General features: G+C 39.7%; 2 protein-coding genes across 10 annotated transcripts in view; both read left to right on the top strand.

Annotated features, from left to right (window-relative positions):
- Positions 1 to 21763: 21763 nt before the first annotated feature.
- Coq6 (ubiquinone biosynthesis protein COQ6, mitochondrial) lies at positions 21764 to 181742 on the top strand. 6 transcript variants are annotated; one of them, XR_012966803.1, is made up of 11 exons: positions 21765 to 22003; positions 45221 to 45411; positions 45683 to 45811; positions 71560 to 71664; positions 82619 to 82726; positions 95237 to 95299; positions 111214 to 111321; positions 141364 to 141569; positions 151121 to 151236; positions 162168 to 162295; positions 169922 to 170050. XR_012966803.1 is itself a non-coding variant. In XM_076191734.1 (11 exons), exons 1-11 carry the CDS (start codon positions 21820 to 21822, stop codon positions 181472 to 181474), a joined length of 1407 nt encoding a protein of 468 aa, XP_076047849.1. In that variant the 5' UTR covers positions 21767 to 21819; the 3' UTR covers positions 181475 to 181742. The 6 variants fall into 6 exon arrangements, 5 of the variants coding, with proteins under 5 accessions (XP_076047851.1, XP_076047852.1, XP_076047850.1 ...); XM_076191734.1 differs by lacking the exon at positions 162168 to 162295 and adding an exon at positions 181445 to 181742 and having other exon boundaries at positions 21767 to 22003; positions 169922 to 170088; XM_076191736.1 differs by lacking the exons at positions 111214 to 111321; positions 162168 to 162295 and adding an exon at positions 181445 to 181742 and having other exon boundaries at positions 21764 to 22003; positions 169922 to 170088.
- Positions 181743 to 209739: 27997 nt separating this feature from the next.
- LOC143029188 (ADP-ribosylation factor-like protein 4C) overlaps positions 209740 to 210000 on the top strand; it is a 171820-nt gene continuing 171559 nt past the window's right edge. For 3 of the 4 annotated variants that reach the window (XM_076191733.1, XM_076191731.1, XM_076191732.1), the window contains exon 1: positions 209740 to 210000. This exon is cut by the window's right edge. The gene's annotated coding sequence lies outside the window, so the exon portion shown is untranslated. The other variant, XM_076191730.1, reaches the window with a different exon arrangement.

The following is a 210000-nucleotide window of genomic DNA, read 5'->3' as shown; positions in this document are numbered from 1 at the left end:
TCCATCACTGGAAACTGTTTCCCGCTGGATTCGAGCTTTCGCAGCCGGAAAATTGCAGCTAGAAGATGATCATCGTCCTGGCCTCCCTCGGACATCCGTGACCGAAGCAACGACGGTCCGTGCGCGGGCCATCATTGACGAAGATCCAACTGTTACTCTTCGATTCTTATCCTTGGAGCTCGGTGTTAGTTATGGGAGCGCACATGACATCGTGCATGAACACTTAGGGCTGAGAAAGAAGTGTGCTCGATGGATACCTCATTTGCTTACGGAAGAGCAGAAGAGCGAACGGGTGCGGATTTGTCGTCTATGGCTGGCTGAATTCGAGCCAAATGGTCCGAAACGGTTCTCAGATGTAGCTACCGGAGATGAGTGTTGGATTTCTTTCTTCACCACCAGAGACAAGCAGTCTAACATGGTGTGGTTGAGTGATGAAGAACCTCGACCTCAGATTCTGAAGGAAGGATTTCGCAGCAGGAAGCGCCTTTTCACCATCTTCTTCAATTCACAAGGACCAATGTGTGTGGATGTAATGCCTCAACAGTATACTATCACAGCCCAGTACTACACTGATCACGTCCTTCCTCGAGTCCTGGAATATCAGGCCAAGACTGCACCAACCCGTCGCCGATCGCGCCTTTTGCTGCACCATGACAATGCTGCCCCCCACAAAGCTCGCCTCACTGTGCAGTTCCTGGAGCAGCAGGGGATCACACTTCTCCCCCACCCACCCTACTCGCCTGACCTTGCTCCCTGTGATTTTTGGTTGTTTCCAAAGATCAAGGGTGCGATCGCAGGGAAGCTGTTTCATCGCATCCAAGATCTGGCGCGAGCAGTCAATTCAGAGCTACGAGGTATATCGGCTTCTGAGTACCGTGAGTACTTCATGAAGTGGCGAAAGAGGTTGGAACGTTGCATAGAGGCAGGAGGGGAGTACTTTGAAGGAATATAGGCCACTATTTGGATTTACCTCTGTACCGTGAAAATATATGGTATCACTGTCATTACTTTTTGATCACCCCTCGTAAAACAACAGGGCAGGACTCGCAGTAATGGTTATAAACTGGACAAATTTAGATTTAAAAAGGAAATAGGCAAGAATTGGTTTACTAATAGGGTGGTCGACGAATGGAATAAACTTAGTAACCATGTAGTAAGCGCTGAAACTATCAGTTGTTTTAAGAAACGATTGGACAACTTTATGGATGGGGATAACAGGTGGTGATGGATACGGTGCTACCTAGTGTAGGCCTTATGGTCTCTTGCAGTCTCTTTCATTCTTATGTTCTTATGACGGGTCATCCCTGCATTTTATCCACTGTCTTAGTGATAAATGAGAATAAAATAAATAACAATAAACAAACTGGCAAATAATAACAAAACAAATAAACAAATCATATAAAATAAATGGTAGGCATTACATCATCTTGCTTCGGTGTTTATCTAAAAGATTCTTAAAGCTTCGAATTGAACTACATTGCACTGCCTCTGCAGGAAGTTTATTCCATTCATTGACTACACGGTTGGCAAAGTTGTTTCTACCCACTTCCAAATTTAATCTATTTCCAGACAGTTTGAGACCATTGTTTCTTGTCTGATTCTCATTCAGTGTGAACATTTTGTGACTTTTGATGTTGTTAATTTACTTTAGAATCTTAAAGAGTCTACTTTTTTTTAAGGAAAACAGATTCATATGTTTTAGTCTGTTTTCGTATGATTTATCTTTTATATTTGGAATCAGTTTTGTGGCTCGCCGTTGTACTTTTCCAATCTGTCAATGTCTTTCATGAGATTCGGTGACCATACGGAAACAGTATATTCCAAATGTGGACGAATTAACGATTTATATTGCCTGTTAATGAGTGATGGACTTTTGAAGTCAAAAGATCGCGCAATCAATCACCGATATCCACACACATCAGCTGATATTAGGCCCAACTAGTAATAACAGCTCACAACCGGCCTGCTGAGTATTCGTTCTTCCCACATCCGGCAAGCACATTTTTTTTTTTTTTTTTTCATCTTATTGCCTCGGCACACCGGTCTTTTCCCTCCTCATGCACCCGACGGAACCGCCTTTTTCTTCTTGTCACATCCGACCCGCCGTTAATTTTCCTTCTCTCGCTCTCAACAGGCCCATCTTTTTCTTCGTATTTCATCCAGTCCGCCAGTCTTTTCATTTCTCTCGCCCCCGGCAGGATCATTTTATCCTTATCGCACCCTCCCCGTCGGCCTTTTCCCTCCTCCCGCCCCCTGCATGCCCGTCTTTTTCTTATTTTCTCCGGCCCACCGGTCTTTTTCCTCCTCCCACCCCCGGCATGTTCGTCTTTTTCTTCTTGTCACCTCAGGCCCGCCGTTCTTTTCCCTCCTCTCGCCCCCAGCAGGCCCGTCTTTTTCTTCCTGTCGCCTCCGGCCAGCCGTTCTTATCTCTCCTCCCGCCCACCGACAGGCTCGTCATTTTCTTCTTGTCACCTCCAGCCTGCCGGTCTTTTCCCTCCTCCCGCCCCAGGCAGACCCGTCTTTTTCTTCTTGTCGCCTCCGACCCGCAGGTCTTTTCCCTCCTCCCGCCCCCGGCAGGCCAGTCTTTTTATTCTTGTCGCCTCAGGCTTGCCGGTCTTTACCTTTCTCCCGCCCCCGGCAGGCCTGTCTTTTTCTTCTTATCGCCTCCGGCCCACCGGTCTTTTCCCTCCTCCCACCCCAGGCAGTCCAGTCTGTTTTTTTTTTTTTTTTTTTTTTTTTTTTTTTTTTTTTTTTTTTTTTTTTTTTTTTTTTTTTATCTCCTCCGTCCAGCTGGTCTTTTCCCTCCTCCCACCTCCGGTAGGCCAGTCTTTTTCATCCTAACTCCTCAGGCCCGCCTGTCTGTTCCCACCTCCCACCCCCGACAGGCCTGTCTTTTTCCTCTTCCTGCCTCTGACCCGCCGGTCTTTACCCTCATCCCGCCCCCCGTCAGGCCCGTCTGTTTCTTCTTATCCCCTCCGGCCCGCCGGTCTTTTCCCTCCTCCCGCTCCCGGTAGGCCCATCTTTTTCTTCTCACCGCCTTTGGCCCACCGGTCTTTTCCCTCCTCCCGACCCCGGCAGGACCGTCTCTTTCTTCTTGTCACCTCCGGCTCGCCGGTGTTTTCCCTTCTCCTATCCCCGGCAGCCCCGTCCTTTTCTTCTTATCCACCCCCCCCCCCCCCCGGTCTTTTCCCTCCTCCTACCCCCGGCAGGCCAGTCCTTCTTATCGCCTCCGGCCCGCCGGTCTTTTCCCTTCTCCTGCCTCCAACAGTCCCGTCGTTTTCTTTTTTTCGTACTTCTCCGTCTAAGTCTCAGACATTCTTAGGCCGACTGACCGGCCGCAAGACAAAAATCAGAACTGTGGAGGCTAAACTGAATGTATGGGTCACTAAGGTAGCGTGTTTACACGGCTCTGAGTTATCCGGACTGACCAGAATCCGCTAGTTTGCGTCATGCATTCAGGCGGCCTGAGCGCACGGCAGAACCACCCTCACATTCACACTCGTGCTTTCGGGCAAATAAACCTCCAGTTCAAGCAAGTGCGGCAAAAGTTCGGACCAACATGACCTCTGTTATGGACTGCGTAAAACTAGAATTCCTCGCTATAACAGCCATAGCAGTGGTAATTAAAGACTTGAAGAAAAAAAGAAACGATAAACGTAGGCCAAGTAATTGTTACAGAAAATACGAATATCTCAATTAAACTTATTGGAAGAGCTAAGTTGATTGGCTCCATTATCTAAACTTCATTAAATACTACGTAGTTAAAGATATTGTTCAAAGCAGGTCCACTCTTTGAAAAGCAAGACACGTGCATGCTGAAGAGTGGGACTCCTCTACAACACCTTCACGCAATAAATCGTCAACCAAGGACTGGGCTATAAGCCGACGAGGGTGAGGTAGCCTGTAAGAGGGGACGTAAACAGGACGAGTGCCTGGCTGAAGATCAATTCTATGAACCACACGGTCCGTAACCCCTAACGGATCACCTGGTAAAGCCAAAGCCTGACGGTGAGTAACTAACAGGTCAAGGAGACGAGGCGTCTCTTCAGGAAAATCGATCTCGCCTACAAATGTGGCAAACTCAGAAGCTAAGTGAGCAGGGTCACGTGTTGGAGGAGACTGTAGTACAGAAGCTGCTATAATAGGCGAGTCTTGGAAAGTAGCAACGTGTACCACCTCAAAAGAGCCTAAGTGACTGCCAGGAGAAAGAGGAATAGGAGCACCCGTGACATTGGTTACCATCGCCGTGGTAACATGATCCTCGCGAATAGTGGAGAGAGTTCCTTCTAAAGCAAGGCGACGAATACGAACAGAGTCAGGCAAAGAGAGAACGTCAGACCCTATCGGGGCACTTGAGATGCGCACCGGAACTCGAACAGAACTTGAAGGTTCAATAAGATGCTCTCCTATAACAACAGCAGCACAATGAGAAACAGGGTTAGATTGCTTAGAAGTTGGTACAGGCACATGTGCGGACTAATCAAGCACAGTAGAATCACAAACAGAAACTGGCCTATCCGATGCAGATATCACAATTGCAGAAAGTCACTACACGGTTGTAAGAGCATTAATACCCAAGAGACAATCACACTGAAGGGCAATGCCAGAGACAACAACAAAAGTGACATTGAAGACTGTAGCATTCGAGGGAAACTGTAAGGGAAGACAAACAGATCCAAGAACAAGCAAGGGAGAACCTTGCACAGAATACAAATGATTACAAAAGGGAGATAAAGGGAGATTATACAATTCTCGTAGAGCAAAATAAGCCTTTCTACTTAAGAGACTACATTCTGCACCAGTATCTACAGTGACAGAAAGAGGTGTATCCCTAGTAAGAAATTGCAAGGTAAGTAATTGAGAAGACTCAACAGCCACAAAGGGAATTATTTGAGACCGAACATTGCTGGTCAACTATTTGGGTTGTGAAACACGCGCTGGTGAAAATGGGATTGACGAGGCTGTTGAGAAGTCTCATCCTTAAGTTTCAAAACCTTGAAACATTGATCAGTCGAGTGTGTACAATGACCATGGATATGGCAATAACTGAGTCTACCTTGAGGTTCTACTCTAGAAAGGTCATGCGACATATTAGAAGAAACAGTAGGTACACTCCTGCGAACAGGGGACAGTCTTGACTTGTGTACCTGGCGCCTACGGCGGTAACAAAATTCGCTTGAATGACCAGATCTGTTACAAAAGGTACATAACAGGGGAGGGGGGTAACTGTAGACTGAGGGGAACTATGAGTAGGAACTGTAGACTGAGAGGGCTGAGGAGAACAAGGGACATGGGCATGTTGATGAGCATTGCTAATACACAAAGAACTAGAAGGTACTTCCCCTAGTTTACAGGAAAGCCTTGTCGCAAAAGACAATAGAGTCTCATCAGTCGTATACTTGAGAGAAGATGCAGCTCTTCTTTCAGAAGGCACCAAAAAAAGAATATACCTAAAAAATTCCAAAATAAGACGAAATCTATCTAAAGTGATATTGCCATTATCTACCCAATCTGAATGTGAAAGTGACTCTAAAGCATCAACAACAATTATACTGGCCTGAGCTTGCGCCCGTCTATAATCAAGAGTGCCCAGTCGGGATACGAGAGTATCAGCCAGTTTGAAACACCAGTGGAACGAACCACCACCAGGGGTATCTGAAAAAAAGTTCAATGAAGTTAGACCTAAAGATGTCATAATTATAATCCAGAGATTTGGGATCTAAACACGACGCAGAAAGTAACTCCGATGCCAGAGAATTTGGCACAAGCTGGGACCTCACAAAGGAGATCTTTTCAGGCCCCGTCGAAACATTAGAGTGTACAATTGAATCCTCACATTGGCGGATAAAATCAATCGCCTTATAATGGGGATCTTGACCAAAGAATTTCATAACCGACGGGTTTTGATGCAATAATGTCAATGGGTGCGCCATTGTCTCAGATGAGTTTTTTGACTTAGACTTAGACTTTGACTTAGACATGATAGGATTTGACAACTGTAACCCACTGCGTAATAACATACAAGATTAAATAGAAAACACCGACACTGAGCAAGAAATAATGTAAATATAACAGACTTGCACAAAGCATGAAATAATGTAAAAAAAAAATAATAATATAGAGAAATCACATGGACATGGGACACGAACGTAAGATAATGATGTAATTCACACAAACAGAAACATTGAAACACAGAAACAATGCAATACATATAGCAAATAATGAAGAAAAAATTATAGTAAGACCGTAATTAGCAAAAATTACGTAAAAGAAATATAATGCACTGGTGCGTAAGTATACGCAAGACGACACTGGCGAAAGAATTCTAACCACTGAAGGGTACCATTTCAAAAAGTAAACAAATAGTGACGTCATAAAAATGGCCGCCCAAGGCACGACCGGTAGATATGAAATATATGTATATACAACAATATGTCCACAAAATCTCAAAAAGGACAATACAGGTATGCCTAAGGCAAGGAAACATACAATACTGGTAAGTAACGAAAATAACTAATGTCTTCGGACGCGTTGTATGGGCCGGCGTGATAGACATGGACCGGCTGGGACGCCGACCAAGAATTTCTTGTACTCCAAGCACGAATCCGTCCTCATCCAATCACAAATTCAAACTGCAATCCATACAGCGACCATAGAAGACCGTAATTAGCAAAAATTACGTAAAAGAAATATGATGCACTGGTGCGTAAGTATACGCAAGATGACACTGGCGAAAGAATTCTAACCACTGTAGGGTACCATTTCAAAATGTAAACAAATAGTGACATCATAAAAATGGACGCCCAAGGCACGACCGGTAGATATGAAATATATGTATATACAACAATATGTCCACAAAATCTCAAAAAGGACAATACAGGTATGCCTAATGCAAGGAAACATACAATACTGATAAGTAACGAAAATAACTAATGTCTTCGGACGCGCTGTATGGGCCGGCGTGATAGACATGGACGGCTGGGACGCCGACCAAGAATTTCTTGTACTCCAAGCACGAATCCGTCCTCATCCAATCACCAATTCAAACTGCAATCCACACAGCGACCATAGAAGAGCGTCCCGCAAAAGCAGACGGCGATATCAGTCCAAAAGAAGGCCGAACACGAAGATTCTCGGGGGAAACGTCTCCCAATAAAATCACTTGGCGCTCTATGCAACCACAATGTTCTTGAACACCGCCTTTTAAATAAAAAGTCACTGGTCCAAAGTGAGAAAGCACTATTACTTCTCTCAAATAAGCAAATCCTGTAGCCTGTGGAATGAAAATAGGAGAAAAGAACGGACACAGACCTGCACTATTATGATCGACTATAGTCCAGCGCTGCAATTTAAAGTCTTTTCAGAACGTTCACAATGGAAAAAAATCACCGAAAAGATTGTTTTTACGCTGCCACCATAATGTACTGGGTGGCAATAAAAGTCATTTGTGGGAATCACACTGCAATCTCAGATACTGACAACGAATACGTGTGTATGTGGCATGAGTAGAACGCATGACTATTTCTATGGTAAGCGTCTCGCGTTGGGTCGCGTGTTCCCGCGTTAAGCTGGCGGGGGGACGCGACCTAGCGTGATCATTGTTCCCAGATGCGCGTCATCACGTGACCCAGATGCGCGTCATCACGTGACCCAGATGCTAGCATCTGATTGGATGACTCGCTACGCTGAACCAGCAGGGCGACTAGCCCGCTCCGGACAATAGGCAGATTATCTCTGACTACGCTACCAGGCGGTCGTGGTCAAGCAAGTGCTGGTTCAGGACACAAAGAGTAAGTGTGATAGCATATTCACAGTGCCGATTAGTTCTCTCCCCCATTCAGCCTCCGACACACATATCATATTCTGTGCTACAAATAAAGAGCCAACACATTTCTACGTGTTTTAGTCATTGAGCCTAACCATTCGGACACTTTACCATATGTACACAACGAGGGCTGGCTTTCAACTAACGCCAAGCTCCAAATTGGCGCCAAAAAAAAGACGCGCTTCGCATTTGCGATATCCAATATAATTACAAATATACATAATGTACACATAATTACAATAAATAATAAAACTATAAACAACAAAAAATATGACAATTTTATAAAGAGGGGGAAACATATAATTCCCCAAATAAGCAACACACCAGTACAATGTACGATAATATGTTATACAATCATACCACGCTAACACAGAGTCACGTAGTGTTCTTTATGATTGGAGTCTAAGTTCTACTCAAAAAGAATGACCATTACTTTTAACGTCTATTATCCTTCCTTTCTTCTACATAAATCTCTCCTTGACCAACCCTATAACTCCACCACTTTGGCATGATATTGCCCCAGGAATAGAAGCGTCGGTTGACAAAGAACGAAGTACTGATCTCATAAATGAAAGTGAGAGTTTTCATATCACCCATGCCACTATGTTGTTTCTTACCTAATGTTTCTTTACTGGCCTGTTTTATGCGAGCAGAACGTACAAAGCTCCTCCGCCTTGATGTCACGTTGCTGATTCAAAGCGCAATTGAATCCGTACCAAGATCCCTTCGTGATCCCTTTGGGCCGGTGACGCAGTTGACAGAGTCTGCGCCAGCCCGACGACTTCATTCAGCTGAGCTGCAAATTCCGACCACAACCTGAACGGGCTCTTCATCGATCAAGACCCGATCCGAGCGGTGGTCAGCTCTTGAGCTGAACAGAGCCGTCAGCTCTTTATTTCAACAACGAAACTTGTAAAAGAGAGTCTGCGCGGTACTCCAGTTGATACCGTGTCGAACTTATGAGTAGGTGGTAGTGAATTCGATTCCTGGGACCCGCTGCGGACTTTGTTGAGTCGATTTCCGACATACCTGGCCACTTTCGAATCCCAACAATTCCAAGCAACCAACCTCTGCCCCATTCAAAATCCGAGCACATAAGACAAAGGTGACGACTTACGCCACACCTAAGCACCTCATGGCGTAAGCCTCGTAATTCACTTTTCTCCATCAAGTAAGTGGGTCATAATGATGAGTCTTGAAATGACCTTCAGGTTTATATACCATTTCTAACGACTTTAGGAGAGAATTAATTTTGAATGGTAGACTTATGGCTGATATCATGAAATTCGATTAATTGTAATAAGATCATGGAATGTCATTAACTAAAATGTCAGTTAAAGACAGATCTAAGTTTCTGTGAAGTCAGAACTATTTTCTCTTTCGCAGTAGGAATAATGGAAGTTAAACGACCATTTTCATCACACGGTAGCCACAGCAACATGCTATTTTCACCGTAGGGCTTTGTTTTAGAGGAATTAAGAACGTGCTGTGTTTTGCTGATTATGATAGAACTAAAATGGTATTAACTTTGGTAAGGTTACGCTCCATCAAGATATATTCTACCAAATACTAATTATGGCTTGCAAAATATTGTATTTCTAGCGACAGAGATCCTGATCCAGAATAGCTATTACAGAGGCTATTTCCTCTTTCTCATCCTTTTTCACCCGACGCCTGGTAGGGTAATCCCTGTCAGCTAGCGGGCCTCATCCCAGTGTTTTTTCTCCATTCCTCTCTATTTTGATATCTTTCCTCTTCACCATTTGCAGATCTTCACCTCTTCTTTCTAGAACTTCTCCCACACCGTCAATCCATCTCTTTCTGGGTCTACCAATTGGTCTTCTTGTGTTAGGCTTCCATGTCAGTGCTTGTCTTGGCAGTCTCTCTTGGTCCATTCTCATTACATGTCCGTACCACCCAAGTCTGTTTCTATGATTTCTATAACATCTGTTATTCTAAGTCCCTTCCTTATTTGCGTATTTCTGATTCTGTCCATTTTCGTTACCCCTTTCATATTTCTAAGCACTTTCGTCTCTGCTGCTCCTAGTTTTGACTTCGTTTTAGTTGTAAGTGACCATGCTTCTAATCCATATATTAGAATTGGTCTGAGTGTTGTATTATACATTATGATTTTGCATTTAACCGGTATATTTTTGTCCTTAATAAGTGGGTACAGTGCACCAAGGTTTTGGTTAAATCTATTGATTCAGTTCATAGTTTCAAATTCTTGTCTGTTCTCCTCATCCATCTTGACTCCCAAATACTTAAAATTTGTGACCTGCCTCAGCCTTTCATTTCCAGTTCTTATGTTTAGTTTACTTTCTCTACTGATGTTCATTACTTCTGTTTTAGTGACATTAATTTTCATCTCTTTTCAATTATCACTACTGTACATCCCAACTATTTATTGCTTCCTGCAGCACACATTCAACGCTACACATTTTTGCGATATCATCAGCGTAAACGAAATTGTGTATGTCATTGTTTTCATTAATTTCCTTCATACAACTATCCATAAATATTATGAATAAGAATGGTGATATAACCCCTCCTTGTACTCCTGTCTTGACTGCAAACCAATATGTATCTTGATCTCTAAGTTTAACCTTAATCTCACATATGAGAGGTACAAAAAAAGAGAACAGAAGTAAAGCATAAGATAAAGGAGGAAAAGAGGAGAGCAGATGTGAAATGGGGTAAAAGTATGACAAAAAATAAAGTAATAAAAATGGTTTGGAAAGAAATTAAGAGAGGAAGAGGAGGCGAATCAAGTAGATAAGAAAAGGTAAAAGGTGCAGATGGAGAGATGATAATGGATGAGAAGGCAGTAAGGGGAAGATGGGCAGAGTATTTTAGGGAGTTGCTAAATGTGAAGGAGGATTGGGAGGGAAAAGGAGTTGCAATGGGAAGCGCTGAGAAAATGACCGTGATGAGTGAGGAAAATGGAGAAGAAATAAGGAAATATGAAGTGAAGGCAGTTGTTAAGATGATGAGAGCAGGTAAGGCACCTGGGTTGGATGGATGTCATGCAGAATGTCTAAAACAAGGAGATACATTGATGGTGGACTGGCTGGTGAGGTTATTTAATGTTTGTTTAAGAGAGGGTAGAATGCCGGTGGCCTGGAGGAGTGCCTGTATAGTTTTACTTTACAAGGAACAAGGAGACAAGTGTGAGTGTAGTAGTTTCAGAGGGATTAGTTTGTTAAGTGTAGTTGGGAGGGCTTATGGGAGGGTTTTGATTAAGAGGATTAGGAGAGGAACATAGGGAGTAATTGGTGAGGAACAATGTGGGTTTAGGACAGGTACTGGTTGCGTGGATCAGATTTTTGTGGTAAGATATGTGAGAGGGTAGAATGCCGGTGGCCTGGAGGAGTGCCTGTATAGTTTTGCTTTAAAAGGAACAAGGAGACAAGTGTGAGTGTAGTAGTTTCAGAGGGATCAGTTTCTTAAGTGTAGTTGGGAGGGCTTATGGGAGGATCTTGATTGAGAGATTAGGAGAGGAATATAGGGAGTAATTGGTGAGGATCAGTGTGGGTTTAGGACAGGTACTGGTTGCGTGGATCAGATTTTTGTGGTAAGATATGTGAGAAAGCTTTAGGAAAAGGTAAGGATGCTTTGTTGGACTTTTATTGATTTGGAAAAAGCTTATGACAGAGTAGACAGCAAGGCACTGTGGGAAGTACTGCAGATATATGGGATAGGAGGAAAGCTTTAAGGACAGTCAAATGTTTTTAAGAGAGTAGTAGAGCTTGTGTTAGAATCTGAAATGGAGAGAGTGAGTGATTTGAGGTAAAGGTGGGACTACGCCAGGGATGTGTTATGTTGCCTTGGCTGTTCAATCTATACATGGATGGGGTGGTGCGAGAGGTAAATGTAAGGGTAGTGGGTCGGGGATTGGAGATGGTTTAAGAAAAATGAGAAAAGTGGGAGATAAGCCAGTTGTTGTTTGCTGACGACACTGCGCTTTTAACAGGATGAGAAGAGGGGTTGAGGAAGTTAGTGACAGAGTTTGGGGAGGTGTGCGAAAGAAGGAAGTTGAAGATAAATGTGGGTAAAGGTAAGGTGATGAGATGTACAAGGGGAGAAAGTGGCAGCAGACTGGAAGAGAGTATTAAAGGTCAGATATCAACAGATATACCATTCGCTAAAAATCATCGTATTGCTCGAAAAAGTACTTTTTAAAAGCATACAAATAAAGTTTTTACCTGTTACAGAAGAATTTATTCAGAAAATTCACTTTTAATTGCGCCTCACATACCACTTTTCCGAAGTCTAGATGTTTTAGTCGATTAGTAATTAGTATCAATAATCGCCGCTAGGTGAACCGGCGGTGACGTCACAGTTGTCAAACAATCGGACAAAGAAACACACGCTGTAGTTCAGCTCAGTCATTCCAATCGAGTTATTCATCTTCATGTTCGTTTTTAATCCAAATTTGTTCGCAAAAAATGGCCCATTGTGCATTCCAATTCGGAAGGATAGTATGTTTGGTGGAAGAAGAAGAGGAAGAGGAGTTTGATATCGCCAAACATCGCATTGTAAAGCCTTACCAGTTCGAACCGATAAATAATAGGACAGCCCGTTTCTTCGTCGGAATACAGTGCAAGCGAAGATGAAGAAAGTGGTGAACAAAATAGCGAAGAAGAAGGGGAAAGCGATTTGTCAGATTCAGAACCCGAGACCACGGGGGAGACGGAATTCAACAGCGACGTTGGTGCCGAGAATCAAGATGGGCCTACCACCCCTCCTAGACGCAAACGCAAAAGATCTGACCAGTCTCATAGGATTGGGAATACCAACTGGTATGAAATTCAGTGCATTATTCCTACCTTATTTAGGCTATCATTGCAAGCATGGGATGGGGTCCTTTGTTTTTATGTCGACGATTTAGGCCCCTATTTCGATTGTAGTCCAGGCCTACATGATGGTATAAGCCTACCAATAAATTTTTGCTCTTTTTTCCAAACTTTTAATTGGTAGGACAATTACTACATAATCATGATAATAGGCCCTCACTCACTGGCATAGCCATAGGCTAGTACCACGATCCAGACCACGATGCACATGCATAGCCTGGCTTCAGGTAGGCCTAGCCCTCGGGCCAGGGGGGTGGGTAGCCCTCGATCCTCTCGACTCGCGGCTTCAACTCTTATTTTATACCTCCGGTCCAGCGGCGGCGCCAGGAATTTTTAGTTGGGGAGGTTAAGGGGGGGGGGCTGAGCAAATTTTTGGGGGGGCTAATAGTAATATGATAATACCCATATATTATCCTCATTTCAGAAGGGGAGGGGGTTAATGGTAGGGCTAGCACTGATGGCTGACAAATCTTTAGCCCTGGCAATTAAAAATTCCACTTAATAAAATTATTTCAATGAGTGTTTTAAATTTTCAATTTGCTCATTTCAGTTGGGGGGGCTAAAGCCTCCCCCCCCTGGCGCTGCCACTGCTCCGGTCCATGGCTTCAGGGCCAGAGTTTAATTCACTAGGCCTATATAGGCCATCCTGCATGTCCATGGAATTTATAACAAGCCCTCTCTGACATAGGCATAGGCCTAAGCCTAACGCATGCACATGATGCATGGAGTCAGAAAAAGTAAACTGCCTACGGTACCTCAAGCCTCCGGCGTTTATCAAACGCTGACCTCCTACTTTTCTTTTTTGGTTTCGGCGTGGAATGCTTTGTAGTGGCTGCAAAAATTGAGGGCACGGCATCAGGTTTTAGATGTCTCCTGGTCTTCTCCATAAATCCAATCGATAACGCTAGATTCATTTCGAAGCATTCCTCTTCGAAGTGGTCAGAGCAAAGTTTTGAAAACTTCGAAGGCTCCCACAGTTTGCCCGGTCTTTTGCCTGCTCTGTTCACCTTTCTTATCCATTCCGATCGTCGGCCTGGCTCCGTAGGAAATTGAAAGAAACTCCTCCCACTTCCACTACCATTGCTGCCGCCTGCGGCAACGCAGTATACCATTATTATCACAATTTTGTGACAGTAAAATAAAGAATAAAATAAAAAACACTCAAGAGACGACACACGACTGACAATGCAAAAGCGATACGATGCACTCTCAGAATAACAATATTGTTTGGCAACTGTGACGTCATGAACGTGGAATCCCCCGAACGTTCCCGAAGCGCACGGGCGGGTTGTTTCGAATAGCAGACGACGCAATGAGATGAAGACAAACAACTGTTTTTGCCAAATTTGATAAGATGTAGATGGTGGAATTATATAGAATACTGTCAGTATGTTTTTTATGTACATTAAACTGTAAATACAAAAAGTTATGGAAGTCTTGATATCTGACCTTTAAGGGAGAGAGGATGGAGGAAGTGAATACTGTTAGATACTTGGGAAAGGGAGGAGTGGAGGTGAATGTAGAATGTAGATTGAGAGAAGCGAGTAAGTGCCTTGGGGGATTAAAAAGTGTAATGAGAAATAGACATTTGGAAATGGATGCTAAGAGGAGATTGTATGAAGGAGTGATTGTGCTAACAGCACTGTACAGGGTAGAAACATGGAACATAAGAGAGGAAGAGAGGAGTAGTTTGAATGTGTTTGAGATGAGGTGCCTGAGAAGTATGATAGGGGTTACTAGGCTGAATAGAGTGAGAAACGAGGAGGTGAAGAGAATAACGGGGGTGGAAAGAAAGTTGGGATTTAGGGTTGATGAAAGAGTATTAGGATGGTTTGGACACATGAGAAGAATGAGTGAAGAAAGACTAGTAAAAGAGGTGTGAAATGCAGAGGTGCAAGGAGTGAACATTAGGGGGCGACCAAGGATGAGATAGATGGATGGGGTAAAGGGGGCATTGGAAAAAGGGGAATGTCTGTTGAGGAAGGACAGGAGAGGACAGAAGATAGGGGAGAATGGAGAATGGTTATGTATGGATAATACCGTGATGCATGAGGGGGATTGGGTGGGGGATGGGGGGTGAGGGAGTATGTGTGAGAAATAAGCTGGCGCAGCCAGAAGGGATTTCTCCCCGTCTTCTTTTTTTCTACATAAGGGGACGGAGAGGGTGGTCGCCGATTTAATGAAGCAGCCTTGCTGTGGATGTGCTTTGTCTTGCGACACTGCTTCTGACCCAGTTCAGTGGGCGAGATGCAGGGATGACCCGTCATTCAGGAGTAGCCGAGATAAGAGGGAGGGATGAGAGTGGAGTATGTTAGGGATGGAATGGGTGGGAGTGGATTTTGTGCCTTTGTTTTTTGGCTACCTCCCATGTAAGGGTGAAAAGCCTTTGGTAAAAAGTATGTATGTACCTTCGTTTAGTACGTCTCTCAGTTTCTACTATCTCTACCGTCATTGTTACGTATGATTACTCACTCACAATTTATTCGGTAAGGCCCGTGCCTCCGAAGGGATAAATTATTCAAGTTATAGACTTAGAATTTGTATACTGCATAGTCACTTCACTATATTTTCTGAATAGGGGTATTGAAATGTTTAGATATTTTCTTTTTTTCCTTGAATACCGGCTACACTTGGTTCTCTCAGGTACACCAAGGGACTCCCATCGATAACACTCAATTTAGGTCCTATGTCAGTTCTCCAGTGACGTCATTATTTCTTTAGTCCATTGATCTTTAACTTTATATCTAAAAAACACCACGAAGGGCGTGATCTTACCATTGTGAACCAATTGAATTTTCTCCTCCTCCACCCTTTCTCCGATCAGATTCGTTGTTACAAGTCTGCATGCAATATTGTTTACTCAAGCAATCTCAAATCACTGCACATTCACTTAGGTTACATCAGCAAAATACGTCATACAGCAATGAAATCGGGTCCCCAGGCACTTGTTTATAAACAAAACCCTGAGAACGAAGTTATACAATTCCTCGCCTTCGTCTGTGTTTATAAACTTCGTAACCCATAAAATGCAACCCTCGCCTTTGAACTGTTGTTTAATAAACAGGCGATCCAATAAAAATGAAACCCTCACTATCTATTCCTATTTCTACCTCACTTGTCTATCTATATCTACGAGCCTCTTACATGGAGGTAGGATGTGGGAGAAAAGTTAGTCCAGTGTGATAGCCCGTTAAAATAGCGTAATCATACTATGTCACTTTAGGCTACAGATAATACGTAATCTAAGTTTATTTTTGGCCAGCTCTCTGAAGAACTTCATGATTACGAAACACCTGAAACATCTAGATGCAGCAGTGACTACGACCATTGACATGCAATGCGCAGACAGATCCACTCAAGAATTAGCAGCCAAACTCAGAAAAATGCCAGAAGATATGCAACAGTGTGCGGAAGAACTGCTAAATTATATTTTTATCCTCGGTCTTTCCTGCAAAATAACAAAACAGACAAATAGTGGACTGTCCAAATCCTTCACATCCCTATTAAGACAGTTATACTTTACATGGTCAGATTCAGCTATTCGTCACAAATGAGGCTCAGCAACAATTTATACAATGGATGTAACTAAGCCTAAGGATATTTCGTTCTTGTTTTAAATATGTACTGTAGTGTCACTCAAGTAAAGGAAATTATTTTTCATGTGTATTTTATTATCATAAACTCTTTTGTAAGTATATTGGTACTCATTTTCATGTACTTATTTTGTAAGGCTATTTGCATCACATGTTTCAGGTATGATTTGTCCCTGGGCTTGTGGAGAAATACATACTGAGTATTCCAGGTCTTCATAGGAATCTTCCATGCCTAAAAAGGGAAGAGCACCCATTATTCTTTCATTCACTGTAATTGCCTTCAGCATGCGTGTATCTTACTTTTCAATGAGTGGACCTACTATGGAAAGTAATTGTAAATACGTTTCCTTATCTATTTGCAGGTAATTGAACCAATCACCTAATCCTCGGCTCCTTCAATAAGTGTGAGGTAGTCCTCTTTTCTGCAACCACTCTTTGGCCCGCGTTTTTCTCTGCCTTCTTTTCTTCTTCTTGTCTTTAATTACCACTACTATTGCTGCTATAGCGAAGAACTCTAGAACGTAGTCCGTTGCAGAGGCCATGTTGGTCTGCGCGCTATGCCATACTTGCTTGAACTGAAGGGCTGCCTGAGCGCAGGGTGTTCCACGCCTGTCGATTAGTAGACACCTGGCGTAGAGACGTCTTAGATGTCAGCTTCATGTATCAACCTTAGAGCTTTAAACTATGATTACGCCACCATCAAGGTGAATTTTCCTAAAAATGTTTGATGCTAACTTGGTAGGTGATAATTTTCACTGGTACTACAGGTTGGCTAACGTACTCTCTTCCTCTACAGACACTGAAAATTTTAGGTGTACTCAGGCTAGATCCAATACGGTGGCCTCTGAAGCATTAGATTCTTTGATGCATTCATATTAGACAGATAAACATTCCATCACTCTAGATAGACTCCGACTTGTTTTGGAGTATGTATTCTACATTTTGTTCCTTGGTCCTTCTGAACGAAGGATTGCTTTTTCTCTTAGATATCAGCCAGATGAATCTTTACTAACATTTGCAACAAAGCTTTCTAAAAAGTTAAATGAATTACCTCATCGTGCCTTGCTAGCTCCTGCACTACCAAGTCATTCACACCAAACTACGAAGGTTCCTCCACCACCTCCTCTGTCTTCGATACCTACACAGAGCACTCCTTCACCACCTCTGTCTTCGACGCCTACACAGAGCACTCCTATATTTCCATCGATATCTACTGTGCTTATTTGCATGTATTGTAACAAAATAGGTCATTCTAGTGTTTTCTGTTTCCTTCGTAAGCGTCATGAGAGAAAGTCTAAGCAGACTCCTGTACTCAGACGTTTCACCAATTCCTCTTCTATCATCACACATTACTTTTCAAGGATGTCATTTCAGTCTCAATCTAGCTACTGTCATGACCATGGACAGTGTAGCCATCCTTCTGATCAGTGTTCCAAGATTTTGAAGCTTAGAACAGAAAATAATTCAATCCCCAAACATATTCAGTCCCATTTTTACAAGCGCCTGCATAAAAATCCCAAAGACTAACTAACAGTGACCAGTCCAAGATCGTCCCTTTAGTGGCTGCTGTCTCTTCCCAACTCCTTACCTTTCATTTTGATATGGACCAGTTACCCATCTCTGTAACAGTAGACACTGGAGCAGAATGTAGCCTTATGAGCAGTAAGCCATAAGCTTTTCTCAAAGATTTGTACAACGTACCATTGTTACCTTCTTATAGTGTTTTGCAAGCTGTACAAGGCTCTCTCTTGTCTATTCTTGGATCTATTTGTATTCCCTTAAGATTTTCTTCCCATGCTAAAGTCTTTCATGTTAACTTTGTGGTAGTTTCTGATTTCATACTTCAGCGTGATTTTCTCTTAGGCTTTGATACTTTAGCAACTCTTGCCATAGAAATATCTCCTCGACGCCGTATGGTTACTTTCGACAACAGTCATTTCTTCAATGAACAGGCCAGTTTCTATACATAGCTCCCTTTCTATGCATGGTCCGACCAGGCATTCGTCTTCCAAGGGCTCAAATTTTTTAGATCCTTCTATACTTTCTTGTGCTGCTGCTGTTGTAGGCGAGCACTATATTAGTCCTTCTAGTACAGTTCGAGTCCCGGTGCGCATTTCTGATGCTCTAATTTGTTCTGGTGTCTTATCTCAACCTGACTCTGTTCGTGTTTGACATCTTGGATTAGAGGATACTCTTTCCATTGTTCGTGAGGACCATGTTACCACGGCCATGATAACCAACGCTACTGGTGCTCCCACCACACTCTCTTCTGATATTCATTTAGGTTCTTTTTAGGTCGTTGATGTTCACACTGCCGAGGATTCACCTCCTATCATAGCAGCTTCTCTTCAATCATCTACATATGCATATGACACAACTCATTTAGCCTCTCAGTATGCAACATATGTAGGTATCATTGATTTTCCTGAGGTAAGAGACCGTCTCATTGAATTGTTATTGACACATCGTCAAGCTTTGGCCTCACATGGTGTACGGATGGGAGTTACGGATCGTGCTGTCCATAGCATTGATCTTAAAACAGGGGTGCGTCCAGACTACGTCCCTTCTTACAGGTTGCCTCATTCTCGGAGACTTATAACTCAGTCTTTAGTTGACGAGTTGTTGAGTGAGGGTGTCATCCAAGAGTCTCGTTCCGAATGGAACTCCACGATCCTTCTTGTACCCAGGAAGAACGGATAATTCCGCCATGTTGTGGATTATAGGCGTATCAACGATGTCACAGCCCCAGATCATTACCCATCGCCTGTTTTGAGTGATATTCTTCAGTCTATAGGATCAGGTAACACAGTGTTCACCTATGTAGTGATTAATTGATCACAAAGGAGAACGTTAGAGAACTTACCTGGTTGAGTTCTCTAACTAATCGTCGGAAATGAATAGATTTCTTGAGGCTTCGATGTCTGTAGAAATCCTTTGCCGAGGTTTGATTGTCCTTCTGGTACCAGAGTTAAAGCTTGTCTGGCGTTCAGTGGTTAAAACTTAGTCTCGTTCGGCTGGAGTTCTAACGAGCCTTCAAAACGGCTTCGAACCCACGGGACAACTGATACTTCAAGTAAGCTCTCAAGTTCACGATTTGTTAATCAAATTACAACATAGGCTTAAATAAATAGTAAAGAGGGAGGGGAGTTTAATAATATTAATTAAAATTACGATAGTGTGGTACGAAGTTACAGGAAAGATTCCCGATTCGAAAATTAAACAAGCTTTCGGGAAATTGCCGTAGCTCAAGGTAAACAATGTCATTCCCGTAACAACAATTACCACAGCACCTTGGACTTAACTGCTGACTTCTGGCAGGTTCCTTTGGAGGAAAAGTCTCGTAAGGTCACGACTTTCTCGACTCCGTCACGTCATTATGAATGGCTTCGCTCCCCCCCCCCCCATGGGATTTCGGAATGCTCCCTTAACATGCCAGCGCCTTATTAGCTCAAATTTTCATGGACTAGTGGGTAATGGACTTTTTGCGTATCTGGATGACTTGATTCTAGTTACCAAGGATGTGGAAAGTCACTTCCATAAATTGTCCTTAGTCTTACAACGTTTTGCTGAAGCTGGGTTGTACCTCAATTTACCCAAGTCCAGCATACAATTCTTAGGTCATATTACAGATGATAAGATCAAAGCTGTTAAATACTTTCCTACACCTAAGACAGTTGACCAAGTACGTTTTTCCTAGGATTGGCAGGAAACAAATCGTGTTTTTGTAAAAGACTTTGCTTTCATAGCATCACTTCTTACTCGTCTCCTCAAAAAGGATGCTTCCTTCCAGTGGCATGATGCTCATCAGAAAAGTTTTGACTCCTTGAAGCACGCACTTACTCAGTCGTTTGTGTTAGCATTCCTTTCACCATTTGCACTGATGCTTCTGGTTTAAGTATCGGAGCTGTCCTAATGCAACAAGGAGATGATCGTCGTCCACATACCATTACATATGCTAGTCGCAAACTATATTATGCCGCAAGATAGGAACTGTGGAAGAGGGAGACCAGACAGGTGGAGAGACGAGATCGAGAAGTTTGCAGGAGTGACGTGGCAGAGGATAGAGCGGTTGGGTGAATCATGGAATGCTATGGAGGCCTTTGTTCAACAGTGGACTCAGGACGGCTGATTTGACTGTTTAATTGATTGATTAATTATCATCACCACCAACAAACCCGTCCCGCATTCTCCCTCCAGGCCCGTTACCCACCCCCTCCACCGTCCCGTTCTCCCCTCCCAGTCCCGATCTCTACCCCCGTTCCACTCCCCCCAACCCAATTCCACTCTCCCCTCCTAGTTCCGTTCCCCCCACCTCCCCATTCCTACTCTCCACCTCTGAGTCCAGGTCCCCACCCCATTCTCCCTCGCTACCCACTCATAGTCCCGCCCACCACACCCACTCCCACTCTCCTCCCCTCAGACAAGTTGGCAGCTGTGATCATTTCTACTGAAAATTACGAAAAATGAAAGGGGTCACCTGAAGATTTGTCACCCCAACCTTCAACAGGGTAATTCTTGAGGTGGGCTATCCTAGGCTGACAATTCTTCAGGTGGGCTATTCTAGGGCGACAATTCTTCAAGTGGGCTATTCTGGGGCAACGATTCCTCAGGTGGGCTATCCTAGGGTGACGATTCCTAACCTAACCTTTCTAATATACGTGTACCCTAACGTAATCTAACCTAGTCCAACACCTTACCTAACTTAATTCAATGGGGGTGGTCGTCTTCAGGTGTTGCTGATTGGGGTGACAGTTCTTCAAGAGGGGTATCCTGTGGTGATGATTCTTCCGGTGGACGTTCTGGGGTGACAATTCTTCAGGTGATGCAATGAAAGTCCCCAATCCTGATTTAACAGAAAGTGATGGCAAACAAGTGGCCAGCCCCCCCATTAGCCCCCCAAGTGAAATGAGCAAATTGAAAATTTAAAACACTCATTGAAATAATTTCATAAAGTGGAATTTCTAATTGCCAGGGCTAAAGATTTGTCAGCCATCAGTGCTAGCCCTACCATTAACCCCCTCCCCTTCTGAAATGAGGATAATATATGTGTATGATCTTATTACTATTAGCCCCCCCAAAAATTTGCTCAGCCCCTCCTTAGCCTCCCCAACTAAAAATTCCTGGCGCCGTCGCTGTGTGTGTATTTACTGCCTTTAATCAATTTCCACCTTCCGTGACCTGTTTTTCTTGTAATACTAGAATACCTCATTCGACGAATTAAAACTGATCAATCAAGTGGTATGGGGTAGTTAGCGAAAACATAGACTACGGTAACGGTGTGTCTCGACCGACCATTTCTGTTTTGTTTTTTTTGTCAATTTCCTTGATTCAATAAATACTTTTAGAATCATAGAGCCATATAGGTTTAAATATCAGGTAATTCGGCATTTAAGTAATTTTTTCTGAAGAAAAAATATGAAATTTGTGTCAGCATATATTTTTCCAAATATTCCTCATTGTACGACAATTTATGTGATAGTTACATCTCTAAAGCAACTTTTGTTTACATATAGTGTTTACATAAAAAGTTCACTCAACGCTGAAGATGAATACTTCAATTTTAACAAAATTATCTAGAGAGATAACGCGAATAACAGCTATAAGGAAGTTATCTATATCGAATACAAGAAAATGTGTAGCAGGGAGAAAATCATCAAGTGATGATACACATTATGATATTGTTATAGCGGGAGGTGGAATGGTCGGTTTTGCAATGGCCAATGCTATAGGTATGTGTTATTATATAAATTCAGTGGTAAAATCGAAGTAATCTGTGTTTACATATAATGATACATGGATTGATTGTATTGTGTTACTCTGACGCATTCAATAAATTAGTTCATCGTCAGTATCCTCCAATAACGTTACTTTAGCTAGGTCAATATGAAAATGGAATTCCTGATATTTGGGCTGAAGTAGTTCTCATGGGATGCAAAAAGTTGCTATGAGTATAATGCAATTTGAATTATCCATCTAGCTGTCCTAGTTCTCGAGATATTGCATTTTGAATTGAATTAAATCGGGCCTATTTTGTTCGAGGAAATCGGGCCGAAACGTGCGGTCTGACTAATTGCCGATCAAACTTAAACAATGACGGTTTTTACTGACAGGCACAATTTTATATAAGAATTTAGCATATGGTTGCATTATTTCACCTATTTTCTTTAAGATGTGTGATTTCCATGTAATTTGATCATAGAATTACGTTTTTATCCTCTGCAAAATTACCCACCACAGCTATGAATACCATCAAATTACATGAAAATCACACATTTTAAAGAAAATAGTTTGAATAATACAACTATATGCAACCTATTACACTAATAACACAATAGTAACAAACTTAAAGCTAATAGTGTAGTTTGATCCATACCACCAGTGATCATAGATAGCAGGCAGAACGAATCGTTGCTGTGGTCCGTAATATTACGGAGGATAAAAACGTAACTTCTCTTTGATCAAATTACATGAAAATCACACATTTTAAAGGAAATAGTTCAAATAATTCAACTATAAGTCTATTACACTAATAACGTAATAGTAAGAAACTTAATAGAGTGAAGTTTGATCCATACCACCAGTGATAGATAAGATGGCGGGATGGATGTTGATGTTGTTATCCGATAATCCGACCCGATAGAAAAAAAAATTAAAACCACCAATTTCTCAGCTCTACCGTAACACGCTGCCTTTATTTTGGTATTAGAATAATCCGCGAGACTAGTAGTTTTCGCTTATTTTGGTTAGTTGCCAGCACTCTGAATTTATTTAGCTCATTTTTTACATTTTTATGTACGGACATGTAACTGATGATGTAATTATTTGAAATTTACTACGATCATAGTAAATACACTCGCATAACATTTGTATGAATGAAATTTCCGGCGGTATGTAAATTTGGCCGTTTGCATGGCGTGCGCATAAAATGACGCGCTATTGTGCTCATCATCGACGGTGGCGCCTCTGGTGGTGTTTGACCTACCTAGTTACTTTCAGCAGAAAATCGCCACAAAAAATAATGGTAGTCATGATATTAGTATCAATGTAATGTTTATACCGTGTTCTACCTTGTTGAAGTTTTAGGTGACCTCACCACAGCCAGTCTGGGGGCCCACCGCTTCCACACCTCTACTCGCACTTCAGGTAGCTAGGTCAACATGAAAATGGAATTCCTTATATTTGAGCTGAAGTAGTTCTCACAGGATGCAAAAAGATATGAGTACAATGCAATTTGAATTATCCATCTAGCTGTCCTAGTTCCCAAGATATTGCATTTTGAAAGGCACAAAATCAGACCTATTTTGTCCCAGAAAATCAGGCCAAACCGTGTGGTCTCACTAACTGCCAACCAAAGCCGACCAAACCCAAACAATGATGGTTTTAGCTCAAATATACAATTTTATATAAGAAATTAGTTATGGTTGCATCATTCGACCTATTTTCTTTAAAATGTGTGATTTCAATGTAATTTGATCAAAGAGAAGTTACATTTTTATCCTCTGCAAAATTACCGACCACAGCTATGAATACCGTCCAACTCACTAATAGCCGACCAAACCCGATCAAGGACGGTTTTTGCTGAAATGCATGATTTTATATAAAGAATTAGCATATGGTCGATTATTCAACCTATTTTCTTTCAAATGTGTGATTTTCATGTAATTTGATCAAAGAGAAGTTAAGTTTTTATCCTCTGCAAAATTACGAACCACGGCTACGATAATCCGACCCGATAGGAGAAAAAACTAATTACACTTCAATTTCTCAGCTCTCCCGTAATACTCTAACCTGGTTTTGGTATTAGAATAATCCGTGAGACTAGTAGTTTTTGTTTATTATGGATATGTTGCCTTTTAATGGAGTTTTTTTTTTAGCTTATTTTTCACATTGAAACATGAAAATTTTTTCGATTTACTGCTGAATGCAATTTTATTCCGATCATGGTTAATACATTCACGTGACATTTTTATGAATTAAATTTCCCACGATATGTAAATGTGGCCGTTTGAATGGCGTGCGCATAAAATGACGCGCTATTGGTGGGCATAATCAACGGTGGCGCCTCTAGTGGTGTTTGACCTAGCTACTTCAGGTATTGAAGCTGATCAATGATAGAGTTTGATGCAGTTCCCCGTGAAGTCAGGCCATGTGGTGTGGGAGACTCATCGGGTAACAATGTCAAAAACTTGTCTAACCTACTCTTGAAAGCCTCAGTGCTGACTCCTTTCAGGTCTCTTATGTCTCTGGGTAGACAATTGAAGAGATGTGGTCCAGCACCAAAAAATCTTAAGTTATGGCAAGATTTTGAAGATATGAAGCATGTGAGACCATTGATGAGTATCTGTTTGTTGTGGTCCTCCAAGATGGACAATGGAGAATATCATCTGTTAGCTGCCCATTTTCTAACCCTGTCAACCACCTGGCTTATATATGTGGGTAGAGTCCCCTCTACATTAGGTACAGGCACAAAATTAATATATATATATATATATATATATATATATATATATATATATATATATATATATATATATATATATATATATATATATATATATATATATATATATATACTGTATATCCCTTAAATTCTTGTTGCATATGAAAGACAATTTCATTAGAAACAAAATACTTTTTATTTATTTTTTTTTAAATAGCTTGAAAAATAAGGGAGATGGGAGAGACAAATTTTTTAATGATTTTATTATCCCCAATGTTTGGCTAGACTTTACCATAATAAAAGGTTAGAATTAAAGGTGGTAATTTTGTTAAGATTTTGGTAAAGAAATACACATAAACTCTAAACTACTGGTCCAATTTTATTGAAGTTTGGAATACTTGGGCTTTATGGGTCAACAAATTTCCAGACCATGTCAGAAACAATGTGGAACATCTCTGTCATACCAAATTTGCCTTTTCATGGCAACTATTAAGTTGACAAGTTAAACACCACATGAGGACAGAGCCTTTATTTGTACGATGTTTCGCTTATTACAGCTTTTTCAAGTACAAGTTGAGATACACATGCTTGAGATTAAATAAGAGGAATGGAGGGAATGGGGAAAGAAAGAAGTAGGGGGGGGAAGAAGAGGAGGAGGAGAAGGAGAAGGGGGATTGAATACTGGGGGAGGTTTGAGAAGGCTGGCCCAAACGTCTCCGGTCAAATTACTCACAAAGGGTGGTTTAAAATTTTATGGGCCATGATTATTAGAGGAATTATGTGGGATGAGATGTTGATAATTCCTCTAATACCCATGGACAAAAAAATTTTAAACCACCCTTTGTGAGTAATTTGACCATGGACGTTTGGGCCAGTCTTCTCAACCTCCCCCAGTATTCAATCCCCCTTCTCCTCCTCCTCCTCTTCTTCCTCCCCCTACTTCTTTCTTTCCCCGTTCCCTCCATTCCTCTTATTTAATCTCAAGCATGTGTATCTCAACTTGTACTTGAAAAAGCTGTAGTAAGTGAAACGTCGTACAAATGAAGGCTCCATCCTCATATGGTGTTTAACTCATCAGTCTTATCGGCAACTGCTACTTTCATGAAAACTATTAAGTTGTCAATTTAGAGATGATCATCAGTAAAATCCAAACCCCTGGCCCAATTGACATGCAACTTGGCATGTGAATGTTTTATGGGTCAACAAATCATCTGAGCATGTCAAAAACAATGCAGAACCTTCCTTTTATGCTATTCTTACTAACACCTATCATGTTGCTATGGCAACTATTGTCAATTTAGATATAGTTAACAATAATTTTATTACCTGAGAAACTTTCATTTTGTCACTGGATCTTTCTATCCAATCTGAATCTTTCAAGATAGAATTCATGTCTTTTGACCATCTATCTAATCTTGCTAAGTATTCTGTGTCTGATTCATTTGTTTTAACTTCTTTGATCATTCAAACCATAGACCTGATAGGTTCCTGATCACACTTTTACATAAAATGTAAAATGAAAGCTTTTTTGTAATCCTCATACATGTTGATATCTTCCATTTGTCGGAAATTTATGATAAACCTAGCTCTACCCTTCTCAGGATCTACATTCCCTTTTAAAATTTCTATTTTCCTTTTTTTTTTCATTTGTTATATTGTTGCTAACAATTAAGGTATCTACTAGATTAAGGAATCTATTAACTCCTAAGGTGTTTTTATCACCTGTGAATTTGGGAATATTGATATTCAAGGTATGAACCTATGTCCAAGTACATTAGTGTTATTCATACTTTCAGTGTTTTTAAAGACAAATTTACTTGACTGCCTCCACGTAGTCTTCCTTATGTACATCAACCTCGTTGTCCCTCATCAGTCCTTGTTCACCATTGGTTGTAGTGGCTTATCCCCTGCCTTGCAGATCGCTGTACCTCATTCACTCGTAGTACTGAAGACCCCTCCTTCCTCATCTTGTTGTCCTTTGAATTTAACATAGGCGTTGGTTGTGGTTGTTGTTGTTGTCGTTCCCTAGACTGTCTGTCCGAGTAGTCCCGTCTCCCCAAGGAATGCCACAGCCGAAACTGGGTTTTCCCACAAATCCTTTATAGAGTGTATGTTGTGTTCTTTGCGTGCATGATTGTGTATAATGCAGTCTTCCATTATGTGTTGTATGGTATGGGGTGGAGTGTTATATCCTGGGCAGCTGTTCACAATGCAGTCATCCAGCCTCTTCTGGTAGCTTAGAAGTGCCAGGTGGACGCTGTCCTTTCGTGGGAGAGAGGATTCAGAAGGGTGGATATCAGGGTGTCTGGCATGCAGCAGTGTGTTGTCTTTCAGTGTGTTAATGGAGCAGTGAGTAATATGATTATGAATATGTTTCTGGAGGCTGGTATTTGGTGGTTGTGGAGGAAGAGAAGAGAGTATCTGTGTGTGATATTGGTTGTGGTTGCACTGCATGGTTGTGGTTGTGCACTGTGTGGTTGTGGTTGCAGTCATGGTTGTGTGCACTGTAGATTGGTGTACCCATTCACTTTTGCACTCAGTCTTGTAATTACTTCGTAGGAGGTTCGTCCCATGCTGTCACCACTTTTAGCTCTGTTGCCACCATCACTTTCAGTTCCCTTCTCTCCTTAATTACTGGTTTTAATTCTGTTAACTGTTCCTTCTGTGGTATTATGTTTCTTCATTCACTTTCTTGCACCTTCATTTAAGTATGTCTTTTATCATATCTGTAGTAAGAAGTAATGTTTCTCAATGGGGGTGAATTAAATGTAAATTTTCTTCTTCGTTTCTTCACTACTTCTACAACTTAGTTTAACCTCTTCACTCCGGGGCACATTGCACGTCTGGTAGCATTAGCTGCCCAACGTGCGATGTTGCATCATAATAATCACATTATAAAAAATAAAGTCGGTGCTCAATCGTTCATTCTCTTTCACCCGTGAATTTTGATAACCATAGAAAATATGATGAAGCCAGTTTAGAGAGAATGGAGGTTACGTAGGTACGACTACAATAAATATAATCAAGACACCAACGTCGGCATCATCGCCTACCCACTTGCTCCTCATGACGCCTACGTAGGCGTCACCGTACGAAAGTGGTTAAGTACGCCAGAGGACTCCCACCTGGGATCCCCAATTCACTTACCAAGCCAAGTCTGCTCCATCATCACTACTTAATTCATCCAATAACTTTGACCGTTACAGATAAGTGCCTCCCCTTAAGGGCGTGACTTTTGTTCCATGTACCAATAATTTTTCTCCACCCTTTTCTCCAATCAGAAAGACTGTTACACTGGCTCAAACAATACTGCTTACACAAGCAATCTTGTCACAAAGCAGTCTGGCTTAGTGTTTACATTTCATCATATCAGTGCCAATATTGATACCCTAACTTGTGTTTACAAACTTTAGATGGTGAGATTATGCAACTCTGACACAGTTATTGTTTTCCAAACATCTAACCCATAAAAATGAATTTCTCGCCACCTACCCCTCTATCTACCTACTTGTCTACTACTTTCATCTACCAGCCTTTTACAAGCAACATTAGATTTCAGTGGAGAACATTTCATCTTTTCAAAAGTTGTATATATATAGCATTAAAGAGTGTCTGCATAATTTAATTTTGTTTTACACACACTTATTTCACTTTGTTTAGGATACACACTGCATAAGAATTTTTAATGCTTCACCAAAAAAATGGTTCAATACTTATTGGCATTGTCCTTATGTATTGGCAAGGGTCTGAGACCTTCATGACTGACCAAGGCTCCAGGTCTTCATGTCTGACCAAGGATCCAATTAGCACATCTGTTTGACACCAAGGTTCCAGCAGTTCAGGTATCCCATCACAAGCACCATACAATTCAACAATATGAATACTGTTTGTAAAAATGATCAAGATTAATATTCAATTCCCATGTGATATTATTAATATATTCCCTATACTCTTCTAGATTTAACCACTTCACTCCGGGGCACATCGCACGTCTGGCAGCATTAGCTGCTCGACGTGTGATGTTGCATCATAAATCGCATTATAAAAAATAAAGTCAGTGCCCAATCATTCATTCTCTTTCACCCGTGAATTTTGATAACCATAGAAAATATGATGAAGCCAGTTTAGAGAGAATGGAGGTTACGTAGGTACGACTACAATAGATATAATCAAGATGCCGACGTCGGCATCATCGCGTACCCACTTGCTTCTCATGACGCCTACATAGGCGTCATCGTATGGAAGTGGTTAAAGATTCCTGATAAATTATACACTGGGTGTCACATGTATCCTCATCATCAAATTGTATCCTAACCTTCTTTATATCATCTAAGTGATAATTGATAATTCCCTAGTTTCTAAGTGTAAGATCTTGTATTTATTTCCACCTGTAAAATCAATTACCTATGAACCTGAGTACCTTGGTGAGAGCTTATTATAGGGTGTATGAAGTTTGACCATGACTAAATCTCCTATTTTAATTCTATTTTATGTGCTATTTTGTGTTGTTGCTTTTTCATCTCTTGTGTACACTCTTGCTGTGTTCTCTTACTCTTTGGTGTATAGCTTGAAATGTATGTATTTACCTAGTTGTATTATACGGGAAGGGAGCTATGCTTGTGGTGACCTGTCTTTGTATGTTTCAGCATCAAGTTTCTTCTTAAAATCTTGAATAGTGTTTTGCATACACTGTTTCTTTGTCTAATTTGTTCAAAGTATCTATCACTGTGTGGGAAGCTATTTTCTTTTCAGATCTCTTCTGTGATTATCTTTTTTTAATTTCTTTTTGTGTCCTCTTGTTTTTTCCTTGTCCCACTTCAATAAATCATTCTTATCTAAGATTTCCATTCCTTTCATAATTCTTTAGATAGTAGGTCTCCTCTTTCCCTTCTTTGTTCCAGAGTTGGTAATTCTAATTTGGACAGTCTTTGTTCATCTGTCATATTGGAAAGAGTTGGTGCTAGTTTTGTAGTTGCTCTTTGTATTTTTCTATTTTTTTTTATATTCTTTTTGGTACTGGGTGTCCATAGTGTTGCTGCGTACTCAAGTTTTGGTCTTATTAGTATAGTTAAAAAAAAATTGATAATTTCTTCATCCAAATAGACAAACGCCACTTTTATTTATCTCAACAAATTGTAAGTTTCTCCAACTATTTTATTAATATGCTTGTCCGGTGTCATGTCTTTGCTGATCATCACTCCAAGGTCTTTTTCCGAGTTTACTTTTTTTACCTCTTCACCAATTTTATAATCTCCCCGATATTCTGTTTTTACTTTTTCCAAATTCCATTATGCTACATTTCTTGATATTGAATTTCACTTCCCACTTTTGAGTCCATTTCCAGATCTTGTCCAAGTCTTGTTGTAATGAGTTGCAATCCTCCTCCGTTCTTACTTTAGTATTTTTGCGTCATCTGCAAAGAAATTCATATGACATTCTACTTCATCCATGTCATTTATGTATGTGGCAAACATGATCGGGGCCAGTACTGATCCCTGCGGGACACCACTTATCATTTCTTCCCAATTTGAGAATTTATCCCTAATTACTACTCTCATTTTCCTCCCAGTCAGAAAGTCTTTCATCCATTCCAATAAATTTCCTCTGATGCCACCTATTGACTCTATTTTCTTTTTTATTTTCTTGTGTGGTACCTTATCAAATGCCTTTTGTAGGTCCAGAAAGGCACAGTCTGTCCAGCCATCTCTTGTATTATATCTATTAATCTCGAGTAGAAGCAGGTCAAGTTTGTTGTACATGATCTTCCTTGTCTGAATCCCAATTGATTTGGATTCAGTATAGTTTTTTCTTCCAAATGTTTAACCCATCTATTTTTGATGACTTTCGCAAATTTTTGCTACTGTGCTTGTCAGGGAGACCGGTCTGTAATTTGATGGATCTTCCTTGTTTCCTCCCTTATAAATCGGTACAGTGTTTGCATTCTTCCAGTCCTGTAGCACCTTTCCTTCTTGCAGTGAGAATTGAATTATATTGTATATTTTATCTGTTAATTCCTCCATGCATTTTTTCAGTATCCAATTTGCAATTCTGTCTGGATCATGTGATTTTCTGACGTCAAGGGTTTTGATTTGGGCGCTGATTTCCTTCTGTGTTACAATTATTTCTTTCTGTAAGGGGGATATCTCTATTTCCTCACAGTTAGGTGAGTTTTCTATTGTGAATACTGATTTGAAGTGGTTGTTCATAATTTCAGCCATTTCCAGTTCTTCTGTATATTCATATTTACCTTGGCACAGCTTTTTAATTTCTTGTTTATTCTTCAATTTGCCATTTACATACCTATAAAATAGTTTAGGTTCTTGCATTTTTCTATTTTTTTTTTTCGTAGTTTCTCTTTTCATCTCAATTTTTACATAATCATTTCTGAGTTTGGTGTACATTAGCCATTTGCTTGTTTTCTTGTCTTTTTTCCATTTCTTCCAAGCTTGATCTCTTTTATCCTTAGCCTCACTGCATTTTATGTTGTACCAGCTTTTTATGTATGTTCTTTTCTTTTTTTGTTGTATGTATTTATTCACTTCCTCATTATAAATTTCTTTTAGTATATTCCATTTCTCTTCCATCCCTGTTTCTACATTTAGAAATTTTTCCCAGTTCGCGTTGCGAAAGAATTTTTTTAGTTTCTCAAAATTTGTTTTGTTGTACATTAGTCTTCCTATTCTATGTTTATCATTTCTGCTTTGATCCACTTGCTCTTTCAACTCACATTCTATTAGTACATGGTCACTCTTTCCTATTGGAGTTTTGTAATAAATTTTGTCAACAATTTCAGGCTCTGTCGCAAGTATTAAGTCCAGCCTTGATGGTTCATCGCTACCTCTGTATCTGGTATTTTCCCTTATCCACTGAGTCATTGTGTATTTGATGGTCATGTCAAGGAGGATGTTGCCCCAGAGTTCCTCTCCACCCTTCACTATCATTTCCTCCCAACATATTTCTTTTGAATTAAAGTCACCCATAATTACTATATTTCTTCTGTCCTTCAGTATATTAGTTAATTCATATTTTGTATCTTCTGATATTTTGGAATGATCACTTTCTATCCAGGACTGTGTTTTGGGGGGCACATATACCACTACAAAATTTCTACTCTTCATATATCTGCTTTCAACTTGTATCATAATTGATTCTACATTATTTTCTCCTTCAGTTATTTTTGTTACATTTAAATCTTTATTAGTCAATATTAATACTCTGCCACCCTGTTTATCCTTTCTATTATTTGTCCAACAATTGTATAAACCTTGTCCCACAGTGTTGGGTGGTAAAATACACTTTAATTTAGTTTCCACTATTCCCAAGATGTCTGTTTTTTCTAAGGCCAGATAATCATTTAATGAATTTATTCCTGAAGTTATTCCATCTATATTGGTATAAGCTATTTTTAATTTCTTTTCTCCTCGTCTTTTTCTGTCTGCTTTGTTTCCTTTTTCCTTATACAGACGTATACCATTTTCTCAGCCTCAGGTCACTCTAAAAAGAATTATTCTTTTCAGTTCCAGCTCTTTTTTCGTTTTTTTCATTCGCTTCGCTTCTAAGTTCTTTTTCTCTTTCTCTTCCTCATTCCTTTTTTTATCCATATATTTTTGTATCGTTCACTATTTGCTAATTTCGTTGTTCTGAATAGTACTTCCTCTGCAATTGTTTTTTATCTAAGCTTTACTTTCAGTGGCCTGTATTGTTTTTCTTTAGAGTATCTACCCATTCTATAGGTCTCCTCTATTTCCCTATCCAAACCTTGTATTTACCTAGTTGTATTTTGCGGGAAGGGGAGCTATGCTCGTGGTGTACCTTTGTATCTCGCAGTGTCTTGTTTGCTCTTAAACTCATGAATGGTTTTTGCACACACTATTTCATTGCCCAGTTTGTTCCAAGTGTCCACCACTCTATGTGGAAAACTTTTTCTTCAGATCTCTTCTGTAGCTATGTTTTGTATTTTCTTTCCATGTCCTCTTGTGCTTCTCTTGTCCCAGTTTAACAAGTCCTCTCTATCAAGTATTTCTGTGCCCTTCATGATTCTGTAGATGGTCAGTAGGTCACCTCTCTCTCTTCTTTGCTCCAGAGTCGGTAACTCCAGTTTAGCCAATCTCTCCTCATATGACAAGTTTGCAAGTGCAGGTGCCATTTTTGTGGCTACTCTCTGGATTCTTTCTATATTCTTTATATTCTTTTTTGGTACTGGGTGACCACAATGTCGCAGCATATTCTAGTCTAGGCCTTATCAGTGTGACCAATATTTTTTTAATAATTTCTTCATCCAAATATGTAAATTCCACTTTTATTGATCTTAGGAAGTTGTAGGATTCTCCAACAATTTTGTTTATCTGTTTATCATAGGACAAGTCATTTGAAATGATTACACCCACATCTTTTTCGGATCTCTCCTTCATTACCTCCTTGGTTCCAATTTTATGTTGTCCTGATATTCTGTTTTTGCTTTTTCCAAACTCCATTATGCTACACCTGTTGATATTGAAGTCCACTTCCCATTTCTGACTCCAGTTCCATACCTTATTCAGGTCTTCCTGCAGTGATTCGCAATCCTTTTCAGTTTTTACTTTCCTTAACAGTTTGGCGTCATCTGCAAAGAAGCTCATGTAACATTTCACATCATCATCCATGTCATTCACATAAATAGCAAACATTATTGGAGCCAATACAGATCCTTGCAGTACTCCACTGATCACCTCTTTCCAACCTGAATATTTTTCTCTGAGCACTACTCTCATTTTTCTACCAATTAGGAAGTCCTCCATCCATTTTAGTAGGTTCCCTTGTATCCCTCCTATATGTTCCAGTTTTAATAATTTTTTGTGTGGTACTTTGTCAAAAGTCCAGGAATGCACAATCAGCCCATCCATTCCTTTCTTGCACTATGTCTATTAATCTTGAGTAGAAACATATTAAGTTTGTGGTACATGATCTTCCTTGTCTGAACCCAGATTGTCTCGGGTTTATTATATTGTTGTCTTCCAGGTGTCTTACCCATCTATTCTTGATGATTTTCTCACAAATTTTGGCTATAGTGCTTGTTAGTGAGACTGGCCTGTAGTTAGTTAGTTCTTCTTTGTTTCATCCTTTATATGTTGGTACAATGTTAGCATTTTTCCAGTCTTTTGGAATTTTTCCTTCTTTAAGTGAGTAACTTATTATGTTATGTATTTTGTCGGTTAGTTCTTCTTTGCATTCTTTTAGAATCCAATTTGCAATTCCATCCAGGTCATGTGATTTCCTGATGTCAAGGTTTGATAGATGTTCCATTATTTCTTTTTGTGTTATTGTTATCTCGCTCATGGGGGGAGATCGCCTTTCATATCCTTCGTCCCAATATTGTGCTTTCTCTCTAGTGAAAACAGATTTGAAGTGATTATTCATGACTTCGGCCATTTCTAATTCTTCTGTATATTCTATATTCCCTTGGCGTAGTTTCACCATTTCCTGTTTGTTTTTAAGTTTACCATTTACATATTGATAGAATAGCCTGGGTTGCTCTTTGCATTTATCTATGATATCCTTCTCATGGTTCCTTTTTTCCTCTCTTCTCACTTTAACATACTCATTTCATAGCCTGGGTTGCTCTTTGCATTTATCTATGATATCCTTTTCATGGTTCCTTTTTTCCTCTCTTCTCACTTTAACATACTCATTTCATACTCATTTCATTTAACATACTCATTTGCCATTTTCCAGGTTTTTTATCTTTTCTCCATCTTTTCCAAGCTCTGTCCCTTCCATCTTTTGTTGAACCAGCATTTAATGTACACTCTGTTTTGGTACGTGACTATTCACCCCTTCATTGTAATTATCAAGATATCCCATTTCTCTTCCACTTTTGTCTCTTCCATGTAAAATTTTTCCCAGTTTGCATTCTGGAAGAATTTCTTTAGTTTTGCAAAGTCCATTTTGTTGCGCATCAATCTTCCTTTCCTGTACTTTTCATTTCTCTCCATGTATATTTCTTCCTTAAGTTCAGTCTCAGTGAGTATATGGTCACTCTTTCCAATTGGTGTCATGTATTGAATTTTATCCACAATTTTGTATCCTATTTGAGGTGTAATCATCTATATTATACACTTTCTGTTGTGCAATCAAGATTTCATATGGAAGAATTTTGTCCTCACAAAAAATAATAGAATAGTTGTTTCACCTGTTGCTATGTTAATTTTGTTGTTCAGAGTACATCTAACACCAGAATCCAAGTATCCCAAGTTATACTATGAGGACTTATCATACTTCTAAGACATGTAATAATTTTCTTATTTAATCCCTCTACAACTCTATTGCTCTGAGGATGATTCACTAAAATGTTGATCTTCTGGATTTTAAATAATCTACATAATTCTTCCAAGATTTTGTTATTAAATTCAGTTCCATTATCTGAAACTAAAACCTTAGGTGTAGTTAAATTACAAATTATCTGGTCATAGATTACTGAAGCAATTGTTTCAGCTTTCTTATTTGAAATGGGTTGTAAAATACAAAATCTTGAAAGATAATCAATGGCAACAAATACATATTTATATCCATTTTCAGACATAGGTAACTCCAAAGTATCTATGTGAACTCTTTCCCAAGGTTTCTGTGGAATGGGATATGACAACATAGGAGCAGGTTTTTGTGTATTTCCTTTCACCTTAGCACATTTCAAACAATTTTCTATATAATCATATATATCTTTCTTCATACCTGGCCAAAAGTATTTAAGTTGTGCTTGTCTATAAGTTTTATCCTTTCCTGGATGTGAACTACAATCACTATCATGAAGTGACCTCTTGTACAAGAGTTTTTACAACTGATTCACTGGGCCTCTAGAAATATCTTTCCCACTTATAACTGTTTTTCTATACAAAAGTCCATTAGTCCAATGAAATTCCTCTATCTTATACCCTTTTGGTAGTTTTGGAGGATTTCCTCTTGGGTTCATCAAATACTAGGTTAATAAGTCGGATGTCTTATTACCCCTCTGTTCCATTATTATCATTTCCTCATCTAAGGTTACTAGCTCATCTGTACTACAAACAAAATTGATCAACCCTGTTGTTGGTTGACAAATGTTTCTAGAAAGTACATATGCTGCAACATTCTTTCTACCTGGAATATATTCAAACCTAACCTCATAGCATTGAAGTATAGCAAACCACCTTGCTAATCTGCCCCCTAGTCTGAATAGCTGTATGATCAGTCCACTCTCTGATTGGATATCCCAGTATCATATCTCTAAAACTTTCTAATGAATATATCACTGCTAAAGTTTCTCTTTCCGTTATAGTTTCTCCCTGCACTATTAGTCTAAATTATTATTAGTTATATGTCAATTTATTATCATTTACTATTTACCTGTTTGTTTGTTATTCAACTATACCAATGCATTTATTTATGTATTTTAATTGTTATTTACATTGTTATAGTTTTAATTTATTATTAATATGATTTTTTTTTTTTTTTTTTTTTTTTTTTTTTTTTTTTTTTTTTTTTTTTCATCCGACCTAGATATGGATCAAAAGGTCTCCTGTCGGCATGCTTTGCCTTTGTAATCCTTTGTAATCCTTTGTAAATGTGTAAGCTATCGGTTTCAAAATTCCCTTTCTCTCTTGCACCAGTATGCCTCCTAACCCTATGTCAGATGCATCAGTACAAAGAATGATCTCTTTATCGTAGTGTGGAAATATTAGAACTGGAGGACTCGTAAGTTTATCTTTCAACTTGTCAAAAGCTTGCTGTTGTGCAGGTCCCCACATGAACTTTGAATCTTTACTCAACAAAGGACTTAATGGATTAGCATTGTCTGCATATCCTTGGATAAATTTCCTATAATATCCTGTCAATCCCAAGAAACTTCTAACTTTTTCTACATTGGAACAGGAAAATTCTACAATGCTTCAACCTTTGAATTTACTTTACTAAGTCCATGCCTGTCTATCTTATGACCCAAATAAATAACACTGTCCTGCAAAAACTTGCATTTTTCAAATTTCACTTTCAATCCTGCTTCAACTAGTCTTGAGAATATCAAATCTAATTTCTTAAAGTGCTCAGCTGCTGTTTGGGAAACTATTAAAATATCATCTAGAAATACACTGGCAGTGTTTCTTAACAACCCATCTAGAACTGTATTCATTAATCTCATGTAAGTTAATGGACTATTACATAATCCAAATAGCATTCATTTGAACTCATAGTATCCCATTGAAGTAGAAAATGCTGTGAATTCTCGTGAGAATAGACAAATTTATCATCTTTTCATTTCTGTGACCTGGATGACGACCTGGATGAGCTTTAGAATTACAGGTACCACATTACTAAATACAGCTTAGGTTACATAGGTTAGGTCAGGTAGGTTAAGTTAGACAAATTTATCATCCTTTAATTACTTCAGCCTTGGCAGCTATCAAAACAAACATGGTGTATCATTCACCTGCCATGACTTTATTTGTTAATAAATCAGTTTTAGAATTTTTTTTTTATTAATATCTGCTAAGAAAAATGCATATTACATTGATGTATTATAATTTACAAAATGAATTATTAATTTTCTATTGCTATATCACGCATGTGTACACTTAAAGTTTTACCAAAATTAAATTACACATTCAAAAGAACATAGAACTTAATATGCTCTTACTCAAGATTAATAGAAATGATACAAGAAAGACATGGTTGGGTAGACTGTGCTTTCTTGGACTTACAAAAGGCTTTTGACAAAATACCACACAAAAAGCTACCAAGAAAAATTGAAACAATAGGTGCAATACAAGAAAAACTGTTGGAATGGATGAAAGATTTCTTGAACAGAAGAAAAATGAGGGTGGTACGTAGAGAAAAGAACTCAAATTGGGTAGATATGATAAGCAGAGTCCACCAAGGCTCTGTATTGGCTCCAATAATATTTGCTGTTTATATAAACGACATGGACGAAGGCGTGGAATTTTATATGAACTTCTTTGCAGATGATGCGAAACTATTGAAGAAAGTACAGAAGATTGCAAATCTTTTCAAGAAGACCTGGACAAAGTCTGGTAATGGAGTAAAAAGAATGAAGTGAATTTCAACATTAAGAAATGTATAATGGAATTTGAAAAAATCAAAAATAGAATATCAGGTCAATATAAAATTGGTACAAAGGAAGTTATAAAAGTAAACTCAGAAAGGGACCTAGGAGTAATTGTCTCAAATGACATGACACCAGACAAATGTTCACAAAATAGTTGGAGAAACTTGTAACTTAATAAGATCAATGAAAGTGGCCTTTGACTACATGGGTGAGGAAATGGTAAAGAAGATATTAGTTACACTGGTAAGACCAAAATTGGAATATGCAACATCACTATGGACACCTAGTACAGAAAAACTATATATAAAGAAACTAGAAAGAATTCAAAGAGCAATGACAAAGATGGCACCAACACTTTGCAAGTTGACATACAAACAAAGATTGGACAAACTAAATTTATCAACCCTAGAACAAACAAGAGAAAGAGGTGATTTGATAACCATCTACAGAATTATGAAAGTGATGGAAATACTTGATAGGGATGACCTACTAAAATGGGACTGAAGAAATACAAGAGGACACGAGAAGAAACTTAAGAAAGACAGTTACAGAACAGATCTGAAAAACAGCTTTCCACACAGAGTGATAGATACATGGAATAAACTGAAAGAGGAAACAGTAAGTGCTATAACTATACATGATTTTAAGAAAGAACTGGATGTGGAAAGATACAACTGCGGGTCACTATGCACATAGCTCTCCTCCTGTAAAATACAACTAGATGAATAAGAATGAAGGAGACTGGAAGAGACCATAAGGCCTACAATAGGCAGTTCCATGTCTATTACCATCTGTCATCCCTATCCATAAAATTGTCTAACCATTTCTTAACCACTTCACTCCGGGCCAAAATCTTGTGGGCAGCATCTGCTGCCAGACATACAATGTTTCGTCATAATACTCATACATACATACATATACCAAGGCTTTTTCCCCCTTACAAGGGAGGTAGCCAAAAAGGAAAAGGCATAAAATCATTCCCACCCATTCCATCCCTGAATACACTCCACATCCCTCCACCCTCCCTCTTTTCTTAGCACCTCCTGGATGACAGGTCATCCCTGCACCTTGTTCACTGCCCTGGGTCAGAAGCAGTGTCGCAAGACACAGCACATCCACAGCAAGGCCGCTTCATTAAATCGGCGACCCCTCCTCTCCGTCCCCCCATTGCATAAAAGGAGAAGACGGGGAGAAATCCCTTCGGGCTGCGTAAAATTTTGCTCACACATACTACCTCACCCCCCACCCCCCCACCCATTCCACCTCATGCAATCACAACATCATCCATATACAACCATTCTCCATTCACCCGTCTTCTGTCCTCTCCTGTCCTTCCTCAACAGACATTCCCCTCTTCCCCAAAGCCCCCCTCACCCCATCCATCCACCTCATCCTAGGACGTCCCCTCATGTTCACTTCCTCCACATCTGCCTTCCATACCTCTTTTACTAGTCTTTCTTCACTCATTCTTTCCATGTGTCCAAACCATCCTAATACTCTTTCATCAACCCTATCTCCCAACTCCTTTTCCACCTCTGTTCTCCTCCTCACCTCCTCATTTCTCACTCTATCTAGCCTAGTAACCTCCATCATACTTCTCAGACACCTTATCTCAAACACATTCAAACTCCATCTCTCTTCCTCTCATGTTCCATGTTTCTGCCCCATACAGTGCTGTCGGCACAGTCACTCCTTCATACAGTCTCCTCTTAGCATCCATTCCCAAATGTCTATTCCTCATTACACTCTTTAATCCACCAAGGCATTTACTCGCTTCTCTCAATCTATATTCTACCTCCACCTTCACTCCACCTTTTCCTGCCACATTTGCACCCAAGTATCTAAAACTATCCACTTTCTCCAGTCACTCTCCCTTAATGCTCACTTCCAGTCTACTGCCACTTTCACCCCTTGTACATCTCATCACCTTACTTTTACCCACATTTATCTTTAGCTTTCTTCTATCACATACTCTCCCAAACTCTGTCACCAACTTCTCAATCCCTCCTCCGATCCTGCCACAAGCGCAGTGTCGTCCACAAACAACAGCTGGCTCACCTCCCACTTTTCTCCATTTTCTTTAACCATCTCCAATCCCTGACCCATTACCCTTGCATTTACCTCTCTCACCACCCCATCCATGTATAAGTTGAACAGCCAGGGCGACATAACGCATCCCTGACGAAGTCCCACCTTTACCTCGAACCACTCACTCTCTCCATTTCCAATCCTGACACAAGCTCAACTACATAACATGAAAAAAGATAAGAGTCTGAGAAGAATTTCAACAAAAATTTTGACCCTAAAGACTACATAAATGTACTGGGTAGTTGGCAGATCCATATGCTTGATGGGCAAACATTTGAATATCCTTGATGATTATAATAATTGTTCCCTCAAGTTTTGCTAAGTTGAAGACCTGCAGCTCCACAGTAGCTGGCAGTAGATCTCTCAATTGTATTGGTGTTAAACTTTAAGTGTTACCAGCTGAAAGTAGTAGAAGATGGGGAGCAGTCACTGGTTGACAGATGTCCATGTATGAAAAGGTATGAAAAATACAGTTGAAGTTGATAGGGATCTCGAGCCCAATGCAGAGAATGAGTGCCAGCCAATCAGGGCTGCACCTGATGAAGGTGAGGATGTTTACAGGTTTTGAAAGTGAGCATTGCTGCTGACCATCTTACTAGACCACCACATGCAGGTACACATCATTGTCCCGCTGAGTGGCCTTCATGCACATTGATGAAGTGATCAAAACACTGATAGCCTTGTAGATCAGACCAAATTTGGAATGTTTCACAGTTGTGTTGTAGAGTTTACACTAAAATACAGTGAAACTTGAAAGGGTGCAAAAGCTAGTCACAAAGTGGGTTCCAAATATACAAGGTCAGTTATGCTTAGAAATTGTAGACTAGCATACCATCATTGTAGGTTAAAAATAAGTAACAAGTTAACTTGTCAACATGTAAATGTGATAACAGTTTCACATTCTAAAAGGAGATGACAAAAATATGTAACAAAAGTTGAGCTTTCTGAACAATGACAGAACACTGGAACAACCCTCATGAAGGGAAAGTGCATAGCTTTAAGAAAAGGTATCATGAGGAAAAAATATGGATAAACTCACATCCACACAGTGGAACTCAAAGTGTTCTAAAACATGAAGCACCTGGTGATCTTATTTCATAATCATATTGAATGAAGATTTAAGAAACAAGATGATGTTTAGATTTTGTCATAGTCATGTAAAAGTAGTTATGCATCAGTATATGACAAGCAACACACTAAACTGGTAAGCCCATGTTAACAAACAAATCTCCACACAGTAGCTAGCAACAAACCATGAACCCTCCCATAGATCTCTCCAGGAAGTAATATTGGACCATTGGTTTGGCTGTTCTCTTTTCCACCAATTTGTGGGAGAAAGAGAAGGGGAGCAGTTGTTAGTTTTAGTTCTCCTTACATAAGAAAAGTGGAAAAAAATATAGATCTTGGCTTCAATCCAGAGACTTAGTATCAGCCCAGTGCTTTCCCTCCAGATGACAGTGTTGATGGGGTTTGAAGACAAGCAGCAGAGAGATATTTCTCTTCTACATCTGTTTCCCTGGTCCATAAAGTATGGGTTCCCATTGTTTGCCTATGATTATCAGGCTTTATACATACACACACACACACACCCGAATGGAAAGAGAAAGTCCCTCCCATAAAAGAAATGAAGTAACAAAGAACGAAATAATGGAACACTTGAGTAATCTTGATGTCAGAAAATCACATGGACCAGATGAAATAGCAAACTGGATTTTGAAAGAATGCAGGAATGAACTGGCAGACAAAATACATAGCATAATAAACAGTTCCTTGAAAGAAGGAAAAGTTCCAGAAGATTGGAAAAAAGCAAATATAGTACCTATATATAAAGGAGGAAATAAAGAAGACCCTACCAACTATAGACCAGTCTCTCTAACAAGTACAATAGCAAAAATTTGTGAAAGAATTGTCAAAAGTAGATGGGTAATATTTAGAAAAAAACAATGTGTTAAATCCAAGGCAATTTGGATTCAGACAAGGACGATCATGCGTCACCAATTTAATATGTTTCTATTCAAGGCTAATAGATATAATACAAGAAAGAGATGGATGGGCTGATTGTGCATTTCTAGACCTAAAAAAAAGCTTTTGACAAAGTACCACATAAGAAGTTGCTTAAGAAATTAGAAACTGAAGGAGGAATACAGGGCAAACTGCTTAATTGGATGGAAGACTTTTTGCAAGAAAGGAAAATGAGAGTAGTGATAAGAGACAAACACTCAAAATGGGATAAAGTAATAAGCGGTGTTCCGCAAGGAACAGTTCTGGCCCCAATAATGTTTGCTATATATATTAATGATATGGATGAAGGAATTGAAAGCTATATGAGCTGCTTTGCAGATGATGCAAAACTACTGAAAAGAGTGAACAATGAAGAAGATTGTGAATCACTACAGAGCGACCTAAATAAAGTACAGGAATGGAGTAGGAAGTGGGAGATGGAGTTCAATACAAAAAAGTGTAGTATAATGGAATTTGGAAAAAGCAAAAACAGAATAACAGGATCATATAAATTGGGAGAAGAAGGAATAAAAAAAGTAGAAAATGAGAAGGACCTGGGAGTCATTGTTATGAATAATATGTCACCTGAGAAACATATAAATAAGATTTTTGGAGAAACTTATAATTTAATAAGAACAATCAAAGTTGCATTTACATACCTGGATGAAGAAATGGTGAAGAAAATTCTAATCACCCTGATAAGACCAAGATTGGAATATGCAGCAACGATATGGTCACCAAGTACAAAAAAATGTATAAAAAAACTTGAAAGAATACAAAGAGCAATTACAAAATTGGCACCAACACTCTCAAAACTATCATATGAAGAGAGACTAGCAAAACTTGAACTACAGACACTAGAGCAAAGAAGAGAGAGAGGAGATTTGATAGCTATTTACAGAATCATGAAAGGCATAGAAATTACTGATAGAGAGAATTTGATAAAATGGGATGGTAGAAATACTAGAGGACACGGAAAGAAAATAAAAAAAGACAGCTATAGAAGAGATGTGAAAAAGAACAGCTTTTCTCACAGAGTAATAGACAGTTGGAACAAGTTTATGAGAAAGTGGTGTGTGCAAAAACAATACATGAATTTAAAAATAGTTTAGATAAAATGAGATATGAAGACGGGACACCACGAGCATAGCTCCCCTTCCCGTAAAATACAACTAGGTAAATACACACACACACACACATATATATATATATATATATGTATATATGTATGTGCAAAGTAGACACAAGTGGTCTACTTTGCATAAGTGAACACACGTACCCGTGTTCTTATTAGCATATATATATATATATATATATATATATATATATATATATATATATATTTATGTATCAGTGGCGACTCCGGCCGTCAGGCTACTCAGGCTTAGCCCGAGTATTAGATTTTCTAAAATGAACATGTAATTACAGCCAGTTAGCTTGGGCTCCATTCATTTCGCCTGGCCACAGTTCATATATTTTCGTTCAGCGTCTGGGATTCATCTACTCTAGGTGGGCTGTGTCAGAATATAAATATTGCTCCTATATAACGCTCCTGACTCGTCACCCAATGATAGTCGAGCTGCTTCTCGGCTCGGCCAATCAGAGCTTTTCAGGATCCTGCCTCCGCCGCTCGGGCTCAAAGCTTACAGCCTTGTTGTTATCTATAATTGTAAGAATTTAAAAGTAATTCAAATTCAATGTTTAGTTGAAACAATAGATTTCTACAGAGCTTAGGATTTAAATTCCAATGTATGAAAGATCTCAATTCTACAATATTCTTAAAGGAACAGAAAACTGTCCAGTAACTCGGGCTAATACAAATTAGCTTGATAAGCTGGGTAAAAAACTAACTGGCATCTCTTGAGTTGATGATGCGCTCGGGCTCAGAGCTTACCGGCACAAGTTGTTATCTATAATTGTAAAAATTAAAAGTAATTCAAATTCAATGTTTCCTTGAAACAATAGATTTCTACAGAGCTTAGGATTTAAATTCTGTGAGAATAAACATAATTTAAATTCTAATGTAAGAAAGATTTAAATTTTACAATATTCTTAAAGGAACGGAAAACTGTCCAGTAACTCGGGCTAATACATATTAGCTTGGTAGAGGTAAAAGTCTACGGTGTGCATTACGTTTCTTACCTTCATTTATGCATGTCTACCTTTGTCTATCTTTGTCCGATTTCATTTTGACCGATTCAGCTAAGGTGGACGTCCGCTGTACTCAGGCAGCTCCTCCTCTCTGAGTCACAGGTCAGTGATTGGAGGGAGTTGTTTTTGGAACTGGTGTATCCCAGTGTAGGTGGTTGGTCCATAATTGTGGCCAGCCATTTATCCAGTTTGTTTTTGAAACTCTCTGGTGAAATGCCTGTCTAGTTTCGCAATTTCTGTGGGACAGAGTTGAAGAGGCACGCCCCAATATAGGTGAAGCTATGGTGTACTATGATCTTCACCCTTTGTGATGTCCCCTCAGTTCTCCTCACATAGCACAGGCGACCTCTTCTTGGGTGGTAGTTCACCTTCAGGCCCACAGTTGGTACCAGATGCTCCAGAATCTTCCAGACGTATATTATTATATGTCTTTCGCGTCTTCGCTGGAGAGAGTAGAGTCCCAGATGTTGCAGTCTTTCCCAGTAGTTGTACTGTTGCAATCCCTCAATCTTATTTGTGAAAGTACGCTGGACAGCTTCAAGTTTGATTATGTCTCCTGTCTTGAAGGGAGACCAGAGTTGGCAACAGTACTCAAGTTTTGGGAGTACTAATGCTTTCCAGAGCGTCACCATACATGATTTGTTTCTAGTCTGGAATGTCCGGAGTATCCAGCCTAAGAGTTTCCTGGCGGTGTCAGAGATCTCATTAATGTGGTGAGAGAAGGTCATGTCGCTGCTCATATGTACCCCAAGGTCTTAGGCGAAATCTGTGATGAGCCCGAGTGACGTTGATGACCTGGATCGCCTCTGATATATATATATATATATATATATATATATATATATATATATACTGTATATATGTACATATATATATATATATGTATATATATATATATATATATATATGTGATGTATATATATATATATATATATATATATATATATATATACATATATATATATATATATACTGTATATATGTACATATATGTATATATATATATATTGTAGATATGTATACATATATGTATATATATATATATATATATAATGTATATATATATGTATATGTAATATATATATATATATATATATATATATATATATATATATATATATATATATATATATATATATGTGTATATATATATATATATTTCCCCATTAGTAACATTTAACTTTGTCCTTTCAGGCCAAAGTAGCAGAATGAGTAACCACAGTATTTTAATGCTGGAAGGAGCACCCAACAAAAGTTGGTCCTTACCTGAGGAATACAGCAACCGAGTATGTGCCCTTAGCCAGCATACACAAAAGCTTTTCTCTAGGCTTGGAGTATGGGATGAAATTATGTCTATGAGAGCTCACCCTGTCAGAAGAATGCAGGTAAACATTTCATCTATGTATTGTGATTGCATTAGTAATAAGTGTGTACATGTACAAGAGTTTACAACATTTATATATTAGAAATTAAAGATATGTAATTTTACAATTTCATATTTGAAAATAATTGGACTTTTTTCAAACTAGCAATTGTCACACAGCTTTTTGAGGTCACATCTATTCCTATGTAAATTTGAAAAAAAAAAGGTATTCTCCAGGTATAAAAGACATTCTTTAAAGATATCATTTAATAAAAAAAATTACTTTTACATAGGTTTGGGAGGCATGCTCAGAGGCCATGATAGCATTGCAACACAATGACATGAATGAAGAAGTGGCCCACTTAGTTGAAAATGACGTCATAGTGCATGCTCTGAAACAGAGATTGCCACCTCATGTAAAGGTAAGGGTTTCCTTTATCTTTTTCTAAATTTGCTTTCTAGTTTCACAAGGATTGATATATATATATATATATATATATATATATATATATATATATATATATGTATACATACTTGCATACACAAAGCATTATATAAATAAAATGCTGAAAGGAAGAAACTTAGTAATTATGGGTGACTTTAACTAAAGAAATATGTTGGGAAGAGAAGACAGTGAAAGGTGGAGAGGGACTTTGGGAAAATATACTACTGGACATGACCATTGAATACACAATGACATATTGGGTAAAAGAAAATACCAGATATAGAAATAATGAAGAACTGTTGAGACAAGACTTAATATTTGTGTCAGAGCCTGAAATTGTGGATAGAATGGAACACAAGACACCAATTAGGAAGAGTGACTACATACTAACTGAGTTAAAACTTAAAGAGGAAATTTATTTGGAAAGAAATGAGAAACTTAGAAAAGGAAGACTAATGTACAACAAAACAGATTTTGAGAAACTCAGAAAAATCTCTCAAAAAGCGAATTGGGAAAATTCTTTAATGAAGAAACAAAAATGGAAGAGAAATGGACAATATTAAAAGAAATCTATGATGAAGGAGTAGATAAATATATATAAAAAAAAAAACAGGAAGAGGTGTACATCAAATGCTGGTACAGCAAAAAATGTAGTGAGGCAAAAGATAGAAGAGACAAAACTTGGAAAAGATGGAAAAAAATGGGTAAGTGGCAAATATATATCAAACTAAGAAATGAATGTGTAAAAATATACAGGAAAGAAAAAAAGAGACTGAAAAAGACAATAGACAAATGTAAAGATCAACCTAGATTATTCTACAGATAGGTAAAGGGCAAATTAAAGAATAAACAGAAAATAGTGAAACTATGTCAAGGGAATGCAGAATAAATAGATGTAGAAATGGCTGAAATTATGAAAATTTTAAATCTGTATTCACAAATGAAAATACACACAAATGGGATGAAGGAAAGGAAGAAAGATCCCCACCAATGAAAGAATTACATACATGTACCAAAGGCTTTCTTCCCCCTTACAAGGGAGGTAGCCTGAAAACAAAGGCACAGAAGCCACTCCCACCCATTCCATACCCTACATACTCCACTCCCCTCCACCCTCTTCCCTACCTCTTATCTTGGCACCTCCTGGATGACAGATCATCCCTGCATCTTGCCCACTGCCCTGGGTCAGAAGCAGTGTCGTAAGACACAGCACATCCACAGCAAGGCCGCTTCATTAATTCAGAGACACCCCCTCTCCATCCCCTCACGTAGAAAAGGAGAAGACAGGGAGAAATCCCTTCAGGCTGCATCAATTTATTTCTCATACATACTCCCTCACCCCCATCCCCCCCCCCTCATGTATCACAACATGATCCATACACAATCATTCTCCATTCACGTTTATCTTCTGTCCTCTCCCGTCCTTCCTCAACAGACATTCCCCTCTTTCCCCATGCCCCTCTTACCCCATCTATCCATCTCATCCTAGTTTGCCCCCTCATGTTCACTCCTTCCACCTCTGCCTTCCACACCTCTTTTACTAATCTTCACTCATTCTTTCCATGTGTCCAAACCATCCCAATACTCTTTCATCCACCCCATCTCCCAACTCCCTTTCCACCCCTGTTCTCCTCACCTCCTCATTTCTCACCCTATCCAGCCAAGTAACCCTTGTCAAAATTCTCAGGCATTCCATCTCAAAAATTCAAACTTCTCTCTTCCTCTCTAATGCTCCATGTTTCTGCCCCATACAATGCTGTCAGCACAATCACACCTTCATACAATCTCCTCTTAGCATCCATTCTCAAATGTCTATTTCTCATTACACTTTTTAATCCCCCAAGGCATTTACTCACTTCTCTCAATCTGCATTCTACCTCAACCCCCACTCCTCCCTTTCCTGCCACATTCACACCCAAGTATCTAAAACTATCCACTTCCTCCAATCTCTCTCCCTTAATACTCACTTCCAGTCTGCTGTCACTTTCTCCCCTTGTGCATCTCATCACCTTATTTTTACCCACATTTATCTTCAACTTCCTTCTTTCGCACACCTTCCCAAACTCTGTCACTAACTTTCTCAATTCCTCCTCTGATCCTGCTACAAGTCCAGTGTCATCAGCAAACAACAACTGGCTTATCTTCCACTTTTCACCATTTTCTTTAACCATCTCCAATCTGTGACCCACTACCTTTGCATTCACTTCTCACACCACCCCATCCATGTCTAAATTGAATAGCCAAGGCAACATAACACATCCCTTATGAAGTCCCACCTTTACCTCAAACCAATCACTCTCTCTCCATTTCTAATCCTAACGCAAGCTCTAACACTCTCGTAAAAACTCTTGACTGCTCTTAACAGCTTTCCTCCTACCCCATATATCTGCAATACCTCCCACAGTGCCTTCCTGTCTACCCTGTCATAAGCCTTTTCCAGATCCATAAACACCCAAAATACATCCTTACCTTTTCCTATAGCTTTCTTACATATCTATCTTACCACAAAAATCTGATCTACACAACCTCTACCTGTCCTAATCCCACACTGTTCCTCTCCTAATCTGCTCAATCAAGACCCTCCCAAAAGCCTTCCCAACTACACTTAACAAGCTGATCCCTCTGAAACTACTACACTCACACTTGTCCCCTTTTCCCTTGTAAAGTGAAATTATACAGGCACTTCTCCAGTCCTTCATCACTCTACCCTCTCTTAGATAAACATTAAATAACCTCACCAGCCAATCTACCATCACTGTACCTCCTTTTTTCAGACATTCTGCATGGCATCCATCCAACCCAGGTGCCTTACCTGCTCTCATCATCTTAACAGCTGCTTTCACTTCATCTTTTCTTATTCCTCCATTTTCCTCACTCATCTCACTCATTTTCTTAGCGTTTCCCACTGCAAGTACCTTTCCCTCCTTATCCTCCTTCACATTTAGTAACTCCCTAAAATACTCTTCCCACCTTCCTCTCACTGCCTTCTCTTCCATTATCATCTCTCCATCTGCACCTTTTACCTTTTCTTCTCTACTTGATTCACCTCCTCTTCCTCTCTTAATTTCTTTCCAAAACATTTTTTTGTTACTTTCATACTTTTCTGTCATACTCTTACCCCATTTCACATCTGCTCTCCTCTTTGCCTCCTTTATCTTATGCTTTACTTCTCTTCTCTTTACTTTGTGCCTCTCATATGATTCTCTTCTACACCCATCTTTGCTTCCTCATCCCACCACTCACTACCTTTCCTTCTATTTCCTCCCATCCTCCTTGTTCCACACACCACCTTTGCACACCTTATGACTCCCTCCTTGAACTATCCCCATTCCTCCCCCACTTCTAGTTCCACTGTATCCTTCACTCCCTCCCACTCCCCTCTCAGCTTCTTATAATCCTTCTTTTCTTTCTCATTTAAGCAGTTCACTCTAAGTACCTCCCAACCTTCTGTCTTTTTCCTCCACCTATTCTCCACTTTCAACTTACCTTGCACCAAAAAATTATATGATATTCCCCCACTCTCTCCCCCTAGAACATGTACATCCTTAACTCTTCCTACTGTACTCCTGGTTACCACTGTATAGTCCATTAACATTCTAACTCTGGCACGGGGACAGGAGATATTAGAGATAGGATTGAAGAGTGTTTAGTAGGGGAAGGTAAGGACCCTGTAGTTTGCTTAAGTGCCAGGGGCAATGATATAGGTAAGTTAGGGAGTGAGGAATTGTTTGCGCGGTTCTGGGATTCGCTAGACAAGATTAGAAATAGGGGAGGTGTTCCTGTTGTATGTGGAATCCTTATGAGGCGTAGAGTTGGAGGCATGTGGCATTCCAGGGCTATTGCAATGAATTGCAGGCTGGCAAAACATTGTAAGGCCAATGGATGGGCATTTGTCAACAACTGGGACTGCTTTTATGGTAGAAATCATCTATATACAAGGGACAGGGTGCACTTGTCGTCCAGAGGATTTCGGCTCCTTGCTGAATCCTTTGAGCGAGAAGTAGGCATCCTACAGGGTTTTTTGGGTAGATTACGTGGGAATAGAGGGGGAAGTATTGGAATATAGTTTAGGCAATAGAAACAACTTAGAGAGGGACTGTGAAAAGAATCACCAAAGCAGGTGGCGGAAGATAAAGTTTACTATACAAATAGCAGAAGCATAATTAACAAAATTGATTTGTTGCGAGGTAAAGCATACGTAGAGAATTTCAATATTATAGTTATTACTGAGTCCTGGATCAACATGGCTGATAAACATTTCCTTCCGGAAAACGAAATAGAAGGATATAAGTTTTTTCACAAGGATAGGGTTGGCAGGAGTGGGGGAGGTGTAGCACTTTTCGTTAAAAATACAATAAACTGTATTATCAACAATCCGATTAAGGAAGAGGACTGTATGGAATCCATTTGGGTAGAGATTATAGGCAAGAATAAGAAAGTTATTATTGGTGCCTTGTATAGAACTCCTAACCTCAGCATTGAGCAGACTGATCCCCTGATTCATGAAATTCACAGAGCGTCCCAGTACAAAAATGTGATCATGGGAGATTTTAATTATAGAAACATTGACTGGGAAACTTTAATAGGAGATCAGGAAACAAAGAAATTCCTAGATGTGGTGCAGGATAGTTTCCTAAAACAAGTGATTACTGATCCTACGAGAAGAGAAAATACTCTGGACTTAGTTTTAACTAATAATGAGCACCTAATGAGTAACGTAAAAGTGGGAGATAGTCTAGGCTCTAGCGATCATCAAAAAATAAGATTTAATATTTGAGAAGAAGGAAAAAGTATGAATAACGTCCAAGTACCAGACTTCAGGAGAGCAAACTTTGACAATATAAAAACCCATTTGAAATTGAATATGAAATATCATGAGGACGTTCCGGACATTGTCGAGTCTTGGTGCGTGACTGGTGGTCAGGTCATGACCAGGGGTTGGGTCACGGAGGGTAATATGCATACCTTGGGTCAGGTCATTTGGGGGCGAGGGCTCAACGGGCAGGTCAGCGATTTGGATGAAATGTATAGCAATCTAACTGATTTAATTGTTAACCTCTTCAGTACGGGCCTTAAATCTCGCGGGCAGCAGCCAATACCAGCCGTACGAAGTGTCGTAATAATACTCGCATCATAAAATATAGTCACCGCTTATATCGATCGTTCTCTCACCCGTGAATTTTAAAAACCATAGAGAATGTGATTAAGGGCAGTTTCTAGAGAATGTCAAAACATAGGGGCGACTACAATAAATATAATCAAGACGCCGATATGGCAGCCTCGCATATCCACTTGCTCCTCATGACGCCTACATATGCGGCACCGTATGGAAGGGGTTAATGCACAAAATACATTTATCCCCCTGAAGTCAGTACGGAAAAATAGAAATACTCCCAAATGGATGACGGACAGATTGAAACATGAGATTGGAATGAAAGTAGGACTTTACATAAAAATAAAAAATGGGGAAACACACCTTAGATCCAGATATAACGAAATGGCAAAACTGGTTAAAAAAAATACACATACAGCGAAACATAATTATGAAATTAAGGTTGCTAGTCAAGCAAGATCCAACCCAAAGGGTTTCTTTCATCTCTATAGAACAAAAAATAAATAAAGAATAGGACCAATTAAAAATGATGAAAATGTCATGATAGAATTGAAGGAAAAAATGAGTGAGGAGTTTAACAATTATTTTCTATCGGTGTTTACTAATGAGAGGGAGGGTGGAGGGGTGTGGAGTGTATTCAGGAATGGAATGGGTGGGTATGAGTTTATGCCTTTTCCTTTTTGGCTACCTCCCTTGTAAGGGGGAAAAAGCCTTGGTATATATGTATGTTTACTAATGAGAGGTTAGATAAAGTACCTGACTGCAATCCGATTTTCAGAGGGGATGAAGAAAGTAGTCTATCTAATATCAGCATTAGTAAAGTAGAAGTAGTCAAGCAGATTGAAAGACTTTAGGCTACAAAATCCCCGGGGCCAGACAAAATTTTTCCAAGAATGCTAAAGGAGTGTAGATTTGAAATCTGTGACCAGTTAACTAAATATTTAATAAATCAGTAGACACGGGATTTGTGCCTACTGCTTGGAGGCAAGCAAATGTTATTCCTGTTTTTAAGAAGGGAGATAGATCATCTATGTGCAACTACAGGCCAATCAGTTTGACATCAGTTATAGGAAAAATGCTTGAATCAGTAATAGTAAATAGACTCAGAGAACACATTGAAAGGCATAATTTAATTCGTGATTCACAGCATGGGTTCTCCAAGGGTAAGTCATGTGTGACTAATCTTCTATGCTTTTACACTAAAGTATATAAGGCGTCAGATAACAATGATAATTACGATGTTATTTACCTTGACTTTTGCAAAGCGTTCGACAAGGTACCACACCAGAGACTACTAAATAGAATCAAAGCCCAAGGCATAGGAGGAAAAGTGTTAGAATGGATTAGAGCTTGGATTGATAACAGAAAACAGCAGGTCACCATAAATGGAATAAAATCTAGGTGGGACATTGTTACTAGTGGGGTCCTCCAGGGCTTGGTTTTGGGTCCCTTGTTGTTCATTATGTACGTAAACGACTTAGACGATGGGATGAATAGCGATGTTAGTAAGTTTGCAGACAACTCTAAAATAGGATGCCTAATGAGGTCAGGAGACAACACAGAGTTTCTGCAGGATGATCTTAACAAATTGTTCACATGGTCGGTGAAATGGCAAATGAACTTCAATATCTCTAAGTGTAGCTAGTTAAATGTAGGGCTACATAACCCTGAAAATAGATACAGCTTAGATAACACACTTTTAGAGAAAACTGAGTGTGAAAGAGACTTGGGAGTTCTAGTGAGTCTGGAACTTAAAACCAGGAAACAGTGCATTAGTGCCAGGAATAAAGCTAACAGAGCATTAGGTTTCATTGCTAGGAATAGAAGTGCAGAGGTAATTATTAAACTCTATCTAGCAATAGTTAGACCCATCCTTGAATATGAGGTACAATTTTGGTCTCCATCCTACAGAATGGACATCAATTCACTAGAATCAGTACAGAGAAGAATGACCAAAATGATACATGGACTCAGAAATTTGCCTTACGAAGAGAGGCTTAGGCACCTTAACTTACACTCTCTGGAAAGACGCAGAGTGCGGGGTGATCTAATAGAGGTGTTCAAGTGAATCAAAGGCTTTAACAAGGGTGATGCAAACAAGGTCATCATATTAAAACAACAGGGCAGGACTCGCAGTAATGGTTATAAACTGGACAAATTTAGATTTAAGAAGGAAATAGGCAAGAATTGGTTTACTAATAGGGTGGTCGACGAATGGAATAAACTTAGTAACCATGTAGTAAGCACTGAAACTATCAGTTGTTTTAAGAAACGATTAGACAACTTTATGGATGGGGATAACAGGTGGTGATGGATACGGAGCTGCCTAGTGTAGGCCTTATGGTCTCTTGCAGTCTCCTTCATTCTTATAGTCTTATCTACCACCCTTCCATCCACCACCCTCTCCCATATGTACTCGCACTTGACTTTCTTCCTAAACACTGCATTTGCTATCATCAACTCTCTAGACACATCTCCTCCGTCAACTCTCCACTATGATTTTTTCCTGGAACTCCATACTTCCCAATCACTCTATTGGTTTATTTCCTACCCGAGCATTAAGGTCTCCCGACACCACTACATTGATATTTCTCCCGAATCCCTCAATGCACTCATTTAAACCCATCCAAAATACCTCCCTTTCCTCTACACTCTTCTCACTACCAGTCCCATATGCACTTACAAAAACTCACATCTCCCTTCCCAGCCTCACCTTCATCTACATTAACCCCTTCCATACGGTGCCGCACACGTAGGCGTCATGAGGAGCAAGTGGATTCGCGACGCTGCCATATCGGCGTCTTGATTATATTTATTGTAGTCGCCCCTGTGTTTTTACATTCTCTCAAATGTGCCCTGAATCCCATTCTCTGTGGTTTTCAAAATTCGCGGGTGAAAGAGAGAACGATCGATATAAGCGGTGACTATATTTTATGATGCGAGTATTATTACGACACGTCGTACGGCTGGCATTGGCTGCTGCCCGCGAGATTTAAGTTCCGTACTGAAGTGGTTAACCTTGAAGAAACCTTCTACTCTGCTACACGCTTACCTATTTCTTCACTTACTAGTATAGCCACCCCTTCTCTCTCTTGTCCTCTCTTCACTCCTGAGAACCTCCCAACTACACTCCCAAACTCACACTTGTCCCTCCCTTTCAACTTAGAATCACTCAATGCCAACACATCCATCTTCCTTCTCAGAAACATACTCCCTGTCTCTTCCCTTTTATCATATCCCTGTACCATATCCACACACATTAAAAGACCCAAACCTTAGGGTACTGGTTGGAAAACTTCTAGACCTTCTTATGCCTTTACTTTTTTAGCAATGTCCCCTTTGGGGCCACAGGTAGCAGGATTCCTACTCCTACCCCCGTCCCAATTTTTGTCACCTGGCATGACTTAAGTGGGAAAACTTGGTGGCAGCATTCTTTTCCCCCACCGCAGGGTAGGCAAAAAAAGGAAATGAATATTCAGAGAAATGGTACAGGCCCCGGTAACAAGGGAGCATAATGGAGGGCCAGTTACAGTATAATAAAAGTTTCATAATTTTTCTATGAACAGACTTCCTCTATCACAGACAAAATGATGCATGGCTCTGGTCCATAGGGGCGCCCCATATAGACCCTAAAATATCAACTGCATGCTACTTTGCCACAATAACATGCAACCAGTATCCCAGACAGGGAAATAATTGTGACACAGAAAGAAATAAGGGACCAAATAATACACCTTGATGTCAGAAAATCACACGGCCTAGGCAGAATTGCACATTGGATACTAAAAGAATGTATAGATGAACTAATGGACAAAATATATAAGATAATAGATTGCTCACTCAAAGAAGGAAAGTTACCTCAAGATCGGAAACAAGCAAACATTGTGCCAATATATGAAGTGGAAAATAAGGAAGACCCAACAAACTATAGACTGGTCTCCCTTACAAGCACAATAGCTAAAATATGTGAAAAAGTTATCAAAAGTAGATGGACTAAACATCTGGAAGAAAGCAATATACATACATATACCAAGCCTTTTTCCCTCCTACAAGGGAGGTAGCCAAAAAGGGAAAGGCATAAAATCATTCCCACCCACTCCATCCCCTGAATACACTCCACACCCCTCCACCCTCTCTCTTATCTTAGCACCTCCTGGATGACGGGTCATCCCTGCACCTTGTCCACTGCCCTGGGTCAGAAGCAGTGTCGCAAGACACAGCACATCCACAGCAAGGCCACTTCATTAAATCGGCGACCCCCTCCCCCCTCTCCATCCCCCCACGCATAAAAGGAGAGGACGGGGAGAAATCCCTTCAGGCTGCATCAAAATTTGCTCACACATACTACCTCACCCCCCATCCCCTCGCCCATTCCACCTCATGCATCACAACATCATCCATATACAACCATTCTCCATTCACCCCTGTCTTCTGTCCTCTCCGTCCTTCCTCAACAGACATTCCCCTCTTCCCCAAAGCCCCCTTCACCCCATCCATCCACCTCATCCTAGGACATCCCTTCATGTTCACTCCCTCCACATCTGCCTTCCATACCTCTTTTACTAGTCTTTCCTCACTCATTCTTTTCATGTGTCCAAACCATCCTAATACTCTTTCATCAACCCTATCTCCCAACTCCCTTTCCACCCCTGTTCTCCTCCTCACCTCCTCATTTCTCACTCTATCTAGCCTAGTAAACCCCATCATACTTCTCAGACACCTCATCTCAAACACATTCAAACTCCTTCTCTCTTCCTCTCTTATGTTCCATGTTTCTGCCCCATACAGTGCTGTTGGCACAATCACTCCTTCATACAGTCTCTTAGCATCCATTCCCAAATGTCTATTCCTCATTACACTCTTTAATCCACCAAGGCATTTACTCGCTTCTCTCAATCTACATTCTACCTCCACCTTCACTCCACCTTTTCCTGCCACATTTGCACCCAAGTATCTAAAACTATCCACTTCCTCCAGTCGCTCTCCCTTAATGCTCACTTCCAGTCTACTGCCACTTTCATCCCTTGTACATCTCATCACCTTACTTTTACCCACATTTATCTTTAGCTTTCTTCTATCACATACTCTCCCAAACTCTGTCACCAACTTCCTCAGTCCCTCCTCCGATCCTGTCACAAGCGCAGTGTCGTCCGCAAACAACAGCTGGCTCACCTCCCACTTTTCTCCATTTTCTTTAACCATCTCCAATCCCTGACCCACTACCCTTGCATTTACCTCTCGCACCACCCCATCCATGTATAAGTTGAACAGCCAGGGCAACATAACGCATCCCTGACGAAGTCCCACCTTTACCTCGAACCACTCACACTCTCCATTTCCAATCCTGACACAAGCTCTACTACTCTCATAAAAACTCTTGAAAGCTCCTAGAAGCTTTCCTCCTATCCCATATATCGGCATAACCTCCCACAGTTCCTTTCTGTCTACCCTGTCGTAAGCCTTTTCCAGATCCATAAAAGCCCAAAAAACATCCTTCCCCTTTCCTATAGCTTTCTCACATATTTGTCTTACCACAAAGATCTGATCTACACAACCTCTACCCATCCTAAATCCACACTGTTCCTCACCAATTACTCCCTCTGTTCCTCTCCTAATCCTCTCAATCAAGATCCTCCCATAAGCCTTCCCAACTACACTTAACACATAATGTAAGACTGCATTATACACAATCATGCACACAAACAACACAACATACACTCTATAAAGGATTTGTGGGAAAACCCAGTTTTGGCTGTGGCATTCCTTGGGAAGACGGGACTGCTCGGACAGACAGTCTAGGGAATGACAACAACAACAACAACAACTGCACTTAACAAGCTAATGCCTCTGAAACTACTACATTCACACTTGTCCCCTTTTCCCTTGTAAAGTGGAAATATACCGGCACTCCTCCAGTTCTCCAGCACTCTACCCTCTCTCCAGCAAACATTAAATAACCTCACCAGCCAGTCCACCATCACTGTACCTCCTTTTTTTAGACATTCTGCATAGCATCCATCCAGACCAGGTGCCTTACCTGCTTTCATCATCTTAACAACTGCTTTCACTTCATCCTTCCTTATTTCTCCTCCATTTTCCTCACTCATCACTCTCATTTTCTTAGCATTTCCCACTGCAGATATCTTTCCCTCCCTATCCTCCTTCACATTTAGCAACTCCCTAAAATATTCTGCCCATCTTCCCCTCACTGCCTTCTCTTTCATTTTCATCTCTCCATCTGCACCTTTTACCTTTTCTTCTCTACTTGATTCGCCTCCTCTTCCTCTCTTAATTTCTTTCCAAAACATCTTTTTATTGCTTTCAAAATTTTCTGTCATACTCTTACCCCACTTCACATCTCCTCTCCTCTTTGCCTCCTTTACCTTTTGCTTTACTTCTCTTTTCTTTGTACCTCTCATATGACTCCCTCGTCCTATTTTGTAACCAATCTGTGAAAGCTCGCTTCTTCTCTTCTACAACCTTCTTTGTTTCCTCATCCCACCATTCACTACCCTTCCTTCTATTTCCTCCTGTCCTTCTTGTTCCACACACCATCTTTGCACACTTTGTGACTCCCTCCTTGAACCATCCCCATTCCTCCTCCACACCTAACTCTACTCTATCCTTCACTCCCTCCCACTCCTCCTTCAGCTTCTTCTTGTACTCCTTCTCCTTTTCATTTAAAGAGTTTACTCTAAGCACCTCCCTACCTTTTGCCCCTCTCCTCTTTCTCCATCTATCCTCCACTCTCAACTTACCTTCCAACAGGCTGCACAAATACAACACCTACAGACCATTTACACCATGAAACAAAAGTCCTCAAAGTCAAGGACCACCTCGACATGAGAGGCACACAAACACTTGCTGCAGCCACCACAAACACATCACACCCGCTACACTACATAGCAGAACACCCACACACACCAAAAAACATTAAAGCTATACCCAAAGACCTTTATTACGCACAGATACTCTCTTCTCTTCCTCCACAACCACCAAATACCAGCCTCCGGAAACATATTCATAATCATATCACTCACCGCTCCATTAACACACTGAAAGACAACACACTGCTGCATGCCAGACCCCCTGATATCCACCCTTCTGAATCCTCTCTCCCACGAAAGGACAGAGTCCACTTGGCCAGACTGCGATGCGGTCACCACCCAGCACTTCTAAGCTACCAGAAGAGGCTGGACGACTGTGTTGTGAACAGCTGCCCAGGATGTAACACTTCACCCCATACCATACAACACATAATGGAAGACTGCATTATACACAATCATGCACGCAAACAACACAACATACACTCTATAAAGGATTTGTGGGAAAACCCAGTTTCGGCTGTGGCCTTCCTTGGGGAGACGGGACTGCTCGGACAGACAGTCTAGGGAACGACAACAACAACAACAACAACTTACCTTCCACCAAAAAATGATCTGATATTCCCCCACCCTCTCCCCTTAGCACATGTACATCCTTAACTCTTCCTATCATAGTCCTATTTACCACTACATAATCCATCAACGCTCTATCTACCACCCTTCCATCCACCACCCTCTCCCATGTGTACTTATGCTTGACTTTCTTCCGAAACACTGTATTTGCTATCATCAACTCTCTTTCTAGACACATTTCCACAATCAACTCTCCACTACGATTCTTTCCTGGAACTCCACATTTCCCAACCACTCCATCAATTGGACCATTTCCTACCCTAGCATTAAGGTCTCCCAGTACTATTACATTGACATTTCTCCCTAAATCCTCTATGCACTCATTTAAATCTATCCAAAAGGCCTCCCTTTCTTCTACACTCTTCTCACTGCCAGGCCCATATGCACTTACAAAGACCCACATCTCCTTTCCCAGTTTCACCTTCATCCACATTATCCTTGAGGAATCCTCCTTGCACTCCACTACTCATTTACCTATCTCTTCACCCCTTCTCTCCCTCACCCTCTCTTCACTCCTGATAACCTCCCACTTACACTCCCAAACTTACACTCACCCTTCCCTTTCAACTTAGTTTCACTCAGAGCCAACACATCCATCTTTCTTCTCACAAACATACTACCTATCTCTTCCCTTTTACTCTCATCTGTACCACATCCATGCACATTAAAAGACCCAAACCTAAGGGTGCTGGTCAGAAAACTTCCAGACCCTCTTATGCCTTTACTTTTTTGTTTAGGAATGTCCCCTGTGGGGCTACAAGGACTTGGATGCCTAGTCCCACTCCCCGTCCCTTTCTTCTCGCCTCTTACGATCCAAGTGGAAATACTTGGTGGCAGTATTCTTTTCCCCCACCCCAGGGAAAACAATATACTTAATCCAAAACAATTTGGCTTTAAACAAGGAAGATCATGTGCCACAAACTTGATTTGTTTTTATTCATACTCAATCCAAAACAATTTGGGCTTTAAACAAGGAAGATCATCTACCACAAACTTGATTTGTTTTTATTCATGGCTAATAGATGTAATGCAAGAAAGGGACAGATGGGTAGATTGTGTTTTCCTGGATTTACAGGTGTTTGATAAAGTAGCACACAAAAAGCTATTAAGAAAACTCGAAACAACAGGTGTACAAGGAAAGTTATTGAAATGGATGGAAGATTTCTTGCATTGGAGAAAAATGAGGGTGGTAATTAGAGATAAAAACTCGACCTGGGAAGAAATGATAAGTGGAGTGCCACAAGGTTAGAAATTGGCTCTGATAATGTTTGCTATATATATATATATATATATATATATATATATATATATATATATATATATATATATTTATATATATCTATATATAGATATAGATATATATATACATATATATATATATATATATACATATATATATATATATAAATGACATGGATGAAGATGTAAAATTTTATATGGACTTCTTTGCAGATGACGTAAAACTACTAATGAAAGTATGGAAAAAGACTATGAATCACTACTGAGAGACCTGAACAAAGTCTGGGAATGGAGCCAAAAGTGGGAAATGAAGTTCAGCATCAAGAAATGTATAATAGAGTTTGGAAAAAGTAAAAAAAAAAAAAAAAAAAAAAAAAAAATCTGGAGTATTGGCTGCATGTTATTGTGGCAAAGTAGCATGCAGTTGATACTTAGGGACTATATGGGGCACCCCTACGGACCAGAGCCACACATCAATTTGTCTGTGATAGAGGAAAACTCTGTACATAGAGAAATGATGACACTTTTATAGTACGATTCTCCCTCTGTTATGCTGTCCCTCAACCCCTTGTTACTGTCCTGTACCATTTCTCTGAATATTTATTTCCCTTTTTTGCCTACCTACCTGTGGTGGGGGCAAAAGAACACTGCCACCAAGTATTTCCACTTAAGTCGTAAAAGGCGACAAAAAAAGGGACATGGGGATGGGATTAGGAGTCCTACTACCTGTAGCCCCAAAAGGGGACATTCCTGAAAAAGAAAGTAAAGGCATAAGAGGGTCTGGGAGCTTTCCAACCAGTACCCTAAGGTATGGGTCTTTTAATGTGTGTGGATGTGGTACAGATGAGAGTAAAAGGGAAGAGATAGGCAGTATGTTTGTGAGAAGAAAGATGGATGTACTGGCTTTGAGTGAAACTAAAATGAAAGGAAAGGGCAACTGTGAGTTTGGGAGTGTAGCTGGGAGGTACTCAGGAGTGAAGAGGGGACGAGGGAGAGAAGGGGTGGCTATACTAGTAAGTGAAGAGATAAGTAAGTGGGTAGTGGAGTGGAAGGAGGTGTCATCAAGGTACTCAGGAGTGAAGAGGGGACAAGGGAGAGAAGGGGTGGCTATACTGGTAAATGAAGAGATAAGTGGGTAGTGGAGTGGAAGGAGGTGTCATCAAGGTTGATGTGGATGAAGGTGAAGCTGGGAAGGGAGATGTGGGTTTTTGTAAGTGCATATGGGTCTGGTAGTGAGAAGAGCGTAGAGGAAAGGGAGGCTTTTTGGGTAGATATAATTGAGTGCATAGAGGGATTAGAGAGAAATGCCACTGTAGTTGTATTGGGAGACCTTAATGCTAGGGTAGGAAATGAACCAATAGACGGAGTGATTGGGAAGTATGGAGTTCCAGGTAAAAATTGTAGTTGAGAATTGACGGTGGAGATGTGTCTTGAAAGAGAGTTGATGATAGCAAATACAGTGTTTAGGAAGAAAGTCAAGCATAAGTACACATGGGAGAGGGTGGTGGATGGAAGGGTTGGTAGATAGTGTTAATGGACTATATAGTGGTGACCAGGAGTATGGTAGGAAGAGTTAAGGATGTACATGTTCTAAGGGGAGAGAGTGGGGGAATATCTGATCATTTTCTGGTGGAAGGTAAAAGAGTGGAGAATAGGTGGAGAAAGAGGAAAAAGGCAGAAGGTAGGGAGGTACTTAGGGTGAACTGCTTAAATGAGGAAGAAAAGGAGAATGAGTATAAGAGGAAGTTGAGAGAGGAGTGGGAGAGAGTAAAGGATAGAGTAGAACTAGGAGTAGAGGAGGAATTGGGATGGTTCAAGGAGGGAGTCATAAGGTGTGCAAAGATGGTGTGTGGAACAAGGAGGGTGGGAGGAAATAGAAGAAAGGGTAGTGAGTGGTGGGATGAGGAAGCAATGAAGGTTGTAAAAGAGAAGAAGCAGGCATTCATAGATTGGCTACAAATTAGGATGAGGAAATTGTATGAGAGGTACAAAGTAAAGAGAAAGGAAGTTAAGCATAAGATAAAGGAAGCAAAGAGGAGAGCAGATGTGAAATGGGGAAAGAGTATGACAGAAAATTTTGAAAGCAATAAAAAGATGTTTTGGAAGGAAAATAAAAGAGAAAAAGGAGGCAAATCAAGTAGAAAAGAAAAGGTAAAAGGTGCAGATGGAGAGATGATAATGGAAGAGAAGGCAGTGAGAGGAAGGTGGGCAGAGTATTTTAGGGAGTTGCTAAATGTGAAGGAGGATAGGGAGGTAAAGGTAGTTGCAGTGGGAAGCGCTAAGAAAATGAGAGTGATGAGTGGAAGGAAAGCAGCTGCTAAGATGATGAGAGCAGGTAAGGCACCTGGTCTGGATGGAAGCCATGCAGAATGTCTGAAGAAAGGAAGTACAGTTATGGTGGACTGGCTGGTGAGGTTGTTTAATGTTTGTTTGAGAGAGGGTAGAGTACCAGAGGACTGGAGGAGTGCCTGTATAGTTCCACTTTGCAAGGGAAAGGGGGACAAGTGTGAGTGTAGTAGTTACAGAGGGATCATCTTGTTATGTGTAGTTGGGAAGGCTTATGGGAGGGTCTTGATTGAGAGGATTAGGAGAGGAACAGAGGGATTAATTGGTGAGAAAGTGTGAGTTAAGGACAGGTAGGGGATGTGTAGATCAGATCTTTGTGGTAAGACAGATATGTGAGAAAGCTATAGGAAAAGGTAAGGATGTTTTTTAGGGGCTTTTATGGATCTGGAAAAGGCTTACAACAGGGTAGACAGGAATGCACTGTGGGAGGTACTGCAGATATATGGGATAGGAGGAAAGCTGTTAAGAGCAGTCAAGAGTTTTTATGAGAGTAGTAGAGCTTGTGTTAGGATTAGAAATGGAGAGAGTGAATGGTTTGAGGTAAAGGTGGGACTTCATTAGGGATGTGTTATGTCGCCCTGGCTGTTCAATCTTTACATGGATGGGGTGGTATGAGAGGTGAATGCAAGGGTAGTGGGTCAGGGGTTGGAGATGATTAAAGAAAATGGAGAAAAGTGAGAGGTGAGCCAGCTGTTGTTTGCTGACGACACTGCGCTTGTGGGAGAATCAGAGGAGGGATTGAGGAAGTTAGTGACAGTTTGAGAAGGTGTGTGAAAGAAGGAACTGAAGGTAAATGTGGGCAAAAGTAAGGTGATGAGATGTACAAGGGGAGAGAGTGACAGCAGGCTGGAAGTGAGCATTAAGGGTGAAAGACTACAGGAAGTGGATAGTTTTAGATACTTGGGTGCGAATGTGGCAGGAAAGGGAGGGGTGGGGGTGGAGGTAGAATGTAGATTGAGAGAAGTGAATAAATGCCTTGGTGGATTGAAAAGTGTAATGAGAAATAGACATCTGGGAATGGATGCTAAGAGGAGGTTATATGAAGGAGTGATTGTGCCAACAGCATTGTACGGGGCAGAAACATGGAAGATGAGAGAGGAAGAGAGGAGTTTGAATGTGTTTGTGATGAAATGTCTGAGAAGTATGATAGGGGTTACTAGGCCAGATAGAGTGAGAAATGAGGAGGTGAGGAGGAGAACAGGGGTGGAAAGGGGGTTGGGAGATAGGGTTGATGAGAAGAGTATTAGGATGGTTTGGACACATGGAAAGAATGAGTGAAGAAAGATTAGTAAAAGAAGTGTGAAAGGCAGAGGTGGAAGGAGTGAATATGAGGGGATGACCTAGGATGAGATGGATGGATGGGGTGAAAGGGGCATTACAAAAGAGATGAATGTCTGTGGAGGAAGGACGGGAGAGGACAGAAAATAGGGGTGAATGGAGGGGGTTGTGTATAGATGATGCTGTGATGCATGAGGGGGAGTGCATGGGGGATGGGGGATGAGGAAGTATGTATGAGGAAAAATTTGACGCAGCCTGAAGGGATTTCTCCCCATCTTCTCCTTTTCTGCATGAAGGGACGGGGAGGGGGGGTCGCCAAATTTTATGAAGCGGCCTTGCTGTGGATGCGCTGTGTCTTGCGACACTGCTTCTGACCCAGGGCAGTGGACAGGATGCAAGGATGACCTGTCATCCAGGAGGTGCCAAGATAAGAGGGAGGGAGGAGGGTGGAGGTGAGTGAAATATATAGGAAATGGAATGGGTGGGAGTGGTTTCTATGCCTTTTTCTTTTTGGCTTCCCCCCATGTTGGGGGAAAAAGCCTTTGGTATATGTATGTATGTATGTTTGGGTTAATTCTACCCACAAACTATCATATGCATCCTGTTTTACTTTCTCTAAAACACAGGCATGGACATTGATTTTAACGTTTAACAGAACACCCCAACCTTTCTTGTGGTTTCTATCCTGATCAAAGTGTTTAAATCCCGCAATATTAAATTGAGCTTCAAACTCTTTGCCATTTAACCATGTCTTGGTTATTCTTATCATATTGAGATTTTCACTTTTGACATATGCCTGTATTTCTTGAAATTTATTCCTAATACTACGAGCATTAAAGTACATGGTATTAAGAAAATTGTGATTATTTCTTTTTGACATGTTTTGTATTTCAGCATGAAGCTTTACATTATAATTTTGTTCTTTATTGACACATTGCTCTATAATGACATTTGGTACTTCACTGACATTCAATGCTTCATGGACATTTGCCCCATCACGGACATCTGGTCCCTCTTGGTCATTTGATCTCGTGTACACTTTGCCCCATTACGTCATCACGTTCCACACTGGCCACCCATCGTTCACTGACATTCTGTCCAACATCCCTTCCTAAAATGATATTCTGTTCTCCACTGACATTATATCCCACCATGATATTTTGTCCTCTACTATCATTGTATACCATCGTGATATTTTTTCCTCCCCTATCATTATATCCCATCATGATATTTTGTCCTCCACTATTAATATATCCCATAGTGATATTTTGTCCTTTGACATTACATCCTAGTGTAATATTTTGTCCTCTATTGACATTATATCCTAAAATGATATTTTGTCCTACACTGACATATTGCTCTACATTATTACTATACCCTACTCTGTTTTCCCCAATACACTCTATTTCCCCTTCTCTTTGAGTTCCTACCCCAAAAAAGGAAGTAGTTCATTACAAAATCCTACAATGAGGTTTGTAAGAACATCTTTGCCTCTGTGAGTAAGGTGGATCCCATCAGAAGCATGAAGGTCATGACGCCTGGAAAAGAGATATCAAGGATCAAGAAAGTGGTATCCCAGTTGTTTGCACAATTGTGATATCCTCTCATTGATCCCTATGGCTCTATTGTTCCAACACGTGCCAGCGTAGATCCTTGGCAGTATCCCACAGACTACATAACGGCTCCCACGCTCCTTCATCTCCCAAAGAAGAACCTTGTAATTCCGAACAAGTTTCTCTGATCTCATTCTACCCACATCGTTACTTCCCGTATGCACAATCATAATCATGTTCGTCTGCCTTTGCTCCCTGATGGTCAGGGTACAACCAGTGATCCCACGGCCTGGTTGTCATACAAGCTTGAAACGTCATTTTGTCTTCTGCTGCAGGATGTCGTCATAGCCTCGCACCATGGAGTCCCCCACCACCAAGAACTCCTGATTTTCAGCCACCTCATCTTTCAACAGAGCAAAACAATTGGCTAGAATCAGTGGTTGCTCCACAGGGGACCCGCCTACCGAATGCAGGCTCGACAAACGGGACCCCACAGAGTGCCACTCACTCACGGCAGTGTCAAAAGTAGAAGAGGTGGAACACTTTTTGGGCTGTGGGGAAGATTCACTCTTTTCACAGACACTCTCGAGAAGACGAGTTTCCTTCTCACACTTTCTAAGACAGTCCTCCAGGTTCACACAACCTTCAAAAGCCATTTTGCTCCTCCTTTGACAATACAACGGCAAAGAGAAAATATAAAACAACAAAAGAAAACAAAAGCATTCACTAAGTAAACTAGATACACGAAGCTTACCTTCTACTATTACTCTTACCTTTGGAGTACTGTTTTCATTCTAAATTACTAGAACACTACACTATTTTTTATCTTATACCTGTAACTGTACTGTATAGTGCTATATGTATGCAATTACAAAAACACAACCCAATCACTAGTCACTATTTGAAGATATAAACTTCACAAGAAGTAATAAACTTAACATGAGGTATTCATTAGCTGGTGTCTGAACAGAAGATGAGTTCTCAAGCTGAGGTCACAGATCTCGGCGGCGTAATTATCAGTAACGATCTCAAATCATCCAAGCAGTGTATTTCAGCCTCTGAGAAAGCAAACAACATTCTAGGACTGATTGCGCAATCCTTTGACTTCAAAAAGCCGACCTAGTTATGGACCAAAAGGTTTCCTGTCAGCATGCTCCGCCTTTGTAATACTATGTAATTGGGATAAGAAAAACAGAAGATGACATGGAAAGAAGCTTAAAAATGACAATTGTAGAAGAGACCTGAAAAAGAACATCTTTCCCCACAGAGTGGTGGATGTATTTACCTAGTTGTATTTACGGGAAGGGGAGCTACACTCATGGTGTCCTGCCTTTGTATCTCACAGTGTCTAGTTTGCTCTTAAATTCATGAATGGTTTTTCACACACGATTTTTTTGTCCAGTTTGTTCCAAGTGTCCACCACTCTTATGTGGAAAACTTTTCTTCTTCAGATCTCTTCTATAACTATGTTTTTTGAGTTTCTTTCCATGTCCTTGTGTTTCTCTTGTCCCATCTTGGAACAAATTAGATGAAAAAACTGTGTGCAAAAATATTACAAGAATTTAAGAGCAAACTGGATATGGTGAGATACAAAGATGGGACACCATGAGCTTAGCCCCCCTTCCCATAAGATACAAGTAGGTAAAATACCAGGTAGCAAGCTAGGCGAATTCTTCAGGAATTCTCTGACACAAAGATGTTGCTCAGATACAGAGCCAACCAGTAACCACCATGCCCAACCACACCATAGCCAGGTCACACAATCCCCCTCACATAACACAAGATCAAGACCATCTCACACACAGTATCAATCACGCCATCGCCCCCCCTCAAGAACACAAAAGTTTTGTACATACTGCCAAAAACCAGGACACCTCGATAGCATGTGTCACCATAAATACCCAACACCACCAAACAAATATTATGATATTCATGGTACATGTTTTCACATGAGTGATCATTGCCATGTGCTGCAAGCATAGACAAAACACAGACAAGACTCTACATCTCCTGCAAGATATTTACATAACACATCTCCTGCAAGATATTCACATATCACATCTCCTATAAGTCATTCACATAACATAACACCCTCACAACTACAGAATACAAGGATTCAGTGCACACTGAGGATAGTGACCCCATACCCAGAGATACAATCATCAACTCTACCAGTACATACCTTGGATATCCCAGACATATCTTCCCATTCCTTAACTTGCAACACCACATCTGGCAACACTAAAGTGACAATTTTTCTCGACATGGGTTTCCCAGTTAACATCATGTCAGTATATAGTTTCCACAAACTTTGCACCAAAACCAAACATGTCACCATTTTGGAACCCCCCAACATCAACCTGTGCAATGTAGATGGCATACCATTCCCTGTCATTGGTAAATTCTCCCTTGACATTAACCTCAAAGATGAGTGCCCACCAATTCCAGTTACCACCTACATAGCTGATGTTTACTTCCTTACTGATATCCTCATAGGCTTAACATTGATGAAGCAATAGAACATAATCATTTACCCTGCATTAGCTGCTAGTACTAATTGCAACACCACCCAAACACCTCCCCACAACTAACTCTGCTACTTTACTGATGGCTATGGACTTGCGTTCTAAACATAACAGATGCACTAACTCATCCCACATGACCAAATCAGCAAAATTTAGGAAAAAACACACAGTAAATAACATTGAGTAACATTGAGTTTTCACCGCCCAAGGATACATTCTTGCCCCATTTAGAGGAATTTGAAAACAAATCAACCCCTGTCTCAGATGTGTTATCTACCTTCAAACACACTCATGCAGTACCCCTAAGACGCTGTTCCCTCATGGATATATAAAGATACACATTTGAGTGTTCCAAGCACAAGACACTGATGTACTCTGTATGCCAGAAACTTGCTGTGTCAGTGGCATCTCCCTGCTTTCAGCCATCAGCTCTACATCTAAGAAAGGTCATGCAGTGATACCTTGAGATACGAAATTAATTTGTTCCATGACCACTGTCGTATGTCAAAAAAATTGTATCTCAAAACAATTATTTCCCTTTAAATTAATGGAAATAGAATAAATCTGTTCCAGTGATACAAAATTACCCCAAAACAAATTTACATTACACAAAACAAGCACAATTTATAGATAAATACATGAGTAATAACACACACATCATCGGAGAGGAAGTCTAGCGAATGAGCTCCAACTTAGCGCTTTTGTCGCTTGGATCAAGGAAATGCCTTGTTGTTTTCGGAATGAGAGAACTATGTAATCAAGTGACCGGTAAGGTGTAAAATCCAGTTTTGAAAAAAATATAATATAGCACGAAATGGAGGAAAGAAAAGAAGACAAAAGAATTAATGAACCAATGAAGAGAGGATTGGGTATGAGTGGAATCACCACTGAGTGTGATACCAAAGAGGATGTGTCTAAACAACACCCCAAAGACTACTCAAAGGTGGGAAAACAATGTTATCAGGTTTTCAGAGAGAAAGGGGAGCAATAGGAAAAGTTGTGGTTACAGAAAGAGAAACTAAGTATAACAGTGTACTAAGAAATCGAGACATCAATGGCTTGATGGAGGAATTAATAGATCTAAGAATAGATTATAGAACCATGCACAAAGTGATGACAAATTTATGTAAAACTAACAAGGAAATAATCAGAGTTGAATGACCTAAAAAGTGAACTAAGTATGATTAAAAGAGAAAATGAAAGAAAAACAAGGATAGAAAGAAAAACAGAAAAATGAAGAGGTCAAAGAACAGATACAAGCAGTGATTGAAAAAGTGGAGTAATCAATCAAAGAGACAGATCTCCTTGAAATAAAAAGTCGGTGGAAACAGGAACATGAGAATCAGAAAATAGCTTTCAATGAAATAGTTCAACAGCAGGTAGAGGAAAATGCAAAAGAAACAGTAATTAAAATAATTGAAGAAAAGGAAAACTGGGTGAGAGACACAGTGGACAAAAAAAATGCATTGTGGTTTATGGTATCAAAGAAAAACACAATGTTTACAAATACCAAAGAAAAAAAAAAAAAGAAATTGCGAAGGAAATTCTGAAAGTTGTTCAGGACAAACGCTAAGAATTAGACAAAGAAATCAATAAGATGCAAAGAATGGGCACATAGTCTAGAGTAAAACTATAGGCCATTCTAAATCAAACTAAGGACTCAAATGATAGCTGAAGAGATACTATTGAAAGTGGCAAAACTAGCTAACAGTGAAAATTAAAAAAAGAAATGAATGATGATGAAATAGAGAAAGATAGGTTACTAAGAAATGAAGCTAATGAAAAAAATGAGAGAAGAATGGAGACTGAAAAAAAAGAGTATTTTTGGAGAGTACTGGATCTGAGGCTAAGAAAATGGTACATCAAAAAGAGGAAACATAAACCAAAAAAGAGAAGGGGAAAAAAAATAAAAATGGCAAACACAAACATGGATGGTATGATTTCTGGAATAAATGAACTAAACTATCTGTTAATAGAGAAACCAGACACAATAGGATTTGTAGAGACAAACTTGAAAGGTCCTCTGTCATCAAGTATGGTGGGACAAGATCTATACAAAAAAAATATAATGGATAAACAGGGGGGAGGAGTCATGTTAATGACTAGAAAGGGCTTGAATGTGACAAAGATAACAGAAGGAAAACATAATGTGGAAATTAGTATGACTAAAGTTGTAAATAATAATATGAAAAGTAGAAAATCTATAGTAGTATATGTGCCCCCAAAAACACAGGCTGAGTCTGATAGTGATCATTCCAAATTACTGGAAGACACAAAGAATGCATTATTTGAGTTACTGATAGATGGAGGAAACAGTAATTATGGGTGACTTTAACACAAAGGAAATAAATTGGGAAGAAATGACAATAAAAGATGGAGAGGAACTCTGGGGCAACACTTTACTGGATATGACCATTAATTATACATTGACTCAATGCGTCAAGGAAAATACCAAGTATAGAAACCATGAAGAACCATTGAGACTAGAATTAATATTCACATCTGAGCCTGAAATTATGGACAAAATGAATTACAAGGCACCAATTGGGAAGAGTGACCACATATGTATAGAGTTCAAACCAAAAGAACAAAATGATGTGAGAAGGAATTAAAAACATAGATAAGGAAGATTAATGTACAACAAAATGGACTTTGTAAAAATTTGAAGAAAACAAAAATTAAAATGCTAACTGGGAAAAAAATTCAAATGAAGAAACAAAGATGGAAGTGAAATGGAACATATTAAAAGAAAAATACAAGGAGGGAATAGATAGATATGTACTAAAGAAAAACAAAAAAGGGTCTACATTAAGTGTTGGTATAACAAAAAGTGTAGTGATGCTTAAGATAGAAGAGACAAAGCCTGGAAAAAATGGAATAAAGACAAAAAAATTACCAAATGACAAACATACATCAAACTGAGAAACGAATATGTGGATATACACAGGGAGGAAAAAAGAAACTACAAAAAAGATATAGATAAATGCAAAGACCAACCTAAACTATTTTTCAGATATGTAAATGATAAACAAAAAGACAAACATGAAATTGTGAAACTGTGCAGAGGAAATAAAGAATATATAGATGATGTAGAAATGACTAAAGTTATGATCAGGCATTTTAGGTCTGTATTTACAATTAAAAGCTCACAAATTTGGGATGAAGGACAGCGAGGAAGATCCCCTGAAATGAAAGAAATAACGGTGACACAGAAAGAAACAAGGGACCAAATAAAAAAGCTTGACATCAGAAAGTCACACGGGCCAGATGGAATTGCAAATTGGATATTAAAAGAGCGTATAGATGAACTAACAGACAAAATACACAAGATAATTGACTTGCCACTCAAAGAAGGAAAAGTACCACAAGATTGGAAAAATGCAAATATTGTACCATTATACAGAGGAGGAGACAAAGAAAATCTAACACACTATAGACCAGTATCCCTTACAAGCACAATAGCAAAAAATATGCGAAAAAGTTATCAGGAATAAATAGATTAACCACTTGGGAGATAACAAAATACTAAATCCAAAAAAATTTGTTTTTAGAAGTGAAAGATCATGTACCACAGACTTAATATGCTTTTACTCAAAGTTAATAGAAATAATACAAGAGACAGATGGGCGGATTTTGCTTTCTTGGACTTACAAAAGGCTTTTGACAAAGTACCACACAAAAAGCTACTAAGAAAAATTTAAATAATAGGTGGAATACAAGGAAAGTTACTGGAATGGATGAAGGATTTCTTGAATGGGAGAAAATTGAGGGTGGTACTTAAAGACAAGAACTCAAATTGGGAAGATATGAAAAGGATCTGTATTGGCTCGGATAATGTTTGCTATTTATATAAATGACATGGATGAAGGTGTGAAATGTTATACAAACTTCTTTGCAGATGATGTGAAACTACTAAAGAAAGTATAGAGGAAGACTGCATATCTTTTCAAGAAGACCTGGACAAAGTCTGGAAATGGAGTCAGAAGTGTGAAGTGAACTTCAATATTAAAAAATCATAATGGAATTTGGAAAAAGCAAAAATTGAATATCGGGTTAATATAAAATTGGTACAAAGGAAGTTAAAAAAGTCAATTTGGAAAGGGACCTAGGAGTAACTATCTCTTATGATATGACACCTGGCTACCTTCCATATAAGATTGATAGGTAGAATTATGACTTTGGAAATTTTACATTGTTATGTTTTATTTTTCCAGGTTGAATATGGTTCTAAAATTGCAAGTTATGAACTACCAACAGAGTCAAAAGAAAGAGTTAGTATCTCCTTGGAGGAAGGTAAAACTATAACAACAGATTTTTTAGTAAGTTTTATGTCTTGTAGTTGTTCTTAGCATATTACTCAGTATAACCTATTGTAGATTTTTTTGAGCAATAGAATGATATCTATTTATCAGTATAAATGTCTATTTATCTATCTATATACAAATACCTTCTACTCTTTATAAGAGGGGTAGCCAGTCAAGGTATGCACCCACCCACATCATCTAATTCTCATCCATTACCCATTTGTTTTTCATCTATCTTAGCTCCTTGTAGATGAAGGGTCATACCTGTTCCCCACCCACTGCCCAAGTCAGAACCAATGCAACAAGATGCAGTACATCCACAGCAGGACCCCACAGCTTCATTTACATGGTGACCTTCCCTCCATTCTACCTTTGTGCAAAAATAGAGAATATAAGGAAAAATTCCTTCAGGCTGCATCAGTTATCCCTTCACAACCATTCTCCACTCACACCTATCTCTAAACTTCTCGTTTTTCTGCTCAATAGACATTCCCCTTTTACTCAAGGCTCCCTTCACCCCATACATCCATCTCATTGTTGATCATTCCCTCAAGTTTGTTTCAACCAACTCTGCCTTCCACACTCTTTTTTTTGCAAGTCTTTCCTCACTCATTCTCTCCATGTACCCAAATCAGCCCAGTATTATTTGATCAGCCCTTGTATTAGAGAATAGTGACTTATTTGATATCACAAATTCACCCTCTTAGAGAGGGCTAGAATGGTACTTCCTTACAAAGAACTTTTTAAAACTGGGAATTTAGTGCAGTATGCCCTTGCTACAAACTCACTGCCATGCAGCCTCAAACTGCCTCCACTCTAGACCTCTTAACTCAAGTATATTTTCAGTATATCATTGTTAAGCATACATTCTTTCATGGATACATTGATACCTGCAATTACATCCCTGAACTAAAAAAATATATATTTTTACTTTTTAATAGAATGTGTGGATACTTTCATTGGCAGGAGCCATTATGGAAATTTTCTAACTTTCAGCCTAGTAGGATAGACTGCATTACAAAAATCTAGATAGCCAGGATTGGGAGACTTCTATTTTTACCCCATTAACATATATTCTGAAATGAATCCATCTTTCTGTCTATCCATATACAAGAATAGGAAAAAATATACCAGTTCATTAACTAGTGCCAGTATAGGTAAAACGTCATAAATTTTCACATTATAAAGAGTCTAAATTATAGATTGGAAAATGTCAAGAGGTTCAGAACCTTCCAATGGAAAGAAAGTGTTCTTGTTGATTTTTGAAGAAAAACACACCAAACACACAAAAGGGATCAGATATTCTCAAGTCTGGTAATACAGGGTTTGCTAAGGACATGAAACACATTATTTTATGTTCAGATAGTGATCACAAAAACAACAGTAGAAATGGGAAAGAATAACTTATAGGAAGAAACTGAAGGCTTTCAGTGAAAAGGGGTGATGAGGTAGAAACTTGGGACATGACCCTGCTCAAAAGCGCCAAGTTGTTTTTGTTGCTGAGTAGCATGTGTTGTCTGTAGACTATGGCACTTGAGTTAGGCGGGAAAACAGTTGCTCTCTGAGGCTCCAGTCATGAGTCCTCCATTCTGGTTATGTCATGGTCTTGTCTGTATTTACCTAGTTGTATTTTGTGGGAAAAGAGCTATGCTTGTAGTGACCCGCTATTGTATCTTTCCACATCCAGTTTTTTCTTAAAGTCATGTATAGTTTTAGCACTCACTGTTTCCTCATTCAGTTTGTTCCAAATATCTATCACTGTGTGGAAAGCTATTCTTTTTCAGATCTCTTCTGTAACTGTCCTTATCAAGTTTCTTTTCGTGTCCTCTTGTGTTTCTTCTGTCCTATTTTAGTAGGTCATCCCTATCAAGAATTTCCATCCCTTTCATAATTCTGTAGATGGTTAGCAAATCACCTCTTTCTCATCTTTGTTCCAGGGTTGGTAGATTTGGTTTATCCAATCTTTGTTCACATGTCAAATTGCAAAATGTTGGTGCCATCTTTGTTGTTACTTTTTTAATTCTTTCTTGGTTTTTTTTTTTTTTTTTTTTTTTTTTTTTTTTTTACTAGGTGTCCATAGTGACACTGTGTATTCCAATTTTGGTCTTATCAGTGTAACTAGTATTTTCTTTACCATTTCTTCATATAGTCAAAGGCTGCTTTCAATGATCTTAATAAGTTGAAAGTTTCTCTGATTAATTTGTCGACATGTTTGTCTGGTGTCATGTCAATTGAGATAGTTACTCCTAGGTCCCTTTCCAAGTTTACTTTTTTACTTCTTTTGTACCAATTTCATATTGACACAACATTCTATTTTTGCTTTTTCCAAATTCCATTATACTACATTTAATGTTGAAGTTCACTTCACTCTTCTGATTCCATTTCTAGACTTGTCCAGGTCTTCTTCAAAAGATTTGCAGTTTTCTTCTGTACCTACTCTCTTCAATAGTTTTGCATCTGCAAAGAAATTCATATAACATTCCACACTTTCATCCATATCATTTATATAAATAGCAAACATTATTGGAGCTAATACACTTATCATATCTTCACAATCTGAGTTCTTGTCTTATTTAATGTTTGTTTAAGAGAGGGTAGAGTGCCAGAAGACTGGAGGAGTATCTGTATAGTTCCACTATACAAGGGAAAAGGGGACAAATGTGAGTTTAGTAGTTTCAGAGGGATTAGCTTGTTAAGTGTAGTTGGGAAGGCTTATGGGAGGATCTTGATTGAGAGGATTAGGAGACGAACAGAGGGAGTAATTGGTGAGGAACAGTGTGGGTTTAGGATGGGTAGAGGTTGCATAGATCAGAATTTTGTGGTAGGACAGATATGTGAGAAAGCTATAGGAAAAGGTAAGGATGTTTTTTGGGCTTTTATGGACATGGAAAAGGCTTATGACAGTAGACAGGAAGGCACTGTGGGATGTATTGCAGATATATGGGATAGGAGGAAAGCTTTTAGGAGCTTTCAAGAGTTTTTACGAGAGTAGTAGAGCATGGGTCAGGATTAGAAATGGATAGAGTGAGTGGTTTGAGGTAAAGGTGGGACATCGTCAGGGATGTGTTATGTCACCCTGGCTGTTCAATTTATACATAGATGGGGTGGTGCAAGAGGTAAAATGCAAGGGTGGTGGGTCAGGGATTGGATATGTTTAAAGAAAATGGAGAAAAGTGGGAGATAAGCCAGCTGTTGTTTGCGGATGACACTGCGTTTGTAGCATGATCAGAGGAGGGATTGAGGAAGTTAGTGACAGTTTGGGAAAGTGTGTGAAAGAAGGAAGTTGAAGATAAATGTGGGTAAAAGTAAGATTATGAGATGTACAAGGGGTGAAAGTGGCAGGAGCCGACTGGAAGTGAGTATTAAGGGAGAGAGACTGGAGGAAGTGGATAGTTTTAGATACTTGGGTGTGAATGTGGCAGGAAAGGGAGGAGTGGAGGAAGAAAGTAGATTGAGAGAAGTAAGTAAATGCCTTGGTGGATTAAAAAGTGTAATGAGAAATAGACATTTGAGAATGGATGCTAAGAGGAGATTGTATGAAGGAGTAATTGTGCCGACAGCACTGTATGGGGCAAAAACATGGAACATAAGAGAGGAAGAGAGAAGGAGTTTGAATGTGTTTGAGATGAAGTGTCTGAGAAGTATGATAGGGGGTTACTAGGCTAGATAGAGTGAGAAATGAGGAGGAATGGAGGAGAACAGGGGTGGAAAGGGAGTTGGAAGATAGGGTTGATGAAAGAGTATTAGGATGGTTTAGACACATGGAAAGAATGAGTGAAGAAAGACTAGTAAAAGAGGGGTGCAAGGCAGAGGTGGGATAAGTGAACATGATGGGGTTACCTAGGATGAGATGGATGGATGGGATAAAAGGGTCTTTGGGGAAGAGGGGAATGTCTGTTGAGGAAGGGCGGGAGAGGGTAGAAGACAGGGTTGAATGGAGAATGGTTGTATTTACCTAGTTGTATTTTGCGGGAGAAGAGCTATGCTCGTAGAGAGCTGCAGTTGTATCTTTCCGCATCCAGTTTTTTCTTAAATTCACATATAGTTTTAGCACTCACTGTTTTCTCTTTCAATTTATTCCATGTATCTGTTACTCTGTGTGGAAAGCTGTTCTTTTTCAGATCTCTTCTGTAACTGTCCTTAAGTTTCCTCTTGTGTCCTCTTGTATTTCTTCTGTCCCATAGTGGATCATCCCTATCAAGGATTTCCATCCCTTTCATAATTCTATAGATGATTATCAAATCACCTCTTTCTCTTCTTTGCTCCAGAGTTAATAAGATTAGTTTGTCCAATCTTTGTTCGTATGTCAACTTGCTAAGTGTTGGTACCATCTTTGTTAATGCTCTTTGAATTCTTTCTAGTTTTTTTTATGTTTTTTATTGTACTGGGTGTCCAAAGTGATGTTGCATACTCTAATTTTGGTCTTGTCAGTGTAACTAGTATTCTCTTTACTATTTCCTCATCCATGTAGTCATGGGCCACTTTCATTGATCTTATTAAGTTGTAAGTTTCTCCAACTATTTTTTTATTTTTTTTTTTCATGTTTGTCTGGTGTCATGTCATTTGAAATAATTACTCCTAGGTCTCTCTGAGTTTACTTTTGTAACTTCCTTTGTTCCAATTTTGTATTGACCAGATATTCTATTTTTACTTTTTCCAAATTCCATTATACTACATTTTTTAACCACTCTCATACGGTGATGCCTACGTAGGCGGCATGAGGAGCAAGTGGGTACTCAATGATGCCGATGTTGGCATCTTGATTATATTTATTGTCATACCTACGTATCCTCCATTCTCTCTAAACTGGCTTCATCATATTTTCTATGGTTATCAAAATACACGGGTGAAAAAGAACGAACGATTGAGCACTGACTTTATTTTTTATAATGCGATTATTATGACGCAACATCGCACATCGGGCAGCTAATGCTACCAGATGTGCGATGTGCCCCGGAGTGAAGAGGTTAATGTTGAAATTCACTTCGTTCTTTTTACTCCAATTCCAGACTTTGTCCAGATCTTCCTGAAAAGATTTGCAATCTTCTTTGTTACTTACTCTCTTCAATAGTTTCACATCATCTGCAAAGAAGTTTATATAACATTCAATTGTATATGGATGATGTTGTGATCCATGAGGTGGAACGGGTGGGGGGTGAGGGAGTATGTGTGAAAATATTTTGACGCAGCCTGAAGGGATTTCTCCCCATCTCTTTTTCTGCACGAGGGGATGGAGAGGGGGGTTGCCAATTTAATGAAGCAGCCTTGTTGTGGATGTGCTGCGTCTTGCAATGCTGCTTCTGACCCAGGGCAGTGGACAAGATGCAGGGATGACCCGTCATCCAGGAGGTGCCAAGATAAGTTTTTTGGCTACCTCCCTTATAAGGGGGAAAAAGCCTTTGGTATATGTATGTATATGTATGCTTGTAAGGTATACTGGTCTATAGTTTGTTGGATTTTCTATGTCTCCTTTGTATATTGGTACAATATTTGTATTTTTCCAATCTTGTGGTGCTTTTCCTTCTTTGAGAGAGAAGTCAATTATCTTATGTAGTTTGTCTGTTAGTTCATCTATACATTCTTTCAATATCCAGTTCGCAATTCCATCCGGCCTGTATGACTTTCTGATGTCAAAGTTTTTTATTTGGTCCCTTATTTTTTTCTGTCTCATCGTTATTTCTTTCATTTCGGGGGATCTTTCTCGCTGTCCTTCATCCCAAATTTGTGTGCTTTCAATTGTAAATACAAACCTGAAATGCCCGATCATAACTTTAGCCATATCTACATCTTCTATATATTCTTTATTTCCTTCACGCAGTTTCACTATTTTGTGTTTGTCTTTTAGTTTCTCATTTACATATCTGTAAAATAGTTTAGGTTGGTCTTTGCATTTATCTATTATATCTTTTTCGTAGTTTCTTTTTTCTTCCCTTCATATATCTACATATTCATTTCTCAGTTTAATGAATGTTTGCCATTTTTTTTTTCCATCTTTTCCAGGCTTTGCCTCATTTATCTTTAGCATCACTACACTTTTTTTCATACCAACACTTTATGTAAACCCTTTTTTGTTTCTTCTTTAGTACATATTTATCTGTTCCCTCCTTGTATTTTTCTTTAAATATGTTCCATTTCTCTTCCATCGTTGTTTCTTCATTTTAAAAATTTTCCCAAGCGGCTATTTGAAAAAGTTTTCTAAGTTTTACAAAGTCTGTTTTGTTGTACATTAATCTTCCTTCTCTATGTTTCTCATTTCTTCTCACATCATTTTGTTCTTTAAGTTCAAACTCTATTAGTATGTGGTCACTCTTCCCAATTGGTGTCTTGTAATTAATTTTGTCCACGATTTCAGGCTCAGATGTGAATATCAAGTCTAGTCTCAATGGTTCTTCATTGTTTCTATATCTGGTATTTTCCTTGACCCATTGAGTCAATGTATAATCAATGGTCATATCCAGTAGAATGTTGCCCCAGAGTTCCTCTCCACCTTTTATTGTCATTTCTTCCCAATTTATTTCCTTTGCATTAAAGTCACCCATAATTACTATGTTTCCTCCATCTATCAGTAACTCAGATAATTCATTCTTTGTGTCTTCCAGTAATTTGGAATGATCACTATCAGACCAAGCCTGTGTTTTGGGGGGCACATATACTACTATAAATTTTCTACTTTTCATAATACTATTTTCAACTTTAATTGTGATCATTTCCACGTTATCTTTTCCTTCTGTTATCTTTGTCACATTTAAGCCCTTTCTAGTCAGTAGCATAACTCCTCCCCCTGTTTATCCATTATATTTTTCGCTCAATGGTTATATAGACCTTGTCCCACCATACTTGATGATATAGGACCTTTCAATTTTGTCTCCACAATTCCCATTATGTCTGGTTTCTCTATTAACAGAAAGTCATTTAATTCATTTATTCCAGAAATCATACCATCCATGTTTGTGTATGCCACTTTTAATTTTTTTCTTTTCTTCTCTTTTTTGGTGTATGTTTCATTTTTTCTGATGTACCATTTTCTCAGCCTTCTCTTGTTTTTTCATTAGCTTCATTTCTTAGTTTCTTATCTTTCTCCATTTCTTCATCTTTCATTTCCTTTTTTATCCACACATTTTTGTAATTTTCACTATTAGCTAGTTTTGCCACTTTCAGTAGTATCTCTTCAGCTCTCATTTGAGTCCGTAGTTTGATTTTCATTGGCCTATAATGTTTTTCTTTAGAGTATGTGCCCATTCTATGCACATTGTCGATTTCCTTCTCAAACTCTTGACCTTCACCCTGAAGCTCTTTTGGTATTTCCTTTGCAATTTCTTTCTTGTCTTTTTCTTTTTGGTATTTGTGTACATTATGTTTTTCTTTGATACCGTAAACCACTATGCATTTCTTTTTATCCAATGTGTCTCTCACCCAGTTTTCCTTTTCTTTGATTACCTTAATCACTGTTTCCTTTGCATTCTCTTCTACCTGCTGTTGTACTATTTCTTTGAAAGAGATTTTTTTATTTTCATGTTCCTGTTTCCACTGATTTTTATTTCAATAAGATCTGTCTCTTTCATTGATTCTCCCATCTTTTTGATCACTGCTTGTAATTGTTCTTTGACCTCTTCAGTTCTTTGTTTTTGCTTCTATCCTCATTTTCCTTTCTTTCGTTTTCTCTTTTAATTATACTTAGTTCACTTATTAAATCATTTAACTTTGAATATTTCGTTGTTAGTTCTACATAAATTTGTCATCTCTCTGTGCAAAACTCTATAGTCTATTTTTAAATCAATTCTTCCATCAAATCATTGATGTCTTGATTCCTAAGTACACTGCTAAACCTAGTTTCTCTTTCTGTATCCATAACTTTTCCTATTGCTCCCTTTTCCCCTTGAAAGCCCAAAAAAAACATTGCTTTCCCACCTTTGAGTGACGCTTATACACATTCACTTTGGTATCACCCCCAGTGGTGATTCCACTGTACTCATATATAAGCCTCTCTTCGTTGGTTCATTAATTCTTTTATCTTTACTTTCCTCCATTTTGAATACATAACCCTTTCATCCTGAAAACAACAACAAGGCATTTTCCTGATCCCATCGACAAAGCACTAAGTCAGAGCTCATTCACTAGACTTCCTCTCCGACAACATGTGTGCTGCCAGAGCTGAATATTCTGTATATATGTGCTTGATCATGTATGTAGTAACTGGGCAGAGTGCACATGTACCATCTATTGTGTATCCTAACTTGTGTTGGTTTATCATAAATGAGGAATGAGCACAGCAGAGTCTGCTTAGGTGGACTTTGTCCTGTTTAACTTTTTTTTTCCCCCAATGTTAGTATTGACCCCCTTGTATACAGATAGATAGATAGAAATATGGATAGTAAGAGACAGCCATATATCTGGTTTGACTCTAGGCTAGCCAGATTTCTGTCTGATAAGTGTGTTTATATATGTTTCTTTTTTATATTTGTGGAATTTAGTGGGTGTGGTGGAATGGTGTTGTGCACTGCATTATAGTGGTGTTCTGGAATAGGTATTGGTAGATGGTCTTTCTTGTTCTGTAATGAATAGTATGGGGGTTTAGTTTTATGTTTATGTGCCATTTATTTTGTTTTTATTCTTGTATTTTGCTGTTTATGGTGAGAGGTATGTGTCTGCACTAAACCATCTTGCAGTGCAAGCGACATTAGATACATTTATGTTGCATTTGCTAGTCCATTTACATCCATTATGTCCCATTCTTCAACTGGAATTTTTAAATTATAAACTTATTGGACCACAAATATGAGCTTGGTCCCATATCGAATATAACCTGAGTATTATTTCCCTTCCATTGTGGTGATGACCCCCATCCAGCTCACAGGAAACCTCAATGACATCAGGATATTGTTATTCATTTTACCAGATGACAAGAAAGCCCCTTGTAAAGGGGGAGAAGCCTTTGTTTATAGATAGAATTCAGACTGGCAGGGTCAAGAATGACATTACCTCTTCTGACAAGAACAAGTTACTTAATAATTGCAGTTATCCATCTATATACCAAAGGTTTCTTCTCCCTTATAAGGGAGGTAGCCAAGTCAAAAGGCACATATCCACTCCTATCCATCACCCTTTCTTCCTTCCCTATCTTAGCTCCTTATGGATGACGAGTCATCCTCCTGCCCACTGCCCTGGGTTAGAAGCAATCCAGCAAGATACAGTACATCCACAGCAAAGCCACTTCACTTAATCAGCAACCTTACCTCTCCATCCCTTCATGTAGAAAAAGAGAAGACAAGAAGAAATCCCTACGGGCTGCATCAAAATATCATTCACACATAACCACTCCCTACACCCCCATCCCCCACTCCCTCCTATCCTTGCATCACTGTATCATCTATACACAGCCATTCTCCACTCACCACAATCTCCTGCCTTCTCCCTTGCTCAACAGACATTCCCCTTCTTGCTCAAAGCCCCTTTCACCATATCCATCCATTTCATCCTTATTTGTCCCTTCAAGTCCACTCCATCCACCACTGCCTTCCAAACCTTTCTTCACTGATTCTTTTCAGTGTCCAAACCATCCCAATACTCTTTCATCAGCCCTATCTGCCATTACAAAGGATTACAAAGGCAGAGCATGCCAACAGGAGACCTTTTGGTCCATAACTAGGTTGGATGTGAAAAAAATATATAATGATAAAAATAAAATAAAGTAAAAATTATAATATAAATAATAATAAATGAAATAAATGCATAGGTATAGTGAAATACTAAATGATAATAAATTGACAGATAAATAATAATAAATAAAAATCAAGCAAATAATAAACAAACAGATAAATAATAACAAACAATATAGAATAAATGGCAGTCATTACAGCATCTTGCTTAGATGTTTATCTAAATGAATCTTAAAGCTCCAAACTGAACTACTTTGCACTGCCTCTGCAGGAAGTCTATTAACTACATTCATTAACTACACGGTTTGTGAAGTTGTTTCTACCCACTTCCAAATTAAATCTATTTACTGACAGTTTGAGACCATTATTTCTTGTCGGATTCTCATTCAGTGTAAAGATTTTGTCACTTTTGATGTTGTCAATCCCTTTTAGAATCTTAAAGACCTGTATCAAGTCACCTCTAAGTCTACACTTTTTTAGGGAAAACAGATTCATATATTTTAGTTGATTTTTGTATGAATTGTTTTTTATATTTGGAATCAGTCTTGTGGCTCACCGTTGTACTTTTTCCAATCTTTCAATGTCTTTAGTGAAATTCAGTGACCATTCGGAAACAGCATATTCCAAATGTGGACGAACACATCAGCTCTCTGCCTTACCTCCTCGTATATCATTTTATCTAACCTTGCAACCCCTACCATACTTCAGAATTTCATCTCTAACACATTTAAACTTTTCCTCTCTGCCTTTCTTAAATTTCAAGTCTCTGCTCCATACAGTGCCATCAGCTGGAAGTGGAATTATATCTTTTGACTTTGGCTAACTCCCCTGTTAGGAGGGAAAACCCTCAGTACCTGTATGTGTGTATCCATTCCCAAATGATTATTTCTCACGACACATTAATCCCCCAAGGCATTTTCTTACTTCCCACAATCTACAGTTTACCTCCACCTCCACTCCTCCCAATTAATTATTGCAGCTAAATCATAAATTATATGATATTAGGAAGCTGAAGCTTCAAGGATTATTTTGATGTATATCTCAAAAAATGTATGGTCAGCTGTCAAGTTATTGGATATTTTGTAATTGTAAACTAAGATTTTTTATGGTAGTTGGATTGTTTCCTCTGAGCTTCTCATGTATATGTAGTGAAAGGTTGCCTGAACAAGCATTATGCATTGCATAACTGTACAAGAAAATTTGATTTGCTTGTGTTAGATGATCTAACTCATAATTGGATAACATGAGAGAAGAAATGGGTTATTGTATTGCTGAAGTGATTTTGTAAAGCATATCTAATGTATTAATTGCAGATTGGGGCTGATGGAGCTAAGTCAAAGGTGAGAGATGCACTTGGGACAAAGTACTTGACATGGGAATATGACCAGATTGGTATTGTGGCTACTGTTGAACTATCAGAGGTATGTGACATTATGTACTTTTTCTGGAAAGACATGAAGTACTTTAGTGATGAGATATGTTAACTAGAAGGGTTTTTATCTATTGATATTTGAAGACAGTTGTGTGTGGAGAAGAAATTGGGATCAAGTTAAAACTTGGTTTAACATAATTACATTTAACTGCTTGCTTTGACTAATGCTTGTAGGTTAGTAGAAATGGATAAAAAAGTCAAGTAGACTTTGACAACTGCAAGGTGGGTTGAAATGAAATAGAAGGAAATATAAAAAACATGATATCCACTGTGTCTCTGACCCAATTTTCTTTTTCCATAATTACTTCAATTACCATTTCTTTGGCATTTTCTTTCACTTGTTGCCATACTATTTCTTTAAAAATTACATTTTTTATTTTCTTGTTCTACTTTCCATTGATTTTTTATTTCTTGGAGATCTGTCTCTTTGTTTCTCCAATTTTCTCAGTCACCACTTGTATTTGTTCTTTCACTTCTTTTTTCAGAGCCTCATTTTTGTTTTTATCTTCATTTTTCATTCTTTCATTTTTACTTCTGACCATATTTAATTCCTTTTTTAGATCATTTAGCTCCCTGTTAGTCTTGTCTTTAGCTCTTCTTAATCGGTTCACCTCTCTCTACATTGCCCTATAATAAGTTACATTCTGTAATGTATTTTCAGGTCTATTGGTGTTTGAGTTGATTAAAGCTTGGGAGCAGCAGCCAAGTCTCTTATTTTTATTTCACAGCCAAGGCATGCATCCACCTCCACCCATCCCACTCCCATCCATCACTCATTTGTCTCCCTTTCCTCTAAGATCCTTGTGGATGCAGGATCAATCTTCCATCCAATGCCCGTGTCAAAAGCAATGTAGCAAGACAGCACATCCATAGCAGGCCCACACTGCTTAATTTGCTTAGTGACATTCCCTCCTTGTACCCTCATGTGGAGGAAGAAAGAAAGAAAAAAAAAAGAAAAAAAATAATAATAATAATGATAATACTACATACATATACATACAACCTACTAAGGTCATCGAAAGTGGCATTTGAATACTTGGATTAGACCAAAACTGGAATATGCAGCGACACTATGGGCACTCAGTACTAAAAAGAATTCAGAGAGCAATAACAAAGTTGGCATCAGCTCTTTCCAAATTAACATACGAACAAAGATTATCGAAGCTAGAACTACCAACACTAGAGCAAAGAAGAGAAAGAGGTGATCTACTGACTATATATAGAATCATGAAAGGAATGGAAATCCTTTACAGAAAAGATTTACTAAAAAATGACAATGGAAAAACAAGAGGTCATGAAAAGAAACTCAAAAAGGACAAGAAGAGATAGAAGAAGATAGGAAATAGATAGAATAGATAGAAGAGATAGGAAAGATAGATAATAGAAGATAGATAGAGATAAAAGAGATAGGAAAAAAAAGAATAGCTTCCCACACGGAATTCTGGATACAGTATATGGAATAACTTAGATGAAAAAACAGTGTGTGCAAATATTATTCACGATTTTAAGAATAAACTTGATGCTGAAAGATACAAAGATGGGTCACCACGAGCATAGCTTCCTTCCCATATAATACAACTAGGTAAGTACCAAGGGCTTTTTCCCCTATCAAGGGAGGTAGCCAAAGTCAAAAGGCATAATCACACTCCCACCCATTACATTTCCCACTCAACTCCTATCCACCATCGCTCACTCCCTCTTTTCTTGGCTCCTCTTAGATGATGGGTCATCCTTGCACTTTGCCCATAGTCTTGGGTCAGAAGCAATGGAGCAAAACAGCACATCCACAGCAAGGCTGCTTCATTGAATTGGTGCACCCCCTCTCTGTTCCCTCATACAGAAAAAGAGAAGATGGGGAGAAATCCTTTCAGGCTGCATCAAAATATCATTCACACATGGGAAGATATGATAAGCAGAGTCCCTCAAGGCTCTGTATTGGCTCCAATAATATTTGCTTTTTATTGTGAGAATAAACACCTTGTGAGATCGAAACCTTTATTGGTACTACGTTTCGGTTGTTACAGCTTTTTCAAGTACAGACATGACACACACTCTGAGCACATATAAGCCAACAGGGAAGGAACTGGGAGAGGTTATCAGGGAGGGGTGGGTGGTAGGTGGAGGGGGAGGAGGGGGATGGGTGGGACTTGGTGGAGACAAAGGAGGACATTTCGGACAGTTTGTTGAAGTGGACTAAGGGGGACATTTCATACATTTATTTAATGCGGGTAACAGATGGATGATAGGAGGGGCGATGTTAAACATGCCTCTGTTCTGCTCAATGGTTTTGAAGCTTTGAATGGCGGCCGCTTCGAGGCATTTTCTCCTCACCCTGTCTGGTTCACTAAACAGAAGTTCTGCGTTATCCCAATCCATCAGGTGGTCGTTGGTGTTCCGGTGGATAACACAGGCGTTGGTGGTGATGTTGTTCCGGGAATCGTAGCGATGCTCCCGGATCCGGGTCTTCAGGTCACGGGAGGTCTCGCCGATGTATACTTTATCACATCCAGCACAGGGTATGCAGTAGACACCAGCGTTTTTTCCCCACATCTCGTCCTGGCTGTCACTCCTTCTTGAGAGCTCTTTGATAGTTCTGCTGGACTGGCCCACTACCTGAATGTTGCAACGCCCAAGTGTCCGGGTGAGGGTGGCGGTGACGCTGCTGGCTGGAAGGATAAGCCTCCTAGCTGGATCTTTTGTTGGTTCCCGCCCTTCCATTATTTTGAGTGCCTTTTTCTTACACTGGTGGATGATGCACTCTGGATATTCTAATTTCTGAAAAACCTCCTTTATGTGCCTAAACTCGTCCTCTAAGAATTCAGGGCTACATATTCTGAGAGCTCTGAGGTAGAAACCTATGACTACACCTCTTTTAATACTGAGGTCATGGTGGGATGGGAAGTGAGTCAAATCGTCCTTATTGGTTGGTTTCCTGTAGACTGTAAATTTTAAAAAATTATCATGTTTGATAATAAGGGTATCCAAAAATGGAAGGGAATCGTTGATTACTTCCTCCAAGGTGAACTGGATGGATGGCTCAACCTCGTTCAGAGCCGCTTGGAGTTTGGGGATGTCAAACCGTCTGGGGGAAATTAGTAGTATGTCATCCACATAGCGAAGCCATACTACATTGCCAGGAACGATATCTGAGAAAGGCCCTGCTTCTAAAAATTCCATGAACAGGTTGGCAAGGACAGCGCTCAAAGGAGAGCCCATGGCCATGCCAAACCTTTGGTGAAAGTACTGGTCCTGGAATTTGAAATAATTAAATTGGACACAAAGCTGTACTAAATCCACAAAGTCATTGGGGGGAATAGGGAGGTCTATTGTGGGAACTAGTGATTTTAGCCCTGAGGAGGTCAATCGCTTTAAGGGTCGGGACACGTGTGAATAACGAGATCACATCCAGGCTGGCCAGCTTTTTGTTGCGAACAGGAACGTCCTTAATTCTATTCAATAGGTCCCCCTAGTTCCCACACTGACCTCCCTATTCCCCCCAATGACTTTGTGGATTTAGTACAGCTTTGTGTCCAATTTAATTATTTCAAATTCTTAGAGGAGTTTAGGCACATAAAGGAGGTTTTTCAGAAATTAAAATATCCAGAGTGCATCATCCACCAGTGTAAGAAAAAGGCACTCAAAATAATGGAAGGGCGGGAACCAACAAAAGATCCAGCTAGGAGGCTTATCCTTCCAGCCAGCAGCGTCACCGCCACCCTCACCCGGACACTTGGGCGTTGCAACATTCAGGTAGTGGGCCAGTCCAGCAGAACTATCAAAGAGCTCTCAAGAAGGAGTGACAGCCAGGACGAGATGTGGGGAAAAAACGCTGGTGTCTACCGCATACCCTGTGCTGGATGTGATAAAGTATACATCGGCGAGACCTCCCGTGACCTGAAGACCCGGATCCGGGAGCATCGCTATAATTCCCGGAACAACATCACCACCAACGCCTGTGTTATCCACCGGAACACCAACGACCACCTGATGGATTGGGATAACGCAGAACTTCTGTTTAGTGAACCAGACAGTGTGAAGAGTAAATGCCTCGAAGCGGCCGCCATTCAAAGCTTCAAAACCATTGAGCAGAACAGAGGCATGTTTAACATCGCCCCTCCTATCATCCATCTGTTACCCGCATTAAATAAATGTATGAAATGTCCCCCTTAGTCCACTTCAACAAACTGTCCGAAATGTCCTCCTTTGTCTCCACCAAGTCCCACCCGTCCCCCTCCTCCCCCTCCACCTACCACCCACCCCTCCCTGATAACCTCTCCCAGTTCCTTCCCTGTTGGCTTATATGTGCTCAGAGTGTGTGTCATGTCTGTACTTGAAAAAGCTGTAACAAGCGAAACGTAGTACCAATAAAGGTTTCGATCTCACAAGGTGTTTATTCTCACAGTCTTGTCGGCTTTTGACATTGTGATTCATTTTGCTTTTTATATAAATGACATGGATGAACTTCTTTGTAGATGATGCAAAATTGTTAAAGAGAGTAAGTAAAGAGGAAGATTGTAAATCTTTTCAAGAAGACCTGGACATAGTCTGGAAATGGAGTCAAAAGAGTGAAGTGAATTTCAACATTAAGAAATGTAGTATAATGGAATTTGGAAAGAGCAAAAATTGAATCTCCGGTCAATATAAAATTGGTACAAAGGAAGTAAAAAAGTAAACTCAGAAAGGGACCTAGGAGTAACTATCTTAAATGACATGACACCAGACAAACATGTCAACAAATTAGTTGTAGAAACTTTTAACTTATTAAGATCAATGAAAGTGGCCTTTGACTACATGGATGAAGAGATGGTAAAGAAAATACTAGTTACAGTGGTAAGACCAAAATTGTAATATGCTGCATCTCTATGGACACCTAGTGCCAAAAAAAAACATAAACTAGAAAGAATTCAAAGAGCAATGACAAAGATGGCACCAACACTTTGCAATTTGACATACAAGCAAAGATTGGACAAATTCAATTTACCAACCCTAGAACAAAGAAGAGAAAGAGGTGATTTGATAACCATTTACAGAATAATGAAAGGGATAGAAATTCTTGATAGGGATGACCTACTAAAATGGGACAAAAGAGTTACAAGAGGACACGAGAAGAAACTTAAGAAGGACAGTCACAGAAGAGATTTGAAAAAGAATAGCTTTCCACACAGAGTAATAGAAAACTGGAACAAACTGAAAGAGGAAACAGTGAGTGCTAAAACTATACATGACTTTAAGAAAAAACTGGAAGGGGAAAGATACAACAGTGGGTTGCCATGAGCATAGCTCTCCTCCTGCAAGATACAACTAGGTAAAAAAAATACACAACCACTCCCTAACCTCCCCTATCCCCCACCCACTCCCTTCCATGCATCAGAGATCATCCATACACAACCATTCTTCATTTGCCCCTATCACACACCAAACTCTGGATCCCAAGATGGAATTAAAGTACTCTACATATTACAAATTAAAGTGACAGATATTAAATTACTATACATGTTGTCATTATTGCAAATACTTACATTTTTATCCATATTTTTGACACCATGATGTTCTTTACAAATGTTGTTCTGGTTAATATCATACGGTTTTACTTAACCCCTTCCATGTGATGATGCCTACGTTAGCGTCATGAGGTACGAATTGGTGTATGAGGATGCCAGCATCGGTGTCTTGATTATAATTATTTTATAATTGTAGCTGAGTGACCCCATATTCTGTAATCTGGCCTGATCATATTTTTTGTGGTTAGTAATATTCAAAGTGAAAGAGAACGAGTAATGCAGCTGTAACTTTATATTTCATAATACGGGTATTGTGATGCATCAACTTAATTCAGGGAGCTGATGCTGCCCACGAAAATTTGACTCGTATTGAAGAAGTTAACTGAAGGGAGTACCCTATGTTGAAAGACTTTTTTTTTTTTTTTTTTTTTTTTTTTCCATCATTATGAAATCATAAGCCAGGATATTTCATTTTTAAATTCCTTTCTATTTCGTTTCAATCCAGCTTTGCATTTTTGAGTCTGTGGGAAATGAAAAAATTATTATAAGAGCAATGCAGTTTTCAATAAATATAGAATGACACATACATACATTACATGAGTAAGCTATCTATATACAAAAAAATGTTTACCCCCTAATGAAAAGGGTAGCCAGCCAAGGTATGCACCCATCCCTACCCATCCCACTCACCTCTACCATTCATTTGTTTCTCTTTCCTCTTAGCTCCTCATGGTCAGCAGCAATGCAGTAAGACAAAGCACATCCACAGCAGGTCCCTAGTACTTCATTTACTTAGTAGCCCTCCCTTTTTGTCCCTTCACATGAAAGAGAGAGAATCTTATGATAATAATAAATAAATAAGTAAATGTATATACTAAAGGTTTCCTCTTTACAAAGAAGGTAGCCAAGTCAAAAGGCATGCACCCACTCTCACCCATTGCACTTCCATCCATCACCTTTGTTGCCGTCTCAGCTTAGCTCCTCAAGGAAAGAGAGGCAGAGAGAAATAAAGAATTAAATAAAAATAAAGAAATAGATAATATAAATAAGATAGAAAAAATAAATAAGTACAAATACATACATATACCAATGACAAGGGAGGTAGCCAGAGTTGATAAGGGTTAATGATATGGTTTAACATCACAAATTCCCCCATCTCAGGAGGCTTGGGAGGTGCCCCCTTACAGAGTACTTTGTAGCATGGAATTTAATACACCATACCCTTGATCCAACTTTGCTGGTGGCAGGGTTCGAACTGCCATCCCTGTCGACTTTTGCTGCAAGTAACAATGCCCTAACCCACTGGGCCTTCCTTGAGGATCCAAAAACCCGGAAGAAAACATACTGTAAAGACTTTATGGACAGGGAATGGGTGAAAACGATGGAGCATTGGAGCAGGGACATGCAGAGCTTTGAGAGAATGAGAGCTGAGTGTGAAAAGGAGAAAGAAATCTCTGTGTCAGTTGCATCCTTTGAGGACAGTGAACAGTCTTGATTCTGAAGATGCTGGCATGGACACACACAACATCTACTCTGATATTGAAAGTCATGTTTATGTTAAGAAGTGGTGGATGGTGACAGACACAGTCACTCAGCAGCATGATGAATTGCCATGTTAATATCAGCACATCTGTGAAAGTAAACAAAAAGTCTCACCAGAATTTTACAAGACTGTTCACAAACTGAAGAGCTGCTACCACATGTCTGAGTGGCAAGCAGGATCAGCTGTGACCACAATTGGCAACAAGAAGGTTGAATGAAACTGGAAAGCACATAATGAGCCAGAAATTATTGATGTGGACACCCTGCTAGAATCCAAGTGTCAGGGATGCAGGCAAGAGCATTGAAATCATGGTGCTGGATGATATTGTCTAGGAGATCATGAACTTTGATGAACAAATAGTTGCGACTTATTCTAATGAGAGTTCAAAGGAGCAGGGTGCTGGCTCTTTTTCTGTTTAGGGTATCACTGTCAATGGAACATACTGTGCCCCACTGATCATGAGCATTGGTTCTGAGTTCAGGAATTATTTGGCTGCTCTCAGGGTGGCAGTTCTTGAAATCCTGGAGATGGCAAGTGGTGTCACATTTAAAACTATTTGAGAAGATACTTTGTAATTACAGACCAGACAGCTCACAATTTGAAAGTGGATGAGCTATTGGCAAAAAGTCTGGAGTCTGAACACATCCCAGATCACTTGTTCTGCAATGTACACCCAACTCTGATGTTTAATCAAGTCATCACCAAACTGGGCTGAAAGAGAGAACACGCTGAGTAGAGACAAAATCTAATCAAACTTCTACAACAGCAATCGCAACATGTGTGATTGAGCAAGCCCTTGATTGTATAATTTAACTCATAAACCATGACTCTGATCACAAGCCATGGAACCAGGCACATGAATTTGATATCCACATAGCACCTCAACCAAACAAGTCTCTCAGCCTCAACCACGAGTGCTTCAGTAGCCTGAGGAAAGAGGAAATTTGCTATCTACAGAATAATGAAAGGAATGGAAGTTTTAGACAGAGATTTGCTAACTATCTACAGAATAATGAAAGGAATGGAAGTTTTAGACAGGAACGACCTATTAGTGTGGGACAACGGTAAAACAAGAGGACACAGAAAAAAATTGAAAAAGGATAGTTATAGAAAAAACTTGAAAAGGAACAGTTTCCCACACAGAGCGATAAATACATGGAACAAATTAGACAACAAAACAGTATGTGCTAACACTATACAAGATTTTAAGATAAAACTTGATGCGGAGAGATACAAAGACGGGTCACCACGAGCATAGCTCCCCTCCCGTATATTACAACTAGGTGAATAAATACATGAAACAAATTGAAAGAGGTTCCAGAATACAGAATATGATGAGGATGTCTGTGATGTCATACTCAAAGTAGCAACCTCATTCCAACCCCAAGCAGAAGACAATCAGGGTCATTCAGGGTCTATGGCAGTGTGGTCAGGAAAGGAGGAAAGCTACTAGAAATCATATTGGCATGGAACACAAGGCAAGATGACCTGAAGAAACGGTTTGCAGGACAAAGAAATTGCCAATGTGGCAGTAGTTCTGCCAAAAAGTAAGGACCTGGACAAGCTGAAGAGAATGGGAGGACCATTTGCCTCAGCTGCTGGAGTAGATGAGTATGTGGTAGACACTAACAACAACCAGTACACAAAGGTAGAACGCCTGTACCTGGAGGTTTGCTATGCTTGAGACATGTCACTTTCCCTGCAGAAATCAAGTGACCTATTTCACCTCATGAAAGACCACAAGAAGCTTCTAATCACCACCTATGCAGTGAACCTGAAACAATATCTGAAGAACATTATCTCCAATGCAGAGGTGACAATGGAAGACTTTAATGGGGCCATGGACATAATCCTAGATCACATCTGTTGATAGTGTTGGTGACCAATAGCACACTCTGGACACTCAAACTGAACACTATGGACACGCATTCTGGTCTTGCTGTGCTTGGTGTACATTATTATTTGTCTAGTAAATCTGATGTCAATAATATTGAGTTTCCTTACTGTATTCCAGGTCGTTACTAATATTGTGAGGCAATTTTGAGTAATTATCAGTAATGATCTCAAATCATCTAAGCAGTGTATTTTAGCTTCTGAGAAAGCAAACAAGATTCTAGGACTGACTGCGCAATGTATTGACTTCAAAAGTTCATCTCTCATTAGTTCGTCCACATTTGGAATATGCTGTTTCCATATGGTCACCGAATCTTATTAAAGACATTGACAGATTGGAAAAAGTACAACGGCAAGCCACAAAACTGATTCCAAATATAAGAAATGAATCATACAAAACTCAACTAAAACATATGAATCTGTTTTCCCTAAAAAAGCATAGACTCAGAGGTGACTTGATACAGGTCTTTAAGATTCCAAAGGGAATTGACAACATCTGAAGTGACAAAATTTTTACACTGAATGAGAATCTGACAAGAAATAATGGTCTCAAACTGTCAGGAAATAGATATCATTTGGAAATGGTTAGAAACAACTTTGGCAACCATGTAGTTAATGAATGGAGCAAACTTCCTGCAGAGGCAGTGCAATGTAGTTCAGTTTAAATCTTTAAGATTCATTTAGATAAACACCTAAGTAAGATGCTGTAATGACTGCCATTTATTTTATATATTTGTTTATACCCTTGTCTGGGGTATTGGCTGCATGTTATTGTGGCAAAGTAGCATGTAGTTGATACTTTAGGGTCTATGTGGGGTGTCCCAATGGACCAGAGCCACACATCATTTTGTCTGTGATAGAGTAAGTCTTTGTTCACAGAGAAATGATGACACTTTTAATATACTGTGACTGTCCCTCTGTTATGCTGTCCCCCAACCCCTTGTTACTGTCCTGTACCACTTCTCTGAATATTCATTCCCTTTTTTTTTGTCTACCCTGTGGTGGGGGATAGAATGCTGCCACCAAGTATTCACACTTGAATCATAAGAGGTGAGAAAAACAGGTCAGGCATTTGGACTGTGTGGTACCTTATCAAATGCCTTTTGTAGGTCCAGAAAGGCACAATCTGCCCAGCCATCTCTCTCTTTTGTTATATCTATTAATCTCGAGTAGAAGCAGATCAAGTTTGTTGTACATGATCATCCTTGTCTGAATGCAAGTTGATTTGGATTCAGTATAATTTTTTTTTCCACATGTTTAACCCATCTATTTTTGATGACCTTTTCACAAATTTTTGCTACTGTGCTTGTCAGGGAGACCGGTCTGTAATTTGATGGATCTTCCTTGTTTCCTCCCCCATAAATTGGTACAATACTTGCATTCTTCCAGTCCTGTGGCACCTTTTCTTCTTGAAGTGAGAATTTAATTATATTGTATATTTTATCTGTTAATTCCTCAATGCATTCTTTCAGTATCCAATTTACAATTCCATCTGGACCATGTGATTTTCTGACATGGGTTTTGATTTGGTCACTGATTTCCTTCTGTGTTACAATTATTTCTTTCATTGAGGGGGCTATCTCTCTCTATTTCCTCACAGTTAGGTGAGTTTTCTATTGTGAATACTGATTTGAAGTGGTTCATGATTTCAGCCATTTCCAGTTCTTCTGTATATTCATATTTACCCTGGCACAGCTTTTCTATTTCTTGTTTATTCTTCACTTTACCATTTACATACCTGTAAAATAGTTTGGGTTCTTCCTTGCATTTTTCTATTATTTTTTTTCGTAGTTTCTCTTTTCATATCTGCGTATTTTTACATAATCTTCTCTTAGTTTGATGTACATTAGCCATTTGCTTGTTTTCTTGTCTTTTTTCAATTTCTTCTAAGCTTTGTCTCTTTTGTCCTTAGCCTCACTACATTTTTGTTGTACCAGTTTTTTATGTATGTTCTTTCCTTTTTTTTGTTGTGGTACATATTTATTCACTCCCTTATTATAAATTTCATTTAGTATATTCCATTTCTCTTCCATCCCTGTTTCTTCATTTAGGAATTTTTCCCAGTTTACGTTGCGAAAGAATTTTTTTAGTTTCTCAAAATTTGTTTTGTTTTACATTAGTCTTCCTATTCTATGTTTTTCATTTCTACTTTGATACATTTTCTCTTTCAACTCAAATATAAGACATAGTATATGATATCTACACAATGATTGAATGAGTAGGTTAAAGGAATTAACTTACGTAGTCATGACTGTTACTCCAACTGATCCCAAACAGACTGAGACAATGCAGCCAGACAGTTTTGTCAATTGTTTACAGAGTATAACACACAGCCAAACAAATGGCTCAGAGTATGAAAATGACCAAAGACAAAATATAACAGACTGGGTACCCCTTTTGTTAGGGGGGAAAGTCTTTGGTATATAGATAGATAGTTTATCCATGCAATGTAAGGGAAGAAGGCCCTTGGATATGTATGTATGGATCATTCTGTAGTATTGAAAACATTGCTTTGCCCATAAATGTTTCATTTCCAAAAAAGTAAACATTCAGGGGCTCTCTGTACTTTTACCCATTTCCAGTTCTTTTAATTTTTTGTCATTGAAATCAACTACCCACAAATGGCCCTAGTTGTTTAGTCTTTCTAGATTTTTTGTAACAGTTTATAATCTTCATCTTCTATTCTCCTTATGATCTTTGTATCATCTGCAAACAGATTAATGGAAATAAATTAACTACTTTGTTTTAATGTCCACTGTGAACATTATTATTATTATCATATTTCTCCCCATCTCTTTTTCTGCATGAGGGGACAGAGAGGGGGGTTTGCTGATTAAATGAAGTGGCCTTATTGTGGATGTGCTGTGTCTTGCTACATTGATTCTGACCCATGGCAGTGGGTGATATGCAGGGACAACCTGTCATCCAGGTGGAGCCAAGAAAAATGGAAGGGAGGGGTGATGAATAGGAGTGGAGTATGTGGGGATGAAATGGGTGGGAGTGGATTTATGCCTTTCACTTCGGTACAATGACGCCGACATGGGCATCATGAGGTGTGAGTGGGTACACGAAGAAGCTGGCATCAGTGTCTTGATTATATATTTTTTTTGTAGTTGTACATGAGTTACCCCTGGATTCTATGAACTGGTTTATCATATTTCTGTGTTTATTATTACTCAAAGTAAAAGAGAACAACTAATACAGCAGTGACTTTATATTTTTAATACAAGTAATGTATTATACCGTATTTGACTCATACTGAAGTGGTTAACTTTGGCTACCTCCCTTGTGAGGGGGAAGAAGCCTTTGTTATATATATGTATGTATGTGAATATCATAAGATACAGATGGTGAACCTATGAAAATTGAAGGCCATATTGATTGAATTCACTTGTGCTTTATGTAGTGAAATCATGTTCAATTGGCTCATACAGTTTTGTTAGGAAAGCACATCATGCATTTCCACTCATTTTATAAACAGAATTTAATTGTGTAACATTGGATTGTACTTTCATGTGTACAATTAAAAAGATTGAGATTGATGATTGAATTACCATTCCAGCCATGTGAAAACACAGTTGCATGGCAGAGATTCCTTCCAACTGGTCCAGTAGCACTCTTACCAGTAAGTATAACTTTTCATTATTTTGAATTATAAACACTATTTGTTGGATGGTGATGCTGTTTAAATCTTCTCACCTGACCCAGTGCCTGATAGGTCAAAGCCTGCCAAGTTGCCATTGGACACAAATGCTTTCTAGATGTTGCTATCTATAGACAGTTCATATTTTGCCTTCTCCATCTTGTTCTTTCAACTACCTACATCACACCTTCAATCCTTATCCATCTAGGTCCTCTTGGTCTTCTTCCATGTGATACTATTTCAGTGCCTTGTGGGTTCTCTGCATCCATTTTCTGCATGTATTCATGCCATTTCAGTCTTTCTTTCAACCACTTTGATGATGATGTCTCTTTCTAGTTCTTTCTAATATATATGTTTCTTGATCTGTCTCTTCTAGTGACTGCTACTCAGCTGTAATGTTTCCATTTCTCTTGCATACACCAAGAACAAACCATGTGTCAAAGACCAAGCCTCCAAGTTTTTCAGTAGCATTGGTGTAAGAATAGTTGTAAAGATTTTAACTGTTCACTTTATTGGTACATTATTATCCTTTGACATTTTGTTGGAGGGAGGGTCGCCGAGTAAGTGAAGCAGCCTTGCTGTGGATGTGGTGTGTCTTGCTGCATTGCTTCTGTCCCAGGGCAGTGCACAAAATACAAGGATGATCTGTCATCCATGAGGAGCTAAGATGAGAGGGAGGAAACAGTGGTGGATGGGAGTGGAATGGGTGGGATTATATATATTCCTTTTGATTTTGGTTACCTTCCTAGTAAGGGGCAAAAACCCTTGGTATATAGACAGATATTGCATACAAAGTCCCTACTTTATTATTATATTTTATGTTTGAATATTAATCTCACTAGCCCAAGTGGAAAAGATATATGATCCCATTGTGTAAGGCCATGTCCACACTGAGCTTCATGCAAGCACTGCCAGAGGCTTAGTGTGGACCTGGCTTAAGTGTAGAAAGGTTTGAAAGTGAGAATTAGGAAGGTCATCCTCTCATCCATTCACAGTATCCCTCATTTCATTTATCTATATACATGGGACCAATAGTGGACACCAACTAATGGTGGTATTGCAAGAGAGCAAGCAGAGAGAATAATCTCCCAGCTGCACAATTTCAAAACCTATCCATTGCATCACTTTCATGTACAGATACACCCCAGAGTGTTTTTTTGTTTTGTTTTGTTTTTTCCATCAATTTCAATAGTATTTTCTCCATCTTTCCCCATATGATGTGTTGACTGCATGTTTTATTCAGTCATTATTTTAGGGACTGTAGTGACATCCCTACATCCCAAGTTACTCAACTTTCTTTTGTGACTGGAGATTAATCTCTGCTCAGAAAAAATAATGCTTATCATTCTCAACTTCTGCTATCCCTCTTTATAGTTATCCTTGTCAGATCTCTCTTGTCACCTCTGTGACTCAACCTCTTTGGTGCGATATTGTCCCCAAATATAGAAGTGCTGGTAAAATATCATCTTCATTCTTTCAACGTAAGGGGAGCTGACAGTTGGTGATTGCCATCATCCTATTACTTTCAGCTGGTGACAGAAGCAGTCACAAATTAATGCAATGAAAATAGAGGCAACAAATATGATATATACATATGATTTCTATTAATACATTGGCATGTAGAGCCACACTGGATTATTGCACTACATAATTATTTGGATGGGGTGGTGGGGGAAGTAAATGCAAGGGGAATGGGCAAGGACTGGAAATGCTACTCAACTTGTATGAGGAGTAGCAAAGATCCCCATTCAGCACTTTCTTCATAGTCGCCACTCCAACACCCATTTCTCTTACCAAGGTCTGCATTGCCTTGCCTGATCTTGCCACACCTTTTTTTGTAGCTTCTCAATGAATTTCATTGTGCAGACAGAGTCAGAATGCCTGCTATGATCCTTCCTGCTAGCCACTGCTTCCACTTCTCCCTCGCAATTCTCCAGCTCACATCTCATGGCCTTCAAGGTATTCAAGGAGCACTGAGCTGCAGCTAAGATTTCTGAATTTTTTAATCTGACATGAATTATCATGCTGCAGGTCATTATCTTCTAATATTCCGGTGCTTTCCAGTAGCCCATGCTCTCTAGCTCTCACACCCACCAATAGTACACAGAATCACCTATCCAGTGCACTTTAATGCTATTAAATCCTTCAAATGGTTCTGAAATGGCAGAAAAAAGAATGATCAAATTTATCCTGAACACCTTGTAGATTGAGAGAAGCAAGTAAATGCCTTGGGAGATTAAAAAGTGTAATGAGAAATAGACATTTGGGAATGGATGCTAAAAGGAGATTATATGAAGGGGTGATTGTGCCAACAGCACTTTATGGGGCAGAAACATGGAACATAAGAGAGGAAGAGAAGAGTTTCAGTTTTTTTAAGAATAAATGCCTGAGAAGTATGGTAGGGGTTACTAGGCTAGATAGAGTGAGAAACGAGGAGGAGAGCGGGGATGGAAAAGGAGTTGGTAGGGTTGATGAAAGAGTATTAGGAGGGTTTGAAGACATGGAATGAATAAGTGAAGAAAGATTAGTAAAAGAAGTGTGAAAACCAGAGGTGGATGGAGTGAACATGAGGGGGTGACCAAGGATGAAATGGATGGATTGGGTAAAAGGGGCATTGAGCAAGAGGGGGATGTCTGTTGAGGAAAGAAGGGAGAAGACAGAAGATAGGGGTGAGTGGAGGATGGTTGTATATGGATGATACTTGGATACATGGAAGGAAGGAAGGGAGTGGGTGGGCGATTAGTTGTTACCTAGCTGTATTATATGGGAAGGGAGCTATGCTAGTAGTGACTCATCTTTGTATCTTTCAGCATCAAGTTTTTTCTTAGAATCTTAAATAGTGTTTGCACACACTGTTTCTTTATCTAAGTTATTCCAGGTATCCAGTACTCTGTGTAGGAAGCTTTTTTTTCAGATCTCTTCTATAGTTATCCTTTTTGAGCTTCTTTTCGTGTCCTCTTGTCTTTCCATTGTCCCATTTTAGTAAGTTATTCCTATCTAGGATTTCCATTCCTTCCATGATTCTAATGTCAGCAGATCTCCTCTTTCTCTTCTTTGTTCCAGAGTTGGTAATTCTAATTTGGACAATCTTTGTTTGAATGTTAATTTGAAGAGAGTTGGTGCCAACTTTGTCGTTGTTCTTTGTACCCTTTCTAATTTCTTTATATTCTTTTTAATACTGAGTGTCCATAGTGTTGCTGCATAATCCAGTTTTGGTCTATATTTTTTTAAGCATTTCATCATCCAATTAGTCAAATGCCACTTTCATTGACCTTAATAGGATGAAGGTTTCTCCGACTATTTTATTGATATGTTTGTTCAGTGTCATGTCTTTGCTGATTATCACTCCAAGCTCTCTTTCTGAGTTCACTTTTTTGACTTCCTCACCAATTTTATAATTTCTTGATATTCTATTTTTACTTTTTCCAAGCTATATTATACTACACTTCTTGATATTGAAGTTCACTTCCCACTTTTGAGTCCATTTCCAGATTTTGTCCAGGTCTAACTGTAATGATTCACAATCCTCCTCTGTTCTTACTTTCTTTAGTATTTTTGCGTCATCTGCAAAGAAATTCATATAACACACTACTCCTTCATCCATGTCATTTATAGATATGGCAAACATGATTGGAGCCAGTACCGAACCTTGTGGGACATCACATATCATTTCTTCACAATTCGAGTATTTGTCTCTAATTACTACCCTCATTTTTCTCCCAGTCAGGAAATCTTCCATCTATTCCAATAATATTCCTCTGATACCACCTACTGATTCTCTTTTTCTTATTAGTTTCTTGTGTGGTACCTTATCAATTGCTTTTTGTAGGTCTGGAAAAGCACAGTCTGCCCATCCATCCCTTTCTTGTATTATTTCTATTAGCCTCGGATAGAAGCAGATCAGGTTTGTTGTACATGATCTTCCTTGTCTAAATCCAAATTGATTTGGATTCCGTATAGTTTTTTCTTCCAGATGTTTAACCCATCTACTTTTGATAACTTTTTCACATATTTTTGCTACTGCGCTTGTTAGGGAGATCGGTCTGTAGTAGGTTAGATCTGCCTTGTTTCCTCCTTTATATATTAGTACATTGTTACCATTTTTCAAGTCCTGTGGTACCTTTCCTTCTTTGACTCTTTGATTATATTGCATATTTTGTCCGTCAGCTCCTCTATGCATTCTTTCAGTATCCAATTTGCAATTCCATCCGGACCATGTGATCTTCTGACATCAAGGTTTTTTATTTGGTCTCTGATTTCCTTCTGTGTTACAGTTATTTCTTTCATTGGGGGGGATTTCTCTCTATTCCCACACAGGTGAATTTTCAATTGTGAATACCGATTTGAAATGATTGCTCATAAATTTAGCCATTTCCAGTTCTTCTGTATATTCATAATTTCCCTGGCACAGCTTTTCCATTTCTTGTTTATCTTTTAGTTTACCATTCACATACCCTGTCTGGGGTACTGGCTGCATGTTATTGTGGCAAAGTAGCATGCAGTTGATACTTTAGGGTCTACATGGGGTGGCCCTATGGACCAGAGTCACACATAATTTTGTCTGTGCTAGAGGAGGACTCTGTTCACAGAGAAATTATGATACTTTTATTATACTGCGACTGTCCCTCTGTTATGCTGTCCTCCAACCCCTTGTTACTGTCCTATACCATTTCTCTGAATATTCATTTCCTTTTTTTTTTTTTTCCTACCCTGTGGTGGGGGATAGAATGCTGCCACCAAATCTTCCCACTTGAATCGTAACATGCGAGAAAAACGGGATGGGGATTAGGATTAGGCATCCTTCTCCCTGTAGCCCCACGGGAGACATTCCTACAAAAAGTGAAAGCATAAGAGGGACTAGGAGTTTTCCAACCAGTACTACTAAGGTGTGGGTCTTTTAATATCGTAGTACAGATTAGAGTAAAAGGGAAGAGATAGGCAGTATGTTTTTGAGCAGAAAGATGGATGTGTTGGCATTGAGTGAAACTAAATTGAGAAGGAGGGGCAAGTGTGAGTTTGGGAGTGTAGTAGGGAGGTTCTCTGGAGTGAAGAGAGAGTGAGGGAGAGAAGGGGTGGCTATACTAGTAAGTGAAGAGATAGGTAAATGTGTAGTGGAGTGGAAGGAGGTTTCTTCAAAGTTAATGTGGATGAAGGTGAAACTGAGAAAAGAGATGTGGGTTTTTGTAAGTGCATATGGGCCTGGTAGTGAGAAGAGTGTAGAAGAAAGGGAGGCTTTTTGGATAGATTTAAATAAGTGCATAGAGGGATTAGGGAGAAACATCAATGTAGTAGTATTGGGAGACCTTAATGCTAGGGTAGGAAATGAACCAATAGACAGGGTGGTTGGTAAATGTGGAGTTCCAGGAAAGAATTGTAGTAGAGAGTTGATGTTGAAGATGTGTCTTGAAAGAGAGTTGGTGATAGCAAATACAGTGTTTAGGAAAAGAGTCAATTATAAGTACACATGGGAGAGGGTGGTGGATGGTAGGGTGGTAGAGCATTAATGGACTATGTAATATTAGATAGCAGTATAATAGGAAGAGTTAAGGATGTACATGTTGTAAGGGCAGAGAGTAGGGGAATACTAGATAATTTTCTGGTGGAAGGTGAGTTGAAAGTGGAGGATGGAAAAAGACAAAAACAACAAAAGGTAGGGAGGTGCTTAGAGTGAACTGCTTAAATGAGAAAGAAAAGGAGAAGGAGTACAAGAAGAAGCTGAAAGAGGAGTGGGAGGGAGTGAAGGATAGAGTAGAACTAGAAGTTGGGGAGGAATGGGATGGTTCAAGGAGGGAGTCACAAGGTGTCCAAAGATGGTATGTGGAACAAGAAGGACCGGAGGAAATAGAAGGAAGGATAGTGAATGGTGGGATGATGAAGCAAAGAAGGTTGTAGAAGAGAGAAAGCAAGCTTTCATAGATTGGTTACAAAATTGGACAAGGGAATCATATGAGAGGTACAAAGAAAGGAGAAGTAAAGCATAAGATAAAGGAGGCAAAAAAGAGAGCAGATGTGAAATGGGGTAAGAGTATGACAGAAAAGTTTGAAAGTAATAAAAAGATGTTTTGGAAAGAAATTAAGAGAGGAAGAGGAGGTGAATCAAGTAAAGAAGAAAAGGGAAAAGGTGCAGATAGAGAGATGATAATGGAAGAGAAGGCAGTAAAAGGAAGATGGGCAGAGTATTTTAGGGAGTTGCTAAATGTGAAGGAGGAAAGGGAGGGAAAGGTAGTTGCAGTGGGAAATGCTAAGAAAATGACCGTGATGAGTGACGAAAATGGAGGAGAAATAAAAAAGGATGAAATGAAGGCAGTTATTAAGATGATGAGAGCAGGTAAGGCACCTGGTCTGGATGGATGTCATGCAGAATGTCTGAAAAAAGGAAGAGTGATGGTGGAGTGGCTGTTAATGTTATTTAATATTGTTTGAGAGGGTAGAGTACCAGAGGACTGAAGGAGTACCTGTTTAGTTCCACTTGACAAGGGAAAAGGGGACAAGTGTGAGTGTAGTAGTTTCAGAGGGATCAGCTTGTTAAGTGTAGTTGAGAAGGCTTATGGGAGAGTGTTAATTGAGAGGATTAGGAGAGGAACAGAGGGAGTAATTCGTGAGGAACAGTGTGAGTTTAGGATAGGTAGAGGTTGCATAGATCAGGTTTATGTGGTAAGACAGATATGTGAGAAAGCTATAGGAAAAGGTAAGGATGTTTTTGGGCTTTTATGGATCTGGAAAAGGCTTATGACAGAGTAGACAGGAAGGCTCTGTGGGAGATATTGCACATATACGGGATAGGAGGAAAGCTTTTAGGAGCAGTCAAGAGTTTTTACAAGAGTAGTAGAGCGTGTGTCAGGATTAGAAATGGAGAGAGTGAGTGGTTCGAGGTAAGGGTGGGGCTTCATCAGGGATGTGTTATGTCACCCTGGCTGTTCATTTTATACATGGATGGGGTGGTGTGAGAGGTAGATGCAAGGGTGGTGGGTCAGGGATTGGAGATGGTTAAAGAAAATGGAGAAAAATGGGAAATAATCCAGTTGTTCTTTGTGGATGACACTGCGCTTGTAGCAGGAACAGAGGAGGGATTGAGGAAGTTAGTGACATAGTTTGGGAAGGTGTGTGAAAGAAGGAAGTTGAAGAAAAATGAGGGTATAAGTAAGGTGATGAGATGTACAAAGGGAGAAAGTGGGAACAGACTGGAAGTATTAACCCCTTCCATACGGTGCCGCACACGTAGGCGTCATGGGGAGCGAGTGTATTCGCGAGGCTGCCATATCGGCGTCTTGATTATATTTATTGTAGTCGCCCCTCCATAATGACATTCTTTCTAATTCTTTTGTAATCGCATTTTCTATGGTTATCAGAATTCACGGGTGAAGAGAGAACGATCGATATAAGCGGTGACTATATTTTATGATGCGAGTATTATTACGACACGTCGTACGGCTGGCATTGGTTGCTGCCACCGAGATCTAAGTCCATGACGCCTACGTGTGCGGCACCGTATGGAAGGGGTTAAGGGGGACTGGAGAAAGTCTATAGTTTTAGATACTTGGGTGGAAATGTGGCAGTAAAGGGAGGAGTGGAGGTAGAGGTAGAATGTAGATTGAGAGAAGTGAGAAAACAACTTGGTGGATTGCAAAGTGTAATGAGAAATAGACATTTGGGAATGGATGCTAAGAGGAGATTGCATAAAGGAGTGAGTGTACCAACAGCACTGTATGGGGCAGAAACATGGAACATAAGAGAGGAAGAGAGAAGGAGTTTGGATGTATTTGAGATGAGGTGTTTGAGAAGTATGATAGGGGTTACTAGGCTGGATAGAGTGAGAAATGAGGAGGTGAGGAGGAGAACTGAGGTGGAAATGGAGTTGAGAGATAGGGTTGATGAAAGAGTATTGGGATGGTTAGGACACATGGAAAGAATGAGTGAAGAAAGACTAAAAGAGGTGTGGAAGGCAGATGTGGAAAGAGGGAGCATGAGGGGGCGAGCTAGGATAAGATGAATGGATGGGGTAAAAGGGGCCTTGGGGAAGAGGGAAATGTCTGTTGAAGAAGTACAGGAGAAGACAGAAGACAGATGTGAATCGAGAATGGTTGTATATGGATGATGTTGTGATGCATGAGGTAGAATGGTTGGGGGATGAGGGAGTATGTGTGAGAAAAAATTGACGCAGCCCAAAAGGATTTCTCCCCGTCTTCTCCTTTTCTGCATGAGGGGATGGAGAGGGGGGGTCGCTGATTTAATGAAGCGGCCTTGCTGTGGATGTGCTGTGTCTTGTGACATTGCTTCTGGGATGACCCATCATCCAGGAGGTGCCAAGATAAGAGGGAGGGAAGAGGGTGGAGGGGAGGGGAGTGTGATAGGGATGGAATGGGTGGGAGTGGTTTTTATGCCTTTGTTTTTTGGCTACCTCCCTTGTAAGGGAAAAAAAGGCTTTTGTATATGTATGTATTTACATACCTGTAAAATAGTTTAGGTTGTTCCTTGCATTTTTCTATTATGTTTCTTTCATAGTTTCTCTTTTCATCTCTGTGTATTTTTATATAATCATTTCTTAGTTTGATGTATGTTTGCCATTTACTCTTTTTTTTTTTCATCTTTTCCAAGCTTTGTCTCTTTTATCCTTAGCCTCACTATGTTTTTTGTCGTACCAGCTTTTTATGTATACTCTTTCTTGCTTTTTTTTGGTACATATTTGTTCACTCCCTCCTTATAAATTTCTTTTGGTATATTCCGTTTCTCTTTTATCCTTGTTTCTTTATTTAAGAATTTTTCCCAGTTTGCATTACAAAATCATTTTTTTAGTTTCTCAAAATTCGTTTTGTTGTACATTAGTTTTCCTTTTCTATGTTTCTCATTTCTTTTTAAGTACATTTGCTCTTTTAGTTTGAATTCTATTAGTACATGGTCACTCTATCCTATTGGAGTTTTGTAATCAATTCTGTTCACAATTTCAAGTTCTGATGTAAGTATTAAATCCAGTCTTGATGGTTCCTCATTGTTTCTGTATCTAGTATTTTCTTTAACCCACTGAGTCATTGTATATTCAATGGTCATATCAAGTATGTTGCCCCAGAGGTCTTCTCCACCCTCTACTGTCATTTCTTCCCAACATATTTCTTGTGAATTAAAATCACCCATAATTACTGTATTTCGTCTTTCAGTATATTAGTTCATTTTGTATCTTCCAACAGTTTGGAATGATTGCTTTCTGTCCAGGCCTGTGTTTTGGGGGGCACATACACTACTACAAATTATCTGCTTTTACTGTAATTGCTTTCAACTTTTATCATAATTGATTCTACATTGTTTTTCCTTCTGTTATCTTTGTCACAATTAAGTCTTTCCTAGTCAAAAATAATACTTCCCCTCCCTGTTTTTCCTTTCCATTCTTCATCCAACAGTTGTATAGACCTTGTCCCACAGTATTTGCTGGTAGAGTACTTTTTAATTTAGTTTCTACTATTCCCATTATGTCTGGTTTTTGTAATGCTAGATAGTTATTTAATTCATTCAGTCCTGAAATCATTCTATCTGTGTTGGTGTAGGCTAACTTTAATTTTTTCCTTTCTCATCTTTTTCTGTCTACTTTGTTTCCTTTTTCATGATATACCATTTTCTCAGCCTCAGGTCCACCACTCTCAAAAAGAATAATTCTTTTCAGTCTCAGTTCTCTTTTAATTTTTTTCATTTGATTCATTTCTAAGTTCCTTTTCTTTCTCATTTTCTTCATCGTTCATTTCTTTTTTTTTATCCATACATTTTTGTAATGTTCATAATTTGCTAGTTTTGTTGTTCTAGATAGTACTTCCTCTGCAGTCATTTGTGACCAATGTTTTACTTTTAGTGGCATATATATATATATATATATATATATATATATATATATATATATATATATACATACATACATACATACACCAAGGCTTTTTCCCCCTTACCAGGGAGGTAGCCAAAAAGGACAAGGCATAAAATCATTCCCATCCATTCCATCTCTGAAAACACTCCGCACCCCTCCACCCTCCCTCCCATCTTAGCACCTCCTAGATGACGGGTCATCCCTGCACCCCGTCCACTGCCCTGGGTCAGAAGCAGTGTCGCAGGACACAGCACATCCACAGCAAGGCCGCTTCATTAAATCGGAGACCCCCCCCTCTCCGTCCCCCCATATAAAGGAGAGGACGGGGAGAAATCCCTTCGGGCTGCGTCAAAATTTTTGCTCACACACACTACCTCACCCCCCATTCCCCCGTCCATTCCACCTCATGCATCACAACATTTTCCATATACAACCATTCTCCATTCAGCCCTGTCTTCTGTCCTCTCCCATCCTTCCTCAACAGACATTCCCCTCTTCCCCAAAGCCCCCTTCACCCCATCCATCCACCTCATCCTAGGACGTCCCCTCATGTTCACTCCTTCCACATCTGCCTTCCATACCTCCTTTACTAGTCTTTCTTCACTCATTCTTTCCATGTGTCCAAACCATCCTAATACTCTTTCATCAACCCTATCTCTCAGCTCCCTTTCCACCCCTGTTCTCCTCCTCACCTCCTCATTTTTCACTCTATCAAGCCTAGTAACCCCCATCATACTTCTCAGACACTTCATTTCAAACACATTCAAGTTCCTTCTCTCTTCCTCTCTTATGTTCCATGTTTCCGCTCCATACAGTGCTGTTGGCACAATCATACAGTCTCCTCTTAGCATCCATTCCCAAATTTCTATTCCTCATTACACTTATTAAACCACCAAGGCATTTACTTGCTTCTCTCAATCTACATTCTACCTCCACCTTCACTCCACCTTTTCCTGCCACATTTGCACCCAAGTATCTAAAACTATCCACTTCCTCCAGTCGCTCTCCCTTAATGCTCACTTCCAGATTACTGCCACTTTCACCCTTTGTACATCTCATCACCTTACCTTTACCCACATTTATCTTTAGCTTTCTTCTATCACACACTCTCCCAAACTTTGTTACCATCTTCCTCAATCCCTCCTCCGATCCTGCCACAAGCGCAATGTCATCCGCAAACAACAGCTGGCTCACCTCCCACTTTTCTCCATTTTCCTTAACCATCTCCAATCCCTGACCCACTACCCTTGCATTCACCTCTCGCACCACCCCATCCATGTATAAGTTGAACAGCCAGGGTGACATAACGCATCCCTGACGAAGTCCCACCTTTACCTCAGACCACTCACTCTCTCCATTTCTAATCCTGACACAAGCTCTACTACTCTCATAAAAACTCTTGACAGCTCCGAGAAGCTTTCCTCCTATCCCGTATATCCGCATAACCTCCCACAGTGCCTTTCTGTCTACCCTGTCATAAGCCTTTTCCAGATCCATAAAGGCCCAGAAAACATCCTTCCCCTTTCCTATAGCTTTCTCACATATCTGTCTTACCACAAAAATCTGATCTACACAACCCCTACCTGTCCTAAACCCACACTGTTCCTCACCAATTACTCCCTCTGTTCCTCTCCTAATCCTCTCAATCAAGATCCTCTCATAAGCCTTCCCAACTACACTTAACAAGCTAATCCCTCTGAAACTACTACATTCACACTTGTCCCCCTTTCCCTTGTAAAGTGGAACTATACAAGCACTCCTCCAGTCCTCCGGCACTCTACCTTCTCTCCAGCAAACATTAAATAACCTCACCAGCCAGTCCACCATCACTATACCTCCTTTTTTAAGACATTCTGCATGGGATCCACCCAGACCAGGTGCCTTACCTGCTTTCATCATCTTAACTGCTGCCTTCACTTCATCCTTCCTTATTTCTCCTCCATTTTCCTCACTCATCACTCTCATTTTCTTAGCATTTCCCACTGCAGCTATCTTTCCCTCCCTATCCTCCTTCACATTAAGCAACTCCCTAAAATATTCTGCCCATCTTCCCCTTACTGCCTTCTCCTCCATTATCATCTCTCCATCTGCACCTTTTACCTTTTCTTCTCTACTTGATTCGCCTCCTCTTCCTCTCTTAATTTCTTTCCAAAACATCTTTTTATTACTTTCAAAATTTTCTGTCATACTCTTACCCTATTTTACATCTGCTCACCTCTTTGCCTCCTTTACCTTTTTCTTTACTTCTCTTTTCTTTTCCCTGCACGTCTCATATGACTCCCTCATCCTATTTTGTAACCAATCTGTGTAAGCTCGCTTCTTCTCTTCTACAACCTTCTTTATATTTAGTATCTGACTATTCTATATGTCTCAGTTTCTTTACCTATACTTTGCCCTTCCTCTTGAATCTCTTTCAGAATTTCTTGTGATCTCTCTCCTCTTTTTCTCTCTGATATCTAGGAACATCATGTTTCTCTTTAATACCATAGATTACAATGAATCTTTTTTTATCCACTGTGTCCCTCCCCAAAATACCTTTCCCATTAATTACTTGTATTACCGTTTCCTTAGCATTTTCCTTGACCTGTTACTCCACTATTTCTTTAAAAGATAATTTTTTACTTTCCTGTTCTACTTTCCACTGTTTCTTTATTTCTGGGAAGTCATTTTCTTTGATCTTCTCTTCCACTTTTTGGTCACTGCCTGCATTTGATCCTTCATCTCTGTCTTTAACACCTCATTCACATTCATATCTTCATTTTTCTATCATTCTCTCCCATTATCCTATTTAGTTCTTTTTGCAGCTCATCCATTTCCCTGTTATTTTCATCATTGGCTCTCCTTAATGTACATCATTTTATATTCACTTTTGAGTTTATTTCATCTAACAAGTCTTTGATTTCCCTATTTCTCATATTTTTAAACCTGGGTCCTCTTTCTATTTCTATCCCTCTATACAAAATTCCACTCTGTCAAAACCAGAAAAAAAAAAAAAAATTCAAACCTTTGGTACGTCTTTGGTATTTCATTCAGGCATGTCCTTTTGGAGATCACCCCCAAAGGTGATTTGACCCTACTTATGTCTAGGCATCTTTTTGTTGGTCCTTTGTCCCTTTTTTTTTTTTTTTTTTTTAAGTAACTGACCATGAAAAAAAAAAAAAAGTACAGTAAAAGCCCTTGTATCCGGCACCAATGGGGCCGAAGACGTACCGGATACGAGAAAATGCCGGATACGGGAAGGGATATTTGAAAAATACATTTATTTACATTGTTATCTTACTTAGTAGATCTTCATTCACTTTAATAATAAACACATCCACATATCTATATATTGTAAATTCTATCAGTATAGAGTAAATCATATCAATATACATCAGTTATAATCATCACAGGATCACCAGTTGTCTTATTCATCATCTGATAATTTTACGACGGAGTTGTGAATGGCCGTGTTCAGTGTTGGGTGCGTTCACCTCTACACTCGAATTTTCTTTCACTAAACTTTTTGTTCCAACTTTCATAAAATATATGATGTCTCTGCTTAGAATTTTTTCCTCTTTGTTTGTGCACTGTTCTGCAAATTCCACAAACACTGCTAGACCCTTCGCTGCATCCTTCCACGACACTTTTATCTCAGGGTCGTCTTCTTCACTATCTGCCTCTGTCGTTTTCGCGTGTTCATCGGGAAGTGATTGTAAAATTTCATCATCACTAAGTGAGAATGTTGCTGCTTGGTCACTGTCCATATCTACACACACTTGTATCACTTCGTCACCAATGCAAAGTTTAGCGCGACAACCCATTTTCAATTCTTTCACCACCGATTCTTTCTTGGCAATGGAAAACCCTCAAATTTCTTATTCCCTTCCTGATCTTCAAACATTATTTTCGGATATGATTTGCTCCAACATCGCATTAAAGTTTGTTGTTTTTCATCCTCCCAAGCTAGCGATTCCATAAAAATAGCGCCTTCATTAAGCCAATGTTGGAATTCGGAAATGCTACTGTCCTCAAAATAAACTACTTTGCGCATAGAACTTTTCCAATAATTCATTTTAAAGTTTTGAATCACTCCTTGATCCATGGGCTGGATCACACTCGTTACGTTCGGCGGTAAATACACAACAGAAATGTTTCCATTGCTCAGTTCCTCAGCTGGTGGATGTGCTTTACTGTTGTCGAGTAGGAGAATAAATTTGCTGTCCTCTAGAAGTCTTTCTCTTTTTCAAATTTCCTTTCACTGATGGGACAAACACATCCTTGAGCTAATTCATGAATGTTTCTGAGTCCATCCATTTGTTATTTTGTGGGCGATAATCCACTGGCAAAGTATGTTAGATTTTTAAAACAACGTGGCTTCCGGTATTTTCCAACGACACACAATTTGACTTTATGAGTCCCTGCCATGTTCGTACACAGTAACATCGTCAGTCTATCCTTGCTTTGAACCTTTTGGTGGTTTCCTCTGCTTCACTGGTTAGTGTAGATGCCGGTAGACAGCGGTAGAGCAGGCCGGTCTCGTCAGCGTTGTAGATCTGTTCCGGTTTCAGATCGTCTTCGGCAACCAATTTTGCAAACCTATGACAGAAAGGAGGAAAGAAAAGTTAAAAAATAAATATATATATAAATGCAATATGCATCCGTGTATGCGAGAGATAAATTGAGATATGAGATGCGAATCTTTACCATGAAGGCATAGGTTAATTAACGTACCTGTCTATAAACTCCTCTGCAAAAGGTAAATCAGCAGATTTTGCTTCCCCAAACACATCAAGACGACGTATTCTATGGCGATTCTTGAATCTTTTAAGTCATCCATCTGAGAACTGGCACGATTCTCCAATTGACATCTTTTCAGCAAAATATTTGGCTTTCTCTTGCAGCGTTGGGCCTAAGCTGCACCTTCAGACATTTTAAGACAAAACCACTCGTACAACACTTTGTCCAGCATTTCCACACGTTTGTGTTGTAGAGTGTAGTGATTTTCTGCAGCTTCAGGCGTGTCACTCAACTTCGCAAACTCTCTTAGCTTTTTGGATTGGGCCTTGATATCGTAAATAGTAGACGACCCAATGCCGTATTCTTCCGTTAGTATTTTTCTATTTTCGCCTTTCTTCAATCTTCTGCATATGTCCACCTTTTGCTTAAGTGAAAGCTCCACACTTTCCTCTTCTCAATTTTGGGCATGATAAAATAGAGTTGGCTAACATCTGCACGGAGGTGGCTAACACGTGGCGGGAGAAGTGAATGGGACTGAGAAGCCCTGGTGGCGGCGAGAGCAACTACAACCACGCGCAGGGATTTTAAACACACGCGGGAAATTTAAATTTATCTATTTTTTGTATACGTCTATCTTTATCACAATTTTTCGGTTTTCGTGAAAAATATGCCAGTTATTTGAAGTGCCGGATATAAGAAGGCCGGATACGAGGGCTTTTACTGTAAATAAAAAATAAAGACACAAAGACAGTTACATTATTGGTCACTCATAGTATACTTCTTCCTTCTCGTTTTTATAAACAGCTAGGGTTGGTTCCAAATTTGTCTGTCTGCGAAACGCTGTTTAGCGCTTCTGAGCTTGTTTTCCATACATCTTACTTCAACCATTGCTGGAGTAAGGGAGTGGTTATGTGTGAATAATATTTTGACACAGCTTCAAGGATTTCTTCCCATCTTCTCCTTTTATGCATGAGGAGATGGAGAAGGGTGTTGCCGATTAAATGAAGCAGCCTTGCTGTGGATGTGCTGTGTCTTGCTGCATTGCTTCTGATCCAGATTAGTGGGTGAGATGCAGGGATGACCTGTCATCCAGAAGAAGCCAAGAAAAGAGGGAAGGAGGGATAGTGAATGGGAGGGGAGTGGGTGAGGATAAAATGGGTGGGAGTGGATTTATGCCTTTTGTCTTTGGCTACCTCCTTTGTAAGGGGCTTTGTGCCACTTCTCAGAAGTAAAGCAGTTTTTGCACATTCGTAATTGATTATGTTTGTAAATGGGAATAATATTGTGGAACCAAATTATTTATCATATTTTCTCAAAATAATTGTTTTAGCTTTCAGACACAAAAAGTTCCCTTGTGTGGTCAACAACTAAAACCAAGGCAAAGGACCTCCTTGATTCATCTGAGGATGATTTCATCGATGAACTTAATAGAGCCTTGGTAAGAGCCATCTGGTGTTTGCTTTTGTGTAGCAGTATGTATGGTAATGTGATAATCCTGTCAGTAATGTAGCACTCTGGAGAATTTGTTGTGATGACAGAATTCAGTTTAGGGGTGGGCCTGACATGAATTGAGTCATGATTGATCAAGGCCCTATTGTAATATTTATTGTAGTGTAATAGATAATTAGAATATATTAGAGAAAAGGCATAGATGGAAAAAAAAAATGCCATGCTACTTGATTCCATTTATCATGTACCTTCATGCATCACAGCAATTCATAAGGTACAGTAATGTGAATATGAAAGACTCAGTAAAGTATCATTATAACTAAATTATCATACTTGACCCAAGAAAAAAAAAAGAACAAAATAATGCTAAGATTTTTTCATGTAATTAATTTTTGTTGATTATATTTGTTATATATTTGATTATATTTGTTATATTACAAATTGATAATTATATAATTATGTGCAAATGTAATTTGTTATATTATAATTTCTTAATTATTCTGCCAGGGATGTGTTATGTTGCCTATGCTGTTCAATTTATACATGGATGGGGTGGTACAAGAGGTATATGTAATGTGCTGGGGATTGGAGATGGTTAAAGAAAATGGAGAAAAGTAGGAGATAAGCCAGTTGTTGTTTGCTGATGACACTGCTTGTAGCAGGATCAGAGGAAGGGTTTAGGAAGTTAGTATTTACCTAGTGGTATTATACGGGAAGGGGAGCTATGCTCAGGGTGACCCATTTTTGTATCTCGCAAGATCAAGTTTGTTCTTAAATTTTTGTATTATGTTTGCACACTATTTTTTCATCCAATTTATTCCATAGATCGATCACTCTGTGTGGGAAGCTGTGCTTTTTTAGGTCTCTTCTGTAGCTATCCTTTTTGAGTTTCATTGCATGTCCTCTTGTTTTTCCTCTGTCCCACTTTAACCTCTTCAGTAAGGGCCTTAAATCTCATGGGCAGCAGTCGCTGCCAGCCGTACGACGTGTCGTAATAATACTGGCATCATAAGATATAGTCACCGCTTATATCGATCGTTCTCTCTTTCACCCGTGAATTTTGATAACCATAGAAAATGCGATTATAGACAGTTTAGAGAGTATGTCATTACGCAGGGGCAACTACAATCAATATAATCAAGATGCCGATATGGCAGCCTCGCGTATCCACTTGCTCCTCATGACGCATACATATGCGGCACCGTATGGAAGGGGTTAATAAGTCCTCTCTATCAAGGCATTCTTTTCCTTTCATTATTGTGTAGATCATAAGTAGGTCCCCTCATTCTCTTCTTTGTTCCAGGGTCAGCAATTCCATTTTGGCCAGTCTTTGTTCATATGTCAGGTTTGAAATTGTTGGGTCCATCTTTGTCGTTGCTCTTTGTATTCTTTCTAATTTTCTTATATTCTTTTTTTTACTGGGTGACCATATCAGCACTGCATATTCCAGTTTTGGCCTTATCAGTGTTTGTAATATTTTCTTAATCATTTCTGTATTCATGTATTTAAAAGCCACCTTTATTGATCTCAACAAATTGTATGTTTCTCCGACTATTTTATTTATATGTTTATCTGGCAACATTTCTTTGGAGATAATTACTCCTAGGTCCCTTTCAGAATTTACTTTCTTTACTTCTTTTCCATCAATTTTATACATACATATACCAAGGCTTTTTCCCCCTTACAAGGGAGGTAGCCAAAAAGGAAAAGGCATAAAATCATTCCCACCCACTCCATCCCTGAAAACACTCCACACCCCTCCACCCTCCCTTTTATCTTAGCACCTCCTGGATGACGGGTCATCCCTGCAGCTTGTCCACTGCCCTGGGTCAGAAGCAGTGTCGCCAGACACAGCACATCCACAGCAAGGCCGCTTCATTAAATCAGTGACCCCCCCTCTCCATCCCCCCATGCATAAAAGCAGAAGATGGGGAGAAATACCTTCGGGCTGCGTCAAATTTTGCTCACACATACTACCTCACCCCCCATTCCATATCATGCATCACAACATCATCCATATACAACCATTCTCCATTCACCCCTGTCTTCTGTCCTCTGCCGTCCTTCCTCAACAGACATTCCCCTCTTCCCCAAAGCCCCCTTCACCCCATCCATCCACCTCATCCTAGGACATCCCTTCATGTTCACTCCCTCCACATCTGCCTTCCATACCTCTCTTACTAGTCTTTCTTCACTCATTCTTTCCATGTGTCCAAACCATCCTAATACTCTTTCATCAACCCTATCTCCCAACTCCCTTTCCACCCCCATTCTTCTCCTCACCTCTTCATTTCTCACTCTATCTAGCCTAGTAACCCCCATCATACTTCTCAGACACCTCATCTCAAACACATTCAAACTCCATCTCTCTTCCTCTCTTATGTTCCATGTTTCTGCCCCATACAGTGCTGTTGGCACAATCACTCCTTCATACAGTCTCCTCTTAGCATCCATTCCCAAATGTCTATTCCTCATTACACTCTTCAATCCACCAAGACATTTACTCGCTTCTCTCAATCTACATTCTACCTCCACCTTCACTCCACCTTTTCCTGCCACATTTGCACCCAAGTATCTAAAACTATCCACTTCCTCCAGTCGCTCTCCCTTAATGCTCACTTCCAGTCTACTCCCACTTTCACCCCTTGCACATCTTATCACCTTACTTTTACCCACATTTATCTTTAGCTTTCCTCTATCACACACTCTCCCAAACTCTGTCACCAACTTCCTCAGTCCCTCCTCCGATCCTGCCACAAACGCAGTGTCGTCAGCAAACAACAGCTGGCTCCCCTCCCACTTTTCTCCATTTTCTTTAACCATCTCTAATCCCTGACCCACCACCCTTGCATTTACCTCTCGCACTACCCCATCCAAGTATAAGTTGAACAGCCAGGGCGACATAACGCATCCCTGACGAAGTCCCACCTTTACCTCGAACCACTCACTCTCTCCATTTCTAATCCTGACACAAGCTCTACTACTCTCATAAAAACTCTTGACAGCTCCTAGAAGCTTTCCTCCTATCCCATATATCTGCATAACCTCCCACAGTGCCTTTCTTTCTACCCTATCGTAAGCCTTTTCCAGATCAATAAATGCCCAAAAAACATCCTTCCCCTTTCCTATAGCTTTCTCATATATTTGTCTTACCACAAAAATCTGATCTACACAACCTCTACCTGTCCTAAATCCAAACTGTTCCTCACCAATTACTCCCTCTGTTCCTCTCCTAATCCTCTCATTCAAGATCCTCCCTTAAGCCTTTCCAGCTACACTTAACAAGCTAATCCCTCTGAAACTACTACATTCACACTTGTCCCCTTTTCCCTTGTAAAGAGGAACTATACAGGCACTCCTCCAGTCCTCCGGCACTCTACCCTCTCTTAAACAAACATTAAGTAACCTCACCAGCCAGTCCACCATCACTGTACCTCCTTTTTTTAGACATTCTGCATGGCATCTATCCAGACCAGGTGCCTTACCTGCTTTCATCATCTTAACAACTGCCTTTACTTCATCCTTCCTTATTTCTCCTCCATTTTCCTCACTCATCACGGTCATTTTCTTAGCATTTCCCACTGCAACTATCTCTCCCTCCCTATCCTCCTTCACATTTAGCAACTCCCTAAAATACTCTGCCCATCTTCCTCTTACCGCCTTCTCTTCCATTATCATCTCTCCATCTGCACCTTTTACCTTTTCTTCTCTACTTGATTCACCTCCTCTTCCTCTCTTAATTTTATACATACATACATATACCAAGGCTTTTTCCCCCTTACAAGGGGGGTAGCCAAAAAGAAAAAGGCCTTTTGCCTTTTCTTAATTTTATACTGTCCTGATATTCTATTCTTGCTTTTCCCAAATTCAATTATACTGCAGTTCTTGATGTTGAATTCTACTTCCCATCACTTACTCCACTCTGAGACTTTGTTCAGATCACTCTGTAATGAGTCACACTCTATTTCGGAGTTTATTCTCTTTAATAACTTTGTGTCATCCACAAAGCAGGTCATGTAACTTTCAATACCTTCATCCATATCATTTGCATATATAGCAAACATTATCAGAGCTAGTACTGACCCCTGTGGGATGCCACTACTCATATCTTCCCATTTTGAATATTTGTCTCTGAGCACTACTCTCATTTTTCTTCCATGTAGGAAGTCCTCCATCCAATTCAATAGTTTTCCTTGTATGCCTCCCATTGTTTCCAGTTTATATAGCAATTATCTCTATGGTACATACGTACATACATATACCAAGGCTTTTCCCCCCTTTCAAGGGAGGTAGCCTTGCTGTGGATGTGCTGTGTCTTGTGACACTGCCTCTGACCCAGGGTAGAGGACAAGGTGAAGGGATGACCCGTCATCCAGGAGGTGCTAAGATAAGAGGGAGGGTGGAGGGGAGGAGAGTGTATTTAGGGATGGAATGGGTGGGAATGATTTTATGCCTTTTTCTTTTTGGCTACTTTTTTGGCTACTTCTGTATGGTACCTTATCAAATGTCTTTTGTAGGTCCAGGAAGGCACAGTTTGCCCAGCCATCCCTTTCTTGCAATATATCTATCAATCTTGAGTAGAAACAAATCAAATTAGTGGTACATTATCTTCCCTGTCTGAATCCAAATTGCCTTGGGTTCAATATATTATTCTCCTCCAGATATTTTGTCCATCTATCTTTGATGATTCTCTCACAAATTTTAACTGTTGTACCTGTTATGGACTCTGGTCAATAATTTGTTGGGTCTTCCTTATTTCCCCCCTTACATATTGGCACTATATTGGCATTTTTCCAGTCTCCTAGTAGTTTTCCTTCTTGAGTGAGCATTCAATTATTTTGTATATTTTTCCTGTTAGTTCATCCTTACATTCCTTTAGTATCCAGTTCGCAACTCTCTCTGGGCAATGTGACTTCTTAACATCAAGCTATAATATTTGATTCCTTATTTCATTCTGAGTAATATTTAATTTCTTCATTGGAGGAAATCTTACTTCAATTCTTTGATCACAGTTTTGTAGATTTTTTTCCTCTGGTGAATACAGATTTGAAATGTTTGTTCATAATATTTGCCATTTCTATATCTTTTGTGTATTCTCTGTTACCTTGATGTAATTTAAATATTTCCTGTTTATTTTTTAGTTTGCCATTTACATATCTATAAAAGAATTTGGGTTGATCTTTACATTTGTCTATTATGTCTTTTTAATAATTTCTTTTTTCTTCTCTACGTATTTTTCATCACCTTACTTTTGCCCACATTTATCTTCAGCTTCCTTCTTTCACACATCTTCTCAAACTCTGTCACTAACTTCCTCAATCCCTCCTCTGATCCTGCTACAAGTGCAGTGTCATCAGCAAACAACAACTGGCATACCTCCCACTTTTTTCCATTTTCTTTAACCATCTCCAACCCCTGACCCACCACCCTTGCATTCACCTCTCGCACCACCCCATCCATGTATAGATTGAACAGCCAGGGCGACATAACATATCCCTGACAAAGTCCCACCTTTACCTCAAACCATTCACTCTCCATTTCTAATCCTAACACAAGCTCTACTACTCTCATAAAAACTCTTGACTCCTCTTAACAGCTTTCCTCCTACCCCATATAGTAGTACCTCCCACAGTGTCTTCCTGTCTACCCTATCATAAGCCTTTTCCAAATCCATAAAAGCCCAAAAAACATCCTTACCTTTTCCTATAGCTTTCTCATCTTTCTTACCACAAAAATCTGATCTACACAAAACCTACCTGTCCTAAAACCAAACTGTTCCTCACCAATTACTCTCTCTGTTTATCTCCTAATCCTCTCAATCAAGGCGGAACGATACAGGCACTCCTCCAGTCCTCTGGCACTCTATCCTCTCTTAAACAAACATTAAATAACCTCACCAGCTAGTCCACCATAACTGTACCTCCTTCAGACATTCTGCATGGCATCCATCCAACCCAGATGCCTTACCTGCTCTCATCATCTTAACAGCTGCTTTCACTTCATCTTTCCCTTTTTCTCCTCCATTTTCCTCACTTATCACTCTCATTTTCTTAGCGCTTCCCACTGCAACTACCTTTCTCTCCCTATCCTCCTTCACATTTAGCAACTCCCTAAAATACTCTGCCCACCTTCCTCTCACTGCCTTCTCTTCCATTATCATCTCTCCATCTGCACCTTTTACTTTTTCCTCTCTACTTGATTCACCTCCTCTTCCTCTTTTAATTTCTTTCCAAAACATCTTTTTATTACTTTCAAAATTTTCTGTCATACTCTTACCCCATTTCACATCTGCTCTCCTCTTTGCTTTCTTTATCTTATGCTTTACCTCCCTTCTCTTTACTTTGTACCTCTCATACGATTCCCTCGTCCGAATTTGTAGCCAATCTATGAAAGCCTGCTTCTTCTCTTCACCCTTCTTTGCTTCCTCATCCCACCATTCACTACCCTTCCTTCTATTTCCTCCTGCCCTCCTTGCTCCACACACCATCTTTGCACACCTTATGACTCCCTCCTTGAACCATCCCCATTCCTCCTCCACTCCTAGTTCTACTCTATCCTTCACTCCCTCCCACTCCTCTCTCAGCTTCTTCTTACACTCCCTCTCCTTTTCTTTCTCATTTAAGCAGTTCACTATAAGTACCTCCCTACCTTCTGCCCTTTTCCTCTCTCTCCACCTATTCTTCACTCTCAATTTACCGTCCACCAGAAAATGGTCAGATATTCCCCCATTCTCTCCCCTTAGAACATGTACATCCTTAACTCTTCCTACTATACTCCTGGTCACCACTATATAGTCCATTAATGCTGTATCTCCCACCCTTCCATCCACCACCCTCTCCCATGTGTACTTATGCTTGACTTTCTTCCAAAACATTGTATTTGCTATCATCAACTCTCTTTTTCAAGACGCATCTCCACCATCAATTCTCCACTACGATGTTTACCTGGAACTCCATACTTCCCAATCACTCCGTCAATTGGTTCATTTCCTACCCTAGCATTAAGGCCTCCCAATACAACTACATTGACATTTTTCCCTACTCCCTGTATGCACTCATTTAAATCTACCCAAAAAGCCTCCCTTTCCTCTACGCTCTTCTCACTACCAGACCCATATGCACTTAGAAAGGCCCACATCTCCTTTCCCAGCTTCACCTTCATCCACATCAACCTTGAAGAAACCTCCCTTCACTCTACTACACGCCTTCCTATTGCTTCACTTACTAGTATAGCCACCCCTTCTTTCCCTTGTCCCCTCTTCACTCCTGAGCACCTAACTATACTCCCAAACCCACACTCACCCCTCCCTTTCATTTTAGTTTCACTCAAAGCCAGAACATCCATCTTTCTTCTCACAAACATACTGCCTATCTCTTCCCTTTTACTCTCATCTGTACCACATCCACACACATTAAAAGACCCAAACCTTAGGGTACAGGTTGGAAAACTCCCAGACCCTCTTATGCCTTTACTTTTTCTTTTAGTAATGTCCCCTGTGGGGCTACAGGTAGCAAGATTTCTAGTCCTAACCCTCGTCCTGTTTTTTGTCGCCTCTTACGACTCAAGTGGAAAGACTTGGTGGTAGCATTCTTTTCCCCGACCACAGGGTAGGCAAAAAAAAGAAATGAATATTCAGAAAAATGGTACAGGACAGTAACAAGGGGTTGGGGAACAGCATAATGGAGGGACAGTCATAGTATAAAAGTGTCATCATTTCTCTATGAACAGAGTTTTCCTCTATCACAGACAAAATGATGTGTGGCTCTGGTCCATAGGGGTGCCCCATATAGACCCTAAAGTATCAACTGCATGCTACTTTGCCACAATAACATGCAGCCAATACCCCAGATGGGGATGTACAGGGGGAGAGAGTGACAGCAGGCTGGAAATGAGCATTAAGAGAGAGAGACTGGAAGAAGTGGATAGTTTTAGATACTTGGGTGCGAATGTGGCAGGAAAGGGAGGAGTGGGGGTGGAGGTAGAATGTAGATTGAGAGAAGTAAGTAGATGTCTTGGTGGATTAAAAAGTGTTATGAGAAATAGACATCTAGGAATGAATGCTAAGAGGAGGTTATATGAAGGAGTGATTGTGCTGACAGCAGTGTACGGGGCAGAAATATGGAACATAAGAGAGGGAGAGAGAAAGAGTTTGAATGTGTTTGAGATGAAATGTCTGAGAAGTATGATAGGGGTTACAAGGCTAGAGTGAGAAATGAGGAGATGAGAAGGAGAACAGGGGTGGAAAGGGAGTTGGGGGATAGGGTTGATGAAAGAGTATTAGGATGGTTTGGACACATGGAAAGAACGAGTGAAGAAAGATTAGTAAAAGAGGTGTGGTAGGAGTGAATATGAGGGGGCATCTAGGATGAGAGTGATGGATGGGGTAAAAGAGGCATTACAAAAGAGGAATGTCTGTTGAGGAAAAACGGGAGAGGACAGAAGATAGGCATGATTGGAGAAGGGTTGTGTATGGATGATGCTGTGATACATAAGGGGGAGTGGGTGAGGGATGGGGGGTGAGGAAGTATGTATGAGAAATAATTTGACACAGCCCGAGGGGATTTCTCCCCGTCTTCTCCTTTTCTGCATGAGGGGACGGAGAGAGGGGGGGGGCCGAATTAATGAAGCGGCCTTGCTGTGGATCTGCCGTGTCTTGCGACACTACTTTGGACCCAAGGCAGTGGACAGGATGCAGGGATGACCCATCATCCAGGAGGTGCCAAAATGAGAGGGAGGGAGAAGGGTGGAGGGAATGGAATATATAGGGGATGGAATGGGTGGGAGTGGTTTCTATGCCTTTTTCTTTTTGGCTACTCCCCCATGTAAGGGGGAAAAGAGCCTTTGTTATGTGTATGTATGTACATATTTTTACATGTTCATTTCTTAGTTTGGTACATATTTTCCATTTCTCACATTTTTGTGTCTTTTTCCATCTTTTCCAGGCTTTATCTCTTCTGTCTTTTGCCTCACTGCACTTTTTATTATACATACATACACACATATGCCAAAGGCTTTTTCCCCCTTACAAAGGAGGTAGCCAAAAAACAAAGGCATAAAAACCATTCTCACCCTTTCCATCCCTAATACACTCCACTCCCCTCCACCTCTACCCTCCTTCTTATCTTGGCACCTCCTGGATGATGGGTCATCCCTGCATCTTATCCACTGCCCTGGGTCAGAAGCAGTGTCACAAGACACAGCACATCCACAGTAAGACTGCATCATTAAATCAGCAACCCCCCTCTCCGTCCCCTCATGCAGAAAAGAAGACGAGGAGAAATCCCTTCTGGCTGCGTCAAATTTTTAACACATACTAACTCACCCCCCATCCCCCCACCCATTCCACCTCATGCATAAATATATATATATATATATATATATATATATATATATATATATATATATATATATATATATATATATATATATATATATATATATATATATATATATATATACATATATACACTAGGATTTTATATATACCCTTTCCTGTTTTTGTCTAGGTACATGCTTATCCATTCCTTCATTATAGATTTCCTTCCAAATTGTCCATTTCTCTTCCACCTTTGTTTCTTCATTATTAAATTTTTTCCCAATTTGCTTCTTGAAAGAATTTTCCAAGTTTCCCAAAATCTGTTTTGTTATACATTAGTCTTCCTTTTCTGTGTTTTTTGTTAATTTTTATATTTGTTTCTTCATTTAATTCTAGATCTAGTAGTATGTGATCACTTTTTCTAATTGGTGTCTTGTATTTGATTTTATCCACAATTTCGGGTTCTGATGTGAATATCAAGTCCAATCTTGATGGTTCATCATTATTTCTATATCTGGTATTTTCTTTGACCCATTGCATCAATGTGTAATCAATGGCCATTTCCAGTAATATGTTCCCCAGTGATCTTCTCCTCCTTTCACAGTCATTTCTTCCCAACATATTTCTTTTGAGCTAAAATCACCCATAATTACCAGATTTCCTTCTTTCTTTAGTATTTCATTTAGTGTTTTTCTTGTGTCCAGCATTTTGGAGTGTTCACTTTCATTCCATGCATGAGTTTTTGGTGGGACCTAAATCACTACATACTTTCAATTTTTCATATCTCTATCCTCAACTCTTATCATAATCAACTCCACATTGTTCTCTCCTTCTGTGATTTTTGTCGCATTTAGGCCTTTCTTGGTTAGCAACATGACTCCTCCACTCTGCTTTGTTTCTCTATTTCTGAACCAACAATTATATAATCCTTGGCCTATACTATTTGGTGGTAATGATCCTTTCAATTTTGTCTCCACAATCCCCATTATATCTGTTTTTTCTTGTTCCAGATAGTCATTCAATTCATCCATTCCTGATATCAATCCGTCTATGTTGGGATATGGGGACTGCCGTGCTCAAGGGGCATATGTGCCAAAAACCAAATTTCGAGAAAAATGTGTTTAAAGTCTAGCAACAATTACACAATGAAGAAGGCAAAAAACGTAAAGGTACTTGGTAGGAAAAGATCGCTTATGAGGAGACAAATTCCATGGTGTAATTTTTTTTTTATTTGTTTATTTATTTATTTTTTTTTTAAGTTTTTCATTCAATGACAAAATTAAAAATTCCAGATGTAATCTTATATGTGTAAGTATTTATCATTCGATTTTATTCATTTTTTGGCACAGTCAACAAGTGTATTAAAACTAAGAATCCCTGAAAATTTCAGCTTCAAACTCGTATTGGTTCATGTTTTATAAGTGTTTTTGTGATGTAAATCATTATTATTAATTATTTTGTAGAAAAATCAATAACAACAAAGTTCACTTGATATCCGTAATAAAACAAGAAAATAATGGTCCAGAAACAACAGGTGGGCACCCTTTAACTCACCACATCTGTGCACTGAGGCAGGGAGGTATGAGAAACTTGAAGCAGTGCTGTGATTGGCTGAGCAGGCAGCCAGGACACTAGCCAGCACAGTGATTGGCTGACTGCCTCAGCCAAGGACGCCCCTTGAGCATGGAGTTTGTATACCTCATCATGACTCTCGCTCACCACAGCACGCAATTAAGTACCCTCAGTTAAAGGGACACAAAGGTCCAATTCCAGTATTCTGCTTTCAAGGCTAGACAGAGGGTGCTTCCATCTACCGGATTCCATTACTAGCTCAAAAACGTCAGAGGTGGTGGTTATGCCCCTTGAGCATGGAGGTCTCCATATGTTATCTTTAATTTTTTACCTTTTCTTCCTTTTCTTCCTGCTCTTGCATTCCCTTTTCCAATATGTACCATTTCCTCAGTCTCAAGTCCATCACTCTCCAAAAGACTTCTCTCTTTCGTTTTCTGTTCTTTTGTCATTCTTTTCTTCCTCTTTAAGTGTTTTTCTTTTTCCTCACCAGTCAGTTCCTTTTTTATCTATAAATTTTTGTAGCTTTTACTTTTTGCTAGTTTTCCTACATTTGTTAGTATTTCTTCTGCTATCCTCTGCAAATTAAGTTTTACTTTAAGAGGTCCTCTCTTTAGAATATTTCCCCATTCTGTAAATTTCTTCTATTCCCTTTTCAAGTCCTTGTGGCTTCTCCTATATTTCTTTAAGTATTTCTGCTACTATATTCTTCTCCTCTTTTTCCCTTTGAAACCTAATCTTTGATACCATAGATCACATTTTTTTTTTTTTTTTTTTTTTTTTTGTCTATTGTGTCCCTTACCCAATCTCTTTTTTCCTTTATTACTTCTATCACTGTGTCCTTTGTACTTTTGTTTATTTGTTCTTTGACTATTTCTTTAAATAGTATTTTTTGGTTTTCTTTGTCTTTCATTTGGTTTTTAATTTCCATCATTTTTTTTTTTTTTATATTCTCACCAACTTTGCCTGCCTCTATTAGTATCTTTTCATTGACTTCCCTCAACAAAGTTTTATTTATATTTGTGCCCTCTTTTCATCTTTTCATGATAATTTTTTACTTTAGCCAGTTCCTTTTTCATTTCTTCCATTTCCCTAATTAATAGTGCATTTTCCTTTCTCAATTCACTCACTTCTTTGTATAATTGGTTCTGTTCCATTTTCCATTCAACAATATCCCTTTCCATTTCAAATATTTCTTGGTTTATTTATATGCTTTTGAGGTTGATACCTTGTTCTGTTCTGAATCTATGGAATTACTCGTCTTCATATCTACAATTGTCAATGTTACAATTTTTTTCTAACCACTCTCAAAGGCATTTCATACTTACTCATATCTAATCTTCTTTTGGTTGTGTCAGCGTATGTCAGTTTATCATCCATTTTATTCATTTCCCTTCTTTTTTTTCTATTGTTAAACTTAAATCACTTTCCTACATCACGGTTCCATTCATTATTGGTCCCCTTCAATCTGTTTACAAGTAGATAAATCGCCAAATTTGGTCAAAGAATCGCTAGATTTAGTGCTAGCTTGCGGAGCATTCTCAGGCACATCTGATTCATTCAACTGTCACAGAGTTTGGGAGGATGTGCAAAAGAAGGAAGTTAAAGATAAATGTGGATAAAACTAAAGTGATGAGATGTACAACCACTCCTCGTTTAACAACGACAATTGGGACCAGCGTGCCGTCGTTAACCGAATTGGTCATTAAGCGAAAGTGTATACAGGTAGTCGTCGATTTACGACCTATGCGACTTACGACTGATCGACTTTACGACCACGAGATAGTGCAATAATATTTAACATTTAATAGAGTAATAGAATTGCAATGTTATGCCTGGCAGTGCAGTACAATTAGTTTGCACGCCACGAGACGCAAGTACGACAATTTTGGCAGGCTGCCGGCAGCGTCAGCATTTCAGCCAGCTAAATATTCTTTCGTTTTGTTTGTTTGAAGTAAAATGTTTCCTAAATTTGCATTGCATTTTGTATTTTTATATATTTTGTAATTAATAAAATGTAACAGGCTAGTTTGTTGTCGATAACAATATGTTCGGTACAGTACGTAAACGAAAAGAATGTGTTTCGAAATAAAATTTTACCTTACATTTTGTATTTTTATGTTTTGCAATTAATAAAATGTAACAGTAAAACTTTTTTATGCTTAGTCTGTTGTCGATAACAATATGTTCGGTACAGCATTTTGTATTTTTATGTTTTGCGATTAATAAAATGTAACAGTAAACTTTGTTTATGCTCTGTTGTTGATATTTTCGGTATAGTACGTAAACGAAAAGAATGTGTTTTGAAATAGAAATTTTCCTAATTGTGCCTTGCAATGATTTTAATTTAACAAACAAAAAAGTATGTGTAGGTATAAGATGACAGGACTTTATTCAGTATGCGTAGGCCTCGGGTGCGTTTCCTAACGAAAATTATAAAAAGTTAATGAATGTTAAAGAATGTAGTTCAAAGATAATACAATTTTATTCAGTATGCATACATTTCCTAAAGAAAGTATGGTGGTAAAATAATAAAAATGTTGAAAAATACAGTAATATCTTAGGTCAAAGATGATAGGTTTTTATTCAGTATGCTTAGGCCTAAGCTACGTTTCCCAAAGAAAATCAGATAAGATTATAAAAAGGTCAAAAATGCTATACAACATAGTTCAAAGATGCTAAGATTATTTATGTATGCTAAATATAATATACAAAACATATATACAGTAACAAAAATAATATATAAAGGGTAATATATACTGTATATATATAAAATCCGACTTGCGTCCAGATCGACTTACGACCTGTCTGTCGGAACCGAACTCGGTCGTAAGTCGACAACTACCTGTACATATACGTAGATGTACTGTATGTACAATGTCCAGCAATACATGTATCTTTATTTTCGTGATTGTGATTGTGCTGACAGCACTGTATGGGGCAGAAACATGGAACATAAGAGAGGAAGAGAGAAGGAGTTTGAGTATGTTTGACATGAGGTGTCTGAGAAATATGATGGGGGTTACTAGGCTAGATAGAGTGAGAAATGAGGAGGTGAGGAGGAGAACAGGGGTGGAAAGGGAGTTGGGAGATAGGGTTGATGAAAAAGTATTAGGATGGTTTGGACACATGGAAAGATTGAGTGAAGAAAGGTAAAAGAGGTATGGAAAGCAGATGTGGAGGGAGTGAACATGAGGGGGACGTCCTAGGATGAGGTGGATGGATGGGGTGAAGGGGGCTTTGGGGAAGAGGGGAATGTCTGTTAAGGAAGGACGGGAGAGGACAGAAGAAAGGGAAGAATGGAGAATGGTTGTATATGGAGGATGTTGTGATGCATGAGGATAGGGGTGAGGTAGGGGTCACCGATTTAATGAAGCGGCCTTGCTGTGGATGTGCTGTGTCTTGCGACACTGCTTCTGACCCAGGGCAGTGGACAGGGTGCAGGGATGACCCGTCATCCAGGAGGTGCTAAGATAAGAGGGAGGGTGGAGGGGTGTGGAGTGTATTAGGGATGGAATGGGTGGGAATGATTTTATGCCTCTTCCTTTTTGGCTACCTCCCTTGTAAGGGGGAAAAAGCCTTGGTATATGTATGTATGTATGTAAAAGAAAAACAAAGAGGATATGAAAAGAAACTCAAAAAGGATGGTTATAGAAGAGATCTGAAAAAAAAAAATAGTTTTCCACACAGAGTGGTGGACGTCTGGAACAAATTGGACGAAACAATAGTGTGTGCAAAAACCATACAAGAATTTAAGAATAAACTAGATGCTGAGAGATGCAAAGATGGGTCACTACGAGCATAGCTCCCCTTCCTGTATAATACAACTAGGTAAATACATACCCCCATCCCCTACCCAATCCCACTCATGCATCACAGCATCATCCATACACAACCATTCTCCATTTGCCCCTATCTTCTTTCCTCTTCCATCCTTCCTCAACAGACATTCCCCTCTTTCCCAGTGCTCATTTTATCCCATCCATCCATCTCATCCTAGGTCACCCTCTCATGTTCACTCCACCTTTACCTTCCACACCTCTTTTACTAATCTTTCTTCACTCATTCTTTCCATGTATCCAAACCATCCTAATACTCTTTCATCAACCCTATCTACTCCCTTTCCACCCCTGTTCTCCTCCTCACCTCATTTCTTACTCTCTCCAGCATAGTAACCCCTATCATACTTCTCAGGCACCTAATCTCAAACACATTCAAACTCCTCATCTCTTCCTCTCTTATATTTCATATTACTGCCCCGTACAGTGCTGTTGGCACAATCACTCCTTCACACACATCAGTCATCATAGTGACAACACGTATTACTTGGTGCTCCAGTGAAATACAAATATTCATGGAACGACACAACAGTGCTTTAATTATAGATTTCTTAGTACATAAATTGGTTCCTGAGGACAAAGAATTGGCAAATTTTTTCTAAAAGTATAGGATAGTGAGCAGCAAATAGACAAGGATATAGAAGTGCACAGATTGGGTAAGTATGCAGAAGGAGAAGGAAAAAGTCGACCACTAAAGATTAAATAAAGGTAATGGCATTAGAAGAAATCTTGATAAGAACAGGAAAATGGTCAAGAAGTGAACAATATAAAAATATATGGTTAAAAAGAGACATGGATGACAAGGAAAGGGAAAAATTTAGGACATTAACCCCTTCAATACGAGCCAAAATCTCACGGGCAGCATTAGCTGCCAGACGTGCGATGTTGCGTCATAATACTCGCATTATAAAAAATAAAGTCACCGCTGTATTAATCGTTTTCTCTTTCACCCATGAATTTTGATAACCATAGAAAATATGATGAAGCCAGTTTACAGAGTATGGGGGTCACACAAGTACAACTACAATAAATATAATCAAGACACCGACGTCGGCATCCTCGCGTACCCACTTGCTCCTCATGACGCCTACGTAGGCATCGCCGTATGGAAGGGGTTAAGAAATAAAGCTAAAGAAAAAAACAAGAAGAGGATGGAGATCAAGAAAACACAGTTCTATTAGAGAGTGTTAGATATGAGACTGAAAAGATGGTATACTCAAGAAAAAAAAATGAAAGATTCAGAGAACAACATGGAGGATGTAGAAAATTTAAATTGGCATATACAAATATAAATGGATTCATCTCAGGATTGAACGAACTTAACGATTACCTACTAGAAGTTAACCTGACATAATGGGAATCGTGGAGACAAAATTAAGAGGTCCACTGGTACTAAACAATGTTCAACATGAATTATATAATCACTGGCTTAGAAATAGGGAGGAGAAACAAGGCAAGTCATGTTCCTGATTAAGAAAAACTTAAATGTGACTAAAGTTACATATGGAGTGAATAGGGTAGAGATGATCACAGTAAGAGTTGAAGACAATGACATGAAAAGCAGAAAATTTGCAATGATTTATGTGCCCCCAAAAACAGGGTCTTGGACAGAGAAAGATTACTTCAAAATAGATGATACAAAATCTTCATTAAATGAGATGCTGATGGATGAAAGTAACACAATACCTATGGGCGACTGTAATTGCAAAGAAATATGTTGGTAAGAGATGACATTGGAAGGTGGAGAAAATCAATATGGAAATATGTTACTCAACATGACCATGGAATATACAATGACACAATGGGTAAAGGAAAGCACTAGATTTAGAAATAATGAACCATCAAGACTAGATTTAATATTTATGTCAGAACCTGAAATAGTAGACAAAATTGATTACAAGACACCATTTGCGAAGAGTGACCATATACTACTCAAGTTAGAATTAGAGGAAATATATACAAATAGAAATGAGAAACACAGAAAGGTTAGATTGATGTATGGCAAAGCAGACTTTGAAAAACTTAAGAATTTTTTTCTTAAAGTGAGCTGGGAAAAATTCTACAAAGAGGAAGCACAAGTGGAAGGAAAATGGATGATTCTGATGACGATTTATAAAGGAGTGGAGAAATATATACCAAAGCAAAAACAAGAAAGGGTGTACATAAAGTGCTGGTTTAATAGAAGGTGCAGTGAAGTGCAAGATAGAAGGGGCAAAACTTGGAAGAGATGAAGAAAAGACAGGAAACCTAGAAAGTGCCAATTACATGTTAACCAAAGGAATGAATACATAGAAATATGCAGGGAAGAAAAATGTATCTATGAGAAAGACATAATAAATGTAAAGATCAGCCAAAACTATTCTATAGATATGTAAATGGGAAACCGAAAAACAAACAGGAAATAGTGAAACTATGCCAAGGGAACAGTGAATACACAGAACATACTGAAATGGCAGAAGTTATGTGCAAACACTTTAAGTCTGTTTACACTAGGGAAAAAAAAAAAAAAAAAAACAGGCTGAAGGGAGAGAAGTGAACCCCCCATGAAGGAAATAATGAACCTCGATGTCAGAAAGTCACACAACCCAAATGGAATGATAAATTGGATATTAAAAGAATGTAAAGAAGAACTGGTAGACAAAATATACATAATATGTTGCTCATTCAAAGAAGGAAAAATACCAGAAGACTGGAAAAATGCTATCATGCCAATTTATAAAGGAGGAAATAAAGAAGACCCAAAAAATTACAGACTGGTTTCCCTTACAAGCACAGTAGGTAAAATCTGCAAAAAAAATTATAAAAAGTAGATGGATAAAACATCTGGAGGAGAATAATGTATTGAATCTGAGACAATTCAGATTTAAACAGAGAAGACTGTAAACCACAAATCTTATCTGCTTTTACTCAAGACTACTAGATATAATACAGGAAAGGGACAGATGGGCTGATTGCACTTTCCTAGATCTACCAAAAGCTTTTGATAAAGTATCTCACAAAAAAACTATTAAGAAAGCTGGAAACCATAGTAGGGATACAAGGTAAACTACTGAAGAGGATGGAGGACTTTTTGCATGGAAAAAAAAATTAGGGTAGTGCTCAGAGATAAGACTTCTATTTGGGAATATGCTAATTACTGGAGACCCACAAGGATCAGTGCTGGCTCCAAAAATCTTTGCCATTTATGTGAATGACATGGATGAGGGAGTGGAATGTTACATGAGCTTCTTTGCAGATGATGCAAAACTGTTGAAGAAAGTGAGTAATGAAATAGACTGCAAATCATTACAGAGAGATCTGAACAGGGTTTGGGAATGGAATCAGAAGTGGAATTCATTACTAAAAAAATGTAGCATAATGGAGTTTGGAAAAAGTTAAAAAAAAAAAAAAAAATCAGGAAGATATAAAATTGGTGAAAAAGAAATAAAGAAAGAGGGCTCTGAAAAAGACCTGGGAGTGATCATCACAAAAGATATGTCCCTTGACAAACATGTAAACAAAATTGTCGTTAAAATGTATAACTGCCTAAGATCAATAAAAGTGGCTTATACCTACCGGTACTTTGATGAAGAAATGGTAAAGAAAATACTAGTGACAATGATATGGCCTAAATTGGAGTATACAGTGACACTGTGGTTGCCCCGTACAAAAAAGAATATAAAGAAGATTGAGAAGATCTAGAGAGTAGCTACAAGGATAGCCTCAGAACTATCAAGACTCTCATATGAAGAAAGATTGTTAAAATTGGAGTTGCTGACTCTGGAGCAAAGGAGAGGTGACTTATTGATCATCTTCAGAAGAAAGGATGGAAGTCCTTGACAAAGAAGACTTACTAAATTGGGATAAGAGGAACACAAGAGGACATGGAAAGAAACTTATGAAAGGACAATTATAAAAGGAACCTGAAAAAGAACAGCTTTCCCCACAGAGTGGTGGATGTATGGAACACATTTCATGAAAAAACAGTGTGTGCAAAAACAGTACAAGAATTTAAGAGCAAGCTGGATGTGGAGAGACACAAAGACAGGACACCATGAGCTTAGCTCCCCCTTCCTGTAAGATATAACTAGGTAAATACAATCTCCTCTTAGCATCCATTCCCAAATGTCAAATTCTCATTACACTTTTTAATCCCCCTAGGCATTTACTTGCTTTTCTCAATCTATAATCTACCACCTCCACTCCTCCCTTTCCCATCACATTCACACCCAAGTATCTAAAACTATCCTGTTCCTCCAGTCTCTCTCCCTTAATACTCACCTCCAGTCTGCTGACATTTTCTACCCCTATACATTTCAACATCTTACTTTTACCCACATCTTCAACTTCCTTCTTTGTGGTACTCCCCCAGGTAGGCGTAGCTCCTCCTTGGGGATCGGTGCCATCTGCGTAGAGCTGATGGCCAGGGGTGGTTGCTGCTGATTGGCCCCCAACTCTTGGGGTTGGGGGGTGGTCCCACGACGTAGACATGGCAGCTCCAGCCTTACCTTGACACACTCAACACATGGTTCATCACAAACAGACTCAAAATGGCTCCAACCAAATCTACAGCAACGCTTCTCACCAACTGGACAAAGGAACACAAATACATACCTCATCTCTACATCAACAACACTCTAATGCCACACACAAACACACCGAAAATTCTTGGTGTAACATAGGATACATCCATGTCTTTCAAACAACACCTCACAAACATAAAAAACAAATGCACACCTAGACTTAACGCACTTAAGTCAATCACTGGAACAACATTTGGACAAAACAAAGAAACTAATATAACAATATACAAACAATGCATACGCTCAGTGATGAATTATGCGAGTCCTGCATGGGCTCCTAATCTCAGTGAGACACACCACAACACCCTTCAAATCATACAAAACGAAGCCCTAAAAACAATTACAGGCTGCACAAATACATCACCTACAGACCATTTACACCATGAAACAGGGGTCCTCAAAGTCAGGGACCACCTCGACATGAGAGGCACACAAACACTTGCTGCAGCCACCACAAACACATCACACCCGCTACACTACATAGCAGAACACCCACACACACCAAGAAACATTAAAACTACACCCAAAGACCTTTATTACGCACAGATACTCTCTTCTCTTCCTCCACAACCACCAAATACCAGCCTCCGGAAACATATTCATAATCATATCACTCACCGCTCCATTAACACACTGAAAGACAACACACTGCTGCATGCCAGACCCCCTGATATCCACCCTTCTGAATCCTCTCTCCCACGAAAGGACAGAGTCCACTTGGCCAGACTGCGATGCGGTCACCACCCAGCACTTCTAAGCTACCAGAAGAGGCTGGACGACCGTGTTGTGAACAGCTGCCCAGGATGTAACACTTCACCCCATACCATACAACACATAATGGAAGACTGCATTATACACAATCATGCACGCAAACAACACAACATACACTCTATAAAGGATTTGTGGGAAAACCCAGTTTCGGCTGTGGCCTTCCTTGGGGAGACGGGACTGCTCGGACAGACAGTCTAGGGAACGACAACAACAACAACAACTTCCTTCTTTTGCACACCATCCCAAACACTGTCACTAACTTCCTCAATCCCTCCTTTAATCCTGCTACAAGCGCAGTGTCATCAGCAAACCACAACTAGCTTATCTCCTACTTTCCTCCATTTTCTTTAACCATCTCCAATCCCTGACCCACTACCCTTGCATTTACCTCTCGCACCACCCCATCCATGTATAAATTGAACAGCCAGGGCGACATAACACATCTCTGAAGAAATCCCACCTCTACCTTAAACCATTCACTCTCTCCATTTCAAATCCTAACACAGGCTCTACTACTCTCGTATAAAATCTTGACTGCTCTTAAAGGCTTTCCTCCTATCCCATATATCTGTAATACCTCCCACTTTGCCTTCCTATCTACCCTGTCATAAGCCTTTTCCAGATCCATAAAAGCTCCTCCCCCCCTCCAAAAAAAAAAAGAAAATCCTTACCTTTTCCTAAAGCTTTCTCACATATCTGTCTTACCACAAAATTCTGATTAAGCAACCCCTACCTGTCCTAAACCCACACTTTTCCTCACCAATTACTCCCTCTTTTCTTCTCCTAATCCTCTCAATCAAGACCCTCCCATAAGCCTTCCCAACTACACTTAACAAGCTAATCCCTCTGAAACTCCTACACTCACACTTGTCCCCTTTACCATTGTAAAGTGGAACTATACAGGCACTCCTCCAGTCCTCCAGCACTCTACCCTCTCTTAAACATTAACCCCTTGTCAACCTTACGTAAACAAACATTTCAAACCGTCCCACGAATGGCTGGAGCCTTATGTTTGTAAACACAGACACTTGCCACCACGTGGGTAGAAATAACCCAGAAACCGAGGCCTTGAGAGCCCTCAATACACACAGCTTATAACTGTGACACGTGCGTGTCACAGGGAGCAGGTGTCACAAAACACACATCCGGTACTCAAAGGGTTAAGTAACCTCACCAGCCAATCCACCATCACTCTACTTCCTTTTTTCAGACATTCTGCATGACCTCCATCCAACCCGGTGCCTTACCTGCTGTCATCATCTTTCTTTATTTCTCTTCCATTTTCCTCATTTATCACGGTCATTTTCTTAGTACTTCCCACTGCAATTACTTTTCCCTCCCTATCTTCCTTCATATTTAGCAACTCCCTAAAATACTCTGCCCATCTTCCTCTTACTGCCTTCTCTTCTATTATCATCTCACCATCTGCACCTTTTACCTTTTCTTCTCCACTTGATTCGCCTCCTCTTCCTCTCTTAATTTCTTTCCAAATTATTTTTTATTACTTTCAAAATTTTCTGTCATACACTTACCCCATTTCATATCAGCTCTAATGCTTTACTTCTCTTCTCTTTTCTTTGTACCTCTCTTATGATTCCCATGTCCTGTTTTGTAACCAAATTGTGAAAGCTTATTTCTTCTCTTCTACAACCTTCTTTGCTTCATCATCCCACCACATAAAATATTCGGAGAAACCTACAACTTATTGAGGTCAATCAAAGTGGCATTTGCTTATATGGATGAAGAAATGATAAAGAAAATACTAACTACACTAATAAGACCAAAACTTGAGTACGCAGCATCACTTTGGACACCCACTACCAAAAAGAATATTAAGAAACTAGAAAGATTACAAATAGCGACAACCAAACTAGCACTGACTCTTGCCGAACTAACATATGAGCAAAGACTGTCCAAATTGAATCTACCAACTCTGGAACAAAGAAGAGAAAGAGGAGATCTGCAGACTATCTACAGAATAATGAAAGGAATGGAAGTTTTAGACAGGAACGACTTGTTAGTGTGGGACAACGGTAAAACGAGAGGACACGGAAAAAAACTGAAAAAGGATAGTTATAGAAAAAAATTGAAAAGGAACAGTTTTCCACACAGAGCAATGAATACATGGAACAAATTAGACAACAAAACAGTATGTGCAAACACTATACAAGATTTTAGGATCAAACTTGATGCGGAGAGATACAAAGACGGGGCATCACGAGCATAGCTCCCCTCCTGTATATTACAACTAGGTAAAAACTTACTATCCTTTCTTCTATTTCCTCCTGTCCTCCTTGTTCCACACATCATCTTTGTATACCTTGTGACTCCCTCCTTGAACCATCCCCATTCCTCCTCCACTCCTAGTTCTACTCTATCCGTCACTCCCTCCCACTCCAACCCTCCCCCCCCCTTGGGCCCAGTACTTTGATGTAGTGGGGGGGCTTGCATGTTGCGAGGAAGGACTAAGCTGTGCCAGCCAGGTCCAACAATGCTTGAGAGGTCAATCCTGAGCTTCCAGACTAAAACTGTGCCAAACAGACATAAATTGACAACCCTGGCCTGATCTTGATTATGGACTGGACTATTCTCTGGATTTGATGCCCTCACCCCATGACAGTTGTCAGAGAGTGAGATATCAAGGGTAATGAATAGATAGGGGACCCCCCCACCCTCATTACCCAGTGAACTCCCCTATCCCTTTCCTTCTTATTCGCTACCCTCCTCTCCTTTTCTCAACTTTTCCTTTTACTACTTGAGAGGTTCTGGCAGTTAAAGTTTTCCCTGAAACCCCACCAGAAACCAGGTGGGTGATGGGATATACCGCGAGGTCCCTACTCATTGCGAGGGGTAAAACCCCGTATGCTGGTGGAGGAGGGGCAGTGGGGCTACCTTCGACTGCTGACTCTCTATCCATCTTCCAGTGCACATAGGGAATAGCAACGCCGGCTCCATACTCTATGGAACAAAACTAAAGGACAAATTTCGTTGTGAAAGCTTATACTCGTGACCGAGACCCCCTGTTTGTAAATTGTCATATTCTGGATCCTTCAATCTCTGCAGAGACTACTTCTTTTATTACTTGAGGCATCAAGCAACTGCAGTATCTTCTTCTATATACATTAACTAAAAAATTTCTGATATATGGTGACGCCCAAGAGTTATAAACTTGACAATGGCGACTCCACTACCTGCAGTTGCAGCAAACCCTAAACTCTTGCCTCCTTCCATTCCTCCTGATCCTCCCCCTAATCACCCTTCCAAAGTATTAACAAACACTCCCACAAATTTGACCCTTTCAAATAAACTCTCCTCTGACCCAGTTGACGACCCATGCAAGGCAATGGAAAATCTCGACAACAAAGACCCTGGACTGAATATGGATAAAGATTCAAATGAAAAGGCAGTTTCAGCTATTACCGCCAAACCAACGATGATCACACTAGAACCATTTGAAATCCCAAGCTTTAAAGGCAGTGAAAAGACTACATATTGAGAGTTGCTTTAAACATGAATTCTGAAAACATTTCACAAAAATTCAATGAATTTGGTTGTATAAAAGAAATTAGGCTACGGTTGTCAGACACTTCCAACTATTGGCAAGTGTGGATAGTATATTCTTCCCATAATGAGGCAAAGAAGGCCTATTCAGAAAATGTTTAAAAAGAATATCAAGTGCTCTTTGGCCAATAAGGTATCACCTAATTTAGATGTATATATTACCCTATGGTGCATAATAAGAGTCCACGATATGCAAACATCTCAAGAACACCTAAGCCAGCTACTTGGGTCATTGCAACAACCAATGGTGAGCGAGCAAACTTGTATACTTTTAGGAAAGAAAGGTTAAAGCTGAAGATATGGACAATTCCAGAATTACAAGATTTGGACAAACAAGTTTCTTAATACATGCTAAGTCTCCCACTCAAGCAGCAATGATATCCAATTTAAAAATCCAACCTGATGGAGTCACCAAAGAAATAAAGCCCCATTACAACTTCAGCTATGCCAAGGGGATTATTTTAAACCAAGACCTACATGAATTGTCAGAAGAAGAGATTCTTGAGATGTGCCCCGAAACAATATGGAAAGTTGATAAAATTCCAAGATCTTACATGATTGTTGGATATCAATCGACAAGGAAAAAATTAATATTCGCCCTTATAAGCAAAAACCGTTACAGTGTTACAATTGTTATGGCTATGGTCATCCCTCAAGGAGATGCACAAGGAACAAAGTCTGTGGTAATTGCTTCCAAAATGAACACGGTGACTGCAAAGAACGAGAACTATGTATAAATTGTAAAGAAAATCATAACGCTAAAAACAGAAATTGCTCTACATATAAAAAAGAGCAGGAAGCTGTCCTGAAAGCTTCCATAGAAAAAACAAGCATAGGACATGCAAAGAGGCTGTTACTAAAAACAACATACAGTGAAATTCTTCAAACAAACAAACCCAACACCATTGTAACATCCTCGACAAACAAGGATAAAAACTACAGACCTTCAGATAAATCCTCTAACCCCCCTCTTTGGGGGGTCACCAGGCTTCCTCGAGGACCAACTGGACTTCCTCAGAGACCCTCCAAGCTTCCTTGGAGACCCTCCGAACTCCCACAGAGGACCCCCAGGCTTCCTCGGAGGCCCCCCAAGCTTCCTCGGAGGCCCCCCCAAGCTTCCTCGGAGGCCCCCCCAAGCTTCCTAGGAGGCTCCCCAGGCTACTCCGGAGGCCCCTCTGGCTTCTACGATGGCACACGAAACTTCCTCAGAGCCCCTTAGGGCTCCCGTGGCGACACACCCGACTCCTTCTGAGGCCACCAAGATTCATACAGAGGCCTCACAGACATTGACAATGACACTTCAAACTTCGCCAGGGACACCCCAGGCTTCCTCAAGTGCCCCCCAGATTCCATCTGCTTCTGAGAACCACAAAATAGACTCTCTCCCGGACTTTGGGACCTCAACCAAGAAAAGTTACAACCTTGTACAACCAAAAGTACAAAACTCAAAGTCCAAGGAGATGCAAAACTCCTGTAAGAAAAGACCCCGAACTCTCTGTCTGACCCAAGTAACATCTGATGGTGCCCGCCAACAAAGATCCAATCACTCCACCTCAGAACCATCCCACTCAGGAAACAAAACCCGGAAACCCAAAAAAGAAACACCTAAAACAAGCCCCACTAGAGACAGTAAAGAAGCGACCCAAATAATGTCTCTTATTCAGTGGAACATACATAGTTTCAACTCCAACCTAGAACAACTCCAGATTCTTTTTAAAGAACATAAGGTCTCTGCCATTTGTTTACAAGAGACTATGCTAGGAAACACTTCCTCAAATTTAGGACATGAATATGCTTTCTACAGGTCCCCACCTCTTCCAGGAGTACCTATACAGGGAGGACCAGGCATAGGTACAGGCATAATTGTTTATAAGTCAATGAATCATCGAAGCCTTCACCTAAACTCTGCTTTACAAGCATGTGCAATCCAGATTTTTACCACTAAATGGATTGCTCTATGCTCAATATATCTAGAGTCTGCACTAGAAAACAGATTGCAAGATGATTCAGGCAATCCCCAACAACATATACTGGAAGACCTACAGAGTCTGATAGACCAGCTACCCCAACCATTGATTTTAATGGGGGATTTTAATGCCAGACACAGGCTGTGGGGAGAAAGAACATGTAACCATTGGTGCAATAAAGTAGAAGACCTACTAGACAATAATGACATCGTATTACTAAACAAATGTTCCCCAACCAGATACAATCTCACCCACAATTCTAAATCTGCCATTGACCTCATGATCTGCTCCTCTTCGTTGAGACCAGAATACCAATAATCTGTGGATGAAAATTTATACGTAAGTGATCACTTCTCTATCCATATGAAATTAATTAGAAATATTCCATCCCCATGTTTACCAAAATGGAAAGTTGAAGAGGGAGGCTGGAAAACATACCAAGACTACACAAAAATTGACCAAAATAATGAAGATTTTCCAAATGCCTATGTTGTCTACGAACATCTCGAGAGTATTATGATAAATGGGGCTATGAGGTCTATACCAAAAACTCAAGGAAATCCTAGACATGCTCCAGTTTCATGGTGGACAGATGCCTGTGCCTTAAGCAGAAAAATCATTAGAACTTGTTACAAAAAGTACAACAGAAGACCCATAGCAGTTAACCTAATAATTTATAAAAGAGCACTGGCCAAACAAAAGAAAACATTCAAAAAAGCAAGGAGAGAATCATTTATCAGATACACAAGTAAATTAAAACAAGACTCTCCCGTAAGCTTAGTATGGAAAAGAATCTGAAAACTGATGGGAAAATTTGTGCCATCTCCATTACCCATCTTTAAGATTAACTACTTCCATACGGTGACACCTACGTAGGCGTCATGAGGAGCAAGTGGGTACACGATGATGCCGACGTCAGCGTCTTGATTATATTTATTGTAGTCGTACCTACATAACCTCCATTCTCTCTAAACTGGCTTCATCATATTTTCTATGGTTATCAAAATTCACAGGTGAAAGAGAATGAACGATTGAGCACTGACTTTATTTTTTATAATGCGATTATTATGACGCAACATCGCACGTTGGGCAGTTAATGCTGCCAGACGTGTGATGTGCCCCAGAGTGAAGAGGTTAACAATAGAATAGTTTCTGATCCCCTTGAAGTAGCGGAAACATTTAGACGACACTTCACAAACATTTCAAGTGCTCTCCACTACACTCCCTTCTTCAGAAATATTTAACCTCTTCAGTACGGGCCAAAATCTCGCGGGCAGCATTAGCTGCCAGACGTACGATGTGTCGTAATAATACTCACATCATAAAATATAGTCACCGCTTATATCGATCGTTCTCTCTTTCACCCGTGAATTTTGATAACCATAGAAAATGTGATGAAGACAGTTTAGAGAGTATGTCATTACGTAAGGGCAACTACAATAGATATAATCAAGACGGCGATATGGCAGCCTCGCGTATCCACTTGCTCCTCATGCCGCCTACGTATGCAGCACCGTATGGAAGGGGTTAAGAAAGTACAATAGCTGTCCCTCCAAAAAGTAAAAACATGGAGGCATATAACCTCCCATTTACACTAACAGAAATAGAATAAACAATACCTCTATCATCTCCAACTTTGCCAGGTGAAGATAATATAATTTACTCAATGATTTCACATCTTCCTACATGCACCAAAGAATTTTTCCTAAATATACCGAACAAATTTTGGACTACAGGATCTTCACCAAAGTCGTGGAAGACTTCAATCATTATAACCATACCAAAACTAGGAAAAAATCCCAGTCTTCCTCAAGGGTATAGACCCATTGCTCTAACCAGTTGTATATGCAAAATATACAAATGAATGATCAACATATGTCTTGTCTGGTTTTTAGAGTAAAAAAATCTCCTCTCAAACAGACAATTTGGCTTCAGAAAAAACAGAACCACTATGGACTCTGATATTTCTTACCTGAGAAATTCAGAATGCTTTTGCCACACAGAGCCAAACCATAGGAGTCTTTTTCGATCTAGAAAAGGCTTATGACACCACCTGGCATGGTGGCATCCTAAAACAACTTGCCAAATAGGGTGTAGGAGGAAATATGTTCTTTGTGATTAAAGATTTTCTTACTGATCATATCTTGAAAGTAAGAGTAGGTTCATCTCTCTCTTCACTTTATACCCAGGAGGAAGGCATACCCCAAGGAAGTGTCCTCAGCCCAACACTGTTCAACATAGCCATCAATGGACCACTAGAACAAGTACTAGTCGAAGTGCATGGCTTGGCATATGCAGATGACATTGTTTATAATCTGTAGCATCAGCACTGGTGGCAGGCCAGAAGATACAGACTGCCATTAACTCTACCACTGTAAGATCATTTTAACATCAATAAAATCAATATTACCCGTCAACCCCATTATCAGACAAATACAAGATTGGCTGGTCCTCCTCAGTAACAGAAAGAAAATAACTGTGAACTTCTGCTGGATTCCTTCCCATGTGGGAATAAACAGAAATGAGTTAGCCAATGCTGCAGCTAAAGAAGCAGCTGGGCTGGCTCATATCTCCCAACTCAAAACCCCCAAAATGAATTTTAAAAACCGCATCAGAAGTTACACCAGAGAGCAGTGGCAACTTCAATGGAATAACGAAAACAACAATTTAAAGCTCAAATCCATCAAACCTTCTGTCATCCCTTGGAGTCATTTCCAGGGGGACAGGAGGACTGGTATCATCATGACTCGCCTTAGAATTGGGCACACCTTTTTAACCCACAAATACCTGTTGATGACTGGAGTGGAGAGACAGGCTCCCCTCTGCCCCACTTGTCGAGAGAACCTGACTGTAGAACACGTTTTAAAGGAATGCCCACAATTCAGCTCTGCTAGAAGAAACAATCTTCTAGAAGGGCTTACCATTACTAAAGTTTTAGGAGAGGATGCTCCCATAGATTGGATAAAATGTTTTTTAAAGGAAATCAATTTGTTTTACCATATTTAAATTTTTACAGAAATTGAGTGGATGAATTGGAATAAATAGATATATTAAAGAAGTAGATATATATGCGCTGAATGGCCCCAGGCTCTGGTGCTTGGCTTACTAGCCAAAAACTTCATAAACCAACCAACCTCCCACTCCTCTCTCAGCTTCTTGTACTCCTTCTCCTTTTCTTTCTCTTTTAAGCAGTTCACTCTAAGCACCTCCCTACCTTCTGTCCTTTTCCTTTTTCTCCATCTATCCTCCACTCTCAATTTACCCTCCGTCAAAAAATGATCTGATATTCCCCCACTCTCTCCCCTTAGAACATGTATTTCCTAACTATTACTACTATACTCCTGGTTACCATAATATACTCCATTAATGCTCTATCTACCATCTTTTCATCCACCACCCTCTCCCACATGTACTTATGACTTGTTCCTAAACACTTTATTTGCTGTCATCAACTCTCTAGACATATCTCCTCCATCAACTCTTAACTACGATTTTTCCCTGGAACACCACAACACTTCCCAGCTGCTCCATCTGTTGGTTTATTTCCTACCCTAGCATTAAGGTCTCCCAGTACCACTTCATTGACATTTCTCCCTAATCCCTCAATGCACTCATTTAAATCCATCCAAAAAACCTCCCTTTCCTCTACACTCTTCTCACTACCAGGCCCATATGTACTTACAAAAACCCACATCTCCTTTCCCAGTTTCGCCTTCATCCACATTAACCTTGAAGAAGCCTTCTTCCACTACACTACACACTTACCTATCTCCTCACTTACTAGTATAGCCACCCCTTCTCTCCCTCATCCTCTCTTCACTCCTGAGAACCTACCAACTACACTCCCAAATTCACACTTGCCCCTCCCTCTCAACTTAGTTTCACTCAATGCCAGCATATCCTTCTTTCTTATCACAAACATACTACCTATCTCTTCCCTTATACTCTCATCTGTACCACATCCACACACATTAAGACCCAAACCTTAGGGTATTGGTTGGAAAACTCCTAGACCCTTTTATGCCTTTACTTTTTTTTTAGGAATTTCCCCTTTGGAGCTACAGGGAGAAGGATGCCTAGTCCAATCCCCATCCCGTTTTATGTCACCTTGTACAACTCAAGTGGGAGGACTTGGTGGCAGAATTCTTTTCCCTCACCACAGGGTTAGGGGGGAAAAAATCAGAGAAATGGTACAGGAGAGTAACAAGGGGTGGAGGGACTGCTGCAGTATAATAAAGTATCATCATTTCTCTATGAACAGATTTACTCTATCACAGACAAAATGATGTGTGTCTCTAGTCCGTAGGGGTGCCTCATATAGACATTAAAGTATCAGCTGCATGCTACTTAGCCACAATAACATGCAGCCAATGCTCCAGACGGGGTGTATGTATGTATGTATAATATGTTAATTATATTTAATTTGTATCACTTTAATTTATACAGTGGGATGAAAATGAACTCAACCAATCAGTAGAAAACTTACATGGGAGATGGATGGATATGCTAGAAGCAGTGTTCCCAGGGGGAACTGGTGATAGCAGACAACTTCCTCCAAGTATAAAGGCCATAGTACCAAATAGCCGTGCAGGATTTCCCCTTGGTTTGGGACATGCACTTCACTATGTGGGGCCAAGAGTTGCACTTATTGGGTAAGAGTAATTCTATTTTTGTTGGATATTCAATCACTTGTTACCAACTAAAAAATTTTTTTAAAAGGGATGACTGACTATTAGATGAAAAATTGTAGAGATGTCTAAAACAAACTTTCAGGATCCTTATTTTTATTATGAAAAGTGTAAGTCTTAAATGAGAGAGGCTGGAGGAAGTGGATAGTTTCAAGTATTTGGGGTATGTGGCAGAAAATGGAGATGTGGAGGTAAACTAGATTGAGAAAAGCAAGTAAATGTCTTGGGGGACTGAAAAGTGTCATGAGTAATAGACATCTAGGAATGGATGCAAAAATATTGTATGAAGGGCTGATTGTGCCTACAATACTAATGGATTATAGACTTTGAATTTAAGAGGGACAGAAAGAAGACATGTGTTTGAGATGTGTCCAAGAAGTATGGTAGGGATAGGGGTTACAAGGTTGGATAGTGATAAATGAGGGGGAGAGCTGGGTTGGACAGGGAGCTGGCAGATAGTGCTGATGAAAGATTATACGGATGGTTTGAACACGTGGAAAGAATGAGTGAAGAAAGATTAGCATAAAGAATGTGGAAAGCAGAGGAGGCTGGAGTAAACATGAGGGGATGACCAAGTTTGAGATGGATGGATGGGATAAAAGGGGCTTTGAGCAAGGGGGTAATGGCTGTTGAGCAGGGAAGGGAGTAGGCAGTGGATAAGGGTGAGTGGAGAATAGTTGTTTATGGATGATAATTTGATGCAGCCCAAAGGGGTTTCTCCCCATCTTCTCTATTTTCTGCATGAAAGATAGGGCACTGAGAAGTGAAGCCAAGGAAAAAAACGAGAAAAGAACTGAGACGGAAAATAATTAGTTTTATTGGAGTGCTGGATCTGAGGTCTGAGAAAATGGTACATCAAAAAAATGGAAACATAAACCAAAAAAAGAGAAGAAAAGAAAAAAACTAAAAGTGACATATACAAACATGGACAGTATGATTTCTGGAATGAATTAATTAAACAACTATTTGTCAATAGAGAAACCAGACATAATGGGAATTGTAGATACAAAACTAAAAGGTCCTATACAATCAAGTCTGGTGGGACAAGGTACCTTTGGTCGAAAAACAAAATAGACAAACAGGGGAAGGAGTCTTGCTATTGACTAGAAATGGCCTAAATGTAATAAAGGCAACATAAAGAAAGGATAATGTGGAATTGATTACAATTAAAGTAAAAAATAACTGTACAAAAAGTAGAAAGATCATAGTTGTATATGTGCCCCCAAAAACTAAGACTTGGACTGACAGCGAACACTCAAAATTACTAGAAGACACAAAGAATGAATTAACCGAGACACTGAAATATGGAGAAACATAGTAATAATGGGTGACTCTAATGCAAAGGAAATAAATTGGAAAGCATTGACAGTAAAAGGTGGAGAGGAACACTGGGGTAATGTCCTACTGGATGTGACCATTGATTACACATTAACTCAATGGGTCAAAGAAAACACTAGATACAGACAAAATGAAGAACCATGGAGACTGAACTTGATATTCATTTCTGAGCCTGAAATTGCGGAAGAATTAAACTGTAGGACCACATACTAATAGAGTTCAAGCTGAAGAAATAAAATATTGTGAGAAGAAACAAAAGACATGTGTCTCTAGACACATCTCCCCTATTAACTCTCCACTATGATTCTTTCCTGGAACTCCACACTTCCCAACTGCTCCATCTGTTGGTTCATTTCCTACCGTAGCATTAAGGTCTCCCAATAGTACTACATTGACATTTCTCCTTAATCCCTCTATACGCTCATTTAAATCTATCCAAAAAGCCTCCCTTTCCTCTACACTCTTCTCACTACCAGGCCCATATGCACTTACAAAACCCACACCTCCTTTCCCAGTTTCACCTTCATCCACATTAACCTTGAAGAAACCTCCTTCCACTCCACTATACATTTACCTATCTCTTCACTTACTAGTATAGCCACCCCTTCTCTCCCTCGCCCCCTCTTCACTCCTGAGAACCTACCAACTACACTCCCAAACTCACACTCGCCCTTCCCTCTCAACTTAGTTTCACTCAAAGCCAACACATCCATCTTTCTTCTCACAAACATACTACCTATCTCTTCCCTTTTACTCTCATCTGTACCACATCCATGAACATTAAAAGACCCAAACCTTAGGGTGCTGGTTGGAAAATTCCTAGACCCTTTTATGCCTTTACTTTTTTTAGGAATATCCCCTGTGGGGCTACAGGGAGAAGGATGCCTGGTCCCAATCCCTGTCCCATTTTTCTCGCTTCTTACGATCGAAGTGGGAATACTTTGTGGCAACATTCTTTTCCTCCACCACAGGGTAGGCGAAACAAGGAAATGAAATTCAGAGAAATGGTACAGGACAGCAACAAGGGGTTGGGGAACAGCATGATGGAGGGACAGTCGCAGTATAATAAAAGTGTCATCAGAGGGAGTCTTAGTATAATAAAAGTGTCACAGAGGGAGTGATTGACGGGGAGCAGTGTGGATTTAGGACAGGTAGAGGTTGCATAGATCAGATTTTTGTGGTAAGACAGATATGTGAGAAAGTTATAGGAAAAGGTAACAATGTTTTTTGGGCTTATATGGATCTGGAAAAGGCTTATGACATTGTAGACAGGAAGGCACTGTGGGAGGTTTTACAGATATACAGGATAAGAGGAAAGCTTCTAGGAGCTGTCAAGAGTTTTTATGAGAGTAGTAGAGCATGTGGCAGGATTAGAAATGGAGAGAGTGAGTGGTTTGAGGTAAAGGTGGGACTTCGTCAAGGATGCGTTATGTCGCCCTGCCTGTTCAACTTATACATGGATGGGATGATGCGAGAGGTAAATGTAAGGATGGTGAGTCAGGGATTGGAGATGTTTAAAGAAAATGGAGAAAAGTGGGAGGTGAGCCAGTTGTTGTTTGGAGACAACACTGCACTTGTAGCAGGATCAGAGGAGGGATTGAGGAAGTTGGTGACAGAATTTTGGAGAGTATGTGAAAGAAGAAAGTTGATGATAAATGTGGGTAAAAGTAAGGTGATGAGATGTACAAGGGGTGAAAGTGGCACCAGATTGGAAGTGAACATTGAGGGAGAGCGACTGGAGGAAGTGGATAGTTTTAGATACTTGGGTGCAAATGTGGCAGGAAAGGGTGGAGTGGAGGTGGAGGTAGAATGTAGATTGAGAGAAGCGAGTAAATGCCTTGGTGGTTTAAAAAGTGTAATGAGGAATTGACATTTGGGAATGGATGCTAAGAGGAGATTGTATGAAGGAGTGATTGTGCCAACAGCACTGTATGGGCCAGAAGCATAGAACATAAGAGAGGAAGAGAAGGAGTTTGAATGTATTTGAGATGAGGTGTCTGAGAAGTATGATAGGGGTTACTAGGCTGGATAGAGTAAGGAATGAGGAGATGAGGAGGAGAACAGGGGATGGTAAGGGAGTTGGAAGATAGGGTGGATGAAAGAGTAATAGGATGGTTTGGACACATGGAAAGAATGACTGAAGAAAGACTAGTAAAAGAGGTATGGAAGGCAGATGTGGAAAGAGTAAACATGAGGGGGGGACCTAGGATGAGATGGATGGATGGGGTGAAAGGGGCCTTGGGGAAGAGGGGAATGTCTATTGAGGAAGGATGGGAGAATACAGAAGACAGGGGTGAATGGAGAATGGTTGTATATGGATGACGCTGTGATGCATGAGGTGGAATGGGTGAGGGGATGGGGGGTGAGGTAGTATGTGTGAGAAAAATTTGACGCAGCCTGAAGGGATTTCTCCCTGTCTTCTCCTTTTCTGCATGAGGGGACGGAGAGGGGGGGTCGCCGATTTAATGAAGCGGCCTTGCTGTGGATGCATTGTGTCTTGCAACACTGCTTCTGACCCAGGGCAGTGGACAAGATGCATGGATGACCCATCATCCAGGAGGTGCCAAGATAAGAGGGAGGGTGGAGGGAAGTGGATTGTATTAGGGATGGAATGGGTGGGAATGGTTTTTTATGCCTTTTTCATTTTGGCTAGTTCCCTTGTAAGGGGGAAAAAGCCTTTGTATGTATGTCATCATTTCTCTGTGAGCAGAGTCCTCCTCTATCACAGACAAAATTATGTGTGGCAGAAAGAAATAAGGGACCAAATAAAGAAACTTGATGTCAGAAAGTCACATGGGCCAGATGGAATAGTGAACTGGATACTAAAAGAATGTATAGATGAACTCACAGTTAAAATGCACAAAATAATTGACTTCTCACTCAAAGAAGGAAAAGTACCACAAGATTGGAAAAATGCAAATATTGTATCAATGTAAAAGGGAGGAGATAAAGAAAACCCAACAAACTACAGACCGGTATCCCTTACAAGCACAATTGCAAAAATATGTGAAAGAGTTATAAGAAATAAATAGACTAAACACTTGGAAGAAAACAATGTACTAAACCCCAACCAATTTGGATTTAGAAGTGGAAGATCATGTACTACAAACTTAATATGCTTTTACTCAAGATTGGTTGAAATAATACAAGAAAGAGATGGTTGGGCTGACCGTGCCTTCCTGGACTTACAAAAGGCTTTTGACAAAGTACCACACAAAAGGCTACTAAGAAAAATTGAAACAATAGGTGGAATACAGGGAAAATTATTGGAATGGATGAAAGACTTCTTGAACAGAAGAAAAATGAGAGTGGTACTTAGAGAAAATAATTCAAATTGGGTAAATATGATAAGTGGAGTCCCCCAAGGCTCCATATTGGCTCCAATAATGTTTGCTGTTTATATAAACGACACGGATGAAGGAATCAAATGTTATATAAACTTCTTTGCAGATGATACGAAACTATTGAAGAGAGTATGTAAAGAAGAAGTTTGCAAATCTTTTCAAGAAGACCTGGACAAAGTCTGGAAATGGAATATAAAGGACAAAGTGAATTTCAACATTAAGAAATTTAGTATAATGGAATTTGGAAAAGTAGAAATAGAGTATCTGGTCAATACAAAATTGGTACAAAGGAAGTTACAAAAGTAAACTCAGAAAGAGACCTATGAGTAATTATCTCAAACGACATGACACCAGACAAACATGCAAACAAAATAGTTGGAGAAACTTACAATTTAATAAGATCAGTGAAAGTGGCCTTTGACTACATGGACAAGGAAATGGTAAAGAAAATACTAGTTACACTGATAAGACCAAAATTAGAATATGCAGCGTCACTATGGACACCTAGTACAAAAAAAAGCATAAAGAAACTAGAAAGAATTCAAAGAGCATTGACAAAGATGGCACCAACACTTAGCAAGTTGACATATGAATAAAAGATTGGACAAACTAAACTTATCAACTCTGTAACAAAGAAGAGAAAGAGGCAATTTGGTAACCATCTACAGAATTATGAAAGGGATGGAAATCCTTGATAGGGATGACCTAATTAAATGGGACAGAAGAAATACAAGAGGACACGAGAAGAAACTTAAGACAGTTACAGAAGAGATCTGAAAAAACAGCTTTCCACACAGAGTAATAGATACATGGAACAAACTGAAAGAGAAAATAGTGAGTGCTAAAACTAAACATGATTTTAAGAAAGAACTGGGTGCAGAAAGATAACTGCGGGTCACTACGAGCATAGCTCCTCTCCCACAGAATACAACTAGGTAAATACAGAGGGTTGCTGAGTAAATGTGGACCTGCTATGGATGTACTGTGTCTTGCTGCTTTGCTTCTGACCTGGATGACCCTTCATCCATGAGGACCAAAGACAAGAAGGAAACAAGGGTAGTGGATGGAAGTGGGTCTGTTCCTTGACTGGTTGCCTCCCTTATAACAGGGAAGAAGCCGTTGATATAAATAAATAGTCAACATACATTACATCCACATACTGCTACCTTCATCCAGTCATCTGTAACTCATACAGTGAGGTGGCTAGTCATGGGAGAGGAATGTCCCAATCCCCTTTTGTCAGTCCCATCACATGTGTCCCTATTACTATTTCCCACATAAACCATGCAAAGGTTGCACCTTGTCATTTTTCCAGCAGTACTGGCTGTTTGTCCCATCTTCACCCATTTCATGGAACAGCTTGTCACCTTAGTTTATACATTCACCTCGAACTCACTCATTAACATGCACACATTTTTGATCATTCAACATCCTGACCATGTACTTTTTATAGCTTCTTACACCCTATCCACCCTCCTTTTCCTTGGTCAACCTCTTGCTCTCACTCCATGTACCAACAATTTATACTTTGTCAAGGTTATCTATCACCATCCATTTCCATAATATAAACATCTCTTTTCATGATAACCTACCCTATAAGCTAGGAAACTTTGACATAGTGATCCAAGTGGTAGAGGCTAGCTGGGTTGATGTCACTGTTGACCCTTTCTCTGTGCACTCTTCTAATCCACTGTTGCACCTCCTTCCTTTGAACATACATGAAATAATTTAGCCACCCATTCCACCAGAAAAAAAAAAAAAAAATCCTCGTCACTTTTAACTTTACCCTTCCTCTTGTCTACTGTCATCTTTAGATTTCCAAAATCTGTTATTCTCTCCTTATTCATTCTTTCCATATACCCTTTGTTCTACCCTGTCTGATAGCTCCTTTACTACCTATTTTCTGCCTCACTATATTTTTCACTATCATATTTCTCACTATCCATTTTTGTAATCTCAAAAAGTTTTAGTCTCTTCCTCTCTACCTTATAAATATACTCCAAGTCTGATCCATACAGTGCCCCAGGAAAAATCACTCCTACATATAACCTTGTCTTTGCATTCATTCCCAGATACCTATTGCTCAGAACACTTTATATTCCACTTAGATATTTACCTGCTTCCTTTACTCTATACTTTACCACTACATCCAAGTCTTCATTCAAATCAGTGCCCAAATTAGGCAGATTATTAGGCAGAGAAGCGAGTAAATGCCTTGGTGGATTAAAGAGTGTAATGAGGAATAGACATTTGGGAATGGATGCTAAGAGGAGAATGTATGAAGGAATGATTGTGCCAACAGCACTGTATGGGGCAGAAACATGGAACATAAGAGAGGAAGAGAGAAGGAGTTTGAATGTGTTTGAGATGAGGTGTCTGAGAAGTATGATGGGGGTTACTAGGCTTGATAGAGTGAGAAATGAGGAGATGAGGAGGAGAACAGGGGTGGAAAGGGAGTTGGGAGATAGGGTTGATGAAAGAGTATTAGGATGGTTTGGACACATGGAAAGAATGAGTGAAGAAAGACTAGTAAAAGAGGTATGGAAGGCAGATGTGGAGGGAGTGAACATGAGGGGACGTCCTAGGATGAGATGGATGGATGGGGTGAAGGGGACTTTGGGGAAGAGGGGAATGTCTGTTGAGGAAGGACGGGAGAGGACAGAAGACAGGGGTGAATGGAGAATGATTGTATATGGATGATGTTGTGATGCATGAGGTGGAATGGGCGGGGGGGTGGGGGGTGGGGTAGTATGTGTGAGCAAAATTTGACGCAGCCCGAAGGGATTTCTCCCCGTCTTCTCCTTTTATGCAATGGGGGGACGGAGAGGGGGGGTCGCCGATTTAATGAAGCGGCCTTGCTGTGGATGTGCTGTGTCTTGCAACACTGCTTCTGACCCAGGGCAGTGGACAAGGTGCAAGGATGACCCGTCATCCAGGAAGTGCTAAGAAAAGAGGGAGGGTGTAGGGATGTGGAGTGTATTCAGGGATGGAATGGGTGGGAATGATTTTATGCCTTTTCCTTTTTGGCTACCTCCCTTGTAAGGGGGAAAAAGCCTTGATATATGCATGTATGTATTAAGGAGTGTATGTAGTGTGATCTGAGTGTGTTTAAATATTTGTATGGAAGTATTATAGGATACTAGGGGAAGATTGTGGTAAATGTTTGAGTATATTAAGGATTGCATGTTTTGTCATTGAGTGTGTGTATGCTTTTGGATTGAAGTATTGTAGGGTATTGGGGTAGGTTAAGGTTGTAAATATTTGAGTGATATTGTTGGAGTTGTTCTGTGTTAGATTTGGTTGCTTGTATTTACCTAGTTGTATTTACCTAGTTGTATTTTGCGGGAAGGGGAGCTATGCTCGTGATGTCCCGCCTTTGTATCTTGCAGTGTCTAGTTTGTTTTTAAACTCATGAATGGTTTTTGCGCATACTATTCCATTGTCCAGTTTGTTCCAAGTGTCCAAAACTCTATGAGGAAAACTGTTTTTCTTCAGTTCTCTTCTATAGCTATGTTTTTTGATTTTCTTTCCATGTCCTCTTGTGTTTCTTTTGTCCCAGTTAAGTAAGTTCTCACTATCGAGTACCTCTGTGCCTTTCATGATTCTGTAGATGGTCAATAGGTCACCTCTCTCTCTTCTTTGCTCCAGTGTCGGTAACTCCAGTTTAGCCAATCTCTCTTCGTATGATAGGTTTGCAAGTGCAGGTGCCATTTTTGTAGCTGCTCTTTGGATTCTTTCTATTTTCTTTATATTCTTTTTGGTACTGGGGGACCACAATGTCGCTGCATACTCTAATCTAGGCCTTATCAATGTAACCAATATTTTTTTCATCATGTCTTCGTCCAAGTATGTAAACGCCACTTTTATTGATCTTAGTAAGTTGTAAGTCTCCCCGACAATTTTGTTAATCTGTATATCATAGGACAAGTCGTTCGTGATAATGGATCCTACTTTCTTTACTTCTTTGGTTCCAATTGTATATTTTCCTGATATTCTGTTTTTGCTTTTTCCAAACTCCATTATGCTACACTTCTTAGTATTAAAGTCCACTTCCCATCTGTGACTTCATCAGATTCCCAGAAATCAACCCAGCAGAGAAATTATTCACAAGACAAACAAAGATAGTACTGACATGCCGATGTTAACCACTTCAGTACGGGACTTAAATCTCGCGGGCAGCAGCCAATGCCAGCCGTATGACGTAACGAAATAATATTCGCATCATAAAATATAGTCGCCGCTTATATCGATCATTCTCTCTTTCACCCGCGAATTTTGAAAACCACAGAGAATGGGATTCAGGGCGCATTTGGGAGAATGTAAAAACACAGGGGCGACTACAATAAATATAATCAAGACGCCGATATGGCAGCGTCGCGAATCCACTTGCTCCTCATGACGCCTACGTGTGCGGCACCGTATGGAAGGGGTTAAGGTCACTACACTCCACTGAAACAGTACTAACACAGAATAGGCCTGGTGACAGACCTTTTGCCTGAGATGCAGCCACCACATAAAAGACCCAGAGCACATATTAAATTCTCTCAAACAGTTCCACAATATCTTTTTACTAAGTAATTTTGGGTGGAACCAGTAGCCAAAGCCAGTCTCATAGGAGCCATGGGTCTCTAGTAAGAGAACAGAGCCAACAGATTTATTTATTGGAGGTTATATAGTGACACATTACTCATTACCCTTTTCATCAACCCTGCCATTTTTACCTCCTGTGAACTATTTTACACTGTGTAAGCTCTGTGAGACTTTGTGTTCTTTAAGTTGATAGGATACGATATAATGGTGACTTATGTACAATTTCCTTTTTCTCTTCTTTAGGGATGCTGCTCATCGTGTTCACCCTCTTGCAGGACAAGGAGTTAACCTAGGGTTTGGCGATGTAGCTTGCTTAACTCAGACACTTGAAGAAGCTGTGCTTGAAGGGGGGGATATTGGTAAGTTCTAAAATTATGGTAATGAACTTAATGGTAATGCCTCACACTAGCTGTTTCCAGACAACACTTTTTTTTCTGCTTCTTCTTCTTCTTCTAGTGACTTATGGGCCATTCCAGTGGCTGTTCTTAGTTACCTTGGAGATATGGGTTTCCTGCAAGAGAGGCCTGGCACAATGAATTGATCAATGGTGATTAGCTGTTAAGAACAGTCAAGAGCTTTTATGAGAGTAGTAGGGCTTGTGTTAGGATTAGAAATGGAGAGAGTGAGTGGTTTGAGATAAAGGTGGGACTTTATCAGGGATGTGGTATGTCGTCTGGCTGTTCAATTTATACATGGATGGGGTGGTGCCTTGAATAGAAACATATTAAATTGGTGACGCATGATTGTCCTTGTCTGAATCCAAATTGCCTTGGATTTAGCACAATTTTTTCTCAATATTTTACCCATCTACTTTTGACAATTCATTCACAAATTTTTGCTATTGTACTTGTTAGAGAGACTGGTCTATAGTTGGTAGGGTCTTCTTTTTTCCCCCTCTTTATATAAAGGTACTATATTTGCTTTTTTCCAATCTTCTGGAACTTTTCCTTCTCTCAAGGAACTGTTTATTATGCTATGTATTTTGTCTGCCAGTTCATTCCTGCATTCTTTCAAAATCCAGTTTGCTATTTCATCAAGATTACTCAAGTGTTTCATTATTTCATTCTTTGTTACTTCTATTTCTTTCATAGGGGGACTTTCTCTTTCCATTCGATCTCTTCAGGTTGTATGCTCTCCCTTGTAAACACTGATTTAAAATGCTTGTTCATAATTTCTGCCATTTCTATTTCCTCTGTGTATTCAACTCCTTCTTGTCTTAATTTCTCCAAATCTTGTTTGTTTTTCAGTTTGTTGTTTACAAATCTGTAAAATAATTTTGGTTGATCTTTACATTTTTCTATGACATCTTTTTCATATTTTCTCTTTTCCTCTCTGCACACTTGTACATATTCATTTCTATAACAAGTATATATTTTCCATTTTCAGGCCTTTTGTATTTCTTCAATTTGGTCCAAGCTTTATCTCTTTTGTCTTTTAACTCTCTACAACTTTTGCTATACCAGCACTTTATATATATATATATATATATATACATTTTTTTTTTTTTTTTTTTTTTGGGGGGGGGGGGGACATACTTCTCCACTCCTTTTTTGTAAAAATTTTGTCAAAATATTCCATTTCTCTTCCACTGTTGTTTCTTCTTTGTATATATCTTCCCAGTTTTCTTTTTGAAAGAATTTTCTTATTTTATCAAAGTTTGTTTTTTCATACATCATTCTTCCTTTTCTATATTGTTAATTTCTTTTCATGTATTTTTCCTCATTTAGTTCCAGTTCAATCAATATATGGTCACTTTTACTTGTTGGTGTTTTATATTCAATCTTTTCCACTATTCTAGGTTCAGATGTAATTATTAAGTCTAGTCTCGATGGTTCTTCATTTCTATACCTAGTGTTCTCCTGTATCCACTGTGTCATTGTATTGTCAATAATCATCTCGAGTAGAACATATCCCCATGAGCCGTCTCCACCCTTTACTGTCATCTCTTCCCAGCAGACTTCTTTGCAATTAAAGTCGCCCATCATAACTATTCTTACTCCATCTTCCATTATCTATCCTTGTGTCTTCTTACATACATTTATGTTCACTTTCATCCCACGAGGCTGTTTTTGGAGGCACATAATTTATCACAAACTTTCTGCTCTTCTTATCTCTGTCTTCCACTTCAATCATAATCATCTCTACTGTATTCTTTCCATATGTGACACACCTCACGTTTATATCCTTAGTCAGGAACATAACTCCACCCCCTTGTTTTGTCTCTCTGTTTCTAATCCAATAATTATATGCATCATGTCCTACACTGTTGGGTGGTAGTGGACCTTTTAATTTCGTTTCTACAATTCCCATTATGTCATTTTCTTTTTCCTTCAGATAATCATTCAGCTCATTCAATCTTGTTATTAATCCATCTATATTTGTGTAAGACACTCTTAGTTTTCTGCCACTTCCATTGTATTCTGTTTCCCTTTTGTTTTTCTCTAGTATGTTGTATTTCCTTATTTTGATATTCACTACTCTCCAATAGAATTTCTCTTTTTCTGACTGTTGTGTTCTGTTTTTTTTTTCCTTAGCTTCATGTCTTTTCATTTTTTCCTCCTCTTTCCTCTTTATTCATTTCTCTTTTTATCCATACCTTTTTATATTGTTCACTTGCTGCTAGTTTCCCTGTTTTTTGTTAAGATATTCTATGCCGTCGTTTGTGACCTGAATTTAATCTTAATTGGTCTGGTCTTATCTGTACTATACTTTCCGAGACTATACATCTCTTCAATTTGTTTCATGATTTCAGGTTCATCTTCCTGAACTAATTCTAGTAAACTGCTTACTTTTTCTTTTTCCTCATTGATTCTTGAAGTTCTATCTAGGTTATGTTTCTCTTCCATTCCTAATATAATTATACATTTCTTTTTATCTGCTAAGTCTCTTACTATATTCTCCTTCTATTTCATCACTTTGATAACTGAGTCTTCAGTTTGTTCTTTCATTTGCTGTTTAATTATGTCAGTAAATGCAACTTTACTGTTTTCCTGGATTTTTTTTCCAACCCTGTGCTTCCTTTGCTATGGCCTCTTTATTGTCTTTATTATTCCTCTTTAATTCTTCATTTTCTTCTTTTACTTCTTTTAACTGTCTTTTTAATTCTTCTATTTCATTAGTTAAATTTTTGTTCACCTTCTCTAGTTCTTCCAATTTTTCAACTCTCTGCGCAATTTTGGCTACGTAACCAAACCTGTTTTCCCAATGTTCGGTCATCTTATCAAGTTTCTCCTCTAGTCTTGCCAATCGGGGGAGGTTGGTATCCCCCCCACCCTCTTTAAATCCCTGGCAACTACTATCATCACCTTCCACTGTGCTGCTCTTATCTATACTTCTAATCTTTACATTTTTGTTGATTCCGTCGTCACCAAAATCATTATTGTCGGTTCGCCTCTTGTTTACTAAACGCCTGGCCTCCTGGACCATGTCCCTCTCTTCCTCATTTCCTTCCATTTCCCTCAATAATCCCTTCCCTTCTCCTTCCCTATCACTCCCCCACTACACCATGAGCACTCCCCTCCCCTATAAATACAATAAGGCACTTCCTGGATGTTGAGATCCACATAGATGTTTGTGTGTGTGTGTGTGTGCTAGGTGCCCATAGTGTCACAGCATACTCCATTTTAGGTCTTATCAGTGCAACCACTATTTTCTTTTCAATTTCTTCATCCATGTAGTTGAAGGCCACTTTCATTGACTTTAATAAATTGAAAGTCTCTCCAACTAATTTATTGACATGTTTATCAGGTGTCAAGTCACTTGAGATAATCACTCCCAAGTCCCTTTCTAAGTCAACTTTTTTTACTTGGTACCAATTTTATATTGCCCCGATATTCTATTTTCGCTTTTCCCAAATTCCATTATAATTTCTTAATGTTAAAGTTCACTTCACACCTCTGACTCCATTCCCATATTTCTCCAGGTCTTTTTGTAGCAATCTGCAATCTTCTTCTGTACTCACTCTCTTGAGTAATTTGGCATCATCAGCAAAGAAGTTCATGTAACACTTAACTCCCTCATCCATATCATTTATATATATGGCAAACATTAAAGGAGCCAATACAGAACCTTGCGGGACGCCACTTATCACATCTTAGTTCGAATTTTTGTCTCTAAGTACCACTCTCATTTTTCTCCCACTTAAAAAATCCTTCATCCATTCCAGTAGCTTACCTTGTATTCCTCCTATTATTTCAATTTTTCTTATTAACTTTTTATGTGGTACTTTATCAAAAGCTTTCTGCAAGTCCAAGAAGCAATCTGCCCAGCCATCTCTTTCTTGTAATATCTCAATTAATCTCAAGTAAAAACATATTAAGTTTATGGTACACAATCTTCCACTTCTAAAGCCAAATTGTTTAGGGTTTAATAATTTATTCTCTTCCAAGTGTTTGATCCATTTGTTTCTGATAAACTTTTCACATATTTTTGCTACTGTACTTGTAAGGGATACCAGTCTGAAGTTTGTAGGGTCTTTCTTTCCTCCTTTATATATTGGTACTATGTTTGCATCTTTCCAATCTTGCAGTACTTTTCCTTCTTTGAGTGAAAAATCTATTATCTTGTATAATTTGTCCATTAGTTCATCTGTACACTCGTTCAGTATCCAATTTGCAATTCCATCTGGTCCATGCAATTTCCTAACATCTAGGTTTTTTATTTGGTCTCTTATTTCTTTCTGTGTTACTTTTATTTCTTTCATTTTAGGGGATCTTTCTCGTTGTCCATCTTCTCAGATTGTGACCTCTCAATTGTAAAGACAGTCCTGAAATATTTGATCATAACTTCTGCCATTTCTATGTCATCTATATATTCTTTATCTCCTTCATGCAGTTTTACAATTTCATGTTTGTCTTTTAATTTATCATTTACATATCTGTAAAAGAGTTTAGGTTGATCCTTACATTTGTCTATAATATCTTTTTCATAGTTTCTTTTTTCTTTCCTGCATATATTCACATATTCGTTTCTAAGTTTTATAAATGTTTGCCATTTGGATGTTTTTTTGTCTTATTTACATCTTTTCCAGGCTTTGTCTCTTCTGTCTTTAGCCTCACTGCACCTTTTGTTATACCAACACTTTATATAAATCTCTTTTTGCTTCTTCTTTGGTATATATTTATCAATTCCTTCCTTGTACTTTTCTTTGAATATGTTCCATTTGTCTTCCATCTTTGTATCCTCTTTGGAGAATTTATTCCAGTTTGTGTTTTGGAAAAACTTTCTAAGTTTTACAAAATCCGTTTTGTTGTACATTAACCTTCCTTCTCTATGTTTTTCATTCCTTCTTACATCGTTTTGTTCTTTTAATTCAAACTCTATTAGTATATGGTCACTCTTTCCAATTGGTGTCTTATACTCCATTTTATTCACGATATCCTGTTCAGAAGTTAATATTAAGTCTAGTTGTGACAGTTCCTCATTGTTTCCATATCTAGTATTTTCCTTAACCCATTGTGTTGAGGTATATTCAATGGTCATATCCAGCAGAATGTTGCTCCAAAATTCTTCTCCCCCTTTTACTATTATTTCTTCCCAGATTAAAATCACCCATAATTACTTTGTTACCACCCTCTTTCAGTAACTCATTTAGCACATTCATTGTGTCTTCCAGTAATTTAGAATGATCACTATCAGACCAAGCCTGTGTTTTTGGTGTCACATACATATACCAAAGGCTCTTTCCCCCCTTACAAGGGTGATAGACAAAAAGAAAAAGGCATAGAAACCACTCCCACCCATTCCATCCCCTACATGGTGGTTTAAAGAGTGTAATGAGAAATAGACATTTAGGAATGGATGCGAAGAGGAGACTGTATGAAGGAGTGATTGTGCCAACAGCACTGTATGGGGCAGAAACGTGGAACATAAGAGAAGAAGAGAGAAGGAGTTTGAATGTGTTTGAGATGAGGTGTCTGAGAAGTATGGTGGGGGTTACTAGGCTAGATAGAGTGAGAAATGAGGAGGTGAGGAGGAGAACAGGGGTGAAAAAGGATTTGGGAGAGAGGGTTGATGAAAGAATATTAGGATGGTTTGGACACATGGAAAGAATGAGTGAAGAAAGACTAGTAAAAGAGGTATGGAAGGCAGATGTGGAGGGAGTGAACATGAGGGGACGTCCTAGGATGAGGTGGATGGATGGGGTGAAGGGGGCTTTGGGGAAGAGGGGAATGTCTGTTGAGGAAGGAAGGGAGAGGACGGAAGACAGAGGTGAGTGGAGAATGGTTGTATATGGATGATGTTGTGACTGCATGAGGAGGAATGGGCGGGGGGGTGGGGGGGTAGTATGTGTGAGTAAATTTTGACGCAGCCCGAAGGGATTTCTCCCCGTCCTCCCTTTATATGCAAAGGGGGACGGAGAGGGGGGGTCGCCGATTAAATGAAGCGGCCTTGCTGTGGATGTACTGTGTCTTGCGACACTGCTTCTGACCCAGGGCGGTGGGCAGGGTTCAGGGATGACCCGTCATCCAGATGGTGCTCAGATGAGAGGAAGGGTGGGAGGGGTGTGGAGTGTATTTAGGGATGAAATGGGTGGGAGTGTTTTTATGCCTTTCCCTTTGTGGCTACCTCCCTTGGAAGGGGGAAAAAGCCTTGGTATATGTATGTATGTATGTACATATTCCACTCCCCTCCACCCTCCTCCCTCCCTCTCATCTTGGCACCTCCTGGATGACGGGTCATCCCTGCATCCTGTCCACTGCCCTGGGTCAGAAGCAATGTCACAAGACACAGCACATCCACAGCAAGGCCGCTGTGTATGTGCTACAAATTTTCTACTTTTCATATTTTTATTTACAACTTTAATCATAATTAATTCCACATTATATTTGCCTTCATTTATCTTTGTCACATTTACCGTATATACTCGTCTATAGGTCGATCTCGTGTAAAGGTCAACCCCCCATTTTTGGCCCAAAAATCTGGAATTTTCCATATACCTCATGTACAGGTCGAGTGGCTTGTTTTTGTTTTGGTGCTTTGAGCATTCCACTGTCTTAATGCTTTGAAGTGGCATGGCTTACCTATTACTGTATAGCAATTGATTATTATGGTTTTTTCACTTCATTAATTCTGATGTATTTTGGTTTATGTTTTTTTAAGTTCATTGATTTTAATATTTAATAAGTTTCACTGAAGTTGCCATTTCAGGGGAGTGAAAAACTTGAACAGATTACCAAGTAATGCACGGTATATGGAATAAATTGGCTAGGCGTGTTTCGTTAGAAACAATTTTAACAAACAGTGTCTCAGAGTAGTCTTGTAATCTCAACTGTGCGGATGATCAGGCTAATGATAATGTGGAGGAGGAAGATGATGTTGATGTTCCTATGGCTGATGAAGTTGATCCGTATGACGATACTCTACACAGAAGTGAGTGGGAGGAGCCGTTTGGTGGTGAAGATCACAACAGCAAGGAAAATGATTTTGGTGGATTTTAGTTAAAATATTTAGGATTATACCATGTGTCACTGTAACAGTAACAAGTTGGCAATATTGAACAGTTTGTTTTCGTGATGGTGAGATTCATGCATTGTTTTGGTAATGGTAACAATAATATATATCATATAGAAAGCTAGATTTTGGTAAATTTTTAGTTTTGACCATGGGCGCAATATAGCAATAAAAAATTAATTATTAATTTTGTAAATTATAATGTATCAACGTAATATGCAATTTTGTGAGCGGAAATAAAAAACAAAAAAGGTGCTAAAACAGATTTCGTAAGTAACGATGTCATGTCAGGCGAATGGTATGCCATGTTTGTTATGATAGATGCTGACGTCGAAGAAATGAAAGGATGATAAATTCGTCTAACCTAAACTAACCTAACCTGCAAATTAAATGTCATCCAGCTCGTCCTTGTTGTCGTCGTCATGAGAGATGTTGGCGGGCTTTTCAACCACTCAGCTTGCGGGGTATACAAAGTTCTTGCAGCTTGAAGGAATGCATGTATCTCCTCTTCATAACATTTCTTCAAGAAAATGTACCTGGCGAGGTACAGTACTGTCGGAAGCATCGAGGCCATTAATTGACAGACGACAAGATGGCGTCCTGATCTTATGCTACCGACTTCGTTCATTAGCATATTTGCTTGTAGCAAGGTATCTTTTTTTTTTCACTTCCGCCCACAAAATTGCATATTACGTTGATACATTTTAATTTACAAAATTTATGATTAATTTTCTATTGCTATATTGCGCCCATGGTCGAAACTAAAAAAAATACCTAAATTTGAGAATATCACAGCATTTTATTATTTTTTAAACAACTATGGGTACTATAATAGTATACATGATATAATAAGCTCGCCTGTGCTAAGAATTTTAACAAACGGGTAAAACCACTGTATTGGGTTACCGTATCTAGAAGGAATTTCATATGTTTTGGTACGTACCATGTATTTTATGTCCCCATTGTTTACTGGTAGTAACTAGTAGGTAAATATTTTGATTTCTGAACCTAAAGAAAAGGTAAGAGTTCTTCCTAGCCTTTCTTGTCATGTCTGGATTTCAACCTAACAAGATTATTACTTGAGTATATGTCAACCCCTAGGTTTTAGCCTAAAAAAAATTCCTTAAGATTTCGACCTATAGACGAGTATCTACGGTAAACCTTTTTTTGGTCAATATCATGACACCTCCCTGTTTGTCTGTTCTATTTTTTGCCCAGTGGTTGTATAGACATTGTCCCACCATACTTGTTGATAGAGGGCCTTTTAGTTTTGTCTCCACAATTTGTCTTCTCTATTCCAGATATTTGTTTAGTTCAGTAATTCCAGAGATCATACTGTCAATTTTTGTGTATGCCACTTTTAGTTTTATATTTTCTTCTCTTTTTTAATTTAAGTTTCCATGTTTCTGATGTACCATTTTTTCAGTCTCAGATCCAGTATTCTAAAAAGAAAAAAAAAATTCTGTCTCTGTTCTTTTCTCATTTCTTTTGTTGGCTTCAGTTCTGAGAGCCTTGTCTTTCTCTTTTTCCTCATCACTCATTTCCTTTTTTATCCATGTATGTCTGAATTTCTTGCTGTTTGCTAATTTAACCGCCTTAGATAGTATCTCCTCAGCTCTCATTTAAGTTCTTAGTTTTATTTTCAGAGGTCTATGTTGTTTTTCTTTTGAGTATTTGCCTATCCTGTGAATCTCGTCAATTTCTTTGTCAAAATTTTGCCCTACATCCTGAATTTCTTTCAGAATTTCCTTAACTATTTCCTTTTCCTCCTTTTCTCTATGGTATTTATACATACAGATGCTCCTCAACTTACATTTTAGTTACGTTCAGAACGGCCAAACATAACGTGAACATGAATGTAAGTTGTTACTGTACGCTCCAGTAATGTATGACCCTTTGTACTGTACTATACATTCATAGATTCTATTACCGTATCTTATAAAACACCCCTAAATCATTAATCATAAATATAACATTGTAAAATAATAACATTAATTTCAAATAAATATTAAATTCAAGCAACATACAGAAGAAGGGGGAGGAGGAGGAGGAGGAGGCGGCAAGGCACGTTCAGTCTGTCGTTTGTGCCATGTAAACAATGGACGCAGCATCATGCGTAAGTATCGTTTGAACGTCTCGTACTACGGAGAGCGCGCTAAACTCAAAAATTCACTAAAAAAAATACAATTTTTTTTTACAGTCAGTTCAAACGTAAAATAAAAAAAAACATAAAACGAATGAACATAAGTAGAGGAGCATCTGTACTGTAGAATGGGGTAATCAGGCCATCACTGGGGTAAATGGGCCATATAAAAGTTATTCATGTATTAAAAATTATGTTACAACTGGTAAATAAAATTCTGGTAAAATGGAGGTAGGTATTTATTCAGGGTAAAAGTGAAATATTTTAAAACCAATTTCAATTAAAAAAGTGAATAACTTTTATATGGCCCATTTACCCCCCAGTGATGGCCCGATTACCCCATCCTACAGTATCATGTTTTTCTTGGATACCATGGACCACAATGCAGCGGTGTCTCTCACCCAATTTTCCTTTTCTTTAATTACTTTCATAACTGTTTCTTTTGTATTTTCCTCCATCTGCTTTTGTCCTATTTCTCTAAAGGATATTTTTTGTTTTTCCTGTTCTTGTTTCCACTGATTTTCTATTTCAAGGAGGTCTGTTTCCTTGATTGACTCTTCTACCTTTCCGGTCACTACCTGTAATTGCTCTTTGACCTTTTTCAGTTCTTCATTTTTATTCTTATCCTCATTTTTTATTCTTTCGTTTTCTCTTTTGAGCATATCAATTTCGCTCTTTAGGTCACTCAATTCTCTAATTGTTTGTTCATTACTCTTACGCAGAGTAATCACTTTCCTAAGTACAGCTCGAAAGTCCAATTTTAAACCTATGATTTCTTCCAATAATTAATTTATTTCACATTTTCTTAATGCATTGCTATATCTAACTTCTCTATCTATATCTAAGCCTTTACCTATTTCTCATGGATCTCTTTGAAAACCTGAAAAACTGTTGTTCTCCCACCTTTGATTTATTCTTGGTGTGTCAATTAAGCATGTCCTCTTGGGAATAACTCCTCTCAGCGACTCAACCTTACTTACATCCAGGCCTCTCTTCGTTGGTTCATTCAATATTTTTTCGTCGTTTTCTTTCTGCATTGTGCCAATTATACTTATTCTAAGATCTGGATTTAACCTTATCAGTCACATGAGAAACATAGCCTACACCTTCCATATAATAACAATTAGTCATTTCCTTCATGTCAGCAAGAAAACCGCTCAATCGCTACACTTACTTCCGCTTCGGTTTCTTATTTGAAGGAGTGATTGTGCTGACAGCACTGTATGGGGCAGAAACATGGAACATAAGAGAAGAAGAATTTGAATGTATTTTGAGATGAAATGCCTGAGAAATATGATAGGGGTTACTAGGCTAGATAGAGTGAGAAATGAGGAGGTGAGGAGAACAAGGGTGGAAAGGGAGTTGGGAGATAGGGTTGATGAAAGAGTACTGGGATGGTTTGGACACATGGAAAGAATGAGTGAAGAAAGACTAGTAAAAGAGGTGTGGAAGGCAGAGGTAGAAGGCATGAACATGAGGGGTCGACCTAGGATGAGATGGATGGGGTAAAAGGGGCATCGGGAAAGAGGGGAATGTCTGTTGAGGAAGAACGGGAGAAGAGAGAAGATATAGGTGAATGGGGAATGGTTGTTTATGGATGATGCTGTGATGCATGAGGTGGAGTGGGTGGGGGATGGGGATGAGAAATAAATTGACTCAGCCCAAAGGGATTTCTCCCTGTCTTCTCCTTTTCAGCATGAAGGGACGGAGGGAAGGGGTCGCCAATTTAATGAAGCAGCCTTGCTGTGGATGTGCTGTGTCTTGCAACACTGCTTCTGACCCAGGGAGTGGACAAGATGCAGGGATGACCCATCATCCAGGAGGTGCCAAGATAAGAGGGAGGGAAGAGGGTAGATGGGAGTGGAGTATATAGGGGATGGAATGGATGGGAGTGGTTTCTATGCCTTTTTCTTTTGGCTACCTCCCGTGTAAGGGGGAAAAAGCCTTTGGTATATGTATGTATGTGTATTTATGATTAGCTCAGTTTTTCCTTTGCCTAAAGACTGGAGTACTAAGCAAACCCTCAATTTGGAAAGATCCAGTATTCAGGTGCTATAAAAACACAGTACAAAGAATGAATGTACATGCAATAATACTGGTAATAAGCAATGAACATTACTTTGGGCCTCTGGTCATACAGCTCTATCTTGTCAAAATTTTCTCCTTTATGTTACAGGTAGATGAGATTGTATGAGGGGGTGATTGTGCCAACAGCACTGTGTGGGGCAGAAACAAGGAACATAAGAGAGGAAAAGAGAAAGTTTGAATGTGTTTCAGATGAAGTGTTTGAGAAATATGGTAGGGGTTACTACACTGGATAGAGTGAGAAACGAGGAGGTGAGGAGGAGAACAGGGATGGAAGAGGAACTGGGAGATAGAGTTGATGAAAGAGTATTGAGATGATTTGGACACATGGAAAGAATGAGTGAAGAAAGATTAGTGAAGAGTTGTGGAAGGCAGAGGTGGATGGAGTAAACATGAGAGGGCCAGTAAAGATGAGATGGTTGGATAGGGTAAAAGGGGCATTGGGAAAGAGGGGGTTGTCTGTTGAGGAAGGAAGGGAGAAGACAGAAGATAGGAGTGAGTGGAGAATGGTTGTGTATAGATGATGCTGTGATGCATGGAAGGGAGTGGGTGGGGGATTAAGGAATATGTGTGAATGATATTTTAACACAGCCTAAAGGGATTTCTCTTCATCTTCTGTTTTTCTGCATAAAGAGACGGAGAGGGGGATCACTGATTAAATGAAGCGGCCTTACTGTGGATGTGCTGTGTCTTGCTACATTGCCTCTGACCCAGGGCAGTGGGTGAAATGGAGGGATGACCAGTCATCCAGGAGGAGCTGAGAAAAGAGGGAGGGAAGGGAAAAAAAAACCTTTGTATATGTATGTATGGAACAGAACCCCAGTTTTTATAGTTAAAAAGAGCTCTGTTAGGGGTCACTACATGCCAATTTTAACCCTTCCTTGCTGTGATGTTGAAGCTTTGTGGTGTATTTTTTTTTTTTTTTTTTTTTTTTTTTTTTTTTCCTTCCCATACGACTGTGGTACATTGCTGCCTACAAGTGTAACCAGCTGTTTATGGTACAAGGCATGCTATCAGTGTACAAACTGTGATACAAGCAATGGTGGTTTTGCAGACAAGATAAAGTCTCTGCTGGACTTTCTTCTCTTTATTAACAATATGATCTGGTTAAAAATAGGTTACAATTAGGTCCCTTGACCATAATACTCTAAGTGCCAGGCCTTGACCTCGGGCACTCACCTGGGCAGATCTGTCTCGCTGACAAACTCTTGACCTGGCCAACTTTGGCTGTCTGGCAGGCTCTTGACCTGGCCAGCCCTGGTCTATCGGCAGCATAGCCCTCCGATAATAAAGGGGGGTTAGTGGGTTGTCGTATGTGACTCGTGTTAGTTCAGAATTCTAGGCATTGGTGTTAGTTCTATATTATAGGGGTTAGTCATGGTTGGTGGGTGTGGTTAGACATGGTATGTATATGTTAGCTTATGGGTAATGTAATTGGGGTAGGTATAAGAATGGGGTTCAAGTGTGTCTGTTTGGTGACATTAGGCATCTTCATGTGGTGACATCCTGTTGTCTTACTCTGCGTTTTGCAATAGAGAAATATGTGAAGTCTGCAAGATACAAGTCTTGCTCAAGGTGTCATGTCACATGTGTGTGGATCACATGCATGGTTGGTGATGGTTAGTAGCTGTTACTTTTTTTTTTTGGGGGGGGGGGAGTATGATGGCTGAGCAGACAAAAATACTGGTACATGGAAGCAGGAACCTAGATGGAAAGTGTTTTGAGTCCTGTTAAGAGTCAGTGTGTAATGCAGGGTTTGAGTAACTTTTTGGGCTGTTGCCTCAGAAGAATTTGTAGTAAAAGTAATTTACCCCTGACTTTGAAGTACTCTGGCAGAAAAAACAATTTAGTTATAGAATTTATGAATAATAATAATAAACACAAAAATTCAAATTGGGATAATGTTTAATTGTTAATTTCATCTCTCATGAAGAAGTAAAAGCCTGTCTTTTTGGCATGGAAATAGTACACAAGAAAAAAATTGTAGAAAATTTGATATTCATCAACAGAAAAAATCACTCCTTTTAGTATTAAATGGCAAAGCAAAATTATTTATTATCATGTACGGTATTTCAAATTTGTACAAAAACAGGATAAGAGAATGCGGAAAGCAGAGGTAGAAGGAGTGAACATGAGGGTCTGACCAAGGATGAGATGGATGGATGGGGGTAAAAGGGGCATTGGGAAAGAGGGGAATATCTGTTGAGGAACAACAAAAGAAAACAAGATATGGGTGAATGGAGAATGGTTGTGTATGGATGGGTGAATGGAGAATGGTTGTGTATGGATGGTGCTGTGATGCATGAAAGGGAGTGGATGGGGGATAGGGGGGGATTATGTGTGAAAAATAATGTGATGCAGCCCAAAGGGATTTCTCCCTTCTCTTTTTCTGCATGAGGGGGCAGAGAGGAGGGGTTGCCAATTTAATGAAGTGGCCTTGCTGTGGATGCGCTGTGTATTGCAACATTGCTTCTGACCCAGGGCAGTGGGCAAGATGCAGGGATGACCCATCATCCAAGAGAAACCAAGATAAGAGGGAGGCAGTGGGGTGAATGGGAGTGGAGTATGTGGGGATGGAATGGGTGGGAGTGGATTCTATGCCTTTGTTTTTTGGCTACCTCCCATGTAAAGGGGAAAAAGCTTTTGGTATGTGTATGTATGTACTATTATGGGAAAATAGAATTTTACCCTTTCTGGCATAAGAATGGCACACAAAGAACATCATACATTTATATACCAGAGGCATTCCCCCATACAAGGGAGGTAGCCAAAAAGCAAAGACATAAAAACCACTCCCACCCATTCCATCCCCAACATACTCTACTCCCATCCACCTCCTTCCCTCCCTCTTATCTTGGCACCTCCTGGATGACGGGTCATCCCTGCATCTCACCCACTGCCCTGGGTCAGAAGCAGTGCTGCAAGACAGCACATCCACAGCAAGGCCGCTTCATCAAATCAGCTAACCCCCCCCCCCTCTCCATCCTCTCATGCAGAAAAATAGAAGATGGGAAAAAATCTCTTTGGGCTCCATCAATTTATTTCTCAAGCATACTCTTTATTCCTCACACATACTCCCTCACCCCCATCCCCCACCCACTCCACCTCATGCATCACAGCATCATCCATACACAACCATTCTCCATTCACCCCTATCTTCTGTCCACGCCCATCCTTCCTCAACAGACATTCCCCTCTTTCCCAAAGCCCCTTTTACCCCATCTATCCATCTCATCTTAGGTCAACCCCTCATGTTCACTCATTCTACCTCTGCTTTTACTAGTCTTTCTTCACTCATTCTTTCCATGTGTCCAAACCATCCCAATACTCTTTCATCAACCTTATCTCCCAACTCCCTTTCCACCCCTGTTCTCCTCCTCACCTCCTCGTTTCTCACTATATCCAGCCTAGTAACATGAAGGTTGACCTAGGATGAGATGGATGGATGGGGTAAAATGGGCTTTGGGAAAGAGGGGAATGTCTGTTCAGGAAGGACAGGAGAGGACAGAAGACAGGGATGAATGGAGAATGGCTGTATATGGATGATGCTGTGATGCATGAGGTGGAATGGGTGGGGGATGGGGGTGAGGGAGTATGTGTGAGAAATAAATGGACGCAGCCCAAAGGGGTTTCTCCCTGTCTTCTCCTTTTCTGCATGAAGTGATGGAGAAGGGGGGTCGCCGATTTAATGAAGCAGCCTTGCTGTGGATGTGCTGTGTCTTGCAACACTGCTTCTGACCCAGGGCAATGGACAAGATGCATGGATGACTCATCATCCAGGAGGTGCCAAGATAAGAGGGAGGGAAGAGGGTGGAGGGGAGGGGAGTAAGTTAGGGAGGGAATGGGTGGGAGTCATTTCTATGCCTTTATTTTTTGGCTACCTCCCTTGTAAGGGGGAAAAAACCCTTTGGTATATGTATGTATTAATATTCAGAGTGAAAGAGATCAAGTAATACAGTTGTAACTTTATATTTTACAATGTGAGTATTGTGATGCATCATTGAATCATCATACATCAGTCAGTTGATGCTGCCTGCAAGAATGTGTCTCATATTGAAGAGGTGAAGTTTGGTCAGGTGCCTTGAGACAAACTCCTTCATGTCACTGAGACAGTTTTCACAGTCTTCCAAAAACTGTCAGGTTTGGAAATATAGCAATCTTGTAAGCATTTTACTTTCTAGTTCCAATACTGAAGTTATGATACAAATGCTGAAATTTTTTTCTTGTGTGTAATGAGAAATAGACATTTGGGAATGGATGCTAAGAGGAGATTGTATTGAGTGATTGTGCCAACAGCACTGTATGGGGCAGAAACATGGAACATAAGAGAGGAAAATTTAAATGTGCTTGAGATGAAATGCCTGAGAAGTATGGTAGGGGTTACTAGGCTGAATAGAGTGAGAAACGAGGAGGTGAAGAGGAGAGTGGGAGTTGAAAGGAAGTTGGGAGATAGCGTTGATGAAAGAGTATTGGGATGGTGTGGACACATGGAAAGAATGAGTGAAAAAAGAGTAAAAGAGGCGTGGAAGGCAAAGGTGGATGAGATGGATGGATGGAGTAAAAGGGGCATTGGGAAAGAGGGGAATGTCTGTTGAGGAAGGAAGGGAGAAGACAGAATAGGGGTGAGTGGAGAATGGTTGTGTATGGATGATGCTGTGATGCATGGAAAGGAGTGGGTGGGGGATGGGGGAGTGAGGAAGATGTGTGAGTGATATTTGGATACATCCTGCAGGGATTTCTCCCTGTCCTCTCTCTCCTTTTTTTGGTATGAGGGGACATTGCTTTTGACCCAGGACAGTGGGCAAGATGCAGGGATGACCCATCATCCAGGAGGAGCCAAGAAAAGAGGGAGGGAGGGGTGGTGAATGGGAGTGTAGTATGTGAGGATGAAATAGGTGGGAGTGGATTTATGCCTCTGACTTTGGCTACCTCCCTTGTATGGGGGGGAAAAGCCATTAGTATATGTATGTATGTCAAATGAGATTGATTTTCTTTTCTTGCACTTTCTTGTTCAGCACATTTACATGCCCAAGAATATCAGCTAAGTATGCAAGAAGAGCTAGCCAGGTTGATTTTTGAACTTTTTTGCAAGTGTGTGTATTTGATCAGTCAGAAACATTTCAGTTTCGGTTTTAAGAACCCACACTCTATTCAGGACATTTCCATGTGAGAGCAACCTCACTTCCATATGGAAAAGAAGGGTTGAATATTCAGCCTCTCCATCCTCACATAAATAACAAAACATCCTCATGTTTAGTGCATTTCCTTTTACAACATTGACAATCTTAATTACTTCATTCAACACAGCTTCCACTTCTAGTTCCAAATTCTTCACAACTAATGTTTGGTGATGTATCATACAATGGATGACTTCAATATTTGGATTCTGTTGTTTGGCCAAAGCCACAAAACCACTGACATGACCAAGCATGGCAGAAGCTTTATCAACTGATACTGCAATACAATCTTCCCACTTTGAATCAACACTGTTTTTTGAAGTATGCATCATGCTTATTGAACACATAAATACCCTTAGTTCTCAACTCAAGAGAAGAACATAGCAACATTTCTTCTTCAATTTTACCAGAACCCCTGTATCAAACATATACCATCAGCTGTGAATTACTACTGAGATCTATAGTCTCATCAAGTTGAATGGCAGACTCTTTACTCTATTTTACTGAAGAAATCACTTGTTCTCTCATATTTTCTGCCAAGATGGAAATTTTTTCTTTAATAACTTATAGACAAAGGCACTGAATTCAGTTGTTTAGCTACTTTCAGCTCACACATTATCTCTGCAGTTTTCACTGCCACAATTTTGATTAAGTCTTCACCAATAATATGTGGTTTCATATTTCAAGCAACCAACCATGCCACTGCAAAACTAGCTGTTGCTGCTGAACATTGGTCAAGTATTGCACTCTTGTTGCTTTCCAATCTCTGTTTTTTTTTTTTTTTTTACTTTTCTCCAAATTCTCAAAGTATTATCATGGTTTCGAAGACAGATGTGAATGAACCTTGTCCAATTGTTACTTCAGTTGATTCTTTTTGAAAGAATTGGCAATCAGTAATTTCATACAGACAACACACTGAGACTTAATTTGTCCTTTGTCCTCTATTTCTTTGAAGCCATAATTAAGGAACTCTGCCTGATATCTCCTTTTCCTGGCTGATGCCATCTGAAAAAGAAAGACAAATCTATCACTTTTTATAAGGTCTTTTGATTTAATGATCCAGAACCAGGTCTTGTTGATGGGGTTTGAAACCATCTTAGTAGCAAAATCATAGCATAGAATAGCCTAGCATACCTAGAATTACTTCAAATTGTTCCCCATCTCACTGTGGCACTTCTCACCATAACCATGGGTTAGATGTCATTATTATGAATCTGTGCATTTTGAACCTCTTATACTCATATCTTCTTTCTTCTTCTTTCTTCTTTTCCTGTTGATGTTTCCCATTTTCATATGGGGTTGCCATTCCTTGCTAGTCATTTCCACTGGTTTCGGTCCCTCACCAGCTCCTCCTCCAGCTGTTTCTCCTTAAGGTCCTCTCTCAGTCTCACAGCTTGGGTCTCCCTTGCCTCTGTCTGCCCTGTACCTCCATCTTCATCACTCTCCTCCCCACGTAGTCTTCATCTCTTCTCTTCACATGGCCGAACCAATGTAATCTCTTTTCCTGCACTTTCGCTGATGCCTCCACTACTTTCACAGTACTGTGGATACTATCATTCTTCATCCTATCCAACCTCATCACCCCACATATCCACCTCAACATCCTCATTTCTCCAATGTCCAGCTTCCTTTCTTGTACCTTTTTTAGTGCCCATGTCTCTGCTCTGTACAACAATGCTGGTCTCACTACTGTCTTGTACACCTTTCCTTTTACTCTGGCACTTATCTTTTTGTCACATAGCACCTCTGAAACTCTCTGCCAATAGTTCCATGTCAACTTGATCCTGTAGTCAATCTCTTTTTCTAGATCTATATCCTCCTCTACATAAGATCCGAGGCATTTGAAGGCCTCCACCTTTGGCAGTTTGTGATCCTGCATGAAAAGGTTGCCTCCCTGAGTCACATTGCACTCCAGGTACTCCATCTTCTGTCTGCTGACCTTCAGGCCATAGTCCTCTAACAAACACCTCCACAGCTCCAACCTCTCCTGCAGTTCTTTGCGACGCTGATACCAACACTATGTTATCTGCAAAGAGCATACTCCATGGTGCCTCCTTTGTCACCTCCTCCATCAGCACATTAATGAGGAGGTTAAACAAATAGGGGCTAAGAGCTGACCCCTGGTGAAGTCCAACTCCCACAGAGAAAGTTGGCCAACACTGATATATAATTTTCTTTTCTTTATAGGAGATGAACTCCATCTGTTTAAATATGAATCAGAAAGACAAAAGAAGAATTTAGCTCTTATGGCATCTGTTGATGGACTGTACCGCCTCTACACCACTAAACTCACACCCATTGTTCTCTTGCGTTCATTAGGACTTTCAGCAGTTAATGCTTTCACACCTTTAAAGGTAAGTCTTTGAAACTTGCTTGAAAAATATATACTTCAACAGTATATGACACTTCTTCCCATAGTGTCACAGGACTATTTGAATGTTAGGTATGAGTGAGGCCATTTTATAATCATATACCTCATCTCTTTATTCATTTAATGAGACTAGTGATGGGAGTCAGCATGTCCCATGATATAGACATCATCTCCCTACCACTCATCTTCCATCTATACCCTCACTTCTGTCTAGAGATCCAAGGGGGATTCTGACTCCAATGCCCAAGGGCTATCAGGTTTGTCTAACCTTCTATCCATCTATCTATGTCTGTCCACGATGCAACACTTTGCCCCATACAACACCTAAGCAAGATGCTGTAATGATTATCATTTATTTTATATTATTTGTTTATTTGTTTTGTTATCATTTGTCTGTTTATAATTATTTGCTTGATTCTCATTTATTATTAGTTATATGTCAATTTATTATTATTTACTATTTACCTGTTTGTTTATTATTTAACTATACCTATGCATTTATTTACCAGTATGTATTTTATTTATTATTTACATTATTATAGTTTTTATTTATTGGTTTACTTGTTATGATTTTTTTGCATCCGACCTAGATATGGACCAATAGGTCTCCTGTTGGCATGCTCCACCTTTGTAATCCTTTGTAACACATTATGGAGGACTGCATTGTACACAATTATGCATGCCAATAGCACAACATACACTGAAAGGGATTTATAGGAAAATCCCATTGCAGCCATGGCATTCCTCAGGGAGATGGGGCTGCTTGGCTAGACAACCTAGGGAATGGCATCTTCATCATCATCATCATCCCCCTTATACAGGAGGTAGCCAGATCAAGGCACATCCCCATTTCCACCCATTCCACTTCCATCCACCATCCTTGTTTCCCTCATACCTTAGCTCCTTGTGGATGAAGGGTCACCCTTGTCTCCTGCCCACTGTCCAGGTCAAAAGCAATTCAGCAGGACAGCACATCCACAACAGGGCCACTTCATTTACATCGCAACCCACCCTCCCCATCACCTCATGTGGAAAATGGAAAAGACAGGTAAATATGCCTTCTGGCTGTGTCAAAACATCCACACACAACCATCCTCTACTAGCCCCTATCCCCTGCTTTTTTCCTACCTTGCTTAACAGACATTCCCCTTTTGCCCTGAGCCCCTCTCACCCCTTATATCCATCTCATCATCAGTCATCCCCTCAAGCTCACTCCATCCATACCTGCTTTCTACTCCTCAATAGATTACAAAGGCAGAGCATGCTGACAGGAGGCCTTTTGGTCCATAACTAGGTCGAATGCAAAAAAATATATATATAGTAATGATAAATAAATGAATAAATAAAAATTATAATAATAATAAATTAAATAAATGCATAGGTATAGTTAGATAATAAACAAACAGGTAAATAGTAAATAATAATAAATTGATAAATAATAGTAAATGAAGATCAGGCAAATAATAATTGGCAATCCCCCCTCCATCCCCACATGTAGAAAAAGAGAAGATGGGGAGAAATCTTTCAGGTTGTGTCAAAATACCATTCACACATACTCCCTAACCCCCCATCACCCACCCACTCCCTTGCATGCATCACAGCATCATCCATACACAAATATTCTCCACTCACTCCTATCTCCTGCCTTCTCCCTTCCTTCCTGAACAGACATCCCCCTCTTTCCCAACACCCTTTTCACCCCCATCCATCCATCTCATCCTTGGTGGCCCCTCATGTTCACTCCATCCACCTCTGGTTTCCTCACATCTTTTACTAATCTTTCTTCACTCATTCTTTGGATGTGTCCAGACCATTCCAATACACTTTCATTGACCCTATCTCCCAACTCCTTTTCCACCCCACTGTCCTCCTCACTTCCTCATTTCTCACTCTGTCCAGCCTAGTAACCCCAACCATACTTCTCAGACATTTCATCTCAAATACATTTAAACTCTTTCTCTCTTCCTCTCTTATGTTCCATGTTTCTACCCCATACAGTGCTGTTGGCACAATCACCCCTTCATACACTCTCCTCTTAGCATCCATTCCCAGATGTCTATTTCTCATAACACTTTTTAATCCCCAAAGGCATTTACTTGCTTCTCTCAATCTACAATCCACCTCCACTCCTCCCTTTCCCTTCACATTTGCCCCCAAGTATCTAAAGCTATCCACTTCCAGCCTCTCTCCCTTAATACTCACTTCCAATTTGCTGCCATCCTCTCCCTTTGTATATCTCATCACCTTACTTATATCTACATTTATCTTCAACTTCCTTCTTTCACACACCTTCCCAAACTCCATCACTAACTTCCTTAATACCTCCTCTGGTTCTGCTACAAGCGCAGTGTCATCAGCAAACAACAATTGGCTTATCTCTCATTTTTCTCCCTTTTCTTTAACCATCTCCAATCCCCTACCCATTACCCTTGCATATACCTCCCACACCACCCCATCCATGTATACATTGAACAGCTATAGCAATATGACATCACCAGTAGTCCCACCTTTACCTTAGACCACTCACTCTCTCTATCTCTAATTCTAACACAGGCTCTACTCAATCAATCAAATCAGCCATTCTGAGTCCACTGCTGAACAAAGGCCTCCTTCATAGCATTCCACAATTCATACAACTATGCCAACCTCTGCCATGTCACTCCTGCAAACTTCTCAATCTCATCTCTCCACCTTCTTTCTGGTCTCCCTCTTCCACACTTCCCATCTCGCGGCACCCACTCAGTAACACACTTGCTCCATCACTCATCAGTCATTCACACCAACTTACCTGCCCAATTCCACTTCCTCTCTTTTACTGCCTCCACAATGTCTTTCACTCTAGTCTGCTCTCTCATCCAACTTGCTCTCTTTCAGTCTCTCAGCATTATTCCCATTATTGATCTCTCCATTCTCCTCTGTGCAATCCTTAGCTTTGTTTCCATCACCTCTGTGTTTCCAAGTCTCACACTCATAGATTATTGCTGGCAGAATGCACTGATTGTAAACTTTACATTTCAAACATAAGGGTAGGATTTTATTATATTTACCAAACACTTTCCAACCAATTGTAATACTTCTTTTTATTTCATTATCATGATCTTTGGTCATTTTCACCATCTGGCCTAAATAATTATACTCTTCAACTTCTTCAAGACTCTCACCATTGATTATAATCTCTACTTTGAACTTTCATGGTGAATATTACTTTGGTTTTACCCTTATTCATTTTTAAACCTACCTTGAGACTTTGCATGATTAGATCATTCAGCATATCTTGCATGTCATCCACAAATCTTAGGTGGTCCAAATATTCACCATTAATCTTCAAACCTTTCTCTTCCCAACTCAATCCTCTGAAAATCTCTTCCAAGCAAGCTGTAAATAATTTGGGTGAAATTGTGTCACCTTGCCGTACTCCTTTCTCGATCTTGATCTTTTCTGTATCTTTATGTAGTCAAATTATAGTGGTACCTTTTACATAAATCTTTTCTAAAACCCTTATGATTTATTCCTTTGTTCCCTGCTTGCATAACGAATTAAGTATTGCTATTTGTTCTACCAAGTCAAAGGCCTTATTGCTATTTGTTCTACCAAGTCAAAGGCCTTCTCATAATCTACAAAAGCTAAACAGAGAGGTATATTGTATTCTGTCATTTTCTCAATTAGTTGATTCATTGCCTGCAAATGATCTAGAGTCAAATATCCACTCCTAAAGCCTGCCTGTTCTCTTGGTTGGTTTCTATCTAAAACTTGACTTAATTTTTTTTGTAAGGATCTTGGAGAATATTTTATATACATGTGATAGCAAGCTAATTGGTCATTAGTTACTAAGGTCCTTCTGGTCACCTTTTTAATGAAGCAAAATAACTATAACATTGCACCACAATTCAGGAACACTTTCTTGATGTAAGCACTGGGTGTACAACTGAGCTAACTTGGTATGAACTTTCCCTGTGTCTTTCAAGAGATCTATCAATATACCATCTTCCCCAGGTGCTTTTCCTCGTTTCATAGTTTTTTAGCAAATTCTACTTCTTCTTTTGTAATATCTGATATACTACTAATGTCTACAGATGAATTTATTGACTCGGCTACAGTCTTCGATGAGTAAAGCTCTTGGTAAAACTCTTCTACTCTTTTTACCATTCTGTCTCTGCATTTAATGATTTTTCCATTTCTATCTTTCAAACATATCATTTGCTGTCTTCCTAAAGCATATCTGTGCTTGGTTCCTTTAATACTTTTACCTTTCTGAATAGTTTCCTCTATTTCATCCATGTTTCTCTTTCTTTTCTCTGATCTCTGTCTTTTGTTGATAAGCTTGTTTAGTTCTACTCTTTCTATTTCATCTCTCCTGCTTTTAATCTGCATGGTCCTTCTTCTTTTAATTAGGTCATTCATAGTTTTGGAGTATTTGTTTTCTCTAATACTTTTTGTACTTCCTACTTTATCTGCCAATTCCCTAATGATATTCACTAAATTCAAATTCATATTTTCGATGGTGTCTTTGTTAGTTTTTAGAGCTTCAAATCTAATTGTAATTTCTAACTGAAATATCTCCTTATTATCCTCAATCTTTGCAAGGCTGATTTTCTTTTTTAAAACTAGTCTATTTCTTTTGGCTCTGAAATTGAATTTAGCTGTGCAACCTACCATTCTATGGTCACTACCTATGTTGACTTTATTTATGACCATAACATTGCTAACACTCTTGCTCTCATCTCTTAATATGAAATCTACTTCGTTCTTTCTTGTTCCATTTGGGCTTCTCCAGGTCCATTTATGACCTACATGCTTTTGGAAGAAAAAGTGTTCATTATCCTCATGTTGTAGTTCTAAGCAAAATTGACTAACATCTCACCTCTGTCATTTCATCTACTCCAAACTTCCCAGTGCACAACTCATCTCCCATCTTCCCCATTTTAGCATTAAAGTCGCTTATTACCAATATGTACTTATTTTTTCTGTATCCATTTTCTGACTTGAATCACCATAGAAGGACTCAATTTCATCAACTGAACTCTGTGAAGTTGTTGCATAAAGCTGAACTATTTTTAGAGTTACCTTTTACATAGCCTAATTACAATCCAAGCTACCCTGTCTGATAAACTACTGAACTGGACTATGTTACCAGCAGACTCAGTTTATCAAGAGTCCTACTCCTCTAGATCTTTCTTTGTCCTTACCTCTATAGTAGAACAGGTGGTGACCATCTTGTAATTGTATCAGCTTTTCTTTCGCTCTTTGGCCTTGGCTTAGTCCTATGATGTCCCACTTGATGTTGTCTAGTTCTTCCATTAAACTTTCCAGCCTGTGGTCTTCTGAGAGAGATCTTACGTTATAAGTATAGATCTTCATTTTCTTCATGTTGTTTAATGTCAAAGACTTGGATCTGCTTGGACAGTGCATACTCACAATATGTGGCACACTACCCATAAGCACACAAGGCAATGCAGTTGGACCTTTAGGAGATGATGATCCAACAGGAATGCCCAGTTTTGTTTTGGTTGTACTAGTCATGGTTGCTATGAAGGGGTTTTGGCAGTAATCTCACCTTGCTGACTGGTTTCTGATGAAATATTTCTCTAGTGTCACCTTATTCATTATATTCGGTGAATCCCTATATCTATAGGGTGCCCAATGGTCCACGCCATCATTATGATGGTACCCCATATATCTGTGAGGAATTTCCCCGTTCGCCATCGGGGATGTGCCAGTTAGCAGTTGGTCCTGTGACTGTGTATGAGCTGCTCTTTGTCTAATCTTTCTTACAAAACCTATTTGATATGGGTGACCCTGCAGAGATTCCCTCTCAATCAACATAGCTTTTGTGATAATTGTGATTCTCAAGCCTATCCACCATGTCAAGGTGTCTATTCTCAGATAAGTCAGCTCTCTACTACTCTCATAAAAATTCTTGACTGTTCATAACATCTCTCCTCCTATCACATGTATATGCAATACCTCCCACAGTGTTTTCCTGTCTACCCTGTCATAAGCCTTTTCCAAATCCATAAAGGCCCAAAAAACATCCTTACCTTTTCATAAAGCTCTCTCACATATCTGTCTTACCACAAAAATTTCATCCACACAACCCCTCCCTGTCCTAAACCCACACTGTTCCTCATCAATTACTCACTGTTCATCTCCTAATCCTCTCATATTCAAAACCCTCCCATAAGCCCTCCCAACTACACTCAAGAAACTGATCCCTCTGAAACTGCTTCACTCACTTTTGTCCCCTTTTCCCATGTAAAGCAGAATTTTATAGGTATTCTTTCAGTCCTCCGACATTCTACCCTCTTTTAGATAAACAATAAACAATCTCACCAGCCAGTCCACCATCTCTGTGCTTCCCTTTTTTTAGACACTCCACATGACACCTATCTAACCCAGGTGCTTTAACTGCTCTCATCATTCTAATAACTACTTTCACCTCTTCTTATTTCTCCTCCATTTTCCTCATTCACCACTGTCATATTCTTAGTGCCTCCCACTGAAGCTACCTTTCCCTCCCTATTTTCTTTTACATTTGGTGACTTCCTAAAATGCTCTGCCCATCTTTCTCTTCTTGCCATCTCTTCCATTATAATCTCTCAATCTGCATCCTTTACCTTTTCTTCTCTAATTGATTCACCTCCCCTTCCCCTCTTCATTTCCTTTCAAAACATCTTAATATTACTTTCAAATTTTTCTGTCATACTCTTCATTTCACATCTGCTCTCCTTGTTGCCTCCTTTATTTTATGCTTTATTTCTCTTCTCCTTTCTTTGTACTTCTCATGATTTTCTTGTTCTATTTTGCATCCAATCTGTGAATGCTCATTTCTTCACTTCTACAGCCTTATTTGCTTCGTCATCCCACTACTCACTACCCTTCCTTCTATTTCCTCCCATCCTCCTCATTCCACACCATCTTTGCACACCTTGTGACTCTCTCCTTGAAACATCCCCATTCTTCCTCCACTCCTAGTTCTACTCTATCCTTCACTCCCACTCTTCTCTCAACTTCTTCTTGTACTCCTCCTTTTCTTTCCCATTTAATCAATTTACTCTAAGTACCTCCCTACCTTCTGTACTTTTCCTCATTATCCATCCCTCCTCCACTCTCAACTTACCTTCCACAAAAAAAAAAAAAAAAATGATCTGATATTCCCCCATTCTCTCCCCTCAAAACACGTACATCCAAAAATCTTCTTATTTCTCTCCTGGTTACCACTATAGTCCATTGAAGCCCTATCTACCACCCTTTCATCCACCACCCTCTCCCATGTGTACTTATGCTTGGCTATTTTCCTAAACACTGTGTTAGTTATCATTAACTCTCTAGACACATCTCCACCATCAACTCTCCACTGTGATTTTTTCCTGGCCATGGCTAGCCATGGGTGAGGAAAATTCTCACCCCATACTTTCACCCACTGCACAACCTCCTACTCCCATCCAAAAACCCATTCATTGTTCCATCCCATCTTTCCTCCTTAAGGATGAAAGGTCATCCCTGTCCCTTGCCACACTTCCTGTGTCAGGAACATTACAGCAAGACACTTTATGTAGTCACATAATATACACACTACCATTATATAAGAGACTAGAATATAACCACAGCACCAAAAATCCAGCATTCAACAATACTCAGCAATCCAACTTGTTCTGATTTGCAGGTTGGTAGACTCTATGTCACAGACTAAATCCCTCAACAATCTCTGTAACACACACCTGCCTTAAATTAACATGGAGTTAAAGAAGGCCATTCCACCAGTACACTGTTCACAAACAGCACATCACAAATCTGACCTAACAAGTACAGGAAGACATTTGTGAGAAAGTGATACCTTGCAGAACAGTATTGATGGTAATAGATATACATACATATACCAGTGGCCTTTTCCCCCTTACAAGGGAGGTAGCCAAGAACAAAGACATAAAATCTACTCCCACCCATTCCATTCCCACATACTCCACTCCCATTCAGCCCCCCTCCCTCCCTCAATAGATATAAATAAGGATTTTTATGTAGTCACTGGATACATCCTGTCCAAAACAGATAATTTAGATTCATATATCCAACAATTCAGTTTCACTTAATGCCAACACATCCATCTTCATTCTCACAAACATTCAGCCTATCTCTTCCCTTTTACTCTCATCTGTACCACACACATTAAAAGACCCAAATCTTAGGGTTCTGGTTTGAAAATTCCTCCCAAACCCTCTTATCCTTTGACCTCTCTCAGGAATGTACCCATAAGGCTACAGAAAGAAGGATGTTTAGTGAACACCTTTAGGAAGTGGATAGCTGTAGGTATTTGGACATGTGGCAGGAAAGGGAGGAGTGGTGGGGGGGGAAGGTAAATTGTAGATTGAGAGAAGCAAGTAAATGCCTTGAGGGATTAAAATGTATTAAGAGAATTAGGCATCTGGGAATGGATGCAAAGAGGAGATGACTGTCCCAACAGCATTTCATGGAGCAGAGACTTGGAATTTAAGAGAGGCATAGAAGAGTTTAAATATGTTTGAGGTGAAATATTTGAAAACTATGGGAGGGGTTACTAGGCTGGATAGAGTGAGAAATGAGGAGGTGAGGAGGAGAGCGGAAGTGGAAAAGGAGATGGCAGATAGGGATGATGAAAGATTTTTGGGATGGTTTGGACACATGGAAAGAATGAGTGATGAAAGATTAGTAAAAGAGGTGTGGAAGGCAGAGGTGGATGGAATGAACTTGAGGAGATGACCAAGGATGAAATGGATGGATGGGATGAAAGGGACATTGAGCTAGAGGGGAATGTCTGTTGAGCAAGGAAGGAAGAAGGCAGGGGATAGGGATGAATGGAGAGTGGCTGTGTATTGGAAGGGAAGGGCAGGGGATGGGAAGGTAAGTGGTGCTTATATGTGAATGATATTTTGACGCAGCCCGAAGGGGTTTCTCCGTTTTCTCTTTTTCTGCCTGAGGATACAGAAATGAGATGGATGGATAAGGTAAAAGGGCTGTTGAGCAAGAGGAGAATGTCTGTTGAGCAAGGAAGGAAGAAGGCAGGAGATAGGGATGAATGGAGAGTGGCTGTGTATAGATAATACACTTATGCAAGGAAGGGAGGTGCAGGGGATGGGAAGGTAGGAGTTGCTTATTTGTGAATGATATTTTGATGCAGCCGGAAGGGATTTCTCCCTGTTTTCTTTCTGCATGAGAGGAAAGAGAAGGGGCATCACCAGTTAAGTGAAGTGGCCTTCCTAGGGATGTACTGTATCTTGCTGCATTGCCTCTGATCCAGGGCAATGGGCAGGATACAAGGATGACCCATCATCCATGAGGAGCTAAGATGAGAGGGGGGGGAGGCGTGATGGACGGGAGTGGAATGGGTAGGAGTAGGTAAGTGCCTTTGACATGGCTACCTCCCTTATAAGGGGGAAAAAGCTTTTGGTATATTGATAGATATGTCCAACATTGACAAGAAGTGGTTGATAAACTGCCTAGCTAGTTGGGAATGCAGAGTATCCGAGAACAACCCTCTATTTGGACCAGAAAACAGTACAATGGAATTCCCTGAAGAGCAGTACTATTAAGTCTATCTGCATACCAAGAGGCTTCTTCACCTTTACAAGGAAGGTAGTCAGCCAAGGCATGCAATCACCCTCACCCATTCCACTCTCATCTGTCACCCACTTGTTTTCCATTTATATTACCAATGCTGTTTAACCAAATCACACACAGCCTTCATACCCCAAATTCAGAGAACATCATCAAAGGTCTCATACATGCAGATGATAAAATAATAGCCCACCAATGCAACTACAAAATAGCAGCCAAAACATACACCAATTTGTTTCCATAAGTTAGAACTGTAGCAAGCACTACTCAGGCAGACCACACAATTGAGTGATCGAAGGTGATAAGGAATGAATGTCTTAATCTGTTCTATCTTTATTATGTAAGTGACAGGCTTATATAGTGCTCCAGGATCATGCGACAGTGCATCCCTAACAATAGTTGCTGAGATCGGCAAGGTGGTTTGTTCCAGTAGCCAGTTACTTGTTAGCCTGTATCCCCGCATAAGTCCTCAATGACATTGCTCACCCTTAACAATCATGAATCAAAAAAGCACTAATAGATAATTAGATTGAATTGTCAACTTTTACTGGACAAAATCAGGACCTATTGTTGGTTATGTATATAGAAGCACACCATGATTTCAGTCTATTTGAACATTTTTAAGTACAGGTACTCCTCGTTTAACGACGACAATTGGGACCAGCGCGCCATCGTTAACCGAATTGGTCGTTAAGCAAAAGTGTATACATATACATACATGTACTGTATGTACAATGTCCAGCAATACATGTATCTTTATTTTCGTGTATTTTCCCTCTTTTATACAGTACATTAAAGCTTTATTTACTGTTTATTGACGGTGGTTAGGTTCCTAAAATTACCGTACATGACCAAATCCGCTTATGCTGACATTCCATATTGAATACCGGGGTATTTTTTTAGTTTCGACCATGGGCACAATATAGCAATAGAAAATTAATTGTTAATTTTGTAAATTAAAATGTATCAACGTAATATGCAATTTTGTGGGCGGAAATGAAAGTAAAAAATACCATGCTACAAGAAAATATGCTAATGAACGAAGTCGGTAGCATAGGATTGGGACGCCATCTTGTCGTCTGCCAACGTCTCTCACGACGACGACAACGAGGACGAGCCGGATGACATTTAATTTGCAGGTAATGATTTATCAAACACAGGTCAGGTTAGTTTAGTTTAGGTTAGACGAATTCATCATCCTTTTATTTCATCGACATCGGCATCTATCATAACAAACATGGTGTACCATTTGTCCAACATGACTTCGTTACTTACGAAATTTGTTTTAGCACTTTTTTTTTTTCTGCTCACAAAATTGCATATTACTTTGATACATTATAATTTACAAAATTAATAATTAATTTTCTATTGCTATATTGTGCCCATGGTCGAAACTAAAAATTTACCACTACCGGTATATACTGTACCCCAGGTAGTTTTTGCAGCTTGCAGGATGGTAATGTAGACCTAAGCTTCAGAACACTTTACCTCACAGCTAATATCCACAGTACAAGTTCAATTATAACATCATACAAATTTGCCTCAGCCAACTTAATTATCGTACACAACGTCGTAACTTCGGGAGATTTACGTTAAACGTCTGTCATAAAGCCCGTCATAACTCCGCGTCATCGCTAACCGAGTAGGTCGTTAAACGAGGAGTACCTGTATATGTCTTCCCTGCAAGGGAGACCAGGGGCAATAGATTAAGTATATGTTATTACTCATACAACAGTTTTTTTCATTTTCAGAAATCAATTATATCCTTCGCAGAAGCATAAGAAAATGCAGTGAATTGTAAAAGCAATCAGAACAACTGTATGGAGAGACCTGGGGCAACAGATTGATATGTTTTCTTCAAAAATAAGGAAATATCTTGGTTAGTGAAACATATCTATTAGTCTTCTGTATAATATATCAACTTTATCTTGAGTATTCCTTGAAAGATCACAAGGCATCTCTAAAACTATTATGAAGCTAGAAATAACTTTTGGCCAAAGATTGTATATCTTATGTGATTACATGATTATAATAAATGTAATATTTGTTCTTATTGTTTTATTTCCATTTGTTGTGAATGCTTATTGTATCTAGGTTAAAAAAGTATAAATAAATTAAATATTCATAAAACACCTCTAAATGAAGTCCTAATTGAAGCCTGTAATAAGTCTAGGGGAAACTTACTACTATAAATATACATACATATACTGAAGGCTTTTTTCCCCTTACAAGGGAAGTAGCCAGAACACAAAAGCATAAAAACCACTCCCACCCATTCCATCCCCAACATACTCCACTCCCCTCCACTCTCTTCCCTCTCTCTGATCTTGGCACCTCCTGGATGACAGGTCATCCCTGCATCTTGTCCACTGCCCTGGGTCAGAAGCAGTGTTGCAAGACACAGCACATCCACAGCAAAGCCGCTTCATTAAATTGGCAAACTCCCCCACCCCTTTTTTCCGTAACCTCATGTATAAAAGGAGAAGATGGGGAGAAATCCCTTTGGGCTGGATCAATTTATTTCTTATCCATACTCCTTCACCCCCCCATCCCCCACCCACTCTCCCATCCTTCCTCAACAGACATTCCCCTCTTTCCCAATGCCTCTTTTACCTCATCCATCCATCTCATTCTAGGTAGCCCCTTCATGTTCACTCCTTCCACCTCTGCCTTCCACACCTGTTTTACTAATCTTTCTTCACTCATTCTTTCCATGTGTCCAAACTACCCCAATACTCTTTCATCAGCCCTATCTCCCAACTCCCTTTCCACCCTCACTCTCCTCCTCACCTCCTCATTTGTCACTCTATCCAGCCTTGTAACCCCTATCATACTTCTCAGGCACCTCATCCCAAACACATTCAAACTCCTCCTCTCTTATGTTCCATATTTCTGCACCATACAGTGCTGTCGGCACAATCACTCCTTCATACAATCTCTTCTTAGCATCCATTCCCAAATGTCTATTTCTCATTACAGTTTTTAATCCCCCCAAGGCATGTACTTCTCTCAATCTACATTCTACCTCCACCTCCACTTTTCCCTTTCCCGCCACATTCACACCCAAGTGTCTAAAACTATCCACTTCCTCCAGTCTCTCTCCCTTAATACTCACTTCCAGTCTACTGCCACTTTCTCCCCTTTTACATCTCATCACCTTATTTTTATCTACATTTATCTTCAACTTCCTTCTTTCTCACACCTTCCGAAACTCTGTCACTAACTTCCTCAATCCCTCCTCTGATCCTGCTACAAGTGCAGTGTCATCAGCAAACAACAACTGGCTTATCTCCCACTTTTCTCCATTTTCTTTAACCATCTCCAATCCCTGACCCACCACCCTTGCATTTGCCTCTCACACCATGTATAAATTGAATAGCCAGGGCAACATAACACATCCCTGACAAAGTCCCACCTTTACCTCAAACCACTCACTCTCTCCATTTCTAATCCTAACACAGGCTCTACTACTCTTGTAAAAACTCTTGACTGCTCTTTACAGCTTTCCTCCTATCCCATATATCTGCAATACCTCCCACAGTGCCTTCCTATCTACCCTGTCATAAGCCTTTTCCAGATCCATAAAAGCCCAAAATACATCCTTACCTACACATTTTACCTTTTCTTCTCCACTTGGTTTGCCTCCTCTTCCTCTCTTAATTTCTTTCCAAAAAATTATTTTATTACTTTCAGAATTTTCTATCATATTTTTTCCCTGTTTCACATCTGCTCTCCTCTTTTTCCTCCTTTATGTTATGCTTTATTTCTCTTCTCTTTTCTTTGTACCTCTCATATGATTCCCTCATCCTAATTTGAAACCAGTCTCTGAAAGCTCGCTTCTTCTCTTCTACACCCTTCTTTGCTTCCTCATCCCACCACTCACTACCCTTCCTTCTATTTCCTCCCACCCTCCTTGTTCCACACGCCATCTTTGCACACCTTATGACTCCCTCTTTGAACCATCCCCATTCCTCCTCCACTCCTATTACTACTCTATGCTTCACTCCTCTGACTCCTCTCTCAGCTTCTTGTACTTCTCCTTTTCTTTCTCATTTAAGCAGTTCACTCTAAGCACCTCCCTGCCTTTTGTCTTTTTCCTCTTTCTCCATCTATCCTCCACTCTCAACTTACCTTCCATCAAAAAATTATCTGATATCCCCCACTCTCTCCCCTTAGAACATGTACATCCTTATCTCTTCCTACTATACTCCTGGTTACCACGGTATAGTCGACTAATGCTCTATTTACCACCCTTCCATCCACCACCCTGTCCCATGTGTACTTATGCTTGACTTTGTTCCTAAACACTGTATTTGCTATCATCAACTCTCTAGACACATCTCCACCATCAACTCTCCACAACGATTTTCTCCTGGCACTCCACTCTTCCCAACCACTCTGTCCATTGGTTTATTTCCTACCCTAGCATAAGGTCTCCCAATACCATTACATTGACATTTCTCCCTGATCCCTCTATGCACTCATCCATCTATGCATCCATCCAAAAAGCCTCCCTTCCCTCTACACTTGTCTCACTACCAGGCCCATATGCACTTACAAAAACCCATATCTCCTTTCCCAGTTTCACCTTCATCCACATTAACCATGAAGAAACCTCCATCGACTCCACTACACATTTACCTATTTCTTCACTTACTAGTATAGCCACCCTTTCTCTCTTTCATCCTCTTTTCACTCATAAGAACCCGCCAACTACATTCCCAAACTCAAGCTTGCCCCTCCCTCTCAACAAACATACTGTCTACCTCTTCCCTTTTACTCTCATCTGTACCACATCCATGCACATTAAAAGACCCAAACCTTAGGGTACTGGTTGGAAAACTCCTAGACGTTCTCATGCCTTTACTTTTTTTAGGAATGTCCCCTTTGGGACTACAGGGAGAAGGGTGCCTATTCCTCTCCTGTCCTGTTTTTTGTCACCTTGTATGACTCAAGTGGGAAGACTGGTGGCATTATTCTTATCCCTCACCACAGGGTTAGGCGAAAAAAGAAATTGAATGTTCAGAGAAATGGTACAGGACAGTAACAAGGGGTGGGGGGACAGTATAATGGAGGGACAGTCGCAGTATAATAAAAGTATCATCATTTCTCTATGAACAGAAATTTCCTCTATCACTGACAAAATAATGTGTGGCTCTGGTCCATAGGGGTGCCACCTTTTTAAACCCTAAAGTATCAGATACACGCTACTTAGCCACAATAACATGCAGCCAATACCCCAGATGGGGTAAATATAACAAAAGAATGAAAATTAGAAATGTATAGAAAAACTATAAGTTAATAAATCTCCAGGGCCTGACAGTTAGCATCTAAGAATCTTGAAGAAAATTATAAATGAGATTGTTGTTCCAAAAGAAATTATTAAAAAAAAAAATCAATCATATCCAGAAATGCCCCAAGAGAATGGAAGTTAATGTTACTCCCATATTCAAAAAAGGTGACAAAAAGAAGCCAGTGAAATATAGGCCTTCAAGCTTAACCTTAATCTTAGGAAAGATCATGGAAACTATCATCAGAGATGCTATCAAACATTATTTAGAAAGTAACTGTTTAATAAATGATAGCCAATGTGGATTTAGACAAAAACATTCTTGCATGAATAACCTACCAAATTTTGCAGCACAGTCATCTCAAATTATGACAAAAGAAACAATATAGATGTAATATATTTAGACTTTGAAAAGGTCTTTGATACCATCCTGCATGAAAGACTACTTGCTAAATTAGCATCACACAGAATAAATGGCAAAATTTCTAGTGACTGGAGTTCCTCAGGTTCCATTCTTGGGACACTTCTATTCATAGTATATATATATATATATATATATATAGATGATATTGACCACAGACTGAAATTTATTGTCTCCAAATTTGCCGATGATATAGAACTGTGCAGAATGGCAGATGATCACTTAAACCAATTAGATATTCAAGAAAATTTAGATACACTTCAACAATGGTCTGAAAAGTGGCAAACGAAATTTAACCCAAGTATTTACCTAGTTGTATTTCACGGGAAGAGAGCTATGCTCATAGTGACCCGCTGTTGTATCTTTTAGCATCCAGTTTGATCTATTCTTGTATAGTTTTTGCACTCACTGTTTCCTCATTCAGTTTGTTCTAGATATCTCTCACTCTGTGTGGGAAGATATTCTTTTACAGATCTCTTCTATAACTATCCTTTTTAAGTTTCTTTTCATATCCTTTTGTTTTTCTTCTATCCCATTTTGGTAAGTCATCTCTATCAAGGACTTCCATCCCTTTCATAATTCTGTAGATGGTCAGTAGGTCTCCTCTCTTTCTTTGTTCCAGGGTTGGTAGTTGGAGTTTGTCCAATCTTTGTATGTATGTCAGTTTGGAGAGTTTTGGTGCCATCTTTGTCATTGTTCTTTGAATTCTTTCTTATTTCTTTATGTTCTTTTTAGTACTAGGTGTTCATAGTGTCACAGTGTACTCCAGTTTTGGTCTTATCAATGTAACAAATATTTTCTTTACCATTTCTTGTAGGCCACTTTCATTGATCTTAATAAATTGAAAGTTTCTCTGACTAATTTGTTGATATGTTTGTCTGGTGTCATGTCATTGGTGACAGGTACTCCTAGGTCCCTCTCCAAGTTGACATTTTTAATTTCCTTAGTACCAATTTTGTATTGTCCTGATAGTCTGTTTTTGCTTTTTCCAAATTCCATTATACTAAATTTCTTGATGTTTAAATTCCCTTCACTCTTCCAACTCCATTTCCAGATTTTGTCCAGGTCTTCCTGTAATGATTTGCAATCTTTCTCTCTACTTACTCTCTTTAGTAGTTTCACATCATCTGCAAAGAAGTTCATATAACATTCCACACTTTCATCCATGTCATCTGTATATATGGCAAACATTATCAGAGCCAATACAGAGCCTTGTGGGACTCCACTTATCATTTCTTCCCAATTTGAGTTCTTGTCTCTGAGTACCACCCTCGTTTTTCTCCCGTTCAAGAAATCTTTCAACCATTCCAATAACTTTCCATGTGTTCCACCTATTGTTTCAATTTTTCTTAGTAGCTTATTGTGTGGTACTTTATCAAATGCCTTTTGTAAATCTAAGAAGGCATTATCTGCCCATTCATCCCTTTCTTGAATTATATCTATTAGCCTCAAGTAAAAGCATATTAAGTTTGTGGCACATGCTCATCCACGTCTAAATCCAAATTGTTTTGGATTTAGTACAACCACTCCTCGTTTGACGACGACAATTGGGACCAGCGTCACCGTCGTTAACCGAATTGGTTGTTAAGTGAAAGTGTATACATATATACATATACTGTATGTACAATGTCCAGCAATTTTCCCTCTTTTATACAGTACATTAAAGCTTTATTTACTGGTTCGATAGTACAGAAAACCCTCAAATAACGCGGTGGTTAGGTTCCTGAAATTACCGTGTATGACCAAATCTGCTTATGCTGACATTCTATATTAAATACAGGGGTATTTTTTTAGTTTCGACCATGGGCGCAATATAGCAATAGAAAATTAATTATTAATTTTGTAAATTAAAATGTATCAACATAATATGCAATTTTGTGGACGGAAATGAAAATAAAAAATACCTCGCTACAAGCAAATATGCTAATGAATGAAGTCAGTAGCATAGGATCGGGATGCCATCTTGTCTGTCAGTTGACGGCCTCGGTACTTCCAACAGTACCTCACCAGGTATATTTTCTTGAAGGAATGTTATGGAGCAGAGATACATGCATTCCTTCAAGGTGCAAGAACTTTGTATACCCCGCAAGCGGAGAGAGTGGTTGAAAAGCCCGCCAACATCTTTCACGACAACGACAACGAGGACAAGCCGGATGACATTTAATTTGCAGGTTGATTTATCAAACACAGGTTAGGTTAGTTTAGTTTAGGTTAGACGAATTTATCATCCTTTCATTTCTTCGACGTCGGCATCTATCATAACAAACATGGCGTACCATTCGTCCGACATGACTTCGTTACTTACGAAATCTATTTTAGCACCTTTTTTTTTATTTCTGTTCACAAAATTGCATATTACGTTGATACATTATAATTTACAAAATTAATAATCAATTTTCTATTGCTATATTGTGCCCATGGTCGAAACTAAAAATTTACCACTACCGGTATATACTGTACCCCAGGTAGTTTTTGCAGCTTGCAGGATGGTAATGTAGACCTAAGCTTCAGGACACTTCACATCACAGGTAATATCCACCGTACAAGTTCATTTATAACATCATACAAATTTGCCTCAGCCAACTTATCGTACACGACGTCGTAACTTCGGGAGATTTACGTTAAACGAATATTGGTCTGTCATAAAGCCCGTCGTTACTCCGCGTTGTCGTTAACCGAGTAGGTCGTTAAACGAGGAGTGGTTGTATTTTGTTGTCCTCCAAGTGTTTAATCCATTTACTTTTGATAACTTTTTTGCACATTTTTGCTTTTATACGTGTAAGGGAGACAGTTCATTCAATTTTCTTTGTCCCCTCCTTTGTATATTGGTACAATATTTGAGTGAGAAATCAATTCTCTTGTGTAATTTGTCTGTTAGTTCATCTATACATTCTTCAATATCCAATTTGCAATTCCATTCATCCTGTGTGACGACATCAAGGTTTTTTATTTGTTCCCTTATTTCTTTCTATGTCACCATTATTTCTTTCATTGCAATGGATCTTTCTCTCTATCCTTCCTCCCAATTTTGTGGGCTTTCAGTTGTGAATACAGATTTAAAATGTTCAGCCATTTCTACATCATCTATATATTCTTTATTTCCTTCGCACAATTTCACTATTTTGTGTTTGTCTTTTAGTTTGTCATTTACGTTTTATTTATTTATTTTATTTATTTATTTTTTATTTATTTATTTATTTTATTTATTTTATTATTATTTTTTTTTTTTTTTGCCATCTTTTCCAGGCTTTGTCTCTTTTATAGCTTCACTACACTTTTTGTTATACCAACACTTTATGTATACCCTTTTTTGTTTCTTTGGTACGTATTTATCTGTTCCCTCCTTGTATTTTTTTTATATGTTCCACTTCTCTTCCATCTTTGTTTCTTCATTTAAAAATTTTTCCCAGTTTGCATTTTGAAAAAAAAATCTTAAGTTTTTTGAAGCCTGTTTTGTTACATTAGTCTTCCTTTTCTGTGTTTCTCATTTCTTCTCACATTATTTTGTTCTTTTAGTTCGAACGCTATTAGTCTGTGGTCACTCTTCCAAGCTGGTGTCTTGTATTCCATTTTGTCCACAATTTCAAGCTCAGATGTGAATATTAAGTCTAGTCTCAATGGTTCTTCATTGTTTCTGTATCTGGTGTTTTCCTTCACATTGAGTCAATGTGTATTCAATGGTCATATCGAGTAGAATATTTCCCCAAGTTCATCTCCACCTTTTACTGTCATTTCTTTCCCAACATAAGTAAATGTAAGGTTATGCACATAAGTAAAAATAACAATAAATACAATTATTATAAGTTGTTTAAAAAAAGAATTAACAAAAGTGGATGATGAAAAGGATCTTGGCATAATTATCAGTAAGGATTTTAGATCATCTAAACAGTGTATTTCCACCTCAGAAAGCAATTAAGATTCTAGGACTGTGCAGTCTTTTGACTTTAAAAGTCTGTCAGCGCGGACGTTTCGTCCACCGCTGACCACGTGATTCAACCCGGTGCTGGAAGCTTGCAGCTGGTCGGCGGGGTCAGCACCTGACCCAGGCCGGACGAACGTGAGGTCATGCTAGCCTCCCAGGGCCCAACTATGCGGGGTCATCACAACTACTGCTGTGCGCATGCACAGATCGTCCCCTCGCCCACTCTCCCTCTCCCTCCCAGGTCCACAAGGAAGGGCATGGAGAACCTGGTTTGCACTTGCTTTCCGACGCTCGTCGTCGTCGACGGACCAGGAGAGACCTGTCTGCTTGCCGAGCAGGACACTTCAGCCTCTCTCCCCACTCAGGAAAGTTACAATTTTTTATAATTTAATTTTTGTGTAAGCTAAATTTAGCCTGTGTTATTCTGAATAAACACATCTTAGTTGGTGTGACGTGTGTTTCTCTCTCGCCTTCTCAAATTTTCCGAGTATTACTGTTCGAACCTATTTGACAAAGTCCATCTGTCATTAACAAGCTATACAAATTGTTTGTTTGTCCACAATTGGAATGTGCTTTTTCCGTATGGTCACCAAATCTCTTTAAAAACATTGATAGATTGGAAAAAGTACAATGGCAACCAGTGTTCTCTCTAATTTTCTGCTGTGAGTATTTACCCAGTTGTATTATATGGGAAGGGAGCTATGCTCGTGGTGACCCATCTTTGCATCTTTCAGCATCAAGTTTTTTCTCAAAATCTTGAATAGTGTTTGCACACACTGTTTCTTCATCTAAATTATTCCAGGTAGTTGTATTTACCTAGTTGTATTACACGGGAAGGGAGCTATGATCCTGGTGACCTGTCTTTGTATCTTTCAGCATCAAGTTTTTTTTTATGCACAGAAATTTGCTTGTGCACAAACTTTGCCTTCTCTGAAAAGTGTGTGCACACCCTCACCCGTGTGGGTCACCATCTGATCATTTAAGCAAATACGCTTTATTTGTAAGTTTGTATTACATATTACCTCTACCAAAGTTGGGGGGCGGGGGTCCACCCTGGGCAGCATAATTTTAGGGGCAGCATTTTATGGGACCCAACAAGTTAATATTTTGTGGTGTGAGTGTATGTGGCGCGGACGGGGACGGTTGCCCCCTCCCCCCAATTGGGGGGGAGGGGGTCAAAGGGCACAGGCGTTGGTATCCCCCCTCCCACCAGAGGGTGGGAAGGACCGCGTGTGGGTAGTTGGGTGAACATAAGTGTAAGGGAAGGAGAACACACCAAGGATCGGTTAGGCTAGTATTAGTAGTAAGGAGTTAGGTACATAATTAGACTAGAATTAGATTAGGTACAGTGGCATGAGTGTTCAAAGGAGAAGTAAAGACCCACCCAAAAGCAACCAGAGGAGCGGCATCATTGACACCCAACCAAGTACCACATATTCAAACATAACTTTGAGTAAAATAAATGGTTGTTACAATTTGTCTTTTTATTTTGCATACTATATACCTGTATTATTCCATTTTCAGCATTTTGATGTGTGATTACATCTTTTAAGGGGCGGCCAAATAAAAATCTGCCCCAGGTGGCACTTGTGCTAGTTATGGCACTGCCACCAAGGATGTTATATGACAACAATCACAGAGCTAACATAAATATTTAATATGCATTTGATATTGTTCTGATTAATAAATTTTCAAATAGCTCTAAACATACGTAATAAAATAAGACCATTACCCATTCTCACCCTTGGTAAACATTCATATTATGCCGATTACTATTTCTATGTATAATTGTAGCTTCTATTCCTTTATTTTTTTCTCTCTTCTGTCGCAATTTTTTCTTGTACAGAAAATTTGAAATCATTAAATTGACTAATTATTTCTGGAGTATCAGCCAGAAAATCATGATATTAAAGACAAATGGCATTAACACGTTCACTACCAAATGAGAAATCACAATGTGAGATAGAGAAGATATCAAACACTACCCATTCTTGAACCTCATTCTCAGGAATTTATCTTCTAAATGGGCACATAAACTATTTATAATATTCAACAGGGGCCTAGTATCTACTATTTCAGCCTCTTCTTGTTTAAGGAAAGCATTTACTCTCTCACTTCAGCAAGCATCACATTTACCTGCAGCAGCCTGGCTACAATCATTAAGAGCAGATGACAATATAACATTAGATGATTGCATAGTTTTTGGCAGTTTGTGCACAGACATTTTCATGAATCATTTCAACTTCAATCTTTACTGCATCACCAAGATGATTATGTTCCTTGGAAAACTTGACTATTTTATCATCAGCTACATATATCCATGCACGACATTTAATTTTTTGATACATCTCACAATTCCAAAACATTTTATCACTCGTTTGTTTCTCTTTGTAAAATAAATGGTCATTAAAACTCAACATACTTTTTCCTTTTTCACTTCCAATGTAAGAAAGCTCCACTGTAATGGATATGTTAGAACTGATTTATTTTACAGAATATGGCTGTATTTATTGCTTGTGTCCTCACGGTGACCTTTCCTAACAATTAACTTTCCATACAGTGAACTCATAGGACGGGATCTCCTAAGACCACTTCAACATTGTATATTCCAACTATGTAGATACATACACATACAAAAAATATATTGTTAGATAACATACAATAAAAGTGAAACTAAAAGGTAACATGAGAAACACATCCACCACTGTGTCCCATGTGAAGGGATGAATGGTCATGCATGCAAATGGGTAATCATGATCTTGGTGAAGTCCTCGCTCCATTCATCATGACAAAATGTGTACCATTTAATGTACTTAGATACAGAGAAATACACTAAAAGTGAGACAAAAACAATAACATATAATAAAAATGAAACAAGAATGTAACACATACATACATATACCAAAGACTTTTTCTCTCCCTTACGCATGGGGGTAGCCAAAAAAAAAAGGCATAGAAACCACTCCCACCCATTCCATCCCCTACATACTCCACTCCACCCTCCTCCCTCCCTCCCTCTCATCTTTGCACCTCCTGGATGACGGGTCATCCCTGCATCCCGTCCTCTGCCCTGGCTCAGAAGCAGTGTCACAAGACAGCACATCCACAGCAAGGCCGCTTCATGAATTCAGTGACCCCCTCCCCTCTCCATCCCCTCATGCAGAAAAGGAGAAGACGGGGAGAAATCCCTTTGGGCTGTGTCAAATTATTTCTCATACATACTTCCTCACCCCCCATCCCCCACCCACTCCCTCTCATGCATCACAGCATCATCCATACACAACCCTTCTCTATTCACCCCTATCTTCTGTCCTCTCCCGTCCTTCCTCAACAGACATTCCTCTCTTTTTGTAACACAAGAACACAAAAAGGTAACACAAAACAAAAACAATAACATACAATAGAAGTGAAACAAAAAGGTAACATGAGAATACAAAAAGGGTAACATGAGAATACAAAAAGGGTAACATGAGAACACAAAAAAAAAGTAACATGAGAAACACAACCACCAAAGTGGTGGACCAAGTGTCTCATGTGAAGGGATAAATGGTCACGTGTGCAAATAGGAAACTACCATGTGAACCCGACGAGGTAAAAGTAATACTGTAACTGAAAAAAGTGGCTGTTGGATGGGAAGGAACTGTGCGAGTCATTACCCTTGTGACCAAACGCCACACAAAGCTAAGTAAAACAGGAAACGAAATGAGGGTAGATGGTGCAGCTCTCTCGAGCATGTAATATTAGTGCACGAAACATGCTATGGTTATTGGGTATTGTAGTCTGTTAAATCCGTCATAGTTAATTAAATTTCGTTACATTATAAGCGTAGATATAACCTAAACATAGGCCAGAGTCTTGTATATCCTGTGGCGACGGCGGGGGTTGTAGACTCTCAACGGGCGGTGCCGGATGCTCCGGAGTCCCAGAGAGTGGTTCCGGCGGTTGTGGGAGAGGAAGCGCGGCTTGGTCATGGTAGAGAGTAGGAGGAGGAAGAGGAGTGACTGACACAGAGGAGCGAGGGGTAATTGTTCGGGCTGTTCGGTAGTAGGATAAGGTGGTGGAGGTAAGAGGTTGAGTCTCACAAGGGGTACGAAGACTGTGTGAGGAGGGAGGGGTGTAAGAGGGTGTTAGTAATTGGAGTCTACGTGCGCAGGCTTAACCCTATCCCATGACACGGTGGAGTGGCGGTCGCTAACGCTGATGGTGACGTGTTTCTCCGCGCGTGCCAGTACCTGGTGATCAGTGTACTTAAGCGCCAGGGAACCAGTACGCGCGTCGACACGGAGCACTTTGTCTGCCGACTTGAGCGTGGGGTGCTGGTATACATTGCATGTTGTCTTTTGCGACGGGTGGGATGACGCTGACTACGGCTTTTGTGTCAATTAGAAACTGACCGCCGGTAACCGTATCCTTTTTACGCGCAGCAGGTTGCGGCTGTCTGCTTGGGGCGAGCGAGGGTGGTTAGGACGCGGTGTAAGTTGACCATGGGGGAAAGGAGAGGGTCGCACCATGACAGGCGGGTGTGCGTCAGGTCGTAGCCCTGAGCGCAAAGCTGGTGGCATGGCACGCAGGGAAGCGGGAGACGCTATCGCCTCCCGCTCCATGCGTTTCCCTGCCCCTGGGTCCATGACTGTTGCTTGAGCCAGGTGCATGGAGGGCGGCAATTTCTAGCCGCGCGCCCAAACGTGGCATGATAGAAACAGTACGCGTTCCCTTGTGGAGGAGGAATTGGGGAGCGCGTAGCACCTGCTTGCAACACCTTGTCGAGAAGAGCCTCTACGGGGCTAGACGTGCGTCCATCGCGTCCGCCGGCGAAGTCCGAGGCGTTCCGTCGCGCGCACTAACGTTCACTGTTGTTCACATTGCACACAAGATTGCTCGCACTGTTGTTCACCTTGTATAAACCATCTCTCGCATTAGAAAGGTCACTCGACACCGTCCATGCGGTGTTGCACACTGCTGCTACGCCCTAAGGAGCCACCGCATTGAAAATCGTGTATGTCTCCTTCGAGTAATCGGCGATGTCCGTAACGTCGAGAGCCGTTAGATACGCCCTGACGTGAGATAGCAATAATTGCCTGTGCCGGTACATCACTAATTCGTCGGTCATTGGCTGGCCGGCCGCGCGATTGAAGTCCTGCATACGTGCCAGAAACACCGAGGGTCTGCCGCTGCCGTAGGTAATATTATACAGTTCCTCCATGGCTACTTCCTTTGTCCTGCCACATGCTTGTTTGAGCACATCCTTGAGGGAATCGTACAAGTTTGTGCTCGGGAGATTAGTCAGGGTTGGAGAAATTCGAGCCGCAATCTGGGAAAGGAGGGCCAAACTGAACTATTGAGCATCAGTGAATTGGTGATCGGTGGGGAGCCAACATGCGTCTAGGTGTGTGACCCACAGGTCGATGTTGTATGTGAATGGGGGAAGCTGGACGGCCATTGCGTGTAGCGGCGGTGGCCTCGACGGTCGTAATGTGTCGAATAACCAGGGTCGGCTGGGTGCACTCGCGTCAAAAACTCCTAGGGTTACCAATGTAACATTCAGTTGTGTTACTTGGGCTAGGTGACGCAGGGAGTAAATTAAGCTCTAGTTGGTGTTTTTGTTTCATGTGGCAAAAGGAGTTAGGTCTACGCGCGTGTTGGCCGGCCCCAGTCTAAAAGGCAACTGTAACCTCAGCCGACCTCACACGACTTAAATATCCCACCTGAATACCGAAAAGTAGCATCCTAGCTGGTATAGAATTTCCGGGCAGACCCCGGAATTGTTTTTGGTCGCATACACATGCCCTTTTTTTTGGGGGGGGGGGGGGAGAGGGTTAGTTTTCGGAAATAAGGTTTGTGTCCTGAAGGGGGTCCAGTAAAGTATTGGTTCTGGATTAAGAAAATAAATAGCAATTCTTATGATCATTATTTAATTTATTTAACAATTGTTTTTATTATTGTAGATATCATTATCACTATTTTATTTTGTATTTGTTGGTGTATATATTTCTGACACTGGAAGGGTGCAGATTTTTTCAACAACATTTATTCATTCAATATGTAATTACTAATCGCTGGTGTTACTGACACCACCACTACCACTACCTCTTTCATTATACTTAATCGTGAGGCAGATTAGTAGTTCTTCAACGGTGCGCGCGCGCACACACACGGTTCGACGGTGCAGTGATAGCGTTCGCAACCGCTACTCCAGCGTCCAAACTTGAATTCTGCCTACGGCTGAAATAATTTCAGTATTGCTGCACTGAAAGCCGTCACTCCAACTCGTGGGCGGGGAGTTGGGTGGGTGGGTGTGTATGAAAGGCCACTGCATTACCCATAGATCTGTCATATATGAGTTCTGAGCTCTTACCCAAACGATTACAAAGGCAAAGCATGCCGACAGGAGACCTTTTGATCCATATCTAGGTCGGATGCAAAGAAAAAAAAAAAAAAAAAAAAAAAAAAAATCATATTAATAATAAATTAAAACTATAACAATGTAAATAACAATTAAAATACATAAATAAATGCATTGGTATAGTTGAATAACAAACAAACAGGTAAATAGTAAATGATAATAAATTGACATATAACTAATAATAAATGAAAATCAGACAGACAAATTACCCGTGAGGGTAATAGCTGTCAATTACGAATCCAACATGTGATCCAAGAAGAAGGTGGTAAATCACACTGACACACTCGCTCGTGATCGACAGCAATTACCTTTTCGGATAAGAGCTCGTATGTAGACAAATCTATGAGCAATGCCGTCTCTTGCACGCACATGTCATCCCTTTGCCTGTAAGGAACAGTAACGGTTTGCAATATTTATGATGTTTTCAAACCCTGAGCGGAGATCGATCCCGGTTCTGCGTCGTCATGAGTTCTCGATGTTAATTATTACACTAGTAGGCCGTGTGTGTGTGTGTGCGTGCGTTTGTGTGTTTGTTTACAAGCATGCGTGTGTGTTCGTGCGTGCATTTGAGTGTGTGTGTGTGCATTTACCTAATTGTACTAACTGTAGTATGCAGGAAAGGAACAACACTCATAGTCCTGTTTCTTACTCTCCAATCGTCATACCTAGTTTCTAGTGTGTATGTGTGTGCAGTATGTATGTGTATGTTAACCTAAATGTAATTGTAATTACGTGAATAGAATTCGTAAACGCGCGTATGTATACACACGACTCGGTGGCGCGGTTGGTAGTCCCCGACTGTCATTACGGCGCTCCGGGTTCGAATCCTGCCCATGGCTGAAATAATTTCAGTATCGCTGCGCTTCAAGTCGTTACTCCAACTATCATGGGCGGGGAGTTGGGTGTGTGTGTGCGTGTAAGGTCACATCATTACCCATAGATCGGTCATACGAGCTCTGAGCTCTCCTCCGGGAGAGAAATAGCTGTCGATCACGAGTCCATCACCCAAAGACCAAGATGAATACATACACAGGGTATATATATATATATATATATATATATATATATATATATATATATATATATATATATATATATATATATATGCGTTATTCAAGTCGACAGCATTAAGAAAGTTGTTAATCTTCTTATGGGTATTCTCAAGCTTTCTAATGCCACGTCCACACGGTCGAGCACTGTCCGCCGGGCACGAGGGCTTTGCTCGACAACGGGCAATTTCATCGGGCAAACCATCAAACTGTAAGTTCCCGGCGCCATTTGCGGGCAGTGGATGGAGGGCTGACATCGCTGCCAAACGCACGAGGTGAGGTGCGAGCAAAGTTACCAAACCCGCTCAGTACAGACCGAAGTTACCTTACCACCATTTCCGCACCTAGTACTAGTGTGTATTGGCCTCGACAAGACGTGGTATTGGTGCTTTGCTTTTCCTCATATTTGTCTCTCTTTCCTTTGTATATATGGCTCCACTTTCGAAAGGAGAACAGAAAAGCTGCTTATGTTCATTCTCATGTAATTGCAAAACAATTGTTCATTTTCATCCTGCAATTCACGTAGGATTGTCACTGAGCTTCCCATTAAATCACGGCTTTGTAACCACTCCCGGCACCAGACATGTCTCTGTGATTTCTTGTTTTTCTTTTTAATGCAGGCAGCAATTATAATGCTGTAAAGTGCTACCTTCTTTCCAAGTATGGCGGGAACCATGGTTATCGTACCGCACTGAACCACTCATTCCCAGCCTCTGCTTGCGGCCAACTAACCTCCAACCACCATCGTCAGCCGTGTGGACACTTCGCGGGCAGAGTCGACTTTGCCCGGTAAGGACAAAGTCTGCCAGGCACAGCTCGACCGTATGAACGCGGCATTACATTCGAAAACCCGCTACTCGTTGGTCGCCTGATCAGTGAACTCTACCTCTAAGCCTCCTAAGAACTTATCAACAGTGTGGATAGGAACATAATCCTGTCACAATATATATATATATATATATATATATATATATATGTATATATATATATATATATACATATATGTGTGTGTGTGTGTGTGTGTATTCACCTTGGTCTTTGGATCAGGTACTGGACTCGTGATCGACGGCTATTTCCCTCCCGGAAGAGAGCTCAGAGCTCGTGTGACCGATCTATAGGTAATGCTGTGACCTTACACGCACACACACACACAGCTCACCGTCCACGAGAGTTGGAGTAACGACTCGAAGCGCAGCGATACTGTGTGTGTGTGTGTGTGCGCGCGTGTTTTTGTGTTTACACAAGCTCGCGCTTGATGGTTAAATTGTGTGAACAAAGTATGTGCACAAGATCAGGGTGGGCAACCTTTTTAAGCGGTCGTGCCAAAATGGGCCATTCCTTGATGCAAAAAGTTTCTTTTGTCCCAACCGAAATTGCCGGGAACTTATTTTAATTTACGATCTCGTATTAGGGGAACCTTTTCAAATATAGAAAACACACACGCACACGCAAGAGAGGTCATATCAAAGAATATTGTAAGTGATTTTCATGTGTTGGATTGAATTAATGTAAAATTTAGAGAAGTAAATTTAAAGTTCGTTTTTTTTTTTTTTTTACTATATGTGTAGTTCTAGCTGTCACGTAAAATCACACAGTTCAAAGACATAATTTGCATCACCGAAACAATGTCGACAATAATTCTTAAATTCACAGTTTCAACAGAAACTTATGTTTATGACAAATGTGCTGAGCAGTAGGCTACCAACGTTTGATATGTTGTTAATGTACTCAATGAAAACTAGGAAGCCACTTCGAATAACAAGAGCCTTTTGTGGCGTGACATTTGTAATTTGCTTAGATTAAGTTTGAACCCTCATGTAGCTGAACGCGAATCTTGTTTACCAATGATTTTTATTATTTACGAAACATTAAAGAATATATGAAATTATGCTAAAGGAGTTATGCCACGTCTAGCCACCTGGTGAATAATGCAACAAATAAACGGTAAACAAAACCAGTGTTCCCTTGAATTGAAATACGCACTCAGCGAAGAGGCTGACGGTTTATCTGTTTCATTATTTTCTTGTGTGAGTCGGATTTTCGCTATCCAGAGAAAACTTGCTGGCATGCCACATTTGACCAGATATTTTGAGGATTCGAATAGTTTGGTAGACAAATACAAGAGAGAGATGGAAGGGTGGGTTAATTAAGTGTACGTAGACTTAAAGAAAGCTTTCTATAACATTCCGTATTAGGAATTGATTATCACGAAAATTGGAGCACATTGAAGGAGACTTCCAAAGAGACCGATGCATGAGAAGAGAAATGACGTCATAATAGAGGGAAGAATCTAACGGAGTCCTATACCTGTATTGTTTTTTATTTATATAAATGACGTGGTAGAAGGTGTGAACGACAAGTTATTCTTAGTCTTTGCAGACGACGCAGAAATCACAAGGGGAATAGAAGATCTAGTTATCTATATGCTAGAGGTTTCTCCCTCCTATATGGGAGGTAGCTAGCCAAGACATACAACCATCCTCAACCCATCCCAATCCCACCCGTCACCCATTTGTTTTATTTTCAAATTTTAAATGTGATTTTTTTATCATCTGTTCTAAAAAAGCTAGAAGATAAGATTGCAAATTGTTACAAGAATAATCAAAACGTTGTTTACAAATGGAGCCAAGAGCGGGAAATTAAATTCAGTTCTAATAAACACATTATCAAAAATAGGCAAACGTAAAAAGATGCCATCAATCACTTAACAGAAGTACACGTGTGTGATGGTTACAAATATTATGGTCACCCGGTAAGCACTTTAAGAAAATATTAATCGAGATATATGGCTTTTTCCTTCATAGACGAAGAGATAGTGATAAAAAGAAATAAGATTTGATCCGGCCCAGATAAGAGCAATACGGAGAAACGAAAAGACTGAAAATAGGAATTAAAGATAAACTAAACGATAGAATGAATAAAAATACAAAACTTGAAGGATGTCTCAGAACTGTTTTCCACACAGATACATAAAATTTTGCAATAACTTAAAAAAGACGAGGTTCTTCAGTATGTTGATTTGCCTTCTCTAATACTCTCAAACACCATTATGAATCCTCTCTAGAGAACATCTAGAGAAAGGTACATCGATACTAGAGCAAGAATCAAGTCCTAGACAGTTCATGATATTAGAATACTGTATGATAAAAGAGAAATGACCCTCCATGAATTTGCAAATTTATGACCTGAATGTTCTCTCGAGCGCCAAAACCATCCATTCCATGTGGTGCCAGCAACCCCCCACCCCGCTTGGGATCACCACCCCTCCCCAAAACGTGGCGCCAGCCCCGCCCTCCCCTTCTCTCTCTCTCTCTCTCTCTCTCCTCTCTCTCTCTCTCTCTCTCTCTCTCTCTCTCTCTCTCTCTCTCTCTCTCTCTCTCTCTCTCTCTCTCACACACACACACACACACACACACACACACACACACACACACACACAAAGCACCAGAACATTGCTCAATTCTAAATTACTCGCTACATATGACCTAATCTGACCTTACTCTATTATCACCTCTTCCAGTGTTTATCATCATCAGTTCAAGTTCTCTAACCTAATCCATTCTGTAGATTACTCATTACAGCTCTTTGCAAGAGCGAACTTTTCGGAAATATAGTACTAGTGTGGTAAGTTTTGCAACATAACCCTAGCCTGACTTCTGCAATTGCTCTCACCTGAGCAGATATGAAGGGTAACATATTTCGAAGAGTAGCCCTGAACAGACTTCAGAAAATCGCAGACAGGATTTACCCAGAATCGCAAAGCAGGTTCCGTGCAGGGCACTCAACGACTGACACGATATTCTCAAACAATTGCAAAAGAAGTGCAGGTGACAAGGGCAGCAGTTGTACATAGACTTCACCAAGGAATTTGATCTTGTGAGCTGGAAAGGTCTGTTCAAGGTCTTAGGAAAAATCGGATGTCCACCAAAGCTCCTATCAGTGATCAAATCATTTCACAATGACGTGAAAGGGGTTGTGCAGTTTGATGTCTCACCCACAATACATTTTGAGATTAAACGTAGGGTTCAGCAAGGGTGTGTACTAGCACCAAGCCAATTTGGCATTTACTTTCCAGTCATGCTACATGCATTTGGTAGCTCCAGGGAAGGTATATATCCCCATACAAGATCAGATGGCAAACTGTACAATTTAGAAATACTCAGAGCAAATACAAAGGTCCTCAAAGTACTCATAAGAGACTTGCTCTATGCTGATGACACATCATTATTAACACATTTCAGGCAAAACTCTCTTGAATAAATTCTCCAGAGCATGTGACTTCAAACTTACCTTCAGCTTGAAGAAGACGAACAACACCCATCAATTATCAACATCAACAACTGTCAACTAGAAGTTGTAAATAAATTCACATATCTTGGCTCGGTGATAACAAATGACCTCTTCTTGGAAATTGAGATTAATAGAAAACTTGGTCACCCACAACAACATTCGCAAAACTCGCCAAAAGTGTGGGAGAACACCAAGCTTACTCTCACTACCAAGATCTTAGTGTACAAAAAGTGCATCTTTAGTACACTACTCTATGGTTGTGAAACCTGGAATCTATATACAAGGCAAAAAAAAGCACGTTAACAGGTACCACCTGAGAAACCTATGAAAAATCCTGAATATCAAGTGGTATGATCATATCCCCGACAACGAAGTCCTCCAGCGAACCTCTACCCTCAGTATCACATTGCTGCGCCAGCACCGTCTTCTCTGGCTGGGTCAGACCCGTAGAATGAAGGATGGGAGGATCCCCAAGAATCTGCTCAATGGAGAGCTAGAACAAGGACGCAGACCAAGAGGGTGACCTCACCCACGATTCAGAGATGCCTCCAAATCCGACATGAAAGATATAGGCATCGACATCAGGTAGTTGGAGGAACCGGCAGAGGACCGATCAAGATGGAGGCAAGAGCTAAACAACGAGCTCAAAGCTACCGAAGAAGTCCTGCAAAGAGCAGCGAATTGAGAGAGAGACCACTACCAGCACTGCCCCATCACTCGAAACCAACTACAAATGTCCTTTATGCACCAGAGACTGCCATTTCTGTATTGGTCTTTATAGCCACAGAAGACGCTGCTCTTTCCACCAATTAGCACCCCTTCCAACTCATTTCCTATACGGTGTTTATCTATGGTGAACCATGACCGAAGGATAATGGGGACGATATATATATATATATGTGTGTGTGTGTGTGTGTATGTATTCCATAAATAGGTAACGTACAGACTAACAGTGAGGCAGATCGCCATGCGTAGGTCATTGCTAGATATGGAGTTAACAATGGGAGTTTCCCTGGGCTACGCTAAAGAGCTCAAGTTGGAGTCTGTTGACTATGTGGTGCAGAAGACGAAGTGGAGTGGAGAAAGGTGCCGGTAGAAGGGAAATTAAGGGGTTATCACAGTGGGCTATTTTCCTTCCACATCCTATCTCCAGCCTCCATTTGAATAACTGGAATGACTTCGCATATAGAAATCTAGACTCTAGGAATATTTCAAGAGTGTGCCTAACATTCGTATAGATTTATAATGTCTTAGTTCATCATTTAGCTTTGCTAAATATGACGACAAGATAATTTGCTACTTGGAGATTTGAAAAATAAAACATTGTAACCGAACTCGGTGCTGGTCAAGCCCGTGGAAGCCTAATGTGATAACCCTTTGTGACGGAAATGAGAAAGGCTTGAAACGTAAACACGGGCGAATAGAAACGACCGTGACGAGAAACTGCTCACTTTACTAGTTTCGTCTTGGAAATGTAAATCAGTCCTCAGTTAATTGTTGCTTTAAGTTTCACCATGTGAGTAACCCGCAGCCCCACAATGGCTGGCAATGGTCCTAGAACCCCCTACAGATCTCTTAGGGAAAACATTTTGGACGGAAATTTGCCTTACGAAGAGAGGCTTAGGCACTTAAACTTACACTCTCTGGAAAGACGCAGAGTGCGGGGTGATCTAATAAAAGTGTTCAAGTGGATCAAAGGCTATAACAAGGGTGATGCAAACAATATCATCATTATCAAACAACAGGGCAGGACTCGCAGTAATGGGTATAAACTGGACAAATTTAGATTTAAGAAGGAAATAGGCAAGAATTGGTTTACTAATAGGGTGGTCAATGAATGGAATAAACTTAGTAACTATGTAGTAAGCGCTGAAACTATCAGTTGTTTTAAGAAACTATTAGACAACTTTATGGATGGGGATGACAGGTGGTGATGGATACGGAGCTGCCTAGTGTAGGCCATATGGTCTCTTGCAGTCTCCTTTATTTTTATGTTGTCTGTGTCGTATCAATGTGGGACTATTTCTATGTCACCGACTCAAAGTGATAGGGAGAGGAGATCTGTCACAGGTTTTCAGCTCCCCCATGTGTGAAAAAGTGCAAGAAATATATTTGATGTTAATAGATCTTGAACCCAGTCCGGAGACCGAGTGTCAGCCCCTCAGGGATGCATCTCCTGTTGGAGGTAATGGGGTTGGCAGATTTTGAAAATCGGCAGCCCGCTGTCCGTTTTGCAGATACCTGTCATTGATCTCTTGGATTGAGTAAATATACTTATTAGGTAACGTTCCTGCTTCGAAACGCAGAAGGCCTGGTTCGATCCCCGGTAAGTGGAAAAAGTACTTTCATGGCTTTCCAACCCGTCTCCACAACGGCGGACATCAGAGGTGCGGTAGAGCAGTGTCGCGTATATTGTATACTCGTATGTTAGCACCTAATCAGTATGATCGATCTGATTACATTGATTTCAGACTTTATAGAGAAACAAAGAATGTAGAAGAAGGCTCATAAACTGGAATTGCTTAAATTGATTGAGACCATGAAACACCAAGAAAATGTGGACTTTTTTATAGACTACAAAAGAGCTGGTGAGAAAAATATTAGATAAATATATATTATGCTTTTAGAGTGAAAGGAGGATCGCATCCAGGATTGAGAAATAAACAAGAATTAATAAGAACCAAAGATACGGTGCCATTAGTAATGAATAATGACACGATCTTTCAAAAGATTGAGGAAGTGCTTAGAGTAAGAAGGTGAGAATCCTACAGCAGGAGGCGCTGAGCAGTTGCAGTCGAATCCATTACCTTTGCCCTTTGCGCTAGGACTATTGGCGCAGATACCATTCACTGCTGGGAATGAGAGCCACTGATAGGGAGATTTGGGCCATGCATAGGCTGAACTGTTGGCGCGTGATTGGTCAGTAAGCGTCAAGTGATCCCTAGGTGCCATATTGCTTCTAGGTTCCCCCATTCCTCTCAGTTAATGAAAAAACGCTCTCTACTTACTTTGATTTACGAGTATTCGTGTGTTTGTTTCAACTTGACCCTGGGAATATGGTCTGCTGTGACATTGGCTGGTGAAAGTTAGGAATTATAGGTAACTTATACATGAGAAGTGTGCCGTTACGAGAGGTAACGGGGCTTTTTTATACGTCCGTGTATCCCCATGTTTACATATTTTTTGTCGTAAGGCTCGTTTCCCCTCGGAAGAGGTTTTCAATTTTGTTTTTTGTAATGCTTTAATTTTAAGTATATTTCGAGCAGAGGCCTTTTCTGCTCGAAAATCCTACCTTGTAAGTTGTCTGCAAGCTGTGCTGCAAGATAACATCTCATTATTTGTACAATGTTCACTTTAAGAATTAGATTTAAAAAGGTGTGTGAGACCGGTTGTCGTTGTGATGTCACGTCACACTTTTAGCGCCAGTCTGGTTCTAAAACTCGCAAGTTGTACACCCACCTCCCCATAATCAACTCAGTGAGTAGTAAAACCCTTTTATATTAGGTTAGAGTGTACTAGTGGATCCTTGGAAATACTTTTATTTCATGTGTAGCCTTTAGCTTTTAGTAACTACAGTCCCATTTCCAGTTTTCATCATTCCACCGTAACTATCGAAATCCCCTTGGTTCCATCCTGCACGATGGACCAGATCTGCATTAAATTCGCATCAAATATCCCCGTGATTCTATAACCTTCAGTCCCAAGTCTGTCTACGTCACGGACGCTATGATGCTGAATGTCCATTCGATCTGCGGAGTCTCCAGTTGGCTCCGCCATAAGAAGCTTGATTTTTTTCCATCTCCATATATTCTGATGATTTTAGAATTATAGCAAATGAAGCTGAGGAAGAAACAGTGTCATTAGGATAATAGATTAACCTCTCATTGACTGGCGGGGAGGGAGCGAAGCTGCAAGCGATAGATGCAAGATGACGCCTGGGGAACGAGTGGCCAAGGTCCCTGTTAATGGCTCTGCTGGGATCGGAGAGGAAAGTGGAATTCTAACTCAAAACTAAGCAAATGTGAGACCAGCATGCTTCCAATTACACCACCAGCTGACACAATGGGGAGTAGTCAAGTGAAGGGGCAGGCCAATAAAAATTAGCTTTACTGTATATCCTAATCTGCGAGGAATGAGATAATCACCCGGATACGGCCTAGACTGGAATACGCAGCGATGATGTGGTCACTATACTTAAAGAAAGATAAAAGAAGCACTGAAACAGTACAAAAGGCGACAACCAAGATGATCCTTAGTCTACACGGCATGATATATGAGAAATGACTGAAGAAACTGGGACTTTCCATCTTGGAAGAACAAAGAGAGTCGACATTACAAACATATTTAAACTGAAAATAGGTTTAGAGAAAATGAACAGACAAGAATTACTAGTACAAGAAGAAAGGTTGGCAAGAGGCCATAGGAAAAATAAAAAAAAGCTAAGAAGTATAACTTTCTATACAGAAGTGTAGACTTGTGGAATAAGATGAAAATATAACCCAAACCAACACTATGAAAGGACCCAGTGGCAGGCTGGGTCTCAGATTTCTACCGGGAAAACTTGTAAAAGGGCGCACTTCATTCCAAAACATTGTCGAAAGAATCAAATAAAAGTAGCCTACGGGTTTTAGGCAAATAAGATGTTAAGCTGTTCACTATTGCTGTATTAATGTTAATGCATGCGTAATACAAATAATAGAAAATAGTGATAACCTCAGAATCTACGCAATACATATATATTATATATATATATATATATATATATATATATATATATATATATATATATATATATATACATATACAAACATACACACACACACACACACATACATACATAAAGTGATGGACCATCAGTTTGGGCCCCATGGGAATTTTTTTCCAGTATCCAGGTGGGGCAGTTCGCCACTGTCACAAGCCTTGCTCCAACCCCGTACACTACAACTAGGAAATCACACACACACACCGTGGCGCGGTAGTAAAGTTCCCGGCTGCCACTACGGCGATCAGGGTTCGAATCCCGCTCAGGGCAGAAATATTTTCAGTATCGATGCGCTGCGGGTCGTTACTCCAACTCGTGGGCGGGGAGTTGGGTGTGTGTATGCGTGTAAGGTCGCATCATTAGCCATAGATCGGTCATATATGAGCTCCGATCTCTCTTCCGGGAGGGAAATATCTGTCGATTACGAGTCCAACACGTGATCCAAGATCATGGTGAATCTCACACACGCACACACACAACAAAAATTCACACGTGGATACGACCCAGTTTTTAGTACAGTGGTTCCCAAAATTCAAACTTTTTTCTATCATTCCCCCCTACAACAAGTTTAATCATGTAGATTTCCCTCTTCATGACAAGACACACTGTGACTATTTACTAATTTATTTTAAAAATGTACAAATAAACTGATAAACATAGTTACATAGTAAACTACACCGCCCATCTACAACAGGCATACTCTACCTCAGGCATGAGAAAATCCATCTGATATATATACATATATATATATATATATATATATATATATGTGTGTGTGTGTGTGTGTGTGTGTTGATAAATTGTTTAAGACAAATGAGAGAGTGATAGGTGGGGAAGGGTAAACGAAGATGGGCTAAGAATACATTTATTGTTCTTACGTTTCGGTTATTATAACCTTCCTCAGAGAACTTGTTACAGAACATCTTGGTCACAACATTTATATCCGTAGTGGGGGAACTTGTGAAGCTTCGAGTGTCAGGTTTTTTCTAGCGCATTAATTATTAAGTGACTGGCTGCTTTAGATAGGCATAAACATCGCCAAGGTATCATGCAATAAAATAGGTAAAATGTTTAAGAACCACACTAATGACAACAACGACCTCAGTGTAATCTACCGCATTCCATATAGTGGCTGCCCCTCGGCTTACATCGGTGAATCAGGTCGAGGAATCGAAAAGAGGATAAACGAACATAGGAATGATTTAAAAGCACACAGAACGTCCAACTCCCTGGTCCGCCACCTCGAAATATGCAACAACCTTCCCGAATGGAGTAAAGTTGAAATTTTACACAAAGGATTACAAAAGAAGATGAGAAAGACAGTTGAAGCTGCACATATAAATGTCCAAGAAAATATTAACGACAGAGAAGGATTTATATGCCTATCTAAAGCAGCCAGTCACTTAATAATTAATGCGCTAGAAAAAAACCTGACACTCGAAGCTTCACAAGTTCCCCCACTACGGGTATAAATGTTGTGACCAAGATGTTCTGTAACAAGTTCTCTGAGGAAGGTTATAATAACCGAAACGTAAGAACAATAAATGTATTCTTAGCCCATCTTCGTTTACCCTTCCCCACCTATCACTCTCTCATATATATATATATATATATATATATATATATATACATATATATATATACATATACATATATATATATATATATATATATTGCTAGTAGGTAGTGTAATTATTTCCCCCTTGGTAACTTCATATATCCCCCCAGTGGGAAAATTCCCCCAGTTTGGGAAATGCTGTTCTAGTATGTAGCAACATAATGTCTTGACGTAGCTTTTGTTATCTAAAACCTGGTTCTCAGATCTTCCTTTTCTTCATTTTCTCCCTTTTCTTCTTTTCTTTTTTCTTCTTTTCACTTTTCCCCGGCGGTACTTGAATGAACTGCGTTTGCACCATGGCTCTGTAGTGACTTAAAATTGCCCATTCCACACCATTGTTAACTGCCAGCTTCTCTGTAGGAAGAAACTTGAAGACGGAAGAGCTCTTTGTCTAAATATCCCATGGGGTGAGAGAAGAACCAAGGCCTCTTGGAATGGATCCCAGGGGCTCTAGTAGGTGGTCTACAAGGTTCCTCAAAATGCACACTTCTAGGAAGGGTATAGTTGAGGTGAACAGTGAAGATACAAACTCATCCAAGAGAACAGTGATGGGCCTAATGTTGTAACATGAAGTAGTCAATCAGAGAAGCAAGGCTCTGTGAGACATTTTGAGAGTTTTTAGTCGTTTCAAAAAATAGGAATCCGATTATGTTATTCGCCCTGTGCACAACATCAGCTGTTCATTAAGAATTTAGAAAAAAAGAACATACGGCGTGGGGAAATTGTTAATATGTAATAGTTTATTTGAACCTCATGATTGTTGCCATATTCCTTCACACTTTTTTCCCCTCTTGGAGGGGGGGGGGGCAGACCCTCGAAATCGGCCCGGGTGGGTCTGTTTGACCCACTTTCTTGTCTCGAGCTGGCCTTGAAAGTTGACATACATGGGGAGGGGGGGTATACGGAAATAGGTTACCAGACTCCTTGTTCCTTTCCACCGCCTCCTCCGTGCGAGCCCGCTATTGATCCATGAAAGTTCGTTTTCTTTGGTCAAACATTGAGAGAAAACTGATCAAATATCTACATATATATATACATAAGAATGTTGTTGTTACAGACTATAGCTATTTTTTTAAATGTTAAAATGCATTATTAGAAACAGCAGAGTACTATATGTTTAGTTATAACATCTAAGAATGGCATTATAATGTACACAAAAATATATACACCATACTGCGAACACGATTATAAAATTGGAAAACAAGATACAACAAATATATTTGATTATATGTCTCTATATATTACTATTCTATAGCATGGCACCATTTATTATGATTTGAAAAATGCATGGGGTGACTCATCTGTTAAAGCAGCCGACCCTATGTAACGGCCTACTCAAGTTTAGAATATGCTCGTGTTTTTCTGGACAAGATTATTGTTTTTTAAAAGAATGGATTTTTTTTTCAAATAGGTAACCATATCAGATAATCAAGGCAGTTTTGAGTCGGATAACAAAAACATAGTTGCAGGAATTGTTGGACAGTGTTCATGCACGTCAGGAACTCGAGGAAATTTTTCATATTTACCATCATAGGCTCACCCTCACAAAACAAATGTAACTTTTGACTAAATCATTATAATAATAGTAATAATAATAATTACAAAAATAGTAATGGAAATAATGATGTCTGTAATGATAACTGAAAACAAACGCGACAAAGTATGGTGAACTATTATGAAATCAACAGATATATAAACGTCACTATGGACACCTGCAAACTAAGCGGGGGGCAAGGAAAGTGGGGGTGGAGGAAATCAGGACTTTTTTTATTATTATTAGAAACTATTTCAATCAACGACGATGAATGGAATGATAACATGCGAGGTGTGTTCTCTCAAAACAGGATAATAGTCTCAAATCACGCTCAAGGGGAAAGGAATAGGATAAATTAGATGAGGAATTATTGGTGTTCGTGATTATTGGAATTGATTTTGATTAACAATTACGTATTTGACCGTTTTTGTATTGTTTCCTGCAATTCGTTGGATGAAGTAAATGGGAATATAATCTCAGGATTTTCTTAACCGTTCAATAAAACAACGAATGATGATGTATGGTAATTGGTAAGGATGAAGAAAGCAGACAGGAAGTAAGAGAGGATGGAAACGGATGAAGGCGAATATGCATAGAAACAGAAGAGGGGAAGAGGTGGAGGACGAGGAAGAGGGGAAGAGGAGGAGGAGGAGGAGGAGGAAGGGAGTGCCAACATGCACGAGAAGACGAAGGTTTGACTGAGGCGAACACACAAACGAACACACACACAAAAATACAGCACCACACGCACATACGCACACACAGAGAAGGGTCTACAGACAGAGCAGCAGCAAGAGCAGGCGGAGCTGGCAACGAATCTATACACCTCACAGAGCGACGGAGAGACCAGGAGAAGGGAACGCTACCCGCTCTGGTGGAGACTGTGCAGGCCACGGCGAGCTAGGAAGACCCGCTTGAAGGGCTCTTGTTCCCCCTCCTGTGTGTCTACCTCGCCGGGAACCTGAGGCTGAGTTGTTTTGGGTCCAAGTACGAAGAGGTGTTGTGATTGTGGTCGACG

This window comes from Oratosquilla oratoria, chromosome 10 (genome assembly GCF_046742065.1).
Source record: "Oratosquilla oratoria isolate Oo_2021 chromosome 10, ASM4674206v1, whole genome shotgun sequence".
In the NCBI taxonomy this organism is placed as follows: Eukaryota; Metazoa; Arthropoda; class Malacostraca; order Stomatopoda; family Squillidae; genus Oratosquilla; species Oratosquilla oratoria.
This window is presented reverse-complemented; position numbering and strand designations above follow the sequence as displayed.

Coding starts and splice junctions, on each gene's coding strand:
- Coq6 (XM_076191734.1), top strand. CDS start 21,820: ATGAATACTTCAATTTTAACAAAATTATCTAGAGAGATAACGCGAATA. Junction 82,727..95,236: donor CTACTGTTGAACTATCAGAG/GTATGTGACATT, acceptor TTACCATTCCAG/CCATGTGAAAACACAGTTGC. Junction 141,570..151,120: donor CCAAGAGTTGCACTTATTGG/GTAAGAGTAATT, acceptor TCTCTTCTTTAG/GGATGCTGCTCATCGTGTTC.